Source organism: Oncorhynchus mykiss, chromosome 20, assembly GCF_013265735.2.
Source record: "Oncorhynchus mykiss isolate Arlee chromosome 20, USDA_OmykA_1.1, whole genome shotgun sequence".
Classification (NCBI taxonomy): Eukaryota; Metazoa; Chordata; class Actinopteri; order Salmoniformes; family Salmonidae; genus Oncorhynchus; species Oncorhynchus mykiss.
Genome location: NC_048584.1, coordinates 42,928,952 through 43,191,451, shown reverse-complemented (window position 1 = coordinate 43,191,451; position 262,500 = coordinate 42,928,952). Strand labels below are relative to the sequence as shown.

Here is a 262,500-nt window from a genome sequence, read left to right as displayed (position 1 = left end):
AGGAGGATGTGACCTGGTCTGAATAGGAGGATGTGACCTGGTCTGAATAGGAGGATGTGACCTGGTCTGAATAGGAGGATGTGACCTGGTCTGAATAGGAGGATGTGACCTGGTCTGAATAGGAGGATGTGACCTGGTCTGAATAGGAGGATGTGACCTGGTCTGAATAGGAGGATGTGACCTGGTCTGAATAGGAGGAGGATGTGACCTGGTCTGAATAGGAGGATATGACCTGGTCTGAATAGGAGGATATGACCTGGTCTGAATAGGAGGAGGATGTGACCTGGTCTGAATAGGAGGATGTGACCTGGTCTGAATAGGAGGATGTGACCTGGTCTGAATAGGAGGATGTGGCCTGGTCTGAATAGGAGGATGTGACCTGGTCTGAATAGGAGGATGTGACCTGATCTGAATAGGAGGATGTGACCTGGTCTGAATAGGAGGATGTGACCTGGTCTGAATAGGAGGATGTGACCTGGTCTGAATAGGAGGATGTGACCTGGTCTGAATAGGAGGAGGATGTGACCTGGTCTGAATAGGAGGATGTGACCTGGTCTGAATAGCAGGATGTGACCTGGTCTGAATAGGAGGATGTGACCTGGTCTGAATAGGAGGATGTGACCTGGTCTGAATAGGAGGATATGACCTGGTCTGAATAGGAGGATGTGACCTGGTCTGAATAGGAGGATGTGACCTGGTCTGAATAGGAGGATGTGACCTGGTCTGAATAGGAGGATATGACCTGGTCTGAATAAGAGGATGTGACCTGGTCTGAATAGGAGGATGTTACCTGGTCTGAATAAGAGGATATGACCTGGTCTGAATAGGAGGATGTGACCTGGTCTGAATAGGAGGATGTGACCTGGTCTGAATAGGAGGATGTGACCTGGTCTGAATAGGAGGATGTGACCTGGTCTGAATAGGAGGATGTGACCTGGTCTGAATAGGAGGATTTGACCTGGTCTGAATAGGAGGATGTGACCTGGTCTGAATAGGAGGATGTGACCTGGTCTGAATAGGAGGATGTGACCTGGTCTGAATAGGAGGATGTGACCTGGTCTGAATAGGAGGATATGACCTGGTCTGAATAGGAGGATGTGACCTGGTCTGAATAGGAGGATGTGACCTGGTCTGAATAGGAGGATGTGACCTGGTCTGAATAGGAGGATATGACCTGGTCTGAATAGGAGGATGTGACCTGGTCTGAATAGGAGGAGGAGGATGTGACCTGGTCTGAATAGGAGGATATGACCTGGTCTGAATAGAAGGATGTGACCTGGTCTGAATAGGAGGATGTGACCTGGTCTGAATAGGAGGAGGAGGATGTGACCTGGTCTGAATAGGAGGATATGACCTGGTCTGAATAGGAGGATGTGACCTGGTCTGAATAGGAGGAGGAGGATGTGACCTGGTCTGAATAGGAGGAGGAGGATATGACCTGGTCTGAATAGGAGGATGTGACCTGGTCTGAATAGTAGGAGGAGGATGTGACCTGGTCTGAATAGGAGGATGTGACCTCGTCTGAATAGGAGGATATGACCTGGTCTGAATAGGAGGATATGAGCTTGTCTGAATAGGAGGATATGACCTGGTCTGAATAGGAGGATATGACCTGGTCTGAATAGGAGGAGGAGGATGTGACCTGGTCTGAATAGGAGGATGTGACCTGGTCTGAATAGGAGGATGTGACCTGGTCTGAATAGGAGGAGGAGGATGTGACCTGGTCTGAATAGGAGGATATGACCTGGTCTGAATAGGAGGATATAACCTGGTCTGAATAGGAGGATGTGACCTGGTCTGAATAGGAGGAGGATGTGACCTGGTCTGAATAGGAGGATATGACCTGGTCTGAATAGGAGGATATGACCTGGTCTGAATAGGAGGAGGATGTGACCTGGTCTGAATAGGAGGATGTGACCTGGTCTGAATAGGAGGATGTGACCTGGTCTGAATAAGAGGATGTGACCTGGTCTGAATAGGAGGATGTGACCTGGTCTGAATAGGAGGATGTGACCTGGTCTGAATAGGAGGATGTGGCCTGGTCTGAATAGGAGGATGTGACCTGGTCTGAATAGGAGGATGTGACCTGATCTGAATAGGAGGATGTGACCTGGTCTGAATAGGAGGAGGATGTGACCTGGTCTGAATAGGAGGATGTGACCTGGTCTGAATAGGAGGATGTGACCTGGTCTGAATAGGAGGATGTGACCTGGTCTGAATAGGAGGATGTGACCTGGTCTGAATAAGAGGATGTGACCTGGCCTGAATAGGAGGATGTGACCTGGTCTGAATAGGAGGATGTGACCTGGTCTGAATAGGAGGATGTGACCTGATCTGAATAGGAGGATGTGACCTGGTCTGAATAGGAGGAGGATGTGACCTGGTCTGAATAGGAGGATGTGACCTGGTCTGAATAGGAGGATGTGACCTGGTCTGAATAGGAGGATGTGACCTGGTCTGAATAGGAGGATGTGACCTGGTCTGAATAAGAGGATGTGACCTGGCCTGAATAGGAGGATGTGACCTGGTCTGAATAGGAGGATATGACCTGGTCTGAGTAAGAGGATGTGACCTGGTCTGAATAGGAGGATATGACCTGGTCTGAATAAGAGGATGTGACCTGGCCTGAATAGGAGGATGTGACCTGGTCTGAATAAGAGGATGTGACCTGGTCTGAATAAGAGGATGTGACCTGGTCTGAATAAGAGGATGTGACCTGGTCTGAATAAGAGGATGTGACCTGGTCTGAATAGGAGGATGTGACCTGGTCTGAATAAGAGGATATGACCTGGTCTGAATAGGAGGATGTGACCTGGTCTGAATAGGAGGATGTGACCTGGTCTGAATAGGAGGATGTGACCTGGTCTGAATAGGAGGATGTGACCTGGTCTGAATAGGAGGATGTGACCTGGTCTGAATAGGAGGATGTGACCTGGTCTGAATAGGAGGATGTGACCTGGTCTGAATAGGAGGATGTGACCTGGTCTGAATAGGAGGAGGATGTGACCTGGTCTGAATAGGAGGATATGACCTGGTCTGAATAGGAGGATATGACCTGGTCTGAATAGGAGGAGGATGTGACCTGGTCTGAATAGGAGGATGTGACCTGGTCTGAATAGGAGGATGTGACCTGGTCTGAATAGGAGGATGTGGCCTGGTCTGAATAGGAGGATGTGACCTGGTCTGAATAGGAGGATGTGACCTGATCTGAATAGGAGGATGTGACCTGGTCTGAATAGGAGGATGTGACCTGGTCTGAATAGGAGGATGTGACCTGGTCTGAATAGGAGGATGTGACCTGGTCTGAATAGGAGGAGGATGTGACCTGGTCTGAATAGGAGGATGTGACCTGGTCTGAATAGCAGGATGTGACCTGGTCTGAATAGGAGGATGTGACCTGGTCTGAATAGGAGGATGTGACCTGGTCTGAATAGGAGGATATGACCTGGTCTGAATAGGAGGATGTGACCTGGTCTGAATAGGAGGATGTGACCTGGTCTGAATAGGAGGATGTGACCTGGTCTGAATAGGAGGATATGACCTGGTCTGAATAAGAGGATGTGACCTGGTCTGAATAGGAGGATGTTACCTGGTCTGAATAAGAGGATATGACCTGGTCTGAATAGGAGGATGTGACCTGGTCTGAATAGGAGGATGTGACCTGGTCTGAATAGGAGGATGTGACCTGGTCTGAATAGGAGGATGTGACCTGGTCTGAATAGGAGGATGTGACCTGGTCTGAATAGGAGGATTTGACCTGGTCTGAATAGGAGGATGTGACCTGGTCTGAATAGGAGGATGTGACCTGGTCTGAATAGGAGGATGTGACCTGGTCTGAATAGGAGGATGTGACCTGGTCTGAATAGGAGGATATGACCTGGTCTGAATAGGAGGATGTGACCTGGTCTGAATAGGAGGATGTGACCTGGTCTGAATAGGAGGATGTGACCTGGTCTGAATAGGAGGATATGACCTGGTCTGAATAGGAGGATGTGACCTGGTCTGAATAGGAGGAGGAGGATGTGACCTGGTCTGAATAGGAGGATATGACCTGGTCTGAATAGAAGGATGTGACCTGGTCTGAATAGGAGGATGTGACCTGGTCTGAATAGGAGGAGGAGGATGTGACCTGGTCTGAATAGGAGGATATGACCTGGTCTGAATAGGAGGATGTGACCTGGTCTGAATAGGAGGAGGAGGATGTGACCTGGTCTGAATAGGAGGAGGAGGATATGACCTGGTCTGAATAGGAGGATGTGACCTGGTCTGAATAGTAGGAGGAGGATGTGACCTGGTCTGAATAGGAGGATGTGACCTCGTCTGAATAGGAGGATATGACCTGGTCTGAATAGGAGGATATGAGCTTGTCTGAATAGGAGGATATGACCTGGTCTGAATAGGAGGATATGACCTGGTCTGAATAGGAGGAGGAGGATGTGACCTGGTCTGAATAGGAGGATGTGACCTGGTCTGAATAGGAGGATGTGACCTGGTCTGAATAGGAGGAGGAGGATGTGACCTGGTCTGAATAGGAGGATATGACCTGGTCTGAATAGGAGGATATAACCTGGTCTGAATAGGAGGATGTGACCTGGTCTGAATAGGAGGATATGACCTGGTCTGAATAGGAGGATATGACATGGTCTGAATAGGAGGATATGACCTGGTCTGAATAGGAGGATATGACCTGGTCTGAATAGGAGGATATGACCTGGTCTGAATAGGAGGAGGAGGATGTGACCTGGTCTGAATAGGAGGATGTGACCTGGTCTGAATAGGAGGAGGAGGATGTGACCTGGTCTGTATAGGAGGATATGACCTGGTCTGAATAGGAGGATGTGACCTGGTCTGAATAGGAGGATATGACCTGGTCTGAATAGGAGGATGTGACCTGGTCTGAATAGGAGGATATGACCTGGTCTGAATAAGAGGATGTGACCTGGTCTGAATAGGAGGATGTGACCTCGTCTGAATAGGAGGGTATAACCTGGTCTGAATAGGAGGAGGAGGATATGACCTGGTCTGAATAGGAGGATATAACCTGGTCTGAATAGGAGGATGTGACCTGGTCTGAATAGGAGGATGTAACCTGGTCTGAATAGGAGGATGTGACCTGGTCTGAATAGGAGGATATGACCTGGTCTGAATAGGAGGATATGACCTGGTCTGAATAGGAGGATATGACCTGGTCTGAATAGGAGGATATGACCTGGTCTGAATAGGAGGATATGACCTGGTCTGAATAGGAGGAGGAGGATGTGACCTGGTCTGAATAGGAGGATGTGACCTGGTCTGAATAGGAGGATGTGACCTGGTCTGAATAGGAGGAGGAGGATGTGACCTAGTCTGTATAGGAGGATATGACCTGGTCTGAATAGGAGGATTAGACCTGGTCTGAATAGGAGGATATGACCTGGTCTGAATAGGAGGATGTGACCTGGTCTGAATAGGAGGATGTGACCTGGTCTGAATAGGAGGATGTGACCTGGTCTGAATAGGAGGATATGACCTGGTCTGAATAGGAGGATGTGACCTGGTCTGAATAGGAGGATGTGACCTGGTCTGAATAGGAGGATGTGACCTGGTCTGAATAGGAGGATATGACCTGGTCTGAATAGGAGGATGTGACCTGGTCTGAATAGGAGGATGTGACCTGGTCTGAATAGGAGGATGTGACCTGGTCTGAATAGGAGGATGTGACCTGGTCTGAATAGGAGGATGTGACCTGGTCTGAATAGGAGGATATGACCTGGTCTGAATAGGAGGATGTGACCTGGTCTGAATAGGAGGATGTGACCTGGTCTGAATAGGAGGATGTGACCTGGTCTGAATAGGAGGATATGACCTGGTCTGAATAGGAGGATGTGACCTGGTCTGAATAGGAGGATGTGACCTGGTCTGAATAGGAGGATGTGACCTGGTCTGAATAGGAGGATGTGACCTGGTCTGAACAGAAAACAATCAGCAGTAAACAAACAACAGTCAACAAACAACAGTAAACAAACAGCAGTCAACAAATAGCAGTAAACAAACAGCAGTCAACAAACAGCAGTCAACAAACAGCAGTCAACAAACAGCAGTCAACAAACAGCAGTCAACAAACAGCAGTCAACAAACAGCAGTCAACAAACAGCAGTCAACAAACAGCAGTCAACAAACAACAGTAAATAAACAACAGTAAACAAACAGAGGTCAACAAACAACAGTCAACAAACAGCAGTCAACAAACAGCAGTCAACAAACAGAGGTCAACAAACAGAGGTCAACACACAACAGTCAACAAACAGCAGTCAACAAACAGAGGTCAACACACAACAGTCATCATGAATAGAAACTATAGTGACTGGGCCGCCAGACTAATCATGAATGGAAACTATAGTGACGATACAGACTGGGCCGCCAGACTAATCATGAATAGAAACTATAGTGACGATACAGACTGGGCCGCCAGACTAATCATGAATAGAAACTATAGTGACGATACAGACTGGGCCGCCAGACTAATCATGAATAGAAACTATAGTGACGATACAGACTGGGCCGCCAGACTAATCATGAATAGAAACTATAGTGACTGGATCATGATTAGTCTGGCGGTCCAGTCTGTCCAGTCACTATAGTTTCTATTCATGATTGACACACACACACACACACACACACACACTTTGGAGTTGGGAACACACACTTTGGAGTTGGGATCACACACACACACACACACACGCACTTTGGAGTTGGGAACACACACACACACACACTTTGGAGTTGGGATCACACACACACACACACACTTTGGAGTTGGGAACACACACACACGCTTTGGAGTTGGGAACACACACACACGCTTTGGAGTTGGGAACACACACACACACACACACTTTGGAGTTGGGAACACACACTTTGGAGTTGGGATCACACACACACACACACACGCACTTTGGAGTTGGGAACACACTCTTTGGAGCTGGGAACCCACACACACACACACACTTTGGAGTTGGGATCACACACACCTACATACATCAGGGAATCCTCTCCTCTTTTTCATCCCTCACTTCCTGTCCTTAGGGGTCATCATACCATCCTCACTTCCTATCCTTAAGGGTCATCTTACCATCCTCACTTCCTGTCCTTAGGGATCATCATACCATCTTCACTTCCTGTCCTTAGGGGTCATCATACCATCCTCACTTCCTGTCCTTAGGGGTCATCATACCATCCTCACTTCCTGTCCTTAGGGGTCATCATACCATCCTCACTTCCTGTCCTTAGGGCTCATCATACCATGCTCACTTCCTGTCCTTAGGGATCATCATACCATCTTCACTTCCTGTCCTTAGGGGTCATCATACCATCCTCATTTCCTGTCCTTAGGGGTCATCATACCATCCTCACTTCCTGTCCTTAGGGGTCATCATACCATCCTCACTTCCTGTCCTTAGGGGTCATCATACCATCCTCACTTCCTGTCCTTAGGGGTCATCATACCATCCTCACTTCCTGTCCTTAGGGGTCATCATACCATCCTCACTTCCTGTCTTTAGGGGTAATCTTATCATCCTCACTTCCTGTCCTTAGGGGTCATCATGACATCCTCACTTCCTGTCCTTAGGGGTCATCTTATCATCCTCACTTCCTGTCCTTAGGGGTCATCATACCATCCTCACTTCCTGTCCTTAGGGATCATCATACCATCTTCACTTCCTGTCCTTAGGGGTCATCATACCATCCTCACTTCCTGTCCTTAGGGGTATTGTATTTTCCTTTATCTCTCCTTTGTTCGTTTAAATAAAACAAAATATATAAAATATAGGAACATTATTATAAAGCGGCTGTTGCATGAATGTAATGTTTACATGAGAAATGATGTACAAAATAAATAAAAATAAGAGGATTTAATTAAAACAAATATTGTGAAGATAGTTGAAAAGAGTAAAGTAGTAGAGATTCCTAGTTGTAATGAGACAGAGCTTATCTCTCTGTTGCTAGAATCTGCCAAATCTGACTCCAACCCAGCCAACCCACTACACCCCTTTCCTCCCTTCTCCTCCATCCCTCCTTTTTCTCCCCCCTGTCTCCCCCTGTCCTCCCCTCTGCACCTAGTGTTCTGAGATGTGTTCATCAAGGCATGCAACTGAAAACGTGAAACGGAAAGCAAAAATGAACGTTTTCTTATTGGGCAGGGTCCGTTTGGTACCTGATGAACACGACCCAGGACAGGTGGATACACAACACCATGCCACTCTGTTCATTTTGCCTGATCTATTTGTCATTCTCCCCAGTCACATTTATTCTGTTTTGTAACGTGTGAATTGTTGCTTTTGAGTTTTTATCCTGCCTAAAAGAGGAGTGAGAATGTCATAATTTAAATTATTTAATGTGTTTCTCCATTCATTCAGACCTATTTTTTTTATTTATTTCCGTTGTAAAAAATAAAAACAAATCTGTTGACATCAGATGTTCTAATGTTGGCAACAACAAACAAACAAACAACAACCAGTAAAGTGTAAAAATCCTGTATAAAAGAGATGTAATTCAGTTATCAATAAAATCCTTTTTTTGGAAAGCGTTTGTCCGTCGCTCATTGGTTTTCTATTGGAGAAAAGATATCCCCCAGTATCACAGCAGACTTTCGAGTAAACACTTTACAGTATTTTACAGTTGTTCTGTCCTGCTTATGAAAGCATCGTGTGCGGATGATTCATGTGTTATGCCTCTTTTAAGTAGGTCCCCCATCAAACCTTTGTTGTGCATGATGCTGTAGTGTAGCGTAGTGTAGTGGTGGATCTAGGTCTGTCATAACTGGTTAACTACCAGTTTTAAACAGCACATCCTTGATTTGGATCTCCTGTCCTCACTGTATCAGCTGGACATACTTCTGACATGAGCCTGACTTCTGTCTGTCTGGCCTTTCTGTATGTCTATGTCTGGCCCGGTATGTCTCTGTCTGGCCCGGTATGTCTCAGCCTGGCCCGGTATGTCTCTGTCTGGCCCGTTATGTCTCTGTCTGGCCCGGTATGTCTCTTTCTGGCCCGGTCTACTCCGGCATGTCTCTGTCTGGCCCGGTATGTCTCTGTCTGGCCCGGTATGTCTCTGTCTGGCCTGGTATGTCTCTGTCTGTCCCGGTATGTCTCAGTCTGGCCCAGTATGTCTCTGTCCGGCCCGGTATGTCTCTGTCTGGCCCGTTATGTCTCTGTCTGGCCCGGTATGTCTCTTTCTGGCCCGGTCTACTCCGGTATGTCTCTGTCTGGCCCGGTATGTAAGACCATGGGGTCTTATTATAACACCACTGACCCTGGGGTCTTATTATAACACCACTGACCCTGGGGTCTTATTATAACACCACTGACCCTGGGGTCTTATTATAACAACACTGACCCTGGGGTCTTATTATAACAACACTGACCCTGGGGTCTTATTATAACACCACTGACCCTGGGGTCTTATTATAACACCACTGACCCTGGGGTCTTATTATAACACCACTGACCCTGGGGTCTTATTATAACAACACTGACCCTGGGGTCTTATTATAACAACACTGACCCTGGGGTCTTATTATAACAACACTGACCCTGGGGTCTTATTATAACACCACGGACCCTGGGGTCTTATTAATCCTCCTCTAAACCGCTCGGAAGTTAAGGAACATGGACTGGGTTAAGGTAATGGACTGGGGTAAAGGTAATGGACTGGGTAAAGGTAATGGACTGGGTTAAGGTAATGGACTGGGTTAAGGTAATGGGCTGGGGTTAAGGTAATGTGGTAAAGGTAATGGACTGAGTTAAGGTAATGGTCTAAGGTTAAGGAACATGGACTGGATAAGGTAATGGACTGGGTTAAGGTAATGGACTGGGTTAAGGTAATGGACTGGGGTAAAGGTAATGGGCTGGGGTAAAGGTAATGGACTGGGTTAAGGTAATGGACTGGGTAAGGTAATGGACTGGGTAAAGGTAATGGACTGGGATAAAGGTAATGGACTGGGTTAAGGTAATGGACTGGTTAAGGTAATGGACTGGGTTAAGGTAATGGACTGGTTAAGGTAATGGACTGGGTAAGGTAATGGACTGGGTTAAGGTAATGGACTGGGTTAAGGTCATGGACTGGTTAAGGTAATGGACTGGGTAAGGTAATGGACTGGGTTAAGGTAATGGACTGGGGTTAAGGTAATGGACTGGGTTAAGGAAATGGACTGGTTAAGGTAATGGACTGGGTTAAGGTAATGGACTGGGGTTAAGGTAATGGACTGGGTTAAGGTAATGGACTGGGTTAAGGTAATGGACTGGGTTAAGGTAATGGACTGGGTTAAGGTAATGGACTGGTTAAGGTAATGGACTGGGTTAAGGTAATGGACTGGGGTTAAGGTAATGGACTGGGGTTAAGGTAATGGACTGGGGTTACGGTAATATGTTAACTCCAGCCTTACTTGCACAATCCAATACTTTTAAATGTATGAGGTGGAGTGAACAAGTGCACATGGGGTACAGTGTCCTTACTGTAAGAGGGGTAGAGAATAGGAGGTATCCTTACTGTAAGAGGGGTAGAGAATAGGAAGTGCCCTTACTGTAAGAGGGGTATAGAATAGGAAGTATCCTTACTGTAAGAGGGGTAGAGAATAGGAAGTGTCCTTACTGTAAGAGGGGTATAGAATAGGAAGTATCCTTACTGTAAGAGGGGTAGAGAATAGGAAGTGTCCTTACTGTAAGAGGGGTATAGAATAGGAAGTATCCTTACTGTAAGAGGGGTAGAGAATAGGAAGTGTCCTTACTGTTAGAGGGGTAGAGAATAGGAGGTGACACAGCACAAACATGGATGTTATTCAGCAGAAGAGAACAGATATTCTCATCTTTTCTTCCTCAAGTGTGCTCTTCCTTCACTCCCCCATGTTTCTTATGCCTGTCCATTCCATGGTATGGAGTCAACAAGTACACACTTCTAAGGTAGACAATTGGGACTCATTAAAAGGCCTTCGATAAGATCCTGGATCAACCTAGAGATGGTTCAGAGAGAGAGAGAGAGACATGGTTCAGAGAGAGAGAGAGAGACATGGTTCAGAGAGAGAGAGAGAGACATGGTTCAGAGAGAGTGAGAGAGAGAGAGACAGCACACAGATACATCACACTGTCTCCACTAATGCTGTTCCTGAATAGATCATTGTTCCGTCTTTTCCGGGCCTTTCTAAAAAAAATAGAAGGATAAAGAACTTTAAGGATGAGAACGAAAGACAAATGATAGAGAAACAGAAATGAATGTGATATGGATTGATAGACGGCTCGGGGTATAATAAAGAGGACAGAGAGAGAAAGATGGAGGGAGATGTAATTATTACACATTATCAGAGCAGATGGACACAGTTGCCATGGAGAGAGGCACGAGTATTCTGTGTTCCGTTTCTGATCAACAGCAATACTGTGTCCTGTGGAGAGAGAGAATGAACGAGGGGATGAATTAGAGGAGAGAAGGGAGGAGAAGAGGTCCTGAGAAGAAAGGGATGAGAAGTTGAGGGTAGGGAATGACGAGTGACAGAGGAAAGGAGAGTTTGTGTGGACGCGTGGTGGTGGTGGTGGGGGGGGGGGGGGGGTGTCTTGTCTGGAACCAATCAGGTCAAGGTGAGACAAACTCCTGCTCATACCAAACCCTCATCTATATATACAGACAAGACGTCTATAGGAGGCTCTGCCACCTCACACACAGAGACAGACCGACACACCAAACCCTCATCTATATATACAGACAAGACGTCTATAGGAGGCTCTGCCACCTCACACACAGAGACAGACCGACACACCAAACCCTCATCTATATATACAGACAAGACGTCTATAGGAGGCTCTGCCACCTCACACACAGAGACAGACCGACACACCAAACCCTCATCTATATATACAGACAAGACGTCTATAGGAGGCTCTGTCACCTCACACACAGAGACAGACCGACACACCAAACCCTCATCTATATATACAGACAAGACGTCTATAGGAGGCTCTGTCACCTCACACACAGAGACAGACCGACACACCAAACCCTCATCTATATATACAGACAAGACGTCTATAGGAGGCTCTGTCACCTCACACACAGAGACAGACCGACACACCAAACCCTCATCTATATATACAGACAAGACGTCTATAGGAGGCTCTGCCACCTCACACACAGAGACAGACCGACACACCAAACCCTCATCTATATATACAGACAAGACGTCTATAGGAGGCTCTGTCACCTCACACACAGAGACAGACCGACACACCAAACCCTCATCTATATATACAGACAAGACGTCTATAGGAGGCTCTGTCACCTCACACACAGAGACAGACCGACACACCAAACCCTCATCTATATATACAGACAAGACGTCTATAGGAGGCTCTGTCACCTCACACACAGAGACAGACCGACACACCAAACCCTCATCTATATATACAGACAAGACGTCTATAGGAGGCTCTGTCACCTCACACACAGAGACAGACCGACACACCAAACCCTCATCTATATATACAGACAAGACGTCTATAGGAGGCTCTGCCACCTCACACACAGAGACAGACCGACACACCAAACCCTCATCTATATATACAGACAAGACGTCTATAGGAGGCTCTGCCACCTCACACACAGAGACAGACCGACACACCAAACCCTCATCTATATATACAGACAAGACGTCTATAGGAGGCTCTGCCACCTCACACACAGAGACAGACCGACACACCAAACCCTCATCTATATATACAGACAAGACGTCTATAAGAGGCTCTGCCACCTCACACACAGAGACAGACCGACACACCAAACCCTCATCTATATATACAGACAAGACGTCTATAAGAGGCTCTGTCACCTCACACACAGAGACAGACCGACACACCAAACCCTCATCTACATATACAGACAAGACGTCTATAGGAGGCTCTGTCACCTCACACACAGAGACAGACCGACACACCAAACCCTCATCTATATATACAGACAAGACGTCTATAAGAGGCTCTGTCACCTCACACACAGAGACAGACCGACACACCAAACCCTCATCTATATATACAGACAAGACGTCTATAGGAGGCTCTGCCACCTCACACACAGAGACAGACCGACACACCAAACCCTCATCTATATATACAGACAAGACGTCTATAGGAGGCTCTGCCACCTCACACACAGAGACAGACCGACACACCAAACCCTCATCTATATATACAGACAAGACGTCTATAGGAGGCTCTGCCACCTCACACACAGAGACAGACCGACACACCAAACCCTCATCTATATATACAGACAAGACGTCTATAGGAGGCTCTGTCACCTCACACACAGAGACAGACCGACACACCAAACCCTCATCTATATATACAGACAAGACGTCTATAGGAGGCTCTGTCACCTCACACACAGAGACAGACCGACACACCAAACCCTCATCTATATATACAGACAAGACGTCTATAGGAGGCTCTGCCACCTCACACACAGAGACAGACCGACACACCAAACCCTCATCTATATATACAGACAAGACGTCTATAGGAGGCTCTGTCACCTCACACACAGAGACAGACCGACACACCAAACCCTCATCTATATATACAGACAAGACGTCTATAGGAGGCTCTGTCACCTCACACACAGAGACAGACCGACACACCAAACCCTCATCTATATATACAGACAAGACGTCTATAGGAGGCTCTGTCACCTCACACACAGAGACAGACCGACACACCAAACCCTCATCTATATATACAGACAAGACGTCTATAGGAGGCTCTGTCACCTCACACACAGAGACAGACCGACACACCAAACCCTCATCTATATATACAGACAAGACGTCTATAGGAGGCTCTGCCACCTCACACACAGAGACAGACCGACACACCAAACCCTCATCTATATATACAGACAAGACGTCTATAGGAGGCTCTGCCACCTCACACACAGAGACAGACCGACACACCAAACCCTCATCTATATATACAGACAAGACGTCTATAGGAGGCTCTGCCACCTCACACACAGAGACAGACCGACACACCAAACCCTCATCTATATATACAGACAAGACGTCTATAAGAGGCTCTGCCACCTCACACACAGAGACAGACCGACACACCAAACCCTCATCTATATATACAGACAAGACGTCTATAAGAGGCTCTGTCACCTCACACACAGAGACAGACCGACACACCAAACCCTCATCTACATATACAGACAAGACGTCTATAGGAGGCTCTGTCACCTCACACACAGAGACAGACCGACACACCAAACCCTCATCTATATATACAGACAAGACGTCTATAAGAGGCTCTGTCACCTCACACACAGAGACAGACCGACACACCAAACCCTCATCTATATATACAGACAAGACGTCTATAGGAGGCTCTGCCACCTCACACACAGAGACAGACCGACACACCAAACCCTCATCTATATATACAGACAAGACGTCTATAAGAGGCTCTGCCACCTCACACACAGAGACAGACCGACACACCAAACCCTCATCTATATATACAGACAAGACGTCTATAGGAGGCTCTGTCACCTCACACACAGAGACAGACCGACACACCAAACCCTCATCTATATATACAGACAAGACGTCTATAGGAGGCTCTGCCACCTCACACACAGAGACAGACCGACACACCAAACCCTCATCTACAGTATATATACTCTTATCTTGGACTAGGTGGTTCTCAATAATACTACCAAGCTGCACGCAATTGGAGGGTCGTAGGATGTGAGACGGAGGGTCGTAGTATGTGAGACGGAGGGTCGTAGTATGTGAGACGGAGGGTCGTAGTATGTGAGTTAGAGAGGTTAGAGAGGATATAGAGTTAGAGAGGTTAGAGAGGATATAGAGTTTAAGAGGATATAGAGTTAGAGAGGATATAGAGTTAGAGAGGTTAGAGAGGATATAGAGTTTAAGAGGATATAGAGTTAGAGAGGTTAGAGAGGATATAGAGTTAGAGAGGATTAGAGTTAGAGAGGTTAGAGGGGTTAGAGAGGATGTAGAGTTAGAGAGGATATAGAGTTAGAGAGGTTAGAGAGGATATAGAGTTTAAGAGGATATAGAGTTAGAGAGGTTAGAGAGGATATAGAGTTAGAGAGGATTAGAGTTAGAGAGGTTAGAGGGGTTAGAGAGGATGTAGAGTTAGAGAGGTTAGAGAGGATGTAGAGTTAGAGAGGTTAGAGGGGTTAGAGAGGATTAGAGTTAGAGAGATTAGAGAGGATATAGAGTTAGAGAGGTTAGAGAGGATATAGCGTTAGAGAGGATATAGAGTTAGAGAGGATATAGAGTTAGAGAGGTTAGAGAGGATATAGAGTTTAAGTGGATATAGAGTTAGAGAGGTTAGAGAGGATATAGAGTTAGAGATGTTTAGAGTTAGAGGGGTTAGAGAGGATTGGAGTTAGAGAGGTTAGAGAGGATATAGAGTTAGAGAGGTTAGAGAGGATATAGAGTTAGAGAGGATATAGAGTTAGAGAGGTTAGAGAGGATATAGAGTTAGAGAGGATTAGAGTTAGAGAGGTTAGAGAGGATATAGAGTTAGAGAGGATTAGAGTTAGAGAGGTTAGAGGGGTTAGAGAGGATTAGAGTTAGAGAGGATTAGAGGGGATATAGAGTTAGATAGGATTAGAGTTAGAGAGGATTAGAGTTAGAGAGGATTAGAGTTAGAGAGGATTAGAGTTAGAGAGGATTAGAGTTAGAGAGGATTAGAGTTAGAGGGGATTAGAGGGGATATAGAGTTAGAGAGGTTAGAGAGGATTAGAGGGGATATAGAGTTAGAGAGGATTAGAGTTAGAGGGGATTAGAGTTAGAGGGGTTAGAGAGGATATAGAGTTAGAGAGGTTAGAGAGGATATAGAGTTAGAGAGGTTAGAGGGGTTAGAGAGGATTAGAGTTAGAGAGTTTAGAGGGGTTAGAGAGGATATAGAGTTAGAGAGGATTAGAGTTAGAAAGATTAGAGAGGATATAGAGTTAGAGAGGTTAGAGAGGATATAGAGTTAGAGAGGTTAGAGAGGATATAGAGTAAGAGGGGTTAGAGAGGATATAGAGTTAGAGAGGTTAGAGAGGATATAGAGTTAGAGAGGTTAGAGAGGATATAGAGTTAGAGAGGTTAGAGGGGTTAGAGAGGATTAGAGTTAGAGAGTTTAGAGGGGTTAGAGAGGATATAGAGTTAGAGAGGATTAGAGTTAGAGAGATTAGAGAGGATATAGAGTTAGAGAGGATTAGAGTTAGAGAGGATATAGAGTTAGAGATGTTTAGAGTTAGAGGGGTTAGAGAGGATTGGAGTTAGAGAGGTTAGAGAGGATATAGAGTTAGAGAGGTTAGAGAGGATATAGAGTTAGAGAGGATATAGAGTTAGAGAGGTTAGAGGGGTTAGAGAGGATTAGAGTTAGAGAGGATTAGAGGGGATATAGAGTTAGATAGGATTAGAGTTAGAGAGGATTAGAGTTAGAGAGGATTAGAGTTAGAGAGGATTAGAGTTAGAGGGGATTAGAGGGGATATAGAGTTAGAGAGGTTAGAGAGGATTAGAGGGGATATAGAGTTAGAGGGGATTAGAGTTAGAGGGGTTAGAGAGGATATAGAGTTAGAGAGGTTAGAGAGGATATAGAGTTAGAGAGGTTAGAGGGGTTAGAGAGGATTAGAGTTAGAGAGTTTAGAGGGGTTAGAGAGGATATAGAGTTAGAGAGGATTAGAGTTAGAAAGATTAGAGAGGATATAGAGTTAGAGAGGTTAGAGAGGATATAGAGTTAGAGAGGTTAGAGAGGATATAGAGTAAGAGGGGTTAGAGAGGATATAGAGTTAGAGAGGTTAGAGAGGATATAGAGTTAGAGAGGTTAGAGAGGATATAGAGTTAGAGAGGTTAGAGGGGTTAGAGAGGATTAGAGTTAGAGAGTTTAGAGGGGTTAGAGAGGATATAGAGTTAGAGAGGATTAGAGTTAGAGAGATTAGAGAGGATATAGAGTTAGAGAGGATTAGAGTTAGAGAGGATATAGAGTTAGAGAGGTTAGAGAGGATATAGAGTTAGAGAGGTTAGAGGGGTTAGAGAGGATTAGAGTTAGAGAGGATATAAAGGTAGAGAGGTTAGAGAGGATATAGAGTTAGAGAGGATATAGAGTTAGAGGGGTTAGAGAGGATATAGAGTTAGAGGTGTTAGAGAGGATATAGAGTTAGAGAGGTTAGAGAGGATATATAGTGCACTACTGTTGACCAGAGTCCTATAGGTTAGAGGGGTTAGAGAGGATTAGAGTTAGAGGTTAGAGAGGATTAGAGTTAGAGAGGTTAGAGGGGTTAGAGAGGATTAGAGTTAGAGGTTAGAGAGGATTAGAGTTAGAGAGGTTAGAGAGGATGTAGAGTTAGAGAGGTTAGAGAGGATATAGAGTTAGAGAGGTTAGAGAGGATATAGAGTTTAAGAGGATATAGAGTTAGAGAGGATATAGAGTTAGAGAGGTTAGAGAGGATATAGAGTTTAAGAGGATATAGAGTTAGAGAGGTTAGAGAGGATATAGAGTTAGAGAGGATTAGAGTTAGAGAGGTTAGAGGGGTTAGAGAGGATGTAGAGTTAGAGAGGATATAGAGTTAGAGAGGTTAGAGAGGATATAGAGTTTAAGAGGATATAGAGTTAGAGAGGTTAGAGAGGATATAGAGTTAGAGAGGATTAGAGTTAGAGAGGTTAGAGGGGTTAGAGAGGATGTAGAGTTAGAGAGGTTAGAGAGGATGTAGAGTTAGAGAGGTTAGAGGGGTTAGAGAGGATTAGAGTTAGAGAGATTAGAGAGGATATAGAGTTAGAGAGGTTAGAGAGGATATAGCGTTAGAGAGGATATAGAGTTAGAGAGGATATAGAGTTAGAGAGGTTAGAGAGGATATAGAGTTTAAGTGGATATAGAGTTAGAGAGGTTAGAGAGGATATAGAGTTAGAGATGTTTAGAGTTAGAGGGGTTAGAGAGGATTGGAGTTAGAGAGGTTAGAGAGGATATAGAGTTAGAGAGGTTAGAGAGGATATAGAGTTAGAGAGGATATAGAGTTAGAGAGGTTAGAGAGGATATAGAGTTAGAGAGGATTAGAGTTAGAGAGGTTAGAGAGGATATAGAGTTAGAGAGGATTAGAGTTAGAGAGGTTAGAGGGGTTAGAGAGGATTAGAGTTAGAGAGGATTAGAGGGGATATAGAGTTAGATAGGATTAGAGTTAGAGAGGATTAGAGTTAGAGAGGATTAGAGTTAGAGAGGATTAGAGTTAGAGAGGATTAGAGTTAGAGAGGATTAGAGTTAGAGGGGATTAGAGGGGATATAGAGTTAGAGAGGTTAGAGAGGATTAGAGGGGATATAGAGTTAGAGGGGATTAGAGTTAGAGGGGTTAGAGAGGATTAGAGGGGATATAGAGTTAGAGAGGATTAGAGAGGATATAGAGTTAGAGAGGATTAGAGTTAGAGAGGATTAGAGTTAGAGAGGATTAGAGTTAGAGAGGATTAGAGGGGATATAGAGTTAGAGAGGATTAGAGTTAGAGAGGATTAGAGGGGATATAGAGTTAGAGAGGATTAGAGTTAGAGAGGATTAGAGGGGATATAGAGTTAGAGAGGATTAGAGTTAGAGGGGTTAGAGAGGATTAGAGTTAGAGAGGATTAGAGGGGATATAGAGTTAGAGAGGATTAGAGTTAAAGAGGTTAGAGGGGATATAGAGTTAGAGAGGTTAGAGAGGATTAGAGTTAGAGAGGTTAGAGAGGATTAGAGTTAGAGAGGTTAGAGAGGATATAGAGTTAGAGAGGATTAGAGTTAAAGAGGTTAGGGGGATATAGAGTTAGAGAGGTTAGAGAGGATTAGAGTTAGAGAGGTTAGAGAGGATTAGAGTTAGAGAGGTTAGAGAGGATTAGAGTTAGAGAGGTTAGAGAGGATTAGAGTTAGAGAGGTTAGAGAGGATTAGAGTTAGAGAGGTTAGAGAGGATTAGAGTTAGAGAGGTTAGAGAGGATATAGAGTTAGAGAGGATTAGAGTTAAAGAGGTTAGAGAGGATTAGAGTTAAAGAGGTTAGAGGGGATATAGAGTTAGAGAGGTTAGAGAGGATTGGAGTTAGAGAGGTTAGAGAGGATTAGAGTTAGAGAGGTTAGAGAGGATTAGAGTTAGAGAGGTTAGAGAGGATTAGAGTTAGAGAGGTTAGAGAGGATTAGAGTTAGAGAGGTTAGAGAGGATTAGAGTTAGAGAGGTTAGAGGGGATATAGAGTTAGAGAGGTTAGAGAGGATTAGAGTTAGAGAGGTTAGAGAGGATATAGAGTTAGAGGGGTTAGAGAGGATATAGAGGTAGAGAGGTTAGAGAGGATATAGAGTTAGAGGGGTTAGAGAGGATATAGAGGTAGAGAGGTTAGAGAGGATTAGAGTTAGAGAGGTTAGAGAGGATTAGAGTTAGAGAGGTTAGAGAGGATTAGAGTTAGAGAGGTTAGAGAGGATTAGAGTTAGAGAGGTTAGAGAGGATTAGAGTTAGAGAGGTTAGAGAGGATATAGAGTTAGAGAGGTTAGAGAGGATTAGAGTTAGAGAGGATTAGAGTTAGAGAGGTTAGAGGGGTTAGAGAGGATTAGAGTTAGAGAGGTTAGAGGGGTTAGAGAGGATTAGAGTTAGAGGTTAGAGAGGATTAGAGTTAGAGAGGTTAGAGTTAGAGAGGATTAGAGTTAGAGAGGTTAGAGTTAGAGAGGTTAGAGTTAGAGAGGTTAGAGGGGATTAGAGTTTAGAGGTTAGAGAGGATTAGAGTTAGAGAGGTTAGAGGGGTTAGAGAGGATTAGAGTTAGAGAGGATTAGAGTTAGAGAGGTTAGAGAGGATTAGAGTTAGAGAGGTTAGAGAGGATATAGAGTTAGAGGGGTTAGAGAGGATATAGAGTTAGTGAGGTTAGAGGGGATATAGAGTTAGAGAGGTTAGAGAGGATTAGAGTTAGCGAGGTTAGAGAGGATTAGAGTTAGAGAGGTTAGAGAGGATAAAGAGTTAGAGAGGTTAGAGAGTATTAGAGTTAGAGAGGTTAGAGAGGATTAGAGTTAGAGAGGTTAGAGAGGATATAGAGTTAGAGGGGTTAGAGAGGATTAGAGTTAGAGAGGTTAGAGAGCATTAGAGTTAGAGAGGTTAGAGAGGATATAGAGTTAGAGAGGTTAGAGAGGATTAGAGTTAGAGAGGTTAGAGAGGATTAGAGTTAGAGAGGTTAGAGGGGATATAGAGTTAGAGAGGTTAGAGAGGATTAGAGTCAGAGAGGATATAGAGTTAGAGAGGATTAGAGTTAGAGAGGTTAGAGGGGATATACAGTTAGAGGGGTTAGAGAGGATATAGAGTTAGAGAGGTTAGAGGGGTTAGAGAGGATTAGAGTTAGAGAGGTTAGAGAGGATATAGAGTTAGAGAGGTTAGAGAGGATATAGAGTTAGAGAGGTTAGAGGGGTTAGAGAGGATTAGAGTTAGAGAGGATTAGAGTTAGAGAGATTAGAGAGGATATAGAGTTAGAGAGGTTAGAGAGGATTAGAGTTAGAGAGGTTAGAGAGGATATAGAGTTAGAGAGGTTAGAGAGGATTAGAGTTAGAGAGGTTAGGGGGATATAGAGTTAGAGAGGTTAGAGAGGATTAGAGTTAGAGAGGTTAGAGGGGTTAGAGAGGATATAGAGTTAGAGAGGTTAGAGAGGATTAGAGTTAGAGAGGTTAGAGAGGATATAGAGTAAGAGGGGTTAGAGAGGATATAGAGTTAGAGAGGTTAGAGAGGATATAGAGTTAGAGAGGTTAGAGAGGATATAGAGTTAGAGAGGTTAGAGGGGTTAGAGAGGATTAGAGTTAGAGAGTTTAGAGGGGTTAGAGAGGATATAGAGTTAGAGAGGATTAGAGTTAGAGAGATTAGAGAGGATATAGAGTTAGAGAGGATTAGAGTTAGAGAGGATATAGAGTTAGAGAGGTTAGAGAGGATATAGAGTTAGAGAGGTTAGAGGGGTTAGAGAGGATTAGAGTTAGAGAGGATATAAAGGTAGAGAGGTTAGAGAGGATATAGAGTTAGAGAGGATATAGAGTTAGAGGGGTTAGAGAGGATATAGAGTTAGAGGTGTTAGAGAGGATATAGAGTTAGAGAGGTTAGAGAGGATATATAGTGCACTACTGTTGACCAGAGTCCTATAGGTTAGAGGGGTTAGAGAGGATTAGAGTTAGAGGTTAGAGAGGATTAGAGTTAGAGAGGTTAGAGGGGTTAGAGAGGATTAGAGTTAGAGGTTAGAGAGGATTAGAGTTAGAGAGGTTAGAGAGGATGTAGAGTTAGAGAGGTTAGAGAGGATATAGAGTTAGAGAGGTTAGAGAGGATATAGAGTTTAAGAGGATATAGAGTTAGAGAGGATATAGAGTTAGAGAGGTTAGAGAGGATATAGAGTTTAAGAGGATATAGAGTTAGAGAGGTTAGAGAGGATATAGAGTTAGAGAGGATTAGAGTTAGAGAGGTTAGAGGGGTTAGAGAGGATGTAGAGTTAGAGAGGTTAGAGAGGTTGTAGAGTTAGAGAGGTTAGAGGGGTTAGAGAGGATTAGAGTTAGAGAGATTAGAGAGGATATAGAGTTAGAGAGGTTAGAGAGGATATAGCGTTAGAGAGGATATAGAGTTAGAGAGGATATAGAGTTAGAGAGGTTAGAGAGGATATAGAGTTTAAGTGGATATAGAGTTAGAGAGGTTAGAGAGGATATAGAGTTAGAGATGTTTAGAGTTAGAGGGGTTAGAGAGGATTGGAGTTAGAGAGGTTAGAGAGGATATAGAGTTAGAGAGGTTAGAGAGGATATATAGTGTTAGAGAGGATTAGAGTTAGAGAGGTTAGAGAGGATATAGAGTTAGAGAGGATTAGAGTTAGAGAGGTTAGAGGGGTTAGAGAGGATTAGAGTTAGAGAGGATTAGAGGGGATATAGAGTTAGATAGGATTAGAGTTAGAGAGGATTAGAGTTAGAGAGGATTAGAGTTAGAGAGGATTAGCGTTAGAGGGGATTAGAGTTAGAGGGGTTAGAGAGGATTAGAGGGGATATAGAGTTAGAGAGGTTAGAGAGGATTAGAGGGGATATAGAGTTAGAGGGGTTTAGAGTTAGAGGGGTTAGAGAGGATTAGAGTTAGAGAGGATTAGAGTTAGAGAGGATTAGAGTTAGAGAGGATTAGAGTTAGAGAGGATATAGAGTTAGAGGGGTTAGAGAGGATTGGAGTTAGAGAGGTTAGAGAGGATATAGAGTTAGAGAGGATTAGAGGGGATATAGAGTTAGAGAGGATTAGAGTTAGAGAGGATTAGAGGGGATATAGAGTTAGAGAGGATTAGAGTTAGAGGGGTTAGAGAGGATTAGAGTTAGAGAGGATTAGAGGGGATATAGAGTTAGAGAGGTTAGAGAGGATTAGAGTTAGAGAGGTTAGAGAGGATTAGAGTTAGAGAGGTTAGAGAGGATATAGAGTTAGAGAGGATTAGAGTTAAAGAGGTTAGGGGGATATAGAGTTAGAGAGGTTAGAGAGGATTAGAGTTAGAGAGGTTAGAGAGGATTAGAGTTAGAGAGGTTAGAGAGGATTAGAGTTAGAGAGGTTAGAGAGGATTAGAGTTAGAGAGGTTAGAGAGGATTAGAGTTAGAGAGGTTAGAGAGGATTAGAGTTAGAGAGATTAGAGAGGATATAGAGTTAGAGAGGTTAGAGAGGATATAGAGTTTAAGTGGATATAGAGTTAGAGAGGTTAGAGAGGATATAGAGTTAGAGATGTTTAGAGTTAGAGGGGTTAGAGAGGATTGGAGTTAGAGAGGTTAGAGAGGATATAGAGTTAGAGAGGTTAGAGAGGATATATAGTGTTAGAGAGGATTAGAGTTAGAGAGGTTAGAGAGGATATAGAGTTAGAGAGGATTAGAGTTAGAGAGGTTAGAGGGGTTAGAGAGGATTAGAGTTAGAGAGGATTAGAGGGGATATAGAGTTAGATAGGATTAGAGTTAGAGAGGATTAGAGTTAGAGAGGATTAGAGTTAGAGAGGATTAGCGTTAGAGGGGATTAGAGTTAGAGGGGTTAGAGAGGATTAGAGGGGATATAGAGTTAGAGAGGTTAGAGAGGATTAGAGGGGATATAGAGTTAGAGGGGATTAGAGTTAGAGGGGTTAGAGAGGATTAGAGTTAGAGAGGATTAGAGTTAGAGAGGATTAGAGTTAGAGAGGATTAGAGTTAGAGAGGATATAGAGTTAGAGGGGTTAGAGAGGATTGGAGTTAGAGAGGTTAGAGAGGATATAGAGTTAGAGAGGATTAGAGGGGATATAGAGTTAGAGAGGATTAGAGTTAGAGAGGATTAGAGGGGATATAGAGTTAGAGAGGATTAGAGTTAGAGGGGTTAGAGAGGATTAGAGTTAGAGAGGATTAGAGGGGATATAGAGTTAGAGAGGTTAGAGAGGATTAGAGTTAGAGAGGTTAGAGAGGATTAGAGTTAGAGAGGTTAGAGAGGATATAGAGTTAGAGAGGATTAGAGTTAAAGAGGTTAGGGGGATATAGAGTTAGAGAGGTTAGAGAGGATTAGAGTTAGAGAGGTTAGAGAGGATTAGAGTTAGAGAGGTTAGAGAGGATTAGAGTTAGAGAGGTTAGAGAGGATTAGAGTTAGAGAGGTTAGAGAGGATTAGAGTTAGAGAGGTTAGAGAGGATTAGAGTTAGAGAGGTTAGAGAGGATATAGAGTTAGAGAGGATTAGAGTTAAAGAGGTTAGAGAGGATTAGAGTTAAAGAGGTTAGAGGGGATATAGAGTTAGAGAGGTTAGAGAGGATTAGAGTTAGAGAGGTTAGAGAGGATTAGAGTTAGAGAGGTTAGAGAGGATTAGAGTTAGAGAGGTTAGAGAGGATTAGAGTTAGAGAGGTTAGAGAGGATTAGAGTTAGAGAGGTTAGAGAGGATTAGAGTTAGAGAGGTTAGAGGGGATATAGAGTTAGAGAGGTTAGAGAGGATTAGAGTTAGAGAGGTTAGAGAGGATATAGAGTTAGAGGGGTTAGAGAGGATATAGAGGTAGAGAGGTTAGAGAGGATATAGAGTTAGAGGGGTTAGAGAGGATATAGAGGTAGAGAGGTTAGAGAGGATTAGAGTTAGAGAGGTTAGAGAGGATTAGAGTTAGAGAGGTTAGAGAGGATTAGAGTTAGAGAGGTTAGAGAGGATTAGAGTTAGAGAGGTTAGAGAGGATTAGAGTTAGAGAGGTTAGAGAGGATATAGAGTTAGAGAGGTTAGAGAGGATTAGAGTTAGAGAGTATTAGAGTTAGAGAGGTTAGAGGGGTTAGAGAGGATTAGAGTTAGAGAGGTTAGAGGGGTTAGAGAGGATTAGAGTTAGAGGTTAGAGAGGCTTAGAGTTAGAGAGGTTACAGTTAGAGAGGATTAGAGTTAGAGAGGTTAGAGTTAGAGAGGTTAGAGTTAGAGAGGTTAGAGGGGATTAGAGTTAGAGGTTAGAGAGGATTAGAGTTAGAGAGGTTAGAGGGGTTAGAGAGGATTAGAGTTAGAGAGGTTAGGGGGATATAGAGTTAGAGAGGTTAGAGAGGATTAGAGTTAGAGAGGTTAGAGGGGTTAGAGAGGATTAGAGTTAGAGAGGATTAGAGTTAGAGAGGTTAGAGAGGATTAGAGTTAGAGAGGTTAGAGAGGATATAGAGTTAGAGGGGTTAGAGAGGATATAGAGTTAGAGAGGTTAGAGGGGATATAGAGTTAGAGAGGTTAGAGAGGATTAGAGTTAGCGAGGTTAGAGAGGATTAGAGTTAGCGAGGTTAGAGAGGATTAGAGTTAGAGAGGTTAGAGAGGATATAGAGTTAGAGAGGTTAGAGAGTATTAGAGTTAGAGAGGTTAGAGAGGATTAGAGTTAGAGAGGTTAGAGAGGATATAGAGTTAGAGGGGTTAGAGAGGATTAGAGTTAGAGAGGTTAGAGAGCATTAGAGTTAGAGAGGTTAGAGAGGATATAGAGTTAGAGAGGTTAGAGAGGATTAGAGTTAGAGAGGTTAGAGAGGATTAGAGTTAGAGAGGTTAGAGGGGATATAGAGTTAGAGAGGTTAGAGAGGATTAGAGTCAGAGAGGATATAGAGTTAGAGAGGATTAGAGTTAGAGAGGTTAGAGGGGATATACAGTTAGAGGGGTTAGAGAGGATATAGAGTTAGAGAGGTTAGAGGGGTTAGAGAGGATTAGAGTTAGAGAGGTTAGAGAGGATATAGAGTTAGAGAGGTTAGAGAGGATATAGAGTTAGAGAGGTTAGAGGGGTTAGAGAGGATTAGAGTTAGAGAGGATTAGAGTTAGAGAGATTAGAGAGGATATAGAGTTAGAGAGGTTAGAGAGGATTAGAGTTAGAGAGGTTAGAGAGGATATAGAGTTAGAGAGGTTAGAGAGGATTAGAGTTAGAGAGGTTAGGGGGATATAGAGTTAGAGAGGTTAGAGAGGATTAGAGTTAGAGAGGTTAGAGGGGTTAGAGAGGATATAGAGTTAGAGAGGTTAGAGAGGATTAGAGTTAGAGAGGTTAGAGAGGATATAGAGTAAGAGGGGTTAGAGAGGATATAGAGTTAGAGAGGTTAGAGAGGATATAGAGTTAGAGAGGTTAGAGAGGATATAGAGTTAGAGAGGTTAGAGGGGTTAGAGAGGATTAGAGTTAGAGAGTTTAGAGGGGTTAGAGAGGATATAGAGTTAGAGAGGATTAGAGTTAGAGAGATTAGAGAGGATATAGAGTTAGAGAGGATTAGAGTTAGAGAGGATATAGAGTTAGAGAGGTTAGAGAGGATATAGAGTTAGAGAGGTTAGAGGGGTTAGAGAGGATTAGAGTTAGAGAGGATATAAAGATAGAGAGGTTAGAGAGGATATAGAGTTAGAGAGGATATAGAGTTAGAGGGGTTAGAGAGGATATAGAGTTAGAGGTGTTAGAGAGGATATAGAGTTAGAGAGGTTAGAGAGGATATATAGTGCACTACTGTTGACCAGAGTCCTATAGGTTAGAGGGGTTAGAGAGGATTAGAGTTAGAGATTAGAGAGGATTAGAGTTAGAGAGGTTAGAGGGGTTAGAGAGGATTAGAGTTAGAGGTTAGAGAGGATTAGAGTTAGAGAGGTTAGAGAGGATGTAGAGTTAGAGAGGTTAGAGAGGATATAGAGTTAGAGAGGTTAGAGAGGATATAGAGTTTAAGAGGATATAGAGTTAGAGAGGATATAGAGTTAGAGAGGTTAGAGAGGATATAGAGTTTAAGAGGATATAGAGTTAGAGAGGTTAGAGAGGATATAGAGTTAGAGAGGATTAGAGTTAGAGAGGTTAGAGGGGTTAGAGAGGATGTAGAGTTAGAGAGGTTAGAGAGGTTGTAGAGTTAGAGAGGTTAGAGGGGTTAGAGAGGATTAGAGTTAGAGAGATTAGAGAGGATATAGAGTTAGAGAGGTTAGAGAGGATATAGCGTTAGAGAGGATATAGAGTTAGAGAGGATATAGAGTTAGAGAGGTTAGAGAGGATATAGAGTTTAAGTGGATATAGAGTTAGAGAGGTTAGAGAGGATATAGAGTTAGAGATGTTTAGAGTTAGAGGGGTTAGAGAGGATTGGAGTTAGAGAGGTTAGAGAGGATATAGAGTTAGAGAGGTTAGAGAGGATATATAGTGTTAGAGAGGATTAGAGTTAGAGAGGTTAGAGAGGATATAGAGTTAGAGAGGATTAGAGTTAGAGAGGTTAGAGGGGTTAGAGAGGATTAGAGTTAGAGAGGATTAGAGGGGATATAGAGTTAGATAGGATTAGAGTTAGAGAGGATTAGAGTTAGAGAGGATTAGAGTTAGAGAGGATTAGAGTTAGAGGGGATTAGAGTTAGAGGGGTTAGAGAGGATTAGAGGGGATATAGAGTTAGAGAGGTTAGAGAGGATTAGAGGGGATATAGAGTTAGAGGGGATTAGAGTTAGAGGGGTTAGAGAGGATTAGAGTTAGAGAGGATTAGAGTTAGAGAGGATTAGAGTTAGAGAGGATTAGAGTTAGAGAGGATTAGAGGGGATATAGAGTTAGAGAGGATTAGAGTTAGAGAGGATTAGAGGGGATATAGAGTTAGAGAGGATTAGAGTTAGAGGGGTTAGAGAGGATTAGAGTTAGAGAGGATTAGAGGGGATATAGAGTTAGAGAGGTTAGAGAGGATTAGAGTTAGAGAGGTTAGAGAGGATTAGAGTTAGAGAGGTTAGAGAGGATATAGAGTTAGAGAGGATTAGAGTTAAAGAGGTTAGGGGGATATAGAGTTAGAGAGGTTAGAGAGGATTAGAGTTAGAGAGGTTAGAGAGGATTAGAGTTAGAGAGGTTAGAGAGGATTAGAGTTAGAGAGGTTAGAGAGGATTAGAGTTAGAGAGGTTAGAGAGGATTAGAGTTAGAGAGGTTAGAGAGGATTAGAGTTAGAGAGGTTAGAGAGGATATAGAGTTAGAGAGGATTAGAGTTAAAGAGGTTAGAGAGGATTAGAGTTAAAGAGGTTAGAGGGGATATAGAGTTAGAGAGGTTAGAGAGGATTAGAGTTAGAGAGGTTAGAGAGGATTAGAGTTAGAGAGGTTAGAGAGGATTAGAGTTAGAGAGGTTAGAGAGGATTAGAGTTAGAGAGGTTAGAGAGGATTAGAGTTAGAGAGGTTAGAGAGGATTAGAGTTAGAGAGGTTAGAGGGGATATAGAGTTAGAGAGGTTAGAGAGGATTAGAGTTAGAGAGGTTAGAGAGGATATAGAGTTAGAGGGGTTAGAGAGGATATAGAGGTAGAGAGGTTAGAGAGGATATAGAGTTAGAGGGGTTAGAGAGGATATAGAGGTAGAGAGGTTAGAGAGGATTAGAGTTAGAGAGGTTAGAGAGGATTAGAGTTAGAGAGGTTAGAGAGGATTAGAGTTAGAGAGGTTAGAGAGGATTAGAGTTAGAGAGGTTAGAGAGGATTAGAGTTAGAGAGGTTAGAGAGGATATAGAGTTAGAGAGGTTAGAGAGGATTAGAGTTAGAGAGGATTAGAGTTAGAGAGGTTAGAGGGGTTAGAGAGGATTAGAGTTAGAGAGGTTAGAGGGGTTAGAGAGGATTAGAGTTAGAGGTTAGAGAGGCTTAGAGTTAGAGAGGTTAGAGTTAGAGAGGATTAGAGTTAGAGAGGTTAGAGTTAGAGAGGTTAGAGTTAGAGAGGTTAGAGGGGATTAGAGTTAGAGGTTAGAGAGGATTAGAGTTAGAGAGGTTAGAGGGGTTAGAGAGGATTAGAGTTAGAGAGGTTAGGGGGATATAGAGTTAGAGAGGTTAGAGAGGATTAGAGTTAGAGAGGTTAGAGGGGTTAGAGAGGATTAGAGTTAGAGAGGATTAGAGTTAGAGAGGTTAGAGAGGATTAGAGTTAGAGAGGTTAGAGAGGATATAGAGTTAGAGGGGTTAGAGAGGATATAGAGTTAGAGAGGTTAGAGGGGATATAGAGTTAGAGAGGTTAGAGAGGATTAGAGTTAGCAAGGTTAGAGAGGATTAGAGTTAGAGAGGTTAGAGAGGATATAGAGTTAGAGAGGTTAGAGAGTATTAGAGTTAGAGAGGTTAGAGAGGATTAGAGTTAGAGAGGTTAGAGAGGATATAGAGTTAGAGGGGTTAGAGAGGATTAGAGTTAGAGAGGTTAGAGAGCATTAGAGTTAGAGAGGTTAGAGAGGATATAGAGTTAGAGAGGTTAGAGAGGATTAGAGTTAGAGAGGTTAGAGAGGATTAGAGTTAGAGAGGTTAGAGGGGATATAGAGTTAGAGAGGTTAGAGAGGATTAGAGTTAGAGAGGTTAGAGAGGATTAGAGTTAGAGAGGTTAGAGAGGATATAGAGTTAGAGAGGATTAGAGTTAAAGAGGTTAGGGGGATATAGAGTTAGAGAGGTTAGAGAGGATTAGAGTTAGAGAGGTTAGAGAGGATTAGAGTTAGAGAGGTTAGAGAGGATTAGAGTTAGAGAGGTTAGAGAGGATTAGAGTTAGAGAGGTTAGAGAGGATTAGAGTTAGAGAGGTTAGAGAGGATTAGAGTTAGAGAGGTTAGAGAGGATATAGAGTTAGAGAGGATTAGAGTTAAAGAGGTTAGAGAGGATTAGAGTTAAAGAGGTTAGAGGGGATATAGAGTTAGAGAGGTTAGAGAGGATTCGAGTTAGAGAGGTTAGAGAGGATTAGAGTTAGAGAGGTTAGAGAGGATTAGAGTTAGAGAGGTTAGAGAGGATTAGAGTTAGAGAGGTTAGAGAGGATTAGAGTTAGAGAGGTTAGAGAGGATTAGAGTTAGAGAGGTTAGAGGGGATATAGAGTTAGAGAGGTTAGAGAGGATTAGAGTTAGAGAGGTTAGAGAGGATATAGAGTTAGAGGGGTTAGAGAGGATATAGAGGTAGAGAGGTTAGAGAGGATATAGAGTTAGAGGGGTTAGAGAGGATATAGAGGTAGAGAGGTTAGAGAGGATTAGAGTTAGAGAGGTTAGAGAGGATTAGAGTTAGAGAGGTTAGAGAGGATTAGAGTTAGAGAGGTTAGAGAGGATTAGAGTTAGAGAGGTTAGAGAGGATTAGAGTTAGAGAGGTTAGAGAGGATATAGAGTTAGAGAGGTTAGAGAGGATTAGAGTTAGAGAGGATTAGAGTTAGAGAGGTTAGAGGGGTTAGAGAGGATTAGAGTTAGAGAGGTTAGAGGGGTTAGAGAGGATTAGAGTTAGAGGTTAGAGAGGCTTAGAGTTAGAGAGGTTAGAGTTAGAGAGGATTAGAGTTAGAGAGGTTAGAGTTAGAGAGGTTAGAGTTAGAGAGGTTAGAGGGGATTAGAGTTAGAGGTTAGAGAGGATTAGAGTTAGAGAGGTTAGAGGGGTTAGAGAGGATTAGAGTTAGAGAGGTTAGGGGGATATAGAGTTAGAGAGGTTAGAGAGGATTAGAGTTAGAGAGGTTAGAGGGGTTAGAGAGGATTAGAGTTAGAGAGGATTAGAGTTAGAGAGGTTAGAGAGGATTAGAGTTAGAGAGGTTAGAGAGGATATAGAGTTAGAGGGGTTAGAGAGGATATAGAGTTAGAGAGGTTAGAGGGGATATAGAGTTAGAGAGGTTAGAGAGGATTAGAGTTAGCGAGGTTAGAGAGGATTAGAGTTAGAGAGGTTAGAGAGGATATAGAGTTAGAGAGGTTAGAGAGTATTAGAGTTAGAGAGGTTAGAGAGGATTAGAGTTAGAGAGGTTAGAGAGGATATAGAGTTAGAGGGGTTAGAGAGGATTAGAGTTAGAGAGGTTAGAGAGCATTAGAGTTAGAGAGGTTAGAGAGGATATAGAGTTAGAGAGGTTAGAGAGGATTAGAGTTAGAGAGGTTAGAGAGGATTAGAGTTAGAGAGGTTAGAGGGGATATAGAGTTAGAGAGGTTAGAGAGGATTAGAGTCAGAGAGGATATAGAGTTAGAGAGGATTAGAGTTAGAGAGGTTAGAGGGGATATACAGTTAGAGGGGTTAGAGAGGATATAGAGTTAGAGAGGTTAGAGGGGTTAGAGAGGATTAGAGTTAGAGAGGTTAGAGAGGATATAGAGTTAGAGAGGTTAGAGAGGATATAGAGTTAGAGAGGTTAGAGGGGTTAGAGAGGATTAGAGTTAGAGAGGATTAGAGTTAGAGAGATTAGAGAGGATATAGAGTTAGAGAGGTTAGAGAGGATTAGAGTTAGAGAGGTTAGAGAGGATATAGAGTTAGAGAGGTTAGAGAGGATTAGAGTTAGAGAGGTTAGGGGGATATAGAGTTAGAGAGGTTAGAGAGGATTAGAGTTAGAGAGGTTAGAGGGGTTAGAGAGGATTAGAGTTAGAGTGGATTAGAGTTAGAGAGATTAGAGAGGATATAGAGTTAGAGAGGTTAGAGAGGATTAGAGTTAGAGAGGTTAGGGGGATATAGAGTTAGAGAGGTTAGAGAGGATTAGAGTTAGAGAGGTTAGAGGGGTTAGAGAGGATTAGAGTTAGAGTGGATTAGAGTTAGAGAGGTTAGAGAGGATATAGAGTTAGAGAGGTTAGAGAGGATATAGAGTTAGAGAGGTTAGAGAGGATTAGAGTTAGAGAGGTTAGAGAGGATTAGAGTTAGAGAGGTTAGAGGGGTTAGAGAGGATGTAGAGTTAGAGGGGTTAGAGAGGATTAGAGTTAGAGAGGTTAGAGAGGATATAGTGTTAGAGGGGTTAGAGAGGATATAGAGTTAGAGGGGTTAGAGAGGATATAGAGTTAGAGGGGTTAGAGAGGATATAGAGTTAGAGGGGTTAGAGAGGATATAGAGTTAGAGGGGTTAGAGAGGATATAGAGTTAGAGGGGTTAGAGAGGATATAGAGTTAGAGGGGTTAGAGAGGATATAGAGTTAGAGAGGTTAGAGGGGTTAGAGAGGATTAGAGTTAGAGGGGTTAGAGAGGATTAGAGTTAGAGAGGTTTGAGAGGATATAGAGTTAGAGAGGATTAGAGTTAGAGAGGTTAGAGAGGATTAGAGTTAGAGAGGTTAGAGAGGATTAGAGTTAGAGAGGTTAGAGAGGATATAGAGTTAGAGAGGTTAGAGGGGTTAGAGAGGATTAGAGTTAGAGAGGATATATAGTGCACTACTGTTGACAAGAGTCCTATAAAATGTTACTGTTGACCAGAGTCCTATATAATGTTACTGTTGACCAGAGCCCTATATAGTGCACTAGTGTTGACCAGAGCCCTATATAGTACACTACTGTTGACCAGAGCCCTATATAGTGCACTACTGTTGACCAGAGCCCTATATAGTACACTACTGTTGACCAGAGCCCTATATAGTGCACTACTGTTGACCAGAGCCCTATATAATGTACTACTGTTGACCAGAGCCCTGTCTCAGAGTGTTGTGGTTGACTAGATATCCTCTAACTCCCCAGTGTCAGTCACCCTGTCTCACAGTGCTGTGGTTGACTAGATATCCTCTAACTCCCCAGTGTCAGTCACCCTGTCTCACAGTGCTGTGGTTGACTAGATATCCTCTAACTCCCCAGTGTCAGTCACCCTGTCTCACAGTGCTGTGGTTGACTAGATATCCTCTAACTCCCCAGTGTCAGTCACCCTGTCTCACAGTGCTGTGGTTGACTAGATATCCTCTAACTCCCCAGTGTCAGTCACCCTGTCTCACAGTGCTGTGGTTGACTAGATATCCTCTAACTCCCCAGTGTCAGTCACCCTGTCTCACAGTGCTGTGGTTGACTAGATATCCTCTAACTCCCCAGTGTCAGTCACCCTGTCTCACAGTGCTGTGGTTGACTAGATATCCTCTAACTCCCCAGTGTCAGTCACCCTGTCTCACAGTGCTGTGGTTGACTAGATATCCTCTAACTCCCCAGTGTCAGTCACCCTGTCTCACAGTGCTGTGGTTGACTAGATATCCTCTAACTCCCCAGTGTCAGTCACCCTGTCTCACAGTGCTGTGGTTGACTAGATATCCTCTAACTCCCCAGTGTCAGTCACCCTGTCTCACAGTGCTGTGGTTGACTAGATATCCTCTAACTCCCCAGTGTCAGTCACCCTGTCTCACAGTGCTGTGGTTGACTAGATATCCTCTAACTCCCCAGTGTCAGTCACCCTGTCTCACAGTGCTGTGGTTGACTAGATATCCTCTAACTCCCCAGTGTCAGTCACCCTGTCTCACAGTGCTGTGGTTGACTAGAATCTGGTAAATTCAGACATGTCCATAATCATTGACACCTTTTATAAAGATGAGAGGATAAAATGACCGTATAGTTTAAATAATGCAAACACTCAGCTACAATCAGAAGGTTTTCAGACCTCTTGACTTTTTCCACATTTTGTAAACAGTATAGTTAGTATTTGTTGCTCATCTTTGTCATGGGTGCCAATAATTCTGGACCTGACTGTACATCCACGTTTACATAGGATTACATTCCATATGGCACCCTATTCCCCATATAGTGCACTACTTTAGACCAGAGTCCTATTCCCTATATAGTGCACTACTTTAGACCAGAGCCCTATTCCCTATATAGTGCACTACTTTAGACCAGAGCCCTATGGCACCCTCTTCCCTATATAGTGCACTACTTTAGACCAGAGCCCTATGGCACCCTCTTCCCTATATAGTGCACTACTTTAGACCAGGGCCCTATGACACCCTATTCCCTATATAGTGCACTACTATAGACCAGAGCCCTAGGGAATAGGGTTCCCTTTAGGAGACATGTCTATATTTCAGCCGATTTGCCCTCCAGCACAATCTGCTCACCGTTAAAGTGATTGGCAGTTCTATTAGAAATCGTTTGAGGAGTCGAGTGCTGCAGTTTTCACCGTGTCACTCGTACTACAAGACGAGAGATTCAGTAGTAGGTCAGCGAGTGTTGCAGGAGGCATTTTGTCACGCCTGATGACTTGCTTACAGATTCATGTATATTTATGAAAGTGGTTTATATTTCATATTTCACGTCAATGTACTGGTGTGTAAGTATATGTATATAAGAGAGAGATTAATAACAAACACAGTGTCATTTACACTACCAACAAATGGAGCGCTAGCCTGGATCCCATCTGTTATTGCTCTATTTGCCAAATCCTTAGGGAATGGTCATGACTGGCTGGCTAATTTCATAAGGAGTTGACAAGAGACCAGAAACAGACTGGCACCCAGGCTAATAAATAACATGTATATCTGGCTATACAGACTGGCACCCAGGCTAATAAATAACATGTATAACTGGCTATACAGACTGGCACCCAGGCTAATAAAAAGCATGTATAACTGGCTATACAGACTGGCACCCAGGCTAATAAATAACATGTATAACTGGCTATACAGACTGGCACCCAGGCTAATAAAAAGCATGTATAACTGGCTATACAGACTGGCACCCAGGCTAATAAATAACATGTATAACTGGCTATACAGACTGGCACCCAGGCTAATAAATAACATGTATAACTGGCTATACAGACTGGTACCCAGGCTAATAAATAACATGTATAACTGGCTATACAGACTGGCACCCAGGCTAATAAAAAGCATGTATAACTGGCTATACAGACTGGCACCCAGGCTAATAAATAACATGTATAACTGGCTATACAGACTGGTACCCAGGCTAATAAATAACATGTATAACTGGCTATACAGACTGGCACCCAGGCTAATAAATAACATATATAACTGGCTATACAGACTGGCACCCAGGCTAATAAATAACATGTATAACTGGCTATACAGACTGGCACCCAGGCTAATAAATAACATGTATAACTGGCTATACAGACTGGTACCCAGGCTAATAAATAACATGTATAACTGGCTATACAGACTGGCACCCAGGCTAATAAATAACATATATAACTGGCTATACAGACTGTCACCCAGGCTAATAAATAACATGTATAACTGGCTATAGAGAATGGCACCCAGGCTAATAAATAACATGTATAACTGGCTATACAGACTGGCACCCAGGCTAATAAATAACATGTATAACTGGCTATACAGACTATCACCCAGGCTAATAAATAACATGTATAACTGGCTATAGAGAATGGCACCCAGGCTAATAAATAACATGTATAACTGGCTATACAGACTGGCACCCAGGCTAATAAATAACATGTATAACTGGCTATACAGACTGGTACCCAGGCTAATAAATAACATGTATAACTGGCTATACAGACTGGCACCCAGGCTAATAAATAACATGTATAACTGGCTATACAGACTGGCACCCAGGCTAATAAATAACATGTATAACTGGCTATACAGACTGGCACCCAGGCTAATAAATAACATGTATAACTGGCTATACAGACTGGCACCCAGGCTAATAAATAACATGTATAACTGGCTATACAGACTGGTACCCAGGCTAATAAATAACATGTATAACTGGCTATACAGACTGGCACCCAGGCTAATAAATAACATATATAACTGGCTATACAGACTGTCACCCAGGCTAATAAATAACATGTATAACTGGCTATAGAGAATGGCACCCAGGCTAATAAATAACATGTATAACTGGCTATACAGACTGGTACCCAGGCTAATAAATAACATGTATAACTGGCTATACAGACTGGCACCCAGGCTAATAAAAAGCATGTATAACTGGCTATACAGACTGGCACCCAGGCTAATAAAAAGCACGTATAACTGGCTATACAGACTGGCACCCAGGCTAATAAAAAGCATGTATAACTGGCTATACAGACTGGCACCCAGGCTAATAAAAAGCACGTATAACTGGCTATACAGACTGGCACCCAGGCTAATAAAAAGCACGTATAACTGGCTATACAGACTGGCACCCAGGCTAATAAAAAGCACGTATAACTGGCTATACAGACTGGCACCCAGGCTAATAAAAAGCACGTATAACTGGCTATACAGACTGGCACCCAGGCTAATAAAAAGCATGTATAACTGGCTATACAGACTGGCACCCAGGCTAATAAATAACATGTATAACTGGCTATACAGACTGGCACCCAGGCTAATAAAAAGCATGTATAACTGGCTATACAAAACCCTGAAGAGTGTTAACTGAAAACATAATTAGTAGTGTATTGTGACTAGACATCACCACTGTGCATCACCTCCCTACCTTAATAAGTACACATATCACATCAACGGATTACAATTAGTTATTCATTTATTCATATAAAAATAACTAAATAGCCTGATATCCCCATCAGTCAATGGACAGCAACACACAAAATAACTTACATTAAAACACTAAACACTAAATAAACACTGAGTGTATTTCTGCAAAACACTTATTTCTGCACTGTAGAATCAACCAATCATTAACAACATACTGTAGAATCAGCCAATCATTAACATCATACTGTAGAATCAGCCAATCATTAACATCATACTGTAGAATCAGCCAATCATTAACATCATACTGTAGAATCAGCCAATCATTAACATCATACTGTAGAATCAGCCAATCATTAACATCATACTGTAGTTTAAAAAAAACTAGTGTCTGTATTGATGGGTTATTTGTCAGCGACCCAAATGGCACCCTATTCCCTACATACGACCCGAGCCCCAAGGGCCTTGGTGAAAAGTAGTGCACTTTATTCGGAATAGGGTGCCATTTGCGACGCAGATTTGTTTTCACACAACATGCAGAACAAAGAGCCGCATTAGCAGGTACATTAGGAAGAAATGATGCTGTAAATTAACAGGTACATTAGGAAGAAATGATGCTGTAAATTAGCAGGTACATTAGGAAGAAATGACGCTGTAAATTAGCAGGTACATTAGGAAGAAATGACGCTGTAAATTAACAGGTACATTAGGAAAAAATGACGCTGTAAATTAACAGGTACATTAGGAAGAAATGACGCTGTAAATTAACAGGTACATTAGGAAGAAATGATGCTGTAAATTAACAGGTACATTAGGAAGAAATGACGCTGTAAATTAACAGGTACATTAGGAAGAAATGATGCTGTAAATTAACAGGTACATTAGGAAGAAATGACGCTGTAAATTAACAGGTACATTAGGAAGAAATGACACTGTAAATTAACAGGTACATTAGGAAGAAATGACGCTGTAAATTAACAGGTACATTAGGAAGAAATGATGCTGTAAATTAACAGGTACATTAGGAAGAAATGACGCTGTAAATTAACAGGTACATTAGGAAGAAATGACGCTGTAAATTAACAGGTACATTAGGAAGAAATGACGCTGTAAATTAACAGGTACATTAGGAAGAAATGACGCTGTAAATAAACAGGTACATTAGGAAGAAATGATGCTGTAAATTAACAGGTACATTAGGAAGAAATGACGCTGTAAATTAGCAGGTACATTAGGAAGAAATGACGCTGTAAATTAACAGGTACATTAGGAAGAAATGATGCTGTAAATTAACAGGTACATTAGGAAGAAATGACGCTGTAAATTAACAGGTACATTAGGAAGAAATGACGCTGTAAATTAACAGGTACATTAGGAAGAAATGATGCTGTAAATTAACAGGTACATTAGGAAGAAATGACGCTGTAAATTAACAGGTACATTAGGAAGAAATGACGCTGTAAATTAACAGGTACATTAGGAAGAAATGACACTGTAAATTAACAGGTACATTAGGAAGAAATGACGCTGTAAATTAGCAGGTACATTAGGAAGAAATGACGCTGTAAATTAGCAGGTACATTAGGAAGAAATGACGCTGTAAATTAGCAGGTACATTAGGAAGAAATGACGCTGTAAATTAACAGGTATATTAGGAAGAAATGACGCTGTAAATTAACAGGTACATTAGGAAGAAATGACGCTGTAAATTAACAGGTACATTAGGAAGAAATGACGCTGTAAATTAACAGGTATATTAGGAAGAAATGACGCTGTAAATTAACAGGTACATTAGGAAGAAATGACGCTGTAAATTAACAGGTACATTAGGAAGAAATGACACTGTAAATTAACAGGTACATTAGGAAGAAATGACGCTGTAAATTAACAGGTACATTAGGAAGAAATGATGCTGTAAATTAACAGGTACATTAGGAAGAAATGACGCTGTAAATTAACAGGTACATTAGGAAGAAATGACGCTGTAAATTAACAGGTACATTAGGAAGAAATGACGCTGTAAATTAACAGGTACATTAGGAAGAAATGACGCTGTAAATAAACAGGTACATTAGGAAGAAATGATGCTGTAAATTAACAGGTACATTAGGAAGAAATGACGCTGTAAATTAGCAGGTACATTAGGAAGAAATGACGCTGTAAATTAACAGGTACATTAGGAAGAAATGATGCTGTAAATTAACAGGTACATTAGGAAGAAATGACGCTGTAAATTAACAGGTACATTAGGAAGAAATGACGCTGTAAATTAACAGGTACATTAGGAAGAAATTATGCTGTGAATTAACAGGTACATTAGGAAGAAATGACGCTGTAAATTAACAGGTACATTAGGAAGAAATGACGCTGTAAATTAACAGGTACATTAGGAAGAAATGACACTGTAAATTAACAGGTACATTAGGAAGAAATGACGCTGTAAATTAGCAGGTACATTAGGAAGAAATGACGCTGTAAATTAGCAGGTACATTAGGAAGAAATGACGCTGTAAATTAGCAGGTACATTAGGAAGAAATGACGCTGTAAATTAACAGGTATATTAGGAAGAAATGACGCTGTAAATTAACAGGTACATTAGGAAGAAATGACGCTGTAAATTAACAGGTACATTAGGAAGAAATGACACTGTAAATTAACAGGTACATTAGGAAGAAATGACGCTGTAAATTAACCGGTACATTAGGAAGAAATGACGCTGTAAATTAACAGGTACATTAGGAAGAAATGACGCTGTAAATTAACTGGTACATTAGGAAGAAATGACGCTGTAAATTAGCAGGTACATTAGGAAGAAATGACGCTGTAAATTAACAGGTACATTAGGAAGAAATGACGCTGTAAATTAACAGGTACATTAGGAAGAAATGATGCTGTAAATTAACAGGTACATTAGGAAGAAATGACGCTGTAAATTAACAGGTATATTAGGAAGAAATGACGCTGTAAATTAACAGGTACATTAGGAAGAAATGACGCTGTAAATTAACAGGTACACTAGGAAGAAATGACGCTGTAAATTAACAGGTACATTAGGAAGAAATGACGCTGTAAATTAGCAGGTACATTAGGAAGAAATGACGCTGTAAATTAACAGGTATATTAGGAAGAAATGACGCTGTAAATTAACAGGTACATTAGGAAGAAATTACGCTGTAAATTAGCAGGTACATTAGGAAGAAATGACGCTGTAAATTAACAGGTACATTAGGAAGAAATGACGCTGTAAATTAGCAGGTACATTAGGAAGAAATGACGCTGTAAATTAACAGGTACATTAGGAAGAAATGACGCTGTAAATTAGCAGGTACATTAGGAAGAAATGACGCTGTAAATTAACAGGTACATTAGGAAGAAATGACGCTGTAAATTAGCAGGTACATTAGGAAGAAATGACGCTGTAAATTAGCAGGTACATTAGGAAGAAATGACGCTGTAAATTAACAGGTACATTAGGAAGAAATGACGCTGTAAATTAACAGGTACATTAGGAAGAAATGACGCTGTAAATTAACAGGTACATTAGGAAGAAATGATGCTGTAAATTAACAGGTACATTAGGAAGAAATGACGCTGTAAATTAACAGGTACATTAGGAAGAAATGACGCTGTAAATTAACAGGTACATTAGGAAGAAATGACGCTGTAAATTAACAGGTACATTAGGAAGAAATGACGCTGTAAATTAACAGGTACATTAGGAAGAAATGACTCTGTAAATTAGCAGGTACATTAGGAAGAAATGACGCTGTAAATTAGCAGGTACATTAGGAAGAAATGACGCTGTAAATTAACAGGTACATTAGGAAGAAATGACGCTGTAAATTAACAGGTACATTAGGAAGAAATGACGCTGTAAATTAACAGGTACATTAGGAAGAAATTACGCTGTAAATTAGCAGGTACATTAGGAAGAAATGACGCTGTAAATTAACAGGTACATTAGGAAGAAATGACGCTGTAAATTAACAGGTACATTAGGAAGAAATGACGCTGTAAATTAGCAGGTACATTAGGAAGAAATGACGCTGTAAATTAACAGGACTGAAAGGTCCTGAGGTATGTTAATTAAATAGCAACACAATTATATATATGAATGGTCATAGTCTTTTCCTGAACCTATATATGAAAGTTAAATTGATAAAGATATCTAAAAGCAAGAGAAATAGGTAGTAGTTAAACACATTTAGAGTGACATGATATTACGTACTGTTTATATTTTAAATAAACCTTTTATATATTAACCACAAACTATTTGTTTATGATTTCCTTTTCAAATGGAAAATTATTTTAAGTAATTTAAGCACTTAAGTACATTATATTTTCATTTTTTCATTTTCATTTTCAACTTTTTCTGAGTTTGTGAAGTTTCACTGTATGTTTTTTTGGGGTATTTTATTAGGATCTCCATTGGCTGTTGGTATTTTATTAGGATCCCCATTGGCTGTTGGTATTTTATTAGGATCCCCATTGGCTGTTGGTATTTTATTAGGATCCCCATTGGCTGTTGGTATTTTATTAGGATCCCCATTGGCTGTTGCAAAAGCAGCAGCTACTCTTCCTGGAGTCCACATGAAACATGACATAATACAGAAGATTAATAGACAAGAACAGCTCCAGGACAGAACTACACACATTTAAAACAAGAAAAGTATAAGTACAATGTTCTGTACTGACTCAATACGGAGGAAAAAACACAGAGAGACCAATTATTATAGTCCTGCATTTATCATTTACATTTTCATATATTACATATCAATTCAGTAGCATCCATCAGTACATACGCATATTTAGGTTAAATAGGGGAGAGGCATTGTGTTTCTTAAAGCCAGGTTTGCTGTTCACCTGAGCAATCTGAGATGAAAGGGATTTCCATTTCCAATCATAGCTCTATATAATACTGTACGTTTTCTTGAATTCATTGGGCATTTGGGGACTGTGAAAAGACCCCTGGTGGCATGTCTGCTGTGATAAGTGTGTGTGTCAGAGCTGTGTCTAAGTTGACTACGCAAACAATTTGGTAGGTTCAACACCTCTTTGGGCTCTACTCAACATCTTCATAACGGTTATTTTGAGGGTGTCCGAGGTGGAACTGAGCTGTTAAATCCACGAGTGGCTCCCGGCCTTATAACTAAAGCGGACATTGCCATTGGCTGCATGGAGTTGCATTAACCGAAATCCCATGCAGATTTGTTAACAAGTGGGAACACTGCAATGTGATATGTAATCTACACCTTGATAATAGAAATCCTTATGATTTTGTTTAATGCGTAATTATTTCTATGTAGCCTACACATTCTGAACTTCTAACGCAAGTGAGGAGGGTGTGGCTTCGAGTGGGGGGGGGGGTGTGGCTTCGAGTGGGAGGGGGGCTTCGAGTGGGGGGGGTGTGTGGCTTCGAGTGGGGGGGGTGTGGCTTCGAGTGGGGGGGGGGGTGTGGCTTCGAGTAGGGAGGGTGTGGCTTCTAGTGGGGAGGGTGTGGCTTCGAGTGGGGAGGGTGTGGCTTCGAGTGGGAGGGGGGGGGCTTCGAGTGGGGGGGGGGGTGTGGCTTCGAGTAGGGAGGGTGTGGCTTCTAGTGGGGAGGGTGTGGCTTCGAGTGGGGAGGGTGTGGCTTCTAGTGGGGAGGGTGTGGCTTCTAGTGGGGAGGGTGTGGCTTCTTGTGGGGAGGGTGTGGCTTCTAGTGGGGAGGGTGTGGCTTCTAGTGAGGTGGGTGTTGCTTCATGACACTGATCGCATGTGCAGCTGCTCACCGATTTGACGGCTCCAACGCAGTTCCACCTCAGATACCGCCAAAACAGCCGCTATGCATGTGTCTGCTATCGTTGGTTAACGATTGATCTGATTGAATCTAGGCTTAAATCAAGGACAGACCTCTCCCCATCTGTACACGTTGCATGCCCTTCTCTATAAGCATGCTGAAGGTCTGTTGTTAATTTGTTTACAGAGAAATAGCATTGTTTCTGGTCAGTCACAATTTTTTGTTAAATAAAGTTTGCTAAGAGTCGTCAGCAAGCTGATTGGTCAGCTGTTAGAACCAGTAAAGGGTGCTTTACCATTATTGGGTAGAGGAATTACTTTGATTTCCCTCCACTTCTAAGGACAATTATTTTTCCTCCAGACTCCAGATTAAAGATATGACAAATAGGAGTGGCTACATAGTGTGAATCCATGTTGACTTGAAGTTCAACTGAATCAAGTGAGTGCTTGTTAGTTTTTTCCCCTTCATTTTGATGCAAGTGACTGTTGGCTTCTTCTTTCCATTGATGATTCTTGCAAGAGGATATTGTTCTATGTACATGCATGTCCTCTACAGCTCGTCCCTCTCTTCCCAGGTCTGGTCCTCTACAGCTAGTCCCTCTCTTCCCAGGTTGATCCTCTACAGCTCGTCCCTCTCTTCCCAGGTTGATCCTCTACAGCTCGTCCCTCTCTTCCCAGGTCTGGTCCTCTACAGCTAGTCCCACTCTTCCCAGGTTGATCCTCTACAGCTCGTCCCTCTCTTCCCAGGTCTGGTCCTCTACAGCTAGTCCCACTCTTCCCAGGTTGATCCTCTACAGCTAGTCCCTCTCTTCCCAGGTTGATCTAGTGCTGGGTAGTGTAGTGTCCCAGGTTGGTTTAGTGCTGGGTAGTATAGTGTCCCAGGTTGGTCTAGTGCTGGGTAGTGTTGTGTAGTGTCCTAGGTTGGTCTAGTGCTGGGTAGTGTAGTGTCCCAGGTTGGTCTAGTGCTGGGTAGTGTAGTGTCCCAGGTTGATCTAGTGCTCGGTAGTGTAGTGTCCCAGGTTGGTGTAGTGCTGGGTAAGGTAGTGTCCCAGGTTGGTCTAGTGCTGGGTAGTGTAGTGTCCCAGGTTGATCTAGTGCTGGGTAGTGTAGTGTCCCAGGTTGGTCTAGTGCTGGGTAGTGTAGTGTAGTGTCCCAGGTTGGTCTAGTGCTGGGTAGTGTAGTGTCCCAGGTTGGTCTAGTGCTGGGTAGTGTAGTGTCCCAGGTTGGTCTAGTGCTGGGTAGTGTAGTGTAGTGTAGTGTCCCAGGTTGGTCTAGTGCTGGGTAGTGTGGTGTCCCAGGTTGGTCTAGTGCTGGGTAGTGTAGTGTAGTGTAGTATAGTGTCCCAGGTTGGTCTAGTGCTGGGTAGTGTAGTGTAGTGTAGTATAGTGTCCCAGGTTGGTCTAGTGCTGGGTAGTGTAGTGTCCCAGGTTGGTCTAGTGCTGGGTAGTGTAGTGTCCCATTTTGGTCTAGTGCTGGGTAGTGGTGTGTAGTGTAGTGCTGGGTAGTGTAGTGTAGTGTAGTATAGTGTCCCAGGTTGATCTAGTGCTGGGTAGTGTAGTGTCCCAGATTGGTCTAGTGCTGGGTAGTGTAGTGTCCCATTTTGGTCTAGTGCTGGGTAGTGTAGTGTAGTGTCCCAGGTTGATCTAGTGCTGGGTAGTGTAGTGTCCCAGGTTGGTCTAGTGCTGGGTAGTGTAGTGTCCCATTTTGGTCTAGTGCTGGGTAGTGTTGTGTAGTGTAGTGCTGGGTAGTGTAGTGTAGTGTCCCAGCCTGGTCCTCTACAGCTCCTCCCTCTCCTCCCAGCTTTCTCTCGTGTTGAGTAGTGTAGTGCCCCAGTTTGGTCTAGGGCTGGGAGGTGTTGTGTAGTGTCCCAGCCTGGTCCTCTACAGCTCGTCCCTCTCCTCTCCCTCACAGTGACATGCTTCCCTCTGGCTGTTCATGAAGGATCTGCAGCCCAGCGTCCACACTGTGTTGTACAGAGTATCTGCTACTGTCTCACAGGCTGGGAGGGGGAGAGAGAGAGACAGAGGGTTGGGGTTGAGGGAGGGATGTAGGTAGGTAAGGTAGAGAGAGAGAGAGAGAGAGAGAGAGAGAGAGAGAGAGAGAGAGAGAGAGAGACAGAGAGAGAGACAGAGACAGAGAGAGAGAGAGGGAGGGGGAGAGGGAGAGGGAGAGGGAGAGAGACAGAGAGAGAGAAACAGAGAAAGAGAGGGAGGGGGAGAGGGAGAGGGAGAGGGAGAGGGAGAGAGACAGAGAGAGAGAAACAGAGAAAGAGAGAGAGAGAGAGAGAGAGAGAGAGAGAGAGGGAGGGGGAGAGGGAGAGGGAGAGGGAGAGGGAGAGGGAGAGGGAGAGGGAGAGAAACAGAGAAAGAGAGAGAGAGAGAGAGAGAGAGAGAGAGAGAGAATGTAGATAAACTTGGATTATTTTCGCAAGGAGTTATACAGGATACTAACCTCAAAATTACCTAAAACCTTTTGGACTAAATTACCTGAATGGATTCTTACTTCCAAGGAATATAAAGAAAAAAATTGATAGGGGGAGGGAGTGGAACACATGGAACAGCTAACAGCACTGAAAGAGGAGGGAGAGGAACACATGGAACAGCTAACAGCACTGAAGGACGAGGTCAGAAAGCTGAGGTGTGACAGAGAGCAGGACTCTTCCCCCAGACAAGCCAGCAGAACAGCCCACCTCAGACCTGGACCACAGCCTCAACACCACAATGGGACAGACAACACAGGACCCACCAACCCAACAGACCCCCACCCCCTCCTAACAGACCCCACCCACTCCTAACAGACCACAACCCCTCCCAACAGCCCACCTCAGACCCAGACCACAACCTCAACACCACAATGTGACAGACAACACAGGACCCACCAACCCAACCCCTCCTAACAGACCCCACCCCCTCCTAACAGGCCCCAGCCCCTCCTAACAGATCCCACCCCTCCTAACAGACCCCACGCCCTCCTATCAGACCCCACCCCCTCCTAACAGACCCCACCCCCTCCTAGCAGACCCCACCCCCTCCTAACAGACCCCACCCCTCCTAACAGACCCCAGCCCCTCCTAACAGACTCCACCACCTCCTAACAGACTCCACCCCCTCCTAACAGACCCCACCCCCTCCTAACAGACCCCACCCGTCCTAACAGATCTAAACTAAACTTTTGCCTAAACACAGTGGCTAAACTCTGGTGCCCAAACACTAGGCATATCCTGGAGCTGTTGTCAGAGGACAGACTAGGGACCCCCAGCCACATCATCATTCACATGGGCACAAATTATCTAAGGGCACAGCAGGAAAGGCTGGCAACAGCACTCAAGAGAGTGATTGAAACAGCTTCTTCCACTTTCCCCAACGCACAAGTGGTTACCACCAAAAGACTATCATTCTGTCACAATACAGCGGGTGAATCCAAGCATTTCCCGAGACTGTGCCTCAAAACCTAATGTCTACCTGGCCCACCACTCCACCCTGAACTTGAGCAGCCTTTACCCTGACTAGAAATGAGTAAGGAAATAATCTCAACAGAGAAAAATGGCCACCTATATCTATATCCCCCTACTTTAACAGCTTCTCCATCCTAGACCGGGAGATCAACCATATTCAGGCCCAGGGACATGTACTAGTTTGTGGCGACCTATATTCTAGGACTGGACAAGAACCTGACACCTTCAGCACACAGGGGGTCAAACACCTACCTGGAGGTGACAGCATTCCCTCCCTTATATGCCCCCCATAGTCACAACTACGACAACATAACAAACAAAAAACGGGTCACAACTCCTGCAGCTCTGTTGCACGCTGGGTCTGTACACAGCCAATGGTAGGCTTCGAGGGGACTCCTATGGTAGGTACACCTATAGCTCATCTCTTGGCAGTAGTACTGTAGACTACTTTATCACTGACCTCAACCCAGAGTCTCTCAGAGCGTTCACAGTCAGCCCACTGATCTCAACCCAGAGTCTCTCAGAGCGTTCACAGTCAGCCCACTTGGCAGTAGAAAGCCTAACAGTATATTTGACCTTTCAGCTTCCCTTTCAAATCTAAAAATGCAGACAATCTAAAAAAATGAACAACAATGATAAATGGTTTGATGAAGTATACAAAAACCTAAGAAAGAAATTGAGAAACCTATCCAACCAACAACATAGAGACCCAGAAAACCTGAGTCTACGCCTTCACTATGGTGAATCACTAATACAATACACTACAAACAATACACTACGGGAAAAGAAGGAACAGCACGTCAGAAATCAGCTCAATGTCATGGATTCTAACCGCTTCTGGGAAAATTGGAACACACTAAACAAACAACAACACAAATATTTTATTTTTACCTTTATTTAACTGGGCAAGTCAGTTAAGAACAAATTCTTATTTTCAATGACGGCCCTAGGAACAAATAAGAATTTGCAATTCTACATAATTTTACATGACTGGAGGCTTTGGCAGAATAAAAGAATACTGCACAGATGATCAAAATGACAGGCTACTATGACAAACTGAGAATCTGAGATACAGAACAAACACCTTGTCTTGAATCCATCAATAGCCTACCTGGGCCAAGGAGACACATATTGTAGGCTACGGTATATGAGGAGGAAATTATAGTCCTAAAAAATAATTATCCGCAGCTCACTCGCCGGCGCGTTCTTGCCAAACTCCTGCATCTCACTCTTGTTTTACTTTGTGAAATATTTAGTTAGCCTATAGCAGACAGATTCGACCTATAGCAGACAGATTCGACCTATAGCAGACAGATTCGACCTATAGCAGACAGATTCGACCTATAGCAGACAGATTTGACCTATAGCAGACAGATTCGACCTATAGCAGACAGATTCGACCTATAGCAGACAGATTTGACCTATAGCAGACAGATTCGACCTATAGCAGACAGATTCGACCTATAGCAGACCGATTTGACCTATAGCAGACAGATTCGACCTATAGCAGACAGATTCGACCTATAGCAGACAGATTCGACCTACAGCAGACAGATTCGACCTAAAGCAGACAGATTCGACCTATAGCAGACAGATTCGGCCTATAGCAGACAGATTCGGCATATAGCAGACAGATTCGACCTACAGCAGACAGATTCGACCTAAAGCAGACAGATTCGACCTATAGCAGACAGATTCGACCTATAGCAGACAGATTCGGCCTATAGCAGACAGATTCGGCATATAGCAGACAGATTCGACCTATAAGCAGACAGATTCGACCTATAAGCAGACAGATTTGACCTATAGCAGACAGATTAGACCTATAGCAGACAGATTCGACCTATAGCAGACAGATTCGACCTATAGCAGACAGATTCAACCTTCCATTCCGTTTTCAACCTGTGTTTTCCCGCAGTTGTATTTGAAATATTGCGGAAAGCCTGTTTTTTTTGTCTGCATACTGTTCATTGACAGATTTGCGGCACGTTCCCGACCGTAGACTATGCCTGGGTATTGGCATACACACAATCCACAGCTAGGTCATTTTTTGTTGTTGTTAAAACCTGTTGTAGCACCCCATCCCGGGTCCGGGAGCGTAATCATCAACTGAAAACTACGTCACAATGCTGTAGACACCTTGGGGAATACGGAGAAAAAGTAAGCTGGTTGATAGCCCATTCACTGCTCAATAGGGACGCATTGGAACGCAGCGCTTTCAAAACATGAGGCACTTCCGGATTGGATTTTTCTCAGGCTTTCGCCTGCAATATCAGTTCTGTTATACTCACAGACAATATTTTTACAGTTTTGGAAACTTTAGAGTGTTTTCTATCCTAATCTGTCAATTATATGCATATTCTAGCATCTGGTCCTGAGAAATATCCCGTTTACTTTGGGAACGTTATTTTTCCAAAAATGAAAATTCTGCCCCCTAGTCACAAGAGGTTTTAAGAAGCTGTGGTAGGATCCGGCTCAAACGAAGCACTGCGTCTACGGTCAAGTGTTACAGAGTATAATTCAGTAGCTATCTCACCTTTGACCTTTGACACAAGCCCCAGGCTCTTCTTCAGGTCAGAGCAAATAGCGTGGAGACACAAGCGGTACTTGGAGTCACAGCGGTTTTTGTCGGAGCCACAGGTGTCATAGCAACTGTCCAGCTGGTTACAGCACTGAGTCATGGCTGGGATGCCCATGTCAAACTGTGTTGGGACAATAACAAAAATACAGAAAGATATACAGGTTATAAGTTAACATAACATAGGATTTATATACACTCACACAAAAAAAGGTGCTTTCTAGAACCTAAAATGACTTCAGCTGTCCCAATAGGAGAACCCTTTGAAAAACACTATTTGGTTCCAGGTAGAACCCTTTTGAGTTCCATGTAGAACCCGTTTGGTTCCAGGTATAACCCTTTTGGGTCCAGTGTAGAACCCTTTCCACTATATCAGGGCCCTTTAAGTATAGTATGTATTGTATGAGAAAACAGTCTGCGGTTTAGGTGTCGGGTATTAGTACAGTATCATACGCTGTCTACAGTTAGTGATAGTTAAAACATACACTATCTGGTACCTGGAATCCTAGGAGGTCGGAGCTGCAACCATTGGGCTCTGGGGTCACATAACCAATGCGATGCACAGGTGTCTTACCTGAGAAGGAAAGGTGAACAACTCTAATTCAGACCCATTTACAGTTAATTATGTAGGTCCACAGATTGATCAATAGGTTGTTATCAATCAGCACAAATTGAACATTCAACACCCTATTGTGAAGTTTATTGACAAGAACCGAAACTGAAAAAAAGGTGCTATCTAGAACCTAACATGTTTTTTCTGCCCTTTGGAGAACCCTTTATGGTTCCAGGTAGAACCCTTTATGGTTCCAGGCAGAACCCCTTTGGGTTTCATGTAGGACCCCTTCCACAGAGTGTTCCAATGCACATGGAACCCAAAAGGGTTCTACCTGGAACCATAAAGGCCTAGCCAGTCTCCAGATCTCAACCCCATAGAAAATCTTTGGAGGGAGTTGAAAGTTCGTGTTGCCCAGCAAAAGCCCCAAAACATCACTGCTCTAGAGGAGATCTGCATGGAGGAATGGGCCAAAATACCAGCAACAGTGTGTGAAAACCTTGTGAAGACTTACAGAAAACGTTTGACCTCTGTCATTGCCAACAAAGGGTATTTAACAAAGTATTGAGATAAACTTTTGCTATAGACCAAATACTTATTTTCTACCCTAATTTGCAAATAAATTCAGTAAAAATCCTACTATGAGATTTTCTGGATTTTTTTCTAATTTTGTCTGTCATAGTTGAAGTGTACCTATGATGAAAATTATAGGCCTCTCTCATCTTTTTAAGTGGGAGAACTTGCACAATTGGTGGCTGACTAAATACTTTTTTGCCCCACTGTTTATATAGAACATGACAGGGAACTCGGAGTGGCTCCTGTATAGATCCATAGGTTTTCGCTGTTCCAGTGTCCATGCAATCATATGATACTACTGTACTAAGTATGGAGCGATATACTGGGCTAGTGTGGAAACTGGAATGTAGCACGGTTGTGGTGTCATTATATACGAGCACATACTTAGAATGAAGCAGTGTGGATATACCTTCACTGGGGTATGCTGGTGTGGATATACCTTCACTGGGGTATGCTGGTGTGGATATACCTTCACTGGGGTATGCTGGTGTGGATATACCTTCACTGGGGTATGCTGGTGTGGATATACCTTCACTGGGGTATGCTAGTGTGGATATACCTTCACTGTGGTATGCTAGTGTGGATAAACCTTCACTGTGGTATGCTAGTGTGAATATACCTTCACTGGGGTATGCTGGTGTGGATATACATTCACTGGGGTATGCTAGTGTGGATATACATTCACTGTGGTAACCTAGTGTGGACATAGCTTCACTGTGGTATGCTGGTGTGGATATACTTTCACTGTGGTAACCTAGTGTGGATATACCTTCACTGTGGTATGCTAGTGTGGACATACCTTCACTGTGGTATGCTGGTGTGGATATACCTTCACTCTGGTAACCTAGTGTGGATATATCTTCACTGTGGTATGCTGGTGTGGACATACCTTCACTGGGGTATGCTGGTGTGGATATACCTTCACTGTGGTATGCTGGTGTGGATATACCTTCACTGTGGTAACCTAGTGTGGATATACCTTCACTGTGGTATGCTAGTGTGGACATACCTTCACTGTGGTATGCTGGTGTGGATATACCTTCACTGTGGTAACCTAGTGTGGACATAGCTTCACTGTGGTATGCTGGTGTGGATATACCTTCACTGTGGTAACCTAGTGTGGATATACCTTCACTGTGGTATGCTGGTGTGGACATACCTTCACTGTGGTATGCTAGTGTGGACATACCTTCACTGTGGTATGCTGGTGTGGATATACCTTCACTGTGGTAACCTAGTGTGGACATAGCTTCACTGTGGTATGCTGGTGTGGATATACCTTCACTGTGGTAACCTAGTGTGGATATACCTTCACTGTGGTATGCTGGTGTGAATATACCTTCACTGTGGTATGCTGGTGTGAATATACCTTCACTGTGGTATGCTGGTGTGGATATACCTTCACTGTGGTATGCTGGTGTGGATATACCTTCACTGTGGTATGCTGGTGTGGATATACCTTCACTGTGGTATGCTAATGTGGACATACCTTCACTGTGGTATGCTGGTGTATATATTGGAATATACCCTGTAAGCCATATTGTAATAACTATGATCTATTTGTACTGTATCTCAGGTTGATCTATATCACTTAGACTTTATAATGTTATGGTAACACTGACCCCAGGTGTAACTAATCTGGTTCAGTTTATCAACCAGCTAATTATTAGAATCAGGCGACTAGATTAGGGTTGGAGTTAAAAACCTACAGGACGGTAGATCTCCAGGAACAGGGTTGGAGTTAAAACCTACAGGAGGGTATCTCTCCAGGAACAGGGTTGGAGTTAAAAACCTACAGGACGGTAGATCTCCAGGAACAGGGTTGGAGTTAAAACCTACAGGAGGGTATCTCTCCAGGAACAGGGTTGGAGTTAAAAACCTACAGGAGGGTATCTCTCCAGGAACAGGGTTGGAGTTAAAAACCTACAGGACGGTAGATCTCCAGGAACAGGGTTGGAGTTAAAACCTACAGGAGGGTATCTCTCCAGGAACAGGGTTGGAGTTAAAAACCTACAGGAGGGTATCTCTCCAGGAACAGGGTTGGAGTTAAAAACCTACAGGACGGTAGATCTCCAGGAACAGGGTTGGAGTTAAAAACCTACAGGACGGTAGATCTCCAGGAACAGGGTTGGAGTTAAAACCTACAGGAGGGTATCTCTCCAGGAACAGGGTTGGAGTTAAAAACCTACAGGACGGTAGATCTCCAGGAACAGGGTTGGAGTTAAAAACCTACAGGACGGTAGATCTCCATGAACAGGGTTGGAGTGAAAACTTACAGTAGGGTATCTCTCCGGGAACAGGGTTGGAGTTAAAACCTACAGGAGGGTATCTCTCCAGGAACAGGGTTGGAGTTAAAACCCACAGGACGGTATCTCTCCAGGAACAGGGTTGGAGTTAAAACCTACAGGACGGTATCTCTCCAGGAACAGGGTTGGAGTTAAAACCTCCAGGAGGGTATCTCTCCAGGAACAGGGTTGGAGTTAAAACCTACAGGATGGTATCTCTCCAGGAACAGGGTTGGAGTTAAAACCTACAGGACAGTATCTCTCCAGGAACAGGGTTGGAGTTAAAACCTACAGGACGGTATCTCTCCAGGAACAGGGTTGGAGTTAAAACCTACAGGATGGTATCTCTCCAGGAACAGGGTTGGAGTTAAAACCTACAGGACAGTATCTCTCCAGGAACAGGGTTGGAGTTAAAACCTACAGGACGGTATCTTTCCAGGAACAGGATTGGAGTTAAAACCTACAGGAGGGTATCTCTCCAGGAACAGGGTTGGAGTTAAAACCTACAGGACGGTATCTCTCCAGGAACAGGGTTGGAGTTAAAACCTACAGGACGGTATCTCTCCAGGAACAGGGTTGGAGTTAAAACCTACAGGACGGTATCTCTCCAGGAACGGGGTTGGAGTTAAAACCTACAGGAGGGTATCTCTCCAGGAACAGGGATGGAGTTAAAACCTACAGGACGGTATCTTTCCAGGAACAGGATCGGAGAGCCCTGATGTAAACCTACAGGATGGTATCTCTCCAGGAACAGGGTTGGAGTTAAAACCTACAGGAGGGTATCTCTCCAGGAACAGGGTTGGAGTTAAAACCTACCGGACGGTATCTCTCCAGGAACAGGATCGGAGAGCCCTGACCTAACCGATGGTGTTTGTGTAAGATCCTAAAGGGGTACAGTGTGATCTGTTCTTCAACAAATCAAGTTGGCTTCTCTACAAGGATAACACTCAGTATCTAGGTTCTGTTACGTTCAGGATAACACTCAGTGTCTAGGTTCTGTTACATTCAGGATAACACTCAGTATCTAGGTTCTGTTACATTCAGGATAACACTCAGTATCTAGGTTCTGTTACATTCAGGATAACACTCAGTATCTAGGTTCTGTTACATTCAGGATAACACTCAGTATCTAGGTTCTGTTACGTTCAGGATAACACTCAGTATCTAGGTTCTGTTACGTTCAGAGCTCGATTCCGTCCACATCATGGAAGCTCAGTGGTATAGCTGCATTTCAGTTTAATGTCGTCGCTTTCGCGGAGACTGCATTTACGGCTGCACATGTCGGCTCAATCGGACATGATCTTTAAATCTAGAACGCGCTATAGCCCTGAACTTCCGCAAATACGGATTGAATCGAGCCCTAGGTGTCTATAGCCAGGCTTGACATGGCAAACACCATGGAGTCATACTGAGATGTTACTGTAATCACTGATAGACACACACAACTCCTGTCCCATCCTCACCGTATTTGCATTTGTACTGACACAATCCGTTGCGTCCCCCCATCAATTCCACCAGGGAGTCAAAGTATCCATTGGCTGCCTGGAGGCTCTCTTTGATGGAAACCAAGCCCCAGTCAGAGTCCCCTTCCTGGGCTTCGACGACAGGTACCACAGGGCTGGCTGTAGCTGGAGCTTCTGCCTCTGCCTCTGCTGCCTCTTCAATGGCCTCTGTCGCTTTTTCTAGTGCCTCCTGGTCAGCCAAATCTTTCAAGATGGCGTCCTGAATCTCAGTCTCTTTAGCGAGGTCTTCCTCCTCCACCTGGGCAGACAACTCTTTAATCATGGCTTCTGTTATCAGGGCCTCTTTAACAAGGGTCTCCGGATCCATGTAAGCAGGGTCTTCCACCACTGGCATGTCCGCTGTGAGGGCCTCTGTGTCTGGGACTTCATCTGCCACGACAGGGGCGTTTACTAGCGGAGCATCAGCAACAGGGGAGTCCGCAACTGCTTCCTTGACTACAAATTCCCCAGCTACAACGGCATCAGCAACAGGGGAGTCCGCAACTGCTTCCTTGACTACAAAAGCCCCAGCTACAACGGCATCAGCAACAGGGGAGTCCGCAACTGCTTCCTTGACTACAAATGCCCCAGGTACAACGGTATCTGCAACAGGCTTGTCGGCCACCAGGTCTTCGGCCACTGGGGTGTCTTCTACAGGTTCCTCCACTGCAGGCGTATCATCAACAACCAGGCTATCTGCCCCCACGGTATCACCCTCCACCCTGATATCTACAGCGGTAGGCGTATCATCAACAACCAGGCTATCTGCCCCCACGGTATCACCCTCCACCCGGATATCTACAGCGGTAGGCGTATCATCAACAACCAGGCTATCTACCCCCACGGTATCACCCTCCACCCTGATATCTACAGCGGTAGGCGTATCATCAACAACCAGGCTATCTGCCCCCACGGTATCACCCTCCACCCTGATATCTACAGCGGTAGGCGTATCATCAACAACCAGGCTATCTGCCCCCACGGTATCACCCTCCACCCTGATATCTACAGCGGTAGGCGTATCATCAACAACCAGGCTATCTGCCCCCATGGTATCACCCTCCACCCTGATATCTACAGCGGTAGGCGTATCATCAACAACCAGGCTATCTGCCCCCATGGTATCACCCTCCACCCTGATATCTACAGCGGTAGGCGTATCATCAACAACCAGGCTATCTGCCCCCACGGTATCACCCTCCACCCTGATATCTACAGCGATAGGCGTATCATCAACAACCAGGCTATCTGCCCCCACGGTATCACCCTCCACCCTGATATCTACAGCGATAGGCGTATCATCAACAACCAGGCTATCTGCCCCCACGGTATCACCCTCGGTAGCAGCAGCAACAGTATCACCCTCGGTAGCAGCAGCAGCAGCAACGGTATCACCCTCGGTAGCAGCAGCAGCAGCAACGGTATCACCCTCGGTAGCAGTGACGGTATCATCCCCGAACTTGGTTTCTGCTTCTGGGACTTCCTCTTCAGGAGTGATGTTCCTGACCAGAGAAGCAGACATCCCCCAGGAGAGGCAGAGAGAGAGCAGAAGGAAGGCTGAGGTGCGCGGCAGCATGGTGGCGAGACAGACAGAGAGGAAGTCACAGCACAGGGGTGGGGGGGGGGGTCTAGACGGGTAGGTCTAAGAGGAAGAAATCCACATTTGGATCCAGGCAGACGGAGTCGAAGCAGAAGGGGGGGGGGGAGTGTTGGTAGGCAGAGAAAGACGTCCACACTCCGCTGGAGGTCTGGGACAGCTGGACAGGAGAGGACCAGGGTGCCTGTTGTTGACAAGGTGTGAGAACAAGAGGCACTTAGGATCAATAGACTCAGAGTACTGACTGAGGCTGTGTAAGAGGCAGAGAGGACTTTGGCTGCTTGACTAGGCCAGGGAGACAGCGAGGCACGGAGTATCGACACCGGGTTCAAAGGTCTGTTGATAAGGAAAGGCTTGCCTGGACAGACTGTAGTGGGCTGGAATTGTGGGCTGTCCTGCATGACTGCATAGCCTTTTTTATTATTTATCTACAGTATATTTTTACCCAGCAAATTTGGGATGTGCATATCACCTTTTTTCATGTTAATCGTGTTATCTCCCGTTGAGAGAGAACGTTCATGCTCACCATAGCTCTTGTCTCTGTTACATCCTCTCTTCTCCTCTGCTGGGAAACCTCTCTCCTCTCACGTGCTCGCTCCATCTCCTAAAAAATATTGAATGAATCTAATCCCAGTAATCCCATCACTTGAACTTCCTCAGAGGGAACTAATTAAGATTCACATGTTTAGCTTCATCAGTGCTAAAAATCACATTTGTTATAAGGTGATCTCAGATCAGCTGAGCAGCTAATCATAACGTCTTTGAGAACATAGAGGTAGAATGACTAGATTATACACTGAGTGGACAAAACATTAGGAACACCTGCTCTTTCCATGACATAGACTGACCAGGTGAATCCAGGTGAAAGATATGATCCCTTATTGATGTCACTTGTTAAAGCCACTTCAATCAGTGTAGATGAAGGGGAGGACACGGGTAAAAGAAGGATTTTTAAGCCCTGAGACATTTGAGACATGTATTGTGTATGTGTGTCGTTCAGAGGGCGAATGGGTAAGACAACATATTTGAGTGTCGTTGAACGAAGGTATGGTAGTAGGTACCAGACGCACCGGTTTGTGTCCAGAACTGAAACGCTACTGGATATTTCACGCTCAACACTTCCTGTGTGTTCCAAGAATGGTCCACAATCCCAAAGGACTTCCAGCCAATTTGGCACAACTGTGGGAAAGCATTGGAGTCAACATGGACCAGCATCCCTGTGGAACGCTTTCGACACTGACGAATTGGGACTGTCCTGAGGGCAACTCAGAATCAGCAAGGTGTTTCTAAATAGTTTGGTCAACTCTGTGTATTTCTATGTTGAAGACACAGTCCTTCACTGCATTCGGTTTCAGCCATTCTGCAAACATGTGTTTTATTCTGTATTATATATACTTAGTATATAGTATAGTATAGTATATAGTATAGTATATAGTATAGTATATAGTATATAGTATAGTATAGTATAGTATAGTATATATTATAGTATATAGTATAGTATATAGTACAGTATAGTATAGTATGTAGTATAGTATGGGGTATAGTATAGGGTATAGTATAGTATAGTATATAGTATATAGTATATAGTATAGTATAGTATAGGGTATAGTATAGTATATAGTATATATACTTTCTATTCCCCTTATGTATTATTTAACAAATGATTTGTAATTCCTTTGTAATTCCTACAATCTACAAGCAGCTCCGTGCTTCCTTGGTGACAGAACGTCAGATAGCACACCTTTGACAACAGTACAGTGTATCAACATGCTGCTCCTGTGGAGAAAGATATGACATGGGAGGGTAAAGTCTGGTTGTGTGTGTGTGCAGTAGTAGGTTGCAGGTAATGATAAGTGTGGTGACGTGGACAGGTCAGTTCTGGAAGACAGACTATGGTGGGAGCCAAGGAAGGGGATCTACTTTATATATTAAAAGGATAAACAGTCAAATAAAATAAACAATTCAAAGCTCAATGCAGCCATTTTGTTTATAAATATCAAATCATTTCTCGGTAACAATAAAGTACATTATTGTAATTGATTTCTATTTAAATTGGTAAAAGTAGAGACAAAAGAAACGACTTCTCAAACAAGATCTTAGCTGGGACTGTCTGGGAGTGGTCTGAGTGAGGAGGGGATAACCGAAAACTAGCTGTTATTGGCCGAGAGAGGTTTGGAACTCTCTTTCTTATTGGTCGCTTAACCATGTTGACATCGCCATGGAAAGTCCTATGTAGACTGTATTTTCAACCAGCAGCTATCAGGAAATAACACCGATCAAATGTTTTCACAATTTTACGGTGTTAGTTTCATCATATGATCTAAAACACGGGTACAACTGAATTTTGACTGCTCTGGGCCTTTAACGTGCCTCAATACATATTTGGACTTCAGGTTGCTTATATTATAATCCTCACCTTATTTAACAAAAGCCGTGTTTATATCTTTATTATCACAACACTGGTAAATATCCGGATTAGTCAAATAAGATATTTAAATTATGTCTTACAGCATAATTGACTCTTGGACGGACTATGGTACGTTTTAATGTGTGGTTGTTGCTCGTTGTACTTCTGTTACCATCAGAGGAATTAAAATGTCAGATTGAATAACAATGATTCAGAGTGATGACGTGCATCTTGGATAATGCTAATCATCCTGTCTTCTAGCATGAATGGACGAGGCGTCCAAGAGGCGTCACTACAGTCCCTGGTTCAAATCCAGGCTGCATCACATCCCACCGTGATTGGGAGTCCCATAGGGCGGCTCGCGATTGGCCCTGCGTCGCCCGGGTAGGCCGTCACTATAAATAGGAATTTATTCTTAAACTGACTTAGTTAAATAATAATACAAACGTGTTGTAGTGGTCTTCAGATAAACTTGTCCGAGAGCACACCCTAGTGGACAAAAGGCAGCACTGTTCCAAAAACGACTCATTTACTTTGTGTTGTGTCGTAGTCCATATTTTGTTCCAACACCTCCATGTGAATAGAACCAGATCACAGAACAACAGTGAGAGACTGGCTCTGCTAATCATTTAGAACATTTTTTTTAATGTATTTATTTAACCAAGATAGTCTCAGTAGAGACAATAAAGGTCTTTGAGATACCTGGGCCGTTTCCACAAAGCGTCTTAAGAGTAGGATCGTAATGAATAAGATTATCACCTCCTATACTGAGACGCTCTGTGAATACAGGCCAAGACGGCAACAGGTAGCGTATACAGTGCATTCCGATATTATTCACACCATTTGGCTTTTTCCACATTTTTGTTACGTTACAGCCTTATTCTAAAAAAGGATTCAATTGTTTTTTTTCCCTCCACATCAATCTACACCCCATAATGACATCACAATACCCCATAATGACATCACAATACCCCATAATGACATCACAATACCCCATAATGAACAAAGCAAAAACAGTTTTTTTTTACATTTTTGCAACAAAAAAATAAATAAATGAAATATGACATTTACATAACTATTCAGAAAAGGCAAAAGGCGTCGTTAGTTTTTGCCTGCCTCACTGAAAATACACAGGAGGATTAATGTGGAGACTATCACAAAGACTGGTGAGACAGATCAGGGTGTGACATAAGTATTCAGACCCTTTTCTCAGCATTTTGTTGAAGCACCTTTGGCAGCAATTACAGCCTTCAGTCTTGGGTATGACACTACAAGCTTGGCACACCTGTATTTGGGGAGTTTCTCCCATTCTTCTCTGCAGATCCTCTCAAGCTCTGTCAGGTTCGATGGGGAGCGTCGCTGCACAGTTATTTTCAGGTCTCTCCAGAGATGTTCTATCGAGTTCAAGTCTGGGCTCTGACTGTGCCACTCAAGGACATTCAGAGACTTGTCCCAAAGCCACTCCTGAGTTGTCTTGGCTGTGTGCTTAAGGTCGTTGTCCTGTTGGAAGGTGAACCTTTGCCCCAGTCTGAGGTCCTGAGCGCTCTGGAGCATGTTTTCATCAAGGATCTCTCTGTACTTTGCTCCGTTCATCTTTCCCTCGAAGTTGTCTCGACTTCCAGTCCCTGCCGCTGAAAAACATCCTCACAGCATGATGCTGCCACCAGCATGCTTCACCGTAGGGATGGTGACAGGTTTCCTCCAGACGTGACGCTTGGCATTCAGGCCAAAGAGTTCAATCTTGATTTCATCAGACCAGAGAACCTTGTTTCTCATGGTTTGAGAGTCTCTTAGGTGCCTTTTTAGCAAACTCCAGTTTTCTCTTAGTCATTATGGGGTATTGTGATGTCATTATGGGCTATTGTGATGTCATTATGGGGTATTGTGATGTCATTATGGGGTATTGTGATGTCATTATGGGCTATTGTGATGTCATTATGGGGTATTGTAATGTCATTATGGGGTATTGTGATGTCATTATGGGCTATTGTGATGTCATTATGGGGTATTGTGATGTCATTATGGGCTATTGTGAACACCTCTTTAAGATAATTGCAATCTTTCTGCAAAAATGACTAGCATATAAAAGTAAATATTGCCTACTCAGGATATCTAGCCTATAACTTGCACATATTCTATTCATTGACCTTAGGGAGCGGTCATGATTTTTCAATTTCAGTCAAGGGGAGGGTTTAGTATTTTCTTTGTATTCAGTTAAGGGGATGGTCATGTAAATTTGTAAACGATTAAATGCCATTACGCCCGGTGTTTGAGAATTAGTTGCTTATTAGATATGCCCCAATGCTGCCCCTCATCCCTGATTCTCTGCTGGGCGTGCAATATCAAGTGTGCCTAGTGTGGTCTCAATCACATGATCCATCGCCTGTACTATAGGCTATACCAATGTCCTGTTCAGATTGAGAGGGAGATGAGAAGGAGGAACGGAGATAAGCTTGCTACTGCTATATTTCATTAAAAATATAGATGCCCATAATGAAGCTATTTTGACAATAAGTCATATTCAAATCATTTCCATAACTTATATTACTATAAAGTGGTAGCCGCCGAGACGGGTGCTGAAAGTTAGTACATTCGAGAAGGCCTAATTAATGAATTAAACAGTCTTCAATTTTAATTTTACTTTACTAACAAGAGGGCTTTGTGTTGGTTCTTACTTCTTCCTGTTCAAGAAATAAGAGGCTGGCCTTCCTGTTTGACAGACAGAATTAATATCCATAGATTTAGTCTGCCAAATCCTTCAGTCGACATCCACTGCTTAAATATCTCATTGTCAGTGAAGGGCTTGTTGTGTTAAGTTAAAACCAGTGCTTGAATAGAGGTTGTATTTGAGTGTATGCGAGGGTACTGTGGCTTTTGTTAAAGATAATGGCTAAATGCTTAGGCCTACCGTACCCTTTGTTAGCTTAAATGGATCAGACCTGGGTTCGATCCCAGGCTGTGTCACAACAGGCCGTGATCAGAAGTCCTGTAGGGCAGCACCCATTTAGCCCAGCGTTGTCCGGGTTAGGGGAGGTTTTTGCCGGGGGGCAGGGTCTTTACTTGGCTCATCGTGCTCTAGCGACTCCTTGTGGTGGGCCAGGCACCTGCAGGCTGACCTCGGTCGGAAACGGTGTTTCCTCCGACACATTGGAGTGGCTTGCTTCCGGGTTAAGCGAGCTGGTGTTAAGAGGCACGGTTTGGCAGGTCATGTTTCAGAGGAAGCATTACTCAACCTTCGCCTCCCGAGCCCATTGGGAAGTTGCAACGATGAAACAAGATCGAAATTGGGCAGAAAAAGGGGCTAAAATACATTTTTTTAAAAAATTATAATATAATATGATATAATATAATATAATATGAAAATATAGATTTTTTCTCTATTAGGCTACAATCAGCCTGATTCTAGGCTTTTAGTAGCTAAAACAGACATACCGTGCTGAAGCACTGTGAAACAGTCATGGAAGCTCACACAGGTAGAATACATTGGTGTTTTCAGGAATATTTTATAAAACTCATCATCATTAATACTCTCTTACATTTACAGCTGAGACATTCCTCCGTCATACCACATCTAAGAACATTCGTATAACAGTTATAACACATCTAAGAACATTCTTAATAACAGTTATAACACATCTAAGAACATTCGTATAACAGTTATGATGTGTCTAGACCATTCTGCTTCTCTTCATGTTCACGTTGTACAAAACCAAAAAGGCCCGACATTTAAAACAATTTATTCATATAAAAAAATATAAATTAGTTGAAGTGTTTAACTCTAAGAAAAATAACAGTCATAATAACAATAGCAATAATAATATAATAACATTGATAATAATGTTTATAAAAAAAAAGAAACTGAACAGAAATAGAATGTATCCCAAATGGAACACTATTCCCTACATAGTGCCCTACATTTGACCAGAGCCCTATGGGATAGGGTGTCATTTGGGACACAGCCGAGGGTAGATGATGGTGCTGGGAAGCAAGGAGTCACAGTGCAGTGTAGTGAGGCCTCACCAACTTACAAAAAATGGGGGTGGAGGGAGTGAGGGAGGGAGGGAGTGTGGGAGGGAGTGTGAGAGGGAGTGAGGGAGTGTGGGAGGGAGTGAGGGAGGGTGGGAGGGAGTGAGGGAGAGAGGGAGTGTGGGAGGGAGTGAGGGAGTGTGGGAGGGAGTGAGGGAGGGAGGGAGTGAGGGAGTGTGGGGTGGGGGGCAGTCAAAAGCTCAAAACACACTTTTTCATGCACGCATGCTCACACACACGCATGCTCACACACACACATGCTCACTCACACAGACACGTGTACACAGAGTCAGAAAGTGCATGACCGCCGTTGTAAGTTAGCACCATATAAAGCATACAGCGGATTTGTTCCTAATTTAATTCTAGCATGTATGCATTATCATCATTTATACACGTATCACTGCGTAAATTTAAAGTCAGCATTATCATCATTTATACACGTATCACTGTGTAAAATCATTATCATTATACACGTAATAATGTGTAAAATCATTATCATTATACACGTATCGCTGTGTAAAATCATTATCATTATACACGTATTAATGTGTAAAATCATTATCATTATACACGTATCACTGTGTGAAATCATTATCATTATACACGTATCACTGTGTAAAATCATTATCATTATACACGTATCACTGTGTAAAATCATTATCATTATACACATATTAATGTGTAAAATCATTATCATTATACACGTATTAATGTGTAAAATCATTATCATTATACACGTATCACTGTGTAAAATCATTATCATTATACACGTATTAATGTGTACAATCATTATCATTATACACGTATCACTGTGTAAAATCATTATCATTATACACATATTAATGTGTAAAATCATTATCATTCTACACGTATTAATGTGTAAAATCATTATCATTATACACGTATTAATGTGTGAAATCATTATCATTATACACGTATCACTGTGTAAATGTAAAGTCACCATTAATACATGTATTACTGTGTAAAATCATTATCATTATACACGTATTACTGTGTAAAATCATTATCATTATACACGTATTACTGTGTAAAATCATTATCATTATACACGTATTACTGTGTAAATGTAAAGTCACCATTAATGCATGTATTACTGTGTAAAATCATTACCATTCTACACATATTAATGTGTAAAATCATTATCATTCTACACGTATTAATGTGTAAAATCATTATCATTATACACATATTACTGTGTAAAATCATTATCATTATACACATATCACTGTGTAAAATCATTATCATTATACACATATTACTGTGTAAAATCATTATAATTTTACACATATTACTGTGTAAAATCATTATCATTCTACACATATTACTGTGTAAAATCATTATCATTCTACACATATTACTGTGTAAAATCATTATCATTCTACACATATTACTGTGTAAATGTAAAATCAGATAAATAACAGGCCTGGGGTCAATTCCAAATGCAATTGCAGTCAATTCAGAATGTAAACCAAATTCCAATTCCCAAATGTTTCTAATTGAATAGCATTGAAGACAATTGGACAATTGGAATTGACATTTCAGTTTGCTTCTTAAATTGACTGGAATGCAAATGGACTTGACCCCAACTCTGACAAATCAGTAGGAGTACAGTTTAGGTCTATTGGTGTGGATCTTCTTGGTTGAAAGGTACTGGAAGCAGTTCTGAAAGGTAACGCAGCTAGCCTGGTTCCAGATCAGTTTTTGTCTGTTTTTTTTTGTTGCTCTTATCAACTCCACAGCTCATTGTCACATGACAACGAGTGACCAGGAGTTGGAATGATAGCACACACACAAAAAAAAAGACTGGCACAGACTGTCACTCAGGCTATAAACGCAGCAGGTTTCTGTAGGTGATGGGTGTCTTACCCCTATTGCACATAGCCTGGTCCCAGATCTGTTTGTGCTGGTGTGACAATGGGAGAAAATAACTATTGGAGTAGGTAAGACAGCATAGCCTGGTCCCAGATCTGTTTGTGCTGGTGTGACAATGGGAGAAAATAACTATTGGAGTAGGTAAGACAGCATAGCCTGGTCCCAGATCTGTTTGTGCTGGTGTGACACTGGGAGAAAAAAACTATTGGAGTAGGTAAGACAGCATAGCCGATGAACAGATCTGCGATCAGGATATATAGACCACCTGGAATCATCGTAATAACCTTCATTACAATGTACATTCAGTCACAGCTTTGGGTCAACAGTAGTACTAGTCTTTCCATAAGTACGTTGGCAGTTATTTCAGGGTTCTGGAAGATGTTCATATAGGAGGAACAGAACAGTGGCAACTGATTGTACACATAGTACTGACCACCGGCTTGTTTCCTTTCTTGGATTACCTGACATTTAGGGGCCTCCCTTCGACTGCCCTCATCTCAGCTCAACAGAGTTAAATTGCCCTCATCTCAGCTCAACAGTTAAATTGCCCTCATCTCAGCTCAACAGAGTTAAATTGCATTCATCTCAGCTCTACAGAGTCAACAAATTGCCCTCATCTCAGCACAACAGTTAAATTGCCCTCATCTCAGCTCAACAGAGTCAAATTGCCCTCATCTCAGCTCTACAGAGTCAAATTGCCCTCATCTCAGCTCAACAGAGTCAAATTGCCCTCATCTCAGCTCAACAGAGAGTGAAGTTCCTTACAGAACACGTGATCTCACGTGATCACTGTGATTCTACGTGAAGTTAATGTGATAACATGTGAAGCAACACGTGATAACATACAACTACACGTGATCACATGTGAAAGCACGATCTCATGTTAAATACATGTGAAATAAATGTGACAACATGGAGCTGCAAAATTTCAACACGTGATACCATGACACTACACATGACAACATTTGAGCACGTCAAAACGCAGGTGTCAAATGTGATTTAGAATATTTTACCGTGAAAGGCATAATTTAAGTTATTTGAGTTTAAAGGTCCTGAACAGGCATTTTGAAAAGTGCCTTTTCTCTCACGACTAACTCCCAGGAAGTTTTAAAAGACAGGCTGAGTGGGCGGGGAGCTCGTCTTGACCGGCAGCTCAACTTAAAGCCACTTGGACGCAGTGACCAGTGTTGCAGTCAAATCATCTCAAACTAATTTCAAAACTGCATCAATGATATAATTTAGGTTTTTATAGGTCTCCCGTTTGGCATGTCCCTTATGATGCGGTTCACAGCAGCTCTGACGGATGTGTTGCCCTGACAACTGCGTCTAAGTTTTGACTGGTACTGTATATAACTTGAAGGTGGCATTTCTATAAAATGACAGTATGCTGCTGTCATTCTGATTAAATTACTGTAAAATCTTCCGCTGTGACAACAATTGGGACTCAGCCTAAAATGGGAGCTAAACCACCAGATTTATGAGCGTGAAAGTGATATGGCCATAGAAAAATTGGCATTTCTGCACTGCTAAAAGCTGCCCAGAATCAAGTAAATCATTGTCCAATTAAGGACACTTGATGTAGAGTATAAGGGCATGCGTTGCCATACCTCCATAATCATTTTGTTATCGCGCCTCCCTCGAAGGTCAGGAGAATTTTGTTTTGCACAAACAGTTTAAATTGGCTGCTGGCTCCCAGCGGCAAGATTTTGATTGGATGATACTCTTCAAGAACCCTCACCCCCACACTCCCGTAGAAGGGGTGCTGTGTTTCATGTGCGTCACTGTTTTCTGTCAGGGTAGTTGTTGCCTGTTGCTGGTTTTCAATTTATCAAGTGTGGTCGACAGTCTGCAATTTTTATTTAATACAATCTAAAGTGGATTACGCTGGTGAAGTCAAACGTCTCAACATGTTTTAAACCACTCTGGTGACAAACATAATTTTCTTCATTTGTCAACATGGCTGCTGGCGGCCACTTTGCTACCACCAAAAATATTCTGAATATTAACCATTATTTTGTTTTTGTAAGGACCCCAAAAAACAGAGGCAGTTATTATTTGCCAGCTAGCTTGCTGGCTACAGTAGGCGTCTTTGTAGGCAAACTGAGCTGCTAGCTAGCTAGATAACTTTAGTAGTGATGGTAGTAGTGGTGGTGGTGGTGGTGGTGGTAGTGGTGGTGGTGGTAGTAGTGGTGGTGGTAGTGGTGGTGGTAGTAGTGATGGTGGTGGTAGTAGTGGTGGTGGTAGTAGTGATGGTGGTGGTAGTAGTGATGGTGGTGGTAGTAGTGATGGTGGTGGTGGTGGTAGTAGTGATAGTGGTGGTTGATGGTAGTAGTGATGGTGGTGATGGTAGTAGTGATGGTGGGAGTGATAGTGGTGATGGTAGTAGTATTGATGGTAGTAGTGATGGTGGTGGTGGTGGTAGTAGTGATGGTGATGGTAGTAATGTTGGTAGTAGTGATGTGGTAGTGATGATGGTAGTAGTGGCGGTAGTAGTGGTGGTAGTAGTGGTGGTAGTAGTGATGGTAGTAGTAGTAATGTTGGTAGTGATGGTGATGGTGGTAGTAGTGATGGTAGTAGTATTGATGGTAGTAGTGATGGTAGTAGTGATGTAGTAGTGATGGTGGTAGTGATGGTGGTAGTAGTGGTGGTAGTAGTGATTGTGGTGGTGGTGATGGTGGTAGTAGTGATGGTGGTGATGGTGGTAGTAGTGATGGTGGTGATGGTAGTAGTGATGGTGGTGGTGATGGTAGTAGTGATGGTGGTGGTGGTAGTAGTGATGGTCTGAGTGGTGGTGGTGGTGATGGTAGTAGTGATGGTGATGGTAGTAGTGATGGTGGTAGTGATGGTGGTGGTGGTGATGGTAGTAGTGATAGTGGTGATGGTAGAAGTGATTGTGGTAGTGATGGGAGTAGTGGTGGTGATGGTAGTAGTGATGTGGTAGTGATGTTGGTAGTGATGGTAGTAGTAGTGATGATGGTAGTGATGGTGGTAGTAGTGATGGTAGTAGTGATGGTGGTAGTGATGGTGGTAGTAGTGATGGTGGTAGTGTTGGTAGTAGTATTGATGGTAGTATTGATGGTAGTATTGATGGTAGTAGTGGTGGTGGTAATATTGATGGTAGTATTGATGGTAGTAGTGATGATGGTAGTAGTAATGTTGGTAGTGATGTGGTAGTGATGTTGGTAGTGATGGTAGTAGTGATGATGGAGGTTGTGATGGTGGTAGTGATGGTAGTGATGATGGTAGTAGTGGTGGTGGTAGTAGTGATGGTAGTGATGGTAGTAGTGATGATGGTAGTGATGGTAGTGATGATGGTAGTAGTGATGATGGTAGTGATGGTGGTAGTAGTGATGGTGGTAGTGATGGTGGTAGTGATGGTGGTAGTGATGGTGGTAGTGATGGTAGTAGTGATGGTGGTAGTGATGGTGGTAATGCACCTATTTTGCTTCAAATAATCCCCTCAATATTTAATGGTAAATTACCATTTGTGATCAAGAGGCCTACCAATTATGTTTTTAAAGGCGCAATCTGTAATTAATACATCCATTTTTGGACATTTAAAATATTGATATGCAGTGCATTCAGACATTATTCAGACCACTTGACTTTTTCCACATTTTGTTACGTTACAACCTTATTCTAAAATGTATTAAATTGTTTTTTTCCCCTCATCAATCTACACACAATACCCCATAATGACCCATTTTTTTGTGCCTAATTTAAATATATAGAAAAATGAAATATCACATTCACATAAGTATTCAGAACCTTTACTCAGTGCCTTGTTAAAAGTGATTACAGCTGTGAGTCTTCTTGGGTATGACACTACAAGCTTGGGACACCTGTATTTGGAGAGTTTCTCCCATTCTTCTCTGCAGAACCTCTCAAGCTCTGTCAGGTTGGATGGGGAACATTGCTGATCAGATCTCTCCAGAGATGTTCGATCAGGTTCTGGAGCAGGTTTTCATCAATGATCTCTCTGTACTTTGCTCCGTTCATCTTTCCCTCAATCCCGATTAGTCTCCCAGTCCCTGCCACTGAAAAACATCCCCACAACATGGATCTGCCACCACCATGCTTCACCGTAGGGATGGTGCCTGGTTTCCTCCAGAAGTGATGCTTGGCATTCAGGCCAAAGACTTCAATCTTGGTTTCATCAGACCAAAGAATCTTGTTTCTCATGGTCTGAGAGTCTTTAAGTGTCTTTGGCAAACTCCAAGTGGGCTATTATGTGCCTTTTACTGAGGAGTGGCTTCCGTCTGGCCACTCTACCATAAAGTCCTGATTGGTGGAATGCTGCAGAGATGGTTGTGCTTCTGGAAGGTTCTCCCATCTCCACAGAGGAACTCTAGAGCTCTGTCAGAGTGACCATCGGGTTCTTGGGCACCTCCCTGACCAAGGCCCTTCTCCCCCGATTGCTCAGTTTGGCCGGGCCGCCAGCTCAAGGAAGAGTCTTGGTGTTTCCAAACTTCTTCCATTTAAGAACGATGGAGGCCACTGTGTTCTTGGGAACCTTCAATGCTGCATAAATGTTTTGGTACCCTTCCCCAGATCTGTGCCTTGACACAATCATGTCCCTCATGGCTTGGTTTTTGCTCCGACATTCACTGTCAACTGTGGGACCTTATATAGACAGGTTTGTGCCTTTCCAAATCATGTAGAATCATATTGAGTTTACCACAGGTGGACTCCAATCACGTTGTAGAAACATCTCAAGGATGATCAATGGAAACAGGATGCACCTGAGCTCAATGTTGAGTCTCATAGCAAAGGGTCTGAACACTTTATATAAATAAGGTATCTGTTTTTTATTATTAATACATTTTCAAAAATGTTTAAAAAAAAGTTTGGGTTTTCATTATAGACTATTGTGTGTCGATTGCTGACGATTTGCTATAATTTAATACATTTTAGAATACGGCTGTAACGTATCAAAATGTGGAAAAAGTCAAGGGGTCTGAATACTTTCCGAAGCTGTATATGCATTGATCCTTTACGAATATTACTTGTAAATGGCTCATGAGCTTAGTTCAACTGTAAGTACCCTTATCAGAACCCAACATTTTAGCTTATCTTACTGTATAGCCTCAAAACATGGCTAATACTATGCTTTTGATATCATGGGTGGTCAGTCCCTTGCATATATATAGCTGTCTTTGCCTATATTGAGAGTGGCTTCATTTCTCCAGCCCCATCCCTCAGCTCTTCACAAAAACAGTTTTGAATTGCAGAGAATTGCAAACAACTTTGCAAAAGAAAAAAAAAAAGATGGCATCTTGACATTTTATCCACTGGTATAAATCATATTAAATATTAAATAATATTACATCATATTAATTTAATGTATCTCAACGGCTTTATGAATACAACAGGAAGTAGTCAGGGAAATATCAAAGAACATGACTGTCGATCTCAGGTTATTGAGGTATATACTATTTTTCACAAAATGTTTGTTTTCAAATTATAAATGATACTTGTATGTGAATGGCATAATGGGTAAAGCAATGAAAAAAAAGATCGCACTCCTTATGTCGGCCATCTTGACAATGTTCTGGCTATCAATCGATATCTATAGATTTTTTATAAATATTGTATCAATGTGTGTCTGTCCTGCTCCTCCTGTGTGTTAAGAACTCTGTGCAGAGAACAGCCATTGGACTTGACTCAGGAGCTGTTCTAGTTGGTAAGATAGTGCAAACAGATCTGGGACCAGGCTACAAGGAAAGCCTAAAAACAGACTGATTGCCCAAAGTTCTGTGTTCTAGAACCTAAAAACTGATTGCCCATGGTTCCTGTTCTAGAACCTAAAAGACTGATTGCCCAAAATTCTGTGTTCTAGAACCTAAAAGACCGATTGCCCATGGTTCTGTGTTCTAGAACCTAAAGACTGATTGCCCAAAGTTCTGTGTTCTAGAACCTAAAGACTGATTGCCCATGGTTCTGTGTTCTAGAACCTAAAGACTGATTGCCCATGGCTCTGGGTTCCAATAATCAGACAAAAGACTGACTTGTAGTCAGTTGCAGGTTCCTGTGGCAACACCAGTGGCTGATAGCACGGTGGTGGGGTGCAGACCTGGGTTGAAATCTTTCAAATACTTTTAGTGATTGCTTTAGTCTGCATAGATGGGCGGGGTTTAAACTCGCAACTCCTCTATTTATTCCATTATGCCAGGCAAGCTCAATCAAGCCCAGATAAAGTATTTGAAATTATTTTAAATGTTGTTTGAACCCAGGTCTAGGGGCCAATTCTGCATGGAACATTGTGACTTTCGTGTGACACGGCCAGCTATGTGTTAACATTATCTAACTCAGCCCGGCTGGGTCACACTTTGTCTGTCTGTGCTTTGATAATAAGACGCCGTGAGGGGATTTCTGCTCTGTTTTGCCATCTCTGAATAGAATAATATGTATGTTCTGTATGTCTTCATTCAAGTACTCCAAAAACATTATTTGTTTGTTGCTCAAAGTGACAAAAAAACATTCTAGAAGACATTCTAGAGGCTTCTTTTCCACAACACGATAAACATTCTTTCTGTCTCTCTTGTTTTAGAACCAACAACCTCCTTCCAAGTAGTTTGGCATGGGATAAGTCAGTCAGTCTACCACAGCAAGCAAACAAACAGTACCATTTCAATAGGCTGCGACCCCAACTGGTATCATATCTCCTTCAGAGTGCACGACCTTTGACCAGGTACTACAGGGGGATCATTTGTCCAGAAGTTATGAGGAATTTATATTAGTTATGTTGGGCCCTGGTCAAAAGTAGTGCTTTAGGAGATAGGCTACCGTTTCATGAAGTCAGAACCAACAAACAAAACAGACAAAACAGTCCACATTTAACCTCTTGCCTTTTTACATAAAGGTTTAGAGTGTAAAGACTAAGGCCTCTGCATATCCAGAACATAAAACAAACCAGCCAAAATAAACAATAACATTGGATTAACGTTCAAATCAAATCAAAACAAACAAAAACGCAGACATAAAGATCCATTCAGTTCCCAAGAAGTGGAGTGGATCAGGTGACTGGTTCCCAAGTGGTTGGTGGATCAGGTGACTGGTGGATCCGGTGACTGGTGGATCAGGTGAATGGTGGATCAGGTGGTTGGTGGATCAGGTGGTTGATGGATCAGGTGGTTGGTGGTTCCGGTGGTTGATGGATCAGGTGGTTGGTGGATCAGGTGGTTGGTGGATCAGGTGACTGGTCGATCCGGTGACTGGTGGATCAGGTGGTTGGTGGATCAGGTGACTGGTGGATCAGGTGACTGGTGGATCCGGTGACTGGTGGATCAGGTGGTTGGTGGATCAGGTGGTTGGTGGATCAGGTGGTTGTTGAATCAGGTGACTGGTGGATCAGGTGACTGGTGGATCAGGTGGTTGGTGGATCAGGTGGTTGGTGGTTCCGGTGGTTGATGGATCAGGTGGTTGGTGGATCAGGTGACTGGTCGATCCGGTGACTGGTGGATCTGGTGGTTGGTGGATCAGGTGACTGGTGGATCAGGTGACTGGTGGATCCGGTGACTGTTGGATCAGGTGGTTGGTGGATCAGGTGGTTGGTGGATCAGGTGACTGGTGGATCCGGTGACTGGTGGATCAGGTGGTTGGTGGATCAGGTGGTTGGTGGATCAGGTGGTTGTTGAATCAGGTGACTGGTGGATCAGGTGACTGGTGGATCAGGTGACTGGTGGATCAGGTGACTGGTGGATCCGGTGACTGGTGGATCCGGTGACTAGTGGATCAGGTGGTTAGTGGATCAGGTGGTTGGTAGATCAGGTGATTGGTGCCGAATCCCCACTCGGCTGTATTCATCAGTGCAAAACATTTTGCAACGGAAATCGTAAAACAACTGTTTCTTATTGGACCGGCCCAGGTAGTCTCTCCCTGTTTCGGCCCGTTTGTTTGCGTTTGGTGCCTAATGAACACACCCCTGCGGTCCTCCGTCCGTGTCTACAGGAGTGGATGACAACGTCTGTGTTACCTCCTCTCCTTCCTCACCCAATGAGGTAACTGTGTGTTTCCGAAAATAATCCCCTTGTCAGTAAATCCACCAATCATCTTCCCTCGTCCCTACGCATGTTTCCCGCCCCTTCCTGTTGCAGAAGGAATTGAGTCGCTGACATAGGAAGTCCAGACAGGAAGTACACACACCTGCTGGCAGGGGACATTGTGAGGGCATGTGGTAGCGAGGGCATGTGGTAGTGAGGGTGTATTGACTTGCGTGGTAGTGAGGGCGAGCAGTGGCTTCACTACTAGTCAGGTGTCCACCTTCACAGGGCCTGAGTCAGGGTTAGATGGTTCCTCCGTGCTGGGCTCTACAATGGGGTCAACAGGCTCTACCCTGGGGTCAATAGGCTCTGCCCTGGGGTCAACAGGCTCTGCCCTGGGGTCAACAGGCTCTGCCCTGGGGTCAACAGGCTCTATCCTGGGGTCAACAGGCTCTACCCTGGGGTCAACAGGCTCTGCCCTGGGGTCAACAGGCTCTGCCCTGGGGTCAACAGGCTCTGCCCTGGGGTCAACAGGCTCTGCCCTGGGGACAACAGGCTCTATCCTGGGGTCAACAGGCTCTGCCCTGGGATCAACAGGCTCTGCCCTGGGGTCAACAGGCTCTGCCCTGGGGTCAACAGGCTCTATCCTGGGGTCAACAGGCTCTGACGGAGCCCACACTCCTCTCACTCCACTGTCCTCCTCCTCTCCATTCACTATCTTCTCCCACTGGCCAAGGTTCTCCCTGTGGAAAAACAATCATACTAGGATCAAAAGGCCAGTAGGAAGACAGTGTGTGTGTGTGTGTGTGTGTGTGTGTGTGTGTGTGTGTGTGCGTGTATGTGTGTGTTCACGTGAGGTATGTTTTATTAGTGAAAACATTGTACATTCATTACTCTATCCCCTACGTTTCCTCTGCCTAACCCACCGGGTGCTTTAAAGCCTGACTGACCTTGATCCTTTGGGAATGTAAACAAAGTAAAATATCAAAACGCCTGGTTTTTGTGTCAACACACACACACACACACACACACACAAACACACACACAAACACACACACACACACACACACACACACACACACACACACACACACACACACACACACACACACACACACACACACACTCACGCAACGAATGAGCTACGCGGGCCTGATAAATATTACAGACAAACACACTGGAAACTGTACACATGATGCAGATATGTGTGTAGTCTATGGTGTGTGTAGTCTATGTAATATATGGTGTGTGTAGTCTATGGTGTGTGTAGTCTATGTAATATATGGTGTGTGTAGTCTATGGTGTGTGTAGTCTATGTAATATATGGTGTGTGTAGTCTATGGTGTGTGTAGTCTATGTAATATATGGTGTGTGTAGTCTATGGTGTGTGTAGTCTATGTAATATATGGTGTGTGTAGTCTATGTAATATATGGTGTGTGTAGTCTATGTAATATATGGTGTGTGTAATATATGGTGTGTAGTCTATGTAATATATGGTGTGTAGTCTATGTAATATATGGTGTGTGTAGTCTATGTAATATATGGTGTGTGTAGTCTATGGTGTGTGTAGTCTATGTAATATATGGTGTGTGTAATATATGGTGTGTGTAGTCTGTGTAATATATGGTGTGTGTAATATATGGTGTGTGTAGTCTATGTAATATATGGTGTGTGTAGTCTATGTAATATATGGTGTGTGTAGTCTATGGTGTGTGTAGTCTATGTAATATATGGTGTGTGTAGTATATGGTGTGTGTAGTCTATGTAATATATGGTGTGTGTAGTCTATGGTGTGTGTAGTATATGTAATATATGGTGTGTGTAGTCTATGGTGTGTGTAGTCTATGTAATATATGGTGTGTGTAATATATGGTGTGTGTAGTCTATGTAATATATGGTGTGTGTAGTCTATGTAATATATGGTGTGTGTAGTCTATGTAATATATAGTGTGTGTAATATATGGTGTGTAGTCTATGTAATATATAGTGTGTGTAATATATGGTGTGTGTAGTCTATGTAATATATGGTGTGTGTAGTCTATGTAATATATAGTGTGTGTAATATATGGTGTGTGTAGTCTATGTAATATATGGTGTGTGTAGTATATGTAATATATGGTGTGTGTAGTCTATGTAATATATGGTGTGTGTAGTCTATGTAATATATGGTGTGTGTAGTCTATGTAATATATAGTGTGTGTAGTCTATGGTGTGTGTAGTCTATGTAATATATGGTGTCTAGTCTATGTAATATATGGTGTGTGTAGTCTATGGTGTGTGTAGTCTATGTAATATATGGTGTGTGTAGTATATGTAATATATGGTGTGTGTAGTCTATGTAATATATAGTGTGTGTAATATATGGTGTGTGTAGTCTATGTAATATATGGTGTGTGTAGTCTATGTAGTATATGGTGTCTAGTATATGGAATATATGGTGTCTAGTCTATGTAATATATGGTGTCTAGTCTATGTAATATATGGTGTGTGTAGTATATGTAATATATGGTGTCAAGTATATGTAATATATGGTGTGTGTAGTCTATGTAATATATGGTGTGTGTAGTATATGTAATATATGGTGTCTAGTCTATGTAATATATGGTGTGTGTAGTATATGTAATATATGGTGTCTAGTCTATGTAATATATGGTGTGTGTAGTATATGTAATATATGGTGTGTAGTCTATGTAATATATCATGTGTGTAGTCTATGGTGTGTGTAGTCTATGTAATATATGGTGTGTGTAGTCTATGGTGTGTGTAGTCTATGTAATATATGGTAAGTAGTCTATGTAATATATGATGTGTGTAGTCTATGGTGTGTGTAGTCTATGTAATATATGGTAAGTAGTCTATGTAATATATGGTGTGTGTAGTCTATGTAATATATGGTAAGTAGTCTATGTAATATATGGTGTGTGTAGTCTATGGTGTGTGTAGTCTATGTAATATATGGTGTGTGTAGTCTATGTAATATATGGTAAGTAGTCTATGTAATATATGATGTGTAGTCTATGTAATATATAGTCTATGTGGTTGGTGTATTGTATGTTACTCACTTGCAGGCTTGTAGAAGAGGGCCAGAAGGGGGGAAGAGCTCAGATAAGGTGGTATAACATGGGAGTGCAACAGCATTGTAGAACCCCACCTACAGAAACAGACAAGGAGAATGCATGTGATTGGATAAGAACAACAATGTATTCCCGACAATGACCTAAAAAAAAGTCCACAGATCTGATGGGACTGGATGGGAAAGCAACATGATGTAAACTACGTGGAGTGGAGCTGTTGTTTCCACCTACACCTGTCTCAGGTCAGTAAAGGGGCGGGAACAAGGGGCACATCCAGCCAGAATGAGACGCAGCCTAGGTAATGTTCTTAGTGTGTGTGTGTGTGTGTGTGTGTGTGTGTGTGTGTGTGTGTGTGTGTGTAGTTCTTACCTGCCCCTGAGGAACCTCTTCCTTCTTATCTCTGTCCATCATAGGGATGGGCTGTATACCTATCTTCTTCATCTCATCCCCCTGTAGAGGAGAGGAGGAGGAGGAGGAGGAGGAGGAGGAGGAGGAGGAGAGGAGGAGGAGGAGGAGGAGGGGGAGGGAGAGAGGAGGAGGAGGACGAGAGGAGGAGGAGAGGAGGAGGAGAGGAGGAGGAGGAGGAGGAGGGAGAGAGAAGGGAGAGAGGAGGAGGAGGAGGAGGAGGAGGAGGAGGAGGAGGAGGAGGAGGAGGAGGATTCATAATTCATTCATAACCCATTAATTCATAGTCCATTAATTTATAATCCATTCATAACCCATTCATAATTCATTCATTCCCCATTCATACATAATCCATCCATTCATAATTCATTCATAACCCATTCATTCATAATCCATTCATTCATAATTCATTCATAATTCATTCGTTGTTAATGAATTGATGAACTCTTTACAACAGTAGTATTGTAGTACACTCTTAGAAAGGAAGGTGCTACCTAAAACTACAAAGGGTTCTTCAATTGTCCCCGTAGGATAACTCTCTGAAAATAATTGTTTTTTTGTTCCAAGTGGAACCCTTCCGCTAATACAATGTTCTACGTGGAACCCTTTCACCATCAAAGTGTTCCGCCTGTAACCTAAAAAGGTTCTCTTTTGGGGACAAACAATGAATCCTTTTGGTGGTTGAGTGTGGTGAGTTATACTACTGTACCTCAGCCCAGAACTCAGCGTAGATATCATTGGCTGTGAGTCGCGTGATTGGCCACAGCTTGGTAACGGAACACAGGTCACATGCTGTCATCATCAGACCAATCACACGGTCCCTGGGGAAAGAGAAGTATTAATTTATGATTTATTTATATCTACAGTTCAGAATGTATTCAGACCCCTTGATTTTTCCCACATTTTGTTACGTTACATACAGCCTTATTCTAAAATTGAATAAATCAATAAAAATCCCTCATCAATCTACACACGACCTTAAGTCGTGTAATGGCTGCCAAAGGTACTTCAACAAAGTACTGAGTAAAGGGTCTGAATACTTATGTAAATGTAATATTTCATTCATTTATTTTTTATGCCTAAAATGTAAAAAAAAAAATGTTTTTGCTTTGTTATTACGGGGCATTGTGATGTCATTATGGGGTATTGTGATGTCATTATGGGGTATTGTGATGTCATTATGGGGTATTGTGATGTCATTATGGGGTATTGTGATGTCATTATGGGTGTATTGTGTGTAGATTGATGAGAAAAAAAAGCTATTTAATTTTAGAATAAGGCTGTCATGTAACAAAATGTGGAAAAAGTCAAGGGGTCTGAATACTTTCCTATAATGCACTGTATTTCCAGATGCATGAGAATGAGTGTAGTTGTCCCCTGACTCGATTAGTCTTTTCTAACTGTTGCCATGCTGACCCAAACCACCGTGACGCTGACCCAAACCCCCGTGATGCTGACCAAAACCACAGTGATGCTGACCAAAACCACCGTGATGTTGACCCAAAACACAGTGATGCTGACCCAAAACACAGGGATGCTGACCCAAACCACCGTGATGCTGACCCAAAACCACCTTGATGCTGACCTAAAACCACAGTGATGCTGACCAAAACCACCGTGATGTTGACCCAAAACACAGTGATGCTGACCCAAACCACCGTGATGCTGACCAAAACCACAGTGATGCTGACCAAAACCACCGTGATGCTGACCCAAAACACAGTGATGCTGACCCAAAACACAGTGATGCTGACCCAAAACACAGTGATGCTGACCCAAAACCACTGTGATGCTGACCCAAAACACAGTGATGCTGACCCAAAACCACCGTGATGCTGACCCAAAACACTGTGTGATAAAATAGTTTTTTTTCTCTCTTTACGTTGACCTGTTCAGCACGGTTCCAGGAACTATAGTGGATGTGTAACCATGGCAGCTCAGTGAGCTTGGTCTGATTTGGCTTGGTTCAGGTCCAGTGTGTGTGTGTGTGTGTGTGTGTGTGTGTGTGTGACCTCTAACCTGTGTTGGTGGTTGTCCAGGTCCAGTGTGTGTGTGTGTGTGTGTGTGTGTGTGTGTGTGTGTGTGTGTGTGTGTGTGTGTGTGTGACCTCTGACCTGTGTTGGTGGTTGTCCAGGTCCAGAGCTCCAGTGCTCAGTAGTTCAGCTAGCTGTTTGCGGTTGCCGAAGTAGAGCGCCAGATCTGTAGCGATGATGGCCTTGTGGATGACCTCTAACACCTGCTCGTACTCACTGGAAATCAGGTTGGAGAAAATATTGTGCCCTTCCAGCTATGGGAAACAAAGAGATCAATAAAAAGCACAAGCTCTGCTCATGAGGCGTTCGGCTCAGCTAGGCTTAGGAGGGATAGCCAGAGGGTACGTCCTGAGGCGGAGAAGTAGGTCGTTTAAAGTTTGGGGTAGTTAGGAATACTTCAGGGACTTTAGGAATACTCCAGGGACTTTAACGTTGGGGGTAGCTAGGAATACTTCAGGGACTTTAACGTTGGGGGTAGCTAGGAATACTTCAGGGACTTTAACATTGGGGGTAGTTACGAATAGTTCAGGGACTTTAATGTTGGGGTAGCTAGGAATACTTCAGGGACTTTAACGTTGGGGGTTAGTTAGGAATACTTCTCAGGGCTGGGGTCAATATAAGAGGTAAATTGAAATTCTAATTTAAAGGCTATCTATTTTCAATTTCTCAATAAACTTAAAAGTAAAAGCTATTTATTTCCCACTTTTTAAGTTTTCAATTCAATGAAAATTTGAATGAATTATCGTAATTGGAATTGACCCCAACCCTGACATTTGGGAGGACAAGGATTCAAGGTACATGATCATCATCTACCAATGATAAAGATTTGAATTGGGAGGTGACACAGGTTAATAACAATGTGTGTGCGTTTGTGTGAGTGTGTGGTATAACAGTGTGTGGTATAACACACACACACACACACACTGCTGTATAGGGCAGCTATAGTGTGTTGTGTGTGTGATGATTTTTATGTGTAACATTGTAGTGTTGATTCAGTAATAGTGAAATTAACACTGAATGGTGTAGAAGAACTGTTAACAACCAAAGTTATTATTTACAGAGTAGATATAGGTAGATAGGTAGAGTAAAACAGCCACACCAATCATTAGCATTTTCCCGGCATGCTGCAATGCAGCTTGACTTTTAAGGATTGTTTTTAATATCTGTGTTTTTGGATGTGCATTGAGTAACAAAGCATTCTCTCAACCAGCTTCATGAGGTAGTCACCTGGAATGCATTTCAATTAACAGGTGTGCCTTGTTAAAAGCTAATTTGTGGAATTTCATTCCTTGTTAAAACGTTTGAGCCAATCAGTTGTGTTGTGACAAGGTAGGGGTGGTATACAGAAGATACCCCTATAACCAAAGAGAAACGACAGTCCATCATTACTTTAAGACATGATGTCCATATGGAACATTTCAAGAACTTTGAAAGTTTCTTCAAGTGCAGTCACAGAAACCATCAAGCGCTGTGATGAAACTGGCTCTCATGAGGATCGCCACAGGAAAGGAAGACCCAGAGTTACCTCTGCTGCAGAGGATAAGTTCATTAGAGTTACCAGCCTCAGAAATTGCAGCCCAAATAAATGCTTCACAGAGTTCAAGTAACAGACACATCTCAACATCAACTGTTCAGAGGAGACCCGGTGAATCAGGCCTTCATGGTCAAATTGCTGCAAAGAAACCACTACTAAAGGACACCAATAACAAGAAGAGACTTGCTTGGGCCAAGATACACGAGCAATGGACATTAGACCAGTGGAAATCTGTCTTTTGGTCTGGAGTCCAAATTTGTTGTGTCTTTGTGAGATGCAGAGTAGGTGAACGGATGATCTCTGCATGTGTGGTTTCCAACGTAAAGCTTGCAGGAGGAGGTGTGGGGGTGCTTTGCTGGGGACACTGTGATTTATTTAGAATTCAAGGCACACTTAACCAGCGTGGCTACCACAGCATTCTGCAGCAATACACCATCCTATCTGTTTTGGGCTTAGTGGGTCTATCATTTGTTTTTCAACAAGACAATGATCCAACACACCTCCAGGCTGTGTAAGGGCTATATGACCAAGAAGGAGAATGATGGAGTGCTTCATCAGATGACCTGGCCTTTACAGTCACCCGACTTCAACCCAATTGAGATGGTTTGGGATGAGTTAAACTGCAGTGTGAAGGAAAAGCAGTCAACAAGCGCTCACCATATGTGGGAACTCCTTCAAGACTGTTGGAAAAGTATTCCAGGTGAAGCTGGTTGAGAGAATGCCAAGTGTGTGCAAAGCTGTCATCAAGTCAAAGGGATTCTTCTACTTTGAAGAATCTCAAATATAAAATATATTTAGATTTGTTTAACACTTGACACTGGTCACTAAATGATTCTACATGATAGGTGTTATTTCATAGTTTTAATGTCTTCACTATTATGATGTAGAAAATAGTAAAAACTGTACTTTTGACTGGTACTGAATGTAATGTATTGTCATAAAGTAAAATGTTAAAGATAACATTCACCCCCTTATCTCACCTTATTTGCTCACATTGTATATAGACTTGTTTATACTGTATTATTGACTGTATGTTTGTTTTACTCCCATGTGTAACTCTGTGTCGTTGTATGTGTCGAACTGCTTTGCTTTATCTTGTCCAGGTCGCAGTTGTAAATGAGAACTTGCCTACCTGGTTAAATAAAGGTGTTCTCAACTAGCCTACCTGGTTAAATAAAGGTGTTCTCAACTAGCCTACCTGGTTAAATAAAGGTGTTCTCAACTAGCCTACCTGGTTAAATAAAGGTGTTCTCAACTAGCCTACCTGGTTAAATAAAGGTGTTCTCAACTAGCCTACCTGGTTAAATAAAGGTGTTCTCAACTAGCCTACCTGGTTAAATAAAGGTGTTCTCAACTAGCCTACCTGGTTAAATAAAGGTGTTCTCAACTTGCCTACCTGGTTAAATAAAGGTGTTCTCAACTAGCCTACCTGGTTAAATAAAGGTGTTCTCAACTAGCCTACCTGGTTAAATAAAGGTGTTCTCAACTAGCCTACCTGGTTAAATAAAGGTGTTCTCAACTAGCCTAGCTGGCTAAATAAAGGTGTTCTCAACTAGCCTACCTGGTTAAATAAAGGTGTTCTCAACTAGCCTACCTGGTTAAATAAAGGTGTTCTCAACTAGCCTACCTGGCTAAATAAAGGTGTTCTCAACTTGCCTACCTGGTTAAATAAAGGTGTTCTCAACTAGCCTACCTGGTTAAATAAAGGTGTTCTCAACTAGCCTACCTGGTTAAATAAAGGTGTTCTCAACTAGCCTACCTGGTTAAATAAAGGTGTTCTCAACTGGCCTACCTGGTTAAATAAAGGTGTTCTCAACTAGCCTACCTGGTTAAATAAAGGTGTTCTCAACTAGCCTACCTGGTTAAATAAAGGTGTTCTCAACTAGCCTACCTGGTTAAATAAAGGTGTTCTCAACTGGCCTACCTGGTTAAATAAAGGTGTTCTCAACTGGCCTACCTGGTTAAATAAAGGTGTTCTCAACCCTCCTACCTGGTTAAATAAAGGTGTTCTCAACTAGCCTACCTGGTTAAATAAAGGTGTTCTCAACTAGCCTACCTGGTTAAATAAAGGTGTTCTCAACTGGCCTACCTGGTTAAATAAAGGTGTTCTCAACTTGCCTACCTGGTTAAATAAAGGTGTTCTCAACTAGCCTACCTGGTTAAATAAAGGTGTTCTCAACTAGCCTACCTGGCTAAATAAAGGTGTTCTCAACTAGCCTACCTGGTTAAATAAAGGTGTTCTCAACTAGCCTACCTGGTTAAATAAAGGTGTTCTCAACTAGCCTACCTGGTTAAATAAAGGTGTTCTCAACTAGCCTACCTGGTTAAATAAAGGTGTTCTCAACTAGCCTACCTGGTTATATAAAGGTGTTCTCAACTAGCCTACCTGGTTAAATAAAGGTGTTCTCAACTAGCCTACCTGGTTATATAAAGGTGTTCTCAACTAGCCTACCTGGTTAAATAAAGGTGTTCTCAACTAGCCTACCTGGTTAAATAAAGGTGTTCTCAACTAGCCTACCTGGTTAAATAAAGGTGTTCTCAACTAGCCTACCTGGTTAAATAAAGGTGTTCTCAACTAGCCTACCTGGTTAAATAAAGGTGTTCTCAACTTGCCTACCTGGTTAAATAAAGGTGTTCTCAACTTGCCTACCTGGTTAAATAAAGGTGTTCTCAACTAGCCTACCTGGTTAAATAAAGGTGTTCTCAACTTGCCTACCTGGTTAAATAAAGGTGTTCTCAACTTGCCTACCTGGTTAAATAAAGGTGTTCTCAACTGGCCTACCTGGTTAAATAAAGGTGTTCTCAACTAGCCTACCTGGTTAAATAAAGGTGTTCTCAACTTGCCTACCTGGTTAAATAAAGGTGTTCTCAACTAGCCTACCTGGTTAAATAAAGGTGTTCTCAACTTGCCTACCTGGTTAAATAAAGGTGTTCTCAACTAGCCTACCTGGTTAAATAAAGGTGTTCTCAACTTGCCTCCCTAGTTAAATAAAGGTGTTCTCAACTAGCCTACCTGGTTAAATAAAGGTGTTCTCAACTAGCCTACCTGGTTAAATAAAGGTGTTCTCAACTGGCCTACCTGGTTAAATAAAGGTGTTCTCAACTAGCCTACCTGGTTAAATAAAGGTGTTCTCAACTAGCCTACCTGGTTAAATAAAGGTGTTCTCAACTGGCCTACCTGGTTAAATAAAGGTGTTCTCAACTGGCCTAGCTGGTTAAATAAAGGTGTTCTCAACTTGCCTACCTGGTTAAATAAAGGTGTTCTCAACTAGCCTACCTGGTTAAATAAAGGTGTTCTCAACTGGCCTACCTGGTTAAATAAAGGTGTTCTCAACTGGCCTACCTGGTTAAATAAAGGTGTTCTCAACTAGCCTACCTGGTTAAATAAAGGTGTTCTAAACTAGCCTACCTGGTTGAATAAAGGTGTTCTCAACTGGCCTACCTGGTTAAATAAAGGTGTTCTCAACTAGCCTACCTGGTTAAATAAAGGTGTTCTCAACTAGCCTACCTGGTTAAATAAAGGTGTTCTCAACTGGCCTACCTGGTTAAATAAAGGTGTTCTCAACTGGCCTACCTGGTTAAATAAAGGTGTTCTCAACTTGCCTACCTGGTTAAATAAAGGTGTTCTCAACTAGCCTACCTGGTTAAATAAAGGTGTTCTCAACTGGCCACCTGGTTAAATAAAGGTGTTCTCAACTAGCCCACCTGGTTAAATAAAGGTGTTCTCAACTAGCCTACCTGGTTAAATAAAGGTGTTCTCAACTGGCCTACCTGGTTAAATAAAGGTGTTCTCAACTGGCCTACCTGGTTAAATAAAGGTGTTCTCAACTAGCCTACCTGGTTAAATAAAGGTGTTCTCAACTAGCCTACCTGGTTAAATAAAGGTGTTCTCAACTAGCCTACCTGGTTAAATAAAGGTGTTCTCAACTAGCCTACCTGGTTAAATAAAGGTGTTCTCAACTAGCCTACCTTGTTAAATAAAGGTGTTCTCAACTGGCCTACCTGGTTAAATAAAGGTGTTCTCAACTGGCCTACCTGGTTAAATAAAGGTGTTCTCAACTGGCCTACCTGGTTAAATAAAGGTGTTCTCAACTAGCCTACCTGGTTAAATAAAGGTGTTCTCAACTAGCCTACCTGGTTAAATAAAGGTGTTCTCAACTAGCCTACCTGGTTAAATAAAGGTGTTCTCAACTAGCCTACCTGGTTAAATAAAGGTGTTCTCAACTAGCCTACCTGGTTATATAAAGGTGTTCTCAACTAGCCTACCTGGTTAAATGAAGGTGTTCTCAACTAGCCTACCTGGTTAAATAAAGGTGTTCTCAACTAGCCTACCTGGTTAAATAAAGGTGTTCTCAACTAGCCTACCTGGTTAAATAAAGGTGTTCTCAACTAGCCTACCTGGTTAAATAAAGGTGTTCTCAACTAGCCTACCTGGTTATATAAAGGTGTTCTCAACTAGCCTAGCTGGTTAAATAAAGGTGTTCTCAACTAGCCTACCTGGTTAAATAAAGGTGTTCTCAACTAGCCTAGCTGGTTAAATAAAGGTGTTCTCAACTAGCCTACCTGGTTAAATAAAGGTGTTCTCAAATAGCCTACCTGGTTAAATAAAGGTGTTCTCAACTAGCCTACCTGGTTAAATAAAGGTGTTCTCAACTAGCCTACCTGGTTAAATAAAGGTGTTCTCAACTAGCCTAGCTGGTTAAATAAAGGTGTTCTCAACTAGCCTAGCTGGTTAAATAAAGGTGTTCTCAACTAGCCTACCTGGTTATATAAAGGTGTTCTCAACTAGCCTACCTGGTTAAATAAAGGTGTTCTCAACTAGCCTACCTGGTTATATAAAGGTGTTCTCAACTAGCCTACCTGGTTAAATAAAGGTGTTCTCAACTAGCCTACCTGGTTAAATAAAGGTGTTCTCAACTAGCCTACCTGGTTAAATAAAGGTGTTCTCAACTGGCCTACCTGGTTAAATAAAGGTGTTCTCAACTAGCCTACCTGGTTAAATAAAGGTGTTCTCAACTAGCCTACCTGGTTAAATAAAGGTGTTCTCAACTAGCCTACCTGGTTAAATAAAGGTGTTCTCAACTGGCCTACCTGGTTAAATAAAGGTGTTCTCAACTGGCCTACCTGGTTAAATAAAGGTGTTCTCAACCCTCCTACCTGGTTAAATAAAGGTGTTCTCAACTAGCCTACCTGGTTAAATAAAGGTGTTCTCAACTAGCCTACCTGGTTAAATAAAGGTGTTCTCAACTGGTCTACCTGGTTAAATAAAGGTGTTCTCAACTTGCCTACCTGGTTAAATAAAGGTGTTCTCAACTAGCCTACCTGGTTAAATAAAGGTGTTCTCAACTAGCCTACCTGGCTAAATAAAGGTGTTCTCAACTAGCCTACCTGGTTAAATAAAGGTGTTCTCAACTAGCCTACCTGGTTAAATAAAGGTGTTCTCAACTAGCCTACCTGGTTAAATAAAGGTGTTCTCAACTAGCCTACCTGGTTAAATAAAGGTGTTCTCAACTAGCCTACCTGGTTATATAAAGGTGTTCTCAACTAGCCTACCTGGTTAAATAAAGGTGTTCTCAACTAGCCTACCTGGTTATATAAAGGTGTTCTCAACTAGCCTACCTGGTTAAATAAAGGTGTTCTCAACTAGCCTACCTGGTTAAATAAAGGTGTTCTCAACTAGCCTACCTGGTTAAATAAAGGTGTTCTCAACTAGCCTACCTGGTTAAATAAAGGTGTTCTCAACTAGCCTACCTGGTTAAATAAAGGTGTTCTCAACTTGCCTACCTGGTTAAATAAAGGTGTTCTCAACTTGCCTACCTGGTTAAATAAAGGTGTTCTCAACTAGCCTACCTGGTTAAATAAAGGTGTTCTCAACTTGCCTACCTGGTTAAATAAAGGTGTTCTCAACTTGCCTACCTGGTTAAATAAAGGTGTTCTCAACTGGCCTACCTGGTTAAATAAAGGTGTTCTCAACTAGCCTACCTGGTTAAATAAAGGTGTTCTCAACTTGCCTACCTGGTTAAATAAAGGTGTTCTCAACTAGCCTACCTGGTTAAATAAAGGTGTTCTCAACTTGCCTACCTGGTTAAATAAAGGTGTTCTCAACTAGCCTACCTGGTTAAATAAAGGTGTTCTCAACTTGCCTCCCTAGTTAAATAAAGGTGTTCTCAACTAGCCTACCTGGTTAAATAAAGGTGTTCTCAACTAGCCTACCTGGTTAAATAAAGGTGTTCTCAACTGGCCTACCTGGTTAAATAAAGGTGTTCTCAACTAGCCTACCTGGTTAAATAAAGGTGTTCTCAACTAGCCTACCTGGTTAAATAAAGGTGTTCTCAACTGGCCTACCTGGTTAAATAAAGGTGTTCTCAACTGGCCTAGCTGGTTAAATAAAGGTGTTCTCAACTTGCCTACCTGGTTAAATAAAGGTGTTCTCAACTAGCCTACCTGGTTAAATAAAGGTGTTCTCAACTGGCCACCTGGTTAAATAAAGGTGTTCTCAACTAGCCTACCTGGTTAAATAAAGGTGTTCTCAACTGGCCTACCTGGTTAAATAAAGGTGTTCTCAACTGGCCTACCTGGTTAAATAAAGGTGTTCTCAACTAGCCTACCTGGTTAAATAAAGGTGTTCTAAACTAGCCTACCTGGTTGAATAAAGGTGTTCTCAACTGGCCTACCTGGTTAAATAAAGGTGTTCTCAACTAGCCTACCTGGTTAAATAAAGGTGTTCTCAACTAGCCTACCTGGTTAAATAAAGGTGTTCTCAACTGGCCTACCTGGTTAAATAAAGGTGTTCTCAACTGGCCTACCTGGTTAAATAAAGGTGTTCTCAACTTGCCTACCTGGTTAAATAAAGGTGTTCTCAACTAGCCTACCTGGTTAAATAAAGGTGTTCTCAACTGGCCACCTGGTTAAATAAAGGTGTTCTCAACTAGCCTACCTGGTTAAATAAAGGTGTTCTCAACTAGCCTACCTGGTTAAATAAAGGTGTTCTCAACTGGCCTACCTGGTTAAATAAAGGTGTTCTCAACTGGCCTACCTGGTTAAATAAAGGTGTTCTCAACTAGCCTACCTGGTTAAATAAAGGTGTTCTCAACTAGCCTACCTGGTTAAATAAAGGTGTTCTCAACTAGCCTACCTGGTTAAATAAAGGTGTTCTCAACTAGCCTACCTGGTTAAATAAAGGTGTTCTCAACTAGCCTACCTGGTTAAATAAAGGTGTTCTCAACTGGCCTACCTGGTTAAATAAAGGTGTTCTCAACTAGCCTACCTGGTTAAATAAAGGTGTTCTCAACTAGCCTACCTGGTTAAATAAAGGTGTTCTCAACTAGCCTACCTGGTTAAATAAAGGTGTTCTCAACTAGCCTACCTGGTTAAATAAAGGTGTTCTCAACTAGCCTACCTGGTTATATAAAGGTGTTCTCAACTAGCCTACCTGGTTAAATGAAGGTGTTCTCAACTAGCCTACCTGGTTAAATAAAGGTGTTCTCAACTAGCCTACCTGGTTAAATAAAGGTGTTCTCAACTAGCCTACCTGGTTAAATAAAGGTGTTCTCAACTAGCCTACCTGGTTAAATAAAGGTGTTCTCAACTAGCCTACCTGGTTATATAAAGGTGTTCTCAACTAGCCTAGCTGGTTAAATAAAGGTGTTCTCAACTAGCCTACCTGGTTAAATAAAGGTGTTCTCAACTAGCCTAGCTGGTTAAATAAAGGTGTTCTCAACTAGCCTACCTGGTTAAATAAAGGTGTTCTCAAATAGCCTACCTGGTTAAATAAAGGTGTTCTCAACTAGCCTACCTGGTTAAATAAAGGTGTTCTCAACTAGCCTACCTGGTTAAATAAAGGTGTTCTCAACTAGCCTAGCTGGTTAAATAAAGGTGTTCTCAACTAGCCTAGCTGGTTAAATAAAGGTGTTCTCAACTAGCCTACCTGGTTATATAAAGGTGTTCTCAACTAGCCTACCTGGTTAAATAAAGGTGTTCTCAACTAGCCTACCTGGTTATATAAAGGTGTTCTCAACTAGCCTAGCTGGTTAAATAAAGGTGTTCTCAACTAGCCTACCTGGTTAAATAAAGGTGTTCTCAACTAGCCTAGCTGGTTAAATAAAGGTGTTCTCAACTAGCCTACCTGGTTATATAAAGGTGTTCTCAACTAGCCTAGCTGGTTAAATAAAGGTGTTCTCAACTAGCCTACCTGGTTAAATAAAGGTGTTCTCAACTAGCCTACCTGGTTAAATAAAGGTGTTCTCAACTGGCCTACCTGGTTAAATAAAGGTGTTCTCAACTAGCCTACCTGGTTAAATAAAGGTGTTCTCAACTAGCCTACCTGGTTAAATAAAGGTGTTCTCAACTAGCCTAGCTGGTTAAATAAAGGTGTTCTCAACTAGCCTACCTGGTTAAATAAAGGTGTTCTCAACTGGCCTACCTGGTTAAATAAAGGTGTTCTCAACTAGCCTACCTGGTTAAATAAAGGTGTTCTCAACTAGCCTACCTGGTTAAATAAAGGTGTTCTCAACTGTCCTACCTGGTTAAATAAAGGTGTTCTCAACTAGCCTACCTGGTTAAATAAAGGTGTTCTCAACTTGCCTACCTGGTTAAATAAAGGTGTTCGCAACTAGCCTACCTGGTTAAATAAAGGTGTTCTCAACTAGCCTACCTGGTTAAATAAAGGTGTTCTCAACTAGCCTACCTGGTTAAATAAAGGTGTTCTCAACTGGCCTAGCTGGTTAAATAAAGGTGTTCTCAACTAGCCTAGCTGGTTAAATAAAGGTGTTCTCAACTAGCCTACCTGGTTAAATAAAGGTGTTCTCAACTAGCCTACCTGGCTAAATAAAGGTGTTCTCAACTGGCCTACCTGGTTAAATAAAGGTGTTCTCAACTGGCCTACCTGGTTAAATAAAGGTGTTCTCAACTAGCCTACCTGGTTAAATAAAGGTGTTCTCAACTAGCCTACCTGGCTAAATAAAGGTGTTCTCAACTGGCCTACCTGGTTAAATAAAGGTGTTCTCAACTAGCCTACCTGGTTAAATAAAGGTGTTCTCAACTAGCCTACCTGGTTAAATAAAGGTGTTCTCAACTGGCCTACCTGGTTAAATAAAGGTGTTCTCAACTAGCCTACCTGGCTAAATAAAGGTGTTCTCAACTGGCCTACCTGGTTAAATAAAGGTGTTCTCAACTAGCCTACCTGGTTAAATAAAGGTGTTCTCAACTAGCCTACCTGGTTAAATAAAGGTGTTCTCAACTAGCCTACCTGGTTAAATAAAGGTGTTCTCAACTAGCCTACCTGGTTAAATAAAGGTGTTCTCAACTGGCCTACCTGGTTAAATAAAGGTGTTCTCAACTGGCCTACCTGGTTAAATAAAGGTGTTCTCAACTAGCCTACCTGGTTAAATAAAGGTGTTCTCAACTAGCCTACCTGGTTAAATAAAGGTGTTCTCAACTAGCCTACCTGGTTAAATAAAGGTGTTCTCAACTAGCCTACCTGGTTAAATAAAGGTGTTCTCAACTAGCCTACCTGGTTAAATAAAGGTGTTCTCAACTAGCCTACCTGGTTAAATAAAGGTGTTCTCAACTTGCCTACCTGCTTAAATAAAGGTGTTCTCAACTAGCCTACCTGGTTAAATAAAGGTGTTCTCAACTAGCCTACCTGGTTAAATAAAGGTGTTCTCAACTGTCCTACCTGGTTAAATAAAGGTGTTCTCAACTAGCCTACCTGGTTAAATAAAGGTGTTCTCAACTTGCCTACCTGGTTAAATAAAGGTGTTCTCAACTAGCCTACCTGGTTAAATAAAGGTGTTCTCAACTAGCCTACCTGGTTAAATAAAGGTGTTCTCAACTGGCCTAGCTGGTTAAATAAAGGTGTTCTCAACTAGCCTAGCTGGTTAAATAAAGGTGTTCTCAACTAGCCTACCTGGTTAAATAAAGGTGTTCTCAACTAGCCTACCTGGCTAAATAAAGGTGTTCTCAACTGGCCTACCTGGTTAAATAAAGGTGTTCTCAACTGGCCTACCTGGTTAAATAAAGGTGTTCTCAACTAGCCTACCTGGTTAAATAAAGGTGTTCTCAACTAGCCTACCTGGCTAAATAAAGGTGTTCTCAACTGGCCTACCTGGTTAAATAAAGGTGTTCTCAACTAGCCTACCTGGTTAAATAAAGGTGTTCTCAACTAGCCTACCTGGTTAAATAAAGGTGTTCTCAACTGGCCTACCTGGTTAAATAAAGGTGTTCTCAACTAGCCTACCTGGCTAAATAAAGGTGTTCTCAACTGGCCTACCTGGTTAAATAAAGGTGTTCTCAACTAGCCTACCTGGTTAAATAAAGGTGTTCTCAACTAGCCTACCTGGCTAAATAAAGGTGTTCTCAACTGGCCTACCTGGTTAAATAAAGGTGTTCTCAACTGTCCTACCTGGTTAAATAAAGGTGTTCTCAACTAGCCTACCTGGTTAAATAAAGGTGTTCTCAACTAGCCTACCTGGTTAAATAAAGGTGTTCTCAACTAGCCTACCTGGTTAAATAAAGGTGTTCTCAACTAGCCTACCTGGTTAAATAAAGGTGTTCTCAACTAGCCTACCTGGTTAAATAAAGGTGTTCTCAACTAGCCTACCTGGTTAAATAAAGGTGTTCTCAACTAGCCTACCTGGTTAAATAAAGGTGTTCTCAACTAGCCTACCTGGTTAAATAAAGGTGTTCTCAACTAGCCTACCTGGTTAAATAAAGGTGTTCTCAACTAGCCTACCTGGTTAAATAAAGGTGTTCTCAACTAGCCTACCTGGTTAAATAAAGGTGTTCTCAACTTGCCTACCTGGTTAAATAAAGGTGTTCTCAACTTGCCTACCTGGTCAAATAAAGGTGTTCTCAACTTGCCTACCTGGTTAAATAAAGGTGTTCTCAACTTGCCTACCTGGTTAAATAAAGGTGTTCTCAACTAGCCTACCTGGTTAAATAAAGGTGTTCTCAACTTGCCTACCTGGTTAAATAAAGGTGTTCTCAACTAGCCTACCTGGTTAAATAAAGGTGTTCTCAACTAGCCTACCTGGTTAAATAAAGGTGTTCTCAACTGGCCTACCTGGTTAAATAAAGGTGTTCTCAACTAGCCTACCTGGTTAAATAAAGGTGTTCTTAACTAGCCTACCTGGTTAAATAAAGGTGTTCTCAACTAGCCTACCTGGTTAAATAAAGGTGTTCTCAACTAGCCTACCTGGCTAAATAAAGGTGTTCTCAACTAGCCTACCTGGTTAAAAAAAGGTGTTCTCAACTGGCCTACCTGGTTAAATAAAGGTGTTCTCAACTGGCCTACCTGGTTAAATAAAGGTGTTCTCAACTAGCCTACCTGGCTAAATAAAGGTGTTCTCAACTAGCCTACCTGGTCAAATAAAGGTGTTCTCAACTAGCCTACCTGGTTAAATAAAGGTGTTCTCAACTGGCCTACCTGGTTAAATAAAGGTGTTCTCAACTAGCCTACCTGGTTAAATAAAGGTGTTCTCAACTAGCCTACCTGGTTAAATAAAGGTGTTCTCAACTAGCCTACCTGGTTAAATAAAGGTGTTCTCAACTAGCCTACCTGGTTAAATAAAGGTGTTCTCAACTAGCCTACCTGGTTAAATAAAGGTGTTCTCAACTAGCCTACCTGGCTAAATAAAAGTGTTCTCAACTAGCCTACCTGGTTAAAAAAAGGTGTTCTCAACTGGCCTACCTGGTTAAATAAAGGTGTTCTCAACTAGCCTACCTGGTTAAATAAAGGTGTTCTCAACTAGCCTACCTGGTTAAATAAAGGTGTTCTCAACTGGCCTACCTGGTTAAATAAAGGTGTTCTCAACTGGCCTACCTGGTTAAATAAAGGTGTTCTCAACTAGCCTACCTGGCTAAATAAAGGTGTTCTCAACTAGCCTACCTGGTTAAATAAAGGTGTTCTCAACTAGCCTACCTGGCTAAATAAAGGTGTTCTCAACTAGCCTACCTGGTTAAATAAAGGTGTTCTCAACTAGCCTACCTGGCTAAATAAAGGTGTTCTCAACTAGCCTACCTGGTTAAAAAAAGGTGTTCTCAACTGGCCTACCTGGTTAAATAAAGGTGTTCTCAACTAGCCTACCTGGTTAAATAAAGGTGTTCTCAACTAGCCTACCTGGTTAAATAAAGGTGTTCTCAACTGGCCTACCTGGTTAAATAAAGGTGTTCTCAACTGGCCTACCTGGTTAAATAAAGGTGTTCTCAACTAGCCTACCTGGCTAAATAAAGGTGTTCTCAACTAGCCTACCTGGTTAAATAAAGGTGTTCTCAACTGGCCTACCTGGTTAAATAAAGGTGTTCTCAACTAGCCTACCTGGTTAAATAAAGGTGTTCTCAACTGGCCTACCTGGTTAAATAAAGGTGTTCTCAACTAGCCTACCTGGTTAAATAAAGGTGTTCTCAACTAGCCTACCTGGTTAAATAAAGGTGTTCTCAACTGGCCTACCTGGTTAAATAAAGGTGTTCTCAACTAGCCTACCTGGTTAAATAAAGGTGTTCTCAACTAGCCTACCTGGTTAAATAAAGGTGTTCTCAACTAGCCTACCTGGTTAAATAAAGGTGTTCTCAACTAGCCTACCTGGTTAAATAAAGGTGTTCTCAACTGGCCTACCTGGTTAAATAAAGGTGTTCTCAACTGGCCTACCTGGTTAAATAAAGGTGTTCTCAACTAGCCTACCTGGTTAAATAAAGGTGTTCTCAACTGGCCTACCTGGTTAAATAAAGGTGTTCTCAACTGGCCTACCTGGTTAAATAAAGGTGTTCTCAACTAGCCTACCTGGTTAAATAAAGGTGTTCTCAACTAGCCTACCTGGTTAAATAAAGGTGTTCTCAACTGGCCTACCTGGTTAAATAAAGGTGTTCTCAACTGGCCTACCTGGCTAAATAAAGGTGTTCTCAACTAGCCTACCTGGTTAAATAAAGGTGTTCTCAACTGGCCTACCTGGTTAAATAAAGGTGTTCTCAACTGGCCTACCTGGTTAAATAAAGGTGTTCTCAACTAGCCTACCTGGTTAAATAAAGGTGTTCTCAACTAGCCTACCTGGTTAAATAAAGGTGTTCTCAACTAGCCTACCTGGTTAAATAAAGGTGTTCTCAACTAGCCTACCTGGTTCAATAAAGGTGTTCTCAACTGGCCTACCTGGTTAAATAAAGGTGTTCTCAACTAGCCTACCTGGTTAAATAAAGGTGTTCTCAACTAGCCTACCTGGTTAAATAAAGGTGTTCTCAACTAGCCTACCTGGTTAAATAAAGGTGTTCTCAACTGGCCTACCTGGTTAAATAAAGGTGTTCTCAACTGGCCTACCTGGTTAAATAAAGGTGTTCTCAACTAGCCTACCTGGTTAAATAAAGGTGTTCTCAACTAGCCTACCTGGTTAAATAAAGGTGTTCTCAACTAGCCTACCTGGTTAAATAAAGGTGTTCTCAACTAGCCTACCTGGTTAAATAAAGGTGTTCTCAACTAGCCTACCTGGTTAAATAAAGGTGTTCTCAACTGGCCTACCTGGTTAAATAAAGGTGTTCTCAACTAGCCTACCTAGTTAAATAAAGGTGTTCTCAACTAGCCTACCTGGTTAAATAAAGGTGTTCTCAACTAGCCTACCTGGTTAAATAAAGGTGTTCTCTACTAGCCTACCTGGTTAAATAAAGGTGTTCTCAACTAGCCTACCTGGTTAAATAAAGGTGTTCTCAACTAGCCTACCTGGTTAAATAAAGGTGTTCTCAACTAGCCTACCTGGTTAAAAAAAGGTGTTCTCAACTGGCCTACCTGGTTAAATAAAGGTGTTCTCAACTAGCCTACCTGGTTAAATAAAGGTGTTCTCAACTAGCCTACCTGGTTAAATAAAGGTGTTCTCAACTAGCCTACCTGGTTAAATAAAGGTGTTCTCAACTAGCCTACCTGGTTAAATAAAGGTGTTCTCAACTGGCCTACCTGATTAAATAAAGGTGTTCTCAACTAGCCTAGCTGGTTAAATAAAGGTGTTCTCAACTAGCCTAGCTGGTTAAATAAAGGTGTTCTCAACTAGCCTACCTGGTTAAATAAAGGTGTTCTCAACTAGCCTACCTGGTTAAATAAAGGTGTTCTCAACTAGCCTACCTGGTTAAATAAAGGTGTTCTCAACTAGCCTACCTGGTTAAATAAAGGTGTTCTCAACTAGCCTACCTGATTAAATAAAGGTGTTCTCAACTAGCCTACCTGGTTAAATAAAGGTGTTCTCAACTAGCCTACCTGGTTCAATAAAGGTGTTCTCAACTGGCCTACCTGGTTAAATAAAGGTGTTCTCAACTAGCCTACCTGGTTAAATAAAGGTGTTCTCAACTAGCCTACCTGGTTAAATAAGGGTGTTCTCAACTAGCCTACCTGGTTAAATAAAGGTGTTCTCAACTGGCCTACCTGGTTAAATAAAGGTGTTCTCAACTGGCCTACCTGGTTAAATAAAGGTGTTCTCAACTAGCCTACCTGGTTAAATAAAGGTGTTCTCAACTAGCCTACCTGGTTAAATAAAGGTGTTCTCAACTAGCCTACCTGGTTAAATAAAGGTGTTCTCAACTAGCCTACCTGGTTAAATAAAGGTGTTCTCAACTAGCCTACCTGGTTAAATAAAGGTGTTCTCAACTGGCCTACCTGGTTAAATAAAGGTGTTCTCAACTAGCCTACCTAGTTAAATAAAGGTGTTCTCTACTAGCCTAGCTGGTTAAATAAAGGTGTTCTCAACTAGCCTAGCTGGTTAAATAAAGGTGTTCTCAACTAGCCTACCTGGTTAAATAAAGGTGTTCTCAACTAGCCTACCTGGTTAAATAAAGGTGTTCTCAACTAGCCTACCTGGTTAAATAAAGGTGTTCTCAACTAGCCTACCTGGTTAAATAAAGGTGTTCTCAACTAGCCTACCTGGTTAAATAAAGGTGTTCTCAACTAGCCTACCTGGTTAAATAAAGGTGTTCTCAACTAGCCTACCTGGTTAAATAAAGGTGTTCTCAACTGGCCTACCTGATTAAATAAAGGTGTTCTCAACTAGCCTACCTGGTTAAATAAAGGTGTTCTCAACTGGCCTACCTGGTTAAATAAAGGTGGGAAAAAAAGTAACTCTACAATTCAATCAAAAAGAAAATGCACCATGGGAAATATGCAAATGAGGCTTTAAACCATACAGTGTTATAACAACACCCAAAATGACTTACTGTAACAGTGTTAATCTGTTACATTACAGAGTGTTCCATTAACACCCAAAATGTAACATTATAATCAGAGTATGTTTTACACTCTGTAGAGTGGGACCATTTGTGATCTTAGGTAGTGTGTAAAATTAACTCTTTGAGTGTTGATTGAACACTGCAAAAATGCACTGTGAACGCACGCTTTGATTGTGCCCATGTGCGCGTGTGGTATTCCTACCTGGTGGATGGATACAGTCTGGGAGAAGTGGTGTGTCCTACCTGGTGGATGGATACAGTCTGGGAGAAGTGGTGTGTCCTACCTGGTGGATGGATACAGTCTGGGAGAAGTGGTATTCCTACCTGGTGGATGGATACAGTCTGGGAGAAGTGGTATTCCTACCTGGTGGATGGATACAGTCTGGGAGAAGTGGTATTCCTACCTGGTGGATGGATACAGTCTGGGTGAAGTGGTATTCCTACCTGGTGGATGGATACAGTCTGGGAGAAGTGGTGTTCCTACCTGGTGGATGGATACAGTCTGGGAGAAGTGGTGTGTCCTACCTGGTGGATGGATACAGTCTGGGAGAAGTGGTGTGTCCTACCTGGTGGATGGATACAGTCTGGGTGAAGTGGTATTCCTACCTGGTGGATGGATACAGTCTGGGAGAAGTGGTGTTCCTACCTGGTGGATGGATACAGTCTGGGAGAAGTGGTGTTCCTACCTGGTGGATGGATACAGTCTGGGTGAAGTGGTATTCCTACCTGGTGGATGGATACAGTCTGGGAGAAGGGGTGTTCCTACCTGGTGGATGGATACAGTCTGGGTGAAGTGGTATTCCTACCTGGTGGATGGATACAGTCTGGGAGAAGTGGTGTTCCTACCTGGTGGATGGATACAGTCTGGGTGAAGTGGTATTCCTACCTGGTGGATGGATACAGTCTGGGAGAAGTGGTGTTCCTACCTGGTGGATGGATACAGTCTGGGTGAAGTGGTATTCCTACCTGGTGGATGGATACAGTCTGGGAGAAGTGGTGTTCCTACCTGGTGGATGGATACAGTCTGGGAGAAGTGGTGTGCCCTACCTGGTGGATGGATACAGTCTGGGAGAAGTGGTGTGTCCTACCTGGTGGATGGATACAGTCTGGGTGAAGTGGTATTCCTACCTGGAGGATGGATACAGTCTGGGAGAAGTGGTATTCCTACCTGGTGGATGGATACAGCCTGGGAGAAGTGGTATTCCTACCTGGTGGATGGATACAGTCTGGGAGAAGTGGTGTTCCTACCTGGAGGATGGATACAGTCTGGGAGAAGTGGTGTTCCTACCTGGTGGATGGATACAGTCTGGGAGAAGTGGTGTTCCTACCTGGAGGATGGATACAGTCTGGGAGAAGTGGTGCTGCTCCATTGTAGATGTGCTGTACAGGGCAGCTAGAGGATGGTCAAACTTCTGCAGGTAGGTGTTACTGTATCCTCGATGGTCCAGATCATGACATAGACAGGCTATCAGCAGACCCTTCTTCTGTTGATGGGGGAGCAAATGGGGGAGAGAGGATAGGGGAAGAGACAGAGAGGATGGGGGGAGAGAGAGAAGATAGGGGGAGAGAGAGTGTGGATAAGGGGAGAGAGAGTGTGGATAGGGGGAGCGAGAGTGTTGATAGGGGGAGAGAGAGAGAGGATAGGGGGAGAGAGAGAGAGGATAGGGGGAGAGAGAGAGGATAGGGGGAGAGAGAGGATGGGGAGAGAGAGAGGGGATAGGAGAGAGAGAGGATAGGGGGAGAGAGAGAGGGGATAGGGGAGAGAGAGAGGATAGGGAGAGAGAGAGAGAGAGAGAGAGAGAGAGAGAGAGAGGATGGGGAGAGAGAGGACAGGGAGAGAGAGGATACGGGAGAGAGAGAAAGGGGGAGGACAGGGGGAGAGAGGGAGAGGATAAGGGAAGAGAGAGAGAAGATAGAGGGAGAGAGAGAGGATAGGGAGAGAGAGAGAGTATTATTTATAGTTATTATCATAGTATTTTAATGTTTGGATGAAAAACGTGCCTAAAGTAAACTGCCTATTTCTCAGGCCCAGAAGCTAGAATATGCATATAATTGGCAGATAGGATAGAAAACACTCTAAAGTTTCCAAAACTGTCAAAATATTATCTGTGAGTATAACAGAACTGATATTGCAGGCGAAAATCTGAGGAAAATCCATCCAGGAAGTGTTGTTTTTCTGAAACCTTTTCCATTGAAATCTTCCATTTAAAGGGATATCAACCAGATTCCTTTCCCTGTGGCTTCCACAAGGTGTGAACAGTCTTTAGACATGGTTTCAGGCTTTTATTCTGAAAAATGAGCGAGAATGATCACATCGTGTCAGTGGATAGCCAGATGTCCTTAGATTTGTTCATGCGTGCGCCACTGGAGAGACCTTTTCTCTCTCTCTCCTATCTCTCCGTCCGGCTGAAATATGATCAATTATTTATTGTAAAAACAACGTGAGGCTTGATTATAAAAAAAATGTTTGACATGTTTCTACGAACTTTACGGATACTATTTGGAATTTTCGTCTGCCCGTCGTGACCTGCACGAGCCTGTGGATTACTCAACAAAACGCGCCAACCAAATGGAGGTTTTTGGAATTAAAAATAATATTTTTCCAACAAAACAAACATTTATTGTGTAACCGGGAGTGTTGTGAGTGCAAACATACGAAGATCATCAAAGGTAAGCGATTCATTGTATTGCTTTTTTGACTTTCGTGACCAATCTACTTTGCTGTTTTTAATGTTTTGTCTGCTGAGAGACCTTACATAAACGCTTGGTTTGCTTTCACCGTAAAGCTTTTTTTGAAATCTGACATGCAGGTGGATTAACAACAAGTTAAGCTTTGGTATATTGCACTTGTGATTTCATGAAAATGAAATATTTGTAGTAATTTAATGTGAATTTGGCGCTCTGCATGTTGCCGAAATGATCCCGCTAAAGGGATCTGTGCGCCAAGATTAAATGACTGAATTGGAATGGATTTGACCGCAACTTTAATCTTTCTGAACCTTTATTTGAACTCTTGACTGACTGTGTTATTGACACACTGACGGACAGCCAGGCAGGCAGACAGACAGAGAGACGGACGGACGGACAGGCAGGCAGGCGGGGAGACAAACAGAGAGACAGACAGACAGACAGACAGAGAGAGACGGACGGACAGACAGGCAGGCGGGGAGACAAAACAGAGAGACAGACAGGCAGGCAGACAGACAGGCGGGCAGACAGAGAGACAGACAGACATGCAGGCAGGCAGACAGAGAGAAGGACGGACGGACGGACGGACGGACGGACAGACAGACAGAGAGAGACATACCTCTATCTCAGTGAAGATGCCGGTGGTCTTCTGCAGTATGGCGTACATACAGTGAGCCACGTTCACCGCATGTTTCCAGTTGTGGTAGGGAACACGCCGATAATTCTTCCTCACAGACATTGTGAACCTGCACAACTTCTCCAACTCAAAACTAGAAGGAGGAGGGGGGGGGGAGAGAGGGGAGAGAAAGAGGAAGGATTGGGGGAGAGGTAGGGAGAGGATAGGGGAGAGGGAGAGAGAGGATGGGGGAGAGAGAGAGGATAGGTGGAGAGGTAGGGAGAGGATAGGGGTGAGAGAGAGAGGATGAGAGAGGATGGGGACAAAGATAGGGGGAGAGGTAGGGAGAGGATAGGGGAGAGAGAGCGAGGGGGTGAGGAGAGAGAGAGGATGGGGAGAGGTAGGGAGAGGATGGGGAGAGAGAGAGGATGGGGGGAGAGAGAGGATGGGGAGAGAGAGGATGGGGAGAGAGAGGGGATAGGGGAGAGGTAGCGAGAGGATAGGAGAGAGAGAGAGAGAGGATGGGGGAGAGAGAGAGGATAGGTGGAGAGGTAGGGAGAGGATAGGGGTGAGAGAGAGAGGATGAGAGAGGATGGGGACAAAGATAGGGGGAGAGGTAGGGAGAGGATAGGGGAGAGAGAGCGAGGGGGTGAGGAGAGAGAGAGGATGGGGAGAGGTAGGGAGAGGATGGGGAGAGAGAGAGGATGGGGGGAGAGAGAGGATGGGGAGAGAGAGGATGGGGAGACAGAGGGGATAGGGGAGAGGTAGCGAGAGGATAGGAGAGAGAGAGAGGATAGGGGGAGAGGATGGGGAGAGAGAGAGGATAGGGGGAGAGGATGGGGAGAGAGATAGAGGATAGGGGAGAGGATGGGGAGAGAGATAGAGGATAGGGGAGAGGATGGGGAGAGAGATAGAGGATAGGGGGAGAGGATGGGAGAGGATAGGAGAGAGAGAGAGAGGATGGGGAGAGGTAGGGAGAGGATAGGAGAGAGAGATAGAGGATAGGGGGAGAGGTAGGGAGAGGATAGGAGAGAGAGATAGAGGATAGGGGGAGAGGTAAGGAGAGGATAGAAGAGAGAGAGAGGGGATGGGGGAGAGGTAGGGAGAGGATGGGGAGAGGTAGAGAGAGAGACAGCAACATGGTTAGACCCAACCAAAACATGAGAAAAGTGAAAGCATGGATGTCATCAACTCATTCTAAACAGGGTTAGGGAGGGGAGGAGAAAGAGAGGGGGAGAAAAAGAGAGAGAGGATTGGGGGAGAGGTAGGGAGAGGATGGGGAGGGGAGAGAGAGAGAGAAAGAGGGTCTGAGGTCATCTGCCTTTGGTCTAAAGAGCAGGAACCCAGACTTCATCAAAGTAATTAAATACAGACATTGCATCCTACAAGAAACCTGGTATAGAGGAGACGGACCCACTGGTTGCCCTCTAGATTACAGAGAGCTGGTAGTCCCATCCACCACACTACCAGGTGGGTGGTATAGAGGAGACGGACCCACTGGTTGTCCTCTAGGTTACAGAGAGCTGGTAGTCCCATCCACCACACTACCAGGTGGGTGGTATAGAGGATATGGACCCACTGGTTGTCCTCTAGAATACAGAGAGCTGGTAGTCCCATCCACCACACTACCAGGTGTGAAACATGGTATAAGGGAGATGTAACCACTGGTTGCCCTCTAGGTTACAGAGTGCTGGTAGTCCCATCCACTACCAGGTGTGAAACATGGTATAAGGGAGACGGACCCACTGGTTGCCCTCTAGGTTACAGAGAGCTGGTAGTCCCATCCACCACACTACCAGGTGTGAAACAGGGTATAAGGGAGACGGACCCACTGGTTGCCCTCTAGGTTACAGAGTGCTGGTAGTCCCATCCACTACCAGGTGTGAAACATGGTATAATGGAGACGGACCCACTGGTTGCCCTCTATGTTACAGAGAGCTGGTAGTCCCATCCACCACACTACCAGGTGTGAAACATGGTATAAGGGAGACGGACCCACTGGTTGCCCTCTAGGTTACAGAGTGCTGGTAGTCCCATCCACTACCAGGTGTGAAACAGGGAGGAGCAGACCTAACCCAGACCTTTTGGCGAGGGCACTAGAACAATCTGAAGCACCCGGCCTCACCCTACTAGAATCTGAAGTCAAATGTCTACTGTTTGCTGATGATCTGGTGCTTCTGTCCCCAACCAAGGAGGGCCTACAGCAGCACCTAGATATTATGCACAGATTCTGTCAGACCTGGGCCCTGACAGTAAATCTCAGTAAGACCAAAATAATGGTGTTCCAAAAAAGGTCCAGTCACCAGGACCACAAATACAAATTCCATCTAGACACTGTTGCCCTAGAGCACACAAAAAACTATACATACCTTGGCCTAAACCTCAGCGCCACAGGTAACTTCCACAAAGCTGTGAACGATCTGAGAGACAAGGCAAGAAGGGCATTCTATTCCATCAAAAGGAACATAAAACTCGATGTACCAATTAGAATCTGGCTAAAAATACTTCAATCAGTTATCGAACCCATTGCCCTTCATGGTTGTGAGGTCTGGGATCCGCTCACCAACCAAGAATTCACAAAATGCGACAAACACCAAATTGAGATTCTGCATGCAGAAGTCTGCCAAAAATATCCTCAGTGTACAACTTAAACACCAAATAATGCATGCAGAGCAGAATGACACCGATACCCGCTAATGATCAAAATCCAGAAAAGAGACATTAACCACCTAAAAGGAAGCGATTCCCAAACCTTCCATAACAAAGCCATCACCTACAGAGAGATGAAGCTGAAGAAGAGTCCCCTAAGCAAGCTGGTCCTGGGGTTCTGTTCACAAACACACCCCACAGAGCCCCAGGACAGCAGCACAATTAGACCCAACCAAATCATGAGAAAACTAAAAGATAATTACTTGACACATTGGAAAGAATTTACAAAAACACAGAGCAAACTAGAATGCTATTTGGCCGAAACAGAGAGTACACAGCGGCAGAATACCTGACCACTGTGACTGACCCAAACTTAAGGAAATCTTTGACTATGTACGGACTCAGTGAGCATAGCCTTGCTATTGAGAAAGGCCGCCGTAGGCAGACATGGCTCTCAAGAGAAGACAGGCTATGTGCACACTGCCCACAAAATGAGGTGGAAACTGAGCTGCACTTCCTAACCTCCTGCCCAATGTATGACCATATTAGAGACACATATTTCCCTCAGATTACACAGATCCACAAAAGAATTTGAAAACAAACCCAAGTTTGAAAAACTCCCATATCTACTGGGTGAAATTCCACAGTGTGCCATCACAGCAGCAAGATTTGTGACCTGTTGCCACAAGAAAAGTGCAACCAGTGAAGAACACACACCATTGTAAATACAACTCATATTTATGCTTATTTATTGTACTTTAACTATTTGCACATCGTTACAACACTGTATATAGACATAATATGACATTTGAAATGTCTTTATTCTTTTGGAACGTCTGTGAGTGTAATATTTACTATTTATTTTTTATTTCACTGTTGTTTATGATCCATTTAACTCGCTGTGTGTGTGTGTGTGTGTGTGTGTGTGTGTGTGTGTGTGTGTAAGCACATGATTCCTATGCCAATAAAACCCTTCAATTGAATTGAGAGCAAGAGAGAGAGAGAGAGGTAAAGTATTGTAGAGGAATAGTATTTATCCTGTTCTATGGGTATATTTGGCTAAGTTAATTTATCTTAGAGTCTATGGGTATATTTGACTAAGTTAATTTATCTAAGAGTCTATGGGTATATTTGGCTAAGTTAATTTATCTTAGAGTCTATGGGTATATTTGACTAAGTTAATTTATCTAAGAGTCTATGGGTATATTTGGCTAAGTTAATTTATCTTAGAGTCTATGGGTATATTTGGCTAAGTTAATTTATCTTAGAGTCTATGGGTATATTTGACTAAGTTAATTTATCTAAGAGTCTATGGGTATATTTGGCTAAGTTAATTTATCTTAGAGTCTATGGGTATATTTGGCTAAGTTAATTTATCTTAGAGTCTATGGGTATATATGGCTAAGTTAATTTATCTTAGAGTCTATGGGTATATTTGACTGAGTTAATTTATCTTAGAGTATATGGGTATATTTGGCTCAGTTAATTTATCTTAGAGTCTATGGGTATATATGACTAAGTTAATTTATCTTAGAGTCTATGGGCATATATGGCTAAGTAAATTTATCTTAGAGTCTATGGGTATATTTGACTAAGTTAATTTATCTTAGAGTCTATGGGTATATTTGGCTTAGTTAATTTATCTTAGAGTCTATGGGTATATATGGCTAAGTTAATTTATATTGTAGAGTCTATGGGTATATATGGCTAAGTTAATTTATATTGTAGAATCTATGGGTATGTATGACTAAGTTAATTTATCTTAGAGTCTATGGGTATATATGACTAAGTTAATTTATCTTTGTTACGGTGCGTGAATGAGGACCCAAAAGCGAATTAACGTAAACAGAACTTCTTTAATAACAAAACATAGGTAGGCTCAGATGGACCGGCAGATTCCGACAGGACAGGACAAGGTTGCAGCAAACATGACGATAGTCTGGTTCAGGCATGAAAAACACAAACAAGAATCCGACAAAGACAGGAACAAAAACAGAGAGAGATATAGAGGACTAATCAGAGGGAAAAAGGGAACAGGTGGGAAAAGGGGTGACGAGGTAGTTAGGAGGAGACAAGGAACAGCTGGGGGAAAGAGGGGGAGAAAAGGTAACCTAATAACGACCAGCAGAGGGAGACAGGGTGAAGGGAAAGGACAGAAACAAGACACAACATGACAATACATGACAGTACCCCCCCACTCACCGAGCGCCTCCTGGCGCACTCGAGGAGGAAACCTGGCGGCAACGGAGGAAATCATCGATCAGCGCACGGTCCAGCACGTCCCGAGAGGGAACCCAACTCCTCTCCTCAGGACCGTACCCCTCCCAATCTACTAGGTACTGATGACCACGGCCCCGAGGACGCATGTCCAAAATCCTACGGACCCTGTAGATGGGTGCGCCCTCGACAAGGATGGGGGGGGGGGAAGACGAGCGGGGGCGCGAAGAACGGGCTTGACACAGGAGACATGGAAGACCGGGTGGACGCGACGAAGATATCGCGGAAGAAGAAGTCGCACTGCGACAGGATTAATGATCCGAGAAATACGGAACGGACCAATGAACCGCGGGGTCAACTTGCGAGAAGCGGTCTTAAGGGGAAGGTTCTGAGTGGAGAGCCAAACTCTCTGACCGCGACAATATCTAGGACTCTTAGTTCTACGCTTATTAGCAGCTCTCACAGTCTGCGCCCTATAACGGCAAAGTGCAGACCTGACCCTCTTCCAGGTGCGCTCGCAACGTTGGACAAAAGCCTGAGCGGAGGGGACGCTGGACTCGGCGAACTGAGATGAGAACAGCGGAGGCTGGTACCCGAGGCTACTCTGAAAAGGAGATAGCCCGGTCGCAGACGAAGGAAGCGAGTTGTGGGCGTATTCTGCCCAGGGGAGCTGTTCTGACCAAGACGCAGGGTTGCGAAAAGAAAGACTGCGTAAGATGCGACCAATAGTCTGATTGGCCCGTTCTGCTTGACCGTTAGACTGGGGGTGAAAGCCGGAAGAGAGACTGACGGAAGCCCCAATCAAACGGCAAAACTCCCTCCAAAATTGAGACGTGAATTGCGGACCTCTGTCCGAAACGACGTCTGACGGAAGGCCATGAATTCTGAAAACATTCTCGATGATGATTTGTGCCGTCTCTTTAGCAGAAGGAAGCTTAGCAAGGGGAATAAAATGAGCCGCCTTAGAGAACCTGTCGACAACCGTAAGAATAACAGTCTTCCCCGCTGACGAAGGCAGTCCGGTGACAAAATCTAAGGCGATGTGAGACCACGGTCGAGAGGGAATGGGAAGCGGCCTGAGACGGCCGGCAGGAGGGGAGTTACCGGACTTAGTCTGCGCGCAGACCGAACAAGCAGCCACGAAGCGACGCGTGTCATGCTCCCGGGTGGGCCACCAAAAACGCTGGCGAATGGAAGCAAGCGTACCCCGAACGCCAGGATGGCCGGCTAACTTGGCAGAGTGAGCCCACTGAAGAACGGCCAGACGAGTAGGAACGGGAACGAAAAGAAGGTTCCTAGGACAAGCGCGCGGCGACGGAGTTTGAGTGAGTGCTTGCTTTACCTGCCTCTCAATTCCCCAGACAGTCAACCCGACAACACGCCCCTCAGGGAGAATCCCCTCGGGGTCAGTGGAGGCTACTGAAGAACTGAAGAGACGAGATAAAGCATCAGGCTTGGTGTTCTTAGAGCCCGGACGATAAGAAATCACGAACTCGAAACGAGCGAAAAACATCGCCCAGCGCGCCTGACGCGCATTAAGTCGTTTGGCAGAACGGATGTACTCAAGGTTCCTATGGTCAGTCCAAACGACAAAAGGAACGGTCGCCCCCTCCAACCACTGTCGCCATTCGCCTAGGGCTAAGCGGATGGCGAGCAGTTCGCGGTTTCCCACATCATAGTTACGTTCCGACGGCGACAGGCGATGAGAAAAATACGCGCAAGGGTGGATCTTGTCGTCAGAGAGAGAGCGCTGAGAAAGAATGGCTCCCACGCCCACCTCTGACGCGTCAACCTCGACAACGAACTGTCTAGTGACGTCAGGTGTAACAAGGATAGGTGCGGATGTAAAACGATTCTTGAGGAGATCAAAAGCTCCCTGGGCGGAAACGGACCACTTAAAGCACGTCTTGACAGAAGTAAGGGCTGTGAGAGGAGCTGCCACCTGACCGAAATTACGGATGAAACGACGATAGAAGTTCGCGAAGCCGAGAAAGCGCTGCAGCTCGACGCGTGACTTAGGGACGGGCCAATCAATGACAGCTTGGACCTTAGCGGGATCCATCTTAATGCCTTCAGCGGAAATAACAGAACCGAGAAATGTGACGGAGGAGGCATGAAAAGAGCACTTCTCAGCCTTCACAAAAAGACAATTCTCTAAAAGGCGCTGGAGGACACGTCGAACGTGCTGAACATGAATCTGGAGTGACGGTGAAAAAATCAGGATATCGTCAAGGTAAACGAAAACAAAGATGTTCAGCATGTCTCTCAGGACATCATTGACTAATGCCTGAAAGACAGCTGGAGCGTTAGCGAGGCCGAAAGGAAGAACCCGGTATTCAAAGTGCCCTAACGGAGTGTTAAACGCCGTCTTCCACTCGTCCCCCTCCCTGATGCGCACGAGATGGTAAGCGTTACGAAGGTCCAACTTAGTGAAAAACCTGGCTCCCTGCAGGATCTCGAAGGCTGAAGACATAAGAGGAAGCGGATAACGATTCTTCACTGTTATGTCATTCAGCCCTCGATAATCTATGCAGGGGCGCAGGGACCCGTCCCCTCTTCTTAACAAAAAAAAACCCCGCTCCGGCGGGAGAGGAGGAGGGGACTATGGTACCGGCGGCAAGAGCTACAGACAAATAATCTTCGAGAGCCTTACGTTCGGGAGCCGACAGAGAGTATAGTCTACCCCGGGGGGGAGTGGTTCCCGGAAGGAGATCAATACTACAATCATACGACCGGTGTGGGGGAAGAGAGGTGGCCCTGGACCGACTGAACACCGTGCGCAGATCGTGATATTCCTCCGGCACCCCTGTCAAATCACCAGGCTCCTCCTGTGAAGAAGAGACAGAGGAAACAGGAGGGATAGCAGACATTAAACATTTCACATGACAAGAGACGTTCCAGGAGAGGATAGAATTACTAGACCAATTAATGGAAGGATTATGACAAACTAGCCAGGGATGGCCCAAAACAACAGGTGTAAAAGGTGAACGAAAAATTAAAAAAGAAATGGTTTCGCTATGATTACCAGAAACAGTGAGGGTTAAAGGTAGCGTCTCACGCTGAATCCTGGGGAGAGGACTACCATCCAGGGCGAACAAGGCCGTGGACTCCCTTAACTGTCTGAGAGGAATGTCATGTTCCCGAGCCCAGGTCTCGTCCATAAAACAGCCCTCCGCCCCAGAGTCTATTAAGGCACTGCAGGAAGCTGACGAACCGGTCCAGCGTAGATGGACCGACAAGGTAGTGCAGGATCTTGAAGGAGAGACAGGAGTAGTAGCGCTCACCAGTAGCCCTCCGCTTACTGATGAGCTCTGGCTTTTACTGGACATGAAGTGACAAAATGACCAGCAGAACCGCAATAGAGACAGAGGCGGTTGGTGATTCTCCGTTCCCTCTCCTTAGTCGAGATGCGGATACCTCCCAGCTGCATAGGCTCAGCACCCGAGCCGGCAGAGGAAGATGGTAGTGATGCGGAGAGGGGGGCAACGGAGAACGCGAGCTCCTTTCCACGAGCTCGGTGACGAAGATCAACCCGTCGCTCAATGCGAATAGCGAGTTCAATCAAGGAATCCACGCTGGAAGGAACCTCCCGGGAGAGAATCTCATCCTTTACCTCTGCGCGGAGACCCTCCAGAAAACGAGCGAGCAAAGCCGGCTCGTTCCAGCCACTGGAGGCAGCAAGAGTGCGAAACTCAATAGAGTAGTCTGTTATGGATCGATTACCTTGACATAGGGAAGACAGGGCCCTGGAAGCCTCCTCCCCAAAAACAGATCGAGCAAAAACCCGTATCATCTCCTCCTTAAAGTCCTGATACTGGTTAGTACACTCAGCCCTTGCCTCCCAGATTGCCGTGCCCCACTCACGAGCCCGTCCAGTAAGGAGAGATATGACGTAGGCGACACGAGCAGTGCTCCTGGAGTAAGTGTTGGGCTGGAGAGAAAACACAATATCACACTGGGTGAGGAACGAGCGGCATTCAGTGGGCTCCCCAGAGTAACACGGCGGGTTATTGATTCTGGGCTCCGGAGATTCGAAAGCCCTGGAAGTGGCCGGTGGATCGAGGCGGAGATGGTGAACCTGTTCTGTGAGGTTGGAGACTTGGGTGGCCAGGGTCTCAACGGCATGTCGAGCAGCAGACAATTCCTGCTCGTGTCTGCCTAGCATCGCTCCCTGGATCTCGACGGCTGAGTGGAGAGGATCCGAAGTCGCTGGGTCCATTCTTGGTCGGATTCTTCTGTTACGGTGCGTGAATGAGGACCCAAAAGCGAATTAACGTAAACAGAACTTCTTTAATAACAAAACATAGGTAGGCTCAGATGGACCGGCAGATTCCGACAGGACAGGACAAGGTTGCAGCAAACATGACGATAGTCTGGTTCAGGCATGAAAAACACAAACAAGAATCCGACAAAGACAGGAACAAAAACAGAGAGAGATATAGAGGACTAATCAGAGGGAAAAAGGGAACAGGTGGGAAAAGGGGTGACGAGGTAGTTAGGAGGAGACAAGGAACAGCTGGGGGAAAGAGGGGGAGAAAAGGTAACCTAATAACGACCAGCAGAGGGAGACAGGGTGAAGGGAAAGGACAGAAACAAGACACAACATGACAATACATGACAATCTTAGAGTCTATGGGTATATATGGCTGAGTTAATTTATCTTAGAGTCTATGGGTATATATGGCTAAGTTAATTCATATTGTAGAATCTATGGGTATATATGGCTAAGTTAATTTATCTTAGAGTCTATGGGTATATATGGCTAAGTTAATTTATCTTAGAGTCTATGGGTATATATGGCTAAGTTAATTCATGTTGTAGAATCTATGGGTATATATGGCTAAGTTAATTTATCTTAGAGTCTATGGGTATATATGGCTAAGTTAATTTATATTGTAGAATCTATGGGTATATATGGCTAAGTTAATTTATCTTAGAGTCTATGGGTATATATGGCTAAGTTAATTTATCTAAGAGTCTATGGGTATATATGGCTAAGTTAATTTATCTTAGAGTCTATGGGTATATATGGCTAAGTTAATTTATCTTAGAGTCTATGGGTATATATGGCTAAGTTAATTTATCTTAGAGTCTATGGGTATATATGACTAAGTTAATTCCCCTGATGACAAGCAGCTGTAAATGTCCCAGAGGACATATATACGTACCTGGTCTCTCCACATGAGTTGTGGACCATGTATACAAAGACAGCCGGCCACAGCTCCTCAAACTGACTAATGTCAAAATGAAACCTGGAGAAGGGAGGGAGAGACAGGGTAGGGGGGAGAGACAGGGTAGGAGGGAGAGAGGGTAGGGGGGGAGAGAGGGTAGGAGAGAGAGGAGGAAGAGAGGGTAGGAGGGGGAGAGAAGGTAGGACGGAGAGGCAGGGTAGGAGGGAGAGAGGGTAGGAGAGAGAGGAGGCAGAGAGGGTAGGAGGGAGAGGGGGTAGGGGGGAGAGGAGAGAGAAAGGGTAGAGGGAGAGAGGGTAGGAGGGAGAGAGGTAGAGGGAGAGAGGGTAGAGGGATAGAGGGTAGGAGGGAGAGAGGGTAGGAGGGAGAGAGGGTAGAGGGAGAGAGGGTAGAGGGATAGAGGGTAGGAGGGAGAGAGGGTAGGAGGGAGAGGAGGGGAAGGGGGTAGAGGGAGAGGAGGGAGGGAGGGTAGAGGGAGAGGAGGGAGAGAAAGAGGGAGCATCTTAGATTATCATCGGCTGCAGTGTGTGGTGTAACAGGGTGTGTGTGTGTGAGAGAGAGTGTGTGTGTGAGTGTGTGCATGCATGCATTTGTGTGTGTGTGTTTATGTGGAAGAACGAGATAGATACAGGCAATAGCTGTAGATCTTGCAGGGCTGAAACACGCACAGACACACACATACACACGAACACACACACACACACACACACACACACACACACACACACACACACACACACACACACGCACACGCACACGCACACGCACACACGCACACACACACACCCTTCCTGCTCTGGCCATTCTCTCCTGCCTGTCTGTCTGTCTGTCTGTCTGTCTTAGGACACTCACAGTTCTATCTCTTTGTATAGGGGCCTTATGGTTAGACACTCACAGTTCTATCTCTTTGTATAGGGGTGTTAAGGTTAGACACTCACAGTTCTATCTCTTTGTATAGGGGTGTTAAGGTTAGACACTCACAGTTCTATCTCTTTGTATAGGGGCGTAGGAAGGTCCAGCTGTGTGAGGGTCTTCCACTCCTCTGAAGTACAGATACTGTGGTAGGACAACTTCTCCATGGTTACCCTGTAGATACACTCAGAGTGCCTGATCCGGTGGTACATCTGGACGGACAGACAGAGACAGAGAGAGACAGACAGAAAAAGACAAGACAGATGAGAACATGCGAACAGACAGGGAGACAGACCCTGTCAGACAGTGAAAAAAATGGACCATTCTTTTTCTCTTGGCGTTGCAGTTGGGAGGCATATCGTTCCCCTGTCCTTGGCACCAAAGACTCTCTCTCCTCTCCTTTCCCCCCTGTCCTCATCCTCCCCAGTCTCTCTCCTCTCCTTTCCCCTGTCCTCATCCTCCCCTCAGTCTCTCTCCTCTCCCTTTCCCCTCAGTCTCTCTCCTCTCTTTTTCCTCTCCCTCCCATGTCACTCTCCTCTCTTTCTCCTCTCTTTCCCTCAGTCTCTCTCCTCTCCTCTCTCTTTCTCCCATCTCTCCCTCCCCTCAGTATCTCATCTCTCGTTCTCCTCTCCTCCCCTCAGTCTCTCCCCTGTCCTCTCCTCTCCTCCCGTCTCTCTCCTCTCGTCTCTCCCCTCTCTTTCTCCCCTCTGTCTCTCCGCTCCTCCTGTCTCTCTCCTCTCCCCTCTCCCCTCTCTTTCTCCTCTCAGTCTCTCTCTTCCCTCCTTCCCTCTTTTCCGTCACTCCTCTCTCTCACCCTCTGCCCTCCCTCTCTCCTCTCCCCTCCTTTCCTAACTCCTCCCCTCAGTCTCTCTCTCTGCTCCTCTCCTCCGCCTATGCCTGTCTCTCCCCCTCTCCTCTTCTCCTCTCTCTTCCTCTCCTCCACCATGCGACACACTTACGCAGGAGCGTCACGGACATTACTTTTAAATATGGACGAGGCCCGTTAATACTGTAACACCCCGAGACCCTCCCCCGCCAAACGCCGAGACCCTCCCCCGTCAAACGCCGAGACCCTCCCCCGTCAAACGCCGAGACCCTCCCCCATCAAATGCCGAGACCCTCCCCCGCCAAACACCGAGACCCTTCCCCGTCAAACGCCGAGACCCTCCCCCATCAAATGCCGAGACCCTCCCCCGCCAAACGCCGAGACCCTCCCCCGTCAAACGCAGAGACCCTCCCCCGTCAAACGCAGAGACCCTCCCCCGCAAAACGCCAAGACCCTCCCCCACCAAACGCCGAGACCCTCCCCCGCCAAACGCCGAGACCCTCCCCCGCCAAACCCCGAGACCCTCCCCCGCCAAACCCCGAGACCCTCTTCCGCCAAACCCCGAGACCCTCCCCCGCCAAACGCCGAGACCCCATGGAGGGAAGGTGTGGGGGTTTGGCGTCAGTGTGGCTACCGCCTGGCTGTCCTACCCCCAGAGGTTTGGCGTCAGTGTGGCTACAGCCTGGCTGTCCTACCCCAGAGGTTTGGCGTCAGTGTGGCTACAGCCTGGCTGTCCTACCCCAGAGGTTTGGCGTCAGTGTGGCTACAGCCTGGCTGTCCTACCCCAGAGGTTTGGCGTCAGTGTGGCTACCGCCTGGCTGTCCTATCCCAGAGGTTTGGCATCAGTGTGGCTACCGCCTGGCTGTCCTACCCCAGAGGTTTGGCGTCAGTGTGGCTACAGCCTGGCTGTCCTACCCCAGAGGTTTGGCGTCAGTGTGGCTACAGAATGGCTGTCTTACCCCCAGAGGTTTGGTGTCAGTGTGGCTACAGCCTGGCTGTCCTATCCCAAAGGTTTGGCGTCAGTGTGGCTACAGCCTGGCTGTCCTATCCCAGAGGTTTGGCGTCAGTGTGGCTACCGCCTGGCTGTCCTATCCCAGAGGTTTGGCGTCAGTGTGGCTACCGCCTGGCTGTCCTACCCCAGAGGTTTGGCGTCAGTGTGGCTACAGCCTGGCTGTCCTACCCCAGAGGTTTGGCGTCAGTGTGGCTACAGCCTGGCTGTCCTACCCCCAGAGGTTTGGTGTCAGTGTGGCTACCGCCTGGCTGTCCTACCCCCAGAGGTTTGGCGTCAGTGTGGCTACAGCCTGGCTGTCCTATCCCAGAGGTTTGGCATCAGTGTGGCTACCGCCTGGCTGTCCTATCCCAGAGGTTTGGCGTCAGTGTGGCTACCGCCTGGCTGTCCTACCCCCAGAGTTTTGGCGTCAGTGTGGCTACAGCCTGGCTGTCCTACCCCCAGAGGTTTAATAGCGTCTCAGGGACACACAGCTTAAAAGACATGTCAGGGAGTGCTGGTCCCAACAGAGCTAAATAGTTCAGCTTTAGTCATGATTTTCCACATCTCTTCCAAGTTTTTACTTTGTCTAATATTGATAAATGGTGTTGGTTAACCGTGTAGTACAGAGTTGAGAATCGCTGATTTTAGTGGAAAGAGAAACTCTCTGATGATTTGTATACTGTATCCTGAATGTCGTGTATGTGGCTTGTTTTTCTTTCAGACACAAAATAAAATACATTTTGATTTAAAAATAAAAAAATATATATATTAAAAGAGACAAAACACTGACGTTGGCACAGTGCAAGGCTAGAGCACAGAAGACGGCAAACATCTTGAAGTTGTTCTCGTCTGTTTTGGTGAAGGCACTTCCACTCAGCTTGTTAACCATCTGTACGACCCCTATTACGGTCCCCCTGGAAACGATGGGCATGCATAGGATGTTCCGCGTGGTGTATCCCGTATAGAGGTCCACCTCTCTGTGAAGGGAAAGGAAAGTGTTAAAAATAACATCACTACGTCGACTTTAAAACGTACCACAGCATTAATTTTGACATGATGCCATTGTTTTAATTCATTAGGCTGATATTCAAATCAAATTTTATTTGTCACGTGCCGAATACTTAACGTGAAATACTTTACAAACCCCTTTAACCAACGATACAGTTCAATAAATAGAGTGAAGAAAGTATTTACAAAATAAACTAAAGTAATAAAATCTCATCAAAAAAGTAACACAAGAAAATGACATAACAATAACGAGGCTCTAAACAGGGGGTAGCGGCACCGAGTCAACGTGCGGGGGTACAGGTTAGTCGAGCTAATTTGTAAAGTGACTATGCATAGATAATAAACAGTGAGTAGCAGCAGTGTAGAAACAAAAGGGGGGGGGGGGGTTGTTAATATAAATAGTGAGGGTGACCATTTGATTAACTGTTCAGCAGGTCTGAATACTTTTGCAAAGCCACTGTAAGCTGCTTTCTCAGATCTGTATTCAAATAGTTTTAAAAAGTAGTATATATTTATTTTTATTTTTTTTGGGGGGGGGGGTCTGTATTCAAATAGTTTTAAAAGGTAGTATTTTTTTGAGGTGGGGGGGTCTGTAATTCAAATAGTTTTAAAAATTAGTATTTTTTTGAGGTGGGGGGGGGGGGGGGGTCTGTATTCAAATAGTTTTATTAAAAAGTAGTATTTGGGGGGAGGGGCCTGTATCCAAATAGTTGTAGTCGCCTCCAAAGTAAACATTTGTAAAAATAGATACTTTCCACAAAGCGTAGTTAAAACTCTAGTTATCCCAGGTCTGCTCTGAGGGTTAATTAAACACATTCAGGTCTATTGTGTTTGCTGACTCAGGAAATGACTCTCTAGTTATCCCAGGTCTGCTCTGAGGGTTAATTAAACACATTCAGATCTATTGTGTTTGCTGACTCAGGAAATGACTCTCTAGTTATCCCAGGTCTGCTCTGAGGGTTAATTAAACACATTCAGGTCTATTGTGTTTGCTGACTCAGGAAATGACTCTCTAGTTATCCCAGGTCTGCTCTGAGGGTTAATTAAACACATTCAGATCTATTGTGTTTGCTGACTCAGGAAATGACTCTCTAGTTATCCCAGGTCTGCTCTGAGGGTTAATTAAACACATTCAGGTCTATTGTGTTTGCTGACTCAGGAAATGACTCTCTAGTTATCCCAGGTCTGCTCTGAGGGTTAAACAGGTCTAATGGAAACGACACACATAAAGTAGACGGCACCTTATCCACTATATAGTGCACTCCTTTTGACCAGGGCTCATATTGATCTACTCAAAAGTAGTGCACAATATTCACAAGGTTTGCACCTCCCGTCACATCGTTGCCGTTGTTGTCAACGTCCTGCAGATGCCGCAGCCTATTGACTTCCCACTGATGATTAACGCTCATTATTTATGAACGTCGGCTAACGACTGTTTCGTCAAAATGACAGTTTAGTGTCCTTGAAATATGATGGCATTATTGAAATAGACAAATCATTTGTAGAAAACAACATTGCTATCATTATGAAGTCATACATTTTACTTTGGAGAGATGGTAATGTCGCCATGAGCTAGCAAAGTTAGTCAGAAATGGCTAACAATGTTAACGTTAGCTAGCTAAAATGTTGGTGCTCTCCCTTCAAATCGTAGCTAGCCAGCTAATGTTATACTGCATCTAAAGTGTTAGAGGTGCCTTAGACCGCAGTGGCACAGCGGTCTAAGGTACTGCATCTCAGTGGTAGAGGCGTCACTACAGACCCTGGTTCGATTCCAGGCTGTATCACAACCGGCCATGATTGGGAGTCCCATAGGGCGTCGCACAATAGGCCCAGCGTCGTCTGGGTTTGGCCGTGGTAGGCCGTCATTATAAATAAGAATTTATTCTTAACTGTCTTGCATGGTTAAATAAAAGGTTAAATATTATTATACTTTTTTTAAACATAAAAGCGTGCCTTGCTAATTATTTGCCTCCTTTTGAAATGTCATCATGTCTCCAAGCCACTTCTTCATCTTCATCTTCATCGCCACCTATAGAGACCGCATCGAGTGGAATGCTCAGATGGGGCATCAGTCCTAAAACGAACGTTCAAAACAATGTTGTGACGAAACATGCGACCCGTGGATAGGATGTCAGTTCAGACTCAGCCAGGGTAAAATAAACATTTCACCTATTAAAGCGTGGGTCTGCATAGGCGTCTGGGATGTTAAGGACCTCCCCCGTCCGTGCCACTTGGCCCGCTATACCTTTCTCTATAGAAAACCTGGACGAGGAGAGGACAGAAGAGTGATGGAGGTTACAACCATACAAATAGACTTGGACATTTCTGTTCTAAGAATTCTACTTCCCTGTTCTAGGGATTCTAGTTCCCCTGTTCTAGGGTTCTAGTTTCCCTGTTCTAGGATTCTAATTTTCCTGTTCTACAATTCTATTTACCCTCTTCTATGATTTATAGTTTCCCTGTTCTAGGATTCTAGTTCCCTGTTTTAAGATTCTAGTTTTCCTGTTCTAAGAATTCTACTTCCCTGTTCTAGGGATTCTAGATCCCCTGTTATAGGATTCTAGTTTCCCTGTTCTAGGATTCTAGTTCCCTGTTTTAAGATTCTAGTTTTCCTGTTCTAAGAATTCTACTTCCCTGTTTTAAGATTCTAGTTTCCCTGTCCTAAGATTCTAGTTCCCCTGTTCTAGGATTTATAGTTCCCCTGTTCTAGGATTTATATTTCCCCTGTTCTAGGATTATAGTTCCCCTGTTCTAGGATGTATATTTCCCCTGTTCTAGGATTATAGTTGCCCTGTTCTAGGATTCTAGTTCCCCTGTTCAAGGATTCTAGTTCCCCTGTTCTAGGATTCAAGTTCCCCTGTTCTAGGATTCTAGTTCCCCTGTTCTAGGATGTATATTTCCCCTGTTCTAGGATTCTAGTTCCCCTGTTCTAGGATTTATAGTTTCCCTGTTCTAGGATTCTAGTTCCCCTGTTCTAGGATTTATCGTTTCCCTGTTCTAGGATTCTAGTTCCCTTGTTCTAGGATCATAGTTCCCCTGTTCTAGGATCATAGTTCCCCTGTTCTATGATTCTAGTTTCCCTGTTCTGGGGATTTAGTTTCCTTGTTCTAGGATTCTAGTTCCCCTGTTCTAGGATTCTAGTTCCCCTGTTCTAGGATTCTAGTTCCCCTGTTCTACGATTCTAGTTCCCCTGTTCTAGGATCGTAGTTCCCTTGTTCTAGGATTCCAGTTTCTTTGTTCTAGGGATATTAGTTCTATGGTTACGACTGCTCATCTGCTGTCACCAGAGAATTGTTCACATGATCCCTTGTCAATTCAACATAGCCATCAGAGAATCGTTCTCATGATCCCTTGTCAATTCAATATAACCCACCAGAGAATCGATCAGATGATCACTAATAAATTCAATATAACCCATCAGAGAATCGTTCACATGATCCCTTGTCAATTCAACATAGCCGTCAGAGAATTGTTCACATGATCACAAGTCAACCATTCAAAGAATCACTCAGATAAACAGTAAAATAATCGATCAGGACCCTTACCTAATCTCTTTGGTTTTCCTGAAGACAGGTTTGCCCTCGTTCTCCTCCCCGATGTCAAACAGGTCTGAGTACAGTTCATTGTTATTGTGGTCCACCTGGAACAGTGCACATCTGTCCGCATTCACCAGGTTTTTTGCATATATCTGAAACACAACACCACGATGAACCGCATCAGTACGCTACACAGAAAGACATGGTCACACAGACAGGGAGCGAATCATAACTTATCTTCCCATTGATATCAACCCATATGACTAAATTAACATTTTGACTTAAAGGGGAAGTTAGGATTCACGGTAGCGTTTTACAATAAGGTTCCATTTGTTAAGGGTTTCTTAAAGGGGAAGTTAGGATTCACGGTAGCGTTTTACAATAAGGTTCCATTTGTTAAGGGTTTCTTAAAGGGGCTATAATTACATTATTAACAATTATTTAATAGGGAGGCAGGTAGGAGAGGGAAGGGAGGCAGGTAGGAGAGGGAAGGGAGGCAGGTAGGAGAGGGAAGGGAGGCAGGTAGGAGAGGGAAGGGAGGCAGGTAGGAGAGGGAAGGAAGTCAGGTAGGAGAGAGAAGGGAGGCAGGTAGGAGATGGAAGGGAGGCAGGTAGGAGAGGGAAGGGAGGCAGGTAGGAGAGGGAAGGGAGGCAGGTAGGAGAGGGAAGGGAGGCAGGTAGGAGAGAGAAGGGAGGCAGGTAGGAGAGGGAAGGGAGGCAGGTAGGAGAGGGAAGGGAGGCAGGTAGGAAAGGGAAGGAAGTCAGGTAGGAGAGAGAAGGGAGGCAGGTAGGAGAGGGAAGGGAGGCAGGTAGGAGAGGGAAGGGAGGCAGGTAGAAGAGAGAAGGGAGGCAGGTAGGAAAGGGAAGGAAGTCGGGTAGGAGAGAGAAGGGAGGCAGGTAGGAGAGGGAAGGGAGGCAGGTAGGAGAGGGAAGGAAGTCAGGTAGGAGAGGGAAGGGAGGCAGGTAGGAGAGAGAAGGGAGGCAGGTAGGAGAGGGAAGGGAGGCAGGTAGGAGAGGGAAGGGAGGCAGGTAGGAGAGGGAAGGGAGGCAGGTAGGAGAGGGAAGGGAGGCAGGTAGGAGAGGGAAGGAAGTCAGGTAGGAGAGGGAAGGGAGGCAGGTAGGAGAGAGAAGGGAGGCAGGTAGGAGAGGGAAGGGAGGCAGGTAGGAGAGGGAAGGGAGGCAGGTAGGAGAGGGAAGGGAGGCAGGTAGGAGAGGGAAGGGAGGCAGGTTACCATTGGTTGATGTAACAGTGGAGGAGGTATCCTCTCATGGTAACTGTAATACCATTGGTTGGTGTAACAGTGGAGGAGGTATCCTCTCATGGTAACTGTAATACCATTGGTTGATGTAACAGTGGAGGAGGTATCCTCTCATGGTAACTGTAATACCATTGGTTGGTGTAACAGTGGAGGAGGTATCCTCTCATGGTAACTGTAATACCATTGGTTGATGTAACAGTGGAGGAGGTATCCTCTCATGGTAACTGTAATACCATTGGTTGGTGTAACAGTGGAGGAGGTATCCTCTCATGGTAACTGTAATACCATTGGTTGGTGTAACAGTGGAGGAGGTATCCTCTCATGGTAACTGTAATACCATTGGTTGGTGTAACAGTGGAGGAGGTATCCTCTCATGGTAACTGTAATACCATTGGTTGGTGTAACAGTGGAGGAGGTATCCTCTCATGGTAACTGTAATACCATTGGTTGGTGTAACAGTGGAGGAGGTATCCTCTCATGGTAACTGTAATACCATTGGTTGGTGTAACAGTGGAGGAGGTATCCTCTCATGGTAACTGTAATACCATTGGTTGGTGTAACAGTGGAGGAGGTATCCTCTCATGGTAACTGTAATACCATTGGTTGGTGTAACAGTGGAGGAGGTATCCTCTCATGGTAACTGTAATACCATTGGTTGGTGTAACAGTGGAGGAGGTATCCTCTCATGGTAACTGTAATACCATTGGTTGGTGTAACAGTGGAGGAGGTATCCTCTCATGGTAACTGTAATACCATTGGTTGGTGTAACAGTGGAGGAGGTATCCTCTCATGGTAACTGTAATACCATTGGTTGGTGTAACAGTGGAGGAGGTATCCTCTCATGGTAACTGTAATACCATTGGTTGGTGTAACAGTGGAGGAGGTATCCTCTCATGGTAACTGTAATACCATTGGTTGGTGTAACAGTGGAGGAGGTATCCTCTCATGGTAACTGTAATACCATTGGTTGGTGTAACAGTGGAGGAGGTATCCTCTCATGGTAACTGTAATACCATTGGTTGGTGTAACAGTGGAGGAGGTATCCTCTCATGGTAACTGTAATACCATTGGTTGGTGTAACAGTGGAGGAGGTATCCTCTCATGGTAACTGTAATACCATTGGTTGGTGTAACAGTGGAGGAGGTATCCTCTCATGGTAACTGTAATACCATTGGTTGGTGTAACAGTGGAGGAGGTATCCTCTCATGGTAACTGTAATACCATTGGTTGGTGTAACAGTGGAGGAGGTATCCTCTCACAACGTTGAATGTTTCGATCTTCATAACTACCATTCATTGCATGAACATGTTTTATTAATATAGTGTTGGATCTGCTCTTATGAATGCAGTGATGTGAACCCAACACTGCCTATAAGTATGTCTATGAACTTTGAGTGAACTCTCAAATAATCTATAAATGATTTACCTACACTTATAACTTCTAAAAGTATACCTTATTTTAAAGTGACAGTCCTATAAATATTAATAACTGAGTTGTTGGGTTACCAACATGTATAACCTTATTTTAAAGTGACAGTCCTATAAATATTAATAACTGAGTTGTTGGGTTACCAACATGTATAACCTTATTTTAAAGTGACAGTCCTATAAATATTAATAACTGAGTTGTTGGGTTACCAACATGTATAACGGATGACCCTTTTATTAACGAGTTAAGGTCTACTAATATTTATAACTTGTAAAAAAAATTACTGGAAACTTTCTGGACATTTATTAATGAGTTGCAAACATTTATAACAGCGTATAATCCCCTCATACATGTAATACATAACACAAATTAAATGTAATGTAACGTAAGGATACATTGGGAAAACACGTTAATTGCAGTGACTCAAATTTGTAGCCTATCATTGGTATAGTGAGTAGCCTAGCTAATTCAGAGGGGGTTATTTTTCTCCCCCTTTTTAATATTACAAGTCAGAATAGAATTTGACAACTGATTAACTATTTACAATATAACATAGGGTTATCATGTTTCTTTTCTTGTTAAGCATTTTCCCATCCTGGAGTCTGAGACCGTACGGCAATCTGTGGGAGAGAAGAGGAATTGATGACAACGTAGCATATACACTCTAGCTATACAAAACTATACTATCACCATTATCTATACCATTTAGGTTTAGCTAGTCCTGTTATCCACTGCTAGCTAATAATAACAATAATAGCTAGCTACCACAGATTAATTAAAGGGGTTAACTATCTATCAAAATAATACACTAGGTAGTTAGCTAGCTTGTGTGTGTTAGTCTTAAAATTGGAACCACTAGTGTGCTGACAAAGGAGGCTAACTAGCTAACTTACCAGCTACCTAGTTAGAGACAAAAAGTTAGATAACTAGCTCAGTTCAAAAGTTAGATAACTAGCTAGCTAGCGTGCTAATCCAAAAAAGATAGCTAAAAAACTTGCATGGAAATTCTGTCATGTCGATATTAACTAGCTAGCTGGCAGCTAAAGTTTGCCAGCTAGCTAGCGAACCTAACGAGCCAGCAAACATGTTTTACTTAGCTAGCTAACTATATCATGCCAAAGTGTCACGCCTGCTCCCACTCACCCTGTCTGGCGCCCAAGTGCGCCAGGCTGCCCTTCATTACTCACATCTGTCACCATCATTACGCGCAGCAGCGCTCATTGGACTCATCTGGACTCCTTCCCTTTGTTGATTGCCCCGTCTATAACTGTCAGCTCTCCAGCTAAAGTTTACTAGCTAACTAGGACAGAGGTGCTAGCTAACATTAGCTGCTAAATCATTCAGCAAAACTTCCGGAACCAGCGAACCAAACCAATAAAATGACTTGAGATCTTCAGATGAGGCCTTCATTCCTGGAATAAATAAGTGTACCAATGCATCATCTGGGTTTCAAACGTGGGGCATCATGGGAGTTGGTCTGAAAACAAACCATTTCTGCATCTGGTACAGAGCACTTCATCACACCCAAAAGTGAGAAAATAACAATTGTTTAACTATGCATTTAAGTGTTCAATATTATACGCATTTGTAAGTGCATTTATTAATGCTTAATAGCTGGAGGTAAATAGTGGCTCACTATTTGGCAAGCAACTGACTGACTATCGAACTAGTTTGACCTATTCATCATAACCCATATATTAAATGGTTTATAATTTTATTTATTTTACCTTTATTTTGCATTTACAAATGATAAAATAACCATTAATAACGTAATTACAAACCCGTTATAAACCATTTACAAATGGAACATTATTGTAAAGTGTTACCTGATTCGCTCCAGGGTTCGGCGTAATCGTAAATCGATTCGGAAAGGTCTTTTAAACAGCACACGTTAGCAAGGCTATACAAGTTGAAGTTACATAAATTGTCAGGTAAAAAAAACCCAATCAAAAACAGGATAATGAGACATATGAACTGAGGCGACACCAGTGGCACATGACAATACAATACACAGTACGCAGTACAGTATGTCACCACAACACGACACACATCCACTGTGGTCCTCATACACATTCTAGACAACCATCATGGACTTGGGCCAGACATTCGTGGAAGTGGTAGTCCCTTGAAGAAGTCCCTTCCTTGAAATAGCAGGCATCACAAACAAATAGAAAAACACAAAATAGACTAAATACGAAATAGACAAACAAACAAACAAACAAACAAACAAACAAAAACGTACCATTATATGTTCAAGTAGAGAATCTATTGCCACAATGTTGTCAAAGTACGTTCTGTTGGAGAAAGAGAGAGAATGATAAACTAAGGGTATAGATGATTGATAAGGGTAATGATGATTGATAAGGGTATAGATGATTGATAAGGGTATAGATGATTGATACGGGTATCAATGATAAGGGTATGATTGATAAGGGTATGATTGATAAGTGTAATGGTGATTGATAAGGGTATAGATGATTGATAAGGGTATAGATGATTGATAAGGATAAGGGCATAGATGATTGATAAGGGTATGATGATTGATAAGGGTATAGCTGATTGATAAGGGTATAGATGATTGATAATGGTATGATTGATAAGGGTATTGATGATTGATAAGGGTATGATTGATAAGGGTAATGATGATTGATCAGGGTATAGATGATTGATAAGGGTATAGATGATTGATAAGGGTATTGATGATTGATTGATAAGGGTATAGATGATTGATAAGGGTATAGATGATTGATAAGGGTATAGATGATTGATAAGGGTATAGATGATTGATAAGGGTAATGATGATTGATAAGGGTAATGATGATGGATAAGGGTATAGATGATTGATAAGGGTATAGATGATTGATAAGGGTATAGATGATTGATAGATTGTTAAGAGTATAGATGATTGATAGATTGATAAGAGTATAGATGATTGATAGATTGATAAGAGTATAGATTATTGATAAGGGTATTGTTTACGTACAGACAAAGAATCTTAATTTGACAAATTTTATCGCAGGAGGAAAATAATCGTCCAGTAGGAGGATTTGAATGAATATAAAATATTTACAATCCAGAGGGCAGCTGGAAGCGGTGTTTGTAGGCTATACAAAACAGTACCGTATCTACATTGTACCTTAAGCTGGGTATAAATACTACAGATTGGGTTCCAACTGGCCCGGACCCAACTCATTGGAATGCCCCCACCCCATGACCCAACTCATTAGAATGCCCCCACCCCATGACCCAACTCATTGGAATGCCCCCACCCCATGACCCAACTCATTGGAATGCCCCCACCCCATGACCCAACTCATTAGAATGCCCCCACCCCATGACCCAACTCATTGGAATGCCCCCACCCCATGACCCAACTCATTAGAATGCCCCCACCCCATGACCCAACTCATTAGAATGCCCCCACCCCATGACCCAACTCATTGGAATGCCCCCACCCCATGACCCAACTCATTGGAATGCCCCCACCCCATGACCCAAACAGCAATTTATTTTTACAATTTATACCTGTCCAATAGCTCCCGAGTGGCGCAGCGGTCTAAGGCACTGCATCTCAGTGCTTAAGGCTGTCACTACAGACACCCTGGTTCGAATCCAGGATGTATCACAACTGGCCGTGATTGGGAGTCCCGTAGGGCAGCGCACAATTGGCCCGGCGTCGTCCGGGTAGGGCCCGTGTAGGCCGTCATTGTAAATAAGACTTTGTTCTTAACTGATTTGCCTCGTTGGTGGTCCCGACAGCGCTTAATGGTGGTCCCGACAGCGCTCAATGGTGGTCCCGACAGCGTATAATGGTGGTCCCGACAGCGCTCAATGGTGGTCCCGACAGCGCTCAATGGTGGTCCCGACAGCGCTCAATGGTGGTCCCGACAGCGCTTAATGGTGGTCCCGACAGCGCTCAATGGTGGTCCCGACAGCGCTCAATGGTGGTCCCGACAGCGCTCAATGGTGGTCCCGACAGCGCTTAATGGTGGTCCCGACAGCGCTTAATGGTGGTCCCGACAGCGCTCAATGGTGGTCCCAACAGTGCTTAATGGTGGTTCCGACAGCGCTTAATGGTGGTCCCGGCAGAGTTAAAACCTACAAGAGGGTCTCTCTCCAGGAACAGGGTTGGAGTTAAAACCTACAGGAGGGTATCTCTCCAGGAACAGGGTTGGAGTTAAAACCTACAAGAGGGTCTCTCTCCAGGAACAGGGTTGGAGTTAAAACCTACAGGAGGGTGTCTCTCCAGGAACAGGGTTGGAATTAAAACCTACAGGAGGGTGTCTCTCCAGGAACAGGGTTGGAGTTAAACCCTACAGGAGGGTGTCTCTCCAGGAACAGGGTTGGAATTAAAACCAACAGGAGGGTATCTCTACAGGAACAGGGTTGGAGTTAAAACCTACAGGAGGGTGTCTCTCCAGGAACAGGGTTGGAGTTAAAACCTACAGGAGGGTATCTCTCCAGGAACAAGGTTGGAGTTAAAACCTACAGGAGGGTATCTCTCCAGGAACAAGGTTGGAGTTAAAACCTACAGGAGGGTGTCTCTCCAGGAATAAGGTTGGAGTTAAAACCTACAAGAGGGTGTCTCTCCAGGAACAGGGTGGGAGTGTAAACCTACAGGAGGGTAGCTCTCCAGGAAAAAGGTTGGAGTTAAAACCTACAGGAGGGTCTCTCTCCAGGAACAGGGTTGGAGTTAAAACCTACAGGAGGGTGTCTCTCCAGGAACACGGTTGGAGTGTAAACCTACAGGAGGGTTATTCTCTAGGAACAGGGTTGGAGTGTAAAACTACAGGAGGGTGTCTCTCCAGGAACAGGGTTGGATTTAAAACCTAGTCAACTGACCCCCCTCCCCCCCAGGAAAATTCTCCGTGACAAAAAGAGTGATCAAGTTAAAATCCGACATCAGTATATGTGCTACAAGACAGAAGTGTCACATTTCTAAATGAATGAAAAGTCATTGAGACAATCTTACTTTGACACTTCTAGCAGGAAGTCATTGAGCTCCGTCTGTTTGGCTAGGCCTCTGCACACCTGGGGATACAAAAACAACACGTCAGATGTTCAGCTTCAAACTAACGTCAACGATGTCATGCTAACAGTTAGTTAGCACTTTGTTTAAGTGTCAACAGCAGGATTACAGCGTGAGCGAGAGAGGGGTGGGGGAGAGAAAGAGTGAGAGACAGAGCGAGAGAGAGAGAAACACCGTTGCCTTAAATCAGTGCAGACTGCTGTAACAAAATGGTGTATTTGTGAACGGACAGAAACGTGAGAGAAACCCACTGTGACCCAGGATGCGTTGGGACACTGTACTTTTCACGTAGGTACAAACCACAAGGCTCTTTTACACGCCATAATGACGGCCCTTGGGGGTCAAGTGTAAAAAGGCTTTAGGGTTGATTAGACTGAGACCTACCCAGTCACAGGGGAGTTCTGCTTCACACAAACACCATCATGAGAACACAACCCCGGACAAACGTTCATGTGCAATTGTACTATGAGCGTTATTTGAGCCAATGAAGTATTGAAACACAACAGTAGGTTATCATGTTCACAGCAGACACAACCCAATGACCACGTGCTACTTATCAAGCATTTATCAAGAGTGTGTTATCAGGCATTTATCAACAGTGTGTTTTAAAGCATTTATCAAGAGTGTGTTACCAGGCATTTATCAAGAGTGTTTTATCAGGCATTTATCAACAGTGTGTTACCAGGCATTTATCAAGAGTGTGTTATCAAGCATTTATCAAGAGTGTTTTATCAAGCATTTATCAAGTGTGTTATCAGGCATTTATCAACAGTGTGTTACCAGGCATTTATCAAGAGTGTTATTAAAGCATTTGTAACCAAATACACCTGAGACATCACATACGGAAACATTTCTTTAACTGTCTGATGAAAAAAAAACAAATTCAAAAATCCAATGCTGACCTGTACTTGGTGAATAGCTACAGATGCCCATGCTAAACTCGCCGTCGCAACCTTAAAAAAAAATGAAAAGAAAATAAAATCATTTAAATGTATTTATTTGAAAAGGGACAAAATGCACATCAATTAACAGTTCTGTTCTAAATGTGCCAGATTTAGCCAGCTGGCTAGTTTTCATCTGTAGTCCATGGGAAGATAGATTAAAAACACACTACAGAGCATCAACAACATTTAGCTTTTATTTATTTTTAACAATAATAAAAATAAAAAAAATTAAAAGTACAAAGTTCTAGAAGCAAGAAGTAAAAAAATGAGTCAAGGGTAAAAAAAAAGGAAAAAAAAAAGGGTAAGATGTTTTTAAATTTGACAGTTGGGATATTTATTAATATACACATAAAGCAAACTATCACATGAATATGCGTAACGTTCATCATATGATCAGTATCCCATGTGTTTCCTCATCCCGTGTGTTTGTCCAACCTGAGAATGCGTTAACGTTCTCATAACGTTATTACAACCATCTTGTCCCACTGGGTAATCTAACTACTTAACCCCTCAGTGCCTGCCATCTATACACGTCTCTGATTGGCTCATTAGGAGCTAATAGCAGAGTCTTCAGGGACTAACTGCTGCTCTCCTTATGAACTAATGGAAAGAGGGACACCTAGTCAGTAGTACAACTGAAATATGTATTCTGCATTTAACCCAACCCCTCTGAATCAGAGAGGTGCAGGGGTGGGGGGGGGGGGGGCTGCCTTAATCAACATCCACGTCTTCAGCACCCGGGGAACAGTGGGTTAATAACTGCCTTGCTCAGGGGCGGAACGACAGATTTTTACCTCGTCGGCTCAGGGATTCGAACCAGCAACCTTTTGGTTACTGGCTCAACTTTCTAACCACTAGGCTACCTTACAAAAACCTCGGTCTGATCCTAAGGGGCTCCCTGCTTCTTTCTTTATGACCTCCTATATCCTTTACAGGAAGGCATTGCCCTCGACAGTCATACGCTCTGTTTACACAGACAGGCTTGGAGTGTGTGTGTGTGTGTGTGTGTTTGTGTGTTTGTGTCCGTGCATGTATGCCTGCGTGTGTTCGTGTTAGTGTGTCTGTGTTCATGCGCGCATGTACCTCCTGGTTGCTGGTATTGAAGGGCTCATTGCCCCAGTGCCGATGCAGCTCCAGGATAGCTATGAGGTCACCGATGGCCGTGAGGATGGGGAGGCACAGGACAGAGTGAACATGAATCCCTGAGTCTGAGTCCTGACCTGTGCCTTCTGGGAAACGCTGGTCCTGGGTGGAGAGAGAGAAAGAGAGAGAGAGAGAGAGAGAGAGAGAGAGAGAGAGAGAGAGAGAGAGAGATTAGAATCTAAAGGTCAGGGGTCAAGGGTTAAGGGTGTTAAAGGGTGGTGAGGATGAGAAGGTAAAGGACAGAGTGAACATGAGTCTGAATCCCTGAATATCCTGCACACACAGACGTCAGGGGTTATGAGGTCAAAGCATTTGAAATATAACCAAATACTTTGGAACTTTTGATTTATCCTGCATTAGAGTTAGGGTGTTTGGGTTAGGGTGTTTGGGTTAGGGTGTTAGGGTTCGTGTTTTGGGTTAGGGTTTTGGGTTAGGGTGTTAGGGTTCGTGTTTTGGGTTAGGGTTTTGGGTTAGGGTTTTGGGTTAGGGTGTTAGGGTTCGTGTTTTGGGTTAGGGTTTTGGGTTAGGGTTTTGGGTTAGGGTGTTTGGGTTCGTGTTTTGGGTTCGTGTTTTGGGTTAGGGTGTTTGGGTTAGGGTGTTAGGGTTCGTGTTTGGGTTCGTGTTTTGGGTTAGGGTTTTGGGTTAGGGTTTTGGGTTAGGGTGTTTGGGTTCGTGTTTTGGGTTCGTGTTTTGGGTTAGGGTGTTTGGGTTAGGGTGTTTGGGTTCGTGTTTTGGGTTAGGGTTTTGGGTTAGGGTTTTGGGTTAGGGTGTTTGGGTTAGGGTTTTGGGTTCATGTTTTGGGTTAGGGTGTTTGGGTTAGGGTGTTTGGGTTAGGGTGTTTGGGTTAGGGTGTTTTGGGTTAGGGTGTTTGGGGTTAGGGTGTTTGGGTTTGGGTTAGGGTGTTTGGGTTAGGGTGTTTGGGTTAGGGTGTTTGGGTTAGGGTGTTTTGGGTTAGGGTGTTTTGGGTTAGGGTGTTTGGGGTTAGGGTGTTTGGGTTAGGGTGTTTGGGTTAGGGTGTTAGGGTTAGGGTGTTTTGTGTTAGGGTGTTTGGGGTTAGGGTGTTTTGGGTTAGGGTGTTTGGGGTTAGGGTGTTTGGGTTAGGGTGGTTGGGTTAGGGTGTTTTGGGTTAGGGTGTTTTGGGTTAGGGTGTTTTGGGTTAGGGTGGTTGGGTTAGGGTGGTTGGGTTAGGGTGTTTGGGTTAGGGTGTTTGGGTTAGGGTGTTTGGGTTAGGGTGTTTGGGTTAGGGTGTTTTGGGTTAGGGTGTTTTGGGTTAGGGTGGTTGGGTTAGGGTGGTTGGGTTAGGGTGTTTGGGTTAGGGTGTTTGGGTTAGGGTGTTTGGGTTAGGGTGTTTGGGTTAGGGTGTTTTGGGTTAGGGTGTTTTGGGTTAGGGTGGTTGGGTTAGGGTGGTTGGGTTAGGGTGTTTGGGTTAGGGTGTTTGGGGTTAGGGTGTTTGGGTTAGGGTGTTTGGGGTTAGGGTGTTTTGGGTTAGGGTGTTTGGGTTAGGGTGTTTGGGTTAGGGTGTTTGGGTTAGGGTGTTTGGGTTAGGGTGTTTGGGTTCGTGTTTTGGGTTCGTGTTTTGGGTTAGGGTTTTGGGTTAGGGTTTTGGGTTAGGGTTTTGGGGTAGGGTGTTTGGGTTCGTGTTTTGGGTTCGTGTTTTGGGTTAGGGTGTTTGGGTTAGGGTGTTTGGGTTAGGGTGTTTGGGTTAGGGTGTTTGGGTTAGGGTGTTTTGGGTTAGGGTGTTTGGGGTTAGGGTGTTTGGGTTAGGGTGTTTGGGTTAGGGTGTTTGGGTTAGGGGTTTTGGGTTAGGGTGTTTGGGTTAGGGTGTTTGGGTTAGGGTAATTGGGTTAGGGTGTTTGGGGTTAGGGTGTTTGGGTTAGGGTGTTTGGGTTAGGGGTTTTGGGTTAGGGTGTTTGGGTTAGGGTGTTTTGGGTTAGGGTGTTCGGGTTAGGAGTTTTGGGTTAGGGTGTTTGGCTTAGGGTGTTTGGGTTAGGGTGTTTTGGGTTAGGGTGTTTGGGTTAGGGGTTTTGGGTTAGGGTTACATTTATAATATGTTGAATCTCACCCCTGTGATGTCCTCTACTAGCAGAGTTTGGCGTGTTGTGGCCACGTGTGTGGCGATGGTGGTCCCAAACGTGACCGGGCCAGCTGGGATGAGGGTGGGAGGACCGTCCTCAGCCACCGTTGGTTTAAACAAACACACACTCTGACGAGAGACCAGAGAGTGAGAGATGAACATGGGACAGACTCAATCAGGAATGACCAGAGAGAGAGAGATGAACATTGGACACACTCAATCAGGAAGGACCAGAGAGAGAGAGATGAACATGGGACAGACTCAATCAGGAATGACCAGAGAGACACTCAATCAGGAAGGACCGGAGAGAGAGAGATGAACATTGGACACACTCAATCAGGAAGGACCAGAGAGAGAGAGATGAACATGGGACAGACTCAATCAGGAATGACCAGAGAGACACTCAATCAGGAAGGACCAGAGAGACACTCAATCAGGAAGGACCAGAGAGACACTCAATCAGGAAGGACCAGAGAGACACTCAATCAGGAAGGACCAGAGAGACACTCAATCAGGAAGGACCGGAGAGAGAGAGATGAACATGGGACACACTCAATCAGGAAGGACCAGAGAGACACTCAATCAGGAAGGACCAGAGAGACACTCAATCACTTTCTATACACTACATCATGTTAGTCATTAACAGATGAACTAACACAAACGCTGAGATGAGATACGGGATACACTCAATGACTCACTTAAAAGGTGCAATCTGCAATATTTTCATTTCAATTAACGATGTACACACATTTATTATTGAGGATACAGTGGCTTGCGAAAGTATTCACCCCCTTGGCATTTTTCCTATTTTGTTGCCTTACAACCTGGAATTAAAATATATTTTTTGGGAGGTTTAAATCATTTGATTTACACAACATGCCTACCACTTTGAAGATGCAAAATATTTTTTTATTGTGAAACAAACAAGAAATAAGACAAAAAAACTGAAAACTTGAGCGTGCATAACTATTCACCCCCCAAAGTCAATACATTGTGAGCCACCTTTTGCAGCCATTACAGCTGCAAGTCTCTTGGGGTATGTCTCTATAAGTTTGGCACATTTAGCCACTGGGATTTTTACCCATTCTTCAAGGCAAAACTGCTCCAGCTCCTTTAAGTTCGATGGGTTCTGCTGGTGTACAGCAATCTTTAGGTCATATCACAGATTCTCAATTGGATTGAGGTCTGGGCTTTGACTAGGCTATTCCAAGTCATTTAATTGTTTCCCCTTTAACCACTTGAGTGTTGCTTTAGCAGTATGCTTAGGGTCATTGTCCTGCTGGAAGGTGAACCTCTGTCCCAGTCTCAAATCTCTGGAAGACTGAAACAGGTTTCCCTCAACAATTTCCCTGTAATTAGCGCCATTCATCATTCCTTCAATTCTGACCAGTTTCCCAGTCCCTGCCGATGAAAAACATCCCCACAGCATGATGCTGCCACCACCATGCTTCACTGTGGGGATGGTGTTCTCGGCCAAAAAGCTACATTTTAGTCTCATCTGACCAGAGTACCTTCTTCCATATGTTTGAGGAGTTTCCCATATGCCTTTTGGCAAACACACTTATTTTTTTCTATTTTTTTCTGGCCACTCTTCCGTAAAGCCCAGCTCTGTGTAGTGTACGGCTTAAAGTGGTCCTATGGACAGATACTCCAATCTCCACTGTGAGCTTTGCAACTCCTTCAGGGTTATCTTTGATCTCTGTGTTGCCTCTCTGATTAATGCCCTCCTTGCCTGGGCCGTGAGTTTTGGTGGGCGGCCCTCTCTTGGCAGGTTTGTTGTTGTGCCATATTCTTTCCATTTTTAATAATGGATTTAATGGTGCTCCGTGGGATGTTCAAAGTTTCAGATATTTTTTTATAACCAACCCTGATCTGTACTTCTCCACAACTTGGTCCCTGACCTGTTTGGAGAGCTCCATGGTCTTCATGGTGCCGCTTGCTTGGTGGTGTTGCAGACTCTGGGGCCTTTCAGAACAGGTGTAGATATACTGAGATCATGTGACAGATCATGTGACACTTAGATTGCACACAGGTGGGCATTATCAAAATAATTATGTGACTTCAGAAGGTAATTGGTTGCACCAGATCTTATTTAGGGGCTTCATAACAAAGGGGGTGAATACATATGCACGCATCACTTCTCATTTTTTTGTAAAAAGAAAAGAAAAAAAAATGTAAACAAGTTATTTTTTTCATTTTACTTCAACAATTTGGACTATTTTGTGTATGTCCATTACATTAAATCCAAATAAAAAATCTATTTAAATTCCAGGTTGTAATCCAACAAAATAGGAAAAAACGCCAAGGGGGATGAATACTTTTGCAAGGTACTGTATATAGTACATTGTAAATTCTTCATTAATTAAGGATTGTGGCTTTAACACTCATCACTCACTAGACTAGATCAGTGGAGCTCAGAGTAGTTGATCTGTGCTCCTCATCAGAATATATTGTTTACTTACATTGTTACATTCTCCCATGAAATAAAGGGCAAATCCATCTGCTTTCGTGGCTGATTAAAGACAAGAGATAAGAGAAAAGTTACCATCTGTAGTTCCACAGATGGTGTGGTGTACAGTAACTGCTGTGCGTGTGTGTTTGTGTGTGTGTGTGTGTGTGTGTGTTCGTGTGTGTGTGTGTGTGTGCGTGCGTGCGTGCGTGTGTGTGTGTGTTAGTGTGTGTGTGTGTGTGTGTGTGTGTGTGTGCATGCGAGCATGTGTGACTGGTGTACGGTGTGTGTTACGTGGTGGAGCGCAGGGCGAGCAGTGCACAGCCTGTCACATCCAATACTCCCACGCCTCATCAGGGCACTGCGGCAATGTCACAGTCTTCTTCCAGCACGTATGCCCGCCCGCACACACACACACACACACACACACACACACACACACACACACACACACACACACACACACACACACACACACACACACACACACACACATAGCTCTGCCACAGACAGGGTCACTGGACACAGTAGACACAGCATCATGATGCACCATGATCCCAGGAGACTTCTAAGCTATGTGAAATATGGGTCATCAACCAAACCATGGCAAATGGTATGGGGATGGATTGAAAGGCTAGCTATGGGAGCAGGCTGTTAATGATATAATATACAGTACGGTTAGTGTCAGCTTAGCCTGGTCCCAGATCTGTTTGTCTAGCCAACTCCTATGGATGCAGTAAAATGTGACCAAAAATGACAGAGATACTGAAAAACAGCTTCTATTTCTTATAAGCATCGGGGTTACAGTCCCGAACTCCTTGAAAGCGGAAGCTCTACCCTTTAGCTCAGTGCGGATGTTGCCTGTAATCCATGGCTTCTGGTTGGGGAATGTACGTACAGTTACTGTGGGGACAACGTCCTCGATGCCATCAGAATAATCCCGGAACATATTCCAATCTGTGCTGCAAAACAGTCCTGTAGCATCTGCTTCATCTGACCACTTTTTTATTGACCGAGTCACTGGTGCTTCCTGCTTTAATTTTTGCTTGTAAGCAGGAATCAGGAGGATAGAATTATGGTCAGATTTGCCAAATGGAGGACAGGGGAGAGCTTTGTTTGCGTCTCTGTGTGTGGAGTAAAGGTGGTATAGAATGTTTTCCCCTCTGGTTGCACATTTAACATGCTGATAGAAATGAGGTAAGACTGATTTATGTTTCCCTGCATTAAAGTCCCCGGCCACTAGGAGCGCCGCCTCTGGATGAGCGGTTTCCTGTTTGCTTATGGCCTTATACAGCTCATTGAGTGCAATCTCAGTGCCAGCATTGGTCTGTGGTGGTATGTAGACTACTACCAATAATACTGATTACTGAGTCTCTTGGTAGATAGTGTGGTCTACAGCTTATCATGAGATACTCTACCTTAGGTGAGCAAAACCTCAAAACTTACTTAGATATCGTGCACCAGCTGTTGTTTACATAAATGCATAGGTCCCCACCCCATGTCTTACCAGAGGCTGCTGTTCTATCCTGCCGATAGAGTGTATAACCCGCCAGCTGTATGTTCTTAATGTCGTCGTTCAGCCACGACTCGGTGAAGCATAAGATATTACAGTTCGGAAAGGAATTTCAGCTTGGGAATTTGAACAAGCAAACTTTTACGTTACTGGCCTTACACTCTCTTAACCGGGTAGGCTAGGCTTCCTCCTTTTACTTCCTGCTTTAGGTCGAAAACATACAGACTGAGACAACGTCGTCACAAATCTGGGACCAGCGCCATTGACAAAATATTATGGGATATTAGAATCCCGTTGTCTTGACCTTTGTCATCTTCAGTGGGTACACACGTAATGGCCGCCATTATGCCACCCATTATGCCATCATTGACTTGAAAGGGGACGCCTGGTCTATGCATTGTATTTCTATGGTATGGTTAGTGTCTATACATTGTATTTCTATGGTTAGTGTCAGCCTGGTCCCAGTTCTATACACTGTATTTCTATGGTTAGTGTCAGCCTGGTCCCAGTTCTATACACTGTATTTCTATGGTTAGTGTCAGCCTGGTCCCAGTTCTATACATTGTATTTCTATGGTTAGTGTCAGCCTGGTCCCAGTTCTATACATTGTATTTATATGGTTAGTGTCAGCCTGGTCCCAGTTCTATACATTGTATTTCTATGGTTAGTGTCAGCCTGGTCCCAGGTTGTTGTCATAACAAATGTGACCAAAAATGGACCGTTGGAGTTGGCAAGATAACAACCAGATCTGGGACCAGACTGAAACTGTCTTCAGTATGAGATGTCATGAAGTAGTGAAGTGAGGATATGATAAGGCAGATTAGCCTGCTAGCTACGAGGGGTTTACCCACCCGGTGTGTGTGTGTGTGTTTTATGTGTGTTATGTGTGTGTGTTATGTGTGTGTGTGTTATGTGTGAGTGAGTGAGTGAGTGTGCGTGTGCTATGTGTGTGTGTTATGTGTGAGTGAGTGAGTGAGTGTGCGTGTGCTATGTGTGTGTGTGTGTGTTATGTGTGAGTGAGTGAGTGAGTGTGCGTGTGCTATGTGTGAATGTAGGTGTGTGTGTGAATGTACAGTTGAAGTCAGAAGTTTACATACACCTTAGCCAAATACATTTAAAGTCAGTTTTTTACAATTCCTGACACTTAATCCTCGTAAAAATTCCCTGTCTTAGGTCAGTTAGGATCACCACTTTATTTTAAGAATGTGAAATGTCAGAATAATAGTAGAGAATGATTTATTTCAGCTTTTATTTCTTTCATCACATTCCCAGTGGGTGAGAAGTTTACATACAGTCAATTAGTATTTGGTAGCATTGCCTTTAAATGGTTTAACTTGGGTCAAACATTTCAGGTAGCCTTCCACAAGCTTCCCACAATAAGTTGAGTGAATTTTGGCCCATTCCTCCTGACAGAGCTGGTGTAACTGAGTCAGGTTTGTAGGCCCCCTTGCTCGCACACAACTTTTCATTTCTGCCAACACATTTTCTACAGGATTGAGGTCAGGGCTTTGTGATGGTCACTCCAATACCTTGACTTTGTTGTCCTTAGGCTATTTTGCCACAACTTTGGAAGTATGCTTGGGGTCATTGTCCATTTGGACGACACATTTGTGACCAAGCTTTAACTTCCTGGCTGATGTCTTGATATGTTGCTTCAATATATCCACATAATTTTCCTCCCTCATGATGCCATCTATTTTGTGAAGTGCACCAGTCCCTCCTGCAGCAAAGCGCCCCCACAACATGATGCTGCCACCCCCATTTCTCAAAAAAGTACGATCTTTGTCCCCATGTGCGGTTACAAACTGAGGTCTGGCTTTTTATGGTGGTTTTGAAGCAGTGGCTTCTTCCTTGCTGAGCGGCCTTCCAGGTTATGTCGATATAGGACTCGTTTTACTGTGGATATAGACACTTTTGTACCTGTTTCCTCCAGCATCTTTACAAGGTCCTTTGCTGTTGTTCTGGGATTGATTTGCACTTTTCGCACCAAAGTACGTTAATCTCTAGTAGACAGAACGCATCTCCTTTCTGAGCGGTATGACGGCTGCGTGGTCCCATGGTGTTTATACTTGCGTACTATTGTTTGTACAGATGAACGTGGTACCTTCAGGCATTTGGAAATTGCTCCCAAGGGTGAACCTGACTTGTGGAGGTCTACAATGTTTTTCTGAGATCTTGGCTGATTTCTTTTGATTTTCCCATGATGTCAAGAGGCACTGAGTTTGAAGGTAGGCCTTGAAATACATCCACAGGTACACCTCCAATTGACTCAAATGATGTCAATTAGCCTATCAGAAGCTTCAACAGTCATGACATCATTTTCTGGAGTTTTCCAAGCTCTTTAAAGGCACAGTCAATGTAGTGTATGTAAACTTCTGACCCACTGGAATTGTGATTAAGTGAAATATAAGTGAAATAATCTGTAAACAATGGTTGGAAACATTGTGTCATGCACAAAGTAGATGTCCTAACTGACCTGCCAAAACTATAGTTTATGGAGGTGTTGAATGACTCCATCATAAGTGTATGTAAACTTCCGACTTCTACTGTGTGTGTGTGTGTGTGTGTGTGTGTGTGTGTGTGTATGTGTATGTGTTTATGTGTGTATGTGTGTGTGTGTGTGTGTGTGTTACCCACCTGTTTTGATGATGGTACACAGGTCATAGAGAAGCAGCTTAGTGTCCAGACACTGTTCCAGACAACTGGTGAGGTCATGCACCAACTTCTGCATGTTACTGTCCTGGTACTGTACCAGAGACACAAACGTTACACATACCATGAAACTGCCGACTGCACAAGTTGACTGTGATTGTAATCTAACTGTGAACATTTGCATTTGATTTTTCAATATAATTAATTGAGATTTTCCCCATCATTATTCATTAACAATTGCTGCTGTTTTCCAGGGATTCCTAGGTTCCATTGAATCAAATGCATTAATGAATGTGTTGCTTCATTAAAAGGCATCATCAGTCCTCACTCAGCCCTGATTAAAACACTCCCTCTCTCCATCTCGTTCTCTACCTCTCTCCATCTCTCTCCACTTCTCTCCACCTCCCTCCCTCCCTCCCCCATCTCTCTCTCCCTCCCTCCCTCTCTCCATTTCTCCCCCTTACCTTCTCATCCTCACCACCCTTTAACACCCTTAACCCTTGACCCCTGACCTTTAGATTCTAATATCTCTCTCTCTCTCTCTCTCTCTCTCTCTCTCTCTCTCTCCCCCATCTCTCTCTCCCTCCCTCCCTCTCTCCATTTCTCCCCCTCCACCTTTCTCCCTCCCTCTCTCCATCTCGTTCTCTACCTCTCTCCATCTCTCTCTCCCTCCCTCCCTCTTTCCATTTCTCCCCCTCCACCTTTCTCCCTCCCTCCCTCCCTCCCTCCCTCCCTCCCTCCATTTCTCCCCCTCCACCTTTCTCCCTCCCTCTCTCCATCTCTCTCTCCCTTGCTCCCTCTCTCCATTTCTTCCTCTCCACCTCTATCTCTCCATCTCTCTCGCCTGACTGCCCAGCTGAATGAGGAGCAGCTGTACATCTCTATACAGTGTTACATAACAGGCCCAGGCCTCCCTCTCTCCTTCACAGGGCCAGAGAGAGAGAGAGAGAGAGAGAGAGAGAGAGAGAGAGAGAGAGAGAGAGAGAGAGAGAGAGAGAGAGAGAGAGAGAGAGAGAGAGAGAGAGAGAGAGAGAGAGAGAGAGAGAGAGAGAGAGAGAGAGAGAGAGGTCAGAACACGTTGATTCTCTCTCTTCCTCTCTCACTTCCCTCTCTATCCTCTGACGCTCCTTTTCTGGCCTAGCATGAGAAACGTGTTTACATTGACAAAAGACAATCAGACACAATCATTACAGACACACAAAAGAGTGAAGAGAATAACAACTTTTAAACAACTTTTAAATTCCTATATTATTAGCAGTAAATGTAGTGTACAATTTAAACTGTTACTACATCAGCTATGTACAGTGTTGTGACAATGTGCAACTAGTTGAATGTATGAACGATGAGGGGACATAAATGTATATTTACATTGGTGTTTCTGACCCACTGGTTGACCTTTTCTTGTGGCAGCAGGTGACACATTTTGCGGCTGGGATTGCACACTGCTGTGTTCCGCCTAACAGATACGGGAGTTTGTCAACATTTTGTTAGAATTCTTTGTGGGTTTGTTTAATTTGAGCGAAATATGTGTCTGTGTTTGAGCGAAAATGTATGGTCATACATTTTGGCAGGAGTTTAGGAAGTGCAGCTCAGTTTCCACCTCATGTTGTGGGCCATATCCTGTCTTCTCTTGAGAGCCAGATCTGCCTACGGCTGTAAATAGTCAAGGCTTTTCTTAGTTTTGGGTCACTCACAGTACCTGACGTACTCTGCTACTGTGTACTCTGTTAAGGCGCAAGGTAGAATTGAAATTTGCTCAGTTTCTTGGTTGATTTTTTCCAGTGTGTCAAATAGTTATATTTTTGCATTCTCAAAATTTGTTTGGCTCAAATTGTGTTGTTGTCCTTGGGGCTCTGTGGGCTGTTTGTATTTGTGAACAAAGAGCCAGAACCAGCTGGCTGAGGGGACTCTTTTCTAGGTTCATGTCATTACAGGTTAGGGCTTTGTGATGGAAGGTTTTGGGCTTTCCTCTAGGTGGTTGTGGATTTTAACAACTATTTCCTGGATTTTGATAATTAGTGGGTCCTAATTTTGCTCTGCATGCATTATTTTGGGGGTTTTCTTTGTATGATGAGGATATTTTTGCAGAATTCTGCATGCAGAGTCACACTTTGGTGTTTGTCCCATTCTTGGGAATTCTTGGTTGGTGAGTGGACCCCAAACCTCACAACCATAAAAGGCAATGGGTTCTATAACTGAGTATCTTTTTGCCAGATCCTAATTGGGATGTCAAATGTTATGTTCCTTTTGATTGCGTAGCAAGCCCTTTTTTTTGTCTTGTTTCTCAGATTGTTCACAGCCTTGTGGAAGTTACCTGAGGTGCTGATGTTTAGGCCGAGGTACAGTGCATTCGGAAAGTATTCAGACCCCTTGACTTTATTTAGGTATGTGTAATTCTATGTGTGCTCTAGGGCAACAGTGTCCTGGCATCTGTACCTTTTTTGGAACACAATTATTATTTTTTTCCTACTGAGCCCAAGTCTGACAGAATCTGTACAGAAGCTCAAGGTGCTGTTGTAGCATCGCCTTGGTTGGAGACAGAAGCACCAGATAATCTGCAAAAAGTAGACATTTGATTTCAGAATCTAGTTGAGGTGCTGCAGACTATTCTAGTCATTAATATACATCTTGAAGAGGGTGGGGCTCAAGCTGCATCCCTGTCTCACTCCCCGGCCCTGAGAGAAGAAATCTGTGTGTTTATTGCCAATTTTGAACGCGTACACTTATGTTGGCGTACATTTATTTTAAAACATCGTAGGCCCCCCCCAAAAAAAACTTTCCATCAGTTTATACAGCAGGCCCTCATGCTAAATTGAGTCAAAAGCCTATTTTTTTTCTATATCAACAAACCATGAGACGACTTTGCTTTTGTTTTGTTTTGCTTGTATGTCAATTAGGGTGTGCAGGGTGTATACGTGGTCTGTCGTATGATATTTTTGATAAGAAGTCAATTTGACAGTTGTTTTCACTGAGAAAACGTTAGAATTTGCTGTTGATGAGGATGTATTGTTCTACTTGATTTATTTAATTTTATACATATGATATGTTAGCTGATATGATATAATGTCCAAGGCTTTCTACTGCTAAGTGTACACCTTCACTATTGAAGGGGAACATTTTGTCCAGGGAGTTGTCTAAGGAGGGATTGGATTTGTTTGTTTTTTGCCAATTGTTCTTTGGTAGCTTTCTACACAATCTTCCTTCCATCTATAGCATTTCTTAATAGCATGCAGTTTGTTGGGCTTTGATTCCTCATGGTTGGGTTTTGCTCTGTTCAAGTAGGCTGTGATTTGGCTATGGTTTGATAAGGTTGTCAGTGGGCTGACTGGGAATGCTCTGAGAGACTCTGGGTTTAGGTCTGTGGCTTCCTGGGTGGCGCAGCGGTCTAAGACACTGCATCTCAGTGCAAGAGGTGTCACTACAGTCCCTGGTTTGAATCCAGGCTGCATCACATCTGGGTGTGATTGGGACTAGCATAGGGCGTCGCACAATTGGTCCAGCGTCGTCAAGGTTTTGCCGGGGTAGGCCATCATTGTAAATTAGAATTTGTTCTTAACTGACTTGTTAAATAAAGGTTCAATTAAAAAAAAAGTTGTCTTCAGTACTGCTGCAAAGGGATGCGCTGTACCTACTTTTGGAGTCCTCTTGAAGTCTACCATTGACTATGTACAGACTGAGCTGCAGGAGTTGTGATGTTGGTTGTTTTGTCATAGTTGTGTCTAGGGCGGCATATGGGGGAGGGAATGGTGTCACATCCAGGTTAGGTGTATGTCCCGCAGGTCACGCAGGTCTGGGCTGTGTGTCAGTTGCTGTGTGTCAGTTGTCAGCTGTGTCAGCTGTGTGTCAGTTGCTCTGTTGCTCCTGTGTAATGTGTTGGGGATGCGGTTGAGGGTGATGTCCTTTAGGGTCCTGGCGAAGGTGGGGACTGCGGGCTTGTGGAGGTGGACCTGGTCATAAAGGCTGTCCAAGTCCAGGGTGGAGTGGTGGGCCAGGTAGACATTAGGTTTTGAGACACAGTCAAGGGAAAGGCTTACGTTTACCCGCTGTGTCGTAGCAGGGTGGAAATATTTTTGTGGAATCAGGGTAGACATTTCCCCACTCGTGAGTTGGGGAAAGTGGAAGAAGCTTTATCAGTCACTTCCTTGAGTGTTGTGGCCACACTTCCCTGCTTTTCCCTCAGGTCATTTGTTTCTGTGTGAATTATTATGTGTCTGTGTGACCCTAGTTGGTCCTCAGATAGCAGGTCTTGGTGCCCAAACACCTGTGTGTTTGGGCACCAGAGTTTAGACACTGTGTGTTTGGGCACCAGAGTTTAGACACTGTGTGTTTGAGCACCAGAGTTTAGACACTGTGTTTTTGGGGAACAATGTATTTTGCTGTATGTATTTCCTGTTTCCTGTTTGAGTACATAAGAAGTACAATCTGTGGCTTTTTTGTGTCTTCAGTGTGTGTGGGAGGGGCTTGACAGGATGGGTGCTAGGAGCGGGTGGTGTCTCCTGGGTTGATGGGTCTTCATTTATCTGTTCTGCTGTGATGTTGAGGCTGTGGTCCGAGTCTAGGGTTGTTCTGCTAGCTTCTCTGCTGGGGTGGCCAGCTCTCTCATGGGTTGTTCTCTTTTGCAACTTCAAGTGCATCTTCTCCTGCCACTGGGCCTCCTTCTGCTCCTCCTCTTGTTCCTGTTGATGCTGTCTCACAGAGTGAACGCATGTCTCTATCCTCCTCCAGCTCTCTGGGTCTGATTGAAAGGACGTTGTTATGCTGGACTGTTGTCTGGGTCTGGTTGAGGGGGTGGTGTTGTGATGGACTGTTGTCTGGTTGAGGGGGTGGTGTTGTGCTGGACTGTTGTCTGGTTGACAGGGTGTTGTTGAGCTGGACTGTTGTCTGGGTCTGGTTGACGGGGTGTTGTTGAGCTGGACTGTTGTCTGGGTCTGGTTGACGGGGTGTTGTTGAGCTGGACTGTTGTCTGGGTCTGGTTGATGGGGTGGTGTTGAGCTGGACTGTTGTCTGGGTCTGGTTGATGGGGTGGTGTTGAGCTGGACTGTTGTCTGGTTGACGGGGTGTTGTTGTCTGGGTCTGGTTCAGGGGGTGTTGTTGTCTGGGTCTGGTTCAGGGGGTGTTGTTGTGCTGGAATGTTGTCTGGGTCTGGTTGAGGGGGTGTTGTTGTGATGGACTGTTGTCTGGGTCTGGTTGAGGGGGTGGTGTTGTGCTGGACTGTTGTCTGGTTGAGGGGATGTTGTTGTGATGGACTGTTGTCTGGGTCTGTTGACTGGAGTAAGGTGACCTGTTGTTCGAGCTCCACCTGCCTTACTTCCACCTGGGTGACCCTCTGCTTGGGGTTGCTCGTCTGTGGGGCTGTTTATGGATCTGGTCTGACACCCTCTGGCTGGGGGAGTCGTCACCAGGAGAGAGCTCCTCTTTGATTCTGTGATAGTTCAGCTGAACAGTTTGGGGTTGCCCTGTTCCAGAACATCCACTGGCATGGCGCAGTACAGGTTGACATTGGCTGTCTCAGTCCTCAGTCTCAGTTGTCTAGTATCCTGAATTTCCACCCATCGTTAACACCCCCCCCCCCCTTAACAGAGGGGTAGTGTGTTAATATAGCACTGTGCCATGCCAGGGGATGGTCTGGTTAATATAGCACTGTGCCATGCCAGGGGATGGTCTGGTTAATATAGCACTGTACCAGGGGATGGTCTGGTTAATATAGCACTGTGCCAGGGGATGGTCTGGTTAATATAGCACTGTACCATGCCAGGGGATGGTCTGGTTAATATAGCACTGTGCCAGGGGATGGTCTGGTTAATATAGCACTGTGCCATGCCAGGGGATGGTCTGGTTAATATAGCACTGTGCCATGCCAGGGGATGGTCTGGTTAATATAGCACTGTGCCATGCCAGGGGATGGTCTGGTTAATAAAGCACTGTGCCATGCCAGGGGATGGTCTGGTTAATATAGCACTGTGTCATGCCAGGGGATGGTCTGGTTAATATAGCACTGTGCCAGGGGATGGTCTGGTTAATATAGCACTGTGCCAGGGGATGGTCTGGTTAATATAGCACTGTACCATGCCAGGGGATGGTCTGGTTAATATAGCACTGTGCCAGGGGATGGTCTGGTTAATATAGCACTGTGCCATGCCAGGGGATGGTCTGGTTAATATAGCACTGTGCCATGCCAGGGGATGGTCTGGTTAATATAGCACTGTGCCATGCCAGGGGATGGTCTGGTTAATAAAGCACTGTGCCATGCCAGGGGATGGTCTGGTTAATATAGCACTGTGTCATGCCAGGGGATGGTTAGGTTAATATAGCACTGTGCCAGGGGGTGGTCTGGTTAATATAGCACTGTGCCATGCCAGGGGATGGTCTGGTTAATATAGCACAGTGCCAGGGGATGGTCTGGTTAATATAGCACTGTGCCATGCCAGGGGATGGTCTGGTTAATAAAGCACTGTGCCATGCCAGGGGATGGTCTGGTTAATATAGCACTGTGCCAGGGGATGGTCTGGTTAATATAGCACTGTGCCATGCCAGGGGATGGTCTGGTTAATATAGCACTGTACCATGCCAGGGGATGGTCTGGTTAATATAGCACTGTGCCATGCCAGGGGATGGTCTGGTTAATATAGCACAGTGCCAGGGGATGGTCTGTGAGGAAGATTAAGTTCCTTATGTGCAGCAGTCAGCAACTCTAGATTGTCCACGAGGAGCTTCGTTTTGTACTTTCTGTGCCTTCTCATTTTCTTTTTTTTGTTTTTTTACATCCAAGGGGTACTGTACTGTGATGACCTCTGAGGCCAAAGAGGCCTCTGCATTTGGGTGGGGGCGGCTGTGAAACTCTGCTGCCATTGTTGGGCTCAAAGTGCTTTCGTACATCTCACTTCACACCTCGCTGCAAATTGAAGTTGGAGCCGTTGTCTGTTCTCTCCTAGTTAAGCTTGGTCGCCTTAATGACTTAGCATTCAAAATATCAATTCAATTCAATACAAAAGGCTTTTTTGGCATGGGGAAAAAGAAGTGAAATAGAAATGAACAGTAAACATTACACTCACAGAAGTTCCAAAGGAATACAGACTTTTCTATGTCATATTATGTATATGTCATTACAGTGTCGTAATGATGTGCAAATAGTTCAAGTACAAAAGGGAAAATAAATCAACGTAAATATGGGTTGTTTTTACAATGGTGTTTGTTCTTCACTTCACGGCCCTTTTCTTGTGGTAACAGGTCACCAATCTTGCTGCTGTGATGGCACACTGTGGAATTTCAACCAGTAGATATGGGAGTTTATCAAAATTGGATTTGTTCTCAAATTCTTTGTGGGTCTGTGTAATCTGAGGGAAATATGTGTCTCTAATATGGTCATACATTTGGCAGGAGGTTAGGAAGTGCAGCTCAGTTTCCACCTCATTTTGTGGGCAGTGTTCATATAGACTGTCTTCTCTTGAGAGCCATGTCTGCCTACGGTGGCCTTTCTCAATAGCAAGGCTATGCTCACTGAGTCTGTACATAGTCAAAGCTTTCCTTCATTTTGGGTCAATCACAGTGGTCAGGTATTCTGCTTTGTAATAGCATTCTAGTTTGCTCAGTTTTTTGTTAATTCTTTCCAATGTGTCAAGTAATTATCTTTTTGTTTTCTCATGATTTGGTTGGGTCTAATTGTGTTGCTGTCCTGGGGCTCTGTGGGGTCTGTTTGTGTTTGTGAACAGAGCCCCAGGACCAGCTTGATTAGGGGACTCTTCTCGAGGTTCATCACTCTGTAGGTGATGGCTTTGTAATGGAAGGTTTGGGAATCATTTCCTTTTAGGTGGTTGTAGAATTGAACGTCTCTTTTCTGGATTTTGATAATTGCCGAATATCGGCGTAATTCTGCTCTGCATGCATTATTTGGTGTTCTACGTTGTACACGGAGGATATTTTTGCAGAATTCTGCATGCGAAGTCGCACTTTGGTGTTTGTCCCATTTAGTTAATTCTAGGTTGGTGAGCGGATCCCAGACCTCACAACCATAAAGGGCAATGGGTTCTATAACTGGTTCAAGTATTTTTAGCCAGATCCTAACTGGCATGTTGATTTGATGTTCCTTTTGATGGAGTAGAAGGCTCTTCTTGCCTTGTCGCTCAGATCGTTCACAGCTTTGTGGAAGTTACCTGTGGCGCTGATGTTTAGGCCGAGGTACAGTACATTAGGAAAGTATTCAGACCCCTTGACTTTTTCCACATTTTGTTACATTACAGCCTTCTTCTAAAATGGATTAAATAAAAAAAATGTCCTCATCATTCTACACGCAATAGCCCATAAAGACACCGCAAAAACAGTTTTTTTGCAGTTATTAAAAATAATAAACAGAAATACCTTATTTACATGAGTATTCAGACACTTTGCTATGAGAATCGAAATTGAACTCAGGTGCATCCTGTTTCCATTGATCATCCTTGAGATGTTTCTACAACTTGGAGTCCACCTGTGGTAAATTCAATTGATTGGATGTGATTTGGTAAGGCACACTCCTGTCTATATAAGGTCCCACAGTTGACAGTGCAGGTCAGAGCAAAAACCAAGCCATGAGGTTGAAGAAATTGTCCATAGAGCTCAGAGACAGCATTGTGTCAATGCACAGATCTGGGGAAGGGTACCAAAACATTTCTGCAGCATTGACGGTCCCCAAGAACACAGTGGCCTCCACCATTCCTAAATGATAGAAGTTTGGTACCACCAAGACTCTTCCTAGAGCTGGCCGCCCTGCCAAACTGAGCAATCGGGGGAGAAGGGCCTTGGTCAGGGAGGGAGGTGACCAAGAACCCGATGGTCAATCTGACAGAGCTCCAGAGTTCCTCTGTGGAGATGGGAGAATTTTCCAGAAGGACAACCATCTCTGCACCACTCCAACAATCCGGCATTTATGGTAGAGTGGCCAGACGGAAGCCACTCCTCAGTAAAATGCACATGACAGCCTGCTTGGAGTTTGCCAAAAGGCACCTAAGGACTCTCAGACCATGAGAAACAAGATTCTCTCAAACAAGATTGAACTATTTAGCCTGAATGCTAAGCGTCACGTCTGGAGGAAACCTGGCACCATCCCTACGGTGAAGCGTGGTGGCAGCATCATGCTGTGGGGATGTTTTTCAGAGGCAGGGACTGGGAGACTAGTCAGGATCGAGGGAAAGATGAATGGATCAAAGTACAGCGAGATCCTTGGTGAAAACCTGCTCCAGAGCACTCAGGACCTCAGACTGAGGCAAAGGTTCACCCTTCAACAGGACAACGACCCTAAGCACACAGCCAAGACAACGCAGGAGTAGCTTTGGGACAAGTCTCAATGTCCTTGAGTGGCCAAGCCAGAGCCCGGATTTGAACCCGATCAAACATCTCTGGAGACCTGAAAATAGCTGTGCAGCGAAGCTCTCCATCCAACAGAGCTTGAGAGGATCTGCAGAGAGGAAAAGGAGACACCTAAATACAGGTGTACCAAGCTTGTAGCATCATACCCAAGAAGACTCGAGGCTGTAATCACTGCCAAAGGTGCTTCAGCAAAGTAATGAGCAAAGGGTATGAATAGTTTTGTAAATGCATATTTCAGTTTTTATTTGTAATAAATTAGCAAGAAATGTGAATATTTTTGCTTTGTCATTATGGGGTATTGTGTGTAGATTGAGGGGGGGAAAAGAAGACTTAATCCATTTGAGGCTGTAACTTAACAATCATGAAACTCATGTAAATGTGATTTTCCTTTATATATTTCCTTTATATTTTTTTTTGTTGAAAGAAAAAGAAAAGCACATTTTTGTCCATTATAACAACATCAAATTGATCAGAAATACAGTGTAGACATTGTTAATGTTGTGAATGACTATTGTAGCTGGAAACGGCTGATTATTTTAATGGAATATCTACATAGGCGTACAGAGGCCCATTATCAGCAACCATCACTCCTGTGTTCCAATGGCACATTGTTTTAGCTAATCCCAAGTTTATCATTTTAAAAGGCTAATTGATCATTAGAAAACCCTTTTGCAATTATGTTAGCACAGCTGAAAACTATTGTGCTAATTAAAGAAGCAATAAAACTGGCCTTCGTTAGACTAGTTGAGTATTTGGAGCATCAGCATTTGCGGGTTTGATTACAGGCTCAAAATGGCCAGAAACAACGGATTTTCTTCTGAAACTCGTCAGTCTATTCTTCTTCTGAGCAAGTAAGGCTATTCCATGTGAGAAATTGTCAAGAAACTGAAGATCTCGTACACAGCTGTGAACTACTCCTTTCACAGAACAGAGCAAACTGGCCCTAACCAGAATAGAAAGAGGAGGGGGAGGCCCCGGTGCACAACTGAGCAAGAGGAAAAGTACATTAGAGTTTCTAGCTTGAGAAACAGACGCCTCAACAGGAGCTCAACTAGCAGCTTCATTAAATAGTACCCGCAAAACACCAGTCTCAAGGTCAACAGTGAAGAGACGACTCCGGGATGCTGGCCTTCTAGGCAGAGTTGCAAAGAAAAAGCCATATCTCAGTTAGTCTGGTTGGATGCTACATAAAAAGTTAAAACAGACAGACGGACAGACGGACACACGGACACACAGACACACAGACGGACAGACGGACAGACGGACACACAGACACACAGACAGACAGACACACAGACACACAGACAGACAGACAGACAGACAGACCGACACACAGACACACAGACACACAGACAGACAGACAGACAGACACACAGACAGACAGACACACAGACAGACCGACACACAGACACACAGACAGACAGACAGACCGACACACAGACAGACAGACACACAGACACACAGACACACAGACAGACAGACAGACAGACAGACAGACAGACAGACAGACACACAGACACACAGACAGACAGACAGACCGACACACAGACAGACAGACAGACAGACAGACAGACAGACAGACAGACAGACAGACAGACAGACAGACACACAGACACACAGACAGACAGACAGACAGACAGACAGACAGACACACAGACACACAGACAGACAGACAGACCGACACACAGACAGACAGACACACAGACACACAGACACACAGACAGACAGACAGACAGACAGACAGACAGACAGACACACAGACACACAGACAGACAGACAGACCGACACACAGACAGACAGACAGACAGACAGACAGACAGACAGACAGACAGACACACAGACACACAGACACACAGACAGACAGACAGACAGACAGACAGACAGACAGACAGACACACAGACACACAGACAGACAGACAGACAGACAGACAGACAGACACACAGACAGACACACAGACAGACAGACAGACAGACAGACAGACAGACAGACAGACAGACAGACAGACAGACACACAGACAGACAGACAGACAGACAGACAGACACACAGACAGACACACAGACAGACAGACCGACACACAGACACACAGACACACAGACAGACAGACAGACAGACCGACACACAGACAGACAGACAGACAGACAGACACACAGACAGACAGACAGACAGACAGACAGACACACAGACAGACCGACAGACGGACAGACCGACACACAGACAGACACACAGACCGACAGACAGACAGACAGACGGACAGACCGACAGACAGACAGACACACAGACCGACAGACAGACGGACAGACCGACAGACAGACACACAGACAGACAGACAGACAGACCGACAGACAGACAGACGGACCGACAGACAGACACACAGACAGACAGACAGACCGACAGACAGACAGACGGACGCAACACTTACCCTGCTGCCTTCTTTAGCTGATGATGATGATGACGTGTCTGAAAGAAGAAGATGAAACAAACTGTTACACTGCAGTGGAGGAGACAAGGCAACAAGACAAAGGAAACAAGGAGACTAGCTAGGAGACATGGTCCCAGAATTCATGTGCTCATTACAACAAAACTCAGCAAAAAAAGAAACGTCCCTTTTTCAGGACCCTGTCTTTCAAAGATAAATCGTAACAATCCAAATAAATTCACAGATCTTCATTGTAAAGGGTTTAAACACTGTTTCTCTAACTTCACAGATCTTCATTGTAAAGGGTTTAAACACTGTTTCTCTAACTTCACAGATCTTCATTGTAAAGGGTTTAAACACTGTTTCCCATGGTTTTCAATGAACCATAAACAATTAATGAACATGCACCTGTGGAACGGTCGTTAAGACACTAACAGCTTACAGACGGTAGGCAATAAGTGCTCTTCACTGACGAGTTGCGGTTTTGTCTCACCAGGGGTGATGGTCGGATTTGCATTTATCATTGAAGAAATGAGCGTTACACCGAGGCCTGTACTCTGGAGTGGGATTGATTTGGAGGTGGAGGGTCTGTCATGGTCTGAGGCAGTGTGTCACAGCATCATCGGACTGAGCTTGTTGTCATTGCAGGCAATCACAACGTTATATGTTATAATGTAGCCTAAACACCGATCAGAAACATTTAGCATGTTATAATGTAACCTAAATCACTGATCAGAAACATGTAGCATGCTATAATGTAGCCTAAATCCCTGATCAGAAACATGTAGCATGCTATAATGTAGCCTAAATCACTGATCAGAAACATTTAGCATGCTATAATATAGCCTAAATCACTGATCAGAAACATTTAGCATGCTATAATGTAGCCTAAATCACTGATCAGAAACATTTAGCATGCTATAATGTAGCCTAAATCACTGATCAGAAACATTTAGCATGCTATAATGTAGCCTAAATCACTGATCAGAAACATTTAACATGCTATAATGTAGCCTAAATCACTGATCAGAAACATTTAGCATGTTATAATGTAGCCTAAATCACCGATCAGAAACATTTAGCATGTTATAATGTAGCCTAAATCACTGATCAGAAACATTTAGCATGTTATAATGTAGCCTAAATCACCGATCAGAAACATTTAGCATGTTATAATGTAACCTAAATCACTGATCAGAAACATGTAGCATGCTATAATGTAGCCTAAATCACCGATCAGAAACATTTAGCATGTTATAATGTAACCTAAATCACTGATCAGAAACATGTAGCATGCTATAATGTAGCCTAAATCACCGATCAGAAACATTTAGCATGTTATAATGTAGCCTAAATCACCGATCAGAAACATTTAACATGCTATAATGTAGCCTAAATCACTGATCAGAAACATTTAGCATGCTATAATGTAGCCTAAATCACTGATCAGAAACATTTAGCATGCTATAATGTAGCCTAAATCAAGAGTTATCTATCACTGATCAGAAACATTTAGCATGCTATAATGTAGCATAAATCACTGATCAGAAACATTTAGCATGCTATAATGTAGCCTAAATCACTGATCAGAAACATGTAGCAGTGTAGTCCTGTGGTTATTGAAACTCCAAAAGCCTGCGGAGGAAGTTGTGAAATATGAACCTGATATGAACCTTATTTTGAAAATAGGATTAATGGGTGTCATGATGAAGATAAGTCTCTACGCTCATTAACATAGTAGAGTTGGAAAGAAACATGGATCAAAAAAGCATCTGGTCTGTTTAAAAATATCACACCCCCCCCCCCCGAATTTTGTCTCATCGCTGCAACTCCCCAACAGACTCGGGAGAGGCAAAGGTTGAGAGCAGGGCTGGACCCTTTGGGCTGGACCCAAGGTAATAGTTGATACAATGTTTCAAGTTCGTTGCAGACAGGCCATGTGTAGCCAAAGCGATTTATAGGATATTTATTTTTATCAGGATATTGGAGGCTGCAATGTTTTTATTTGCTGGCTTTATGTAGCCTATTTGTTACATAATTGGCAACAGAAGTTCGTTTTTAAGTTTGCATCATTTTCATTTAGAATTGGATAGAATTTTGATTACTACAAACTACATGACAATGATTTTGAGATATGACGGCATTATTATAAATTAAATTAAACTGTTTCACGAAAATGTGCATATGAAAACCATAACTGGCATGCAGATTGGTAGAAATTGTAAAATAAACTAGCATTCGACATGACTCCTCGTGTCGCATCTTACCGGGCAACTTCAGGAGAGTAACGTCAGAATCTGAGCCAGCCAGCAGGAGCGGGAGGAGAACAGTTGGGTCAGCTGAATTTTTTTTAAATTCTGGCTATCTAGATCTCTGACACCCTCTTGAGGCGTTTGACTTAAAGCATTAGACAAGCTCAATACATATACAGTAGTTGATTTTATTAAAACACATGGGGTGTGTCTATCTATGGATAAAACAAGTTTAAAAATGTAGACCCAAACGATTGGTGGAAAGAACAGATGTCTTTCGGTCGACCAAGATTTTGTTTGTTTGTCGGGGACAGCCCTACTGATCGGGTCGATGTGTCTGGTCTGTGTTTTGAACAAAAAAACTAATTCATTGTTTAATTTGCATGCCGCAGCCATGGTTACACAAACCTTTAACAATTAAACAATTAAACAATTAAACTCTATGTATGTTATTTTTATTAGTCTGTTGTTTCTTCTTATGTATGTGTCTAAACCAATAACAATTTTATAATTATTTATATATTTTTTATGATTTAAAAAAAAATAAAAAATGTACAGCCAAAATACCGTAAATCCTATGTGAAAGCAGCATTTGTAACATGTGAAGGGGGCTGTATTGTGTGTCTCGAAGGAAGACGGAGCTGTCGTGTGTTTGTTGTTTTAAACATTCCTTCAGAGAGCACTGGCTTTCCAAACCTAGCCCAGGGAGCTATTTTAGACTGAAGCACAGCAGTAAGTCCTCACAATGACGTCAATGCAGAACCACAATGCTATAGGCCCAATCCCAACGTATGTGTGTGTGTGTGGGGGGGGGGGGACCTAAATCATAAAACAAGGAACATTCTCCCTCGAGGTGACATTTCCCAAAAGCTTTAGGGTTGTATTTACAATTAGGGTTAGTGTTAGAAATAGGGTAAGGGGTTAGTGGTTAGGTTTAGGCTTTGGGTTATGGGTTAGGCTTATGGGTTAAGGTTAGGGTTACAGTTAGGTTTAGGGTTAGTGGTTATGTTTTGGGTTAAGGGTTACGGGTTAAGCTTAGGCTTAGGTTTAGGGTTAGTGGTTAGGTTTAGGGTTAGTGGTTAGTGGTTAGGTTAAGGGGTTGAGGTTAGGGTTAAGTTTAGGGCTAGGGTTAGGTTTTGGGTTAAGGGTTACGTTTAGGTTAAGGGTTACGGTTAGGTTTAGGTTGGGTTAAGGGTTAGGGTTAGGGGTTAGGGTTAAGGTTAGGGTAAGGTATACTGCTATAGGCCCAACCCCAACAGCAGACCAAGACTGAATTACAACTGTAAACTTACTATATGATACCACACACATCCTGCATACTACCACACACATCCTGCATACTACCACACACATCATGCATACTACCACACACATTCTGCATACTACCAAACACATACTGCATACTACCACACGCATCCTGCTTACTAACACACAAATCCTGCATACTACCACACACATGCTGCATTCTACCACACACATCCTGCATACTACCACACACATCCTGCATACTACCACACACATCCTGCATACTACCACACACATCCTGCATACTACCACACACATTCTGCATACTACCACACAAATCCTGCATACTACCAAACACATCCTGCATACTACCACACACATCCTGCATACTACCACACACATCATGCATACTACCACACACATCCTGCATACTACCACACACATCCTGCATACTACCACACACATCCTGCATACTACCACACACATCCTGCATACTACCACACACATCCTGCATACTACCACACACATCCTGCATTCTACCACACACATCCTGCATACTACCACACACATCCTGCATACTACCACACACATCCTGCATATTACCACACACATCCAGCATACTACCACACACATCTTGCATACTACCACACACACACACACACACACACACACACACACACATACTGCATACTACCACACACATCCAGCATACTACCACACACATCTTGCATACTACCACACACACACACACACACATACTGCATACTACCACACACACACACACACATACTGCATACTACCACACACATCCTGTATACTACCACACACACACATACTGCATACTACCACACACACACATACTGCATACTACCACACACACACATACTGCATACTACCACACACACACACACATACTGCATACTACCACACACATACTGCATGCTACCACACACACACACACACACATACTGCATACTACCACACACACACACATACTACCACACACACACATACTGCATACTACCACACACATACTGCACACTACCACACACACACTGCATACTACCACACACACACATACTGCATACTACCACACATACTGCATACTACCGCACACACACACACACACACACATACTGCATACTACCGCACACACACGTACTGCATACTACCGCACACACACACACACACACACACACACACACACACACACACACACACACACACACACACACACACACACACACAGACACATATACACACACATACTACCACACACACACATACTGCATACTACCACACACACACACACACACATACTACCACACACACACATACTACATACTACCACACACACACACACACACTACCACACACACACACACATACTACCACACACACACATACTGCATACTACCACACACACACACATACTACCACACACATACTGCATACTACCACACACACACACATACTACCACACACACACACACACACACACACATACTGCATACTACCACACACACACACATACTACCACACACACACACATACTACCACACACACACACACACACACACACACACACACACACTGCATACTACCACACACACACACATACTACCACACACACACACACATATACTACCACACACACACACATACTACCACACACACACACACACACACACACACACTGCATACTACCACACACACACACATACTACCACACACACACACATACTACCACACACCCTCCCTCCTCCTATCCTCTAATATTCCATACTACCACACACACACATACTGCATACTACCACACACACACACATACTGCATACTACCACACACACACACATACTACCACACACACACACATACTACCACACACACACATACTGCATACTACCACACACACACACACATACTACCACACACACACACACACACATACTACCACACACACACACATACTGCATACTACCACACACACACACACACACATACTACCACACACACACACATACTACCACACACACACATACTGCATACTACCACACACACACATACATACTACCACACACACACACACACACATACTACCACACACACACACACATACTACCACACCCACACACATACTGCATACTATCACACACACACACACATACTGCCACACACAAACATACTGCATACTACCACACACACACACATATTGCATACTACCACACACACACACATACTGCATACTACCACACACACACACATACTACCACACACACACACATACTACCACACACACACACACATACTACCACACACACACACATACTACCACACACACACACACACACACATACTGCATAATACCACACACACACACACACATATTACCACACACACATACTGCATACTACCACATACATTTTACCACACACACCCATACTGCATACTACCACACACACATACTACCACACACCCTCCCTCCTCCTATCCTCTACTAATCCATACTACCACACACCCTCCCTGAAGATCCTCTACTACTCCATACTACCACACACCCTCCCTGAAGATCCTCTACTAATCCATACTACCACACACCCTCCCTGAAGATCCTCTAATAATAAGACATATTATTCATTTATTTTTCCAGAAAGAAATTCAGTTGTGCGGATAAAAGATAAAAAATAAAGATAAATAAATATACATATAAATAAATATATAAAATTCAAACATGACCGAACCAAATCAAACTCTAACACGGTGTCATAACACCTTTGTCAGCTAACAGGCCTGCGGATTAATGACTGTTGTATCGGGACACTTTAAAGGAAATGATACCACACATACAGTTAGTCGGTGTGAACAAGCTTCCTCATTGGTCAGTCAGCATTAACACTGTCACAGAGACATAGTCCAGTAGCCCCTCTGATAGTCACATATATTAAGAGACAGTGAGAGGCCCACAGTGCTCTGAGAGAGACAGAGAGAGAGAGAGAGGGAGAGGGAGGGAGAGAGAGAGAGAGAGAGAGAGATAGAGAGAGAGAGAGAGGCCCACCTTGCTCTGAGAGAGACAGATAGAGAGAGAGAGAGAGAGACAGAGAGAGGCCCACGGTGCTCTGAGAGAGGCAGAGAGAGGCCCACAGTGCCGTGAGAGAAACAAAGAGAGAAAGAGAGAGAGAGAGAGACAGAGAGAGAGAGACAGAGAGGGGCCCACAGGGAGGGAGGGAGAGAGAGAGAGAGAGAGAGAGAGAGAGAGAGAGAGAGAGAGAGAGAGAGAGAGAGAGAGAGAGAGAGAGAGAGAGAGAGAGAGAGAGAGAGAGAGAGAGAGAGAGAGAGAGAGACCCACAGGCCCACAGGCCCACAGTGCTCTGAGAGAGAGAGGCCCACGGTGCTCTGAGAGAGACAGGCCCACGGTGCTCTGAGAGAGAGAGGCCCACGGTGCTCTGAGAGAGAGAGGCCCACATTGCTCTGAGAGAGACAGACAGAGAGAGAGAGAGAGAGAGAGGCCCACAATGCTTTGAGAGAGAGACAGAGAGAGGCCCACAATGCTTTGAGAGAGAGACAGAGAGAGGCCCACAATGCTTTGAGAGAGAGACAGAGGGAGGCCCACAATGCTTTGAGAGAGAAAGAGGTCCACGGTGCTTTGAGAGAGAAAGAGGTACACGGTGCCTTCACTATGGTGAATCACTAAAACAATACAGAAATACACTACGGAAAAGGAAGGAACAGCAGTCAGAAATCAGCTCAATGTAATTGAAGAATCCATAGACAAACACAAAGAGTTATCTATCCAAAATAGAGATGTATGGGTAAACCACTTCTCCATTCTCTTTTGGCTCTATAACAAAGAATAAAGAGCAAAAACATATACATGATCAAATACAGATCTTATAATCAGCTATTAAAGACTACCAGAACCCACTGGATTCTCCAATTACATAGAATGAGCTACAGGACAAAATACAAACCCTCCAACCCAAAAAGGCACGTGGTGTTTTATTATAATATATTTTTAACATTTATTTAACCAGGAAGGGCTCATTGAGATTTAAAATCTCATTTTCAAGAGCGTCCTGGCCAAGATAGGCAGCACCAAGTCATTACAAAAAATTCTAGTAAAAACAATTGAATTCACAAGATTATAAGACAGCAAATTCAAAACATTGACAGGTCAGGGAATCAGCCTCAAAATCCTTCATCAGTGATTTAAAAACACCAATCGGGACAAGTTCTTCCAGTTTAAAAGTATTTTGTAAGGCGTTCCAAGACGATGGCGTAGAGGGCATAAAAGCCCTTTTACCAAATTCAGTTCGGACATTTGGAACAGTTAGCAGGATAAAACCCTTCAACCCAAAAAGGCCTGTGGTGTTGATGGTATCCTCAATGAAATGATCAAATATACAGACAACAAATTCCAATTGGCTATACTAAAACTCTTTAACATCCTCAGCTCTGGCATCTTCCCCAATATTTGGAACCAATCACTGATCACCCCAATCCACAAAAGTGGAGACAAATTTGACCCCAATAACTACCGTGGGATATGCGTCAACAGCAACCTTGGGAAAATCCTCTGCGTTATCATTAACAGCAGACTCGTACATTTCCTCAATGAAAACAATGTACTGAGCAAATGTCAAATTGGCTTTTTACCAAATTACCGTACAACAGACCATGTATTCACCCTGCACATTCTAATTGACAACCAAACAAACCAAAACAAAGGCAAAGTCTTCTCATGCTTTGTTGATTTAAAAAAAAAAAGAAGCTTTCGACTCAATTTGGCATGAGGGTCTGCTATGCAAATGTATAGAAAGTGGTGTTGGGGGTAAAACATACGACATTATAAAATCCATGTAGACAAACAACAAGTATGTGGTTAAAATTGGCAAAGTAACATTTCTTCCCACATGGTCGTGGGGTGAGACAGGGGTGAGACAGGGGTGCAGCTTAAGCCCCACCCTCTTCAACATATATATCAATGAATTGGCGAGGGCACTAGAAAAGTCTGCAGCACCCGGCCTCCCCCTACTAGAATCTGAAGTCAAATGTCTGCTGTTTGCTGATGATCTGGTGCTTCTGTCACCAACCAAGGAGGGCCTACAGCAGCACCTAGATCTTCTGCACAGATTCTGTCAGACTTGGGCCCAGACAGTAAATCTCAGTAACACAAAAATATTTGTGTTCCAAAAAAGGTCCAGTCGCCAGGACCACAGATACAAATATCATCTGGAAACCGTTGTCCTAGAGCACACAAAAAACTATACATACCTCGGCCTAAACATCAGCGCCACAGGTAACTTTCACAAAGCCGTGAACAATCTGAGACGATGCCATGAAAAGGAACATAAAATTCAACATACTAATTAGGAACTGGCTAAAAATACTTGAATCAGTTATAGAACCCATTGTCCTTTATGGTCCTGAGGCTATGTTCACAAACACAAACAGACCCCACAGAGCCCCAGGACAGCAGCACAATTAGACCAAACCAAATCATGAGAAAACAAAAAGATAATTACTTGACACATGGGAAAGAATTAACCAAACAAACTGAGCAAACTAGAATGCTATTTGGCCCTAAACAGAGAGTACACAGTGGCAGAATACCTGACCACTGTGACTGACCAACAATTAAGGAAAGCTTTGACTATGTACAGACTCTGTGAGCATAGCCTTGCTAATGAGAGAGGCCGCCATAGGCAGACATGGCTCTCAAGAGAAGACAGGCTATTTGCACACTGCCCACAAAATGAGGTGGAAACTGAGCTGCACTTCCTAACCTCCTGCCCAATGTATGACCATATTAGAGACACATATGTCCCTCAGATTTCACAGGCCCACAAAGAATTAGAAAAAACAAATCAAATTTTGATACAACAGTGTGTCATCACAGCAACAAAATGTGTGACCTGTTGCCACAAGAAACACCATTGTAAATACAACTCATATTTATGTTTATTTATTTTCCTTTTTGTACTTTAACTATTTGCACATCATTACAACACTGTATAAATACATAATATGACATTTTAAATGTCTCTATTCCTTTGGAACCTTTGTAAGTGTAATGTTTTCTGTTCACTAGCTTTATTGGCAATGTGAACATACTGTATGTTTCCCATGCCAATGAAGCCCATTGAATTAGGAGAGGCCCACAGTGTTTTGAGAGCGAGAGAGGGAGAGAGAGAGAGAGAGAGAGAGAGAGAGAGAGAGAGAGAGAGAGAGAGAGAGAGAGAGAGACAGAGAGAGAGAGAGAGGGAGAGAGAGAGAGAGAGATAGGGAAAAAAGGCCCACAGTGTTTTGAGAGAGAGAGAGAGAGAGAGAGAGAGAGAGAGAGAGGGAGAGAGAGAGAGAGAGATAGGGAAAAAAGGCCCACAGTGTTTTGAGAGGAAGTGAGGCCCACAGCACTTAGAGAGAGAAACCTTAACATTAAACAAAAATATATATTAGAGAAAAACTCAGCTCCCTAAAACACCCAAATGACACGGGCGGAACTATCAAAGAAAATACAAAACCTTAAACCTGGAAAGGCCTGTGGCATCAACATCTACAGCATCAATAATGAAATGCTTTGAAACACTGTGCTCCTGCAGGATGCCATAGTAAAACTACTCAACCTGGTTTAGGAGAACTGCTGCTTCCTGGGGCGGCAGGGTAGCCTAGTGGTTAGAGTGTAGAGGTGGCAGCGTAGCCTAGTGGTTAGAGTGTAGAGGTGGCAGCGTAGCCTAGTGGTTAGAGTGTAGAGGTGGCAGCGTAGCCTAGTGGTTAGAGTGTAGAGGTGGCAGCGTAGCCTAGTGGTTAGAGTGTAGAGGTGGCAGCGTAGCCTAGTGGTTAGAGTGTAGAGGTGGCAGCGTAGCCTAGTGGTTAGAGTGTAGAGGTGGCAGCGTAGCCTAGTGGTTAGAGTGTAGAGGTGGCAGCGTAGCCTAGTGGTTAGAGTGTAGAGGTGGAAGCGTAGCCTAGTGGTTAGAGCATTGAACTAGTAACCGAAAGGTTGCAAGTTCAAATTCCTGAGCTGATAAGGTACAAAATCTGTCGTTCTGGCTCCTGAACAGGCAGTTAACCCACTGTTCCCAGGCCGTAATTGAAAATAAGAATTTGTTCTTAACTGATTTGCCTAGTAAAATAAAGGTACATTTAAAAAAAAAAAAATTATAAAAAATATTTGGAACCAGGGGCTCATAACCCCCATACATAAAAGGTGACAAATTAGACCCTAATAACTAATAATACGTTAGAGAAATATATGTGGGGAATATGTGTCACCAGTAACACAAGGAAAGGTATATGCATGTTTTGTTGATTTTAAGAATGCTTTTGATTCCACATGACATGATGGATTATATTACAAAACCTTTCAAAGCTTGTTGTGGGCATAGTAAGAGATATCTTAAATTCATTTTACTCAAACAACACATGTAGTATTAAACTGAACAATAAAATACAATGTTTTCTTTTGTACAAGGGCGAGGGGTGAGACAAGGGTGCAGTTTAAGTCCAACCCTGTTCAAGGTCTACATCATCAAACTAGTAGTGTTGTTGGACCGATCTGCAGGCCCTGGACTGATGAGGAGATCAGAGTCCTGCTCTACCCAGAGGACCTACTGTCCACAACAGATCTAGGTCTATCCAGATGACCTTGTCCCTACTGTCCCCAACAGATCAAGGTCTACCCAGATGACCTTGTCCCTACTGTCCCCAACAGATCAAGGTCTACCCAGATGACCTTGTCCCTACTGTCCCCAACAGATCTAGGTCTACCCAGATGACCTACTGTCCCCAACAGATCAAGGCCTACCCAGAAGACCTACTGTCCCCAACAGATCTAGGTCTACCCAGAGGACCTTGTCCCTACTGTCCCCAACAGATATAGGTCTACATCCATAAAAAGACAAAACGAAATATTCCTATCCACATCTGGTGCAATATATTCAATAGTGTAATTTTACCAATTGCACTCTATGGAAGTGAGGTTTGGGCTCTAACCTGCAATTACGATTATAAGCATTGGGAGAAACCTAATAGGCAATCTACAAACAGAAGTCTGCAGTCAAAATATCCAACAGGAAGTACGCAGAGCGGAACTCAGAACATTCCTTACAAAAACTATCCTTACAATTCAAAGCACTGAAAACACAAGAGCTGAGCCCTGAAAAGAGTCCCTTATGTCAGCTGTTAAAAACACTAAACAACCCTATTATCCAAACATGCAGAGAAATCAATCACATGTTTTTTTTTTTTTTTTTTTCCAGAAATGAAAACCTCCTATTTGACAAATTGGGAAAATGAAACAAAAACACAAAATAAACTCAATAGCTATTTGGGCCTCAAAAGAGAATACAAATGAGCAGAATATCTCTACTCTGTCAGAGATATTATAACAGAGACAGATCCTGACCAAATAGATGCTCAGCGACCACCAACTGGCTATAAAAAAAAAAGGGAGACACAAAAAGACACGGCTATCCAAAGATCTATGTGGTCACTCTCTGGAGAGACCTGAAAATAGCTGTGCAGCGACGCTCCCCATCCAACATGACAGAGCTTGAGAGGATCTGCAGAGAAGAGTGGGAGAAACTCCCCAAATACAGGTGTGCCAAGCTTGTCCCTACTGTCCCCAACAGATATAGGTCTACCCAGATGACCTACTGTCCCCAACAGATCAAGGCCTACCCAGAAGACCTACTGTCCCCAACAGATCTAGGTCTACCCAGAGGACCTTGTCCCTACTGTCCCCAACAGATCTAGGTCTACCCAGAGGACCTTGTCCCTACTGTCCCCAACAGATCTAGGTCTACCCAGAGGACCTTGTCCCTACTGTCCCCAACAGATATAGGTCTACCCAGAGGACCTTGTCCCTACTGTCCCCAACAGATCTAGGTCTACCCAGAGGACCTTGTCCCTACTGTCCCCAACAGATATAGGTCTACCCAGAGGACCTTGTCCCTACTGTCCCCAACAGATATAGGTCTACCCAGAGGACCTTGTCCCTACTGTCCCCAACAGATATAGGTCTACCCAGATGACCTTGTCCCTACTGTCCCCAACAGATATAGGTCTACCCAGAGGACCTTGTCCCTACTGTCCCCAACAGATATAGGTCTACCCAGATGACCTTGTCCCTACTGTCCCCAACAGATGTAGGTCTACCCAGATGACCTACTGTCCCCAACAGATCTAGGTCTACCCAGAGGACCTTGTCCCTACTGTCCCCAACAGATCTAGGTCTTGTAGCATCATACCCAAGAAGACTCACAGCTGTAATCGCTGTCAAAGGTGCTTTAACAAAGTACTGAGTAAAGGGTCTGAATACTTATGTCAGTGTGTTTTTTGTTTTCATTAATTTGCTAAAATTACTAAAAAAGCTGTTTTTGCTTTGTCATTATGAGGTATGGTGTGAAGATTGATGAGGGGAAAAAAACAATTTAATAAATTTTAGAATAAGGTTGTAACGTAACAAAATCATGGGGTCTGAATACTTTTTGAATGCACTGTGTTTAATGTGTGATTTCACCTTAAAATGCCTGTCTGGCCAATCTAGCTGTACTCAATGTACTCCACACACACACACACACACACACACACACACACTGTGCATTCAGTGGGCCATGTGATAATGCACTGTAGTGGATGATTGGGACAAAACACTGCGCAACATCAACAAAACTCTCTGTCACACACACACACACACACACACACACACACACACACACACACACACACACACACACACACACACACACACACGCACACACACACACACACACACACACACACACAGAGAGAGCCTTTTCACAGCCAGCAAAGTGTGTGTGTGTGTTTTCACAGTGAGAAAAGCAGTGAGCTGGCCCTAAAGTGCATAATACATGCCAGGCCTCTCTATCGGCAGGGTAGCCTAGTGGTTGGAGCGTTGGACTAGGAACCGGAAGGTAGGTTGCAAGTTCAAACCCCCCAGCTGACAAGGTACAAATCTGTCATTCTGCCCCTGAACAGGCTGTTAACCCACTGTTCCTAGGCCGTCATTGAAAATAAGAATTTGTTCTTAACTGACTTGCCTAGTTAAATAAAGGTAATAAATTAAAATAAATCTAGGGAGACACCACACACTAAGCTTGGATGATATACCGTTTATACTTGGGCCATATACAGGTTATACGTGACAGTTTGTCAAATTTTATATTCCTTTGCGTGACACATATGCCGTTTATACTTGGGCCTTATACCAGTTAAACTTGGGGCATATACAGGTTAATTTTGGGGCATATACAGGTTAATCTTGGGGCATATACAGGTTAATCTTGGGGCCTATACCGTTTACACTTGGGCCATATACTGTTTACACTTGGGCGATATACTGTTTACACTTGGGCGATATACCGTTAATATACCATGGTATTTAGAATAATATAGATGGTATGAAACGTCCTCTCACTGTCAACTGCATTTAATTTCAGCAAACTTGACATGTGTAAATATTTGTATGAACATAACAAGATTCAACAACTGAGACATAAACTGAACAAGTTCCACAGACATGTGACTAACAGAAATGGAATAATGTGTCCCTGAACAAAGGGGGGGGGGTCAAAATCAAAAGTAACAGTCAGTATCTGGTGTGGCCACCAGCTGCATTAAGCACTGCAGTGCATCTCCTCCTCATGGACATCACCAGAATTGCCCGTTCTTGCTGTGAGATGTTGCCCCACTCTTCCACCAAGGCACCTGCAAGGTCCTGGACATTTCTGGGGGGAATGGCCCTAGCCCTCACCCTCTGATCCAACACTTTTTGCCAGTCCTTTCTGGTCCAGCGACGGTGGGTTTGTGCCCATAGGCGACGTTGTTGCCGGTGATGTCTGGTGAGGACCTGCCTTACAACAGTCCTACAAGCCCTCAGTCCAGCCTCTCTCAGCCTATTGCGGACAGGCTGAGCACTGATGGAGGGATTGTGCGTTACTGATGTAACTCGGGCAGTTGTTGTTGCCATCCTGTACCTGTCCTGCAGGTGTGATGTTCAGATGTATCGATCCTGTGCAGGTGTTGTTACACGTGGTCTGCAACTGCGAGGACGATCAGCTGTCCGTCCTGTCTCCCTGTAGCGCTGTCTTAGTCGTCTCACAGTACGGACATTGCAATTTATTGCCCTGGCCACATCTGCAGTCCTCATGCCTCCTCCTAAGGCGTGTTCATGCAGATGCTCAGGAACCCTGGGCATCTTTCTTTTAGTGTTTTTCAGAGTCAGTAGAAAGGCCTCTTTAGTGTCCTAAGTTTTCATATCTGTGACCTTAATTGCCTACCGTCTGTAAGCTGTTAGTGTCTTAACGACCGTTCCACAGGTGTATGTTCATTAATTGTTTATGGTTCATTGAAAACCATGGGAAGCAGTGTTTAAACCCTTTACAATGAAGATCTGTGAAGTTAGAGAAACATTGTTTAAACCCTTTACAATGAAGATCTGTGAAGTTAGAGAAACAGTGTTTAAACCCTTTACAATGAAGATCTGTGAATTTATTTGGATTGTTACGATTTATCTTTGAAAGACAGGGTCCTGAAAAAGGGACGTTTCTTTTTTTGCTGAGTTTATAATATATATATATATCTATATAGATATATATATATACACACTATATCTATATCTATATTTATACAGAACCTGTCAACAGTTTGGACACACCTACTCATTAAAGGGTTTTCTTTATCTTAACTATTTTCTACATTGTAGAAAAGTAGTGAAGACATCAACACTATGAAATGTGGAATCATGTAGTAACCAAAAAAAGTGTTAAAGAAATCAAAATATGTTTTATATTTGAGATTCTTCAGCCTTTGAAGAACAATCAACAGCCTGATAAACTCTATGTGAAGAAGATGTGTCCCACTGCATAAGGCAAATGGTGGAACCAGATACTGACTGGTTTGATCTATGCCCCTATTCTTTTTTTTAGGAATATGTTACCAACAGATCAGATCAGAGGAAAAGATCATGATCATTAGAAAGCAAATTACGGACTCCTCTTTAAATCTGCGTATTCCTCCAAAGCTCAGTTGTCCTGAGTCGGCACAACGCTGCCAGGACCTAGGATCAAGAGAGACACTCAAGTGTTTTAGTACAATATCTCTTGACACAATGATGAAAATAATCATGGCCTCTAAACCTTCAAGCTGCATACTGGACCCTATTCCAACTAAACTACTGAAAGAGCTGCTTCCTGTGCATGGCCATTCTATGTTGAACATAATAAACGGCTCTCTATCCACCAGATGTGTACCAAACTCACTAAAAGTGGCAGTAATAAAGCCTCTCTTGAAAAAGCCAAAACTTAGGCCTCCTCCTACTGTCCCTAGAATGTCTAAGCAAACAGCTGGAAGCAGGGCTTTCTCCTATAGAGCTACATTTTTATGGAATGGTCTGCCTATCCATGTGAGAGATGCAGATTCGGTCTCAACATTTAAGCCTTTATTGAATAATCATCTCTTCAGTAGGTCCTATGATTGAGTGTAGTCTCTGCCTGGCCGGTTCCCCTCTCTCCACTGGGATTCTCTGCCTCTAACCCTATTACAGTGGCTGGGTCACTGGCTTACTGGTGCTCTTCCATGCTGTCCCTAGGAGGGGTGCGTCACTTGAGTGGGTTGAGTCACTGACGTGATCTTCCTGTCCGGGTTGGCGCCCCCCAGAATTATATCCATTACATGAAATCCAAATAAAAATATATTTAAATTACAGGTTGTAATGCAACAAAACAGGAAAAACGCTAAGGGGGATGAATACTTTTGTAAGTCGGATGTTTACATACCAATCCTGATTTAATCTGGTCTTTACACACACACACACACAATATAGTGTAGACAGTTGAAGTCTGAAGTTCACATCCACCTTAACCAAATACATTTAAACTCAAGTCTTTCACAATTCCTGACATTTAATCCTAGTAAAAAGTCCCTGTTTTAGGTCAGTTAGGATCACCACTTTATTTTAAGAATGTGAAATGTCAGAATAATAGTTGAGAGAACGATTTATTTAAGCTTTTATTTGGGTCAGAAGTTTACATACACTCATTTAGTATTTGATAACATTGCCTTAAATTGTTTAAATTGGGTCAAAAGTTTCGGGTAGCCTTCCACAAGCTTCCCACAATACGTTGGGAGAATTTTGGCCCATTCCTCCTGACAGAGCTGGTGTACCTGAGTCAGGTTTGTAGGCCTCCTTGCTCGCACACGCTTTTTCAGTTCTGCCCACAAGTTTTCTATAGGATTTGAGGTCAGAGCTTTGTCATGGCCACTCCAATACCTTGATTTTGTTGTCCTTAAGCCATTTGGTGTGGTCCCATGGTGTTTATACTTGCGTACTATTGTTGGTACTATTGTTGGTACAGATGAACGCAGTACCTTCAGGCGTTTGGAAATTGCTGCCAAGGATGAACCAGACTTGTGGAGGTCTACAATTATGTTTCTGAGGTCTTGGCTGATTTCTTTTGATTTCCTCATGATGTCAAGCAAAGAGGCACTGAGTTTGAAGGTAGTCCTTGAAATACATCCACAGGTACACCTCCAATTGACTCAAATGATGTCAATTAGCCTATCAGAAGCTTCTAAAGCCATGACATAATTTTCTGGAATTTTCCAAGCTGTTTAAAGGCACAGTCAATGTAGCATATGTAAACTTCTGACCCACTGGAATTGTGATACAGTGAGTTATAAGTGAAATAATCTGTAAACAATTGTTGGAAAAATGACTTGTGTCATGCACAGAGTAGATGTCCTAACTGACTTGCCAAAACTATAGTTTGTTAACAAGACATTTGTGGAGTGGTTGAAAAACTAGTTTTAATGACTCCAACCAAAAGTGTATGTAAACTTCAGACTTCAACTGTATATATATATATAAAGTTTTGTAAATAGTGCCCCTTGTGTGCTTTTCTGGTAATACCATGTACCCCGGTATGGTATAGAAACAGTATGAACATCTGTATACCGCCCTACCCACACACCAGATTATGTGAGCAGAGCGAGCCCAATTTGACTGGACTGTGGAGCGAGTTTCCCTGGAGCCTCGGCCTTCTCGCCAGCTCCAATTTCGCTCCGGCAGCACTGACTCCATCCGCCCGGCCCAACGTGCATTTATAGTCTACTTGTGTGCCGTTTTAGCTCCTGGCTTTAGCTACTGTCGTCAAGTGTGCTAAATATTTTCCTAAAGAAACTGATGAAACACATAGGTGCTAAATCAAGGTGACTTACAAAAAAAATGAGGAGGACCAAAAGGAGCAAAAGAGGGAGTGAAGTAGTGTCCACAACTAAATAATCACCGTCTGAATAGACACGTATCCTGAAAGCATGATGGGATACTTACTATGCGCACATGCTAACACAAATGAATGAGGTAGTAGCTAGTTTTAAGTGTGTCATTGTAGCAAAGTATTTATAAACAAAAAATCAGATCTCTTAAAAGTTTCGTTCATTTTAGTTCTATTATCTATACAATAGGCCATCATTGATTTTGGCAAAATAGGCCTGGCATATTACGTCTTTCAATGGGCTTTCCGTTTTGATAAGGTTATTTTACCTCAAATCTTGCATCCTGCCTAGCCTGACAATAGTGGCCCAAAGGGTGTTTAGCATCCCCAGTGATTCTCCACTGCTGGCCTGCTCTCCAGGCCCAATCACATGAGTCTGAAGACAGAGCCTGCTCCACAGGCCCCATCACATGAGTCTGAAGACACAGAGCCTGCTCCCCAGGCACCATCACAGAGCCTGCTCTCCACGCCCCATCACAGAGCCTGCTCTCCAGGCCCTATCACAGAGCATGCTCCCCAGGCCCCATCACATGAGTCTGACTACACAGAGCCTGCTCCCCAGGCCCCATCACATGAGTCTGAAGACACAGAGCCTGCTCCCCAGGCCCCATCACATGAGTCTGACTACACAGAGCCTGCTCCACAGGCCCCATCACATGAGTCTGACTACACAGAGCCTGCTCCCCAGGCCCCATCACATGAGTCTGACTACACAGAGCCTGCTCCCCAGACCCCATCACATGAGTCTGAAGACACAGAGCCTGCTCCCCAGGCCCCATCACATGAGTCTGAAGACACAGAGCCTGCTCCCCAGACCCCATCACATGAGTCTGACTACACAGAGCCTGCTCCCCAGGCCCCATCACATGAGTCTGAAGACACAGAGCCTGCTCCCCAGACCCCATCACATGAGTCTGACTACACAGAGACTGCTCCCCAGGTCCCATCACATGAGTCTGAAGAGACAGGCCCCATCACATGAGTCTGACTACACAGAGCCTGCTCCCCAGATCCCATCACATGAGTCTGACTACACAGAGCCTGCTCCCCAGGCCCCATCACATGAGTCTGACTACACAGAGCCTGCTCCCCAGGCCCCATCACATGAGTCTGAAGACACAGAGCCTGCTCCCCAGGCCCCATCACATGAGTCTGACTACACAGAGCCTGCTCCCCAGGCCCCATCACATGAGTCTGACTACACAGAGCCTGCTCCCCAGGCCCCATCACATGAGTCTGACTACACAGAGCCTGCTCCCCAGGCCCCATCACATGAGTCTGACTACACAGAGCCTGCTCCCCAGGCCCCATCACATGAGTCTGACTACACAGAGCCTGCTCCCCAGGCCCCATCACATGAGTCTGAAGACACAGAGCCTGCTCCCCAGGCCCCATCACATGAGTCTGACTACACAGAGCCTGCTCCCCAGGCCCCATCACATGAGTCTGACTACACAGAGCCTGCTCCCCAGGCCCCATCACATGAGTCTGAAGACACAGAGCCTGCTCCCCAGGCCCCATCACATGAGTCTGACTACACAGAGCCTGCTCCCCAGGCCCCATCACATGAGTCTGACTACACAGAGCCTGCTCCCCAGGCCCCATCACATGAGTCTGACTACACAGAGCCTGCTCCCCAGGCCCCATCACATGAGTCTGACTACACAGAGCCTGCTCCCCAGGCCCCATCACATGAGTCTGACTACACAGAGCCTGCTCCCCAGGCCCCATCACATGAGTCTGAAGACACAGAGCCTGCTCCCCAGGCCCCATCACATGAGTCTGAAGACACAGAGCCTGCTCCCCAGGCCCCATCACATGAGTCTGACTACACAGAGCCTGCTCCCCAGGCCCCATCACATGAGTCTGACTACACAGAGCCTGCTCCCCAGGCACCATCACATGAGTCTGAAGACACAGAGCCTGCTCCCCAGGCCCCATCACATGAGTCTGACTACACAGAGCCTGCTCCCCAGGCCCCATCACATGAGTCTGACTACACAGAGCCTGCTCCCCAGGCCCCATCACATGAGTCTGAAAACACAGAGCCTGCTCCCCAGGCCCCATCACATGAGTCTGACTACACAGAGCCTGCTCCCCAGGCCCCATCACATGAGTCTGACTACACAGAGCCTGCTCCCCAGGCCCCATCACATGAGTCTGACTACACAGAGCCTGCTCCCCAGGCCCCATCACATGAGTCTGACTACACAGAGCCTGCTCCCCAGGTCCCATCACATGAGTCTGACTACACAGAGCCTGCTCCCCAGGCCCCATCACATGAGTCTGAAGACACAGAGCCTGCTCCCCAGGCCCCATCACATGAGTCTGACTACACAGAGCCTGCTCCCCAGGCCCCATCACATGAGTCTGACTACACAGAGCCTGCTCCCCAGGCCCCATCACATGAGTCTGAAGACACAGAGCCTGCTCCCCAGGCCCCATCACATGAGTCTGAAGACACAGAGCCTGCTCCCCAGGCCCCATCACATGAGTCTGACTACACAGAGCCTGCTCCCCAGGCCCCATCACATGAGTCTGACTACACAGAGCCTGCTCCCCAGGCACCATCACATGAGTCTGAAGAGACAGAGCCTGCTCCACAGGCCCCATCACATGAGTCTGAAGACACAGAGCCTGCTCCCCAGGCACCATCACAGAGCCTGCTCTCCACGCCCCATCACAGAGCCTGCTCTCCAGGCCCCATCACAGAGCCTGCTCACCAGGCCCCATCACATGAGTCTGAAGAGACAGAGCCTGCTCCACAGGCCCCATCACATGAGTCTGAAGACACAGAGCCTGCTCCCCAGGCCCCATCACATGAGTCTGACTACACAGAGCCTGCGCCCCAGGCCCCATCACATGAGTCTGAAGACACAGAGCCTGCTCCCCAGGCCCCATCACATGAGTCTGAAGACACAGAGCCTGCTCCCCAGGCACCATCACATGAGTCTGAAGAGACAGAGCCTGCTCCCCAGGCCCCATCACGTGAGTCTGACTACACAGAGCCTGCTCCCCAGGCCCCATCACATGAGTCTGACTACACAGAGCCTGCTCCCCAGGCCCCATCACATGGGTCTGAATACACAGAGCCTGCTCCCCAGGCCCCATCACATGAGTCTGACTACACAGAGCCTGCTCCCCAGGCCCCATAACATGAGTCTGACTACACAGAGCCTGCTCCCCAGGCCCCATCACATGAGTCTGAAGACACAGAGCCTGCTCCCCAGGCCCCATCACATGAGTCTGAAAACACAGAGCCTGCTCCCCAGGCCCCATCACATGAGTCTGACTACACAGAGCCTGCTCCCCAGGCCCCATCACATGAGTCTGACTACACAGAGCCTGCTCCCCAGGCCCCATCACATGAGTCTGACTACACAGAGCCTGCTCCCCAGGCCCCATCACATGAGTCTGACTACACAGAGCCTGCTCCCCAGGTCCCATCACATGAGTCTGACTACACAGAGCCTGCTCCCCAGGCCCCATCACATGAGTCTGAAGACACAGAGCCTGCTCCCCAGGCCCCATCACATGAGTCTGACTACACAGAGCCTGCTCCCCAGGCCCCATCACATGAGTCTGACTACACAGAGCCTGCTCCCCAGGCCCCATCACATGAGTCTGAAGACACAGAGCCTGCTCCCCAGGCCCCATCACATGAGTCTGAAGACACAGAGCCTGCTCCCCAGGCCCCATCACATGAGTCTGACTACACAGAGCCTGCTCCCCAGGCCCCATCACATGAGTCTGACTACACAGAGCCTGCTCCCCAGGCACCATCACATGAGTCTGAAGAGACAGAGCCTGCTCCACAGGCCCCATCACATGAGTCTGAAGACACAGAGCCTGCTCCCCAGGCACCATCACAGAGCCTGCTCTCCACGCCCCATCACAGAGCCTGCTCTCCAGGCCCCATCACAGAGCCTGCTCACCAGGCCCCATCACATGAGTCTGAAGAGACAGAGCCTGCTCCACAGGCCCCATCACATGAGTCTGAAGACACAGAGCCTGCTCCCCAGGCCCCATCACATGAGTCTGACTACACAGAGCCTGCGCCCCAGGCCCCATCACATGAGTCTGAAGACACAGAGCCTGCTCCCCAGGCCCCATCACATGAGTCTGAAGACACAGAGCCTGCTCCCCAGGCACCATCACATGAGTCTGAAGAGACAGAGCCTGCTCCCCAGGCCCCATCACGTGAGTCTGACTACACAGAGCCTGCTCCCCAGGCCCCATCACATGAGTCTGACTACACAGAGCCTGCTCCCCAGGCCCCATCACATGGGTCTGAATACACAGAGCCTGCTCCCCAGGCCCCATCACATGAGTCTGACTACACAGAGCCTGCTCCCCAGGCCCCATAACATGAGTCTGACTACACAGAGCCTGCTCCCCAGGCCCCATCACATGAGTCTGAAGACACAGAGCCTGCTCCCCAGGCCCCATCACATGAGTCTGAAGACACAGAGCCTGCTCCCCAGGCCCCATCACATGAGTCTGACTACACAGAGCCTGCTCCCCAGGCCCCATCACATGAGTCTGACTACACAGAGCCTGCTCCCCAGGCCCCATCACATGAGTCTGAAGACACAGAGCCTGCTCCCCAGGCCCCATCACATGAGTCTGACTACACAGAGCCTGCTCCCCAGGCCCCATCACATGAGTCTGACTACACAGAGCCTGCTCCCCAGGCCCCATCACATGAGTCTGACTACACAGAGCCTGCTCCCCAGGCCCCATCACATGAGTCTGACTACACAGAGCCTGCTCCCCAGGCCCCATCACATGAGTCTGACTACACAGAGCCTGCTCCCCAGGCCCCATCACATGAGTCTGACTACACAGAGCCTGCTCCCCAGGCCCCATCACATGAGTCTGAAGACACAGAGCCTGCTCCCCAGGCCCCATCACATGAGTCTGACTACACAGAGCCTGCTCCCCAGGCCCCATCACATGAGTCTGACTACACAGAGCCTGCTCCCCAGGCCCCATCACATGAGTCTGAAGACACAGAGCCTGCTCCCCAGGCCCCATCACATGAGTCTGACTACACAGAGCCTGCTCCCCAGGCCCCATCACATGAGTCTGACTACACAGAGCCTGCTCCCCAGGCCCCATCACATGAGTCTGACTACACAGAGCCTGCTCCCCAGGCCCCATCACATGAGTCTGACTACACAGAGCCTGCTCCCCAGGCCCCATCACATGAGTCTGACTACACAGAGCCTGCTCCCCAGGCCCCATCACATGAGTCTGAAGACACAGAGCCTGCTCCCCAGGCCCCATCACATGAGTCTGAAGACACAGAGCCTGCTCCCCAGGCCCCATCACATGAGTCTGACTACACAGAGCCTGCTCCCCAGGCCCCATCACATGAGTCTGACTACACAGAGCCTGCTCCCCAGGCACCATCACATGAGTCTGAAGACACAGAGCCTGCTCCCCAGGCCCCATCACATGAGTCTGACTACACAGAGCCTGCTCCCCAGGCCCCATCACATGAGTCTGACTACACAGAGCCTGCTCCCCAGGCCCCATCACATGAGTCTGAAGACACAGAGCCTGCTCCCCAGGCCCCATCACATGAGTCTGACTACACAGAGCCTGCTCCCCAGGCCCCATCACATGAGTCTGACTACACAGAGCCTGCTCCCCAGGCCCCATCACATGAGTCTGACTACACAGAGCCTGCTCCCCAGGCCCCATCACATGAGTCTGACTACACAGAGCCTGCTCCCCAGGTCCCATCACATGAGTCTGACTACACAGAGCCTGCTCCCCAGGCCCCATCACATGAGTCTGACTACACAGAGCCTGCTCCCCAGGCCCCATCACATGAGTCTGACTACACAGAGCCTGCTCCCCAGGCCCCATCACATGAGTCTGAAGACACAGAGCCTGCTCCCCAGGCCCCATCACATGAGTCTGACTACACAGAGCCTGCTCCCCAGGCCCCATCACATGAGTCTGACTACACAGAGCCTGCTCCCCAGGCCCCATCACATGAGTCTGACTACACAGAGCCTGCTCCCCAGGCCCCATCACATGAGTCTGACTACACAGAGCCTGCTCCCCAGGTCCCATCACATGAGTCTGACTACACAGAGCCTGCTCCCCAGGCCCCATCACATGAGTCTGAAGACACAGAGCCTGCTCCCCAGGCCCCATCACATGAGTCTGACTACACAGAGCCTGCTCCCCAGGCCCCATCACATGAGTCTGACTACACAGAGCCTGCTCCCCAGGCCCCATCACATGAGTCTGAAGACACAGAGCCTGCTCCCCAGGCCCCATCACATGAGTCTGAAGACACAGAGCCTGCTCCCCAGGCCCCATCACATGAGTCTGACTACACAGAGCCTGCTCCCCAGGCCCCATAACATGAGTCTGACTACACAGAGCCTGCTCCCCAGGCCCCATCACATGAGTCTGAAGACACAGAGCCTGCTCCCCAGGCCCCATCACATGAGTCTGAAGACACAGAGCCTGCTCCCCAGGCCCCATCACATGAGTCTGACTACACAGAGCCTGCTCCCCAGGCCCCATCACATGAGTCTGACTACACAGAGCCTGCTCCCCAGGCACCATCACATGAGTCTGAAGACACAGAGCCTGCTCCCCAGGCCCCATCACATGAGTCTGAAGACACAGAGCCTGCTCCCCAGGCCCCATCACATGAGTCTGACTACACAGAGCCTGCTCCCCAGGCCCCATCACATGAGTCTGACTACACAGAGCCTGCTCCCCAGGCACCATCACATGAGTCTGAAGAGACAGAGCCTGCTCCACAGGCCCCATCACATGAGTCTGAAGACACAGAGCCTGCTCCCCAGGCACCATCACAGAGCCTGCTCTCCACGCCCCATCACAGAGCTTGCTCTCCAGGCCCCATCACAGAGCCTGCTCACCAGGCCCCATCACATGAGTCTGAAGAGACAGAGCCTGCTCCACAGGCCCCATCACATGAGTCTGAAGACACAGAGCCTGCTCCCCAGGCCTCATCACATGAGTCTGAAGAGACAGAGTCTGCTCCCCAGGCCCCATCACATGAGTCTGACTACACAGAGCCTGCTCCCCAGGCCCCATCACATGAGTCTGAAGACACAGAGCCTGCTCCCCAGGCCCCATCACATGAGTCTGAAGACACAGAGCCTGCTCCCCAGGCACCATCACATGAGTCTGAAGAGACAGAGCCTGCTCCCCAGGCCCCATCACGTGAGTCTGACTACACAGAGCCTGCTCCCCAGGCCCCATCACATGAGTCTGACTACACAGAGCCTGCTCCCCAGGCCCCATCACATGAGTCTGACTACACAGAGCCTGCTCCCCAGGCCCCATCACATGAGTCTGACTACACAGAGCCAGCTCCCCAGGCCCATCACATGAGTCTGACTACACAGAGCCTGCTCCCCAGGCCCCATCACATGAGTCTGAAGACACAGAGCCTGCTCCCCAGGCCCCATCACATGAGTCTGAAGACACAGAGCCTGCTCCCCAGGCCCCATCACATGAGTCTGACTACACAGAGCCTGCTCCCCAGGCCCCATCACATGAGTCTGACTACACAGAGCCTGCTCCCCAGGCCCCATCACATGAGTCTGACTACACAGAGCCTGCTCCCCAGGCCCCATCACATGAGTCTGACTACACAGAGCCTGCTCCCCAGGTCCCATCACATGAGTCTGACTACACAGAGCCTGCTCCCCAGGCCCCATCACATGAGTCTGAAGACACAGAGCCTGCTCCCCAGGCCCCATCACATGAGTCTGACTACACAGAGCCTGCTCCCCAGGCCCCATCACATGAGTCTGACTACACAGAGCCTGCTCCCCAGGCCCCATCACATGAGTCTGAAGACACAGAGCCTGCTCCCCAGGCCCCATCACATGAGTCTGAAGACACAGAGCCTGCTCCCCAGGCCCCATCACATGAGTCTGACTACACAGAGCCTGCTCCCCAGGCCCCATAACATGAGTCTGACTACACAGAGCCTGCTCCCCAGGCCCCATCACATGAGTCTGAAGACACAGAGCCTGCTCCCCAGGCCCCATCACATGAGTCTGAAGACACAGAGCCTGCTCCCCAGGCCCCATCACATGAGTCTGACTACACAGAGCCTGCTCCCCAGGCCCCATCACATGAGTCTGACTACACAGAGCCTGCTCCCCAGGCACCATCACATGAGTCTGAAGACACAGAGCCTGCTCCCCAGGCCCCATCACATGAGTCTGAAGACACAGAGCCTGCTCCCCAGGCCCCATCACATGAGTCTGACTACACAGAGCCTGCTCCCCAGGCCCCATCACATGAGTCTGACTACACAGAGCCTGCTCCCCAGGCACCATCACATGAGTCTGAAGAGACAGAGCCTGCTCCACAGGCCCCATCACATGAGTCTGAAGACACAGAGCCTGCTCCCCAGGCACCATCACAGAGCCTGCTCTCCACGCCCCATCACAGAGCTTGCTCTCCAGGCCCCATCACAGAGCCTGCTCACCAGGCCCCATCACATGAGTCTGAAGAGACAGAGCCTGCTCCACAGGCCCCATCACATGAGTCTGAAGACACAGAGCCTGCTCCCCAGGCCTCATCACATGAGTCTGAAGAGACAGAGTCTGCTCCCCAGGCCCCATCACATGAGTCTGACTACACAGAGCCTGCTCCCCAGGCCCCATCACATGAGTCTGAAGACACAGAGCCTGCTCCCCAGGCCCCATCACATGAGTCTGAAGACACAGAGCCTGCTCCCCAGGCACCATCACATGAGTCTGAAGAGACAGAGCCTGCTCCCCAGGCCCCATCACGTGAGTCTGACTACACAGAGCCTGCTCCCCAGGCCCCATCACATGAGTCTGACTACACAGAGCCTGCTCCCCAGGCCCCATCACATGAGTCTGACTACACAGAGCCTGCTCCCCAGGCCCCATCACATGAGTCTGACTACACAGAGCCAGCTCCCCAGGCCCATCACATGAGTCTGACTACACAGAGCCTGCTCCCCAGGCCCCATCACATGAGTCTGAAGACACAGAGCCTGCTCCCCAGGCCCCATCACATGAGTCTGACTACACAGAGCCTGCTCCCCAGGCCCCATCACATGAGTCTGACTACACAGAGCCTGCTCCCCAGGCCCCATCACATGAGTCTGAAGACACAGAGCCTGCTCCCCAGGCCCCATCACATGAGTCTGAAGACACAGAGCCTGCTCCCCAGGCCCCATCACATGAGTCTGACTACACAGAGCCTGCTCCCCAGGCCCCATCACATGAGTCTGACTACACAGAGCCTGCTCCCCAGGCACCATCACATGAGTCTGAAGACACAGAGCCTGCTCCACAGGCCCCATCACATGAGTCTGAAGACACAGAGCCTGCTCCCCAGGCACCATCACAGAGCCTGCTCTCCACGCCCCATCACAGAGCCTGCTCTCCAGGCCCCATCACAGAGCCTGCTCACCAGGCCCCATCACATGAGTCTGAAGAGACAGAGCCTGCTCCACAGGCCCCATCACATGAGTCTGAAGACACAGAGCCTGCTCCCCAGGCCCCATCACATGAGTCTGAAGACACAGAGCCTGCTCCCCAGGCCCCATCACATGAGTCTGAAGACACAGAGCCTGCTCCCCAGGCCCCATCACATGAGTCTGACTACACAGAGCCTGCTCCCCAGGCCCCATCACATGAGTCTGACTACACAGAGCCTGCTCCCCAGGCACCATCACATGAGTCTGAAGAGACAGAGCCTGCTCCGCAGGCCCCATCACATGAGTCTGAAGACACAGAGCCTGCTCCCCAGGCACCATCACAGAGCCTGCTCTCCACGCCCCATCACAGAGCTTGCTCTCCAGGCCCCATCACAGAGCCTGCTCACCAGGCCCCATCACATGAGTCTGAAGAGACAGAGCCTGCTCCACAGGCCCCATCACATGAGTCTGAAGACACAGAGCCTGCTCCCCAGGCCTCATCACATGAGTCTGAAGAGACAGAGTCTGCTCCCCAGGCCCCATCACATGAGTCTGACTACACAGAGCCTGCTCCCCAGGCCCCATCACATGAGTCTGAAGACACAGAGCCTGCTCCCCAGGCCCCATCACATGAGTCTGAAGACACAGAGCCTGCTCCCCAGGCACCATCGCATGAGTCTGAAGAGACAGAGCCTGCTCCCCAGGCCCCATCACGTGAGTCTGACTACACAGAGCCTGCTCCCCAGGCCCCATCACATGAGTCTGACTACACAGAGCCTGCTCCCCAGGCCCCATCACATGAGTCTGACTACACAGAGCCTGCTCCCCAGGCCCCATCACATGAGTCTGACTACACAGAGCCAGCTCCCCAGGCCCATCACATGAGTGACTACACAGAGCCTGCTCCCCAGGCCCCATCACATGAGTCTGAAGACACAGAGCCTGCTCCCCAGGCCCCATCACATGAGTCTGACTACACAGAGCCTGCTCCCCAGGCCCCATCACATGAGTCTGACTACACAGAGCCTGCTCCCCAGGCCCCATCACATGAGTCTGAAGACACAGAGCCTGCTCCCCAGGCCCCATCACATGAGTCTGAAGACACAGAGCCTGCTCCCCAGGCCCCATCACATGAGTCTGACTACACAGAGCCTGCTCCCCAGGCCCCATCACATGAGTCTGACTACACAGAGCCTGCTCCCCAGGCACCATCACATGAGTCTGAAGAGACAGAGCCTGCTCCACAGGCCCCATCACATGAGTCTGAAGACACAGAGCCTGCTCCCCAGGCACCATCACAGAGCCTGCTCTCCACGCCCCATCACAGAGCCTGCTCTCCAGGCCCCATCACAGAGCCTGCTCACCAGGCCCCATCACATGAGTCTGAAGAGACAGAGCCTGCTCCACAGGCCCCATCACATGAGTCTGAAGACACAGAGCCTGCTCCCCAGGCCCCATCACATGAGTCTGACTACACAGAGCCTGCTCCCCAGGCCCCATCACATGAGTCTGACTACACAGAGCCTGCTCACCAGGCCCCATCACATGAGTCTGACTACACAGAGCCTGCTCCCCAGGCCCCATCACATGAGTTTGACTACACAGAGCCTGCTCCCCAGGCCCCATCACCTGAGTCTGAAGACACAGAGCCTGCTCCCTAGGCCCCATCACATGAGTCTGACAACACAGAGCCTGCTCTCCAGGCCCCATCACATGAGTCTGAAGACACAGAGCCTGCTCCCCAGGCCCCATCACATGAGTCTGAAGAGACAAGCCCCATCACATGAGTCTGAATACACAGAGCCTGCTCCCCAGGCCCCATCACATGAGTCTGACTACACAGAGCCTGCTCCCCAGGCCCCATCACATGAGTCTGACTACACAGAGCCTGCTCCCCAGGCCCCATCACATGAGTCTGAAGACACAGAGCCTGCTCCCCAGGCCCCATCACATGAGTCTGACTACACAGAGCCTGCTCCCCAGGCCCCATCACATGAGTCTGAAGAGACAAGCCCCATCACATGAGTCTGAATACACAGAGCCTGCTCCCCAGGCCCCATCACATGAGTCTGAATACACAGAGCCTGCTCCCCAGGCCCCATCACATGAGTCTGACTACACAGAGCCTGCTCCCCAGGCCCCATCACATGAGTCTGACTACACAGAGCCTGCTCCCCAGGCCCCATCACATGAGTCTGACTACACAGAGCCTGCTCCCCAGGCCCCATCACATGAGTCTGATTACACAGAGCCTGCTCCCCAGGCCCCATCACATGAGTCTGAAGACACAGCGCCTGCTCCCCAGGCCCCAACACATGAGTCTGAAGACACAGAGCCTGCTCCCCAGGCCCCATCACATGAGTCTGACTACACAGAGCCTGCTCCCCAGGCCCCATCACATGAGTCTGAAGACACAGAGCCTGCTCCCCAGGCCCCATCACATGAGTCTGAAGACACAGAGCCTGCTCCCCAGGCCCCATCACATGAGTCTACAGTCTCTGACAAAACTCGTGTTTCTGAACATGAATTCAAAGGCACCGTAGACTGAGCATAATAAGGCTATTTTCCTTTCATTTTTATTTCCTTTTATGTAAATCAAAGCCTATACGTGCAATTTATAGATTATAATAATTTAATACAACTAAATGTTGTTTAACTGCTGAGTGCGTAATGTCCCTGCCAGCCTAGTGTGTCTGACTCGCAAATGCTTCACAATTGTATTTATTTGTATACCCTTGAAATCATTTAAAAATAATATAGCCTAAATAATTGTTTGTTCCTTCTTAGGCTCCCTGTCTGACTCCTGACATATTTAGAGTGTTTATATGCTGTTTAATACGCCTCATGTAGCCTTTCTGAAATGACGAGCGCTTCTTACAGTCACCTTTTCCTGTTGTTTATTAAAACACTTTTCATTCAATACATACAGTTTGGTTTCAATGCTTCAAAACCAAATGGTAGGTCCCGGTGGTCACAACGATAGATGGGTGTTGGTTAAATGGTAGGTCCCGGTGGTCACAACGATAGATGGGTGTTGGTTAAATGGTAGGTCCCGGTGGTCACAACGATAGATGGGTGTTGGTTAAATGGTAGGTCCCGGTAGTCACACCGATAGATGGGTGTTGGTTAAATGGTAGGTCCCGGTGGTCACAACGATAGATGGGTGTTGGTTAAATGGTAGGTCCCGGTAGTCACAACGATAGATGGGTGTTGGTTAAATGGTAGGTCCCGGTAGTCACAACGATAGATGGGTGTTGGTTAAATGGTAGGTCCCGGTGGTCACAACGATAGATGGGTGTTGGTTAAATGGTAGGTCCCGGTAGTCACAACGATAGATGGGTGTTGGTTAAATGGTAGGTCCCGGTGGTCACAACGATAGATGGGTGTTGGTTAAATGGTAGGTCCCGGTAGTCACAACGATAGATGGGTGTTGGTTAAATGGTAGGTCCCGGTAGTCACACCGATAGATGGGTGTTGGTTAAATGGTAGGTCCCGGTAGTCACAACGATAGATGGGTGTTGGTTAAATGGTAGGTCCCGGTAGTCACAACGATAGATGGGTGTTGGTTAAATGGTAGGTCCCGGTAGTCACAACGATAGATGGGTGTTGGTTAAATGGTAGTGCCCGGTAGTCACAACGATAGATGGGTGTTGGTTAAATGGTAGGTCCCGGTAGTCACAACAATACATGGGTGTTGGTTAAATGGTAGGTCCCGATAGTCACAACGATAGATGGGTGTTGGTTAAATGGTAGGTCCCGGTAGTCACAATAATAGATGGTTGTTGGTTAAATGGTAGGTCCCGGTAGTCACAACAATAGATGGGTGTTGGTTAAATGGTAGGTCCCGGTAGTCACAATAATTAATGGGTGTTGGTTAAATGGTAGGACCCGGTAGTCACAACGATAGATGGGTGTTGGTTAAATGGTAGGTCCCGGTAGTCACAACGATAGATGGGTGTTGGTTAAATGGTAGTGCCCGGTAGTCACAACGATAGATGGGTGTTGGTTAAATGGTAGGTCCCGGTAGTCACAACAATACATGGGTGTTGGTTAAATGGTAGGTCCCGATAGTCACAACGATAGATGGGTGTTGGTTAAATGGTAGGTCCCGGTAGTCACAACAATACATGGGTGTTGGTTAAATGGTAGGTCCCGATAGTCACAACGATAGATGGGTGTTGGTTAAATGGTAGGTCCCGGTAGTCACAATAATAGATGGTTGTTGGTTAAATGGTAGGTCCCGGTAGTCACAACAATAGCTGGGTGTTGGTTAAATGGTAGGTCCCGGTAGTCACAATAATAGATGGGTGTTGGTTAAATAGTAGGTCCCGGTAGTCACAATAATTAATGGGTGTTGGTTAAATGGTAGGTCCCGGTAGTCACAATAGTTAAATGGTAGGTCCCGGTAGTCACAATAATAGATGGGTGTTGGTTAAATGGTAGGTCCCGGTAGTCACAACAATAGATGGGTGTGTATGTGTGTATGTGTCTTTGAGTGTGTATGTGTCTCTGAGTGTGTATGTGTCTCTGAGTGTACATGTGTCTCTGAGTGTGTAAGTGTCTCTGAGTGTGTATGTGTCTCTGAGTTTGCATGTGTCTCTGAGTGTGTAAGTGTCTCTGAGTGTGTATGTGTCTCTGAGTGTACATGTGTCTCTGAGTGTGCATGTGTCTCTGAGTGTGTAAGTGTCTCTGAGTGTGTTTGTGTCTCTGAGTGTGTATGTGTCTCTGAGTGTGTATGTGTCTCTGAGTGTGTATGTGTCTCTGAGTGTGTATGTGTCTCTGAATGTGCATGTGTCTCTGAGTGTGTATGTGTCTCTGAGTGTGTATGTGTCTCTGAGTGTGCATGTGTCTCTGAGTGTGTAAGTGTCTCTGAGTGTGTATGTGTCTCTGAGTGTGTTTGTGTCTCTGAGTGTGCATTTGTTTGTGTCGACCCACGTGGCTGTGGTCAGCCTGACTCCTGAATCCTTTCTGATGGAGGCCCTGCAGTAGAAAATACAGGGCCCTTATGACAGCAAAGTAGGGGATTCTGTTCTGCTTCACAAGCACATCATTGTCTGTCTGTCTGTCTGTGCGTGCTGCCGGCATCCACATAGAGCTGATAAACAACAACATCAGCTGCCTAGTGGGTACCAGTCTACCAGTCTACCTAGTGGGTACCAGTCTACCAGTCTACCTAGTGGGTACCAGTCTACCAGTCTAACAGTCTACCTAGTGGGTACCAGTCTACCTAGTTGGTACCAGTCTACCGGTCTACCAGTCTACCAAGTGGGTACCAGTCTACCGGTCTACCAGTCTACCTAGTGGGTACCAGTCTACCAGTCTGCCAGTCTACCAGTATACCTAGTGGGTACCAGTCTACCAGTCTACCAGCCTACCAATCTACCAGTCTACCAGCCTACCAGTCTATCAGCCTACCAGTCTACCAGTTTACCAGCCTACCAGTCTGCCAGTCTACCAGTCTACAAGTCCACCAGTTTACCAGTCTACCAGTTTACCAGTCTACCAGTCTACCAGTCTGCCTAGTGGGTACCAGTCTACCAGTCTATAAGTCTACCGATCTACCAGTCTACCAATCTAACTGCCTACCAGTCTACCAGTCTACCAGTCTGCCAGCCTACCAGTCTACCAGTCTACCAGGCTACCTAGTGGGTACCAATCTACCAGTCTACCTAGTGGGTACCAGTCTACCAGTCTACCTAGTGGGTACCAGTCTACCAGTCTACCAAGTGGGTACCAGTCTACCAGTCTACCTAGTGGGTACCAGTCTACCAGTCTACCTAGTGGGTACCAGTCTACCAGTCTACCTAGTGGGTACCAGTCTACCAGTCTACCTAGTGGGTACCAGTCTACCAGTCTACCTAGTGAGTACCAGTCTACCAGTCTACCTAGTGGGTACCAGTCTACCAGTCTAACTAGTGGGTACCAGTCTACCTAGTGAGTACCAGTCTACCAGTCTACCAGTCTATCTAGTGGGTACCAGTCTACCAGTCTACCTAGTGGGTACCAGTCTACCAGTCTACCTAGTGGGTACCAGTCTACCAGTCTACCTAGTGGGTACCAGTCTACCAGTCTACCTAGTGGGTACCAGTCTACAAGTCTACCTAGTGGGTACCAGTCTACCAGTCTACCTAGTGGGTACCAGTCTACCAGTCTACCTAGTGGGTACAGGTCTACCAGTCTACCAGTCTACCTAGTGGGTACCAGTCTACCAGTCTACCTAGTGGGTACCAGTCTACCAGTCTACCTAGTGGGTACAGGTCTACCAGTCTACCAGTCTACCTAGTGGGTACCAGTCTACCAGTCTACCTAGTGGGTACCAGTCTACCAGTCTACCTATTGGGTATCAGTCTACCAATCTACCAGTCTACCTATTGGGTATCAGTCTACCAATCTACCAGTCTACCTATTGGGTATCAGTCTACCAATCTACCAGTCTACCTAGTGGGTATCAGTCTACCAGTCTACCAGTCTACCTATTGGGTATCAGTCTACCAGTCTACCAGTCTACCTAGTGGGTACCAGTCTACCAGTCTACCTAGTGGGTAAAGGTCTACCAGTCTACCAGTCTACCTAGTGGGTACCAGTCTACCACTCTACCAGTCTATCTAGTGGGTATCAGTCTACCAGTCTACCAGTCTACCTATTGGGTATCAGTCTACCAATCTACCAGTCTACCTAATGGGTACTAATCTACCAGTCAACCTATTGGGTATCAGTCTACCAGTCTACAAGTCTACCTAGTGGGTACCAGTCTACCAGTCTACCAGTCTACCTAGTGGGTACCAGTCTACCAGCCTACCAGTCTACCAGTCTACCTATTGGGTATCAGTCTACCAGTCTACCAGTCTACCTATTGGGTATCAGTCTACCAATCTACCAGTCTACCTATTGGGTATCAGCCTACCAATCTACCAGTCTACCTATTGGGTATCAGTCTACCAATCTACCAGTCTACCTATTGGGTATCAGTCTACCAATCTACCAGTCTACCTAGTGGGTACCAATCTACCAGTCTACCTAGTGGGTACCAGTCTACCTAGTGGGTACCAGTCTGCCAGTCTACCAGTCTACCAATCTACCAGTCTACCTAGTGGGTACAAATCTACCAGTCTCCCTAGTGGGTACCAGTCTACCAGTCTACCTAGTGGGTACCAGTCTACCAGTCTACAAGTCTACCAACCAGTCTACCAATCTACCAGTCTACCTAGTGGGTACCAGTCTACCAGTCTACCTAGTGGGTACCAGTCTACCAGTCTACCTAGTGGGTACCAGTCTACCAGTCTACCTAGTGGGTACCAGTCTACCAGTCGACCTAATGGGTACCAGTCTACCAGTCTACCTAGTGGGTACCAGTCTACCAGTCTACCTAGTGGGGACCAGTCTACCAGTCTACCTAGTGGGTACCAGTCTACCAGTCTACCTAGTGGGCACCAGTCTAACAGACATATGCAGCAAAATATTTAGCTGTGAGACCATGAGTTTTATTTTAGGAGCACTGTGCAAATAGGGAAAACCTCTCCTCCCTCCAAGTTTGATGTGGTGCTCCTAAGTTTAATGTGGTGCTCCTAAGTTTAATGTGGTGCTCCTAAGTTGAATGTGGTGCTCCTAAATTTAATGTGGTGCTCCTAAATGTAATGTGGTGCTCCTAAATGTAATGTGGTGCTCCTAAATTTAATGTGGTGCTCCTAACTTTAATGTGGTGCTCCTAAATGTTATGTGGTGCTCCTAAATGTAATGTGGTGCTCCTAACTTTAATGTGGTGCTCCCAACTTTAATGTGGTGCTCCCAACTTTAATGTGGTACTCCTAAGTTTAATGTGGTGCTCCTAAGTTTAATGTGGTGCTCCTAAGTTTAATGTGGTCCTCCTAAGTTTAATGTGGTGCTCCTAAGTTTAATGTGGTGCTCCTAAATGTAATGTGGTGCTCCTAAATTGAATGTGGTGCTCCTAAATGTAATGTGGTGCTCCTAACTTTAATGTGGTGCTCCTAAATGTAATGTGGTGCTCCTAAATTTAAAAAAAATTGGGGACTACCAGTACTACCAATGAAAAATGTTATTTTAGAGCCCTGCACACAAACACACACACAAAGAGTATTCCAGGCAGCCAGCTCTGTGGCCCTAATGACCCCAGCTATAAACAGACAGAGAGAGACAGAGAGAAACAGAGAGGGACAGAGAGAGAGACAGAGAGACAGAGAGAGACAGAACTCATCACTCCGACAAGCACAATAACCAGCCCTGGCCCTGCATCCTCTGATCAACTCCCTGTTCTACCTGACTACACTTCCCAGAATGCACCACAATAAGGAGGAGGACACAATGACCTACTTGTTTTCCTGGGGAGTGTGTGTGTGTGTGTGTGTGTGTATTGGCCTGGATTACAGACTTGCTGACGTCACTAACATTCTCTCAATGGAGAACAGCTGGAGGTAATCAAACCCATACTCATAGTCTCAGAGTAGAACAATTCTAAGACAAAAAATGCAGTGCTGATCTAGGATCAGATTCGATGAATGAGATAATATGGATAGATTCTAGATCATAATGAATGAGATAATATGGACAGATCCTAGATCATAGTGAATAAGATTGTATGGACAGATCCTAGATCATAATGAATGAGATCGTATGGACAGATCCTAGATCATAATGAATGAGATCGTATGGACAGATCCTAGATCATAATGAATGAGATCGTATGGACAATACAATTGGGAACTGATCCTAGATCAGCACTCCAATTATAATTGTTTATGTAAAGTGTATTGATGCACTTTAAATAGGGGCTTCCGAGCGGCGCAGCTGTCTAAGGCACTGCATCTCAGTGCTAGTGGCGTCACTACAGACCCTGGTTTGATTCCAGGCTGTATCACAACCGGCCGTGATTGGGCGGCGCATATTTGGTCCAGTGTCGTTATTGTTTGGCCGGGGTAGGACGTCATTGTAAATAATAATTTGTTCTTAAATCACTTGCCTGGTTAAATAAAATAAATATAAATAATTGTGATTGGATTTGTGGCCTTCACTCTTCAATCTTTAAATAGCATCTGATCAGCAATCTAATGATGATATTTCCCAACCCACTTTGCCAAAGCATAGCCCCCACATCACCAGACGGATATTTCCCCCTTTCCTCATCCTCTCCTCTTTTTTCCGAACGCCATTTCCGGTCACAACTTGCAGACTTGTTTACGTGTTGCTGTGCGTTTTGTTGCCAACCTTACTTTGCTACCTGACAGCTTTACGGTTTTTACTTTTTAATTACCGTTTCTATTTTTGGTTTTTCCCTCACTCAACTTTTTTTCATTCAACTTCTTCACTCCGGACGCTTTTTCTGGACATGGTTCGTCAGGACCTCCAACAGCCGAAGCTAAGCAGTAACATTAACATGATGCCTTCTAATGGCAGTCGCTTTACTCATTATATACCGGAAAACGATCGTCTTACGGCAAGCCCAGCTTCAGACGCAATCGTTAGGCAAGGGTACTTTCAGTGTAGGAAAGGATGAAACAGCGTCTGTGCCACCAGTAAGTACAGATAGTAACGTTAGTATAAATCCCCTCGCACGGTCCTCGCAGCTGGACAACTTTCTCATGGCTTCTGGAGGGAAATGCTGTAGGAATGCTCAACCGGTGTCGCTCATTCAGCCGACAGAAACTTTCAACCGGTTTTCCCCATTAAGCAGCAAGTTGGAGTCAGAGGCCGAGCCTTCTCTGGTCTTTCCTCCACCCGTTACGGGGTCTGAGATGCTGAAGCTTCTGTAATGGTTTTCCTCCTCTTCGTCTGAAGAGGAGAGGTGAGAAGGATCGGAGGACCAATATGCGGCGTGGTAAGTGTCCATGGTTGTTTATTAAACACATAAACTGAACACTCTATACAAAACAATAAATGTACCGTGAATACCGAAAACCGAAAACAGTACTGTGTGGTGTAAAACACAGACACGGAAACAATCACCCACAAACAAACAGTTAAACCCAGGCTACCTAAGTATGATTCTCAATCAGAGACAACTAACGACACCTGTCTCTGATTGAGAACCATACTAGGCCGAACTAGGCACCAACGATGTTAGGATGAAACAGTCAGAGGTCACCAAGTGCAACATAGCTTCAGCGTGTAAATCAGCTAGAAAGATGTGTCGGCATCGAGTAATTGTCTCTGGCCCCCTCCCAGTTAGGGGGAGTGATGAGCTCTACAGCAGAGTCTCACAACTCAATCACTGGTTGAAAACTGTTTTTTGCCCCTCCCAAAAGATAGAATTTGTAGATAATTGGCCCTCTTTCTGGAACTCACCCACAAACGGGACCAAGCCTGAACTAAACTTCTTTGAGGAAAAGATCATGATTATTAGAAAGCAAATTACGGACTCCTCTTTAAATCTGCGTATTCCTTCAACGCTCAGTTGTCCTGAGTCTGCACAACTCTGCTAGGACCTAGGATCAAGAGAGACACTCAAGTGTTTTAGTACAATATCTCTTGACACAATGATGAAAACAATCATGGCCTCTAAACCTTCAAGCTGCATACTGGACCCTATTCCAACTAAACTACTGAAAGAGCTGCTTCCTGTGCTTGGCCCTCCTATGTTGAACATAATAATACTGTCGGCCTCTAGAAAAAGCTGTTGAGCAGCAACTCACTGCCTTCCTGAAGAAAAACAATGTATACGAAGTGCTTCAGTCTGGTTTTAGACCATCATAGTACTGAGACTGCACTTGTGAAGGTGGTAAATAACCTTTTAATGGCATCAGACCGAGGCTTTGCATCTGTCCTTGTGCTCCTAGACCTTAGTGCTGCTTTTGATACCATCGATCATCACATTCTTTTGGAGAGATTGGAAACCCAAATTGGTCTACACGGACAAGTTCTGGCCTGGTTTAGATCTTATCTGTCGGAAAGATATCAGTTTGTCTCTGTGAATGGTTTGTCCTCTGACAAATCAACTGTAAATTTCGGTGTTCCTCAAGGTTCCGTTTTAGGACCACTATTGTTTTCACTATGTATTTTACCGCTTGGGGATGTCTTTCGAAAACATAATGTTAACTTTCACTGCTATGCGGATGACACACAGCTGTACATTTCAATGAAACATGGTGAAGCCCCAAAATTGCCCTCGCTAGAAGCCTGCGTTTCAGACATAAGGAAGTGGATGGCTGCAAACTTTCTACTTTTAAATTCGGACAAAACAGATATGCTTGCTCTAGGTCCCAAGAAACAAAGAGATCTTCTGTTGAATCTGACAATTAATCTTAATGGTTGTACAGTCGTCTCAAATAAAACTGTGAAGGACCTCTGCGTTACTCTGGAACCTGATCTCTCTTTTGACGAACATATCAAGACTGTTTCAAGCACATCTACGTAACATTCAGAAACTTTCTGTCCAAAAATTACGAACCGCCCTTGCTGTCTCTGCCTGGCCGGTTCCCCTCTCTCCACTGGGATTCTCTGCCTCTAACCCTATTACAGGGGCTGTGTCACTGGCTTACTGGTGCTCTTTCATGCCGTCCCTAGGAGGGGTGCGTCACTTGAGTGGGTTGAGTCACTGATGTGATCTTCCTGTCTGGGTTGGCGCCCCCCCTTGGGTTGTGCCGTGGTGGAGATCTTTGTGGGCTCGGCCTTGTCTCAGGATGGTAAGTTGGTGGTTGAAGATATCCGTCTAGTGGTGTGGGGGCTATGCTTTGGCAAAGTGGGTTGAGTTACATCCTTCCAGTTTGGCCATGTCTGGGGGTATCATCGGATGGGGCCACAGTGTCTCCTGACCCCTCCTGTCTCAGCCTCCAGTATTTATGCTGCAGTAGTTTATGTGTCGGGGGGCTAGGGTCAGTTTGTTATATCTGGAGTACTTCTCCTGTCTTATCCGGTGTCCTGTGTGAATTTAAGTATGCTCTCTCTAATTCTCTCTTTCTCTCTTTCTTTCTCTCTCCTGGAGGACCTGAGGCTTAGGACCATGCCTCAGGACTACCTGGCATGATGACTCCTTGCTGTCCCCAGACAGTCCACCTGGCCGTGCTGCTGCTCCAGTTTCAACTGTTCTGCCTGTGGCTATGGAATCCTGACCTGTTCACCGGATGTGCTACCTGTCCCAGACCTGCTGTTTTCAATACTCTAGAGACAGCAGGAGTGGTAGAGATACTCTTAATGATCGGCTATGAAAAGCCAACTGACATTTACTCCTGAGGTGCTGACTTCCTGCACCCTCGACAAATACTGTGATTATTATTATTTGACCATGCTGGTCATTTATGAACATTTGAACATATTGGCCATGATCTGTTATAATCTCCACCCGGCACAGCCAGAAGAGGACTGGCCACCCCTCATAGCCTGGTTCCTCTCTAGGTTTCTTCCTAGGTTTTGGCCTTTCTAGGGAGTTTTTCCTAGCCACCGTGCTTCTACACCTGCACCTGCATTGCTTGCTGTTTGGGGGTTTTAGGGGTTTCTGTACAGCACTTTGAGACATCTGCTGATGTACGAAGGGCTATATATATATACAGTCTATGAGGGCTGGCCAGTCCTCTTCCTGCATAGCTATATAATCTGACTGTAAAATGGTGGTTATATAGCTATATAATCTGACTGTAAAATGGTGGTTATTGAGACAACAATGATGGGTGCTGCACACTTATGCAGACGTCCAGGACTAAACCCTGATTGGATGTCCAGGACTAAACCCTGATTGGGATCCAATTGGCCAGTCCCTATGGATTTCTTGTTGTATACTGCTAGGAGAGCATCCAGGACTTATTTTTCTCTAAATAGCCTAAAAGGAAAGCTTTGACTATCCTTCCTCTGATCATTCAGTAAGATCCCTCCCCTATCAGCATCCAACCCAGTATCATTATGAATAGGCTTAAAAGTTTTCAAAGAGATAGCCTGCTGAAATAAAATGGTGATTAAATGCATCAATGATAGCATTTTTCTCCTGTAATGAGGCCAGTGTCTGAATTAATTTGTTGTGGCAGAGAGGAGGAAGTAGAACCATTCAGGGATTTGACAGATTTCCATAAATGTAACAATGTTTTAATTACAATCCGGAAAGAGCAGTTACATAACAATTAGATTTAGATTATTTATTTTATTTATTATTATTTTTTATTTATTTTATTTTGATTCCTAAATTGCTTTATAAAAACTTGCCAGTCCAGGTTTAAGCCTGTGTTCCTGGCCTTGACCCAAGCATCATCTCTTATATGAATGACTTCTGATAATTCCAGAGTGTACCAGGCATTCAATCTACCTTTAACCCTTCATTTTATAAAGGGAGCATGACTATCCACAATAGTATAGAAGACATCTGCAAAGAGGCTCAAAGCTGAATCAAGTACAGGGAACGCTGAACTACAATCAAGATCACTAAAAATATAGATTGTGTAAACTGAAGTTTTTAAAGTTCCTCGTTGTGATGACACGAGGCTTAGATTTTTTTTTTGTATTTTCATATCTCTAACACAAACAACTGGGTAACGGTCACTAATATCTCGAGCGAAGACACCAGTAGGAACACATTTCTCTGGTGTATTCGTTAGAATAAGATCAGTCAGAGTTGACTTTAAAGGATCTCTAGGGTTGGGCCGTGTAGGTTTTAGTCACCAGCTGGGTTTAGGTTTAGATCATTACACGTCTTTTAGATTGTCTGAAGCCTGCATCATAATAAGCCCAACAATAATTGAGGTCACCCAAGATAATAACTTCTGATTTAACAAAAGAGGCCAACAAACTAGTTAACTCCTAAATGCACAAAGATTAGCCGAGGGAGGACGGTAAACGAACCCCCTATAACAGTTATGGAGACATGTTTCCACAGACAAAAGCTTAAAGATAGTAGCTTAAAATGTTAGCAAGGGAAATGGATTTCAGTAAAGATACGTTCTTTTTTTTTTTTTATAAGAATGACCCCTCCACCACCTCTGCCCTGTCTGTCAACTCTGAACACATTATAACCTTCAATATTAATATCAGAGTCCACACTATCCCCAGAGATCCACGTTTCAGTCAATACCAGATCTTGATCCAGTTCAGGAAGTACCCTCCTAATGTTCGGATGCATCAAAACCCCAAAGTCCTTTCCGAATTGTAAGTCTGACGCGGAGTCTTCAACATCAAACTACGTTCAATAGACGGCGCTTGATATTTGATATAGTTGGTATGGCTATCGGCACGGTAACCTAGTGGTTAGAGTGGAGGGGCGGCAGGGTAGCCTAGTGGTTAGAGTGGAGGGGCGGCAGGGTAACCTAGTGGTTAGAGTGGAGGGGCGGCAGGGTAGCCTAGTGGTTAGAGTGGAGGGGCGGCAGGGTAGCCTAGTGGTTAGAGTGGAGGGGCGGCAGGGTAGCCTAGTGGTTAGAGCGTTGGACTAGTAACAGAAAGGTTGCAAGTTCAAACCCCTGAGCTGACAAGGTACAAATCTGTCCTTCTGCCCCTGAACAGGCAGTTAACCCACTGTTCCTAGGCCGTCATTGAAAATAAGAATTTGTTCTTAACTGACTTGCCTGGTTAAATAAAGGTAAAAAATTGCATAGAACTGTCCCGTTTGGTCTATACTTATTTGTAACAGAGGAAGGAGTAGAAATGTGAATTACTGTTCCAAGGTTAACACCATTAGGGCCTGAGGCTGCAGCCCAATGTCCAGTATGAGGAACTCTCAGAGTAACTAATGATGGAATGTTATAAACTGACTAACATGGGCTGTGGTTGTTATAGTGCAACAGCCCAAAAGCTATTAAAGAATATGGAATTCACATTTTCACAAATAGTTCTGGGTGGAGCAGACCACAGTGGGCTTCTCTTTTTGAGCTAACAAGCGCAGATCTATTCAATCGAACGGGTACAAGATGACAACGAGCAGCTCTCCGTGGCACTATAGACAATTGTACGACGACAACGGTTCGAGAAGGATGGGAGGCATTCCCTGAGCGGGGCTTGGTAGCATGTAAATATGACCAGAGGGTTCAGGCTCCTAGATGGTTTGGGTGGAGTCCTTCATCCCTGTAGTAGAGCGTGTGATCAACATCACACTCATGGAATCAGTGAAAAGATATCTTTTGACAATAAGCAAAGCATTTCATTGTACTGAGTTAAACTTCGCTGTATCCTGTACATATACACTTTGATTGGACAAATCTATCTACAAAAGCCAAACAAAGCATTTGTAATAGGAAAAACAAAACCATTTATATTAAAATATGTGATTTTTATGATTACCCTGTTACTGTAGGATGTGAATACAGAGACAAACAACCCTGTCTCTAACTAACGGGTGATATGGAGAGACAAACAACCCTGTCTCTAACTAATGGGTGATATGGAGAGACAAACAACTCTGTATCTAACTAACGGGTGACTAGTGCAGAGACAAACAACCCTGTATCTAACTAATGGGTGATTAGTGCAGAGACAAACAACCCTGTATCTAACTAACGGGTGATTAGTGCAGAGACAAACAACTCTGTATCTAACTAATGGGTGATATGGAGAGACAAACAACCCTGTCTCTAACTAACGGGTGATTAGTGCAGAGACAAACAACCCTGTATCTAACTAACGGGTGACTAGTGCAGAGACAAACAACCCGGTCTCTAACTAACGGGTGATTAGTGCTCTAACAGACTCTGTACAAACCAGCAATGAACTTTAGAGTCATCATGGACTGAATCCAGACGGAAGAAGAGTGACCCGTTCTGGTTTTAAATGTCTATAATACACTGAGCTAACAAAACATTAAGAACACCTTCCTAACATTGAATTGCAACCCCCCCCCCCCCCCCCCCCCCCCCCCTTTGTCCTCAGAACAGCCTCATTTCGTCGGGGACATGGACTCTCAAAGGTGTAGAAAGCGTTCCACAGGGATGCTGGCCCGTGTAGACTCCAACGGTTCCAACAGTTGTGTCAAGTTGTCTGGGTGTCCTTTGGGTTTGTGAACCATTCTTGATACACACAGGAAGTGTTGAGCGTGAAATATCCAGCAGCGTTTAAGTTCTGGACACAAACCGGTGCGTCTGGTACCTACTACCATACCTCGTTCAACGACACTCAAATATGTTGTCTTGCCCATTCACCCTCTGAATGGCACAGATACACAATCCATGTCTCAATCGTCTCAAATGAATGAAAATCCTTCTTTAACCTGTCTCCTCCCCTTCATCTACATGTCTCCTCCCCTTCATCTACATGTCTCCTCCCCTTCATCTACATGTCTCCTCCCCTTCATCTACATGTCTCCTCCCCTTCATCTACATGTCTCCTCCCCTTCATCTACATGTCTCCTCCCCTTCATCTACACTGATTGAAGTGGCTTTAACAAGTGACATCAATAAGGGATCATAGCTTTCACCTGGATTCACCTGGTCAGTCTGTGTCATGGGAAAGAGAAGGTGTTCCTAATGTAATGTGTCCCAAATGGCACCCTATTCACTATACGGTGCACTCCTTTTGACCAGGGTTCATAGGGCTCTAGTGAACAGTAGTGTACTATATAGGACTCTGGTCAACAGTAGTGTACTATATAGGGCTCTGGACAACAGTAGTGTACTATTTGGACTCTGGTCAACAGTAGTGTACTATATAGGGCTCTGGTCAACAGTAGTGTACTATATAGGGCTCTGGCCAACAGTAGTGTACTATATAGGACTCCGGTCAACAGTAGTGTACTATATATGGCTCTAGTGAACAGTAGTGTACTATATAGGGCTCTAGTGAACAGTAGTGTACTATATAGGACTCTGGTCAACAGAGAGTCTTGTCTGTGACCCAGAGTGAACACACAGTCACAGAGAGTCTTGTCTGTGACCCAGAGTGACCACACAGTCACAGAGAGTCTTGTCTGTGATCCAGAGTGACCACACAGTCACATAGAGTGTTGTCTGTGACCCAGAGTGACCACACAGTCACAGAGAGTCTTGTCTGTGACCCAGAGTGACCACACGGTCACAGAGAGTCTTGTCTGTGACCCAGATTGACCACACAGTCACAGAGAGTCTTGTCTGTGACCCAGAGTGACCACACAGTCACAGAGAGTCTTGTCTGTGACCCAGAGTGACCACACAGTCACAGAGTCTTGTCTGTGACCCAGAGTGACCACACGGTCACAGAGAGTCTTGTGTGTGACCCAGAGTGACCACACGGTCACAGAGAATCTTGTGAGATGTGTGTGTGTGTTCTCAATCTGATCCAAGCTCTGAGTCAGTCCTCTCTCAGCATAGCCTAATAGAGGCCATCTTAGAGAGACCCAGCGCTGTGTACTACTCCCTTCACAGAACAGCGCAAACGGTCTCTAACCAGAATAGAAAGATGCGTGGGAGGCCCCGGTGCACAAATGAGCAAGAGGACAAGTACATTAGATTGTCTAGTTTGAGAAACAGACACCTCACAAGTCCTCAACTGGCAGCTTCATTAAATAAAACATTACTAAAGTTTTCTTGTGGTTTTCATGGGAAGTTTTAACATCCTCGGAACAATTTTAGACTTTAAATAGAACCACAAAGAAACCTGTAGGAAACGTTATGCAGAAGTTCTGAAATTCTGAAACGCTCTAACCTACCTCCCCAAAAAGTTATTTTTTAAAAATGTTTTTATCCTACCCTACCCTACCTTACCCTACCCTACCTTATTTTACCTTATCCTACCCTACCTTATTTTACTTTACCCTACCCTACCTTATCCTACCATACCTTATTTTACCTTATCCTACCCTACCTCACCCTACCCTACATTATTTTAACTTATCCTACCCTACCTTATCCTAACATACCTTATTTTACCTTATCCTACCCTACCTTACCCTACCCTACATTATTTTACTTTACCCTACCCTACCTTATCCTACCATACCTTATTTTACCTTATCCTACCCTACCTCACCCTACCCTACATTATTTTACTTTACCCTACCCTACCTTATCCTACTCTACCTTATTTTACTTTTCCCTACCCTACCTCACCCTACCCTACCTTATTTTACTTTGCCCTACCCTACCTTACCCTACCCTACCCCACCTTACCCTACCCTACCTTATTTTACCTTACCCTACCCTACCCTACCCTACCCTACCCTACCTTACCCTACCCTACCCTACCCTACCCTATTTCACCCTACTCTACCTTGCTTAACCCTACCTTATTTGACCTTATCCTACCCAACCCAATCCACCCTACCTTACATTTCCCTACCCAACCTGGTCTTACTCTATCCAACCTTATTCTATCCAACCTTATTTTACCCTATCCTGTTCCACCCTATCCTGTCCCTACCTACCATACACTACCCTACCCAACCTTACATTATTCTACCCTACCTTATTCCACCCTATCCTGTCCCTACCTACCTACCATACACTACCCTACCCCACCTTACATTATTCTACCCTACCTTATTCCACCCTATCCTGTCCCTACCTACCATACACTACCCTACCCCACCTTACATTATTCTACCCTACCTTATTCCACCCTATCCTGTCCCTACCTACCATACACTAACCCACCCCACCTTACATTATTCTACCCTACCTTATTCCACCCTATCCTGTCCCTACCTACCTACCATACACTACCCTACCCCACCTTACATTATTCTACCCTACCTTATTCCACCCTATCCTGTCCCTACCTACCATACATACCCTACCCCACCTTACATTATTCTACCCTACCTTATTCCACCCTATCCTGTTCCACCCTATGCTGTCCCTACCTACCATACACTACCCCACCACACCTTACCCCACCCTAACCTACCCTGCTCTACCCTGCAATACCCTATCCGCATGGCTGGCAACATGACTCTGGACTGTAGCCCTCATGTAGAAAAATAGAAACCCGCTCCAAAATGCGACAAATCTACCAGCTCTCCTACCCCTTCCCTAACTCACACCCACACCCTTGGCTACCCCACTCCACACACACACACACACACACACACACACACACACACACACACACACACACACACACACATACACACACACACACACACAGCCTGCCCCCATTCAGGCCGGCGCTGGTCCCAGGAGGTTGTTTCTGACGTCAGTAGGAGAGCTGGGCGGCGGGCCAGCCAAGCCTGTGGGCCATTGATGGATGTGCTTGGTCTGTGAGGCAAGCCGCTCTCTCTCTCTCTGTGTGTGTGTGTGTGTGTGTGTGTGTGTCGGGCAGCGTAGACTCAACTTGCCCGTTCCAAATACGTCTAATGACCCATAGAGACCCAGCAGACCCTCTCCTTCTCTCTCTCTTTTAATTAATCCTGTCGATCACACTCTCTCTCTCTCTCCTCTTTCTCTCTCTCTCCCTTTCTCTCTCTCGCTCCTCTTTCTCTGTCTCTCTCTTTCTCTCTCTCCTCTTTCTCTGTCTCTCCTCTTTCTCTCTATCCCTTTCTCTCTCCTCTTTCTCTTTCTCTCTCTTTCTCTCTCTCCTGTCTCTCCCTTTCTCTCTCTCCCTGTCTCTCTCCTCTTTCTCTTTCTTTCTCTGTCTCTCCCTTTCTCTCTCTCCTGCCTCTCCCTTTCTCTCTCTCCTGCCTCTCCCTTTCTCTCTCTCCTGTCTCTCCTGTCTCTCCCTTTCTCTCTCTCCTGTCTCTCTCTCCTGTCTCTCCTGTCTCTCCCTTTCTCTCCCTCCTGTCTCTCCCTTTCTCTCCCTCCTGTCTCTCCTTTTCTCTCCCTCCTGTCTCTCCCTTTCTCTCCCTCCTGTCTCTCCCTTTCTCTACCTCCTGTCTCTCCCTTTCTCTCTCTCCTGTCTCTCCCTTTCTCTCTCTCCTGTCTCTCCCTTTCTCTCTCTCCTGCCTCTCCCTTTCGCTCTCTCCTGTCTCTCCCTTTCTCTCTCTCCTGTCTCTCCCTTTCTCTCTCTCCTGTCTCTCCCTTTCTCTCTCTCCTGTCTCTCCCTTTCTCTCTCTCCTGTCTCTCTCTCTCCTGCCTCTCCATTTCTCTCTCTCCTGTCTCTCCCTTTCTCTCTCTCCTGTCTCTCCCTTTCTCTCTCTCCTGCCTCTCCTGTCTCTCCCTTTCTCTCTCTCCTGCCTCTCCTGTCTCTCCCATTCTCTCTCTCCTGCCTCTCCCTTTCTCTCTCTCCTGTCTCTCCCTTTCTCTCTCTCCTGCCTCTCCCTTTCTCTCTCTCCTGTCTCTCCCTTTCTCTCTCCTGTCTCTCCCTTTCTCTCCCTCCTGTCTCTCCCTTTCTCTCTCCCCTGTCTCTCCTGCCTCTCCCTCCTGTCTCTCCCTTTCTCTCCCTTTCTCTCTCCTGTCACTCCCTTTCTCTCTCTCCTGTCTCTCTCTCTCCTGTCTCTCCCTTTCTCTCCCTCCTGTCTCTCCCTTTCTCTCCCATTCTCTTTCCTGTCTCCCCTCCCTTTCTCTCTCTCCTGTCTCTCTCTCTCCTGTCTCTCCCTTTCTCTCTCTCCTGCCTCTCCCTTTCTCTCTCTCCTGTCTCTCCTGCCTCTCCCTTTCTCTCTCTCCTGTCTCTCCCTTTCTCTCTCTCCTGTCTCTCCCTTTCTCTCTCTCCTGTCTCTCCCTTTCTCTCTCTCCTGTCTCTCCCTTTCTCTCTCTCCTGTCTCTCTCTCTCCTGTCTCTCCCTTTCTCTCTCTCCTGTCTCTCCCTTTCTCTCTCTCCTGTCTCTCTCTCACCTGTCTCTCTCTCTCCTGTCTCTCCCTTTCTCTCTCTCCTGTCTCTCCCTTTCTCTCTCTCCTGTCTCTCTCTCTCCCGTCTCTCCCTACTTTTTCTCTGTCTTCCTTTCTTTCTGTCTACTATTCTGTCTATCACAGACGTGATTAAAGGACACAACCCACGAGGCTGAATAAAATGAATGCATTGAAATGGGGGTGGAAATGTGGTTGTCTCGTCGACCTACCTTAACGTGCACTAACTGTAAGTCGCTCTGCATAAGGCAATGTGCTAAATAACGCATCCTTACAGAACAATGGATGTTTGTACCCAACGAGGTTATAGGTCCTGTGCTAACAATGGACAGCTGCAAGCTGACGGTGAGAGTATGATAGGAACGATGCTTGTTCCCTGGTCCTGTAAGGCACAGCTGGTGGAGCAGGGTGCTTGTAACACCAGGGTTTTGGGTTCAATTCCCGGGGCCACCAGTACGTAAAAAGTCACTTTTGTATAAAAAATAAAACATAAACATAAACTAACATAAACTTCTGCTAAATGGCAATTCCCAAATCACTTCTAAACAACGATGGAGACGGGATGTGTGAGATTGGTGTTCACCTGCAGCTCTAATAAAGGCTTTATAGAGCATCCATTACGTCTTCATAAGCACTTTATGTGGTGCTCAATAGAGGCAGATGTAACAGGGAGTAGTGGTGTTGTGTGTTACCAGGGTATTGTGAGTAGTAGTGGTGTGTGTGTGTGTGTGTTACCAGGGTATCTTGAGTAGTAGTGTGTGTGTGTGTGTGTGTTACCAGGGTATCTTGAGTAGTAGTGGTGTGTGTGTGTGTGTGTTACCAGGGTATCGTGAGTAGTAGTGGTGTGTGTGTGTGTGTGTTACCAGGGTATCGTGAGTAGTAGTGTGTGTGTGTGTGTGTGTTACCAGGGTATCTTGAGTAGTAGTGGTGTGTGTGTGTGTTACCAGGGTATCATGAGTAGTAGTGGTGTTGTGGGTTACCAGGGTATTGTGAGTAGTAGTGGTGTGTGTGTGTGTGTTACCAGGGTATCGTGAGTAGTGTGTGTGTGTGTGTGTTACCAGGGTATCGTGAGTAGTGGTGTGTGTGTGTGTGTGTGTTACCAGGGTATCTTGAGTAGTAGTGGTGTTGTGGGTTACCAGGGTATCTTGAGTAGTAGTGGTGTTGTGGGTTACCTGGGTATCGTGAGTAGTAGTGGGGTGTGTGTGTGTGTTACCAGGGTATCTTGAGTAGTAGTGGTGTGTGTGTGTGTGTTACCAGGGTATCATGAGTAGTAGTGGTGTGTGTGTGTGTTACCAGGGTATCATGAGTAGTAGTGGTGGTGTGGGTTACCTGGGTATCGTGAGTAGTAGTGGTGTGTGTGTGTGTTACCAGGGTATCATGAGTAGTAGTGGTGTGTGTGTGTGTGTTACCAGGGTATCATAAGTAGTACTGGTGTTGTGTGTTACCTGGGTATCGTGAGTAGTGGTGTGTGTGTGTGTGTTACCAGGGTATCATGAGTAGTGGTGTGTGTGTGGGTGTGTTACCTGGGTATCATGAGTAGTGATGTTGTGTGTGTGTGTGTTACCTGGGTATCATGAGTAGTGGTGTTGTGGGTTACCTGGGTATCATGAGTAGTGGTGTTGTGTGTGTGTGTTACCAGGGTATCATGAGTAGTGGTGTTGTGTGTGTGTTACCAGGGTATCATGAGTAGTGGTGTTGTGTGTGTGTGTGTTACCAGGGTATCGTGAGTAGTGGTGTTGTGTGTGTGTGTGTTACCAGGGTATCATGTGTGTGTGTTACCAGGGTATCGTGAGTAGTGGTGTGTGTGTGTGTGTTACCAGGGTATCATGAGTAGTGGTGTTGTGTGTGTGTGTTACCAGGGTATCGTGAGTAGTGGTGTTGTGTGTGTGTGTGTTACCAGGGTATCATGTGTGTGTGTTACCAGGGTATCGTGAGTAGTGGTGTGTGTGTGTGTGTGTGTGTGTTACCAGGGTATCATGAGTAGTGGTGTTGTGTGTGTGTGTTACCAGGGTATCGTGAGTAGTGGTGTGTGTGTGTGTGTGTGTTACCAGGGTATCATGAGTAGTAGTGTGTGTGTGTGTGTGTGTGTGTTACCAGGGTATCATGAGTAGTGGTGTTGTGTGTGTGTGTTTTACCAGGGTATCGTGAGTAGTGGTGTGTGTGTGTTACCAGGGTATCATGAGTAGTGGTGTTGTGTGTGTGTGTACCAGGGTATCGTGAGTAGTGGTGTTGTGTGTGTGTGTTACCAGGGTATCGTGAGTAGTAGTGGTGTGTGTGTGTGTTACCAGGGTATCGTGAGTAGTGGTGTGTGTGTGTGTGTGTGTTACCAGGGTATCATGAGTAGTAGTGTGTGTGTGTGTGTGTGTGTGTTACCAGGGTATCATGAGTAGTGGTGTTGTGTGTGTGTTACCAGGGTATCATGAGTAGTGGTGTTGTGTGTGTGTGTTTTACCAGGGTATCGTGAGTAGTGGTGTGTGTGTGTTACCAGGGTATCGTGAGTAGTGGTGTTGTGTGTGTGTGTTTTACCAGGGTATCGTGAGTAGTGGTGTGTGTGTGTTACCAGGGTATCGTGAGTAGTGGTGTTGTGTGTGTGTTACCAGGGTATCATGAGTAGTGGTGTTGTGTGTGTGTGTTACCAGGGTATCGTGAGTAGTGGTGTGTGTGTGTGTGTGTGTTACCAGGGTATCATGAGTAGTAGTGTGTGTGTGTGTGTGTGTGTGTTACCAGGGTATCATGAGTAGTGGTGTTGTGTGTGTGTTACCAGGGTATCATGAGTAGTGGTGTTGTGTGTGTGTGTACCAGGGTATCGTGAGTAGTGGTGTTGTGTGTGTGTGTTACCAGGGTATCGTGAGTAGTAGTGGTGTGTGTGTGTGTGTTACCAGGGTATCATGAGTAGTGGTGTTGTGTGTGTGTGTTTTACCAGGGTATCGTGAGTAGTGGTGTGTGTGTGTTACCAGGGTATCGTGAGTAGTGGTGTTGTGTGGGTGTGTTACCTGGGTATCATGAGTAGTGGTGTTGTGTGGGTGTGTTACCTGGGTATCATGAGTAGTGGTGTTGTGTGGGTGTGTTACCTGGGTATCATGAGTAGTGGTGTTGTGTGGGTGTGTTACCTGGGTATCGTGAGTAGTGGTGTTGTGTGGGTGTGTTACCAGGGTATCGTGAGTAGTAGTGGTGTGTGTGTGTGGGTGTGTTACCAGGGTATCGTGAGTAGGGTGTGTGTGTGTGTTACCTGCAGGCAGGCTACCGCTGCTCTTCCTCTTGTGCCATCTGTCCAGCGTCTCTGAACTCACGCTCTCCGATACAAACTCATCCAGCATCTGAGGGTGAAGGGTTAAATAATCCTTCACTTGGTCATCCGTCAGACCTGCACAACAACAACAACAACATACAGAGGAGGACATTAGCTCTTTCATTCATTCAATACATATATTATTATATCGTATATTTAATTAATTCATTACATCATTCATTCATTATACATTTCATTGGTTCATTACATAAATCATTCATTACATATGTCATTCATTATATATTTAATTCATTCATTACATCAATCATTCATTACATCAATAATTAATTGCATATTTCATTCATTCATTACATCATTCATTTACTATATTATTTATTTACTCATTACATAATTAATTTGTTAAATCACTCATTCAATACCTATTTCATTTATTAATTCATTGTATATTTAAATCATCAATTATTTTAAAAGAGAACACAAAGACAGAAAAATAGCATGATTTCAGTTGTTTGACCGAGAGGGATACAGCTTCATGTAAACACATAACACAACGTCCCAGGTGACATCACTGATTAATATCATGACGTCATGACAACCAGCTTTTGTCCGCGGGGATGGTGGTGACCAAGGCAGTGGAGGTAGCGTCTCCGGGGAGAGGAGGCCCAACAGAGGCAGCTAGATGAAGGAGGGGAAGAGGACTGAAGTGTTGCTTCATGGGTAATTAGGTTGTTGAGAGCTGCTGTTTATTATGTGTGTTGTCGGGGACGACGGGGAGAACAACCATTTGCCAGGACATCACTGAACCATCACTGACTGTCTGTACTGTCCTGTGTTTTGTAAGCATTGAGACTAGCGATTCTGCGCCAAGTTTTCTGAATAACCCACCCATTTTTACACCACCAATTTTTACACCACCCAGTTTCACACCACCCAGTTTTCACACCACCCGGGTTTTACACCACCCGGTTTCACACCACCCAGTTTTACACCACCCGGGTTTTACACCACCCAGTTTTACACCACCCGTTTTCACACCACCCAGTTTTTTTTACAACACCCGGTTTCATACCACCCAGTTTGACACCACACGTTTTTTACACCACCCGGTTTTACATCACCCGTTTTTTTATAACACCCAGTTTGACACCACCCGGTTCTTACACCACCCGGTTTCACACCACCCTGTTTTACACCACCCGGTTTCACCACCCGGTTTGACACCACCTGTTTTGTAGACAGAACAAATAAATGCTGACTGTGTTCTATGCCCATGCCCCACATTCGTCCATCAGCAACCGACTGTGTCATTGGAAGGGACTGGATGTGTGACATCCATAGAGATAGTTATAGGACTCACACTTAGATAGAACCCCATTTTTACATGGGACATTCCCATTGAGGGCTTCCACCATTTTAAAGTAGTCAACTGGGCCGGGATTCCTATGGGTTGGGAGTGATCAGACGACGACCAGAGCATTGTCTACTTCTTCAACTTGGATGCTATACTTGAATTGTTAGATACTACTGCACTGTTAGAGCTATGAACACAAGCATTTCACTACATCCGCAATAACATCTGTTAAATATGGACCAATAACATCTGTTAAATATGGACCAATAACATCTGTTAAATATGGACCAATAACATCTACTAAATATGTGTCTGTGATCAATCAAAAGGGATTTTATTTGATGCTGTGTAAATGGCTTTAAGCTATATCACCGCCATCTAGTTGACACAATAAATGATTAGAGCAGGTAGCCTAGTGGTTAGAGCAGGTAGCCTAGTGTAGCCTAGTGGTTAGAGCAGGTAGCCTAGTGTAGCCTAGTGGTTAGAGCAGGTAGCCTAGTGTAGCCTAGTGGTTAGAGAAGGTAGCCTAGTGTAGCCTAGTGGTTAGAGCAGGTAGCCTAGTGTAGCCTAGTGGTTAGAGTAGGCAGCCTAGCGTAGTCTAGTGGTTAGAGCAGGTAGCCTAGTGTAGCCTAGTGGTTAGAGCAGGTAGCCTAGTGTAGCCTAGTGGTTAGAGCAGGTAGCCTAGTATTTAGAGCAGGTAGCTTAGTGTAGCCTAGTGGTTAGAGCCAGGTAGACTAGTGATTAGACAGACACAAGTAGCCTAGTGGTTAGAGCAGGTAGCCTAGTGTAGCCTAGTCGTTAGAGCAGGTAGCCTAGTGGTTAGAGCGGGTAGCTTAGTGTAGCCTAGTGGTTAGAGCCAGGTAGTCTAGTGGTTAGAGCAGGTAGCCTAGTGGTTAGAGACAGGTAGCCTAGTGGTTAGAGCAGGTAGCCTAGTGGTTAGAGCAGGTAGCCTAGTGGATAGAGCAGGTAGCCTAGTGGTTAGAAACAGGTAGCCTAGTGGTTAGAGGCAGGTAGCCTAGTGGTTAGAGCAGGTAGCCTAGTGGTTAGAGACAGATAACCTAGTGTAGCCTAGTGGTTAGAGCCAGGTAGTCTAGTGGTTAGAGCAGGTAGCCTAATGGTTATTATGTATACAACTTTCCCACAACTTTCTGGGAATGGTGCAGAATAGTTGCTTAGCTTCGGAAACATTCTGAGCAAATGTAACTTCTTTGGGACTGGGGGGCCGTATTGAGTAGCTTGGATTAATAAGGTGCACAGAGTAAACTGCCTGCTACTCAGGCCCAGTAGATTTGGATAGACAACTCTGAAGTTTCTAAAACTGTTTGAATGAGAGAACAACAGAACTCATATGGCAGGCAATAACCTGAGAAAAAAATCCAACCAGGAAGTGGGAAATCTGAGGTTTGTAGTTTTTCAACTCATTTCCTATCGAAAACACAGTGTCTATGGGGTCATATTGCACTTCCTAAGGCTTCCACTAGATGTCAACAGTCTTTAGAACCTTGTTTGATGCTTCTACTGTAAGGTGGGGGCTCATAAGGGCTGTTTGAGTCAGGTGTCTGGCAGAGTGCCATGAGCTCGTGACACGCGTCCACGTGAGAGTTAGCTTGCTTTCCATTGCATTTCTACAGACAAAGGAATTCTCCGGTTGGAACATTATTGAAGATTTATGATAAAAACATCCTAAAGATTGATTCTATTCTTCGTTTGACATGTTTCTACGAATTGTAATATAACTTTTCGTCTGAACTTTCGAATGGACTTGCCTGCGCGTCGTGATTTTGGATTGTGTACTAAACGAGCGAACAAAAAGGAGGTATTTGGACATAAATGATGGACTTTATCGAACAAATCAAACATTTATTGTGGAACTGGGAATCCTGGGAGTGCATTCTGATGAAGATCATCAAAGGTAAGGGAATATTTATAATGCTATTTCTGACTTCTGTTGACTGCACAACATGGCGGATATCTGTTTGGCTCTTTTGTTGTCTGAGCGCTGTACTCAGATTATTGCATGGTGTGCTTTTTCAGTTAAGCTTGAACAGGGAAAGTGAAATATTCCTCGATATTAAAAAAGACACAAACCACTAATGACAACTACAAGCCTGTAGATACACAGTCCTACTCATCCTTTACTGCTGCACGGCTTGTTGTAGCTCAGAGTGGAAATAGGAAGAACGTTTTATGTTTTATAGAAGTGCTAAAAAACAAAGAGTTGACAGTAAGAACTTAAACATGAACTCAGTCTGAAAAACAGCTGTTTTTTGGGCCGTACTTGTTGACAGTCTCTCTCTAGTCGTGGTTTTAAACGTTTTGAAATCTTACCGTCTCAATTTTGCTGTAGATTTATTTTATGCCTGCTCACGTCACTGCAGACATCTGATTGGCCAGCGGTAGGTTTATAGTGCACTTGATTTGCTCTCTGGGCCCACCAGACACGGTCATCTGAGACATCCGATTGGCCAGCGGTAGGTTTACAGTGCACTTGATTTGCTCTCTGGGCCCACCAGACACGGTCATCTGAGACATCCGATTGGCCAGCGGTAGGTTTACAGTGCACTTGATTTGCTCTCTGGGCCCACCAGACACGGTCATCTGAGACATCCGATTGGCCAGCGGTAGGTTTATAGTGCACTTGATTTGCTCTCTGGGCCCACCAGACACGGTCATCTGAGACATCCGATTGGCCAGCGGTAGGTTTATAGTGCACTTGATTTGCTCTCCGGGCCCACCAGTCACGGTCATCTGAGACATCCGATTGGCCAGCGGTAGGTTTATAGTGCACTTGATTTGTTCTCTGGGCCCACCAGACACGGTCATCTGAGACATCCGACTGGCCAGCGGTAGGTTTATAGTGCACTTGATTTGCTCTCTGGGCCCACCAGACACGGTCATCTGAGACATCCGATTGGTCAGCGGTAGGTTTATAGTGCACTTGATTTGCTCTCCGGGCCCACCAGACATGGTCATCTGAGACATCCGATTGGCCAGCGGTAGGTTTATAGTGCACTTGATTTGCTCTCTGGGCCCACCAGACACGGTCATCTGAGACATCCGATTGGTCAGCGGTAGGTTTATAGTGCACTTGATTTGCTCTCCGGGCCCACCAGACATGGTCATCTGAGACATCCGATTGGCCAGCGGTAGGTTTATAGTGCACTTGATTTGCTCTCTGGGCCCACCGGGGAAGGCAGTTATTACCTTCAGACATAAGAAATGTTCAAAATGGCAACAGTTCTCCTAGCCAGCGCGCAAGGCAGCTGAATCAGGTGCACCAAGTACCACCAACAGCACAAGACTAAATAAATAAAAAGGAATACAAGGCTTTATCATTGTTGTTGTTTTTTACAGACAGACCTGCTCTAGAAAGTTGAGTGAAGTTCAATCTCGTGCTTCTCCCTGTGGGCTGATATATCTTCTGCACGGCAGTCCCGGGGTGGGGACATTGGAGTAGAAGGAGCGAGAGTAGAGAGAGACAGACAGGGGCAGAGAGAGTAGAGAGAGACAGACAGGGGGAGAGAGAGTAGACAGAGAGAGAGTAGAGAGAGACAGACAGGGGGAGAGAGAGACAGGCAGGGGAGAGAGAGTAAAGAGAGACAGACAGGGGGAGAGAGAGTAGAGAGAGACAGACAGGGGGAGAGAGAGACAGACAGGGGGAGAGAGAGTAGAGAGAGACAGACAGGGGGAGAGAGAGTAGAGAGAGACAGACAGGGGAGAGAGAGTAGAGAGAGAGAGTAGACAGAGACAGACAGGGGGAGAGAGAGTAGACAGAAAGAGAGAGTAGAGAGAGACAGACAGGGGGAGAGAGAGTAGAGAGAGAGAGAGAGAGAGAGAGAGAGAGAGAGAGGGGGGGAGAGTAGAGAGAGAGAGAGAGAGACAGACAGGGAGAGAGAGAGTAGACAGACAGACAGGGGGAGAGAGAGTAGACAGAGAGAGAGTAGAGAGAGTAGAGAGAGAGAGAGAGAGTAGAGAGAGAGACAGACAGACAGGGGGAGAGAGAGTAGACAGAGAGAGAGAGTAGAGAGAGTAGAGAGAGAGAGAGAGTAGAGAGAGAGACAGACAGACAGGGTGAGAGAGAGTAGACAGAGAGTAGAGAGAGTAGAGAGAGAGAGTAGAGAGAGAGCGAGAGAGAGAGAGAGAGCGAGAGAGAGTAGAGAGAGAGAGAGAGTAGAGAGAGAGAGCGAGAGAGAGAGAGACTAGAGAGAGAGAGAATCTTAGAATCAACTATTAAAGACTACCAGAACCCACTGGATTCTCAAATTACTTTGAACGAGTTACAGGACAAAATAAAAACCCTCCAACCCAAAAAGGCCTGTGGTGTTGATGGTATCCTTAATGAAATTATCAAATTTACAGACAACAAATTCCAATTGGCTATACTAAAACTCTTTAACATCATACTTAGCTCTGGCATCTTCCCCAATATTTGGAACCAAGGACTGATCACCCCAATCCACAAAAGTGGAGACAAATTTGACCCCAATAACTACCGTGGGATATGCGTCAACAGTAACCTTGGGAAAATTCTCTGCATTATCTTTAACAGCAGACTCGTACATTTCCTCAATGAAAACAATGTACTGAGCAAATGTCAAATTGGCTTTTTACCAAATTACCGTACAACAGACCATGTATTCCCCCTGCACACCCTAATTGACAACCAAACAAACCAAAACAAAGGCAAAGTCTTCTCATGATTTGTTGATTTCAAAAAAGCCTTTGACTCAATTTGGCATGAGGGTCTGCTATACAAACTGATGGAAAGTGGTGTTGGGGGTAAAACATACAACATTATAAAATCCATGTACACAAACAACAAGTGTGCAGTTAAAATTGTCAAAAAACACACACATTTCTTCACACAGGGTCGTGGGGGTGAGACAGGGATGCAGCTTAAGCCCCACCCTCTTCAACATATATATCAACGAATTGGCGCGGGCACTAGAAAAGTCTGCAGCACCCGGCCTCACCCTACTAGAATCCGAAGTCAATGATCTGGTGCTTCTGTCACCAACCAAGGAGGGCCTACAGCAGCACCTAGATCTTATGCACAGATTCTGTCAGACCTGGGCCCTGACAGTAAATCTCAGTAAGACCACAATAATGGTGTTCCAAAAAAGGTCCTGTCGCCAGGACCACAAATACAAATTCCATCTAGACACTGTTGCCCTAGAGCACACAAAAAAACTATACATACCTCGGCCTAAAAATCAGCGCCACAGGTAACTTCCACAAAGCTGTGAACGATCTGAGAGACAAGGCAAGAAGGGCATTCTATGCCATCAAAAGGAACATAAAATTCAACATACCAATTAGGATCTGGCTAAAAATAATGGGACAAACACCAAATTGAGACTCTGCATACAGAATTCTGCAAAAATATCCTCCGTGTACAACGTAGCACACCAAATGATGCATGCAGAGCAGAATTAGGCCAATACCCACTAATTATCAAAATCCAGAAAAGAGACGTTAAATTCTACAACCACCTAAAAGGAAGCGATTCCCAAACCTTCCATAACAAAGCCATCACCTACAGAGAGATGAACCTGGAGAAGAGTCCCCTAAGCAAGCTGTTCCTGGGGCTCTGTTCACAAACACAAGTAGACCCTACAGAGCCCCAGAACAGCAGCACAATTAGACCCAACCAAATCATGAGAAAACAAAAAGATAATTACTTGACACATTGGAAAGAATTCACAAAAAAACAGAGCAAACTAGAATGCCCTCGCTAGAAGCATGTGTTTCAGACATAAGGAAGTGGATGGCTGCAAACTTTCTACTTTTAAACTCGGACAAAACAGAGATGCTTGTTCTAGGTCCCAAGAAACAAAGAGATGTTCTGTTGAATCTGACAATTAATCTTAATGGTTGTACAGTCGTCTCAAATAAAACTGTGAAGGACCTCGGCGTTACTCTGGACCCTGATCTCTCTTTTGAAGAACATATCAAGACCTTTTCAAGGACAGCTTTTTTCTATCTACGTGACATTATAAAAATCAGACATTTTCTGTCCAAAAATGATGCAGAAAAATGAATCCATGCTTTTGTCACTTAAAGGTTAGACTACTGCAATGCTCTACTTTCCGGCTACCCGGATAAAGCACTAAATACACTTCAGTTAGTGCTAAATACGGCTGCTAGAATCCTGACTAGAACCAAAAAATGTGATCATATTTCTCAAGTGCTAGCCTCCCTACACTGGCTTCCTGTCAAGGCAAGGGCTGATTTCAAGGTTTTACTGCTCACCTACAAAGCATTACATGGGCTTGCTCCTACCTATCTCTCTGATTTGGTCCTGCCGTACATACCCACACGTACGCTACGGTCACAAGACGCAGGCCTCCTAATTGTCCCTAGAATTTCTAAGCAAACAGCTGGAGGCAGGGCTTTCTCCTATAGAGCTCCATTTTTATGGAACGGTCTGCCTACCCATGTCAGAGACGCAAACTCGGTCTCAACCTTTAAGTCTTTACTGAAGACTCATCTCTTCAGTGGGTCATATGATTGAGTGTAGTCTGGCCCAGGAGTGTGAAGGTGAACGGAAAGGCTCTGGAGCAACGAACCGCCCTTGCTGTCTCTGCCTGGTCGGTTCCCCTCTTTCCACTGGGATTCTCTGCCTCTAACCCTATTACAGGGGCTGAGTCACTGGCTTACTGGGGCTCTCTCGTACCGTCCCTGGGAGGGGTGCATCACCTGAGTGGGTTGAGTCACTGATGTGATCATCCTGCCTGGGTTGCCCCCCCCCCTTGTCTCAGGATGGTAAGTTGGTGGTTGAAGATATCCCTCTAGTGGTGTGGGGGCTGTACTTTGGCAAAGTGGGTGGGATTATATCCTTCCTGTTTGGCCCTGTCCGGGGGTGTCCTCGGATGGGGCCACAGTGTCTCCTAACCCCTCCTGTTTCAGCCTCCAGTATTTATGCTGCAGTAGTTTATGTGTCGGGGGGCTAGGGTCAGTTTGTTATATCTGGAGTACTTCTCCTGTCCTATTCGGTGTCCTGTGTGAATTTAAGTGTGCTCTCTCTAATTCTCTCTTTCTCTCTTTCTTTCTCTCTCTCGGAGGACCTGAGCCCTAGGACCATGCCTCAGGACTACCTGACATGATGACTCCTTGCTGTCCCCAGTCCCCCTGGCCGTGCTGCTGCTCCTGTTTCAACTGTTCTGCCTGCGGCTATGGAATCCTGACCTGTTCACCGGACATGCTACCTGTCCCAGACCTGCTGTTTTCAACTCTCTAGAGACAGCAGGAGCGGTAGAGATACTCTTAATGATCGGCTATGAAAAACCCACTGGCTTTTACTCCTGAGGTGCTGACTTGATGCACCCTCAACAACTACTGTGATTATTATTATTTGACCCTGCTGGTCATCTATGAACATTTGAACATATTGGCCATGTTCTGTTATAATCTCCACCCGGCACAGCCAGAAGAGGACTGGCCACCCCACATAGCCTGGTTCCTCTCTAGGTTTCTTCCTAGGTTTTGGCCTTTCTAGGGAGTTTTTCCTAGCCACCGTGCTTCTACACCTGCATTGCATGCTGTTTGGGGTTTTAGGCTGGGTTTCTGTACAGCACTTTGAGATATCAGCTGATGTACAAAGGGCTATATAAATACATTTGATTGGATTTAGAGAGAGAGTAGACAGTGAGTAGAGAGAGACAGACAGTGGGAGAGAGTAGAGAGAGAGTAGAGAGAGACAGACAGGGGAGAGTAGACAGAGAGTAGAGAGAGAGTAGACAGAGAGTAGACAGAGAGTAGAGAGTGAGTAGACAGAGAGGAGTAGAGAGAGAGTAGACGGAGAGTAGAGAGAGAGTAGAGAGAGAATAGAGAGAGACAGACAGTGGGAGAGAGTAGAGAGAGAGTAGAGAGAGACACAGTGGGAGAGAGTAGAGAGAGAATAGAGAGAGACAGACAGTGGGAGAGAGTAGAGAGAGAGTAGAGAGAGACAAACAGTGGGAGAGAGTAGAGAGATACAGACAGTGGGAGAGAGTAGAGAGAGAGTAGAGAGATACAGACAGTGGGAGAGAGTAGAGAGAGAGTAGAGAGAGACAGACAGTGGGAGAGAGTAGAGAGACATGTTGGGCGGCAGGTAGCCTAGTAGTGAGAGTGTTGGACAAGTAACTGAAAGGTTGCTAGATCGTATCCCCGAGCCGACAAGGTAAAAATCTGTTTTTCTGCCCCTGAACAAGGCAGTTAACCCACTGTGCCCTGGTAGGCCATCATTGTAAATAAGAATTTGTTCTTAATTAACTGACTTGCCTAGTTAAATAAAGGTAAAATACATTTAAAAAAATGTCCACAGCTTTCGTGAACTAATTTGTGCTAGTCGTCTTCCTTACAACCAGTTACTGGGGCTAAACAGGCAGAAGAAAGTCAACAAATGGGTAGGGAACTTTGCAAAACTAAATGACCAAACATTTACACACACAACGTCCAGAAGGATGAAAAGGGGGAAAACCTGGAGGACATGAGGGTTGGGGGTGTCATAACCCTCTCTGCTTCCTGTTATTCATAACCCTCTCTGCTTCCTGTTATTCATAACCCTCTCTGCTTCCTGTTATTCATAACCCTCTCTGGTTCCTGGTATTCCCAACCATCTCTGCTTCCTGTTATTCCTAACCCTCTCTGGTTCCTGTTATTCCTAACCCTCTCTGGTTCCTGTTATTCCTAACCCTCTCTGGTTCCTGTTATTCCTAACCCTCTCTGGTTCCTGTTATTCCTAACCCTCTCTGGTTCCTGTTATTCCTAACCCTCTCTGGTTCATGTTATTCCTAACCCTCTCTGCTTCCTGGTATTCCCAACCATCTCTGGTTCCTGTTATTCCTAACCCTCTCTGCTTCCTGGTATTCCCAACCATCTCTGGTTCCTGCTATTCATAACCCTCTCTGCTTCCTGATATTCCTACCCTCTCTAGTTCTTGTTATTCATAACCCTCTCTGCTTCCTGGTATTCCCAACCATCTCTGGTTCTTGTTATTCATAACCCTAAACCCAAGTCATTCCCTCTCTGGTTCCTGTTGGAAATAATTTACAATACAATGCATGAGACCACAGTGACACAGAACTGTGGGATGTGTGTGTGTATGTGTGTGTGTGACACTCTGAGCTGTAGGATGTGTGTGTGTGTGTGTGTGTGTGTGTGTGTGTGTGTGTGTGTGTGTGTGTGTGTGTGTGTGTGTGTGTGTGTGACACTCTGAGCTGTAGGATGTGTGTGTGTGTGTATGTGTGTGTGTGTGAGACACTCTGAGCTGTAGGATGTGTGTGTGTGTGTGACACTCTGAGCTGTAGGATGTGTGTGTGTGTGTGTGCGTGTGTGTGTGTGTGTGTGTGTGTGTGTGTGTGTGTGAGTGTGACACTCTGAGCTGTAGGATGTGCGTCTCCCGGGTCGACTGACCAAGTCTCTGGTGCCGACCAATCATCAAAGGCCTGGTTTGTGATTCTGTGTGTGTGTGTGTGTGTGTGTGTGTGTGTGTGTGTATGTGTGTGTGTGTGTGTGTGTGTGTGTGTGTGTGTGTGTGTGTGTGTGTGCGTGTTTAACTATACTTGTGGGGACCAGGATAGTCAACAAACATTTGACCAGCTAGGGAAATGCTTTTAGCAAATGCTATTTTCTAGGGGGTTTAGGGTTAAGGTTAACATTAGTGTTAGGGTTAAAATTAGGTTTAGAGTTAGGGTTAGGAGCTAGGTTTAGGGTTAGATTAAAGGTTAGGTTTTGGGGTAAAGGTTAGGGTTAGGAGCTAGGGTTAGGTTTAGGGTTAGTTTTAGGGTTAGGTTTAAGGGTAAGTTTTGGTGTAAAGGTTAGGGTTAGGGTTAGAATTAGGTTCAGAGTTAGGGTTAGGAGCTAGTTTTAGGGTTAGGTTTAAGGTTAGGTTTAAGGTTAGGTTTTGGGGTAAAGGTTAGGGTTAGGAGCTAGGGTTAGGTTTAGGGTTAGGTTTTTGGGTAAAGGTTAGGGTTAGGGTTAGGAGCAAGGGTTAGGTTTTGAGGTAAAGGTTAGGGTTAGGGTTAGGGTTAGGAGCTAGGGATAGGTTTAGGGTTAGGTTTTGGGGTAAAGGTTAGGGTTAGTGTTAGGGTTAGAATGAGGTTTATAGTTAGGGTTAGGAGCAAAGTTTAGGTTTAGGTTTAAGGTTAGGTTTTGTGGTAAAGTTTAGTGTTTGAGTTAGAGTTTTGACTTTGAATGGGGCTGAATTTTGTGTCCCCACATGGGGTTAGGGTTAGGGTTAGGGTTAGGGTTAGGGTTAGGGGTTAGGGTTAGGTTTAGGGTTAGGTTTTTGGGTAAAGGTTAGGGTTAGGGTTAGGAGCAAGGGTTAGGTTTTGAGGTAAAGGTTAGGGTTAGGGTTAGGGTTAGGAGCTAGGGATAGGTTTAGGGTTAGGTTTTGGGGTAAAGGTTAGGGTTAGTGTTAGGGTTAGAATGAGGTTTATAGTTAGGGTTAGGAGCAAAGTTTAGGTTTAGGTTTAAGGTTAGGTTTTGTGGTAAAGTTTAGTGTTTGAGTTAGAGTTTTGACTTTGAATGGGGCTGAATTTTGTGTCCCCACATGGGGTTAGGGTTAGGGTTAGGGTTAGGGTTAGGGTTAGGGGTTAGGGTTAGGGTTAGGGTTAGGGTTTTGACTTTGAATGGGGCTGAATTTTGTGTCCCCACATGGTTAGATGTACAAGAATGTGTGGACGTGTCAAATCAAATCAAATCTAAATGTATTTGTCAAATGCTTTTTTAAACACTTCCTTACTGGCCCTTCCCAGCAATACAGAGAGAAAGCCCTTTTGTAAACACTTCCTTACTGGCCCTTCCCAGCAATACAGAGAGAAAGCACTTTTGTAAACACTTCCCTTACGGGCCCTTCCCAGCAATACAGAGAGAAAGCCCTTTTGTAAACACTTCCTTACTGGCCCTTCCCAGCAATACAGAGAGAAAGCCCTTTTGTAAACACTTCCCTTACGGGCCCTTCCCAGCAATACAGAGAGAAAGCCCTTTTGTAAACACTTCCCTTACGGGCCCTTCCCAGCAATACAGAGAGAAAGCCCTTTTGTAAACACTTCCCTTACTGGCCCTTCCCAGCAATACAGAGAGAAAGACCTTTTTTAAACACTTCCCTTACTGGCTATATACACTGGGTACCAGTACCTAGTAGATAATAACTTGGCTATATACACAGGGTACCAGTACCTAGTAGATGATAACTTGGCTATATACACTGGGTACCAGTACCTAGTAGATGATAACTTGGCTATATACACTGGGTACCAGTACCTAGTAGATGATAACTTGGCTATAAACACGGGGTTCCCGTACCTAGTAGATGATAACTTGGCTATATACACTGGGTACCAGTACCTAGTAGATAATAACTTGGCTATATACACGGGGTACCAGTACCTAGTAGATGATAACTTGGCTATATACACTGGGTACCAGTACCTAGTAGATGATAACTTGGCTATATACACTGGGTACCAGTACCTAGTAGATGATAACTTGGCTATATACACGGGGTACCAGTACCTAGTAGATGATAACTTGGCTATATACACTGGGTACCAGTACCTAGTAGATGATAACTTGGCTATATACACGGGGTACCAGTACCTAGTAGATGATAACTTGGCTATATACACGGGGTACCAGTACCTAGTAGATAATAACTTGGCTATATACACGGGGTACCAGTACCTAGTAGATAATAACTTGGCTATATACACGGGGTACCAGTACCTAGTAGATAATAACTTGGCTATATACACGGGGTACCAGTACCTAGTAGATGATAACTTGGCTATATACACAGGGTACCAGTACCTAGTAGATAATAACTTGGCTATATACACGGGGTACCAGTACCTAGTAGATGATAACTTGGCTATATACACGGGGTACCAGTACCTAGTAGATAATAACTTGGCTATATACACGGGGTACCAGTACCTAGTAGATAATAACTTGGCTATATACACGGGGTACCAGTACCTAGTAGATGATAACTTGGCTATATACACAGGGTACCAGTACCTAGTAGATAATAACTTGGCTATATACACGGGGTACCAGTACCTAGTAGATGATAACTTGGCTATATACACTGGGTACCAGTACCTAGTAGATGATAACTTGGCTATATACACGGGGTACCAGTACTGAGTAGATGATAACTTGGCTATATACACGGGGTACCAGTACCTAGTAGATGATAACTCGGCTATATACACGGGGTACCAGTACCTAGTAGATGATAACTTGGCTATATACACGGGATACCAGTACTGAGTCCATGATAACTTGGCTATATACACGGGGTACCAGTACCTAGTAGATGATAACTTGGCTATATACACGGGGTACCAGTACTGAGTCCATGATAACTTGGCTATATACACGGGGTACCAGTACCTAGTCGATGACAACTTTGCTATATACACGGGGTACCAGTACCTAGTAGATGATAACTTGGCTATATACACTGGGTACCAGTACCTAGTAGATGATAACTTGGCTATATACACGGGGTACCAGTACTGAGTAGATGATAACTTGGCTATATACACGGGGTACCAGTACCTAGTAGATGATAACTCGGCTATATACACGGGGTACCAGTACCTAGTAGATGATAACTTGGCTATATACACGGGATACCAGTACTGAGTCCATGATAACTTGGCTATATACACGGGGTACCAGTACCTAGTAGATGATAACTTGGCTATATACACGGGGTACCAGTACTGAGTCCATGATAACTTGGCTATATACACGGGGTACCAGTACCTAGTCGATGACAACTTTGCTATATACACGGGGTACCAGTACCTAGTAGATGATAACTTGGCTATATACACGGGGTACCAGTACTGAGTAGATGATAACTTGGCTATATACACGGGGTACCAGTACCTAGTAGATGATAACTTGGCTATATACACTGGGTACCAGTACCTAGTAGATGATAACTTGGCTATATACACGGGGTACCAGTACTGAGTCCATGATAACTTGGCTATATACACGGGGTACCAGTACTGAGTCCATGATAACTTGGCTATATACACGGGGTACCAGTACTGAGTCCATGATAACTTGGCTATATACACGGGGTACCAGTACCTACTACCTGGAATCCAATCAAGTTGTTGAAGCACCTCAAGGATGATCAATAGAAACAGGATGCACCTGAGCTCAATTTCGAGTCTCATAGCAAAGGGTCTGAATACTTATGAAAATAAGATAAAATATCTTATTTTCATAAGTATTCAGACCCTTTGCTATGAGACTCGAAATTGAGCTCAGGTGCATCCTATATTTTTAATACATTTGCAAAAATGTCTAAAAACCTGTTTTCGCTTTGTCGTTGTGGGGTGAAAACAGGTATTTAATCCATTAGAGAATAAAGCTGTAACGTAACAAAATGTGGGGAAAAAAGGGGGAAGGGGTTTGAATACTTTTCCAAATGCCTTATTAAAGGAAGGAATAAAGATAATAAACAGAACAAATAAATAAATAAATAGCAAAACAAATAAAAAGGGTAAATGAAAATGGTCCGTGTTTTTATTTTGTATTTATTTATTTATCTATTTTATTTTTTAATTATAAAATATATATACAGTACCAGTCAAAAGTTTGGACACACCTGCTCGTTCAAGGGTTTTTCTTATGTTTTCCTATTTTCTACATTGTAGAATAATATTGAAGAAGTTAAAACTACCCAATAACGCATATGGAATCATGTAGTAACCAAAAAAAAGTGTTAAAACCAGTTGAGTCTATGGGGGCGCTATTTCATTATTGGATAAAAAAAAAACGTGCCCGTTTTAAGCGCAATATTTTGTCACGAAAAGATGCTCGACTGTGCATATAATTGACAGCTTTGGAAAGAAAACAGTCTGACGTTTCCAAAACTGCAAAGATATTATCTGTGAGTGCCACAGAACTCATGCTACAGGCGAAACCAAGATGAAACTTCAAACAGGAAATGAGCAGAATTTCTGAAGCTCTGTTTTCCATTGTCTCCTTATATGGCTGTGAATGCACCACGAACGAGCCTGCCCTTTCTGTCGTTTCTTCAAGATGTCTGCAGCATTGTGACGTATTTGTAGGCATATCATTGGAAGATTGGCCATAAGAGACTACATTTTCCAGAGGTCCGCCCGGTGTCCTTTGTCTAAATTGGTGCGTAATCTTCAGGTGCGGGCATTTTCTCCTGGGATTCAGGAGAGAAAGCACACTTCCACGAAGGATATATCATCGAAGAGATATGTGAAAAACACCTTGAGGATTGGTTCTAAACAACGTTTGCCATGTTTCAGTCGATATTATGGAGTTAATTTGGAAAAAAGTTTGGCGTTTTGATGACTGGATTTTCGGTTTTTTTTGGTAGCCAAACGTGACGCACCAAACGGAGCGATTTCTCCTAAACAAATAATCTTTCAGGAAAAACTGAACATTTGCTATCTAACAGAGTCTCCTCATTGAAAACATCTGAAGTTCTTCAAAGGTAAATGATTTTATTTGAATGCTTTTCTGGTTTTTGTGAAAATGTTGCCTGCTGAATGCTAACTCTAACGCTAACGCTAAATGCTACACTAGCTAGCTACTGTTACACAAATGATTATTTTCCTATGGTTGAGAATCATATTTTGAAAATCTGAGATGACAGTGTTGTTAACAAAAGGCTAAGCTTGAGAGCTAGCATATTTATTTCATTTCATTTGCGATTTTCATGAATAGTTAACGTTGCGTTATGGTAATGAGCTTGAGGCTGTATTCACGATCCCGGATCCGGGATGGCTAAGTGCTAGAGGTTAAACAAATGAAAAAATATTTAATACTTATTTTAGTAGAAGCCCTTTGCCTTTGCCTGAGAGCTTTGCACACTCTTGGCATTCTCTCAAACAGTTTCAACTGGAATGCTTATCCAACAGTCTTGAAGGAGTTCCCACATATGCTGAGCACTTACTGGCTGCTTTTCATTCACTCTGCTGTCCAACTCATGCCAAACCATCTCAATTGGGTTGAGGTCGGGTGATTGTGGAGGCCAGGTCATCTGATGCAGCACTCCATCACTCTCATTCCTGTTCCATTAGCCCTTACACAGCCTGGAGGTGTGTTGGGTCATTGTACTGTTGAAAAACAAATGATAGTCCCGCTAAGCGCAAACCGGATGGGATGGTGTATTGCTGCAGAATGCTGTGGGAGCCATGCTGGTTAAGTGTGCCTTGAATTCTAAATAAATCAGTGTAAACAGCAAAGCAAACCAGACAGTGTAACCAGCAAAGCACCCCCACACCATCACACCACCTCCTCCATGCTTCATGGTGGGAACCACACATGCGGAGATCATCCGTTCACCTACTCTGTGTCTCACAAAGACAGCTGTTGGAACCGAAAATCTCACATTTGAACTCATCAGACAAAAGGACAGATTTCCACTGGTCTAATTTCCATTACTTGTGTTTCTTGGCCGAAGCAAGTCTCTTCTTCTTATTGGTGTCCTTTAGTAGTGGTTTCTTTACAGCAATTCGACCACGAAGGCCTGATTCACTGGGTCTCCTCTGAACAGTTGATGTTGAGATGTGTCTGTTACTTGAAATCTGTGAAGCATTTATTTGGGCTGCAATCTGAGGTGCAGTTAACTTTAATTAACTTATCCTCTGCAGCAGAGGTAACTCTGGGTCTTCCTTTGCTATGGCGATCCTCATGAGAGCCAGTTTCATCATAGCGCTTGATGGTTTTTGCGACTGCACCTGAAGAAACTTTCCAGATTTTCTTACCTTCATGTCTTAAAGTAATGATGGACTGTCATTTCTCTTTGCTTATTTGAGCTGTTTTTGCCATAATATGGACTTGGTCTTTTACTAAATAGGGCTACCATTCTTCAGCTCCCCTCAGCCCCTCCCATCTATCTCTGACCACCATCCAGTCCCATCCTTCAGCTCCCCTCAACCCCTCCCATCTATCTCTGACCACCATCCAGTCCCATCCTTCAGCTCCGCTCAACCCCTCCCATCTATCTCTGACCACCATCCAGTCCCATCCTTCAGCTTCCCTCAACCCCTCCCATCTATCTCCGAACACCATCCAGTCTTGATTTCTGTTTGCCATGTATTTTTCAACTGTGCTGTGATGTTTCACTAAAGTTCTGAACCTTTCTATTATCATTGTTTCTACAGATTGTAAATTAAAGATAACATTTTCTTTGCTAAGAGTATTATTATATTATTGATCGATTCACTAGGACTTTTTAAATCACCCATCTGTGCCATTTGCAGAGTTAGCTCCAGGAAAATCATTCCTAAACCTGCGACCAAAAACATGCCACATATGGACAGTACCAAAACTAATGATCTAATGAGTCTGTCTCTTCACAGCAGAATCTGCAGAGCTGGGACGGTTATTTCCCGCATATATATATAACATTCTATTGGTTGCAAGAATTTTGTATAATCATTTAAATTGAAAAACTCCTGCGTAGTTTTGAGTATCAGTTCATAAACTATGTGCCATGGAATCGGTACATCAAAAATCGCTTCCCAACTATTTTGCAATCTATATGGCACAGCTGTACATGTTTGGTTCATAAATGAAACTGGTATTTTTTTTTTATGAATAACAATTTTCTTTAGCCAATTTTGGTCTGCTAATGCAAGGCCGACAGACAAGGTCCTTACTTTCTCCCCTCTCCACATTCTTGCTGTAATGCTCCAATCATTTGGTTGTAATTTCTACGTAGAGCAGACATTTCCATATGTCTGTGTTCGCTGCATGTGTGAGATAACTCCACCAGTCCTATTTATGATATCATTTACAAAGATTATTCCGTTTTTACATTTTATTTTCTAAAATATGATTTTGTGTTGTTTTGTCAACTAGTATATTTTACTTTAACCATAATATTTAATATATATATATATATTTAATAATTAATATTTGTTGTATTTCTTCTGTCTTTTCTGAATTAAACTGAACTTTCTGTGTCTTAAAAGTTTAACAGAAATATATATATATTTTGGACTATATTTTATACTTTCTATGGCTTAACAGAAATATATATATATATATTGGAGTATATTTTATACTTTCTATGGTTTAACAGAAATATATATATATTTTGGACTATATTTTGGACTATATACTTTCTATGGTTTAACAGAAATATATATATATATATTGGTCTATATTTTATACTTTCTATGGTTTAACAGAAATATATATATATTTTGGAGATTATTTCATTTTCAAATAACCGAAAAGTGAGAGGTTGTAATCTGAATAAAGGGAACAAGGCTTGAACATTTCACTCTTTATTTTTGTAGTTCTCTTCACAGTAATATTCATCCTTCTGCACCCAGCAATCAACTATATCTTCAGTCTCTGGTGTCAGTTTCAACTGTCCATCAGTCTCTGGTGTCAGTTTCAACTGTCCATCAGTCTCTGGTGTTAGTTTCAACTCTATCCATCAGTCTCTGGTGTCAGTTTCAACTGTCCATCAGTCTCTGGTGTCAGTTTCAACTCTATCCATCAGTCTCTGGTGTCAGTTCCAACTGTCCATCAGTCTCTGGTGTCAGTTTCAACTGTCTATCAGTCTCTGGTGTCAGTTTCAACTCTATCCATCAGTCTCTGGTGTCAGTTTCAACTGTCCATCAGTCTCTGGTGTCAGTTTCAACTCTATCTATCCGTCTCTGGTGTCAGTTCCAACTGTCCATCAGTCTCTGGTGTCAGTTTCAACTCTATCCATCAGTCTTTGGTGTCAGTTTCAACTCTATCCATCAGTCTCTGGTGTCAGTTTTAACTCTATCCAACAGTCTCTGGTGTCAGTCTCTGGTGTCAGTTTCAACTCTGTCCATCAGTCTCTAGTGTCAGTTTCAACTCTGTCCATCAGTCTCTGGTGTCAGTTTCAACTGTCCATCAGTCTCTGGTGTCAGTTTCAACTGTCCATCAGTCTCTGGTGTCAGTTTCAACTGTCCATCAGTCTCTGGTGTCAGTCTCTGGTGTCAGTTACAACTCTGTCCATCAGTCTCTGGTGTCAATTTCAACTCTGTCCATCAGTCTCTGGTGTCAGTTTCAACTCTGTCCATCAGTCTCTAGTGTCAGTCTCTGGTGTCAGTTTCAACTCTGTCCATCGGTCTCTGGTGTCAGTCTCTGGTGTCAGTTTCAACTCTATCCAACAGTCTCTGGTGTCAGTTTCAACTCGGTCCATCAGTCTCTGGTGTCAGTTTCAACTCTGTCCATCGGTCTCTAGTGTCAGTCTCTGATGTCAGTTTCAACTCTGTCCATCAGTCTCTGGTGTCAGTTTCAACTCTGTCCATCAGTCTCTGGTGTCAGTTTCAACTCTGTCCATCAGTCTCTGGTGTCAGTTTCAACTCTGTCCATCGGTCTCTAGTGTCAGTCTCTGATGTCAGTTTCAACTCTATCTATCAGTCTCTGGTGTCAGTTTCAACTCTGTCCATCGGTCTCTAGTGTCAGTCTCTGATGTCAGTTTCAACTCTATCTATCAGTCTCTGGTGTCAGTTTCAACTCTGTCCATCTGTCTCTGGTGTCAGTCTCTGGTGTCAGTTTCAACTCTATCTATCAGAATCCTGTGTCAGTTTCAACTGTCCATCAGTCTCTGGTGTCAGTTTCAACTCTGTCCATCAGTCTCTGGTGTCAGTTTCAACTCTGTCCATCGGTCTCTGGTGTCAGTCTCTGATGTCAGTTTCAACTCTGTTCATCAGTCTCTGGTGTCAGTTTCAACTCTGTCCATCAGTCTCTGGTGTCAGTTTCAACTGTCCATCAGTCTCTGGTGTCAGTTTCAACTGTATCCAACAGTCCCTTGTGTCAGATTAATTTAGCCAAATAACATTGGTAGGCAGTTCTTCTACAGTCAATAGCATTGCTCTTTAAGTATTATTTTTGTGTTTGTAAGATAACATATTATTTCAGTTGGCGTAGCAGGTCACTGAACTGACATTATGTACGGACAGTAATGCCTTCGTATGTTGTGAATCTGACTGAAACCCAATCTCTCTCTGTCCTGAATTTACCCGAGTAAAACCTGGGGTCTATTTTCAGAAGGTTACAATGTTAACAGAACATTTAGAAAGAAAAACAAGTCCACAGGCGCATCGATGACACAAGAGAAGAAAAGTACTAAAAAAATACACATCTCTCAATTGGACACCATATGCCTTGTTGATTGATCGGTTACCATGGGAGAACAGGGGGAGAGAGAAAAAATGACAAAAATCCACCCAAACCATCAACAATCTGTCCTTATTCTGCAAAGCAGATCTTTTTTGTAATTCTTTTTTTAGGTCTGCTCAATTTCAGCCTCTGTATCTCTGTCCTTATTCTAAAAAAGCAGAGCAAATCTTGATTATTTTTTTTAGGTCTGCTCTGCTCTACACCGTCACTACCCAGCTAGCACATAATGTTCTGAGAACCATTTGTTTCGTAGAGCTTGGTGAGAGCGTGGTTGCCCTAATGGTTATTTAGCATACAACCTTCTGACAACGTTCTGGAAGTGGTGCAGGACATCCAGCTAGCACATAACATTCCCAAGAACCACATCTCTCAGGTGGGAATTTCAGTACTTCAGTATAACGTCTAATACAGGCTCTATTTAAACTTTCAATTAAAAAAAAAACTGAAAAAAATGTGTAACGTTCATAGAATGTTCAAAGAATGTTCTTTAAAAACATATACATTATGTTCTCTACGTCAATATAACTCTATCCTCTATCTTCTTAAGTGTGTTCAATTGGCCAAACCTGATCTTAATGAGCGCTTGTTTCCTTTGAAATAGGTTCTGTTTGACTGGACTAAAATGAACAGCTTTGTATGAGTTTAAAAACATGTCATGCTAGCTGCATCCTGGTGGTGCAGTGGACTAATTCCATGGATAGAGAACAGATTATCATATATTCAAATCTCACTGACTCTGTGCCACAATAAAAAAAAAGTAATGTGTTTGACTGATTAATGCAAAAGTAAATAAATGTCCTATTTGAGTTCAAAACAGTTCAACGAAGCCAGCAGTGTTATTAAACATTTTCTCTAAACATGTTCTCAGAACGTTAATAAAAACCTCACAGGAAAACTTTCAGGGAACTGTTTCAGTATGATATCATGGAGTCCGGGGAACAGTCCGGCTAGTCGAATACCTATCGACTAGACTCCGTAACAGGAACCATCGTTTAAAATATATATATATATATATATATGTTTTACTGGTCTGGAAACCAATGGGAAACCCAAAAACGTACGTTCCCACAACTTCCAAGGAACAAAATGTGCTAGCTGGGTACAGACCCTCTGGAGATGTTGATCTGCGTCACTCCTCCTCTCCTCGTTTGAATGAAAAGAGAACAGGTCCTCGAGGGGGGCAGGGCTCTGAGTTCAAGCCCCCAGATGTCATCCACTCCACCACCCGGACCCTCACACAACCTATCTAACCTCTCATGTGTAACATTTTGTTTATTTTTATAGGCCCATCCACCAATCCACACTCCCCTCCTCCTCCTCCCCCTCCCCTTCTTCCCCCTCCTCCTCCTCCTCCCCCTGCTCTTCCTCCCCATCCTCCTCCTCCTCCCCCTCCTCCTCCTCCTCCTCCCCCTCTTCTTCCTCCCCCTCCTCCTCCTCCCCCTTCTTCCCCCTCCTCCTCTTCCTCCTCACCCTCCTCCTCCTCCTCCTCCTCCTCCTCGGAGGGAAACAGTAACTTTGTTTTGCATTTCAGTATTTTTTACACCTATGTTGTTAAAAATACATGAATCATATATTCTACATACATGGATCTTATATACACAGTGTTACATGGGGGGGGGAGGGGGTATGAGGGTAGAAACTATTGGCCAGTCTTTCAGTCTTTCCATGATTCTCCTATACTGCCCTCATCTGAGTGATTGAAGCGGGGAGAACAGGGTGTGGCTCGGGTGGATGGGGTCCCTGATGATCTTCTTGGCCTTCCTGAGACACCTGGTGGTGTAGGTGTCCTGTAGGGCAGGCAGTGAGCACCCGATGGTTCGGCTGCACGTATCACACCCTAAAGAGCCTCGCTGTCAGCGGCGGTGGAGTTGCCGTACCAGGCTGTGATGCAGCCTGATAGTATGCTCTCGATGGTGCTCCTATAAAACACTGTGATGCAGCCTGACAGTATGCTCTCGATGGTGCTCCTATAGAACACTGTGATGCAGCCTGACAGTATGCTCTCAATGGTGCTCCTATAGAACACTGTGATGCAGCCTGACAGTATGCTCTCGATGGTGCTCCTATAGAACACTGTGATGCAGCCTGACAGTATGCTCTCGATGGTGCTCCTATAGAACACTGTGATGCAGCCTGACAGTATGCTCTCTTAGATGCTCCTATAGAACACTGTGATGCAGCCTGATAGTATGCTCTCGATGGTGCTCCTATAAAACACTGTGATGCAGCCTGACAGTATGCTCTCAATGGTGCTCCTATAAAACACTGTGATGCAGCCTGACAGTATGCTCTCGATGGTGCTCCTATAGAACACTGTGACGCAGCCTGACAGTATGCTCTCTTAGATGCTCCTATAGAACACTGTCAAGGACCTCTGGGACAGGCCGAATTTCTTCAGCATCCTGAGGTTGAAGAGTCGCTGTCGTGCCTTCCTCACTACGGTGTCCGTGTAGTTATTTCATTTTTGTCATTCATCTTATGATAGGGTGGCAGCGTAGCCTAGTGGTTAGAGCGTTGGACTAGTAACCGAAAGGTTGCAAGTTCAAATCCCAGAGCTGACAAGGTACAAATCTGTCGTTCTGCCTCCTGAACAAGGCCGTCATTGAAAATAAGAATTTGTTCTTAACTGACTTGCCTAAAGGTTAAAAAAATAGCTTGTGTGTAGATTGCTGACGATTTTTATTTATTAAATCTATTTTAGAATAAGGCGTAACAAATTGTGGAAAAAGTCAAGGGGCCAGGTATACCTGGCTGTATAATCAGAAAGTATTCAGACCCCACAACTTTTTCCACACATAGTCAGATCAAAGTTCCCCTTTAAAACGAACAGCTATGACATCACAGTGATGTCAGAAGTGAGAGGTCAACCCTAAAAACTACAAATGCTCAGTCAGGCACAATGAAGTGACATTTTCCCTCATAAAACAGGTAAGTATTGCACACACACATATACACTCTTTCCCTTTCTGTCTCCCCCTACCCTCCCTCTCTGTCTCCTCCCTCCTCCCTCTCTGTCTCCCCCTGCCCTCCCTCTCTGTCTCCTCCCTCCTCCCTCTCTGTCTCCTCCCTCCCTCCTTCCTCTCTGTCTCCCTCTGCCTTCCCTCTCTGTCTCCTCCCTCCTCCCTCTCTCTCCCCCTGCCCTCCCTCTCTATCTCCTCCCTCCTCCCTCCCTGTCTCCCCCTGCCCTCCCTCTCTGTCTCCTCCCTCTCTGTCTCCCCCTGCCCTCCCTCTCTGTCTCCTCCCTCCTCCCTCTCTGTCTCCCCCTGCCCTCCCTCTCTGTCTCCTCCATCCTACCTCTCTGTCTCCTCCCTCCTCCCTCTCTGTCTCCTCCCTCCTCCCTCTCTGTCTCCTCCCTCCTCCCTCTCTCTCCTCCCTCCTCCCTCTCTGTCTCCTCCCTCCCTCCTCCCTCTCTGTCTCCCCTGCGCTCCCTCTCTGTCTCCTCCCTCCTCTCTCTCTGTCTCCTCCCTCCTCCCTCTCTGTCTCCCCCTAACCTCCCTCTCTGTCTCCTCCCTCCTCCCTCTCTGTCTCCTCCCTCCTCCCTCTCTGTCTCCCCCTGCCTTCCCTCTCTGTCTCCTCCCTGTTCCCTCTCTGTCTCCTCCCTCCAACCTCCCTCTCTGTCTCCCCCTGCCCTCCCTCTCTGTCTCCTCCCTCCTCCCTCTCTGTCTCCTCCCTCCATCCTCCCTCTCTGTCTCCCCCTGCCCCCCCTCTCTGTCTCCTCCCTGTTCCCTCTCTGTCTCCTCCCTCATCCCTCTCTATCTCCTCCCTCCCTCCTCCCTCTCTGTCTCCCCTTGCCCTCCCTCTCTGTTTCCTCCCTCCTCCCTCTCTGTCTCCTCCATTCCTCCTCCCTCTCTGTCTCCTCCCTCCCACCTCCCTCTCTGTCTCCTCCCTCCCTCCTCCCTCTCTGTCTCCTCCCTCCCTCCTCCCTCTTTGTCTCCTCCCTCCCTCCTCCCTCTCTGTCTCCTTCCTCCCTCTTCCCTCTCTGTCTCCTCCCTCCCTCCTCCCTCTCTGTCTCCTTCCTCCCTCTTCCCTCTCTGTCTCCTCCCTCCCTCCTCCCTCTCTGTCTCCTTCCTCCCACCTCCCTCTCTGTCTCCTCCCTCCCACCTCCCTCCTCCCTCTTTGTCTCCTCCCTCCTCCCTCTCTGTCTCCTTCCTCCCTCTTCCCTCTCTGTCTCCTCCCTCCCTCCTCCCTCTCTGTCTCCTTCCTCCCTCTTCCCTCTCTGTCTCCTCCCTCCCTCCTCCCTCTCTGTCTCCTCCCTCCCTCCTCCCTCTCTGTCTCCTTCCTCCCTCTTCCCTTTCTGTCTCCTCCCTCCCTCCTCCCTCTCTGCCTCCTTCCTCCCTCCTCCCTCTCTATCTCCCCGGACATGTACTAGTCTGTGGCCTAAATGCCAGAACCGGATAAGAACCTGACACCCTCAGCACACAGGGGGACCAACACCTACCTGGAGGTGACAGGGAGACCAACAACTACCTGGAGGTGACAGGGGACCAACACCTACCTGGAGGTGACAGGGAGACCAACACCTACCTGGAAGTGACAGGGGAACCAACACCTACCTGGAGGTGACAGGGAGACCAACACCTACCTGGAGATGACAGGGAGATCAACACCTACCTGGAGGTGACAGGGAGACCAACACCTACCTGGAGGTGACAGGGAGACCAACACCTACCTAGATGTGACAGGGGAACCAACACCTACCTGGAGGTGACAGGGGAACCAACACCTACCTGGAGGTGACAGGGAGACCAACACCTACCTGGAGGTGACAGGGGGACCAACACCTACCTGGAGATGACAGGGAGACCAACACCTACCTGGAGGTGACAGGGGAACCAACACCTACCTGGAGGTGACAGGGGGACCAACACCTACCTGGAGGTGACAGGGAGACCAACACCTACCTGGAGGTGACAGGGGAACCAACACCTACCTGGAGGTGACAGGGAGACCAACACCTACCTGGAGGTGACAGGGGAACCAACACCTACCTGGAGGAGACAGGGAGACCAACACCTACCTGGAGGTGACAGGGGAACCAACACCTACGTGGAGGTGACAGGGAGACCAACACCTACCTGGAGGTGACAGGGGGACCAACACCTACCTGGAGATGACATGGAGACCAACACCTACCTGGAGGTGACAGGGGAACCAACACCTACCTGGAGGTGACAGGGGGACCAACACCTACCTGGAGGTGACAGGGAGACCAACACCTACCTGGAGGTGACAGGGGAACCAACACCTACCTGGAGGTGACAGGGAGACCAACACCTACCTGGAGGTGACAGGGGAACCAACACCTACCTGGAGGAGACAGGGAGACCAACACCTACCTGGAGGTGACAGGGGAACCAACACCTACCTGGAGGAGACAGGGAGACCAACACCTACCTGGAGGAGACAGGGAGACCAACACCTACCTGGAGGAGACAGGGAGACCAACACCTACCTGGAGGTGACAGGGAGACCAACACCTACCTGGAGGTGACAGGGAGACCAACACCTACCTGGAGGAGACAGGGAGACCAGCACCTACCTGGAGGTGACAGGGAGACCAACACCTACCTGGAGGTGACAGGGAGACCAACACCTACCTGGAGGTGACAGGGAGACCAACACCTACCTGGAGATGACAGGGAGACCAACACCTACCTGGAGGTGACAGGGGGACCAACACCTACCTGGAGGTGACAGGGAGACCAACACCTACCTGGAGGAGACAGGGAGACCAACACCTACCTGGAGGTGACAGGGAGACCAACACCTACCTGGAGGAGACAGGGAGACCAACACCTACCTGGAAGTGACAGGGGAACCAACACCTACCTGGAGGTGACAGGGAGACCAACACCTACCTGGAGATGACAGGGAGATCAACACCTACCTGGAGGTGACAGGGAGACCAACACCTACCTGGAGGTGACAGGGAGACCAACACCTACCTGGAGGTGACAGGGAGACCAACACCTACCTGGAGGTGACAGGGAGACCAACACCTACCTGGAGGAGACAGGGAGACCAACACCTACCTGGAGGTGACAGGGAGACCAACACCTACCTGGAGGAGACAGGGAGACCAACACCTACCTGGAGGTGACAGGGAGACCAACACCTACCTGGAGGTGACAGGGAGACCAACACCTACCTGGAGATGACAGGGGAACCAACACCTACCTGGAGGTGACAGGGAGACCAACACCTACCTGGAGGTGACAGGGAGACCAACACCTACCCCCCACACCCCACCCCAGGCACAACTATGACAACATAACCAACAGAAACAGGTCACAGCTCCTGCAGCTCTGTCACAAGCTGGGTCTGTACATAGTCATAGTTAACAACAATGGCAAATGGTTTGATAAAGAATGGAAAAACCTAAGAAAGAAATTGAAAGACCTATCCAACCAAAAACATAGAGACCCAGAAACCCCGAGTCTTCGCCTTCACTACGGTGAATCACTAAAACAATACAGAAATACACTCCGGAAAAAGAAGGAACATCAAGTCAGAAATCAGCTCAATGTAATTGAAGAATCCATAGAATCTATCCACTTCTGGGAAAATTGGAAAACACTAAACAAACAACAACACGAAGAATTATCTATCCAAAATGGAGATGTATGGGTAAACCACTTCTCCAATCTTTTTGGCTCTATAACAAAGAACAAATAACAAAAATATATACATTATCAAATACAAATCTTAGAATCAACTATTAAAGACTACCAGAACCCACTGGATTCTCCAATTACATTGAATGAGCTACAGGACAAAATAAAAACCCTCCAACCCAAAAAGGCCTGTGGTGTTGATGGTATCCTCAATGATATGATCAAATATACAGACAACAAATTCCAATTGTCTATACTAAAACTCTTTAACATCATCCTCAGCTCTGACATCTTCCCCAATATTTGGAACTGAGGACTGATCACCACAATCCACAAAAGTGAAGACAAATTTGACCCCAATAACTACCGTGGGACATGCGTCAACAGCAACCTTGGGAAAATCTTCTAAATTATCATTAACAGCAGATTTCCTCAGTGAAAACATTGTACTGAGCAAATGTCAAATTGGCATTTTACCAAATTACCGTACGTCAGACCACGTATTCACCCTGCTAATTGACAAACAAACAAACCAAAACAAAGGCAAAGTCTTCTCATGCTTTGTTGATTTCAAAAAAGCTTTTGACTCAATTTGGCATGAGGGTCTGCTATACAAATTGATGGAAAGTGGTGTTGGGGGTAAAACAAACAACATTATAAAATCCATGTAGACAAACAACAAGTATGTGGTTAAAATTGGCAAAATAACACACACATTTCTTTCCACAGGGCCGGGGGGGTGAGACCACAAATACAAATTCCATCTAGACATCATTACCCTAGAGCACACAAAAAAACTATAAAACCTTGATCTAAACATCAACGCCACAGGTAACTTCCACAAAGCTGTGAACGATCTGAGAGACAAGTCAAGAAGGGCCTTCTATGCCATCAAAAGGAACAAAACATTTGACATACCAATTAGGATTTGGCTAAAAACATGAGGTCTGGGGTCCACTCAAACACCAAAAAATCACAAAATGGGACAAACACTAAATTGATACTGCATGCAGAATTCTACAAAAATATCCTCCGTGTCCAAATACCCGCTAATTATCAAACTCCAGAAAAGAGCTGTTAAATTCTACAACCACCTAAAAGGAAACGATTCCCAAACCTTCTATAACTAAGCCATCACCTACAGAGAGATGAACCTGGAGAAGAGGCCCCTAAGCAAGCTGGTCCTGGGGCTCTGTTCACAAACACACCCCACAGAGCCCCAGGACAGCAACACATTTAGACCCAACCAAATCATGAGAAAACAAAAAGATTATTACTTGACACATTGGGAAGAATTACCAAAAAAACAGAGCAAAGTAGAATGCTATTTGGCCGAAACAGAGAGTACACAGTGGCAGAATACCTGACCACTGTAACTGACCCAAAATGAAGGAAAGCTTTGACTATGTACAGTCGTGGCCAAAAGTTGAGAATGACACAAATATTAATTTTCACAAAGTCTGCTGCCTCACTGTGTATGATGGCAATTTGCATATACTCCAGAATGTTATGAAGAGTGATCAGATGAATTGCAAATAATTGCAAAATCCCTCTTTGCCATGCAAATTAACTGAATCCTCAAAAAACATTTCCACTGCATTTCAGCCCTGCCACAAAAGGACCAGCTGACATCATGTCAGTGATTCTCTCGTTAACACAGGTGTAAGTGTTGACAAGGACAAGGCTGGAGATCACTCTATCATGCTGATAGAGTTCGTATAACAGACTGGAAGCTTCAAAAGGAGGGTGGTGCATGGAATCATTGTTCTTCCTCCGTCAACCATGGTTACCTGCAGGGAAACATGTGCCATCATCATTGCTTTGCCTAAAAAGGGCTTCACAGGCAAGGATATTGCTGCCAGTAAGATTATACCTAAACCAACCATTTATCGGATTATCAAGAACTTCAAGGAGAGCGGTTCAATTGTTGTGAAGAAGGCTTCAGGGCGCCCAAGAAAGTCCAGCAAGCGCCAGGACCGTCTCCTAAAGTTGATTCAGCTGCGGGATTGGGGCACCACCAGTACAGAGCTTGCTCAGGAATGGCAGCAGGCAGGTGTGAGTGCATCTGCACGCACAGTGAGGCGAAGACTTTTGGAGGATGGCCTGGTGTCAAGAAGGGCAGCAAAGAAGCCACTTCTCTCCAGGAAAAACATCAGGGACAGACTGATATTCTGCAAAAGGTACAGGGATTAGACTGCTGAGGACTGGGGTAAAGTCATTTTCTCTGGTGAATCCCCTTTCCGATTGTTTGGGGCATCCGGAAAAAAGCTTGTCCGGAGAAGACAAGGTGAGCGCTACCATCATTCCTGTGTCATGCCAACAGTAAAGCCTCCTGAGACCATTCATGTGTGGGGTTGCTTCTCAGCCAAGGAAGTGGGCTCACTCACAATTTTACCTAAGAACACAACCATGAATAAAGAATGGTACCAACACATCCTCCGAGAGCAACTTCTCCCAACCATCCAGGAACAGTTTGGTGACGAACAATGCCTTTTCCAGCATGATGGAGCACCTTACCATAAGGCAAAAGTGGCTCGGGGCACTAAGTGGCTTGGGGAACAAAGCATCGATATTTTGGGTCCATGGCCAGGAAACTCCCCAGACCTTAATCCCATTGAGAACTTGTGGTCAATCCTCAAGAGGCGGGTGCACAAACAAAAACCTACAAATTCTGACAAACTCCAAGCATTGATTATGCAAGAATGGGCTGCCATCAGTCAGGATGTGGCCCAGAAGTTAATTGACAGCATGCCAGGGCGGATTGCAAAGGTCTTGAAAAAGAAGGGTCAACACTGCAAATATTGACTCTTTGCATCAACTTCATGTAATTGTCAATAAAAGCCTTTGACACTTATGAAATGCTTGTAATTATACTTCAGTATTTCATAGTAACTTCTGACAAAAATATCTGAAGACACTGAAGCAGCAAACTTTGTAGAAATTAATATTTGTGTCATTCTCAAACCTTTTGGCAACGGCTGTACAGACTCAGTGAGCATAGCCTTGCTATTGAGAAGGGCCGCCGTAGGCAGACATGGCTCTCAAGAGAAGACAGGCTATGTTCACACTGCCCACAAAATTAGGTGGAAACTGAGCTGCACTTCCTAACCTCCTGCCAAATGTACGACCACATTAGAGAGACCTATTTCCCTCAGATGGCACAGATCCACAATGAATTCGAAAAAACAAACCCCATTTTCATAAACTCCCATATCTACTGGATGAAATACCACAGTGTGCCATCACAGCAGCAATATTTGTGACCTGTTGTCACAAGAAAAGGGTAACCAGTGAAGAACAAACACCATTGTAAATACAACCCATATTTATGCTTATTTATTTTCCCTTTTGTACAGTAGCCATGTGTACATTGTTAAAACACTGTATAAATACATATGACATTTGAAATGTCTTTATTCTTTTCGAACTTCTGTATGTGTAATGTTTACTGTTAATTTGTATTGTTTATTTCACTTTTGTTTATTATCTACTTCACTTGCTTTGGCAATGTTAACATATGTTTCCCATGCCAATAAAACCCTTAAATTGAATTGAATTGACAGAGAGGGAGGGAAGGAAGTGAGGGGGGAGACGGGAGAGGCGGGGGGAGACGGGAGAGGAGGGGGGAGACGGATGAGGAGAGGGGAGACGAGTGAGGAGGAGGGAGAAGGATGAGGAGGGAGGAGACAGGTGAGGAGGGGGGAGACAGGTGAGGAGGCAGGGGGGTGAGGAGGGGCGAGAAGGGGGAGGAGGGGGAGACGGGTGAGGAGGGAGGGGAGGGGTGTGGAGGGGGGAGAAGGGTATGGAGGGGGGAGAAGGGTATGGAGGGGTGAGGAGGGGGAGAAGGGGGAGGAGGGGGGAGAAGGGTGAGGAGGGGGGAGAAGGGTGTGGAGGGGGGAGAAGGGTATGGAGGGGGGAGAAGGGTATGGAGGGGTGAGGAGGGGGAGAAGGGGGGAGAAGGGTGAGGAGGGGGGAGAAGGGTGTGGAGGGGGGAGAAGGGTATGGAGGGGGGAGAAGGGTATGGAGGGGTGAGGAGGGGGAGAAGGGGGAGGAGGGGGGAGAAGGGTGAGGAGGGGGGAGAAGGGTGTGGAGGGGAGAGAAGGGTGAGGAGGGGGGAGAAGGGTGTGGAGGGGAGAGAAGGGTGTGGAGGGGGAGGGGGGAGAAGGGTGTGGAGGGGGGAGAAGGGTGAGGAGGGGGGAGAAGGGTGTGGAGGGGGGAGAAGGGTGTGGAGGAGGAGAAGGGTGTGGAGGGGGGAGAAGGGTGTGGAGGAGGAGAAGGGTGTGGAGGAGGAGAAGGGTGTGGAGGGGGGAGAAGGGTGTGGAGGGGAGAGAAGGGTGTGGAGGGGGGAGAAGGGTGAGGAAGGGGAGAAGGGTGTGGAGGAGGAGAAGGGTGTGGAAGGGGAGAAGGGTGTGGAAGGGGAGAAGGGTGAGGAGGAGGAGAAGGGTGTGGAAGAGGAGAAGGGTGTGGAAGGGGAGAAGGGTGTGGAGGAGGAGAAGGGTGTGGAAGGGGAGAAGGGTGTGGAGGAGGAGAAGGGTGAGGAGGGGGAGAAGGGTGAGGAGGGGGGAGAAGGGTGAGGAGGGGGGAGAAGGGTGTGGAAGGGGAGAAGGGTGTGGAAGGGGAGAAGGGTGAGGAGGAGGAGAAGGGTGAGGAGGAGGAGAAGGGTGAGGAGGAGGAGAAGGGTGAGGAGGAGGAGAAGGGTGAGGAGGGGGGAGAAGGGTGTGGAGGGGAGAGAAGGGTGTGGAGGAGGAGAAGGGTGAGGAGGGGGAGAAGGGTGAGGAGGGGGGAGAAGGGTGTGGAGGAGGAGAAGGGTGAGGAGGGGGGAGAAGGGTGTGGAAGGGGAGAGAAGGGTGTGGAGGAGGAGAAGGGTGTGGAGGGGAGAAGGGTGAGGAGGAGGAGAAGGGTGAGGAGGGGGAGAAGGGTGAGGAGGGGGGAGAAGGGTGTGGAGGAGGAGAAGGGTGTGGAGGGGAGAAGGGTGTGGAAGGGGAGAAGGGTGTGGAAGGGGAGAAGGGTGAGGAGGAGGAGAAGGGTGAGGAGGGGGGAGAAGGGTGTGGAGGAGGAGAAGGGTGTGGAGGGGAGAAGGGTGTGGAAGGGGAGAAGGGTGTGGAAGGGGAGAAGGGTGAGGAGGAGGAGAAGGGTGAGGAGGAGGAGAAGGGTGTGGAAGGGGAGAAGGGTGAGGAGGAGGAGAAGGGTGAGGAGGAGGAGAAGGGTGAGGAGGGGGGAGAAGGGTGTGGAAGGGGAGAAGGGTGTGGAAGGGGAGAAGGGTGAGGAGGGGGGAGAAGGGTGAGGAGGAGGAGAAGGGTGTGGAAGGGGAGAAGGGTGTGGAGGAGGAGAAGGGTGAGGAGGAGGAGAAGGGTGAGGAGGGGGGAGAAGGGTGTGGAAGGGGAGAAGGGTGTGGAGGAGGAGAAGGGTGTGGAGGAGGAGAAGGGTGAGGAGGGGGGAGAAGGGTGTGGAAGGGGAGAGAAGGGTGAGGAGGGGGGAGAAGGGTGTGGAGGGGAGAGAAGGGTGTGGAGGAGGAGAAGGGTGTGGAAGGGGAGAAGGGTGTGGAGGAGGAGAAGGGTGTGGAGGAGGAGAAGGGTGTGGAGGAGGAGAAAGGTGAGGAGGGGGGAGAAGGGTGTGGAAGGGGGAGAAGGGTGAGGAGGAGGAGAAGGGTGTGGAGGGGGGAGAAGGGTGTGGAGGGGGGAGAAGGGTGTGGAAGGGGAGAAGGGTGTGGAGGAGGAGAAGGGTGAGGAGGGGGGAGAAGGGTGTGGAAGGGGGAGAAGGGTGAGGAAGGGGAGAAGGGTGAGGAGGAGGAGAAGGGTGAGGAGGGGGGAGAAGGGTGTGGAAGGGGGAGAAGGGTGAGGAGGAGGAGAAGGGTGTGGAGGAGGAGAAGGGTGTGGAGGAGGAGAAGGGTGTGGAGGAGGAGAATGGTGTGGAGGGGGGAGAAGGGTGTGGAAGGGGAGAAGGGTGAGGAGGAGGAGAAGGGTGTGGAGGAGGAGAAGGGTGTGGAAGGGGAGAAGGGTGAGGAGGAGGAGAAGGGTGTGGAGGAGGAGAAGGGTGAGGAGGGGGGAGAAGGGTGTGGAGGGGAGAGAAGGGTGTGGAGGAGGAGAAGGGTGTGGAGGAGGAGAAGGGTGTGGAGGAGGAGAAGGGTGTGGAGGGGGAGGGGGGAGAAGGGTGTGGAAGGGGAGAAGGGTGTGGAGGAGGAGAAGGGTGTGGAGGAGGAGAAGGGTGTGGAGGAGGAGAAGGGTGTGGAGGAGGAGAAGGGTGTGGAGGAGGAGAAGGGTGAGGAGGGGGGAGAAGGGTGTGGAGGGGAGAGAAGGGTGTGGAGGGGGAGGGGGGAGAAGGGTGTGGAGGGGGGAGAAGGGTGTGGAGGAGGAGAAGGGTGTGGAGGAGGAGAAGGGTGTGGAGGAGGAGAAGGGTGAGGAGGAGGAGAAGGGTGTGGAGGGGAGAGAAGGGTGTGGAGGAGGAGAAGGGTGAGGAGGGGGGAGAAGGGTGTGGAGGGGAGAGAAGGGTGTGGAGGAGGAGAAGGGTGAGGAGGGGGGAGAAGGGTGTGGAGGGGAGAGAAGGGTGTGGAGGAGGAGAAGGGTGTGGAGGAGGAGAAGGGTGTGGAGGAGGAGAAGGGTGAGGAGGGGGGAGAAGGGTGTGGAGGGGGGAGAAGGGTGTGGAGGGGAGAGAAGGGTGTGTGCGTCAGCAGCTTGCCAGGCAGTGGAGAGAGAGCATGTGTTTCTTATCTTATCTGTGGAACAGAGGGCTAGACTGGAGTAGGATGGGCATTTGAAATTAGTTAACTATTTGAAAAATATCAGGATATTTTTGGGGGATATTCAGATAGTCCAAATACATGTGTTTTATAGAAAAATAAATTTTTCTAAAACTTAAATGGAAACTTGCTCGCACGACGAGAGCGAGAGAGAGAGAGAGAGGGAGAGAGAGATAGAGACAGAGAGAGAGAGAGAGAGAGAGAGAGAGAGAGAGAAAGAGAGAGGCAGAGAGAGAGAGAGACAAACTCGTTGCAGCTTTAGGTTCTCTATCATACCATCTGGTAGTGTCTTGGCTGCATCAAATCGTAGTCAGTACAATAGTCAGCTAAGTTAGCCAGCTAGCTAGCTAAAGCAACAAGGCTAACTGAGGCTATTTTGAGGTCGTCCTTGTCTAAAACATCTCCATTCATATGAAACAACCTGTTGGTTGATCATTGTAGCCTTCTCCTTCTCCTTCAGCCAACTTCATTCCCTCATTTTAATTCCATGTCGTATTGATTAGAAATCTCCTACTTCTCTTGCTCCTACTTCTGACTGTAACGCTGCTTTGACTGGCCAACAATCATAACAAGCTACACATTAAACATTTATAATATAATGGTCTATCCTTCTGAATATTAAAGTCCCATCCCTATAGTGGAGCACAGTGTCCAATTCACACTGACACTAGGCCTGTGTTTTGTCCTGACCTCAGAGTCCTAGGGCTGAGTGTGTTCTGACCTCAGAGTCCTAGGGCTGAGTGTGTTCTGACCTCAGAGTCCTGGGGCTGAGTGTGTTCTGACCTCAGAGTCCTGGGGCTGAGTGTGTTCTGACCTCAGAGTCCTAGGCCTGAGTGTGTTCTGACCTCAGAGTCCTAGGGCTGAGTGTGTTCTGACCTCAGAGTCCTAGGGCTGAGTGTGTTCTGACCTCAGAGTCCTGGGGCTGAGTGTGTTCTGACCTCAGAGTCCTAGGGCTGAGTGTGTTCTGACCTCAGAGTCCTAGGGCTGAGTGTGTTCTGACCTCAGAGTCCTAGGGCTGAGTGTGTTCTGACCTCAGAGTCCTGGGGCTGAGTGTGTTCATTCTGTTTCGCTGAAGTGTTACAAATTGAGTGATAGAAATGTAAAGGAAACAGCCTCACAGCTCACACAGCTCACACACACACACACACACACACACACACACACACACACACACACACACACACACACCGGTGAAAATGAGAGTATAGTTGTGGTCAAAAGTTTTGAGAATGACACAAATATTAAAGTTTGCTGCTTCAGTGTCTTCAGATATTTTTGTCAGAAGTTACTATGGAATACTGAAGTATAATTACAAGCATTTCATAAGTGTCAAAGGCTTTTATTGACAATTACATGAAGTTGATGCAAAGAGTCAATATTTGCAGTGTTGACCCTTCTTTTTCAAGACCTTTGCAATCCGCCCTGGCATGCTGTCAATTAACTTCTGGGCCACATCCTGACTGATGGCAGCCCATTCTTGCATAATCAATGCTTGGAGTTTGTCAGAATTTGTAGGTTTTTGTTTGTGCACCCGCCTCTTGAGGATTGACCACAAGTTCTCAATGGGATTAAGGTCTGGGGAGTTTCCTGGCCATGGACCCAAAATATCGATGCTTTGTTCCCCAAGCCACTTAGTGCCCCGAGCCACTTTTGCCTTATGGTAAGGTGCTCCATCATGCTGGAAAAGGCATTGTTCGTCACCAAACTGTTCCTGGATGGTTGGGAGAAGTTGCTCTCGGAGGATGTGTTGGTACCATTCTTTATTCATGGTTGTGTTCTTAGGTAAAATTGTGAGTGAGCCCACTTCCTTGGCTGAGAAGCAACCCCACACATGAATGGTCTCAGGAGGCTTTACTGTTGGCATGACACAGGACTGATCGTAGCGCTCACCTTGTCTGCTCCGGACAAGCTTTTATCTGGATACTCCAAACAATCGGAAAGGGGATTCACCAGAGAAAATGACTTTACCCCAGTCCTCAGCAGTCTAATCCCTGTACCTTTTGCAGAATATCAGTCTGTCCCTGATGTTTTTCCTGGAGAGAAGTGGCTTCTTTGCTGCCCTTCTTGACTCCAGGTCATCCTCCAAAAGTCTTCGCCTCAATGTGCGTGCAGATGCACTCACACCTGCCTGCTGCCATTCCTGAGCAAGCTCTGTACTGGTGGTGCCCCGATCCCACAGCTGAATCAACTTTAGGAGACGGTCCTGGTGCTTGCTGGACTTTCTTGGGCGCCCTGAAGCCTTCTTCACAACAATTGAACCACTCTCCTTGAAGTTCTTGATGATCCGATAAATGGTTGATTTAGGTGCAATCTTACTGGCAGCAATATCCTTGCCTGTGAAGCCCTTTTTGGGCAAAGCAATGATGACGGCACGTGTTTCCTTGCAGGTAACCATGGTTGACAGAGGAAGAACAATGGTCCCGAACACCACCTTCCTTTTGAAGCTTCCAGTCTGTTATTCAAACTCAATCAGCATGACAGAGTGATCTCAAGCCTTGTCCTCGTCAACACTCACACCTGTGTTAAAGAGAGAATCACTGACATGTTGTCAGCTGGTCCTTTTGTGGCAGGGCTGAAATGCAGCAGATTTTTTTTGTTGGGGGGGGGGGGGGGGGGGTGTTCAGCTCATTTGCATGGCAAAGAGGGACTTTGCAATTCATCTGATCACTCTTCATAACATTCTGGAGTATATGCAAATTGCCTTCATAAAAACTGAGGTAGAAGACTTTGAAAATTAATATGTGTCATTCTCAAAACTTTTGGCCACGACTGTACTGTTCATGCTAACACACACTGAGATATACTGTACATGCTAACACACACTGAGATATACTGTACATGCTAACAAATGTGGACTAAGCAGTGAGTTCCCGCTCCCAGCTCCCAGCTCCAGCACCCAGCTGCCGCTCCCAGCTCCCGCTCCCAGCTCCCGCTCCCAGCTCCCCCTCCCAGCTCCCGCTCCCAGATCCCAGCACCCAGATCCCAGCTCCCGCTCCCAGCCCCCAGCTCCCACTCCCCGCTCCCAGCTTCCGCTCCCAGCTCCCACCTCCCGCTCCCAGCTCCCAGCTCCCGCTCCCAGCTCCCGCTCCCAGCTCCCACCTCCCGCTCCCAGCTCCCAGCTCCCGCTTCCGCTCCCAGAACCCAGCTCCCCGCTCCCAGCTTCTGCTCCCAGCTTCCGCCTCCCGCTCCCAGCTCCCGATCCCAGCCTCCGCGCCCAGCTCCCTCTCCCGCTCCCAGCTCCCTCTCCCTCTCCCGCTCCCAGCTCCCCCTCCCAGCCTCCGCGCCCAGCTCCCTCTCCCGCTTCCAGCTCCCGCTCCCAGCTCCCTCTCCCGCTCCCGCCCCAGCTCCCAGCTCCCTCTCCCTCTCCTAGCTCCCAGCCTCCGCGCCCAGCCCCCTCTCACTCTCCCGCTCCCACCTCCCGCTCCCAGCTCCCAGCTCCCGCTCCCAGCTCCCGCTCCCAGCTCCCACCTCCCGCTCCCAGCTCCCGCTTCCGCTCCCAGAACCCAGCTCCCCGCTCCCAGCTTCTGCTCCCAGCTTCCGCCTCCCGCTCCCAGCTCCCTCTCCCTCTCCCGCTCCCAGCTCCCCCTCCCAGCCTCCGCGCCCAGCTCCCTCTCCCGCTTCCAGCTCCCGCTCCCAGCTCCCTCTCCCGCTCCCGCCCCAGCTCCCAGCTCCCTCTCCCTCTCCTAGCTCCCAGCCTCCGCGCCCAGCCCCCTCTCACTCTCCCGCTCCCAGCTCCCGCTCCCAGCTCCCTCTCCCAGCTCCCGCTCCCAGCTCCCGCCCCCAGCTCCCCCTCCCTCTCCCAGCTCCCGCTCCCAGCTCCCCCTCCCTCTCCCGCTCCCAGCTCCCCCTCCCGCTCACAGCTCCCCCTCCCTCTCCCGCTCCCGCTCCCAGCTCCCCCTCCCAGCTCCCCCTCCCTCTCCCGCTCCCAGCTCCCGCTCCCCCTCCCCCTCCCCCTCCCAGCTCCCCCTCCCTCTCCCGCCTCCCGCTCCCAGCTCCCGCTCCCCCTCCCCCTCCCAGCTCCCGCTCCCTCTCCCGCTCCCAGCTCCCCCTCCCCCTCCCAGCTCCCGCTCCCTCTCCCGCTCCCAGCTCCCCCTCCCGGACGTCAGCAAAAAAAAAAGTGTAAAAGAAAAGTCACGCCTTTGGAAGCATATACAGTTTCCTCTCACTAAGAGAACAGAGCTGCTCTCATCTAGCCGGTACCGGGGCATGTAGAGTCCTGTACTGTACAGAAGCATATACAGTTTCCTCTCACTAAGAGAACAGAGCTGCTCTCATCTAGCCGGTACCGGGGCATGTAGAGTCCTGTACTGTACAGAAGCATATACAGTTTCCTCTCACTAAGAGAACAGAGCTGCTCTCATCTAGCCGGTACCGGGGCATGTAGAGTCCTGTACTGTACAGAAGCATATACAGTTTCCTCTCACTAAGAGAACAGAGCTGCTCTCATCTAGCCGGTACCGGGGCATGTAGAGTCCTGTACTGTACAGAAGCATATACAGTTTCCTCTCACTAAGAGAACAGAGCTGCTCTCATCTAGCCGGTACCGGGGCATGTAGAGTCCTGTACTGTACAGAAGCATATACAGTTTCCTCTCACTAAGAGAACAGAGCTGCTCTCATCTAGCCGGTACCGGGGCATGTAGAGTCCTGTACTGTACAGAAGCATATACAGTTTCCTCTCACTAAGAGAACAGAGCTGCTCTCATCTAGCCGGTACCGGGGCATGTAGAGTCCTGTACTGTACAGAAGCATATACAGTTTCCTCTCACTAAGAGAACAGAGCTGCTCTCATCTAGCCGGTACCGGGGCATGCAGAGTCCTGTACTGTACAGAAGCATATACAGTTTCCTCTCACTAAGAGAACAGAGCTGCTCTCATCTAGCCGGTACCGGGGCATGCAGAGTCCTGTACTGTACAGAAGCATATACAGTTTCCTCTCACTAAGAGAACAGAGCTGCTCTCATCTAGCCGGTACCGGGGCATGTAGAGTCCTGTACTGTACAGAAGCATATACAGTTTCCTCTCACTAAGAGAACAGAGCTGCTCTCATCTAGCCGGTACCGGGGCATGTAGAGTCCTGTACTGTACAGAAGCATATACAGTTTCCTCTCACTAAGAGAACAGAGCTGCTCTCATCTAGCCGGTACCGGGGCATGTAGAGTCCTGTACTGTACAGAAGCATATACAGTTTCCTCTCACTAAGAGAACAGAGCTGCTCTCATCTAGCCGGTACCGGGGCATGTAGAGTCCTGTACTGTACAGAAGCATATACAGTTTCCTCTCACTAAGAGAACAGAGCTGCTCTCATCTAGCCGGTACCGGGGCATGTAGAGTCCTGTACTGTACAGAAGCATATACAGTTTCCTCTCACTAAGAGAACAGAGCTGCTCTCATCTAGCCGGTACCGGGGCATGTAGAGTCCTGTACTGTACAGAAGCATATACAGTTTCCTCTCACTAAGAGAACAGAGCTGCTCTCATCTAGCCGGTACCGGGGCATGTAGAGTCCTGTACTGTACAGAAGCATATACAGTTTCCTCTCACTAAGAGAACAGAGCTGCTCTCATCTAGCCGGTACCGGGGCATGTAGAGTCCTGTACTGTACAGAAGCATATACAGTTTCCTCTCACTAAGAGAACAGAGCTGCTCTCATCTAGCCGGTACCGGGGCATGTAGAGTCCTGTACTGTACAGAAGCATATACAGTTTCCTCTCACTAAGAGAACAGAGCTGCTCTCATCTAGCCGGTACCGGGGCATGCAGAGTCCTGTACTGTACAGAAGCATATACAGTTTCCTCTCACTAAGAGAACAGAGCTGCTCTCATCTAGCCGTTACCGGGGCATGCAGAGTCCTGTACTGTACAGAAGCATATACAGTTTCCTCTCACTAAGAGAACAGAGCTGCTCTCATCTAGCCGGTACCGGGGCATGTAGAGTCCTGTACTGTACAGAAGCATATACAGTTTCCTCTCACTAAGAGAACAGAGCTGCTCTCATCTAGCCGGTACCGGGGCATGTAGAGTCCTGTACTGTACAGAAGCATATACAGTTTCCTCTCACTAAGAGAACAGAGCTGCTCTCATCTAGCCGGTACCGGGGCATGTAGAGTCCTGTACTGTACAGAAGCATATACAGTTTCCTCTCACTAAGAGAACAGAGCTGCTCTCATCTAGCCGGTACCGGGGCATGTAGAGTCCTGTACTGTACAGAAGCATATACAGTTTCCTCTCACTAAGAGAACAGAGCTGCTCTCATCTAGCCGGTACCGGGGCATGTAGAGTCCTGTACTGTACAGAAGCATATACAGTTTCCTCTCACTAAGAGAACAGAGCTGCTCTCATCTAGCCGGTACCGGGGCATGTAGAGTCCTGTACTGTACAGAAGCATATACAGTTTCCTCTCACTAAGAGAACAGAGCTGCTCTCATCTAGCCGGTACCGGGGCATGTAGAGTCCTGTACTGTACAGAAGCATATACAGTTTCCTCTCACTAAGAGAACAGAGCTGCTCTCATCTAGCCGGTACCGGGGCATGTAGAGTCCTGTACTGTACAGAAGCATATACAGTTTCCTCTCACTAAGAGAACAGAGCTGCTCTCATCTAGCCGGTACCGGGGCATGTAGAGTCCTGTACTGTACAGAAGCATATACAGTTTCCTCTCACTAAGAGAACAGAGCTGCTCTCATCTAGCCGGTACCGGGGCATGTAGAGTCCTGTACTGTACAGAAGCATATACAGTTTCCTCTCACTAAGAGAACAGAGCTGCTCTCATCTAGCCGGTACCGGGGCATGTAGAGTCCTGTACTGTACAGAAGCATATACAGTTTCCTCTCACTAAGAGAACAGAGCTGCTCTCATCTAGCCGGTACCGGGGCATGTAGAGTCCTGTACTGTACAGAAGCATATACAGTTTCCTCTCACTAAGAGAACAGAGCTGCTCTCATCTAGCCGGTACCGGGGCATGCAGAGTCCTGTACTGTACAGAAGCATATACAGTTTCCTCTCACTAAGAGAACAGAGCTGCTCTCATCTAGCCGGTACCGGGGCATGCGGAGTCCTGTACTGTACAGAAGCATATACAGTTTCCTCTCACTAAGAGAACAGAGCTGCTCTCATCTAGCCGGTACCGGGGCATGTAGAGTCCTGTACTGTACAGAAGCATATACAGTTTCCTCTCACTAAGAGAACAGAGCTGCTCTCATCTAGCCGGTACCGGGGCATGTAGAGTCCTGTACTGTACAGAAGCATATACAGTTTCCTCTCACTAAGAGAACAGAGCTGCTCTCATCTAGCCGGTACCGGGGCATGTAGAGTCCTGTACTGTACAGAAGCATATACAGTTTCCTCTCACTAAGAGAACAGAGCTGCTCTCATCTAGCCGGTACCGGGGCATGTAGAGTCCTGTACTGTACAGAAGCATATACAGTTTCCTCTCACTAAGAGAACAGAGCTGCTCTCATCTAGCCGGTACCGGGGCATGTAGAGTCCTGTACTGTACAGAAGCATATACAGTTTCCTCTCACTAAGAGAACAGAGCTGCTCTCATCTAGCCGGTACCGGGGCATGTAGAGTCCTGTACTGTACAGAAGCATATACAGTTTCCTCTCACTAAGAGAACAGAGCTGCTCTCATCTAGCCGGTACCGGGGCATGTAGAGTCCTGTACTGTACAGAAGCATATACAGTTTCCTCTCACTAAGAGAACAGAGCTGCTCTCATCTAGCCGGTACCGGGGCATGCAGAGTCCTGTACTGTACAGAAGCATATACAGTTTCCTCTCACTAAGAGAACAGAGCTGCTCTCATCTAGCCGGTACCGGGGCATGTAGAGTCCTGTACTGTACAGAAGCATATACAGTTTCCTCTCACTAAGAGAACAGAGCTGCTCTCATCTAGCCGGTACCGGGGCATGTAGAGTCCTGTACTGTACAGAAGCATATACAGTTTCCTCTCACTAAGAGAACAGAGCTGCTCTCATCTAGCCGGTACCGGGGCATGTAGAGTCCTGTACTGTACAGAAGCATATACAGTTTCCTCTCACTAAGAGAACAGAGCTGCTCTCATCTAGCCGTTACCGGGGCATGTAGAGTCCTGTACTGTACAGAAGCATATACAGTTTCCTCTCACTAAGAGAACAGAGCTGCTCTCATCTAGCCGGTACCGGGGCATGTAGAGTCCTGTACTGTACAGAAGCATATACAGTTTCCTCTCACTAAGAGAACAGAGCTGCTCTCATCTAGCCGGTACCGGGGCATGTAGAGTCCTGTACTGTACAGAAGCATATACAGTTTCCTCTCACTAAGAGAACAGAGCTGCTCTCATCTAGCCGGTACCGGGGCATGTAGAGTCCTGTACTGTACAGAAGCATATACAGTTTCCTCTCACTAAGAGAACAGAGCTGCTCTCATCTAGCCGGTACCGGGGCATGTAGAGTCCTGTACTGTACAGAAGCATATACAGTTTCCTCTCACTAAGAGAACAGAGCTGCTCTCATCTAGCCGGTACCGGGGCATGCAGAGTCCTGTACTGTACAGAAGCATATACAGTTTCCTCTCACTAAGAGAACAGAGCTGCTCTCATCTAGCCGGTACCGGGGCATGCAGAGTCCTGTACTGTACAGAAGCATATACAGTTTCCTCTCACTAAGAGAACAGAGCTGCTCTCATCTAGCCGGTACCGGGGCATGTAGAGTCCTGTACTGTACAGAAGCATATACAGTTTCCTCTCACTAAGAGAACAGAGCTGCTCTCATCTAGCCGGTACCGGGGCATGTAGAGTCCTGTACTGTACAGAAGCATATACAGTTTCCTCTCACTAAGAGAACAGAGCTGCTCTCATCTAGCCGGTACCGGGGCATGTAGAGTCCTGTACTGTACAGAAGCATATACAGTTTCCTCTCACTAAGAGAACAGAGCTGCTCTCATCTAGCCGGTACCGGGGCATGTAGAGTCCTGTACTGTACAGAAGCATATACAGTTTCCTCTCACTAAGAGAACAGAGCTGCTCTCATCTAGCCGGTACCGGGGCATGTAGAGTCCTGTACTGTACAGAAGCATATACAGTTTCCTCTCACTAAGAGAACAGAGCTGCTCTCATCTAGCCGGTACCGGGGCATGCAGAGTCCTGTACTGTACAGAAGCATATACAGTTTCCTCTCACTAAGAGAACAGAGCTGCTCTCATCTAGCCGTTACCGGGGCATGCAGAGTCCTGTACTGTACAGAAGCATATACAGTTTCCTCTCACTAAGAGAACAGAGCTGCTCTCATCTAGCCGGTACCGGGGCATGCAGAGTCCTGTACTGTACAGAAGCATATACAGTTTCCTCTCACTAAGAGAACAGAGCTGCTCTCATCTAGCCGGTACCGGGGCATGCAGAGTCCTGTACTGTACAGAAGCATATACAGTTTCCTCTCACTAAGAGAACAGAGCTGCTCTCATCTAGCCGGTACCGGGGCATGCAGAGTCCTGTACTGTACAGAAGCATATACAGTTTCCTCTCACTAAGAGAACAGAGCTGCTCTCATCTAGCCGGTACCGGGGCATGTAGAGTCCTGTACTGTACAGAAGCATATACAGTTTCCTCTCACTAAGAGAACAGAGCTGCTCTCATCTAGCCGGTACCGGGGCATGTAGAGTCCTGTACTGTACAGAAGCATATACAGTTTCCTCTCACTAAGAGAACAGAGCTGCTCTCATCTAGCCGGTACCGGGGCATGCAGAGTCCTGTACTGTACAGAAGCATATACAGTTTCCTCTCACTAAGAAAACAGAGCTGCTCTCATCTAGCCGGTACCGGGGCATGCAGAGTCCTGTACTGTACAGAAGCATATACAGTTTCCTCTCACTAAGAGAACAGAGCTGCTCTCATCTAGCCGGTACCGGGGCATGCAGAGTCCTGTACTGTACAGAAGCATATACAGTTTCCTCTCACTAAGAGAACAGAGCTGCTCTCATCTAGCCGGTACCGGGGCATGTAGAGTCCTGTACTGTACAGAAGCATATACAGTTTCCTCTCACTAAGAGAACAGAGCTGCTCTCATCTAGCCGGTACCGGGGCATGTAGAGTCCTGTACTGTACAGAAGCATATACAGTTTCCTCTCACTAAGAGAACAGAGCTGCTCTCATCTAGCCGGTACCGGGGCATGTAGAGTCCTGTACTGTACTTCACAACCATGGAGCAGAAATTAATGTTGTGTATTCTATCTATTGTGTGGATAATGTGTTCTGAATGTGTTCTTGTACACTTTCATCCATCCAATAGAATAGAGTTCAGATGTGTTGCATGATCTCCCCCCTAACTAGACAACAAATAATAAACACAATAATAAACACAATAAACACAGTTCATTTTGAGTAAACAACAACAACAACAACAAAAAAAAGCAATCTACATTGTCTAAACAAATTACACAGGATATGATGCATGGAAAGTATGTATTTTCCCCAGTGAGACAGAGAGACTAAAGCGTGTGACATTTTGTGAACTTTCAGTTCCCCTCTCAGACACAATTAATCAATACCTGAGCAATCTCCCTTGGCCCAGGAAGTGCTGTCAGGATTATCCTAAATTAAGACCTGATTAATTGACTGTCAGAGTGAGAAGTCAATGAATTGGATAAGAGCAACATGACTCCATGTGTGATACTTTCAATGACACAGGTAACTGTCAAAATAAAGGAAACCCCAACATATAATATCTTAATAGGACGATGGGCCGCCAGCCGCCAGAACAGCTTCAATGCGCCTTGGCATAGATGCCTTTATTTCAGACTACAACCAAGAAGCTAAACCACACTAACTACCTAACTATGCCGACGTTAATACTGAAACACAAATGCTTTCCAATCATATCTCTATGATATGTTTTATGTCCCTAGATTAGGCACCCATTTTTATATATATATATATATATATATATATTCCTGAATTAAATATCTTTCTCAAATGGACTTGTATAGTGTAGTTAATAACACGTATTAACTATAATGTTTAATATTTATCATATTTATTCGTCCGTGCAACACTATAACTGCGCGTTGTTAATTGTGGGTAACCTCAACGTAATCATTACATTTGTATCAGTTACTGTACAAATGTTTGTTTTTTTATTGTTTAATAATACGTTTACACACAAATGAAGATGTGTCTTTGACGCTCGAGTTTACAGTAAAATGATGAAACAGACATAAAACATACACATTGAATATGTCTTTTCCACTTCACCAGAGCATCATTTACGTTCGTCACCGTTGCGTGGATAAAGGATATGTTTTGCGAGCGGCACCGTAAATCCCCAACCTTACTATGTGGTGTGATCAATTGGCAATCCCATGTTTTTCTTTCAGTCCGTTGTGGTGAAACGGGTCTACAGCGGCGCGGTGAACATCTCAACAAGCGCCATAGGTCTACATTAACCGTACTACACGTGGTGGACCGGGGGATTTCTTTCCGTTACTCCTGAGAATATATGTGCTATTTTCTTGGTAAAGTATAGGACTGTTGTATAATCCTTATAATTCACTACGTGATGTTGTGGTACTCTACTCTTCTCTCCTCATGTTAAATCCCCACCCATGTTTCGGATGGTATCACCGATCAGCTATCAATCTTTTGTCATTCAGAAAGTTTGACATTTTTAAAATGTTATAGTTGCAATCGATCATAATAAGAAATGTGTGTTAACTATTAATACTCGTGGATTATCCATATGCAATTCTGATTAAGGGAAAATTCAAAACTAGAGCCACAAAATCCGGTGTTCCAAATCGTGGATAACAAAACGTATGGATTCATGCTCTCAGTGATAAAGATCACATTCAGCAGGTTAACTGTTGTTGCACAGGGGGAAAAAAGTACTTACTTGAGCCCAGAAAACAGTCCGTGATCCTTCTAAAACAGCTTGTCGAAGACGGACCATCTTCCATGTCTGCCTGTGAGCGAGCAGAGCGCGAGAAGGGACCCGCTACGGATATCAACCAGGGTACGGTGCCTCTCTGCTCAAACTCCCGCTGCTCGCTGCTAGAACTGGAACGGTTGGTCCAGAATGAGATTAAATGTCCTAGGTCCTAATAGCCCGTGACCAACCGATCCGGGAATGCCGTGGTCGTGATCAGTACGTGGTCCGTTACCAGCACGGTAACGTAAACGTATAGACGAGAGCAGTAGTGGTGAAGGGTCTCCCCCTCACTCGCCTTCCAAGGAGTAGATAAACGTGGGTTGGAAAGCCTCCTCTCCTCTCCTCGCCGTGGCAGCACTGAAACAGTGAAAGTGCAAGATTGGGAAGAGAAAAAGAGCGACTGAACGGAGGGAGGCGCACGGGCTGGGAGGAGGGAGAAATGGGAGTGTACTGTAAACCGTAGACGGTGACGGATAAAATAAACCGGGAAGTGCAACGTACAGTTAGTTGGTGTACGCTGACTCCCGTCCCCCCCAGTAGGCTGTTGTGTTTAGTTAACTCATCCTGGGTGTCGCTCGTTGCAGAAAGGGCTGAGCCACCACCACACCACACGCCCAGCCAGTCGACTACTCTCTGGAGACGGACTGGGTGCTGTTCACACGAAAGCTGTCTCCAGATCGATAGGCTATGCGTTTTCAGTACTACAGCAGTGAGTCAGGGGCGGTAGGGGAATGTATAAGTGTGTTTTCTCAGGGTTGGTAACAATGTTTATATAAATCATTGGTTGGTAACCGCTGCTGTACCGCCTACATCCTCTATATTTTATTGATGTTAAAAGGAAAGACGTGGAGAATTATCCACAAGAGGAATAAGACAAATGGAATAGAATAGAGGAAGAATCACATTAGAATAGAATTAGCTCTAGTCCCACTTTGCGTTCGTTTTTTATATGCAAACACAATTTACGCGTTGTCTCCAACATTAGACTAGTCCATATGCTATATAGCTAGTATAGAGCTTTGATTCAACATAGTATATTTCTTCCTCTATCAAAACGTAGAAAAATCCAAATCAGAGAGTAGTTTGCCCTATATAGTGAAAATGAATAGTCTGGCCAGAGATACGCCAAACATTACACTGGTGAAGACCATGATGCATGACAAAGACAGCTAGTCATTATAATATAAAGGCAGTCAGTCATTATAATATAAAGGCAGTCAGTCAGTCATTATAATATAAAGGCAGTCAGTCAGTCATTATAATATAAAGGCAGTCAGTCAGTCATTATAATATAAAGGCAGTCAGTCAGTCATTATAATATAAAGGCAGTCAGTCATTATAATATAAAGGCAGTCAGTCATTATAATATAAAGGCAGTCAGTCATTATAATATGAAGGCAGTCAGTCAGTCATTATAATATGAAGGCAGTCAGTCATTATAATATAAAGGCAGTCAGTCATTATAATATAAAGCCAGTCAGTCATTATAATATAAAGGCAGTCAGTCATTATAATATAAAGGCAGTCAGTCAGTTATTATAATATAAAGGCAGTCAGTCAGTCATTATAATATAAAGGCAGTCAGTCAGTCATTATAATATAAAGGCAGTCAGTCAGTCATTATAATATAAAGGCAGTCAGTCAGTCATTATAATATAAAGGCAGTCAGTCAGTCATTATAATATAAAGGCAGTCAGTCAGTCATTATAATATAAAGGCAGTCAGTCATTATAATATAAAGGCAGTCAGTCATAATAATATAAAGGCAGTCAGTCATTATAATATGAAGGCAGTCAGTCAGTCATTATAATATGAAGGCAGTCAGTCATTATAATATAAAGCCAGTCAGTCATTATAATATAAATGCAGTCAGTCATTATAATATAAAGGCAGTCAGTCAGTTATTATAATATAAAGGCAGTCAGTCAGTCATTATAATATAAAGGCAGTCAGTCAGTCATTATAATATAGAAGCAGGCAGTCAGTCATTATAATATAAAGGCAGTCAGTCATTATAATATAAAGGCAGTCAGTCATTATAATATAAAGGCAGTCAGTCATTATAATATGAAGGCAGTCAGTCAGTCATTATAATATGAAGGCAGTCAGTCATTATAATATAAAGGCAGTCAGTCATTATAATATAAAGCCAGTCAGTCATTATAATATAAAGGCAGTCAGTCATTATAATATAAAGGCAGTCAGTCAGTCATTATAATATAAAGGCAGTCAGTTATTATAATATAAAGGCAGTCAGTCAGTCATTAAAATATGAAGGCAGTCAGTCATTATAATATACAGGCAGTCAGTCAGTCATTATAATATGAAGGCAGTCAGTCATTATAATATAAAGCCAGTCAGTCAGTCATTGTAATATAAAGGCAGTCAGTCATTATAATATAAAGGCAGTCAGTCAGTCATTATAATATAAAGGCAGTCAGTCATTATAATATAAAGGCAGTCAGTCAGTCGTTATAATATAAAGGCAGTCAGTCAGTCATTATAATATAAAGGCAGTCAGTTATTATAATATAAAGGCAGTCAGTCAGTCATTATAATATAAAGGCAGTCAGTCATTATAATATAAAGGCAGTCAGTCATTATAATATGAAGGCAGTCAGTCAGTCATTATAATATAAAGGCAGTCAGTCATTATAATATGAAGGCAGTCAGTCAGTCATTATAATATAAAGGCAGTCAGTCATTATAATATAAAGGCAGTCAGTCATTATAATATGAAGGCAGTCAGTCAGTCATTATAATATAAAGGCAGTCAGTCATTATAATATGAAGGCAGTCAGTCATTATAATATAAAGGCAGTCAGTCATTATAATATAAAGGCAGTCAGTCAGTCATTATAATATAAAGGCAGTCAGTCAGTCATTATAATATAAAGGCAGTCAGTCATTATAATATAAAGGCAGTCAGTCAGTCATTATAATATAAAGGCAGTCAGTCATTATAATATGAAGGCAGTCAGTCATTATAATATAAAGGCAGTCAGTCAGTCATTATAATATAAAGGCAGTCAGTCAGTCATTATAATAGAAAGGCAGTCAGTCATTATAATATAAAGGCAGTCAGTCAGTCATTATAATATAAAGGCAGTCAGTCATTATAATATGAAGGCAGTCAGTCATTATAATATAAAGGCAGTCAGTCAGTCATTATAATATAAAGGCAGTCAGTCAGTTATTATAATATAAAGGCAGTCAGTCAGTCATTATAATATAAAGGCAGTCAGTCAGTCATTATAATATAAAGGCAGTCAGTCATTATAATATAAAGGCAGTCAGTCATTATAATATAAAGCCAGTCAGTCATTATAATATAAAGGCAGTCAGTCATTATAATATAAAGGCAGTCAGTCATTATAATATAAAGCCAGTCAGTCAGTCATTATAATATAAAGGCAGTCAGTCATTATTATAATATAAAGGCAGTCAGTCAGTCATTATAATATAAAGGCAGTCAGTCAGTCATTATAATATAAAGGCAGTCAGTCAGTTATTATAATATAAAGGCAGTCAGTCAGTCATTATAATATAAAGGCAGTCAGTCAGTCATTATAATATAAAGGCAGTCAGTCAGTCATTATAATATAAAGGCAGTCAGTCAGTTATTATAATATAAAGGCAGTCAGTCAGTCATTATAATATAAAGGCAGTCAGTCAGTCATTATAATATAGAAGCAGGCAGTCAGTCAGTCAGTATAATTCAATCCAAGATGGCATAGCAGTTCAGACGTCTTTTGTCCTCGTCTTGTCGTGTCCCGTATATATATATTTACACATTTTTTCACATACCTTTTTATATATATATATATTTTTGTTTTCTTCCATAAACTCATCTTCAAAACACTCTCCTGCAACCCGCCTCACCAATTTATATTTATAAAAAAGTATTATTTACCTCAAATTTGTAATCCTCCAAGAAGCTAGCCAGAAACTAGCCAGAAGCTAGCCAGAAGCTAATCCAGAAGCTAATCCAGAAGCTAATCCAGAAGCTAATCAGAAGCTAATCAGAAGCTAATCAGAAGTTAGTTAGCTTCTTTACTGGCTAATCGTTAGTTTTCAGCTAACCACGGTTTGAGGTCATCAGCTATCCTTTAGCTCGAAAATCTATCGGCAGTTTTGTACGGCGCAGCGCGACTCGGAACGGAACATACCGGACCAATTTCTCTCTCCATGTCCCTGGATTTCAACCGCTAACTCTGGACATTCATACCCGGATCTCACAGCTAGCTAGCTGCTATCCGTGTGACTATCGGCTTTCATCGATTCCGGAGCAAACATCAATTATTCCGGAGCTAGCCAGCTGAAGAATTCCATCAATCACTCCTGGGCTACAATCACCTATCCGGACCCGTTTTACTGCCTACGCAGAGCCCCACCGGGCCTTCACAACTGGACTGCCAACGTTATCTACCCGAAGGAGTTCAAATCAAATTTATTTATATAACCCTTCGTACATCAGCTGATATCTCAAAGTGCTGTACCCGGCCTAAAACCCCAAACAGCAAGCAATGCAGGTGTAGAAGCACGGTGGCTAGGAAAAACTCCCTACAAAGGCCAAAACCTAGGAAGAAACCTAGAAAGGAACCAGGCTATGTGGGGTGGCCAGTCCTCTTCTGGCTGTGCCAGGTGGAGATTATAACAGAACATGGCCAAGATGTTCAAATGTTCAGAAATGACCAGCATGGTCGAATAATAATAAGGCAGAACAGTTGAAACTGGAGCAGCAGCACAGTCAGGTGGACTGGGGACAGCAAGGAGTCATCATGTCAGGTATTCCTGGGGCATGGTCCTAGGGCTCAGGTCCTCCGTCGCGACGTTACCTGAACGCCCATCTGCGGCCCGCTAACCGTTAGCTGTCTTATCGGCTGCTATCTGAATAGTCAATCGGACAATTTATTTATTTATTTTTATTATTTTTTTCTTCTTGGGCCTCTATAACTATATCTATTGTTTTTTTTTTTTTTGTGTGATTTGGATTAATCCCCTCTACCACACGGAACCCCACTAATATACTGACGGAACGCAAGAGGTGGCTAACAGACCTCCATCCTATGCTAGCTTGCTACCGATGGCCTGGCTAGCTGTCTAAATCGCCGTGACCCCCAAACAACCTCTATACTCACTGGACCCTTTTGATCACTCGACTAAGCATGCCTCTCCTTAATGTCAATATGCCTTGTCCATTGCTGTTCTGGTTAGTGTTTATTGGCTTATTTCACTGTAGAGCCTCTAGTCCTGCTCACTATACCTTATCCAACCTTTTAGCTCCACCACCCACACATGCAATTACATCTCCTGGTTTCAATGATGTTTCTAGAGACAATATCTCTCTCTTCATCACTCAATACCTAGGTTTACCTCCACTGTATTCACATCCTACCATACCTTTGTCTGTACATTATACCTTGATGCTATTTTATCGCCCCCAGAAACCTCCTTTTACTCTCTGTTCCAGACGCTCTAGACGACCAATTCTTATTGCTTTTAGCCGTACCCTTATTTTACTCCTCCTCTGTTCCTCTGGCGATGTAGGTGGTGAATATTTTTTTTAAATGCCTTCCTAACCATCTTAAATAAACACGCCCCATTCAAGAAATGTAGAACCAGGAACAGATATAGCCCTTGGTTCTCCCCAGACCTGACTGCCCTTAACCAACACAAAAACATCCTATGGCGTTCTGCATTAGCATCGAACAGCCCCCGTGATATGCAGCTGTTCAGGGAAGCTAGAAACCATTATACGCAGGCAGTTAGAAAAGCTAAGGCTAGCTTTTTCAAGCAGAAATTTGCTTCCTGCAACACTAACTCAAAAATGTTCTGGGACACTGTAAAGTCCATGGAGAATAAGAACACCTCCTCCCAGCTGCCCACTGCACTGAAGATAGGAAACACTGTCACCACTGATAAATCCACCATAATTGAGAATTTCAATAAGCATTTTTCTACAGCTGGCCATGTTTCCACCTGGCTACTCCTACCCCGGTCAACAGCACTGCACCCCCAACAGCAACTCGCCCAAGCCTTCCCCATTTCTCCTTCTCCCAAATCCGTTCAGATGATGTTCTGAAAGAGCTGCAAAATCTGGACCCCTACAAATCAGCCGGGCTAGACAATCTGGACCCTTTCTTTCTAAAATTATCTGCCGAAATTGTTGCCACCCCTATTACTAGCCTGTTCAACCTCTCTTTCGTGTCGTCTGAGATTCCCAAAGATTGGAAAGCAGCTGCGGTCATCCCCCTCTTCAAAGGGGGGGACACTCTTGACCCAAACTGCTACAGACCTATAGCTATCCTACCCTGTCTTTCTAAGTTCTTCGAAAGCCAAGTCAACAAACAGATTACCGACCATTTCGAATCTCACCATACCTTCTCTGCTATGCAATCTGGTTTCAGAGCTGGTCATGGGTGCACCTCAGCCACGCTCAAGGTCCTAAATGATATCTTAACCGCCATCGATAAGAAACATTACTGTGCAGCCGTATTCATTGATCTGGCCAAGGCTTTCGACTCTGTCAATCACCACATCCTCATCGGCAGACTCGACAGCCTTGGTTTCTCAAATGATTGCCTCGCCTGGTTCACCAACTACTTCTCTGATAGAGTTCAGTGTGTCAAATCGGAGGGTTTGCTGTCCGGACCTCTGGCAGTCTCTATGGGGGTGCCACAGGGTTCAATTCTTGGACAGACTCTCTTCTCTGTATACATCAATGAGGTCGCTCTTGCTGCTAGTGAGTCTCTGATCCACCTCTACGCAGACGACACCATTCTGTATACTTCTGGCCCTTCTTTGGTCACTGTGTTAACAACCCTCCAGGCAAGCTTCAATGCCATACAACTCTCCTTCCGTGGCCTCCAATTGCTCTTAAATACAAGTAAAACTAAATGCATGCTCTTCAACCGATCGCTACCTGCACCTGCCCGCCTGTCCAACATCACTACTCTGGACGGCTCTGACTTAGAATACGTGGACAACTACAAATACTTAGGCGTCTGATTAGACTGTAAACTCTCCTTCCAGACCCATATCAAACATCTCCAATCCAAAGTTAAATCTAGAATTGGCTTCCTATTTCGCAACAAAGCATCCTTCACTCATGCTGCCAAACATACCCTTGTAAAACTGACCATCCTACCAATCCTCGACTTTGGCGATGTCATTTACAAAATAGCCTCCAATACCCTACTCAACAAATTGGATGCAGTCTATCACAGTGCAATCCGTTTTGTCACCAAAGCCTCATATTCTACCTACCATTGTGACCTGTACGCTCTCGTTGGCTGGCCCTCGCTTCATACTCGTCGCCAAACCCACTGGCTCCATGTCATCTACAAGACCCTGCTAGGTAAAGTCCCCCCTTATCTCAGCTCGCTGGTCACCATAGCATCTCCCACCTGTAGCACACGCTCCAGCAGGTATATCTCTCTAGTCACCCCCAAAACCAATTCTTTCTTTGGACGCCTCTCCTTCCAGTTCTCTGCTGCCAATGACTGGAACGAACTACAAAAATCTCTGAAACTGGAAACACTTATCTCCCTCACCAACTTTAAACACCAGCTGTCAGAGCAGCTCACAGATTACTGCACCTGTACATAGCCCACCTATAATTTAGCCCAAACAACTACCTCTTTCCCTACTGTATTTAATTTATTTATTTATTTTGCTCCTTTGCACCCCATTATTTTTATTTCTACTTTGCACATTCTTCCATTGCAAATCTACCATTTCAGTGTTTTACTTGCTATATTGTATTTACTTCGCCACCATGGCCTTTTTTTGCATTTACCTCCCTTATCTCACCTCATTTGCTCACATCGTATATAGACTTGTTTATACTATATTATTGACTGTATGTTTGTTTTACTCCATGTGTAACTCTGTCGTTGAATGTGTCGAACTGCTTTGCTTTATCTTGGCCAGGTCGCAATTATAAATGAGAACTTGTTCTCAACTTGCCTACCTGGTTAAATAAAGGTGAAATAAATAAAAAATAAAAAAATAAAAAAAATAATATAGAAGCACAAATACACATTTTTATTTATCTGATTATATCTTCTCATTCACAAAATAGCCCCTTAAAAAATATGAATGGATGAATGAATAAGTAGACTGAATGCACTTGATGACAGACAATTTTGATGCAATCCCGCGTTAGCACTCACACACGAGGTGTGTGTGTGTGTGTGTGTGTGTGTGTGTGTGTGGCGTATGTGTGTGTGTGTGTGTGACGCACAGAAAAGTTGTCTCTCTGCTTAAACACACCCGAAACATAACTACACATTTCTAGAACATAAATATTGGACTCAAATTGCACACAATATATGCCAACCAATAGATGCATAACCACTCTTATAGAGCCATTATTATTGCACATGATATTACCTCATCACATACACAAAAAAAAAATAATACTGCAAAGTTGCTAAGGAACTAGAAACAGAGCTGTCATGTCTGTTGGAACTAGAAACAGAGCTGCCATGTCTGTTGGAACTAGAAACAGAGCTGCCATGTCTGTTGGAACTAGAAACAGAGCTGCCATGTCTGTTGGAACTAGAAGCAGAGCTGCCATGTCTGTTGGAACTAGAAGCAGAGCTGTCATGTCTGTTGGAACTAGAAGCAGAGCTGTCATGTCTGTTGGAACTAGAAACAGAGCTGCCATGTCTGTTGGAACTAGAAACAGAGCTGCCATGTCTGTTGGAACTAGAAGCAGAGCTGTCAAGTCTGTTGGAACTAGAAACAGAGCTGTCATGTCTGTTGGAACTAGAAACAGAGCTGTCAAGTCTGTTGGAACTAGAAGCAGAGCTGTCATGTCTGTTGGAACTAGAAACAGAGCTGCCATGTCTGTTGGAACTAGAAACAGAACTGCCATGTCTGTTGGAACTAGAAGCAGAGCTGTCATGTCTGTTGGAACCTGAAACAGAGCTGTCATGTCTGTTGGAACTAGAAGTAGAGCTGTCATGTCTGTTGGAACTAGAAACAGAGCTGTCATGTCTGTTGGAACTAGAAACAGAGCTGCCATGTCTGTTGGAACTAGAAGTAGAGCTGTCATGTCTGTTGGAACTAGAAACAGAGCTGTCATGTCTGTTGGAACTAGAAACAGAGCTGTCATGTCTGTTGGAACTAGAAACAGAGCTGTCAAGTCTGTTGGAACTAGAAACAGAGCTGTCATGTCTGTTGGAACTAGAAGTAGAGCTGTCATGTCTGTTGGAACTAGAAGTAGAGCTGTCATGTCTGTTGGAACTAGAAACAGAGCTGTCAAGTCTGTTGGACTAGAAACAGAGCTGTCATGTCTGTTGGAACTAGAAGCAGAGCTGTCATGTCTGTTGGAACTAGAAGCAGAGCTGCCATGTCTGTTGGAACTAGAAACAGAGCTGTCATGTCTGTTGGAACTAGAAGTAGAGCTGTCATGTCTGTTGGAACTAGAAGTAGAGCTGCCATGTCTGTTGGAACTAGAAAGAGAGCTGTCATGTCTGTTGGAACTAGAAACAGAGCTGCCATGTCTGTTGGAACTAGAAGCAGAGCTGTCATGTCTGTTGGAACTAGAAACAGAGCTGTCATGTCTGTTGGAACTAGAAGTAGAGCTGTCATGTCTGTTGGAACTAGAAACAGAGCTGTCATGTCTGTTGGAACTAGAAGTAGAGCTGTCATGTCTGTTGGAACTAGAAGCAGAGCTGTCATGTCTGTTGGAACTAGAAGTAGAGCTGTCATGTCTGTTGGAACTAGAAACAGAGCTGGCATGTCTGTTGGAACTAGAAACAGAGCTGCCATGTCTGTTGGAACTAGAAGTAGAGCTGTCATGTCTGTTGGAACTAGAAGCAGAGCTGTCATGTCTGTTGGAACTAGAAACAGAGCTGCCATGTCTGTTGGAACTAGAAACAGAGCTGCCATGTCTGTTGGAACTAGAAACAGAGCTGTCATGTCTGTTGGAACTAGAAGCAGAGCTGTCATGTCTGTTGGAACTAGAAACAGAGCTGTCATGTCTGTTGGAACTAGAAACAGAGCTGTCATGTCTGTTGGAACTAGAAACAGAGCTGTCAAGTCTGTTGGAACTAGAAGTAGAGCTGTCATGTCTGTTGGAACTAGAAACAGAGCTGTCATGTCTGTTGGAACTAGAAACAGAGCTGTCAAGTCTGTTGGAACTAGAAGTAGAGCTGCCATGTCTGTTGGAACTAGAAACAGAGCTGTCATGTCTGTTGGAACTAGAAACAGAGCTGTCATGTCTGTTGGAACTAGAAACAGAGCTGTCATGTCTGTTGGAATTAGAAACAGAGCTGTGAAAGTGGGACCTTTGAATCACTCCAGGTAGACCAGCCTAGTGCAGGAAAGTGGTAGCCTACAATGTTGACTTATACTAATAAAACAACTTAATACCATTTCCCCTGTAACTGTTTTGTCCCATTACTAACATTTGACAGGGCTGCATGGATTAATTCAACAATATTTACCACTGTCAAAAAATAGGTCTTAGAAACAGGAGGGAAAAATAACAGAATAAATCAACCAACCTCTCACACTATTTGTTTTCAGTTAGTGTAGCATGGCGATGATAGTTACGTTGAGGTGGGCTCATACTCCATGAAAATACCATAAACATATTATGAACTCAGAAATACAATGCAGACAGCAGGATATAATTCTTGAGGTGAGCCATAAAATTACCATACATATTTTGAACTAAAAAATACAACACAATAAAATACTGCGGGACCGATCTACTTATCCCAGTAGAGTTGGGTTTCAGTCAGTCAGGACCGATCTAATTATCCCAGTAGAGTTGGGTTTCAGTCAGTCAGGACCGATCTAATTATCCCAGTAGAGTTGGGTTTCAGTCAGTCAGGACCGATCTAATTATCCCAGTAGAGTTGGGTTTCAGTCAGTCAGGACCGATCTAATTATCCCAGTAGAGTTGGGTTTCAGTCAGTCAGGACCGATCTAATTATCCCAGTAGAGTTGGGTTTCAGTCAGTCAGGACCGATCTAATTATCCCAGTAGAGTTGGGTTTCAGTCAGTCAGGACCGATCTAATTATCCCAGTAGAGTTGGGTTTCAGTCAGTCAGGACCGATCTAATTATCCCAGTAGAGTTGGGTTTCAGTCAGTCAGGACCGATCTAATTATCCCAGTAGAGTTGGGTTTCAGTCAGTCAGGACCGATCTAATTATCCCAGTAGAGTTGGGTTTCAGTCAGTCAGGACCTATCTAATTATCCCAGTAGAGTTGGGTTTCAGTCAGTCAGGACCGATCTAATTATCCCAGTAGAGTTGGGTTTCAGTCAGTCAGGACCGATCTAATTATCCCAGTAGAGTTGGGTTTCAGTCAGTCAGGACCGATCTAATTATCCCAGTAGAGTTGGGTTTCAGTCAGTCAGGACCGATCTAATTATCCCAGTAGAGTTGGGTTTCAGTCAGTCAGGACCGATCTAATTATCCCAGTAGAGTTGGGTTTCAGTCAGTCAGGACCGATCTAATTATCCCAGTAGAGTTGGGTTTCAGTCAGTCAGGACCGATCTAATTATCCCAGTAGAGTTGGGTTTCAGTCAGTCAGGACCGATCTAATTATCCCAGTAGAGTTGGGTTTCAGTCAGTCAGGACCGATCTAATTATCCCAGTAGAGTTGGGTTTCAGTCATTCAGGACCGATCTAATTATCCCAGTAGAGTTGGGTTTCAGTCAGTCAGGACCGATCTAATTATCCCAGTAGAGTTGGGTTTCAGTCAGTCAGGACCGATCTAATTATCCCAGTAGAGTTGGGTTTCAGTCAGTCAGGACCGATCTAATTATCCCAGTAGAGTTGGGTTTCAGTCAGTCAGGACCGATCTAATTATCCCAGTAGAGTTGGGTTTCAGTCAGTCAGGACCGATCTAATTATCCCAGTAGAGTTGGGTTTCAGTCAGTCAGGACCTATCTAATTATCCCAGTAGAGTTGGGTTTCAGTCAGTCAGGACCGATCTAATTATCCCAGTAGAGTTGGGTTTCAGTCAGTCAGGACCGATCTAATTATCCCAGTAGAGTTGGGTTTCAGTCAGTCAGGACCGATCTAATTATCCCAGTAGAGTTGGGTTTCAGTCAGTCAGGACCGATCTAATTATCCCAGTAGAGTTGGGTTTCAGTCAGTCAGGACCGATCTAATTATCCCAGTAGAGTTGGGTTTCAGTCAGTCAGGACCGATCTAATTATCCCAGTAGAGTTGGGTTTCAGTCAGTCAGGACCGATCTAATTATCCCAGTAGAGTTGGGTTTCAGTCAGTCAGGACCGATCTAATTATCCCAGTAGAGTTGGGTTTCAGTCAGTCAGGACCGATCTAATTATCCCAGTAGAGTTGGGTTTCAGTCAGTCAGGACCGATCTAATTATCCCAGTAGAGTTGGGTTTCAGTCAGTCAGGACCGATCTAATTATCCCAGTAGAGTTGGGTTTCAGTCAGTCAGGACCGATCTAATTATCCCAGTAGAAATGGGTTTCAGTCAGTCAGGACCGATCTAATTATCCCAGTAGAGTTGGGTTTCAGTCAGTCAGGACCGATCTAATTATCCCAGTAGAGTTGGGTTTCAGTCAGTCAGGACCGATCTAATTATCCCAGTAGAGTTGGGTTTCAGTCAGTCAGGACCGATCTAATTATCCCAGAAGAGTTGGGTTTCAGTCAGTCAGGACCGATCTAATTATCCCAGTAGAGTTGGGTTTCAGTCAGTCAGGACCGATCTAATTATCCCAGTAGAGTTGGGTTTCAGTCAGTCAGGACCGATCTAATTATCCCAGTAGAGTTGGGTTTCAGTCAGTCAGGACCTATCTAATTATCCCAGTAGAGTTGGGTTTCAGTCAGTCAGGACCGATCTAATTATCCCAGTAGAGTTGGGTTTCAGTCAGTCAGGACCGATCTAATTATCCCAGTAGAGTTGGGTTTCAGTCAGTCAGGACCGATCTAATTATCCCAGTAGAGTTGGGTTTCAGTCAGTCAGGACCGATCTAATTATCCCAGTAGAGTTGGGTTTCAGTCAGTCAGGACCGATCTAATTATCCCAGTAGAGTTGGGTTTCAGTCAGTCAGGACCGATCTAATTATCCCAGTAGAGTTGGGTTTCAGTCAGTCAGGACCGATCTAATTATCCCAGTAGAGTTGGGTTTCAGTCAGTCAGGACCGATCTAATTATCCCAGTAGAAATGGGTTTCAGTCAGTCAGGACCGATCTAATTATCCCAGTAGAGTTGGGTTTCAGTCAGTCAGGACCGATCTAATTATCCCAGTAGAGTTGGGTTTCAGTCAGTCAGGACCGATCTAATTATCCCAGTAGAGTTGGGTTTCAGTCAGTCAGGACCGATCTAATTATCCCAGTAGAGTTGGGTTTCAGTCAGTCAGGACCGATCTAATTATCCCAGTAGAGTTGGGTTTCAGTCAGTCGGGACCGATCTAATTATCCCAGTAGAGTTGGGTTTCAGTCAGTCGGGACCGATCTAATTATCCCAGTAGAAATGGGTTTCAGTCAGTCGGGACCGATCTAATTATCCCAGTAGAGTTGGGTTTCAGTCAGTCGGGACCGATCTAATTATCCCAGTAGAGTTGGGTTTCAGTCAGTCGGGACCGATCTAATTATCCCAGTAGAGTTGGGTTTCAGTCAGTCGGGACCGATCTAATTATCCCAGTAGAGTTGGGTTTCAGTCAGTCGGGACCGATCTAATTATCCCAGTAGAGTTGGGTTTCAGTCAGTCGGGACCGATCTAATTATCCCAGTAGAGTTGGGTTTCAGTCAGTCGGGACCGATCTAATTATCCCAGTAGAGTTGGGTTTCAGTCAGTCGGGACCGATCTAATTATCCCAGTAGAGTTGGGTTTCAGTCAGTCGGGACCGATCTAATTATCCCAGTAGAAATGGGTTTCAGTCAGTCGGGACCGATCTAATTATCCCAGTAGAGATGGGTTTCAGTCAGTCGGGACCGATCTAATTATCCCAGTAGAGTTGGGTTTCAGTCAGTCGGGACCGATCTAATTATCCCAGTAGAGTTGGGTTTCAGTCAGTCAGGACCGATCTAATTATCCCAGTAGAGTTGGGTTTCAGTCAGTCAGGACCGATCTAATTATCCCAGTAGAGTTGGGTTTCAGTCAGTCAGGACCGATCTAATTATCCCAGTAGAAATGGGTTTCAGTCAGTCAGGACCGATCTAATTATCCCAGTAGAAATGGGTTTCAGTCAGTCAGGACCGATCTAATTATCCCAGTAGAGTTGGGTTTCAGTCAGTCAGGACCGATCTAATTATCCCAGTAGAGTTGGGTTTCAGTCAGTCAGGACCGATCTAATTATCCCAGTAGAGTTGGGTTTCAGTCAGTCAGGACCGATCTAATTATCCCAGTAGAGTTGGGTTTCAGTCAGTCAGGACCGATCTAATTATCCCAGTAGAGTTGGGTTTCAGTCAGTCAGGACCGATCTAATTATCCCAGTAGAGTTGGGTTTCAGTCAGTCAGGACCGATCTAATTATCCCAGTAGAGTTGGGTTTCAGTCAGTCAGGACCGATCTAATTATCCCAGTAGAGTTGGGTTTCAGTCAGTCAGGACCGATCTAATTATCCCAGTAGAGTTGGGTTTCAGTCAGTCAGGACCGATCTAATTATCCCAGTAGAGTTGGGTTTCAGTCAGTCAGGACCGATCTAATTATCCCAGTAGAGTTGGGTTTCAGTCAGTCAGGACCGATCTAATTATCCCAGTAGAGTTGGGTTTTAGTCAGTCAGGACCGATCTAATTATCCCAGTAGAGTTGGGTTTCAGTCAGTCAGGACCGATCTAATTATCCCAGTAGAGTTGGGTTTCAGTCAGTCAGGACCGATCTAATTATCCCAGTAGAGTTGGGTTTCAGTCAGTCAGGACCGATCTAATTATCCCAGTAGAGTTGGGTTTCAGTCAGTCAGGACCGATCTAATTATCCCAGTAGAGTTGGGTTTCAGTCAGTCAGGACCGATCTAATTATCCCAGTAGAGTTGGGTTTCAGTCAGTCAGGACCGATCTAATTATCCCAGTAGAGTTGGGTTTCAGTCAGTCAGGACCGATCTAATTATCCCAGTAGAGTTGGGTTTCAGTCAGTCAGGACCGATCTAATTATCCCAGTAGAGTTGGGTTTCAGTCAGTCAGGACCGATCTAATTATCCCAGTAGAGTTGGGTTTCAGTCAGTCAGGACCGATCTAATTATCCCAGTAGAGTTGGGTTTCAGTCAGTCAGGACCGATCTAATTATCCCAGTAGAGTTGGGTTTCAGTCAGTCAGGACCGATCTAATTATCCCAGTAGAAATGGGTTTCAGTCAGTCAGGACCGATCTAATTATCCCAGTAGAGTTGGGTTTCAGTCAGTCAGGACCGATCTAATTATCCCAGTAGAGTTGGGTTTCAGTCAGTCAGGACCGATCTAATTATCCCAGTAGAGTTGGGTTTCAGTCAGTCAGGACCGATCTAATTATCCCAGTAGAGTTGGGTTTCAGTCAGTCAGGACCGATCTAATTATCCCAGTAGAGTTGGGTTTCAGTCAGTCAGGACCGATCTAATTATCCCAGTAGAGTTGGGTTTCAGTCAGTCAGGACCGATCTAATTATCCCAGTAGAGTTGGGTTTCAGTCAGTCAGGACCGATCTAATTATCCCAGTAGAGTTGGGTTTCAGTCAGTCAGGACCGATCTAATTATCCCAGTAGAGTTGGGTTTCAGTCAGTCAGGACCGATCTAATTATCCCAGTAGAGTTGGGTTTCAGTCAGTCAGGACCGATCTAATTATCCCAGTAGAGTTGGGTTTCAGTCAGTCAGGACCGATCTAATTATCCCAGTAGAGTTGGGTTTCAGTCAGTCAGGACCGATCTAATTATCCCAGTAGAGTTGGGTTTCAGTCAGTCAGGACCGATCTAATTATCCCAGTAGAGTTGGGTTTCAGTCAGTCAGGACCGATCTAATTATCCCAGTAGAAATGGGTTTCAGTCAGTCAGGACCGATCTAATTATCCCAGTAGAGTTGGGTTTCAGTCAGTCAGGACTGATCTAATTATCCCAGTAGAGTTGGGTTTCAGTCAGTCAGGACCGATCTAATTATCCCAGTAGAGTTGGGTTTCAGTCAGTCAGGACCGATCTAATTATCCCAGTAGAGTTGGGTTTCAGTCAGTCAGGACCGATCTAATTATCCCAGTAGAGTTGGGTTTCAGTCAGTCAGGACCGATCTAATTATCCCAGTAGAGTTGGGTTTCAGTCAGTCAGGACCGATCTAATTATCCCAGTAGAGTTGGGTTTCAGTCAGTCAGGACCGATCTAATTATCCCAGTAGAGTTGGGTTTCAGTCAGTCAGGACCGATCTAATTATCCCAGTAGAGTTGGGTTTCAGTCAGTCAGGACCGATCTAATTATCCCAGTAGAGTTGGGTTTCAGTCAGTCAGGACCGATCTAATTATCCCAGTAGAGTTGGGTTTCAGTCAGTCAGGACCGATCTAATTATCCCAGTAGAGTTGGGTTTCAGTCAGTCAGGACCGATCTAATTATCCCAGTAGAGTTGGGTTTCAGTCAGTCAGGACCGATCTAATTATCCCAGTAGAGTTGGGTTTCAGTCAGTCAGGACCGATCTAATTATCCCAGTAGAGTTGGGTTTCAGTCAGTCAGGACCGATCTAATTATCCCAGTAGAGTTGGGTTTCAGTCAGTCAGGACCGATCTAATTATCCCAGTAGAGTTGGGTTTCAGTCAGTCAGGACCGATCTAATTATCCCAGTAGAGTAGGGTTTCAGTCAGTCAGGACCGATCTAATTATCCCAGTAGAGTTGGGTTTCAGTCAGTCAGGACCGATCTAATTATCCCAGTAGAGTTGGGTTTCAGTCAGTCAGGACCGATCTAATTATCCCAGTAGAAATAGGTTTCAGTCAGTCAGGACCGATCTAATTATCCCAGTAGAAATGGGTTTCAGTCAGTCAGGACCGATCTAATTATCCCAGTAGAGTTGGGTTTCAGTCAGTCAGGACCGATCTAATTATCCCAGTAGAGTTGGGTTTCAGTCAGTCAGGACCGATCTAATTATCCCAGTAGAGTTGGGTTTCAGTCAGTCAGGACCGATCTAATTATCCCAGTAGAGTTGGGTTTCAGTCAGTCAGGACCGATCTAATTATCCCAGTAGAGTTGGGTTTCAGTCAGTCAGGACCGATCTAATTATCCCAGTAGAGTTGGGTTTCAGTCAGTCAGGACCGATCTAATTATCCCAGTAGAAATGGGTTTCAGTCAGTCAGGACCGATCTAATTATCCCAGTAGAGTTGGGTTTTAGTCAGTCAGGACCGATCTAATTAACCCAGTAGAGTTGGGTTTCAGTCAGTCAGGACCGATCTAATTATCCCAGTAGAGTTGGGTTTCAGTCAGTCAGGACCGATCTAATTATCCCAGTAGAGTTGGGTTTCAGTCAGTCAGGACCGATCTAATTATCCCAGTAGAGTTGGGTTTCAGTCAGTCAGGACCGATCTAATTATCCCAGTAGAGTTGGGTTTCAGTCAGTCAGGACCGATCTAATTATCCCAGTAGAGTTGGGTTTCAGTCAGTCAGGACCGATCTAATTATCCCAGTAGAGTTGGGTTTCAGTCAGTCAGGACCGATCTAATTATCCCAGTAGAGTTGGGTTTCAGTCAGTCAGGACCGATCTAATTATCCCAGTAGAGTTGGGTTTCAGTCAGTCAGGACCGATCTAATTATCCCAGTAGAGTTGGGTTTCAGTCAGTCAGGACCGATCTAATTATCCCAGTAGAGTTGGGTTTCAGTCAGTCAGGACCGATCTAATTATCCCAGTAGAGTTGGGTTTCAGTCAGTCAGGACCGATCTAATTATCCCAGTAGAGTTGGGTTTCAGTCAGTCAGGACCGATCTAATTATCCCAGTAGAAATGGGTTTCAGTCAGTCAGGACCTATCTAATTATCCCAGTAGAGTTGGGTTTCAGTCAGTCAGGACTGATCTAATTATCCCAGTAGAGTTGGGTTTCAGTCAGTCAGGACCGATCTAATTATCCCAGTAGAGTTGGGTTTCAGTCAGTCAGGACCGATCTAATTATCCCAGTAGAGTTGGGTTTCAGTCAGTCAGGACCGATCTAATTATCCCAGTAGAGTTGGGTTTCAGTCAGTCAGGACCGATCTAATTATCCCAGTAGAGTTGGGTTTCAGTCAGTCAGGACCGATCTAATTATCCCAGTAGAGTTGGGTTTCAGTCAGTCAGGACCGATCTAATTATCCCAGTAGAGTTGGGTTTCAGTCAGTCAGGACCGATCTAATTATCCCAGTAGAGTTGGGTTTCAGTCAGTCAGGACCGATCTAATTATCCCAGTAGAGTTGGGTTTCAGTCAGTCAGGACCGATCTAATTATCCCAGTAGAGTTGGGTTTCAGTCAGTCAGGACCGATCTAATTATCCCAGTAGAAATGGGTTTCAGTCAGTCAGGACCGATCTAATTATCCCAGTAGAGTTGGGTTTTAGTCAGTCAGGACCGATCTAATTAACCCAGTAGAGTTGGGTTTCAGTCAGTCAGGACCGATCTAATTATCCCAGTAGAGTTGGGTTTCAGTCAGTCAGGACCGATCTAATTATCCCAGTAGAGTTGGGTTTCAGTCAGTCAGGACCGATCTAATTATCCCAGTAGAGTTGGGTTTCAGTCAGTCAGGACCGATCTAATTATCCCAGTAGAGTTGGGTTTCAGTCAGTCAGGACCGATCTAATTATCCCAGTAGAGTTGGGTTTCAGTCAGTCAGGACCGATCTAATTATCCCAGTAGAGTTGGGTTTCAGTCAGTCAGGACCGATCTAATTATCCCAGTAGAGTTGGGTTTCAGTCAGTCAGGACCGATCTAATTATCCCAGTAGAGTTGGGTTTCAGTCAGTCAGGACCGATCTAATTATCCCAGTAGAGTTGGGTTTCAGTCAGTCAGGACCGATCTAATTATCCCAGTAGAGTTGGGTTTCAGTCAGTCAGGACCGATCTAATTATCCCAGTAGAGTTGGGTTTCAGTCAGTCAGGACCGATCTAATTATCCCAGTAGAAATGGGTTTCAGTCAGTCAGGACCTATCTAATTATCCCAGTAGAGTTGGGTTTCAGTCAGTCAGGACTGATCTAATTATCCCAGTAGAGTTGGGTTTCAGTCAGTCAGGACCGATCTAATTATCCCAGTAGAGTTGGGTTTCAGTCAGTCAGGACCGATCTAATTATCCCAGTAGAGTTGGGTTTCAGTCAGTCAGGACCGATCTAATTATCCCAGTAGAGTTGGGTTTCAGTCAGTCAGGACCGATCTAATTATCCCAGTAGAGTTGGGTTTCAGTCAGTCAGGACCGATCTAATTATCCCAGTAGAGTTGGGTTTCAGTCAGTCAGGACCGATCTAATTATCCCAGTAGAGTTGGGTTTCAGTCAGTCAGGACCGATCTAATTATCCCAGTAGAGTTGGGTTTCAGTCAGTCAGGACCGATCTAATTATCCCAGTAGAGTTGGGTTTCAGTCAGTCAGGACCGATCTAATTATCCCAGTAGAGTTGGGTTTCAGTCAGTCAGGACCGATCTAATTATCCCAGTAGAGTTGGGTTTCAGTCAGTCAGGACCGATCTAATTATCCCAGTAGAGTTGGGTTTCAGTCAGTCAGGACCGATCTAATTATCCCAGTAGAGTTGGGTTTCAGTCAGTCAGGACCGATCTAATTATCCCAGTAGAGTTGGGTTTCAGTCAGTCAGGACCGATCTAATTATCCCAGTAGAGTTGGGTTTCAGTCAGTCAGGACCGATCTAATTATCCCAGTAGAGTTGGGTTTCAGTCAGTCAGGACCGATCTAATTATCCCAGTAGAGTTGGGTTTCAGTCAGTCAGGACCGATCTAATTATCCCAGTAGAGTTGGGTTTCAGTCAGTCAGGACCGATCTAATTATCCCAGTAGAGTTGGGTTTTAGTCAGTCAGGACCGATCTAATTATCCCAGTAGAGTTGGGTTTCAGTCAGTCAGGACCGATCTAATTATCCCAGTAGAGTTGGGTTTCAGTCAGTCAGGACCGATCTAATTATCCCAGTAGAGTTGGGTTTCAGTCAGTCAGGACCGATCTAATTATCCCAGTAGAGTTGGGTTTCAGTCAGTCAGGACCGATCTAATTATCCCAGTAGAGTTGGGTTTCAGTCAGTCAGGACCGATCTAATTATCCCAGTAGAGTTGGGTTTCAGTCAGTCAGGACCGATCTAATTATCCCAGTAGAGTTGGGTTTCAGTCAGTCAGGACCGATCTAATTATCCCAGTAGAGTTGGGTTTCAGTCAGTCAGGACCGATCTAATTATCCCAGTAGAGTTGGGTTTCAGTCAGTCAGGACCGATCTAATTATCCCAGTAGAGTTGGGTTTCAGTCAGTCAGGACCGATCTAATTATCCCAGTAGAGTTGGGTTTCAGTCAGTCAGGACCGATCTAATTATCCCAGTAGAGTTGGGTTTCAGTCAGTCAGGACCGATCTAATTATCCCAGTAGAGTTGGGTTTCAGTCAGTCAGGACCGATCTAATTATCCCAGTAGAGTTGGGTTTCAGTCAGTCAGGACCGATCTAATTATCCCAGTAGAGTTGGGTTTCAGTCAGTCAGGACCGATCTAATTATCCCAGTAGAGTTGGGTTTCAGTCAGTCAGGACCGATCTAATTATCCCAGTAGAGTTGGGTTTCAGTCAGTCAGGACCGATCTAATTTTCCCAGTAGAGTTGGGTTTCAGTCAGTCAGGACCGATCTAATTATCCCAGTAGAGTTGGGTTTCAGTCAGTCAGGACCGATCTAATTATCCCAGTAGAAATGGGTTTCAGTCAGTCAGGACCGATCTAATTATCCCAGTAGAGTTGGGTTTCAGTCAGTCAGGACCGATCTAATTATCCCAGTAGAGTTGGGTTTCAGTCAGTCAGGACCGATCTAATTATCCCAGTAGAGTTGGGTTTCAGTCAGTCAGGACCGATCTAATTATCCCAGTAGAGTTGGGTTTCAGTCAGTCAGGACCGATCTAATTATCCCAGTAGAGTTGGGTTTCAGTCAGTCAGGACCGATCTAATTATCCCAGTAGAGTTGGGTTTCAGTCAGTCAGGACCGATCTAATTATCCCAGTAGAGTTGGGTTTCAGTCAGTCAGGACCGATCTAATTATCCCAGTAGAGTTGGGTTTCAGTCAGTCAGGACCGATCTAATTATCCCAGTAGAGTTGGGTTTCAGTCAGTCAGGACCGATCTAATTATCCCAGTAGAGTTGGGTTTCAGTCAGTCAGGACCGATCTAATTATCCCAGTAGAGTTGGGTTTCAGTCAGTCAGGACCGATCTAATTATCCCAGTAGAGTTGGGTTTCAGTCAGTCAGGACCGATCTAATTATCCCAGTAGAGTTGGGTTTCAGTCAGTCAGGACCGATCTAATTATCCCAGTAGAGTTGGGTTTCAGTCAGCCAGGACCAATCTAATTATCCCAGTAGAAATGGGTTTCAGTCAGTCAGGACCGATCTAATTATCCCAGTAGAGTTGGGTTTCAGTCAGTCAGGACCGATCTAATTATCCCAGTAGAGTTGGGTTTCAGTCAGTCAGGATCGATCTAATTATCCCAGTAGAGTTGGGTTTCAGTCAGTCAGGACCGATCTAATTATCCCAGTAGAGTTGGGTTTCAGTCAGTCAGGACCAATCTAATTATCCCAGTAGAAATGGGTTTCAGTCAGTCAGGACCGATCTAATTATCCCAGTAGAGTTGGGTTTCAGTCAGTCAGGACCGATCTAATTATCCCAGTAGAGTTGGGTTTCAGTCAGTCAGGACCGATCTAATTATCCCAGTAGAGTTGGGTTTCAGTCAGTCAGGACCGATCTAATTATCCCAGTAGAGTTGGGTTTCAGTCAGTCAGGACCGATCTAATTATCCCAGTAGAGTTGGGTTTCAGTCAGTCAGGACCGATCTAATTATCCCAGTAGAGTTGGGTTTCAGTCAGTCAGGACCGATCTAATTATCCCAGTAAAGTTGGGTTTCAGTCAGTCAGGACCTATCTAATTATCCCAGTAGAGTTGGGTTTCAGTCAGTCAGGACCGATCTAATTATCCCAGTAGAGTTGGGTTTCAGTCAGTCAGGACCGATCTAATTATCCCAGTAGAGTTGGGTTTCAGTACCTCTGTTTGTTTTTTACACTGTTAGGTTTATTCAGAGGATTTCCTGTATCATTTCGACGTCAGTTTGCAGCGCCACACGCAGTTCCCAAACACTTGCAAATATGTCAGCCCTGATCTGTGTTGCTCGCTGAGCTTGCGAGCCTCGCTGTCAGTTCCAAATGGCACCCTGTTCCCTTTATAGTGCGCTACTTGTGACTAGGGTGCATAGGAGAAGGAACCACTTAAAAAGAAGCACCTTGCCATAGGTGTTAATTCCTGCGGCCCTGGTGTCCGGTAAT

The 262,500-nt window shown here is 45.0% G+C and overlaps 2 protein-coding genes across 4 annotated transcripts; both read right to left on the bottom strand.

Annotated features, from left to right (window-relative positions):
• Nucleotides 1-43,082: 43,082 nt before the first annotated feature.
• On the bottom strand, nucleotides 43,083-54,064 carry LOC110499564. Of its 3 annotated transcripts, XM_036956388.1 has the most exons (5): nucleotides 53,527-54,064; nucleotides 52,179-53,457; nucleotides 47,787-47,875; nucleotides 47,260-47,425; nucleotides 43,083-43,268 (listed from the first exon to the last, which is right to left on the bottom strand). In XM_036956388.1, the coding sequence occupies exons 1-5, from the start codon at nucleotides 53,791-53,793 to the stop codon at nucleotides 43,150-43,152; spliced, it is 1,920 nt and encodes a 639-aa protein (XP_036812283.1). In that variant the 5' UTR covers nucleotides 53,794-54,064; the 3' UTR covers nucleotides 43,083-43,149. The 3 variants fall into 3 exon arrangements, with proteins under 3 accessions (XP_036812283.1, XP_036812282.1, XP_036812281.1); XM_036956387.1 differs by having other exon boundaries at nucleotides 47,799-47,875; nucleotides 52,179-54,064; XM_036956386.1 differs by having other exon boundaries at nucleotides 52,179-54,063.
• Nucleotides 54,065-69,556: 15,492 nt separating this feature from the next.
• Nucleotides 69,557-240,503, bottom strand: LOC110499502 (cAMP and cAMP-inhibited cGMP 3',5'-cyclic phosphodiesterase 10A). Its single transcript, XM_036956385.1, has 22 exons — nucleotides 240,076-240,503; nucleotides 194,329-194,463; nucleotides 143,247-143,284; nucleotides 131,469-131,577; nucleotides 127,332-127,381; nucleotides 124,858-124,998; nucleotides 122,736-122,897; nucleotides 121,611-121,661; nucleotides 120,652-120,710; nucleotides 117,922-117,973; nucleotides 113,003-113,145; nucleotides 111,627-111,719; nucleotides 109,240-109,426; nucleotides 106,702-106,844; nucleotides 105,700-105,783; nucleotides 95,669-95,819; nucleotides 93,690-93,845; nucleotides 75,717-75,889; nucleotides 74,312-74,423; nucleotides 73,567-73,647; nucleotides 73,186-73,274; nucleotides 69,557-70,865 (listed from the first exon to the last, which is right to left on the bottom strand). Exons 1-22 carry the CDS (start codon nucleotides 240,137-240,139, stop codon nucleotides 70,391-70,393), a joined length of 2,748 nt encoding a protein of 915 aa, XP_036812280.1. The 5' UTR covers nucleotides 240,140-240,503; the 3' UTR covers nucleotides 69,557-70,390.
• Nucleotides 240,504-262,500: the final 21,997 nt, after the last annotated feature.

Excerpts from the sequence above, each read along its gene's own strand:
- LOC110499564 (XM_036956386.1), bottom strand. The coding sequence starts at position 53,793 with ATGCTGCCGCGCACCTCAGCCTTCCTTCTGCTCTCTCTCTGCCTCTCC. Across the intron at positions 47,426-47,786 it reads GATTCCAGGTACCAGATAGT|TTTGACATGGGCATCCCAGC; the intron begins GTATGTTTTAAC and ends GTCCCAACACAG. Across the intron at positions 43,269-47,259 it reads GCTTGTGTCAAAGGTCAAAG|CCTGTGAGACAGTAGCAGAT; the intron begins GTGAGATAGCTA and ends TCCCCCTCCCAG.
- LOC110499502 (XM_036956385.1), bottom strand. The coding sequence starts at position 240,139 with ATGGAAGATGGTCCGTCTTCGACAAGCTGTTTTAGAAGGATCACGGAC. Across the intron at positions 106,845-109,239 it reads TAGCCTTGCACTGTGCCAAC|ATGTACCACCGGATCAGGCA; the intron begins GTCAGTGTTTTG and ends CTGTCCGTCCAG. Across the intron at positions 70,866-73,185 it reads CCTCTTCTACAAGCCTGCAA|GGAGAACCTTGGCCAGTGGG; the intron begins GTGAGTAACATA and ends GTTTTTCCACAG.